Source organism: Poecilia formosa, unplaced genomic scaffold (genome assembly GCF_000485575.1).
Source record: "Poecilia formosa unplaced genomic scaffold, Poecilia_formosa-5.1.2 Scaffold73, whole genome shotgun sequence".
NCBI classification, from domain to species: Eukaryota; Metazoa; Chordata; class Actinopteri; order Cyprinodontiformes; family Poeciliidae; genus Poecilia; species Poecilia formosa.
In genome coordinates, this window is record NW_006800012.1 from 1,492,966 (window position 1) to 1,731,846 (window position 238,881).

General features: G+C 39.1%; 11 protein-coding genes and 2 long non-coding RNA genes across 24 annotated transcripts in view; 6 read left to right on the plus strand and 7 right to left on the minus strand.

Moving 5' to 3' along the window:
* nrxn2b (neurexin 2b) overlaps positions 1-34,958 on the plus strand; it is a 703,630-nt gene extending 668,672 nt beyond the window's left edge. For 8 of the 9 annotated variants that reach the window (XM_016673326.1, XM_016673331.1, XM_016673328.1 and 5 more), the window contains 3 exons: positions 8,482-8,804; positions 19,617-19,695; positions 32,053-34,958. In XM_016673326.1, the coding sequence (XP_016528812.1) occupies positions 8,482-8,804; positions 19,617-19,695; positions 32,053-32,936 (1,286 nt within the window). In that variant the 3' untranslated portion in view covers positions 32,937-34,958. The remainder of the gene's footprint in view (positions 1-8,481; positions 8,805-19,616; positions 19,696-32,052) is intronic. The other variant, XM_016673332.1, reaches the window with a different exon arrangement.
* Positions 34,959-58,745: 23,787 nt separating this feature from the next.
* Positions 58,746-65,412, minus strand: LOC107836679 (uncharacterized). The gene is made up of 2 exons (XR_001662621.1): positions 65,181-65,412; positions 58,746-59,002 (listed from the first exon to the last, which is right to left on the minus strand). It is a non-coding gene; the product is annotated as an uncharacterized LOC107836679 (long non-coding RNA).
* Positions 65,413-66,966: 1,554 nt separating this feature from the next.
* Positions 66,967-121,572, minus strand: LOC103140621 (mitogen-activated protein kinase kinase kinase 11). The gene is made up of 10 exons (XM_007555855.2): positions 119,611-121,572; positions 100,613-100,793; positions 96,203-96,351; positions 95,213-95,388; positions 92,192-92,438; positions 89,181-89,297; positions 85,501-85,669; positions 84,187-84,299; positions 82,938-83,561; positions 66,967-78,522 (listed from the first exon to the last, which is right to left on the minus strand). Exons 1-10 carry the CDS (start codon positions 120,365-120,367, stop codon positions 77,921-77,923), a joined length of 3,135 nt encoding a protein of 1,044 aa, XP_007555917.1. The 5' UTR covers positions 120,368-121,572; the 3' UTR covers positions 66,967-77,920.
* A 9,851-nt stretch (positions 121,573-131,423) lies between these two features.
* Positions 131,424-133,569, minus strand: LOC103140665 (mitogen-activated protein kinase kinase kinase 11-like). The gene has a single exon (XM_007555911.2). The coding sequence runs from the start codon at positions 132,222-132,224 to the stop codon at positions 131,424-131,426; it is 801 nt and encodes a 266-aa protein (XP_007555973.1). The 5' UTR covers positions 132,225-133,569.
* A 3,211-nt stretch (positions 133,570-136,780) lies between these two features.
* drap1 (DR1-associated protein 1 (negative cofactor 2 alpha)) lies at positions 136,781-142,284 on the minus strand. Its single transcript, XM_007555856.2, has 7 exons — positions 142,065-142,284; positions 141,523-141,595; positions 140,368-140,461; positions 140,152-140,277; positions 139,162-139,252; positions 138,973-139,061; positions 136,781-138,020 (listed from the first exon to the last, which is right to left on the minus strand). Exons 1-7 carry the CDS (start codon positions 142,104-142,106, stop codon positions 137,840-137,842), a joined length of 696 nt encoding a protein of 231 aa, XP_007555918.1. The 5' UTR covers positions 142,107-142,284; the 3' UTR covers positions 136,781-137,839.
* Positions 142,285-143,224: 940 nt separating this feature from the next.
* Positions 143,225-144,911, plus strand: cunh11orf68 (chromosome unknown C11orf68 homolog). 2 transcript variants are annotated; one of them, XM_007555858.2, is made up of 2 exons: positions 143,225-143,393; positions 143,778-144,911. In XM_007555858.2, the coding sequence occupies exon 2, from the start codon at positions 143,817-143,819 to the stop codon at positions 144,555-144,557; it is 741 nt and encodes a 246-aa protein (XP_007555920.1). In that variant the 5' UTR covers positions 143,225-143,393; positions 143,778-143,816; the 3' UTR covers positions 144,558-144,911. The 2 variants fall into 2 exon arrangements, with proteins under 2 accessions (XP_007555920.1, XP_007555919.1); XM_007555857.2 differs by lacking the exon at positions 143,225-143,393 and adding an exon at positions 143,400-143,584.
* An 800-nt stretch (positions 144,912-145,711) lies between these two features.
* On the minus strand, positions 145,712-161,818 carry rela (v-rel avian reticuloendotheliosis viral oncogene homolog A). Of its 2 annotated transcripts, none has more exons than XM_007555859.2 (11): positions 161,579-161,818; positions 159,937-159,972; positions 159,687-159,832; positions 156,926-157,071; positions 154,611-154,702; positions 154,189-154,323; positions 152,156-152,260; positions 150,665-150,880; positions 150,480-150,560; positions 150,309-150,389; positions 145,712-148,524 (listed from the first exon to the last, which is right to left on the minus strand). In XM_007555859.2, exons 1-11 carry the CDS (start codon positions 161,583-161,585, stop codon positions 147,683-147,685), a joined length of 1,887 nt encoding a protein of 628 aa, XP_007555921.1. In that variant the 5' UTR covers positions 161,586-161,818; the 3' UTR covers positions 145,712-147,682. The 2 variants fall into 2 exon arrangements, with proteins under 2 accessions (XP_007555921.1, XP_007555923.1); XM_007555861.2 differs by having other exon boundaries at positions 145,712-148,521; positions 161,579-161,815.
* LOC107836680 (uncharacterized) lies at positions 157,779-159,263 on the plus strand. The gene is made up of 2 exons (XR_001662622.1): positions 157,779-158,950; positions 159,171-159,263. It is a non-coding gene; the product is annotated as an uncharacterized LOC107836680 (long non-coding RNA).
* Positions 161,819-165,526: 3,708 nt separating the features above from the next.
* LOC103140626 (serine/threonine-protein phosphatase PP1-beta catalytic subunit) lies at positions 165,527-191,481 on the plus strand. The gene is made up of 8 exons (XM_007555862.2): positions 165,527-165,656; positions 185,213-185,344; positions 185,422-185,652; positions 187,756-187,860; positions 188,040-188,111; positions 189,738-189,889; positions 189,965-190,099; positions 190,932-191,481. The coding sequence occupies exons 1-8, from the start codon at positions 165,605-165,607 to the stop codon at positions 191,034-191,036; spliced, it is 984 nt and encodes a 327-aa protein (XP_007555924.1). The 5' UTR covers positions 165,527-165,604; the 3' UTR covers positions 191,037-191,481.
* LOC103140627 (equilibrative nucleoside transporter 1-like) lies at positions 191,368-197,552 on the minus strand. The gene is made up of 4 exons (XM_007555863.2): positions 197,423-197,552; positions 197,243-197,328; positions 196,119-196,318; positions 191,368-194,808 (listed from the first exon to the last, which is right to left on the minus strand). The coding sequence occupies exons 1-4, from the start codon at positions 197,517-197,519 to the stop codon at positions 194,697-194,699; spliced, it is 495 nt and encodes a 164-aa protein (XP_007555925.1). The 5' UTR covers positions 197,520-197,552; the 3' UTR covers positions 191,368-194,696.
* Positions 197,553-198,424: 872 nt separating this feature from the next.
* LOC103140666 (serine/threonine-protein phosphatase PP1-beta catalytic subunit-like) lies at positions 198,425-200,326 on the plus strand. The gene is made up of 4 exons (XM_016673302.1): positions 198,425-198,434; positions 198,535-198,716; positions 198,798-198,932; positions 199,768-200,326. Exons 1-4 carry the CDS (start codon positions 198,425-198,427, stop codon positions 199,870-199,872), a joined length of 432 nt encoding a protein of 143 aa, XP_016528788.1. The 3' UTR covers positions 199,873-200,326.
* A 1,526-nt stretch (positions 200,327-201,852) lies between these two features.
* LOC103140628 (equilibrative nucleoside transporter 2) lies at positions 201,853-216,190 on the minus strand. Of its 2 annotated transcripts, none has more exons than XM_007555864.2 (13): positions 215,971-216,189; positions 210,813-210,864; positions 210,591-210,672; positions 209,298-209,440; positions 209,072-209,214; positions 208,843-208,977; positions 207,800-207,897; positions 207,583-207,652; positions 206,304-206,476; positions 206,101-206,206; positions 205,921-206,006; positions 204,797-204,996; positions 201,853-203,498 (listed from the first exon to the last, which is right to left on the minus strand). In XM_007555864.2, exons 2-13 carry the CDS (start codon positions 210,842-210,844, stop codon positions 203,387-203,389), a joined length of 1,380 nt encoding a protein of 459 aa, XP_007555926.1. In that variant the 5' UTR covers positions 210,845-210,864; positions 215,971-216,189; the 3' UTR covers positions 201,853-203,386. The 2 variants fall into 2 exon arrangements, with proteins under 2 accessions (XP_007555926.1, XP_007555927.1); XM_007555865.2 differs by having other exon boundaries at positions 203,387-203,498; positions 210,813-210,861; positions 215,971-216,190.
* Positions 216,191-218,528: 2,338 nt separating this feature from the next.
* Positions 218,529-228,574, plus strand: LOC103140629 (uncharacterized). The gene is made up of 8 exons (XM_007555866.2): positions 218,529-218,775; positions 224,832-224,968; positions 225,643-226,008; positions 226,081-226,149; positions 226,277-226,345; positions 226,460-226,516; positions 227,707-227,823; positions 227,924-228,574. Exons 2-8 carry the CDS (start codon positions 224,914-224,916, stop codon positions 228,064-228,066), a joined length of 876 nt encoding a protein of 291 aa, XP_007555928.1. The 5' UTR covers positions 218,529-218,775; positions 224,832-224,913; the 3' UTR covers positions 228,067-228,574.
* The last annotated feature ends 10,307 nt before the right edge of the window (positions 228,575-238,881 follow it).

A 238,881-nucleotide genomic window follows, 5' to 3' on the forward strand; every position in this document is an offset into this window, starting at 1 on the left:
TGTTAAGGTTCCTTTTACCTGTGCTGCCTTTGAACCGTCCTGGGTTCTACAGGACCAGAACTCACCACAAATGTGTGGAGATGTCTGCGCCTTCACTCATTTCCAACTTGTACTTGTAAAAGTTCCTCTAGTAATAATCTGTAATAATTCCTCTGTAATAATAGTAAATGTTCACATGCTGTGAGTTTTAGTTCTGCTCCATGTTCAGGTCTGTAAAAGGGAAACATTTAAAACCACAGAAGATTCCTGTGGTCTGACATGCAAGTGCACCGCTGCTGCTGCTGCTGCTGCATTCTGCAAGGTAATCAGTAACTGTAACATTTAGATTAATGTACTGGAGTGAAATGTAATTTCCTTAGAGCCAAACTAGCAATATTATTACATTTAAAGCACCCAAACACAATTACCTTAGGCGGGTACTTAGAGCAGCGCTTGTTTAAATTTCCTCGAAAGCTGAAGATGTTTCTCTTTTGTCAATGTAAAAAAACCAAAACAAAAAAAGAAAAACAGAAAAGATAATTAACTCTTTGAGCCATAGACTGTGAAAGTTCTGCTTCAAAAATATCCTCAAAGTCATCTTGGAAGCTTTGATGGAAAATTGTGAAGTGTGAGTAATCTCACCAAGCCAGTGGGAGAGCTAAAGAGCTCCAGAATTTTATTATTTTTTTTAATTCATGCAGAACAGTAAATGAGGGTAAATAATGCTTTAATAAGAACCAGTCAAAAGTTCCTATGTTTCTGAGTTTGTTCTACATTATATGAACCAGACTGCTGAAGCAGAAACAAAGCACATGCTACCAGGACTTTTTCCAGCAGCAGCACGGCGCGTTCTGTTTGGGAAATGTGGCATGAAAACGCAGCGGAAGAGGTTAAACTGCACATAAATGTTTAATGTTTACTCCCCATGGAGGCTGATTATTGTTCCAGATCATACGTCTTGTGGTTTACTTAAACCCGTATGCCAGGACAAAACCTGACAATGACAAATATGTCGCTTTGTATGCATGCTGCATTTTAGAGTTTGTCATTTCCTGGAAAATGCTGATGACTCATTCAGTGCTTGGGGGCGTATGCTTAGTTTGCATATGACAAAATGCTTCATTGAGAATTCAAATTTGTGCAGCTTTAATACAGAATGTTAGTCAGTATCTGTTTAGGGCCAGTAGTGCAAACCGAGCAGGCCGTTCCCCTCCGGCTCTGTTTCTAAGAGACGTATAAATAAGGAAGGGGGGGAAAGCCTCCACTTTATGGTAATTTCATAAAGTATCTCCGTCTTGGACAGACATATATCTACAGTAAGCTACAGTATGTTCTAACAAAATGACAACATGGCTAGAAACTTTACCTTTATTCATTTTATAATGTTTGTTTTATTGCAAATGATAACTTGACCAATAAAAGTGTAGCATGCTAAACAGATTGTTGCTCCAAGGCACGAAGCTGCAGGCTGCTACCACAGGATGGCTGATACTTTTTAAAATCAATGTCATGAAAAAAAAGTCGGAATAACTTTAAAGTGTGGCTGAAAATCACTCTACACTCCAGATCCTGCAGTGAGGGTTGGGGGGGGATTTATTGTATCGCTTATCATTTATCATGATAAATTGCTCATCATGAAAATAATTTTGATTCATTGTTATCACTATAAACTCCAATTAATGACAATTAAAACTCCCAAAACTGTCCAAATAATCAAGTCTGTTGGTTCAATAATGTGTCAATAACCATCAATAAATTGAAAATATGATTAAATGCAGTTATTGTTCACAGTTAAGTGATAAAAAATCACACTTTTGGATTTGACTGGCGTCCTAAATAATCCTAAATAATGGTACGTTTCTCATGCGCAGTATTTGCGGGGTTATGATAGCTGTGTAATGCATTCATAGCCATATAGTTACCCTAAAAAAGAAGGAATTAATAGTTCTTATCTCAACTTTTATCATTATCACAATAATGCCACAAAATATTTTTGATAAAGCTTTAAGTCCATATCACCCATGTCAGCTTCCATATTTGGAAGCAACAAATATTTTGCCCCTTTCAGAGTTTAATTTTGTTTCTAAAAATTAATCAGACTCATGTACATGAATATATTTTTGAAACAGAGTTACTTCTTGTTCCTCTTAACGTTTCCATGCAGTTTGCTGACTAAGATGTTGCTTTCCTGCCTTACAAATCTAGCGCTCTGCTTTAGATGCTGAATCTCTGCTCAATTTTTTCCACACAAACAGACAGGGATCTGCACCAGCCAATACAGTCTCTCTTTCACTTCAGTAAATAAGAAACTGCATTGGGTGCCGTAGCAGATAACGACTCAGATTGTTATGGAAAACCTAGATTTGTTTTTGTTTTTTACCTCAACAAAATCGTGTCCGCCATCTTAATGTAACATTAGGCCACCAATTTAACCAGCTGGTATCTTGATGAGAAAATCAAAGAGACAGCTGTCTTTTACAAAAGTTTGTTTTGTTTGTTTCACGATTTATGAAAGTGAAGTTATAGTTGGTTTGTATTAGAAATGTGACAAATCGCAGAGAGTTTGTAGGAAACAAAAGAAACAACCAAAGTCAAACAGCCAGTCCAACAGGGACTCATCACATGCTCCGGTTTAGCAAACGTTTGTATTTAGTGTCAGGTTGTCATCTGGGCAACAACTTGCTGATACAAGCTTATATCTCACAAATAACATGAACTTCAGTTTGAGTTGTTTAAAAATGCTAAAATTGGCTAAAACTAGGGTCTTGACACCACTCTGACGATTTCTTTAAATAGCAATGCAGTCGACCCCACCTGCATTTGTATTTTTTACTATGGAATGTTGACTCAAAATTATTCACGTACATTTTTTCTCTTATGTATTTTTGCCTAAAATATTCACAAGAAAATGTAGCCTGAGAAGACGAAGTACCTACTAGCGATACTACTTGACACTACACTGACACTACTTGGCATTTTCAAGGCAGCTAATCCAGGAGCGCTGATTGGTTGTATCCCCAAAAGCAGATATAAGGAAGTCTGTAGATATCAGCTCCTGCGGTACGGTAAGACGGTGTCCACTGTGTGTACTAAAGGCACAGTACGTCAAAATCCGTGAGGAGGCTGATTCCTTATGGGACTGTGTATAAAAAAAAATACAGGTCCCATTTTTGTCAGCTATATTGAATGCAGAGTTTAAATAAAGAGCTGTTATCTGAGTTCAGCATCTGCAGTGGCTTGTAGCTAAATCCTCACCCTCCTTGTGTCTGCACTGCGGTTAATTAAGGCTCCATGTGTTGCTCTGAATGTCTGGAACAGTTAGAGGCTGGCCGGCGCCATAACCTCACCCCGTCCGTGAGCCGCTGCCCATTAGATGCCTATCACCTTAAGAGCCCCGAGGACAGAGGCGGCTGAATGGGTCCAATGGACTGCTCATCAGTGTGCGAGTCCTGATACACGCACGCACACACACACACACACACACACACGCACACACACACACACACACACACACACACACATATAGAGGAGGCATATGTAAATACAAATCTTAGCAAACACACACTGCTTGAAAAGACAAACCGTCGCTGGCATATTTCATAAGTCATTACGTCGGAGCGCGCCCGGCCTGTTCTCTGCGGCAGTGTCACATCCAGCTCCGTCATGTTAGGAGCGCCAATTGCTTGTCATGCAGACGGCCCGTCCCTCCATTCTGCCGCGGCACATTCATCCCTGCCACCAAAATTGGCTCTAAAGCCATACGCCACTTTTGATTTGACCTGGCACACCCTGAAACAATAACTTCATCAGGGCCGGTTAGGGTTTCATCCTGACCAGAAAACAAACAATGATTTCCCTGATTCTTGTCTAGAGGGCACCTTTTGTTCTTGTCATCAGTGTCTGACCTGGCGAGGACCAAAGGCGTTGGAGCGGTGGAGACCCGGTATTCACCTGGAGGTTAGGAACCACAACCGCCTGGAAATAACTCTGAATCCACAAACACTTGAGATTATCTCTAAAAAGAATTATTATAACTGCCTTTTTTAATAGTTGAAATTACAAATATATTTTAATCAGAATTGATACTAGGGACGCACCAATCCACATTTTTAATTTCCCTTTGTGATACCAATATCTGAGGTTTGATATCGATTCAGCAACAGTGCTAAATTGAATTAAAACATAGCTCTGAATTACAAAAGTATTTGAATGCACCGTTACAACACACTTAAATACACCAACAGCTTCACAAGCCTGGTCAAACATGTAAAAAAAAAAACAGCATAACTTTAATCTGTTCAGTCAGTTCAATTAGGAGTATAAAAAGTCAATGTAAAATAAATAATAAATAATCTGAAACTGACAAAAAAAATCTGTGAATACAGGAAGTTTCAGCAAATAATTTGGAGTTACATTACACAGAAAACAAATACAAATACTGAAGTGCGAACAGGCAGATGTCCACTTTGCAGCAATGTAGAAAAGTAAATAAATCCTCTGTGCTGGCAGCCTAATTGCTAGTTAGTTAGCATTTTCACAAACTCCTTATTTGTGCTCTTGTGGACACAGCCAATCAGCGGGGAAACAAATGGCGCATCTGGATTGACTGCTTTTCAAAGGTTAGGTTGATGGTGTGTCAAGTAGCATCGTGGCCATTTTTATTGGCTGTATCTGAATTTTCTTTCAAACTAAATACAAAAAAATGGATGGATTTTCCGTAAATAATTTTGAGTTTTCCATGAATTCTGAACCCAAATATTCTGGGGTCTGGTGCAAAAATAAATGAGTCACCAAACATTGTTCTCCTCCTTTTTCTATCAACTTTTTTTTGCTGTCATGAACAGTTCATCTGCTTGTACTTTGTGTATCTGCTCTGCCTTCTCAAACCCCAGTTGGTTGTGGCAGACAGACCAGACTGGGCCAGGTTCTGGTTCTGCTAGAGGTTTATTCCTGGTACAGGGAAGTTTTTCCTCTCCACTGTTGCAACATGCAAGCATGTATGAGGGATTCTTGTAAGGTTGACAAATTATTCTTCAGATAGAAACTTTTCAAACTAATTAGAATAATTAACTGAACTAGGATTAAGCGAAATGTGTGTGGGACTGTACTGAAATTATTTCAAAAGTAAAGTTTCCTCAGGTTTCCTCCTATTTGTTGTGAATTGGTGCTATGCAAAAAACGGAATTGAATTGAATTGAACCAAACATATGCCATGCGGTGCTCACTATGGTTCCTCATTATTGTGATATTCTTAGATTTGACATATATTTTTCACTTCAAAGGAGAACTTCATCTCTTTGTTTTGCAGCATCCAGGATTAAAGAGACTTAAGTTTTCGAGTTTTCCAACATGAAAACTCAGATTGTTTGAAAAAGCGAGACCCTCTGTGCTGATCTGTGGTCGTGTGTGTGTGTGTGTGTGCATGAACATGAGGTGTAATGTGTGTGTATTCCCCTCTTTAAAGTTAGCTACATACACCTGGGTTTTTTTTCTCCTGTGTTTTCCTCACTTTCCACACTTTGTCCATACATTTTGTTTTCTCCTGCCAGTCATTCCAACATCCCTCCCACAACAAACACCAGATAATCGAGTAAGATACCACCATTATGTCAGCGGTGCATATGCCAGACATTAAGTGTCTTCATTAAAGAGTTGGGGGACAAGAACCGGGGCCCCAGTGGCTCTGCAACAGACCTAATGATGTGATAATGGGATTGCATGCGTAATGGCCCCGTCTCAGTGGAAAAGACTTCTCTTTCCTAGAATGCCTGTAGAAAGCTCACACACACACACACACACACACACACACGTGCCGTAACACCCACGTGTAAACATACAGATGTGCGTTTTCTGTCTGATGGTTCCACCCACCTGGGTGCTGCATGAATGTCAGACCAAGAGCACTCATAGAGGAGAGTACGGTAAATCATAATTAGAGTGATGAAGTACCCTCTGAGCTCTTAATTGAAAACAAATGAGACAGTTCCTCTATGCTGATGACTAGAATACTGCCCTGATACACTTGGATTATTTCGCTGAGAACAGAAACATTGAAAGCTTACTCTACAGGTTCACCTGCCATCAGTCCACATATGAGCTTTAATGTTTCTACGGCTTGAACTTTTCTTTACATTGTCACGACAGAACCACAAACCTCAGTGGGGTTTTATGTGATGGAGCGACACAAAGTAGGGGATCCCTGTAAAGTAGAAGATTTTTTCTTAATAATAATAAAACAGTGTGGCATGATTTTGTATTCACAGCAGATTGGCCTATTCACAGCAGAAAGGTAAGTAGAGTCCACTTGTGTGCGATACGATCTCAGTGGAAATACAGTACAGTGCTTACCTGGGGGCCATCTGTGGCCTGGAAATGATTTTGATCGGCCACAAGTCGAGACAGTAAACAATTTAGCCAACAAAACAGGAAATGATGGATGACCTCCCACAGATTAAAAAGTAGATTAAAGTTATACTGTTTTTTACTCAAAATATTGGAAATTGTTTGTCTGAGGTGTGATTCTGAAGACTCTTGAATAATTTAAGTTACAGCAACATTATCCGTTGGGATCAATATTTTCAGTATCGGTGTTTTTGAATTCCAATTCAATAAGGCAGTAGTACAAACAAACTGTACGTTTTGGATCTTTAAGGATTCATTGATTTTACAAAATTGTTGCTAAATATTAAGCAGATAAAATAAAAAAAAAGAAGAGGTCACCGTGATGCATGACGATGACCTTAAACCTTAAACATGGACCGAAGCGGTTTAGACCCAGAACTGACAAAAAAAATCTTTGGAAAGGTTTTGAAAATTGGAAACTTTCTGTGCAATCTGACTGAATTTGACCTATTATGACAACAAGAATGGGACAGTGTTTTTGTCTTGGGGTGTTAAAAGCTTCTAGAGATGTTTGCCAACAGGTGGTTCTCCAAAGTATTTACCCAGAGGAGTTAAATACAAATTCATACCACACTTTGTTGGATTTCTTTTTATTAAAAAAAATACATTGAAATAAGCCATTTTTTTCCTTCCACTTCACAACAGTGCTCTACCTTGTGTTGGTCTATCACATAAAATTCAATTAGAATATTATCAGTATTTCTCAATTTCTGTCCTCAGACTCCACTGCCCTTCATCTTTTAGGTGTTTCCCTTCTGATTTGAATAAGTGGGTGATGAACAGGCTTCTGCAGCACTTGATGGCATGCAGAGGAGGTCATCCAATCCCATGAATCAGGTGTTATGGAACAGAGACACATCTACAACATGCAGGCCAGTGATTCCTTAAGACCGGAACTGAGAAACATTGGCATATGTTGACAAAGTTCCTCTTGGAGGGAAAAAAAAAAAACAAAAACAAAAAAAACAGATTAAGGCATATGAATACTTCTGCATAACAGCGTCAACTCCATTCAGGCTCCGCATTGCTCTGTAATTTCAGAGGCCCCTAGCCTGAGTCAATAATTCACTCTGAACTGCACACATTAGTGGCATATTCCTTTCATAAACAGACACACTCCCTCTTTCCTTACAACCATTGATTAATCCATAAAAAAGCTCTTTGGCTTCTCTCATCCTTCTCCTTTGAGTAATTACCTCATAACTCCTATTTCCATTCCACATCCTTACAAACATGTCCGTCTGAACCATATGACTCATAACGACATTGGAGACGGTCCGGGTGGCATCATGGGAAACCCCCCCACCAACCACGACCGCGTTGCATGCCCAAATGAAATCCTATTTGTAAACCCTCTGCTGCCATCATCTGGGGGGGAAAGCTCCACCTGTCACACTCCCCTCCCTGTTCGCCACACATCCCGGGAACACATTAGTATTGGGCCCTGGCTAAATGCTTGACCCCCATCCTCCCTTCATCCATCTATCCATCCAGATAAATGGTAATGACCGCGGAGAAGAACAGCCCCTGATGAATTAAACATTTCCTACCGATGAGGATCTCATTTTCCCTCTTTCGGATGGCAGTGAGGTGACATTTTTCCTGCTGGTAGAGGTACTTTATCATTGTGCAGCTCAGGTGCGTTGGAGGTCAATGACACAGAGCCAGTACTGTTCTAATATATTCTATCTGGGGGCAAATCAGATGCGTTTTGCTGTGAACCACCCGTCCCAGGGTCAATCCGCGATGACCCCCGCAATCTATTTGACTGCCAGATTCGGGGCTATCTTTTCTGGAATGTAATGGCACCAACTCTTGCAAGCCAGGGCCCAATCTCCCTAAAGTGTTACCCAGGAAATCCCCCTCCCTGTTTCTAGGTCTCCTCTGTTCCACAATGTCTGTGCGTTACTGTGTGTCATATTTGAGCTAAAACATGAGCTGAATTCTATCCTTTCTTTTATCTTTTTTCCCCCTCCTCGCTTTCTCATGGCTTCTCTCTTCTCCTCTCCGTCTTATCTCTACCGCCTCTCTCTCTCTCTCCCTCTCTCTCTCTCTCTCTCTCTCTGTCTGTCATGGCTCCGGCTTCTCTGGCATCATCAGGTCGCCAGCTGACCATCTTCAACAGCCAGGCGTTCATTAAAGTCGGTGGTGGAGAGAAGGGGCGCCACTTCCAGGGCCAGATGTCAGGCCTGTACTACAACGGCCTGCAGGTGTTCAAACTGGCGGCCGAGGGCGACCCCAGCGTCCAGACCCAGGGCAACCTGAGGCTGGTGGGCGATGTGCCCTCGGTGCTCACTACCGATACGACCTCCACCACCCCGCTGGCTGATATGTCCACCACCATCATGGAGACGACGACCACAATGGCTACAACCACCACCCGCAAAGGGCGCTCGCCCACCATGAGGGACAGCGTCACACAGGTGAGGAAGCATGAAGCTTGTACGCAATGACAGATACTTTGTGAAACATTTCATTCAATGTTTTCACATCTCTTATGCTCATGAAAATGGCTAAAAAAAAACCTGTTTGCAAAAATGTTTCAGCATCAGAAAAGGCCACTTATTTCCTCATGTACACCAGTCATTTTACCTCTGGTTTCTCACCATCGGTCATGCTAACATTAGCATTTCCATTGAGTATTTGATCATGCAATTTGACATTTTGAACATAAATTTGCTTAATGGAAACACTCCAATTTCAAAAAATGTCCAATTTTGATAAAAGGTTTTTGCTGTTAGGATGAGGTAGGTTTTTTCGAAACTGGTTTATTTTGGAAAACTCCAATGGAAAAACTTTTCGCATCACACAAGGCACGTGATCAACAACTGGATGTTGCCACTGGAGAAAACAACAAAGAAGAAGGCAACAGGAAGTAGTTGTAAGACGATGATGTATAATGTCTTTTAATGACATCGCGTCAACAAACTTATGTGATTTTAATGGGTTTTTGACAAAACCCGTTTATCAAAACAGACAATAGGAAGTATTTGGTAGAATTGTGTTGTCATGTTATGTGAACAAACTTATTCGTGTGTGATTTGAATTGCGTTTCTTATTTAATGGAAACACCACAAATGCAAAAACAAATTTTTTTTCAAAATTAGTGGGATATTTGCACACATTTGCAATGGAAACTTCTGCTTAATTTACTATTTAGTTAGAACAAGTTGGAGTTGTTCTGAGAAATTATTTAGATGTTAGTTGAACCTCTTTTTGCTCCCAGATTTGTAAAAAATAGTTTAAGGTAGTCTCTTCTTGTTTAACTCTAAATATGGCAAACGTTATGGTTTTGTTTTACATCCATATTTATAGAAAATAAAGAAGCCTAATCAAGTAGCAAGCAAAGGGACAGTACTTGTATTTATTTGCAATCAAACTGATTTATGAAAAAAACAACAATTCACTCAGTTTTGAGACCTTCACGTCCAGCAACGTCACACGGTTAGCAGAGCTGGTCATTTCCTGTGGGAATCTTCACATGGCTGAACAGTGACTCACCTGATTGGTTGGTTTGATTGGCTGCCGTTCAATTAGTTAGAGGTGAAACGACTGAGCCAAAATTAGCAGTCTGAACTCGAGAGGGAGACTCAGAGGGCAGCTGAGTTTTACAGACTCTCTGCCTTGTGTCTGCATCCTGATAACTCCAAAGAAGTGAATCAGAAACACACATTCTCAGGTACTTTATTCCACATCATTACAGATCTAGATTTACACGTGTGAAATATTTCTGGCTTGCATCTCGGCGACATTTGTTAGGCCTCAAAGGGCCTGGCAAAGAACAGCCACTGTGACTGCTTTTTATTACACCAGTCAACTCTGCTACTTATTTTCCTCGGAAGAGGTCTGGCATTCTGGGATGCGGGAAATTGCTACACATAACCGAACAACAAAGACTGGAGGGTTTGGGCGGGGGAGTGTGGAAGGGGGCACGGGTAGAGCATCAGCACAAGGATATCCTCGTTACCATGGTCAATGACGAACCAGGGTGCAATAAACACATTTACGGCCCGGCTCTACATGCTGGTGAGAGGCTGTCATTTACGGTCTGATGACTAGCCACGTTTGCTGAAGTTAGCATCACGGTAAGCAACAATTAGCAAACTGTAGGGAAGTGGCGTTTGTCTGCATGCGGGATGATGGAAGAACACTCCACTCTCATCAGAAGACTTAATGACAGGATCTATTTGTTCCAGGGGGAAATATGTTCCACTCGACATCCACAATCATTAACTGTAAGCCGTGTGCTGAGCAAAACCAGGAGCGATCCGGGTCGTCTCTGGAAGGACTGCCAGCTTCATGCCTGCGTTGTCAACGGTGTTGCTCTCTGTCAGCTGTTTCTGCCTCTGTGAAGGTTTTCTGCTCAAACGCTCTGGTGTTTTGAATGTTTTAAGGACTTGGAGAAATAACAAAGGGCCGCCTCGAACTCGCAGCGCGTTACCCTCATTCATTAAGGACCTTTGCGTCTACAGAGACTCATCTGAAGTTCCTGCAAGTTCCACACAGCCTTTACCTGTAAGCATCATCAGCAGATTCAGAGACAGCCGGAACTCAACTCAGACCTTTTGTAAATTTAGACCATTTGGAATAAATACAGCAATTATAATTTGAGGAAACTCTCATTGAAACAATGGACAGATCCATCTACAAAGCGAATTCATCTTTATACAGCAGAGAGTAACTTTCAGCAGAGTTTGGGATATTAATTTTGCATACGTCCTTGCATATATTTCTTTCTCTTTTAATACATTTGAAAGTTACCGAATGAATGAGGATAGTTTTACAAAACTTTAGTTCTGAGGATGTCCTGAAAAAAAATGCTAATCCAAACATTTTCTTCTGCACAGGGGGGAAACGTTTTGGAGTACAAAAAGAGTGCCAAAACTTACTCATTCATAAGTATGGTCAAACATGAATAGAATCATCCAAATACAACTAACATTTAAAGTACATCTGGTAGAAGAAGCTAGTAGTTCAGATAAATGACCTAGAACTTATTTAAGATACAAATCTTCAATAATTGGCTAACCCTAACCTCATAAACCCCTAAACCTAACACAAACAGAAATAGTCATGTTCCTGTGAAATATGTTTTGTACTTGTGTTGTTCCACACTGCAATGGACATTGCATTTAATTGCAGGAATACAGTTAGTGTGAGAAGATCTTGAGAGTGTTGTCTTTAACGTTAATACTGTCTTAGCTGAGTATGGTGTATTCCCACAGTGGCATTAAGCAGCAGGATGAAAATGAGCTCAGATTAATAGCAAAATAGCCGTTTACATTTTTGGGGTTCTACCAGTGAGGCTTTTTTTAAGTCTAATTTATTAATTAATTAAAGATGTCAAAGGTTTAAAGTACTCCGTTTTCTTGACTAAATGAAAAAGACAAAGTGACAAATTACATCTCTAATAACAGGAAATAATTGATAAATAAAATAAAATCCCAAGAACCACACAAGTCTTTTGTGAGCCATCCCTACAGGCTTGAGTTGGCATTAGAGCTGCTGAATCACAGTCACCTCTGCAGGACTACATGGATGCAATATTTGGTGGGATGCTATCCTCCCAGGGTCATCTGTCCTCAGTTATTGACACCATATGGTCAGTTGGACACATTGTGTCATGTTAAAGATAGAAAAAGAGTCAACAACAAATGTATGTTGATCACCGTTGATAGTGTTATTGCAAATTTCAATAACACAAATTTCAACATGACACTATCGTCTGAAAGGGATAACAAACAGTGATTTTGATTTTTATTGCGAGCACAGTGCATATCTTGGAGCAAAATTTGCCAGATTGCCAAAAATAAATTACAGCAAACATACACAACCATGCAAACTCAAACCTATTGGGTATTCAGTTAGCATAGTAGTCTTTTTCTTGGACTGTGGGAGAAACCCAGAGGGAATGCGCATACACAGAGATGACATGCAAACTCCATGTAGGAAAGACCTGAGGCCAGGGATACAAACCCAGGACCTTTCAGGAAATAAGCCACTGACCAGATTCTGTCACTTTTGGTTATTTAACAGAATGTTATAGGTGTAGGTGTTTTGAAGCTTGTCTTTTGCCAGCATGGTGTCTTGCTTTTAAGGAAATGACTAATATTGTGGAAGAGTTGAGGGCCATTTACTGATCTCAAGGTCTATAATGGTTTCAAAGAGCTAAACCAATTTTAAACCGTTCTTATGGTATAAAGATCATTTGACAAAATGCCAGAGAGAGTTACTCCTTCATTCCCCGTTTCAATGTCCTTCTTGTTATACACTAGAAACACAACCGTTTGGAAAGTTGTAGATGTAAAATAAAGAAAGCCATTTATAGCTGCTATTAAAGTATGGTTATTTTGAATGTAAAGTCTGCATGGTAAAAGTCAGGGGCAGGATGTCTGTTAGCAACAGAGCCAAGCCAATAGGCTAACAGTTTCCAAAAGGAGCAGGACAGCAAGAAGAGATGATATTCTGTGTTGTAATTACATAATTGGTTCCTAAAAGTCTATCCGTTCATCCATCCATTGACTAGACCCTCCAGTCCTTGCGGGGCGACCAGGGGGCTGGTGAACTACCTCCAGCATTAAACTAGAGGTACAGCCTGGACAGGTCTCTAATTAACATAGAACATTTCATGCTTGAATTTTCCACCAACTTAGTAAATCTCTTTAAAAAAAAAAACTTTTAGAATGACTACATTAGTGATTTTAGAAGACACCAAGTTAATCTTTATACGTTGCTAAATGAACATTTAGTTTTGTGTGTAATAGTCAATATTATCTTAGCAGCCAAGTGTAATGTAAGTTTTGTCTCCTGTAGGTGGGTTTTTATTCTCAAAGATATAATACTGTGAAGAAACTGATATAGTCCTGATAAACTTCTTGGCAGAGTGTTTTAATAATGAGCAACTATCTTTTTCTTAGATACTCTGCAGGATTTGTGCAAACAAAAATGACAATGTCAAATTTATGTATATAACACTTTAAGAACAGGTTTAAAACTTCACCAAAGTACTGCACAAAAATGATAATAAAATAAGTTGATGAAATGAAAAAGAAAAATAATACGAGAAAAAAAATGTATAATGTTAGAATAATAAGAGTAATGATAAGTAAACAAAGAAAGAACCATAAACTCCTTTGCATGAGCAATTTAAACACATTATTACTGACTAATTGTCATAAGTCGTTAGGTTTTATCAAAATAATTGTGATGGTGGAACATTGATACAACTCTGCACAAACTAATGTTCACTAACTTCAATGAAGCCACACAGAACAGAACAATCCTCTGACAAATCATTTGTCTGGTTTAGCTATTCAGAAGAGAATTTCTCCAAGTTGCTGCTGTAAGTCATTCTGCATGTTCATCTGCAGAGACCTGAACGAAGCAGTGCAAAAGTTCCTCTGTTACACTGCTTTTTTTTTCATTTACAGGGAATAAAATCAGACCTAAAACAACATTTAAATGTCATCAAAACTGAATAAAAGATGATGTCTGACAGTCTAACAAAATTGAAAGCATTTGACTGGCGTTGGCCAAATGTTGGTTTGTCAAATAAACGGAAAATTGAAAGGAAAAACAATATTTGTGCTGCCACAGATGTCGGTGTTGTGTTGCCCAATTTAAATGCAATGAAATTTAGACATGTGTTTGGTTTTGTTTGTTTTTTTTTGTTTTTTTTTTTCTGCATTCAATCTGTTCAGGAGGTGTTCCACCGTGAATTTTAACTCTGACTCGAAAACAGAAATATGTTATTATCCCATCCTGCTGGGTCCTTTGTTGTGGCATCAAAGCAGCTTTACGACTACAGCAAACATAAACTCTAGGCTGCGTGTCAGCAGTGGAGTTATCTTGCTTTTGTATTTTGTCCCACTTAATCAAGAAGTTTATTATATAGACTGTCTGAATTGGAGTTTACAGGCTAATTCTAGGTTTATGAATCATCAGAAATCAGTGTCTGACTTTGTCACGAGCTTGATGTGTATGAAGGGAATCTATGTTGTCACAGGTCTGTGGAAGACCAATACTGCCAAAAGTAAGAAATAAATGAATAGTGCAACAAATGAATTAATGTCATAAAAATAAAAAAAGAAAAGTTTTATTCAATATCATTGTCTTAGCTGTTATATTTTGTGTTTTTAAATATTTAAAAATAGATGTATTTTCCTATCCTAATATATCCTTTAATATTTTCTCCAATGGATTTCCTTAGGTAATTTATTTACATCTTTTTTTGTACTCTGACACTTTTTACATCTTAGCATGTGCCTGTGCAATATTAAAAATAATTACAAAGGATGGTTCAAAACCAGATTCCTAATCTCAAATTAGCTGCCTAATAGTCCTTGACTGTTTTATAGAAGATCTCTGCAGAGTTTGGAATAACACATCAGAGTGCCTGTGGATTTCTCATTTGTTTACAGGATTAATATAGCCACACCAAAGTTAGTTCTTTAAAAATTCGAAACAGCATCACATGAGAGAGTCACACTCTATTGAGATTGGGCTGACCAATGGTGCCATGACAAACAATGCCGTCTGCAGTGTTACCATTCGGATAAGAGTTTGAGGGGTGAAACTAGGATAACCTGTAGGAATACAACAAAACAACATTTTCCGATACTAGAAATGTAAAAACAGAGTTAGTGGGACAAAGACAAAGTGTTCGGTCATTGGAACAGTGTCACTGCCTCAACCTCTCAGCTGTTAGCTGAGATTAAGCCTTTAGGAAACAGGTGCTGAAATGAAAGGATATCTCAGTGAAGGACTGTCATCATAATTCTTAGCAATAGATTTCCAGCTTAAAAAAAATGTACTACAGTGATATGCTAAAATGGAAGTTATGCTAGCTAACAGGTTTAAAATAAGTTCTGTTTTAGCATAAGTTAGAAGGCTTCTAGATGTTTCCTTCCTTAAAACAAAGACAAATTTCACTTTTTCCTATGACTTCCCCACATCGCTCTAATGACAATAATATGTTGCTATTATCGTCATAAACTAAACTTCTGTTTAGTTATCCTAAAACAGGCGTTATGTGAACAGGTTTGCCACAACTCCACCGTTAGCATTGGTTCTGTTGTGGCTTTTGGTTTTAAGTTGTGGCTTTTGCATTTTGTTGACCCTTCTGGGCCACCGTACTGCACAATGTTACTTAATAAATAGTGGGGTTGTACTATGTACCAGTTCACACAACAAAAGTTATTCTGCCAAACCCTGAAGAGAAATGAATGGATTCTACTCGGTTCTTCTGATGGACATCTAGGAGGAAATTACTTTCCTTTTCATGAAATTCTCAAATGTTTGTCACATGTTTTACTCTGAGGCTAGCTGTGTTTGTATGTGAAGATTGTTCTGAGCCACTTTGGGTTACTCACAGTTTGGGCTTTTGTGCAGCTTGGAACAGCGTGAAATCCTCTCAGTCAGATCATCAGTCAAAACTGTGTTGGGAAACAATCTGGTTCAACTCCCTGGGAGCATTTTGGCATCAAACATCCAACCGTCAAGCCTCAGTTTCTGTCACCGACAGTGGCTGAAAGCTAAAGAAGAACCATCTGAGAAGGCTGGGCTTTTTTTCCTTCCCATTCTATAGTGAAGGTGTGCGAACACTAAACGGAGAAAAGAAATGTGAGAGCCAGCGTGAAGTAACGCGAAGTGCTGCTAAGAGAGTCTTTGAAGAGAAAGGAAATTGAATTTGCTGCCACTGCTCCTACAATTATTAATGCTTTGCATAATGTAGTATTATATTTAACATTGCATCAGTTTCATTAGTGTCTCTTGTCCTTTCTTATCCCAGCCAATCCCTTATGTTTTATGTAAAAAAAAAATAAAAAATGAAATGAAAAATACGTTGTATTGTAAATACCAGGGACAGCTGACTGAGGACATGCAGTTTTGATGAATATTGCCAGAATCCAGCAAGTCACTGCAAAGGGTGGAGGAAAGCAAAGCGAGTGGAGAGCCAAATTTCAATTTTTTCTTTTTTTTTCTTTTTTCCCAAAGCTCTGAGCTACACGGCTGCTGCAGCTTTGATCATAGTGGAATAATATGCTTTGATGCTTAGAATAAAAGATCTACCTTTTGATGTATCTGTGGGGGGGCCTGATATTTTTTCCCTCTGCTCACCCCCTGATCGTGTGGGTTTCCGTGGAACGGTTGGAGTCATCACTTGTTCCGTTCTGACCCAAATTCGGCACCGGGGTGTTTTAAAACTGAAGATCACAAGTCGACGCCCCGGCCGCCGTCTTGGTCTGAGAGCGCGCCCGTGCGTCTGTGATCTCTCTGCAAGCCGGCTGCGTGGCTGTGAAGCCGTAGAAATCCCACCTTCACCCCCATTCTGCATTCTCCTTGAAGACTGATTGAGAGAGCAAGAAAGAGAGAGAGGGGGAAAAAACTACATTCTGTCTGGGTCAAACCTGACATCGGAGCTACACCTTCAGGTCTCCTTCAGAATTTATCAGCACACTGGGTTAGTGGGCCCCCTGACGATCCTATCTGATGAATTACAGGCAGTGGTAGCATTGTGGGCCGCTCTTGATGTTCCAGGGGGGCATGTTGTGAATTTGGCTTTACAAGTGTGTCACAGATGCTGCACTAAATTACAGCCAAGGATAACTCGGAGACTAAGAACAACTCTTAGATTAGTATTTTAGCTGGCATTGCTGTTTTGTAGGGACACAAACGGAGCTGACGCTGTATACTGGTGTAGTTTGATCTCATCCAGGTTGTACAGTTAGCACTAGTGGTACCGGGGCTGACTTTATTGGTGCTCAAGATATTTTGATGGTGATTATTTTCACAGTAAATACAAACACTTAGGTTTTATTTACTAAAATTAAGTGAACTGCAATGCGGTGCTTCATTATGTGTCTGAAATTAAAACACAGATCTGGGAATAATATAAGACCCAACTGAACCTTGTTCTGGCCCCAAATTAAAAAGAAACTGTGTTTTTGGCTAATTGTTATTAGCAATTAGTTTTATAACACTTGCTCGCTACCTACTATTAGCACTAGAAGCTAATATTAGTGCTCCATTATATTTCTGAAGTCAGAACACAGATCTGGGAATAAAATTAGACCCAACTGAACCATGTTCTTGCTTGAGAATGACAAGAAACAGTGATTTTAGCTAATTCTATTAGCAATTAGCATATAACAATAGCAGTCTAACCACTATTAGCAATACAAGCTATCAACCAATAATAGGTTGTGCCAAAGGATCAAAATCCCTGAAAATTGTTCGTTTTCCTGTTATTTTGCTGTTTTTACTGGCTGCTTTTAGTATTTAATGAGGTGGTACTACCATGAACAGTACATTGTACATATTGTTCAGCATGTTAATATCTCTATTGATTTTTTTATTATTATTATTTGAATTGTCAAATGTATTGGAATCAATACATTAGAATATTATTGATGTTTTCTAAAGTAAAGTTTGGGTTTTCATTAGCTGTCAAAAAAAAACCCACATGATTTATATCACTTTGTGTGTAATGGACCCATGAGTTTTACTTTTTAAATGACATTACTAAAAGAAATCCACTTTTTAATTATGTTCTAATTTATTATGATAATATCAAGGCAGATGACTGCACTGATAAAATAATAATAAAAAAAACCCTGTATGTTAAACAGAGATATTACCTGGAATGCGAGACGGCATCATTAGGCCCGTTTGACAGAGGCAGGTGACGTGAACACGCACTCAAACTGACACAATGTGATTAATAAATGATGGCGCCCATACTGTGGATTAATAACAAGGAGAAAAGCCCTGCCGAGCACCGTGAAGCTCAAATCAATTACGCTGATAAAAGCTCTCCATTTTCTATCGGATGACCCCATCTTGAATAACAACCAGAGGCGGGAAAGACGGGCGGGGAGGAGGCTGGGGTGTCTAGACATGCAGCTGTGTGAGTCATGCGGTAGTCAGGACAAACACGGGACACTTCGGTGGAACCACCTTGTCAAGTTTAATCTGCTTTCATGTCAAGATCCCCGCTGCTCTTCCTTCTCTGTTTCCGACTCACAGCTACACATTTTATCTTCTTCCTCCTCACCATGACAATAAAAAAATTATATTGTTTTTCACCATTTGTGAAGATTTTCAGCCCACGTGTCATACTTTTTGTCATATGTTTGTTTTTTTTAATGCAATGTACAAAATTTATGTACAAACTGTTACCCACGTTCACTTACAGGCAGTAAAGTCCACTCATATAACTATGCTATTATATAACTATACTATTATGGGTTTCACCCATATATTTTATGAAAGTGTAACATATTTACTCAATGCTTAATGCTAAATGAGTTCTGCTAACTCATTAGCAGAGCATTGTATAACTTGACTGCTTGCTAGTGAGGTATGGGACATGTCAAGGGACCCATCTAAAAGTTGCAGGACTCCTGCCAACTTTTATCATCTAAATCTTCCCCAAATCCTAAAACATCAAAATGTTTTTGTTTGTTGCCAGTCTGGTGAATGGCTTCTATATGAATATCAATATTCATATATTTTTTAGCGTCTGCTGGATTTTATGGGTATTCCATGATTTACAGGAATATAACATATTTTCTTGAGCAACAAGCAATGCAGACCGATTTCTAACAATAGTGAAGGTCGATTTATCTCTCTGTTGCTCATATTTCCTTGATTATTGCAGAATTGTAATGAAGTAAAAGATCAACCGTGTATTGCATTTTCATTCTGATAAATTAGGGATTGGAAAAGTAATAAAATGATCTGAATTAGAACAGTAGAAGCATTTATTGGCAGAATGTCTTCCTGACAGACCGTTCAGTCCTGTTGGGTTCCTACTTTTAACGTTGCTGTGAAGAAACAACTTTAAAAAAGCGCTTTAAATGCAAACCATTTACAGTCTCTGACTTCCTTGCCCACACAGTGGAGTCGATGCCTACTATTAAGAAAAGCTACACCTCTTTGATTATCAGTGTTTGGTCAGAAAGAGCTCCTTTCTCTTTGTTTTGCTCCCCCAACTCTGCCTACATGAACACAAGTGCAGCTCACAAAGCTGCACCCACCAGAAGCACATTTCCAACACATCGGCTGAACAGCAATCCCCCATGTTCAAAGTAAAAGTTACAACAGAGTCCTGCACCTACAGAATGTACAAAGGGTTAGATGGAATTCTGTGTTAACTCTCTCTAAGATGATCGGCATGCTTCTTCCCTTAAATAAAATCTGCCCTGCCGTTCTGTCCCTCTCCGTTCCTCCAGAACGCCGACGACCTCTTGGTAGCTTCAGCAGAGTGTCCGAGCGACGACGAGGATTTGGAGGAGTGCGAGCCCGGAAATGGTGAGTCAGCTCAGAAAGTTCTGTCTTTATTGTGTTTTATCCAGAAACCTAGAAAGAAAAAAATAAAAGGAAATCGGTCTGTCTCAGATACTTTGGTTTTTGCAGTTCCCCTGTATGCACCTCTGATTGGACAAAGGAGGCTACTCCATGTTTTTTTTTTTCCTTTCTTCCAGCAGAATTTGTACTACTTCAATTTCCCAGCCAAGTAGTATTTTCTAACATTTTCTCAGCTGTTGCACAAATCTCCGGCGCTGACTTTAACAAGGACAAACTGTTTCAACATGGTAACACAGTTTGTTGTGTGCAGCGTGCAGCTGAGCCACTGTGTCTGAACAGCAGGTCAAGTAATGTTCTGACACCCCAACAGGAGGGGGAAGTAAAAGGCCATGTGTTTTACTCCCTGCCTCTGTGCTTTCCAGCTCCATTGTACATGAAAACTGCCAAGAACCATGTTCACACAAAGAATCAGCATGGCTCAAGCTACTCCCACTGCTACCATTAGGGCTTAAAAGCTGCGAGGGTCAGGAGATAAAACGCACATTTTTTATTTTATCTTATTTTTTTAAGAAATCTCACACTGATTCTGTTGCGACTGTGGGAAGATTAATTTGGGTTTAATCAAAGGAATGGTTTGGATGTTTTGAAGTACGGTTCTATAACGTTATTATCAGCTGTGTTTATGGTGCGCGATGAGATCTTGTCGATTAATTAAAATGAAAATTCTCGTCAAAGTGAAATCTCTCACACAACGTTGGTGTAAACTATTGAATCCCAGACAAAAAGAGCATCTGCTGCATTCATGTTTGACGCTCTTATTTTGACGTGAGGAAGGCAGTAGATGTTGAGCTGGCAGGTTGCGCTGACAGAATATGAGTAATAAAGACTTTTCATATATGTAACAAATGCATAGAAACCTCCTGTACTGATAAATTGTCTTACTGTCAGCATTTTAGGCACTCGGCTTAAAAAAGAAAGCGATTATAAAAACAGAATAAAGTAGCTGAGAAAAACGTGACTGGCTAGCTGCTAGCCGCTAACAACACAAAAGCTATCATCTGCTTCCATGCTCCTCTTTCATCCAAAACTAAAGGGCTAATATAGTTATGTAAGAAACTTAGACCAATCAAAACTGAACTACAGTAAAGAAAGATCATTTCAAGCAGTCAGAGTCCTGGGAATGGTGGGAGGCTAACAGCTACATACCTGTTAGCAACATAAACAGCTTTACTGACAAAATGACCAACTTAAAAGACGTTTATTGTGAAACTGTAGATACTTAAAAGACTACGATAGCAGATATTGTCACATTACTGAGAATTATTTCATGCTTGAGTTGTTTTTCATTTCTGCAGTCCACCTTGATATCGCCTTTTAACAAGAATTTTTATTTCATTTCTTAACAAAATCACAGTCATGTGATCTGTTTTCTACTGTCACTGGTAATCTCAGAATTTCACTTCAAACCGTTGATTTGAAGTGAAATAAAAACGGAACGTTTGAACTGAACAATACTTCTCTGACTACAAACCACAGCATGTAGAGTTGACTCCACTGGCTCAAGATGACTGAGATTTACAATCTAACCTCTGACTGGAAACAAAATGGCTCTCCCTTGAAAAGCATCCCTTAAATCTTCTCTTATGAAGTTACAAAGCCGTCCAATTTCACCATTTACATGAAAAGCACACCACTTCTTTTCATATGTAAACAAATCTATCTAGGAAAAAGCAATAGACCTCATTTCAGGGAACATTTTCTATTTGAAAAAGTTGGAAAATAGAAAAGATGGCAGAATTGCCGTGTTTGCTTCTTAACGCCGCTGCGCTTCTCCAGAATAAACTGGGAATAAGGATTATGGCTGTGTTGCGCCTGTAAATAGCAAGAGATTACAGAGCCTATCAGTATGCTTGTGTGAAGAGAAACTGATCTGAAGCTGTGTTCAGGAACTGGAGAGCAGCACTCTCCTGCGGTTTTCTCTGTAGGTGGTTGGGACCGAAATAGAGCCACGGTTCCACTCTTATCGAAAGCAGAAATGAGAGTATTTCAGTGGATTCTATGCCCAGCCTTAATCTCCTGTGGGGAAATGCAACTCTCTTTGCCCACCCACAAACACAAACACGCATACACACACACACGCACACACACACCAACGTGCACACCAACGCGCACGCAGAGATAGTGGCAGACATGTTCACCTCTCCAGACAGACACTTGCCTCTCTCACTCTGTGGGTGTAAAGTTTTCTCTCTGCAGCCGACTCTCCTGAGAAATAAACACGCTTGCTCGCGCGTATGCACACATGCTCCGTATCGCGCCTCCCAGATGCTGAAATGGCTCCAGAGTGGCAAGCCAGCCAGGTTGGATAAGCCTCTCTGAAAGCTGTGGACAAGGAGAGAAGAATCAACATTGTCCGCAGCGCAAGTTCCCCCCTCCGCCCCTCATCTCCACAAATACAGGCTTCCAGTCTGTCAGAGATAGGACCAATTCCCAGTGTTTTCAATTACATGTGAGAAGGAGCTGGAAATTATTGAGCTGCCTTTAGGAAGGACAGAAAAATGTTAAGCGCAGCTGTGGAGTTTCTGTTAAGCTGTGCCTGATATGAGGGCTGGGAATTCATAGGGATCAATACGACTACTTTCTGCTTCCGCAAAGCTCTACGCACTTTACAGATGGGTTTACCTGCAGCTGCAGCAGTAAAGTTCAGCACCTAGCAAACATATTCATTCCCCATCATTTTTGTTTGTTTTATTTACATTTAGTCATGTTATGTCCACAAACTTTACAGTATTTTATTGAGAGTAAATGTAGTAGACAAATTTGATATGTAGATACAAATACAGATACATTTGTTAGAAACCAAAATAACTTACAAAGTATGTCTCGTTTTCCTTCAACTTTATAATTATGTTCTACTTTGTGTTTGTTCATCACTTAAATATCCATATGGTATTTAAAATACTGTATCAATTAACTTCTACTGGGGACATTTCTGAGGATTGCCTTGAGCACGGTGCAGGCACAGCTAGTTTACGACCTCTTGATCACCAGAGTGACTGAGTCCTAGCAATTAGCCTTTTGGAGAACATTAATGTAGAAGTCAGACTTTCCAGTAAGCACTTTGTAGCTCGACAGCATTGTCTTGAGTTTGATCTGGGTAGCTAACCAACTTGTGCTCTTTTGGGCTAGTTAAAGACCAAACGCGTCATCGTACTGTGACCATCTGAGAGGTTTTACTGCACATGCAGGGACATTAGATGGGAGGGCATTGCCGTCATCAAGGTCAGAGATCACCACAGACTTCACCGGGTGCTGAGCAGTGTGTTAGGTTAGGTACAGCATGATTTTTCTCCTTGCGTCTGTTCGCCTAAGGGAACCCCTGTGGCGACATGTTTAGCTGCAGAAGTATAACCAAGATAGAATATTTTGAATGGATTGTGGGACCAGAGACCCACAATCCAAACCAGGAGACCCTTTGATGCCCATGCTAGAGAATGTCTTAAGGTCTAAAAGTTGTCTTTGCTCATGAGAATGAATGAATGCCACTGTCTTCTTGCTGCTGTCAAGTGAAGAGTAGATGGGAAATGTATCAAACAAACAGTGATGAGGCGACGATGAATGGAAGGGAGTTTTGTTGAGATGCTTATCACGTTGTGTCGCACTCAAAGGAGAACGGAGAAATGAGAGGGGAGAGAAACGCAGATACCACAGGGAGGGAGAGTGAACGGGAACAGGATGCAAAATTGGGAACGCAAGTAGAGTGGAATTCCCATGAACAAATCCTGCTTTCCCACTAGGCTAATTAAACTTTGACTGTAAGCGAGGCTTAATTACATCACCCAATTAGAGCGCTGGTTTGAATCTGCCCTTGGTGGTAATGAGCCTAAGTCAGAGGGAGCAAACAGACCCAGAAATGAGAAGGATTCTGTTACAGAGCTGGATTCAAGGCAGAAAATGACAAAGTGAATACGGACACAGAACAATTTTTTTCCCCCAAAACTAATAAAGTGTCATTTACTGCAGTACACATTTTGAAAAAGCCTATTCGTCCAACAACAAGTTCTGTTCATTACAGCTTCCATCCCATCTCCATATTTCACTTGATGAGTTTGCTCTACCTCCATATGACCTCACTTTGCCTTTCTCTCGCCAACCTCAAGCTACTTATCAGTCCTAGAACGTTGCAGACGCTATATCAGTTTTACTCTGACAAGATCAGAGCTTTGGGGGAGCTCCTCAATAATTCATCAGATGACATACCATAGAGACAACCCGCAAATGCTCTTTTTAGGTCAACGAGTGAGTGTACGAGATAGGGTGATAAATGAGGGCTGACCCCGGAGCTCCAGGCCCTCCAGTCCAGTGTGATCCCACTCAATGAGTTTGGGTGTCAGTTATTTGTCAGTGTGAAGCTTCTTTGAGCTCCCTTGGCAAGGAAACAGCCCCAGGTTTAATAAATGGGTTTCAAAGTTTGGATGTTTGGCGGTGTACACCAGCGATGATCTCTGAATAGCAGGTTTCAGAAATGGTTCTCCTCCTCCTTCACCTGATGTTTCAATCGCACAATTTAGCCAGGAGAAATAGAACTTAAATGATTAATGTGAAATCACCATGAACAATTATTAACCGAATACACAGCCCAAATTTCAGATCCTTAGACGTTTTCCCTTTTCATTATGTTTTAAGCAGATATTTGCACAGTAAAACAAACAGATACATTTGATATTCTGCAACTATAATTGCTGGGGGAAAAAAGATAATCCAATTACAAAACAATGATAACTGACTGGTAAACAATCTGTCAGTAATAATTCTATATCTTTTTCATTGTGAAATGTTGAATGATTCTTTTCTTCCATCCTAAAATCACCATAACAACCTTTTTTTTAATCTCAGTTCAGGTAGAATTTCCAAATGGTTCCAGGAATTTCTTGGTTTTCTAATAATTTGAAAGAGTTGGTTAACCTTCTGAAAGCATCTCAACGTTTTATTGACCATAATAACCTTCTTATTAAAAAGATGTTTTCTTTTGTAGGATTTCTCTTTTATCTCATTATTTGATTCAGCTGTAGAGCTTTCAGGTAATTACAGTCAGATGCAGCTTGGACAAACTAGGTTTCTTTGCCCAACTGGGCTTTTAACAAACATAATCTATAAATTTTCAGTGCGACTGAGGTTAAGACTCCTCCGGAAGTTTGATGTTAGCTAGCTTTAGCATTCTGAAATCAGTTCTGAGATGTTTTTGAGATCTAAACTGAAGTGTTCATCTTCCTTCACGGACAATCCAAACCCCTCCTGGAAATCACTTTTATGTTCAGGTCAGACAAAAATTGAGTTATTTACCAAAAATTACAAACTATACGCAAGGCATTCAAACCAAAGGACAGATTGCCTTAATTTTGGGAGATCAGTGATGGGTCAATACATGCATAAGAAACTGATCTGTATCTCCTGCCACAAAGTCCTGAAAATCAACCTCTGTCCTCTTTTTGCAGTGAGACAGAGCTGACTGACAGACCCGCAGTCAATAATAGTCACCTCACTGTTACCAACTTAGCAACTTTGTTGTCATATTTAGCAACTTTTCAGACCAAAAAAAAACAAAAAGAACAAACAGTCAAAATTGGAATCTGCAGGTCAAGCTTTTCAAAGATCAGTGATCAGTAGGAAAACTGCAATCAGTGCAGCCCTGGTACCAAAAGTCGAAAGTTGTGTTTCCAGAAATTATAGTGTATCGCACAATTTAGACCTCCAAATTCTTCAATGTCCCAATTATATGGTTAAAACTTAACATACCAACATGACACCGGTCCAAGTTGGATTTGGAATGGAAAAATCAAGCTAACAATTCTCATTTGTATTGAAAATCTATGATCAAAGCTGAGAACCAAACCAATTAACACCATGATTGCTGCTGAGAAAAATGCTTCGACATCCAATCAGAATTATACCAGAAGCACTTTAGGGCTAAAACATTTGGTTTCTCTGCAGCTGGCTCAAGGGTTCTTAGCCTAATATGTATATTTGAATTAGCATGTGTAGTTGTTACGCTGTGTGTATTTGATAAATTTACAATAAATTTTTCCACACGGTTCTTGTTTTCAACCCTGATTCTACCCTCCTGATAGAAAAAAGCAACAGTAAAAGCCCAATATGAATATATAATGCAGTGTATGTATGTAGAATACTGACCTCCCGTCAGTATATGAGCTCATAGCTCATATTCCAGCTATGAAATTATACATAGATGCAATGTTTTGTTGCAAAACAAAACATTTTCTGTCTAGTTTGATGAAAAATAACTTCCATTTTAAGATGAAGCCCAAGCTGTAATTACTGAAAACAAAACTCTTGACTGATCTGTATTCAGCCACGTATATGTGTGTATTGTCTATGTTTAAATAAAAACGTGCAGCAAGCGATCTCAGAACTCATTTAAGCTATAATTAAATCCAAATCCACATCTGTAGAGGGAGAATTGCTTTTGTTTTTTTCCTCCTTGCGTTGCTGCTTTCCCAGCAGGAAGTCTTCTCACTCACACTTCAGATTATCAGGGAATGTGTTTGCATTTTTCTCTGAGAACAGAGAACGCAGACTGTCCAGAGCTCCTAATTTTAGTCATTTCTCTTTTAATTAGTTTGGAATCTCTTTAATTTTTCAACGGTGAATTAGCGTTGCAGTTTCTCAATTTAAAAAAAAAAAAAAAACGAGTTTGATGGGAGGGGAAAATCAGCTAAAAGGAGACAGAATTTTTTTGTTATAAGACTGAAAAATAGAGCAGAGATAAAGACGGGATAGTAGAGAAATGGTAAATGATGATGTCTTCAAATCAGGCTGAGATCCTCTCTGCAGGTCTGACATGTTTCTCACTGTGAAATCAAATCCACCCAGGTTTATAGAGGAAATCCAGCAGCTCAAACGCTATAGGGGCTGACGGGTGAGTTTCATTCCCGCAAATATGTAACACCCTGCAAAACACTATATAAAGTCAGGGGCATTATTTTTTTTGTTGCTGTTGATGTTGCTGGGTTTTTTCTTTTCTTTTTTTTTTTTTCAAAATAAATCCCGTTTTTCTGAGAGCAACAGCAGCAAATGCACCATTTGCAGACAGCTTATGGAACCCTTACGTTGCACAGGCGGTTTGGTCGTAATTGCTCCTATTGTGGTATCATTCCGCAGCGAGCGACGTATTGGGCTCGGACGTGCTGCTGGATATTCCATCTGCGGTCTAATCAAAGCCGAGTTACAGATTACTCAGCCTCCAAACAGCTCTTTTTTTTTCCTTTTGATCTAAATATTTCAAACGCGTGTGAGCAGTGCGGCGTTATCGGCAGCACGAATGTTTTAAAGCAAGTGACATTAATGCATCAGAGTCCATCTAGGCTGGTCTCATTTTGTGTAAATAAAGATGGCAGGTGAGTCACGCTGCCATCTCTCATGCAAGCGGTGTGGCATGAGAGTAGAGATGAAAAAAAAAGTTTCATCATGTGGCCTAAACGTGAACCCACCGCCTCAGCAGCTTAAATCAGTGGAGTCGAGCTCAATAAATCAGACAGAATATCTGATACTCTCTCACTTTTGGGCGTAAATGACAGAAACAAGCAGTCACTGGAGACATGAGCTGTATTTTCAATGCTGTTTAAATCAGAAATGCCTTCAGGAAAACTCTGTTTACATCTCATATATACACATATAATAAAACTGTGTTCTCACTAGAGGTGTGTGATACTTCATATTTTGATATTAATCCAATTCCAAGTAAATTAAAGGTCAGAATCACTGATATCAATACTGATATAATACTTATTGAAGTATGACATATCAAATTTTGGACCTATAGGCATTTGTGTGTTTTTCTTTTAATACTTTTTTTATTATAATTTGTTTTAAACCTGAGAAAATCACCGGAGGCTGCGATACTGTATATTTTGGTATCGATCCGATACCAAGTAAATACAGGGCCGATACCGATATTAATACTGATACAGTAGTGGCCTAAAAATAATATACCATCAAACTTCTGACTTTTAGATGTTTGTTTTTATTCTTTGATTGATTTTTAAAGCCCAGGACAGAATTTAGATCAAGTTTATAAGTGTTTTGAAAATATTTTAATAACATTAACATGATAAACAGAGGCAATAGAAAAAATAACAAATCTAAGTGCAAAAAAAGCTATCTTTTGAGAGCAATTCTAAGCAAACTGTTTTTTTTACAAAAGAGTTGAGAAACTACAACACAAATATAAAATAACATATTTCAAGAGGGAATCTGAAACAGAAGTATCAGTCTTAGTAGCTAGTATTGATCTGATATTGATCTTGATATCAATATTATTGATATTTTTGATTGATCTGCTCAGATTTCACATTTGGAGTCACTACGAAACAGTTACCCTGGTTCTTGGCAGCTTTCATTGGGAGCACATGCACAACACATCAACCTCAGGTCAACTCTCCCCTTCCTGTGAGGGTTAGCAGGAGAATCAGAGGTGCATTCAGGGGACCCAAAAGGTGTACAGCCAGTAGACATTGTTGACTGGATTAAAATACTGTGTCATCAGGCTCAAGGCAAACAGCAGGAAATGAAAAGATGATAGACTTGATAACTGCCTGGCCCACTTTGTGTATGAGGGGTGAGATTCATTATTTTTCCAAGTATCCCAGGCCTGTCAGTCTACATAGGCTGACGCCATAAGGCCCCGAGGCTGCACCGCCGACTGAAAGCACAGCAGAGCGGTGGGACGAGTTTGACAGAACAATCTCTCACTTCCAACAATCATGTGCAGGATCAACAATTCATAAGTTGCTAAATAATGACTGCATGCTGTGTTCTTTTGGGTTTGCACATCAGCCAGGAATAAGCTGAGAAACAACATCCACACGTACAGCCAGAGGATTACAGTGCTGCTAAAGCCTCACAAGGTCGTCCACCTGCAATGTCAGCCACTCTCACAGTGGAAGTAGGACACGGAGAGAGTGGAAGTAACTGCTTATAATGGGGCTGGGCCCAAAGCAGCTGTAGCAAGTTGCACTTGCAGCACATCTGCCACAGATGGCAGCGTAAAGATAGCTGAGCTGGTTTCTCCTCACACATGGCTTTCTTTGTTAGTTAGACAAGGAAAAAAAAATTCTACCCGTTTAGGAAGTCCTCCAAAATCCTCTTGTTCCTTAAACGTGCCACCACACTCTGCTGTCCTCCGGTCGTCACGGCGCAAGCACATCCCTCAGACACAGAGACAGAGTGGAGGGAGATAACCGTAGCATTGCCTTGCAAACTAAACTTTAGAGCAATGGCAGCGAGAGAATAAGTCAGAAAGTTCTAGATTTACAAAGTCCTTTTTCCTTCGCAGCTCTCGTGTTTTTCTTCATGTCTGTTTTTTTTTCCGAAAAGGAAAGGTACAAGGTTTGGTAGTCATGGTAACTCAAATGCATTGGTTCTTTGAAATTATTTGCTGAAATGTGACTAAAAGGTTTATGGGGTTGGGGTGTCTGTATGTTGATGAGTTAACCTAAGGGCCATAGAGGAACTCCTACAATCCCAGAACCCCTTTTCCTTTTTACTCACGCCCGTTTCAACCCTGAACTGCCCTTTCCAAAGCCTCACCCACGGAGTTCCACTCACTCACCCCATCAATCAAACAAAGAGCCTGAGCCATGATTTTATGCTGTTGATGTTGGCATTATCTTTGGTCATGTTTTGCTCTTACCTTCCCTTTTTTTCTCTCCCCAAAGATGTGATGTAATTTATTCCCGTCTGCCATGTTTTATGACTGTTTCGTGCTCTTTGACCCTTACATATTTGCCACTCTGACCAAAAAAAAAAGAAAAAAAACTGTTTTCATTTTACTGCTTTGTGCTCTTATGCTTCCCAATATGTGTAAACAGTTATTGTGTCACTGAAGGATTGACCTGGTGTTTGTCCTTTTTCATTTTGCGCCCTCTAATCTTTCTCTGGTCCTTATTTCACTGTGGGCATATGACAGATTAATAGAAGGAGCTAAACAAACTTTGGCTCATTAAGAGCTTTTTCTGGTGGCGGTTTTAGAGGAATGGTTTTAGTGGGAGTAGGGCTTGAAGAGTTTGTTAAAAAAAAAAAGACACTTCTTTTGGAAAAGATTTTATGCCTTTTGAACTTTTTTCACATTTTTGCACATTACAATAACAAACTTCAAAGTATTTTATTGGAATTCTATATACGCCAACACAACGTTGGGATTCATTACAAAGGTGAAGGAAAAGAATGCATTGCTTAACACTTTGTGTAATTAAAAAAAACAAGGGGCAATTGTATTCAGACCCTTTACTGTTTTACCTCTGAATGAAATCAAGTGTACCCAATTACCTCGGTGTAAATACAACCGTCTGTGAAGCCATCAAAAGACTGTTGTGAGTTACTGGTAAACAAATAGAATCATAAAGACCAAGCTAAAGTAATAAATTATTTGTGTTTTTGATTAATCTGACAATAGAATATACACAAAAAAGTGATTTCATGTGGAAATAGATGGCAACACAGAGCCTTCTGCAGGTACATTGGTATGTGTGGAATATGCACCAATAGGCATCAGTGGAAGAAATGCAAATCTGACAGAATGGAAACTGAAAACATGAGTTCAAGGTTAGGTTGTAAAACAATATCCCAAGGTTTAATTATCTCATAAGAAGCTGGACAAAGTGAATGGGAAAATAAATTCAGCTAATTTAGGGTAATACTTTTAGAGGTAGCAAAAGACTTGACACTAAAGCCCCTTTTATGTTGTCAAGTCTCACTAGATTGAGACATTGACTGGCTAAAGCTGCCAGGTTGGGTGTTCTTCACTATGTGGGTGTGGTTAAGACTCTGATGATGTCATTTTGCACGTGTACCCTTAGGCAACCAGTTTCTCCAAAATCTCTCAATGTATTTGTTTGTTGTTGTCCAGTTGATGCTGTAAGTGTACTTTCATCACAATCTATAGAAAGGTTTGGACCTCAACGTTTTATAATGTTATTGTCGATTTGCACTTCGCCTTCTTGACAACTACTACAGTCTCACTGCACACGGTTGAGTTGTTGTTTGTTCGAGGATGAATCAATAGGCCAGACCTTGTTTACACTAGGTCTGGTTTTGTCAGGATAGATCTGAACAGAACCAAAAATCAGGGAAGAACCGCACAGTATATGCAAATAGAGTCTAATCTAGATGGAGGCTGAGTGGTGAAGAACCGATTAAAGTCATTCTAGTGGAGAAGGGGCTGAAGGCAGAGGGTCAGCTTCCAGGAAGACAATGACCCTTAACATAAAACCAGAGCCACTATGAAGTGGTTTACATCAAAGTATATTTGTATCCCCAACCAAAGTCCAAACCTAACTTTGAAACTTTTATTCACTCAGTAGGGCTGAATATAAATCCAGAAGAAACATTTTATTTTGAAAATAAAATCAAAAACATGTTTCACTTTTCTTGCACTTCAGAATTATACACAACTTTGTGTTAAATCCCAACAAAACTAAAGTTTGATGTCGCAATGTAAAAAAATGTGAAAAAGATCAAAGTCGATAAATATTTCAGCAAGGCACTAGATGTTTAACTCCCTGAAACATACTTAATTGTAGTGAGCTTTGAAAGTTAAGCCTTAAAAGTAAGACTTCTGCAGTGCCTTGTTTTGACAAATGAGCCATAGAAACCACCGTGCCAAGAGAGGGTGGGAGAAACAGGGAAAGCATTCTCATAAAGTAACATTTGGGACAAGAAAAGGTAGAGGTCAGTGAGTAATTCAAGAACGTATGCCTTTGCATTGTAATTCATTTTAACACTAGAAAGTAGTAAAAGAGGTAAAGGGGGATGGTTGTTTATTACTATCCGAGAACAATCTTACACAGCTTTCTTTTTGTAATTTTTTTTTTCATGCAAAAATCATGCGGCCAATTTGTTGATGTAAGTGACCTGAACCTCGTGGTTTGCTATCTTACTTAACCACTCACAGCAGAAACACCTGAGTGCTAGCGTAGGTAAGACTAGAAAGTTAGCAGTTTACAACAGGATTTGTAGTGCAATAAATGTTAAATTTGTCAGTGTTGTTTGTAGCTTACTGATATATTTTGTTAGTAACACATAGGTCTGTCCAGACTAGAGAGGCAGATCAGGATAGAGTACTTTCTTGTATTTTGTACAACACACTGCAGCTCAGATGTAGTCAGTACAGTCTTCTTAAATAGAAAAGAATAGACAGACATAACTAACTTCATGTTAAGATGTAGAGATTAATGTTGGCTTTCCTATTTTCATTTGAACTGTTCTGTTTGATTTGAACTGAAGGCGGGCTCTATAAGGTGGTCTCTAACACTCTGTTTCTTCGTTTTCTCTTTCTTGTCCTAGGAGGTGAATTAGTGTTGCCCATTATAACGGTGGACTCCCTAGACCCCCCCTCTATTGCCACCCGCTACCCAGTAATTCCCCCGCCCCCCACCACCTATCGCCCTTTCCTCACCCTGCTTGAAACCACCAAAGAGTCCGTCCCCATGCCCAATGGCCGCCCCCCCTGCCCCTTGGACCAGGAGGACTGCGAGGAGACCATAGAGGTTTCGGGTTCGGGGGAGATGACAGAGACGGATGACGAGGACTATTATAAAAACTCCCCACTGGTCACTGATAGAACTGTCCTCCCTCCTCCCCCGGCAGTCGAGGGCGGGGTCCAGAACCCCCAAGACCGCCACTTCTCTCGCAACCCAAACTCCCATCGCCCACCGCTTTCCTCCACCCCCACTGCCAACCCCGACCAGCTAGGCCCCCGCGTCAAACCGGCCGCTGGCGGCAGCAGCAGTAGCAACAATATCCCCGCCGGCAAAATGAACACCCGGGATCAAGTGCTGCTGCCGCCGGCCCACCCCTCGTCAGACCCGGGCCACCGCAGAATCCCAGGAATAACCTACCCCCCAAATTTCCCCCATGTTCCCACTCCAGATCCCACGTCTCCTGAGAGAGGCCTCCCCGGCGCTGTGGAGGTGCAGCAGTCCAGCAGCACCACGGGGATGGTGGTGGGCATTGTAGCGGCGGCGGCGCTCTGCATCCTTATCCTGCTCTACGCCATGTACAAGTACCGCAACCGAGACGAGGGCTCCTATCAGGTGGACCAGAGCCGCAACTACATCAGCAACTCGGCCACGCAGAGCAATGGCGCTCTGGTGAAGGAGAAACAGCCCGCCACTGCCAAGACAGTCACCAAGAACAAGAAGAACAAAGACAAGGAGTACTATGTGTGAGGAAGCGCCGCCGTCACACGCAAAGACAGACAGCAGGCGCACTTAGAGAAGGAAAGAGATGGGAGACGGAAAAAGACAAAGGGAGAGAAAGCAGCTTTGTGGTAACGGCAATCACACACCGGCTGATTTGGTTAAAATTCAGTATTGTAAATTCAAACTACGGCAAAAAAGGAGCAGCAAAAACAACACAGAGGCGTCATTGTCCTTGCCACGCCTTCTTGTATTCGTTAAAATGTTAACTCTGGTGTTGATTATGGCGAAATCTGACAAACCCACTTTTAAATCTTCATAGGCACAGTGCCAACAACCAGAGACAATGCTGATAAATCAGTGATTCCTTGGTTTAGCATTTTAAAGTCTTAAGTACTGTAAACATGCACCATCAAAAGTATTGGCCTATAATTCATTTTGAGTGGGTAAAACTTGAAAAGTCATTTGCAAACACCAAAACAGAACACACATTAGCATTGTGCTAGCATTCCTGGAACAAAATTTACCGCCATTTTACAGAAATATTTAAGTCGTAATACATCTGGGAGTTAAGAAACACCTGTAGTCTCTTGCGTCTGAACGGGTCTCTCTCTCTTTCGCTCATTGGCTAGCGCTCTCTGTTTCTCTCCTTGTCTACGGTGCCTAGCAGCCGATGCAATGCGAACTCTGCCATGTTTCAAGCATGTAGTATTCATTTACGAAAAAGAGATAAACAGTTTTCCTTTCTGTGGAGTTTCAAAAAAAAAAAAAAACGGGGAAAAAAAATCACGATGACTGACGATCATACCGTTAAACGTAGCAACTATGTGAGATACCATCGAGCTCCAACCTAACGGATGCTAACTTGTACGTTTAGCCGCCAAAAACTCGTGGCCAAACCCACTTGGCCCATCTTTGTTCCAGCAGATATATGTTGTGTGTTTCGGGACGCCACGGCGCCCCCGAGTGGGCCAACAAAGAAACTGTCATGTTCTTACAGTTACTAATCACAGAAAAAAACTCCAGCAAACCAGATGAACTCTGTTCTATATAACTATAAATATATGTATAGACGATGCAGAAACTTATGGACCTAAAGCGTGAGCAAGTCTATAAGTAAGTTTGCTGACAGAGCACAAGGAAGATGGACTTCAGGATTTTTTTGACAACACCCAACTCCCTAATCTTGACAACCCTATCCCTCTCATGAACAGTGTGGCTGATGAAACACCCTATGGCAAGATTCAGCTGCTATCTTTTATTTCCTCCCTCCTCATTTCGGAATAAATGACAGACGTTTTAGAGTAATTCCAATTACATTTTTGCGGGAGTTCCAATGTGGGGGAGATCTATTACAGCAGAATAAAGAGACCACTTTTTGTCCTTCTCTTGCCTGACTGGACTGATGGCAGCCAAAGGGCAAAACTAACTTTATGGGAGGAGTATCCACAAGAATGGCTAGTCCCCAGAAGATGTACAACTGAACTTTAGTATTCCAATTTTCAACTCTATAAAAAAAAGTAAACTGAACCATGAAAAGAAAATTCCTGAAACAAGTTTGTGAAATGTCTAAATATTTGACACTCATCCCATTACTGAGACAGACATGTGTTTTCCCTACTATCATTCCTGTTTGAGGAAAAAAAAAAGACCTGGGATACTGAAATTTCTATGTATTTTCTTTTGGTAACTGAGCAAATGTGATTTGGGTTATAACATAGCATTCCCGATTTCCATGGGAAAATAAGATCCTCTTTTATTCTGTTTTTGTCATCGTTCATCTTTTGTTTCCTTTCCTTTTTGTGTCCTGCATTTATTCCTTCTACAGCAGATTGTCCATCTGTCAATCTTTTTCTTTTTTCACTTGCCAGGTTCCTTCGATTTTTCCTTGTCATGTTCGTCTGGTTTTTCTCCTCCTCCTCCATTTCAAACAAACATACTCCTCCCAGTATCTACCTGTTCTTTCTAAATGTTATTGTAAAGTGTTCCAGTGAGATGACTCTAAATATGTGTACATTAACAGAGGGAATACACTTGGTTATATACTTCTTACTCTGTGTCATGTGTTCTTTATACTGTCTTCTAACCCTAATTTCTGCTAGGTTTAGCCTGGGGGTGTCCTAGTCTGAGCCTGGTATATGCTTGGGGTCCTGACTAAGTTTCATCACAGTCCCAAAGTGTAATTTGGGTTCAAATCTGACTCTTTTTTACTGTTCCCAGTGAGCTGAAGGAACTTATCTCTTCGTGTCATATGACCTGCTCTTGGATACCAACAGAGAGGTCTTGGTGTGGCATTGAGGAAAAAAATAGTCATAAGAAACTCCCAAGGTTCTAAAGTTATGAAGTCAGTTTCTGCCCAGAACAAGTCACTAGAGAGGCATTGAGCCAAATTGTCAATGAGTCATATAAAAAAAAAGAGAAAACATGCTAATGTTAGCATGGAGCTACAGCAAAGTATGCGCCATTAAAACAGCAGGAGCAAAACTTTATTTTATCCAAGGGTTATACATTTTACTTGAAAGAGTTTGTATTGCAGCAGAATATTTATGCTGACCAACAGAAACTGGTTGTAATAAAATACCAGCAGCTCTCGGGGAGAAAGGGGTTAGAGGGATGGGAGTTGTCTTATACGCAACATTGAATTTATTGATTTTACTGAGGTATCAGGTTGTATATCACCACTAGTGAATTCCTATACTTATAGAAGTGTGATCACTGTCAGGAAATCCCTAATTCAAACTGGTTTGCAGTTATTTACCATTGACTTGAAACGCTTAGCATTTGACAACAATCACGCTCTAAAGAAAAAGTTACATAGATTTAGGCATCAGTGGACAAATGAACAGGAAAACTTCAGTCATGGGTTGTTTATCGGTACCAAGGTTTGACAGTTATTTTCCTCCAGAAGGTTACTTTCCTCAGTTACCAGGTGGTGTGGACATGTAGCTACAGCTCATCTTGTTATGCTTGTTTTACTCAAGAAAAGGCAAAAAATGGCTAAAGATAACAATAGCACTGGAACTACTAAACTTACCAGCTGTTCATTCAAGTATTCACTTAAGTCTGTGCTAATAAATAACAAAAGTATGGTACTTAAGGGTGTAACAAGACCTCGTTGCACAAGATCTCACAATATTTAAACATCACGATATTTCTTGCTGAGATTACTGTGATCTTATAAGCATTAGCCAGTTGCAGACGTCATGGCTTCACTTGAGGAAGTTGTAACAGAGGATGCCCTAGCTGCTCTTAAATCATTAGTTTGGCAGCAGTTTGGCTTTCCAGGAAGAACAATAAACGGCAGCAGAGCGACAGAGAAGACACAAGCACTGAAAGTTATTCGGACGCCGAAAGAGACAGAAAGCATCGCTATAACAACCGAAGGCTGGATGTCTAGGGGTATGTATAATTGATAAAAAGAAAGACATCCGTTTTTTGAGTTTGTGGCCAAATCGATAAAAATGCAGAATAAAGGCCTTTTTGATTCATCAATTTGATCTTTGAAGTTTTCTTGAGATCTCATCCCGTCTCGTTCAATATCTCGTCTTGTGAGTTTTAGATATCGTTACACCCCTAATGGTTTTAATAACAAAACTGTAACCCATAAGGTTATACAAATTATTTGTTTTGTGTGTGTCAATATATTGTGCTACAGTAAAGCTGAGGTACTTTTTACCCAAAGTTATCACACGGCAAGAGAACGATGCCAGCCCACGCCTTAAAGAGACGATGCAGTAGCCCTGTAAGGCTTCGGGGGAACGATTCACTGACACGGCATGGATCCATTTGTTCCTTTAGAAGCCACCTCACTGTTGATCAATAAAGGTTTTCACCTTTATCTCGCAAGGAAATATTTCTATCCCAATGGAAGAGCTTTCTTCCTTGACGACAGCACAACCATGCAAAGGGTAAGAGGGGCCTCTGAATGCTGTGATGACTGACGGTAATTGTATATGTTCTTCAGATTGCAGCGTAGTTAACACCACTATTATCAGAACACTACATGAAGGTCCATCTCTCAAAAAATATTTAATTCCTGCAGTGGAGTGTGTAGAGCCTTGTAAAATCAATACTAATGTTATTCTGAAGCCACAAAGAGGCCGACCTGCTCACCTGCGAAGAGTCTCCTAGTGCTCTCACCAACTGCAGCGTTTTTTATTTTTATTGTATTTATATGTCATGTTTTATATATTTGGTATATTTGGGGGTTAGAGACCATAACCGCCTGCAGACAGCTAAAAAAAGTTGGGAAACCTTGGGCAGTTTGTTTTACTGCTGTAAAATGGCTGCTTGAAAAGACGAGTGTTTTGTTGACAACCATCCAGAAACCACTCACTGTATTCCAGGTGGTTGTGCAGGAGGCTCTACTAATGCTTTTTGAATATGTACAGTTGTATAATTGCGAATCTGTTTGCAGCTATTTTTACGCAAGAGTGTAAACATTGAGTTAGGGGTTGGAGGGGGGGCGTGGCCAGCTTATTTGTATTTAAAGTGACAGAGGCCCTAAAACAGACTAAAATCTGTTGAACTGAGCAGAATAAAATCTCATTATCTAAGAACAATTTTGTGCAAAAAAATGTAATTAACATGTTTTGGATAGGCCATAGGCCTATACTAACCTGTTTAAGGACACATAAGTCAACTTTAACGCTGACAAAAATTGTTTTAAGAACCTGAAACATCAAGGACCAAAGTTTTTATTATCATTCAGTTTTTGAATACAAAACAAACCATTTCCTGCTTTATATATTTCTACTATCACACTACGCATGATCCCTGAGGATACGGCGTCTTCAGACCCCTGATGGAAAACGTTTAACATTGTCTCAGGCAGTCAATCAGCCTGATAAAACGTGTGGAAGCTTCGGTGAAGCATCATGCTTCTGTTGCAAACCTTCCAAGCAGTTCTGCATGTCGAGCAGCATCTCCAGCAGCTCTCCAATCAAACACAGCAAAGGCTGCTTTAAAAGGACAGAGGTAAGTGCTCTACACTTATCACGGTGATTTACTCACGCTGCAAACGCTTCAAGGGTTTCTGCTCTCCAAATACCACTTTGTCATTCTAGGTCTTATTTGTGGAGCTATGAAATGCAAATAACATGCATTTGTATGTATTGTCTGTGCTCAGTTATAATTACTAAATGCAAAAAAAAAAAAGAAGAATTTGATGGCGGTAATGTCAATCATTTGAAAATTTGTCGTTCTTTGACGGATTCTGAGAGGATGAATGTCGTAGATCAGCTAAGGCAGGGAGGCTAAAGGAAAATGATGGAGTTTTCGAAGAGCGTCTAGAGATGCTGATCTGTTTGACAAGATCACTGGAAATGGGGAAAAGGCTTGCCATTTATCTTATTTTTATGATGAAAACTCTCATGTCAGTAATTTAGACTTATTTTGATAATGATGAATTCCAATTAGTGATGTTTTAGACAAGTATATCTCAACCCTGGTCCTCACCGCCCCCCTGTCCTGCATGTTTTCAGTATTTCCCTTCTGCCACACACCTGAGTTGTACCTCTGGGTGATTAACAGGCTTCTGCAGTACCTGATGGTGATGCAATAAACTGAATCAGCTGTTGTGGAATAGAGGCACATCTAAAACATGCAGAGCAGGGGGGCAGTGAGGACCAGGGTTGACAAACACTGTTTTAGAGCTTCAAAACTTGGCTGCATCATTGAAATTCTTGGTGTTTTTCCTTCACTTTTGGTTTCACAAGACCACAGGAAATGTCAATAAATTCATAAATATGATCATATGCAGGTTCTGTGTGTGTAGCTTAGTGACGTCAAGCTCACTTCTTCAGGTAACTGGCATCCCAAGTGATTTGGTTTTCTTAGAAGCAATTTTTATGACTGTGACTTTACCACTGCAAAAACAAAATCTTAAGTATATTCGGTCTAGTTTTCAGTGCAAATATCTTTGTAAACTTTAAATAAGACAAAACTATCTTACAAATTACTTTTTAGTAAGATATAGAGGCTTGTTTTAAGTAAATAATTCCTTAATATTGAAGAATTACTTGTTCTATTGGTAGATTATTTAACTTATAACAAGACATTTTTTATTGACTTAAAACAAGCATCTACATCTTGCTGGAAAGTTACTTTTAAGTTAGTTTTGTCTTATTTCAAGTTTACTAAGATATTTGCAGTAGAAACTAGACAATAAAGGTGTTGTCACAAGAAATACCACAAAATATTGTGATAAATTTTAAATGTGTCAATTTAAAATCTACACATTTACCTGGACATTTCCTATTTTAAAAACTGATTTATTTAGATTGGGGGAGAGAGAGAGTGAGAATATCAGCAGAAAACAGGAAGGCTGAGTGAAGCAATGCTTCATCCTTTGAACTTTACTTGTAGAAATATTGGTAACCTGTAGAAATGATACGTCTCCTGTGCTGGTTCCAGCCATTCCAATCACTTGTATTAGATGTTAACCCAGTTTAAAGCGGCACCTCTGTAATCATTTTTACAATTGTGAATTGATGTAAAATCTCTTCTCACAATAATAATAATAACAACTTATGAGTCATGACTCATGGCATAGCTAGCACCATGGCTGAGTTATGAATAAATCTCATGTAGCTGTTTACATCTGTGACTGCCATAATTTTTTATGACTTATTATAATTTTTTATTCACGTGATTTTAATTTCATTAATTATTTAATGGAAACACATTGTAAAATTGTGGGGGTTTTTTTTAAACGTTAGTTTCTGCGTTTCTATCACAAATGTGCACAAATCTTTGTCTATATTCTGCTGTCTATATTTGGGTCTTTTTATGACGGGTGAAAGGAAGCCGTTGTGCCAGTCTGTCTATTTGAAGCCGTGTTTTCAGGAGAATAAAGTCGAAACATGCATTCAACTTTATTCAACTTCATTCCAAGGCGCTTACTAGAAAAAGCATCTCATTCCAAGAACCACGTCACTGCTAAAACTAACACAGCAAGGAAAATGTGCTTCCATCATAAACTCTGTTTGTTTTGTTTGTTTGTTGGATTAACATAAAAAGAAAGACTTCAATCAGTGACAATCTGACATGTAAAATATCACCAAAGTGAAAACTTAGACTTTAAAATTCCCCTGTTGCCTTTTCACATCTAAGAGTCTGCATGAGTTCAGTCTATCAAAAGCTTTCCCAGCATTTCTGCTAGAGCAGAAGTTAAATTGCCTTATGGTAATTTAATTGTAGAAAGTCCATAAGTAACTTCCCAACAACTTAAAACAGAAAACTGTCATGTGAAGGAAACCAGCCATACATGGACAGAACATTCTGGTTAACATGCTGCTGATTTATTAAAATCTCTTATCTGATGCTAATCTGGTTGCTACGACAGCGTGCTAGGGCCACGGATAAGAAAATTTAAACAAATAAAATTAGTAGAAATAATACAGTGGTTGTAGTATTATGAGGATAAAGTCATAATGTTTAGGCCTGTTGCAATAAGCAATAAATTAATCAAACGTGTGATAAATTGAAACAAGCTCAATCATTTCCGCGTTCGTGATTTATTGTTTTTCTCTTTTTTCTCTTTCTACCAAAAACTGGAGGACAAAAATGTTAAGTCTGGTGCTTTTGGTCTCAACTAGGATAGTTTTGTTTGTAGAGATTTCATAATTTATTTTATTTCTTGTTTCTGCTTTTTTTATTATTCATTTATTTTAGATATTTGACACGTCCAGTGTTACATGTTCATTAGGATTTAAAGTTTACTGATCTTTGAGAATATGTTCTTGCATTATTGTGCCACTACTGTTATATTACTGGAAATGGTCTCAAAAACAATAATATTATCACTTATTGCAAAAACTTCTGGGACAATTTATCATCCAGCAAAATGTATTGTGGCAGGCCTAATAATACTATGACTTTATTCTGGTAATATCATTACTTTATTACTTTACTTTATTCTCAAAATATTGTGACTTAATTCTTATATTATTTCGACTTTATTCTTGTATAATTCTTATATTATTCTGGCCATCTCTTATTGGCATACAGATGCTGTTTAGATTCTGAAAGAAGTCAGAAGGTCTTGATGTTCACCTGGACAACAGACTGCCAAAAACAAGAAGGGCCAGAGATCTGAGTCCTTTACCATCATCAACATGCTGTAATATCTCCTTTAAATTGGGGTGGAGAGAGTCATTCTGTAGGAACAGCAGCATCAGAGGCTTAGGGGGGGAAAAAAGAGAACAAACTGATAACGAATGATGGCTGTGTGCTGGGAGGCGCTGTGCAGTCCCCAGAGATGAGAGCAGAAAGAGGAATGTTGGCAAGCTGTTCAGCATAACGAATGGCACCGCACACCATCTGCACCACGTATTGATGAACCCAGGGACTAACTTTAGTTTGGGGAGTTTTCAAGCTCTTGCTCTTTTTCTTTTTTTCTTTGCTTGGTTGTGTTTTTTTTGTTGTTTTTTTTCCTTAAAACTCAGTTTTAATTCTGTCAAGACCAAATCACAGAAACGGCTCCAAGAAAACGTAATCGACACATTTAGGGATGCAAGATACCTAAACTTCGTCACCCCGAAGCAGAGGCAGAAAAACAGCACACCACCCTTATGCTCCTTTTTTTTTTTTTTAAGAGGGCTTTCCTCCTCATTTCATCATCCGATCTTCAATCCTGCTGTGAGTTCCATTTCCCATTTACTCACCGGTCTGTAAAATATGAGCCGCATGCATGCATAGATCACACCACAATGAGGCCTGGCCAATATTCCCTTGCTGAAACTGATAAATGCTCCTCCTTCAAGCAGATTTTTTTTCTCTTTTTTGGTTTTGTTTTCCCCCTGTTCTCTCTCCTCCACATTCATCAAATCAGAAAGTGGAAGAAGGATTTGTGGCATAATTTTCCTGCAGGCAAGAAAGTTCAGCAGGAAACATTGAGGGAGGAACTTTGCTTTCAGAAGGAATCCGATATCTGGGGTTAGACAATCAGCGGTGATATCTTCTCAGCGGCCGCCTCGCCGTTTCGAACCGTCCACGCCTGCGGGTTTGGGTGAAAACCAGAGACGACGCATCATCTTCAGACCCAATTTGTTTATTTGCCTCTTTGCCCCCGAGCGGAAAGCTCAAATGAGCTGTGAGGCTCGCCTGTTTGTTTGTGAGTACATTGTTCTGGGTTTAATCGTGTGTGTGATCGTGGACCCCCAAACCCCCTAAACCCCCCAAATCCTCGAGGCAGCATTTCTGACAAACGGGGGGTGGGGGGAGGGTTCCCTTAGGAACTCGCATTGATGCAGCTTAGGTAACGGCGGGGAGAGTTTTGGGCTACACACGCTTACAGAAACACCTTTTAAAGTAAATCCTCAGACAGCTGAAGACTCATGCTTCAAAGTCTGCAAAGGTATTGATCCAGAACAGGGTTGGCTTCCAGACAGACACCAGAAACTCACCGTAATGTTTCTGACCACTGGAGATGCCATGAGCTCCTGTATTTACCTGCTATTGGTCCCTTTATACTGGAATTCCACAACATTTACAATCTACAGTGACATTTCTACCATCATTCTTAAAGAGGAGGTATTATGGAAAAATCAACTTTTTTGAGCTTTGTATCATGTTATAATGTCAACTACTCAAAAACATGCCTGGAGTGTTGCTTTAAGTCTTTCATGCATTTTTGATAAATCCTGGAATATCCTGTTGGAGGATTCCTCCAACAGGATTTCCTCTATTTCCCCCAAGCGCCAGTCCCCAGCTTGGAAATTAGTAAACACCTGGTGGAATTATTCATCAGCTGAGCTCCTTATAGGAGCTACTTCTCAGTAAAATGCTGATAAAATGTTGTTACAGGGTTAAAAGCATAGACATAATATAATATTATATTATGTCTATGGTTAAAAGAGGAGCCATGTTGTGATGACTTCCTTAAGACAGAGTTTCAGTTTCTCTTAAAGAGACAGAGGTCCGGTTTCAAGGCATTTAATCAGGAAGTAAAATTTCATATATTTTCATATATGTCATATTTGATATATACAGCACTTTTATAATAACTGAAGTTAAAATATCTACCTGATTGTGCTGTAAAATTGCACTACATGCCTGGAAAACACGCAATACTGGCCCTTTAATAATAAGTGGCTCAGTTGTTCTCATCACTATTGTTGTTGACTGTTGTTCTCTGTTGGAGTAATATCTCCTGATCGAGGCTTTTCTAACATCCCACACAACAAAATAACTAATAACAGTATGTATGATTCATGCCAATGTCGTATCAGGTCATTGGCAGATATGTTTACTCAATGTTTACTCAATGTTGCGATATCAATATCGCATCAGAAGTGAAAAAGTTGCTTCAAGACAACCCTAAAAAAATGTTTTATAGTTAAAAAACTAAAAATGTACATTTAATAGGTTTTAGACAGATGTCAAACTTTTACAATAAGTTAATAAAACTGTTTTCTTGAAGTAAATATTCCAAATTTATGGAAAATTAAAAAAAGACAAGTAGTTTCCAGGCTGTACGACAGCATATTAGGGTCATTCTGGATAGACACAAGAAAAGGAGGCAAACATTTCCACCAAAAAAACTCTGAACCTTTCAAAATAGAATTTTTCTAGAAAAAAAACTTGGAAGTTGCTGAGTTTGAAAAGTCAAAAGTTCAAATATTTTGCTAGAAACAACTTAGAATTTTCTAAGCTTCAAAAGACAAAACAATACATATATTATCTCTATTTATAGTACATCGTAGCCTGTAACAAAAATAAATACCATGACAAAATAATTCCTTGTATTAGTAGAGTTTTTATCCTTACATTTCAAAAACATTCCTCAGACCTTTATTATTTTTGTCTAAAGTTATTTGGGGACCTAAAAAGTTGCAGTCCCCTGATTTATCCACTTCGACCTGACCAGTAATAAATTTTGTTCCAACAGAAAATTCTGGCACATATACCTACCTGCTTGAAATGTAAACACTTCCAAAATGAATCACCTTAAAACAAGAAACGTCAGATGTTTTGCTGAGGTATGACAAGGCACAGAAAGCCACTGGGAAAAAGACGGTGTTTCACAGACTACATAACGACTGAGTAGGCCTTCGTTCTCCAGTGCAATAACGTTACAAAGCCGTAATCTACTTTTAAGTGTCCAGGCATACAAGCTGTCATGTGTTTAGGGACGCCACCAAGGTAAAACAGCTAGAAAACAACTTGTCTGAATAAAAAATTCACAGGTAGAGCGGGGAGATTAGGCCGGGAAACAGCTGCAGGCGGATTCTGAAAAGCTTGATGGGCAGACGGAGTGGCGTTCGGTCCTGACGGAGCGGAAGGAAGGACACGTGCTGAATGGATAATCAGCGCCATGGCACGACGGATTATCAAAGGTGGAAATCATTCCAAGATGGAACTTTTCAAGAGGAGGGTGAACAGGTAAGAATTTCCCAAACACATTCTTTCTGCAAAAGTTTAATCCATCATCCAAACTTAAAATCCTTCCATCGAAACTCAACATATCTTAAATGTTTATGTTCCAGCACATACATTGTTTTGTACATTGTTTCAGCCCAGACTCCGCTCCCTAAGTTAATACTCAGTAGAACCGCCTTTTCCTGTGATTACATTTTCAAATCTTACTGGGTTCGTTCCTGCTAGTTTTCCAAATCTACAGATTATTTTTGCCGATTCTTTGAAAAATGGCTCCAACAAAGTTTGTTGACGTCAGTTTTTGGGCTCTGCTGCAGATTCTTTTTAGGAGTGGAGGATAAGGCAAAAATATACCAGAATTTTAATTTTTCATACAGGAAATTAATTATTTTTTATCAGTTTACCAACAAAAAATGCATAACAGAATGTAAAGCAACAACAAAAACATTGAAATAAATAATTATACTGAGAAACTGAAGTGCTTTGTTTTTACTGGTTGTGGTTTTGCTGTGGCAGCTTCTTCTAGGTGGAACAAAACATAAGTAATACTTTAGCTAATCTTTAAAATGAACAGTGATGGTTCGAAGTGTATTGTAGTATTTGTTGTGCAAATGATTAGCATCTGCTGCCTCCTCTAAATGGGTTCAGGCTATAAGATTCTCCAGAGGACTGAGCATCTCTCCAAAGTTCCAGTTGGGGTCCATTTATTGGTGAGTAAACTATGCACTTTAAGGTTTAATATTCAAGATTTAAATCCAGATACTCAAATGCATTTATAGCATGGCACTATCGCACTGGCCCCACATGGGCTTTTACAAGGTTTTTATAAAAGCACAAAAGCCTTTGTAAAAGCACCAACCATCAGTTGGTTTCGGGAACTGACAGTCTGACGGAACAACCCCACTTCCCCATTGTCTGACCATGACATTTGCTATCGGTGGGTTACATTACCTATTTGGAAGCTTTTGTCATTTTGTAAAATGCTTGTTAGCCTGTAAATGTTCTTGTTTACCCTGTTTCATGGGAGGTTTATTAATCTAAGGGTGTATTAGGTTGTAAAAGATTCCCTGACTTGTGTCGATACCTGTTCAGTGTTGTTGAGGAACACCTGAAGGTTGTTCTAACATGTACTAAAAAAGCCAAAAACATCTGTTCTTACATTCAATATTTTTGCTCACCTACTATGTTTAAATATATTTATGATCTCAATGTTTTGCCAGACAAAAAAGTATTTTAATTAAAAATAAAAAGATGAACAACATCATTAAAATGAACTTACTTTGCAAGATGTATGTGATTGTTTTGTTTTTTTGTCAGAAAATTCAGCATATTTATGTTTGTCTTCAGCATAAACATTCCCATTTTAATCGTTTGTAGTGGTAGAGGGAATATTTTTCATCACTTTATCACAGCCTCACCAACACACTCTCCCTCCTTCCATCTTCTGTTTAATCTGTCAGGGACAAATTACAGCCTTTCAGCCTGAATGCACCCAGCATTCAGACAAGAGGAGATACTGGATGCTGTTTTCATTAGGCTTCAAAAATACCATTTGAGATTCAGTGAACAATACATGGTGTAGAAATGTACAGTTCTATCTATAATGGTTGGTAGAGGCGGGCGGATCGATCCGAAATATTAATACTATCGATACCAAGTCAGTATCAGTATTGATACTAGTGTGCTAAGATCGATAATGTAGTTTGAGATTCCCTTTGGAATTTTTTTTTATTTTATATTTGGAATGTACTTTCTGAAAACTACTGTATAAAAAGATTTTGTTTCGATTAGCTCTCAAATTCAATATTTTTTTACTTTATTATTGGAAAAGGTGCACACAAATTTGTTTTGCGTTTCTGTTGTTTCTGATTATCATGTTAATATATTATTAAAGTATGTTGTAGACATACATACAGAGAGATTGATACCAAAATATAACAAAAAACATTTCTTTCATGTATTTTGCTGTCCTATTAAGTATAAACAGATTCTGGAATACAGTAGTCAAATAAACCAGAGTAGCTGGTATGAAGTTAAGCAGACTAACCATTCTAACTATTCTTACTTAACATTAGAAACTAAAAGGTGTCATTGCAAAATACCTTCAGAAAATTTAAACAGTACAACTTAGATAAAAAAAATTGGGCTTCCTCCCACAGCCGTCTGTGGAGCTAAATTATGACCATAAAGTTTGCCTTTTTGAAACCGAAAGAAAAAATGTTACACTGAATAGAAAAGATTTGACTGAAACTGAAAAAGAAAGTTCAAAACTACTTTTCAGATTTTCTTAAGTTTCATATTTGTTTTTGGGTTTCAATTTCTTTTTTCTTTTTCAATTTAAAGTATTTTAATTTGCAAACTTTTTGGCTCCAATTTAGCTCCGTACACAGTTGCTAATTGAGGCTCAATTTGAGTTTTTTGTGACCTCAAATAAATTGTAAAGTAACATTTCTAACTTTTCCACAGGGTCAGGTTCCAGGAACATGTTGATTCCTGATGAATGAGTGAACACAGTGGAGTTTCTAACAGCTCCAGTGTTAATGTGATGCAGACAAACCGCAGTCACAAACAGGACATGCTCGAAGCAGGAAATGAATCCCAGGGTTTTCACCGTGTCGTGGCGCGCCCTGGCTTATTGTCATGGCTTTTAGAAACAGACCGATCACTAATGCCGTTGGTTCGCATCTACCTGCTGCTCCTTCCTGTTAAAAACAGCAAGAAAAAAGAAAATTAGATACAGCCAAAAAAAGTTGGTGACTTTGAGCTTCCATTGCCGTCTCCTCTTCCCTTTTTCAGCCAAGAATACATTACAAGTTCTGCAGCATAAATATTCAAGCGACTGATTCATAATCACAGTGTTGTGCAGCAAAGCTTTAGTTATGTCACAGGTTGGACACAAGAAGCTGATTGGTGTTGATTGTTATTGTATTAATGTATATCTTTAAATATGCACCTTGTTGCTTTATGATATAAATATTGCAGCTTAGTGTGCGGAGGAGGACTTGAGCTCAGTCTGGCCAGGATGTTACATAATCTGAATATTTTTCTGTCTTCATAAACTGGAAGGTTATTTTACATGGCATGCCAGAAATGAATTTAATTTGCTTTTTGCAGCTTATTAAGGACTTGATGTGTGTGAGCTGTAAATAAATATTTAGGTCTTTCAGGCAGATTAGAACCAAAACCTCCTAAAACAGGGGTGTCCAAACTTTTTGGGTAAATTGCAAAAGTATTCACACGTCAAAAAATAAACTAAAATGAATCAAATAAAGTCATCTGATACATTTTTGTTGTTGTTGTTGTTGTAGGAAAGGATTTTAGTCATTGGAGATCCAAACCGTGAAAAGTATTTTTGCAGGTTTGTTGCATTGAAATAAAAGCATCTAATTATCAAATTCTTTACGGTCGATTGAATAAATTCATTTTCAGTTACAGAAACAGGATTTGGGTGACTTTCTTTAAAAATGCTTGCTGTATTTAGCCAAATTTAATAAATAAAGTAAAAAGTGATCTGAGTACAGCAAAGTCGGCTTTTCAGTAAAAATCTCCTGATAAACGTAGCTTTACGTTTTATGAAAGCCTGACGAATACCTTGTGCTGTATTTAGCATTTTTTCAATGTAAGAAAAGTATGAGATTAATAATTTTACTCTGACTAAAGATAAAACATTTCACAAACAAATGTGTACCCTTCATGAACTGCAGTTGGCAGCCACAAAAATATCAATCCACGGGCCACAAACGGCCCCCGCGCCTCACTTTGGACACCCCAGCTGTAGACAGTCAACACATGGAGCCTTTTCAGGATGAAGGCCTCTCCTCACCTGCCTTCAGCACGCATCTTTAGAGAGATAAACACTGATCTCAGATCTGCTGATTCTCTGAATTCAGCCTCATATTCATTTTCCATCCATTTCCATCCCTTATTTCAATACGTCTGCTCTATCTCCCTCTCTCTCTATATCTCTCTCTCTCTCCCCTTCTCTTCCTCTCTCTCGCTCTGCTCAAGAAGCGTCATGGTGTTTAGACTAATTGACAGCACCTCTTGGGCATGACACAAATAGAGCCACAATTTACAAGTCAAATCTGTATAAGGAGCGGAGTGTGAATGGAAGGGGGCCAGGAAGAGCTGAGAACGCAGAAGGGCAAAAAGCTGGAGCGTAAAACCGACCATAAAATGGTGAGTGGAGGCTCTAAAAGCATTTCTACCAGAGCTGGGGACGCATATGAGGAACCCTGTGGCTCCTACTGTATTTAATTAACTGTCCTTATCCATGCAAATGAAACCTTGGCAAATGTTTTTAAAGATTTATAAGCATACAAAACGGTAAATACAAGTCCCTACAGAGATGGATGGTGAAGTTGTATAATCCATTTTGTTGTAATCCGGTGGTTTTCCACCCTGGACCTCAGGAACCACCTTCATGTTTCAGGTGTTTCCCTGCCTTAAAGGAGCAGGTGATTACCAGGCGTATGCAGCCACTAACGGCTCAATGAGCAGGAAATGAGTTGATTTGATTCATGCTACAACACATCAGGGTCATTGTGGATAGAAGAAAAGGAGTAAATTTCAGGGGAGGAAATCTTAATATTTCGATGGCATTTGGAAAGTTGTAGAAAAATTAGGAGAAAAAATAGGGGAAAAATGTAGCCAGCACAATTTTAAATCATAAATTGAAGTTTTTATAAATGCAATATATTTTTCATTATAAAAATACAAGTTAAAATAACTTATTGAAGATGGAAACAGAAAATAGAAATAGACTTTATTGTTCTACATAGGAGAAATTCAGGAAAACATTGTTTGCCATGCTGATTGATATTTTACCTCCGCCAGTGGGAATGGAAGGCCCTGGTCCAAAGAGGGTTGATTTGATCATCCTGTTAAAACCTGACACACCTGATGTCATTTGACGTCATCTGACCAAGTCTGGACTTCGCTAAACAACAAAATCACTGCCAAAGACAAATGTAATTCAATAATGAATACTAAACAGCTCTCTGGAATACTCCAAGGGATTTATTCATTTAAAAGTCTAATGTTCTGGGTGCTCTCAAAAAAAAACCAAAGACCTTCAACATTTCAGATTTGACTTATCAGCTGAAATCAGGACGCTGTGGAAATTTCTCTCTTTTCAATAAACTCACTGCAGGCGTCGCATTATGAATTTTGTTCAAGCAAATCAAAACAACTTTAGGATGTCCAGTCGCATTTGTGCAGCGTCATGCACATAAACTAATGAAGTTGCACAAGCCATTAGCTCTTTCACTGTTTAAATCTCTAGTCAGCCAATGCTGCGTTTTAAAAATGGCCACAATTCCTCTGGCATTACACAGTTCAGTTTTCTGCAATATCGCCACAAAAATTTGACTCAGATGAATTTCAGCCGTGTTGATGACTGAATAACAATACTGTCCAAGTGAATTCAAGTATCTGTGGTATTAGAAACATCAGTGGACCTATTAAATCATTATTAATGTCTGAGAATTGTTATTGATGTGCACTACTCATGGTCCATTATTCCCAGATTCATCTTTTTGTTTTCTTTTTTTCTGTGGAATGTAACTCCAAATTATTTTTAGAAAATCCAATTATTTGCAGACTTTTTTTGTCATAAACATAATTGAAAAATATTAGAAAGAAAATGCAGCTTCAGAAGCTGAAATATCTCGGCGTAATGCTACTTGACACACTACTGTCTGGTATTTGAAAAAATACCAGCATTTCGGACAATTTTTCAGTGGAGTGTTCAGTCTTTGCTGATGTAAAATGAGTTAAATGAATATATTTTCACACTGTCCTGACAAATAATGACTTGTTTTCCAGACAAAATTTAAAAAAACATCACCTAATTTTCAGAAAGTGGCTGACCAGTTTATTTTAAAGGTCGTAAAATATCCAGCCATGTTGATGTTTTCTAGACTACGTCTGTGTTCCAATCACATAAAAAGGCATGTTTGAATTTTTCTCTTTTTCTGAGCACCAGTTGCCTTCTCATACAATGGCAAGTATCACCTCCGTAATAATGAAAGTGGCGGCAAAACAGTGCTTGCTGTTTTAAAGTCATATTTGCCTGCCCATAAAAAATAAAAAAAATTAAAAAAAATCATAAATGTTAAGGGGAAGTGTTGTATTTTTTTGTATTTTCTTTACCTGTTCAATCATTGCTAGATGTTTCCTTGGATTTTATTTTTTAGAAAGTTGTTGATTATGTCAGAAGAGTTTCAGTTTGGAGTAACCCACACACACATATTTTATCATTAATTATGCTACTTAATCTGCTTACCGTGTTCACACTGCACTTTCCACCCTTGTGCTACCTTGAAGGCAGTACCCCTTCTTCAACTATCAAAGCTGATGGAGAACTAAATGTCTGATGTTCGATTCACAAGCTGTTCTAATTAATCCCTTGCTGTAGCTTTTAAAAGAGCCTTTAAAGACGGGTGGGGGGAGAAGAACTGGAAAGTTCAGGTAAAGGAATTAAACGAAAACGAAAGTGTTGCAACGTAGCCCTGCCAACTGTGGTAAATATATACATGCATAAATGCAAAGTACAGTCATGCTGTCGACAAGATGCCAAGGAAAACGCACACACTTGTTTGTGATAACTTCAAACCAAAAACATTTTAAAATATCTTCTTAAAGAAAGTAAAAAAATAAATAAATAGACACACACACACACACACATTATGCTTTTTCTAGCTGTCTTTAGCAAACTGAAATAAAATTTAGGACGTTACTGAGTGTTGAGGGTGGTACTGTTATCGTATCTGCTGGCTTACAGCATGGATACAAACCACAGGATGAGGTCAACTTTAGTAAGAGATTCATTTCAGTTAATGGCTTTAGATTTAGAATATTTACCACAAGTCAAGAGCTTAACTTGGCAAATATTTGAGGATTCTCTTTCGTCACAAACTGTCAGTTCCTCATGAACACTTAGCTTGATTACATGAGCTGACTAAAGTTAGAGACACTATGTCGGAGTAAAAACCATTTATAAAACATAACAACATTCTTACCAATCATGGCGCACGCTACGGCGTACCTTAGCTAAACTCTAGCTTGTTTTCATTCATTTGTGATGTTCACTTTGCGAACCTTACAGACGGTGAAGCTCATGTCAAGCTCATTCTTCCTGGGAATTCAGTTAGAAAAACATGAGTCCAGATGTTTGCCTTCAACACAGATGGGGATGGTTGAATATCTCTTTCATTTTTGAAGTTTTCTGACGTCACCGTTTTTTGTACCAGTGACGTCAAAACAGTCATTTCCACTGTGGGTGCAGCTGGAATAACGACAGGCAGCACACCAACAGGGAATGAGTAAGGATGTCAAAAATTTTATTTTTACTGAATCTAAACAAAAAAAGGCCATTTCTTAAGACACAACTTCACACAAGCAGCACTGCAAACACACTACTCTCTCTTTCAGCAGCTAATCTGATGGCTGAGAATCAAAACGGTGAGCTGGTGCTTGAAGTTTAAGACTCTTGTAGCATGATAAATTTGCCAGAGAAGAGCCTTTGTGACCTTCTGTGGTTGAACAGACAAAGTAAACCACAAAAAAATTGTTTTCAAGTTGTTTTTGTTTTTTTGCTTTTGAGGAAGACAATCTTAAAAGCAGAGATATAGATGGGTCCTTCTACAGGCTGTGGCTAGAAAGCAGATTAGCTTTCCAAACTTATAGCAAAGCATCTTAAAACCAGACACTGATGTTTCTGAAGAACTTTAAGGCAGTAAAGCTTCTGTATCTACAAACGGCAAAGTATTAAACAAGCCAGACAAGATAAACGAACATTATCTGATTAAATATTAGCAACAGCATTCTGGCATTCTCAGGACAGGTGGGGTATGTAGCCCTCCAACGGGTTCTTGGTCTTCCTCCGAGTCTCCTTCCTGTGGAACCCCCAAAGGGGGTCACCTGGGGGGCATTATAATCAAATGACCTTTTTCGTGGGGTCATTTGATTATAAGGTGAGGGCATTATAATCAAATGACCCCTTTCGGCGAGGAGAAACAGTGGCTCTACTTCAAACTCCCCCTTATTGACTTTACCTTACCTTATGTCTAAGGTTTTCCAGTGGAGGAAAGTAACATCGAACACTTTAATTCAAGATCTTGTTCTTTCACCTATGTCTTATGACCATAGGTGAGGGTCAGAGTGTGAAACACAAATAGTCTTTCTCATATTTCTGTTAAATATGCTTTGCACTTGTACTTCAGATGCATAGGAGAGAGGCGTTTGAGGTTATGTAGATGTCTTTCAGTTGCTCTTGGAAAGTTTGTCTCTGGAGTTTCTGTCTAAAATGGCTGTGTATAAAATGAACTGAGTGAATTTGTGTATAATATATAGCAGCTTAGAGAGTGTGTGTGTGTTTGTGATGGCATGGATTAATGAAAGAGTTGTTGTCAGTATAGCAAAAATATCTGACTGTAGGGTTAGAGAGGAGAAGGAAGATGATGAATGAACAGGTAGCTGCCTCCAGACCTCTGCTGCTGGAATAAAGCCATACAAACACAACACATTTAGCCATCAATCTGGCTGTCAACAGATCACACTTTCCAATGTGCTCACACACAGAGGGTACACACCCACAGAAAGGCTGGAAGAGAGAAAGCGAAGAGAATGAGGGACAAAAGATGGAGAGATGTAAAAGGGAGGACAAACGTGTTGAGAGATTGCCAAAATCAGCAGGCCTATGAGACGGTTTGCCTTTTGATGATTGTGTGTACTCTCCACCATCCATCCACAACTATTTTTGCCCAGTTACCATGACAACCATCATTCTGGTGCTGGTGTGTGTGTGTGTGTGTTCAGGAAATGTAAAGCCAGCTGCTTTGCTTGGAGAAACTGCATTGTCCACACCTTTCTTGAGCACTCTCCACCCAGCTGTGATGTCCACAGCAAAGTGAACAAACACAAACTTCCTCCAGCCTCCATTGGCGCGAGATAATCATTCATAGTTTGGGATTATTCATGGCCCCAGTTATGTGGAACAAATTAAGGACACATAGAATGACGAGGTGCTCATTAGGGCCTATTCCAGATAGGGTTCCATTATGGAGCGCTCTAATTAAACTGCTGGCGTACCAAAGCTGCATCCAGCTGACCTCACTGCCTCTGAAGACAGTTCATCTCCATCACGCAACCAGGATCCACTCATCACAACCCTGCACTCTATATGTGCTAATTAAGAGTATGTCTATAGGATTGGAGAGCAGCTTGGTTTTGCACATTTATGCACAAGATGACAGACAAGTGTTACTCTAAAGAATAAAAACTGGTACGTTTCAGAATTACATTATTTGATGTTCAATACTCACTTCTTACCAGTTTCCAGGTACTGATTTTTAATCCTGGTCTTGTAGAGGATAGTGTACAGTTTTATGCTTACCGACTTAATGAAGGGGTCCCGTCCAGATGTTTGTTGTGGTTCTGGAATGGGCTTATGACTGGGTATGTTGTTGGGGCTGTTCCAGGAGCACAGGCCATCTGATTCTCCAATAAACAAAAGAGAAGCCGGGTTCGCAACAAATCTTGTTTCCTTTACTGGTTGGACTCCACTGCCACGCTCCCTAATCACAAATCCTACTGGTTGAGCTCATGAACAGGACATTGACGTGTAGTGTAGAGGTGTCTGGTACAGAAACAGACACCCTCAACAAGCTTTGTTTTGTTGCAGATAATAGGACTAGAGCAGTTTTACCTGAGAGTTGGATACTCTGAGTCTCCACCTCAAGTAGAGGATCTCAAGTATCTTTTTGGTATGGTTCAGAAATTATTGTTAACGTTAAGCAGGAAATAGTTAGACTAACTGATTAGGACCTCACCTGCACTAAAGGGTTACGTCCCAGTGAAGGAAGCTCCTGGATGCACCCAGAACTCACAAGAGGAACTAAGTATCACTTTCCACAGAGTGGAGACTCAGGTTACCCTGCTGGACCTTTTACCTTTGTTACCCAATCTTGGATAAGCAGATCTTCAACAAAAGCTTCAAGGAATATTGCAGTATTTTGACTAATTCAAAGTCCTAAAATTGTATGACTTATGATGCAGGAAATTCTCAACAACCTTTCAACAATTTATCTGAAAGATTTCCATCCTGGAGTGCCATTGATGTGTTTCTTCTCTCTGTAGGTGGCAACATGCGCCAGTGTGTTAGTTATATACAAAAAGGTTTAATAGCTATGGCAGCACCTGCTGTCTCTATGTTTTGGCTCCACTGTGTTACATAAAAGCAGTATAAAGCCTATCTGAGTATTTATGAATAGAATGAGCGCATGTTGTGATCCAGTTAAAAACGGTCCTGTTGTTCCATTTTGTCGCAGTTAGACACGTAAATATAGAGACAACAATATGCTTATCAGGCTGCATCAGGTGGAGAATAAGTTGGTTCATATTGCTGAAACTTGACTGATTCAGAGAGAACTGTTGGAGTTAAATATGGAGTATTACAGAAACCTTGTGTGGCTACAGCATATTATTTTCACGTTCACAGAAAAAAATACATCTGCAGCTAAGATCAGCATCAGTCACGTCGAATCTCACAGCCGTTCATGTAGTTGCATCATGAATATCAAAGATTTATTACACATTTTACTACACATTAGTCCAAAACTAAACCGAACAAGATATATGTCTCTCGTACCCGTTACGTGTGACAGACATCATGTGTGACGATTTGTCACAGTTGTATTATCTGTAATTACTATAAATATATCTTTTGATTGGTTTTCTATACAATTTGGCTGTTAGTGTAATCTGGCAATATTCAGTTGCTCCAATGAGACAGGGGGTCTTCCTGTTCACCAGACTGATTCCTTAACCCCATATGGACAAGTGACGCTAATTAGCCTCATGCTTATTTTGATAGTTGCCCGTTTGGGAAACGGGCAACTATCAAAGATGACGACAGTGAAAACATGCATAAAGCTGGACGACAGTTGAAGGTTGAAATAAGATTCCCATCTTTATTGGCTGTTGTCAAAATACAGCTGGCAACATTTGACACTGGTGTGAATGTAGATACAAGTTTAACAGACAAGCAGCCAACCGACTAAAATCTCTTTAATACAAAGTAGTATAATTAGCTTGTTTGTCTGTCAAACTGCTGTTCCAGTTTGTGTGCTTTAACACATTATTAACACCAGAGATGAACCAGAACCTCAGGAAAATCCACTTATGAGATTTTAGGTACTTGTTTCCATCACCATCTCACACAACTCTGTATACCAACGTTGAGAGAATCTGATAGATTTTTCCACCACTGATGTGATTCTTGGAAAAAAAAAGAGCTTGACATATAGTGGACTATTTTTAAAGGCTTGACCTTCAAGTTCTGTTTCTAGATGTACACACTATAGGTTGAGAAGATAGCAGGAAATGGTGTGAAGACAGCCAGAAAACCTGGACATTATTCTCCTTTCTCATTATTCAAGCCAATCTGGTGTCATTGAAAACATAAAGAAGCATTTCACCGCTACAGAGGTTCATGGTGGAGCAGTACAGGAAGTCTATTGTCTGTAGTTCTGAGACTTTAAATTACTTCTGTTAGTTTATAAGTCACTGAGCGGCTTAGTGCCAAAACACATTAACGACCTGTTGGTGTTGTTTGAACTTTCCATGCTCTAGTCTTTGTGTCCCTAGAACTAGAACCAAACCAGTAATCTGGAACAAACTTAAAAAACCCTGCAAAACTGCCAAAACACTGGTTTCTTAAAATTAAGACTAAAAATCAATTTGCTAGAGTTACCTAAACAAATTGTAATAACTGGAACGCCAATAAACATATCTTATATGTATTTGCTTGATGATGGCATTTAACAAAATGTTATGTTTATTGCTTGTTTTAAAATACTGCATTATATTTTACGTCGTAAAGCACTTTTTCTGAAGTATACTGTACTAATAAACTCGACTGGTGCTGACAAAAATGCGCATTCGAAAGATCGGCAAAACATTAAATCTATAACCGACGTACACAAGGAGAAGCATTGAATCAATTTATGATGTGTATAATAACAGAGATGAATGATAAATAATAATCAGTCATGTCTAAGAGTAATTGTACTGAATGATTTGTTCATTTGCATACAAAGTGTGGAAGATGGTTTGAATTTATTTGTAAATGTAAAAAGTCCAAAGCATGAGTCATCTGAACATATAACGATATAAATATGATGAGGGAGGAGAATTAATTAGTGTTGTTGAGGAAAAAGGTAAACACAGAGGTGGGTCAGCTCATGACACACATATAGATATATAGAATATATACAGCCACCAGCTCTACCAATTTATTATCTCCTAAGGGGGATGAATGGACTTCCTGGATTTCATTTGGATAAGAAATGAGGCACGGCAAAGAAAACCTATCCGTCATCATTCCGCCGTGCTCAGGACAGCCTATGAATGGCTTTTAAGAACACCATTTATTACGGCTTACTCTCCACTGTATACCCCTGGTTCCTCTTAAAATGTTCAATTGCACCTCCACTGGTCATGAATCAAGATATGGACTCACAAATCCCAGAGGACTGAGCCTGAGGGAGAAGAATTAACCGCACCGCCGGTCCTCTGCAGAACAGAAGCCTACCACCGCTGCTAATGATATTGTTTTATTCTGCATTTAATAGAAAAATACTTTTAAAAAATATATATTCTCAATTTTGCTCATTTAAAAACTGCTACATTCTGCCTCTATAAACTTTTCTATAAACTGAACTAGCTTGATAGCTAGCTGGCTAATCCTGGGAATCCTGGGAACTGTGAGGAATCACAGCCCCGACATATCACATCAAAGAATATATAATTTGTATACTGATACATTAATATATTATGGTCTATACATTAATATATTATGGTCTTTCCAAGATGGAAGTGGATTTCCACCAGATTAGAATAACCGTCTTGGTAATCATGTGAAAACCATTTTATGAGCCTATAAACCACAATGTTTTTCTGGTCATTTTATAATCTTCTTCCGTTAATATTGTAATTTTATTCTGCTAATATTACGACTTTATTCTCATAATTTCAAAAGAAAAAGAATCTCATAGTCTGGCCCTAAAACTCTCTCGTAGGGAGTCATTGTGCACTGAATCTTTTCGAATACAAATCACAATAGTGTCCATACATATATATTTTTTTCTTTTTAATTTATGTTGAACTTTTCAGCTTATACCCACTTTTTTGTTGCTAATGTTTCATTTTCTTCCTTATTGATATTTTTATTGACCGCTATATTCTTCGATTGATCACATTAAATGATATTTTAAGATTCAACAAAGGTCATTTTACAGCAGATATGAATTATCCTGCGAGATTATTCCACTCGATTCTCATCACTGGTTAGAAAGCTAGAGGACAGTAATGTTGTTCCACAATGCCTTTCCCTCCAACCCAACTTCAAAAATGAGGAAAACAGTTTGAACACTATGATGTTTTTGAAGCTGTTATCAAAAAACTAAACTCTATTTTAGATTATTTCAATTAAACCTAAGCCTTCCACAGCCTGCTAAAAGAAACCTGCAGCATCCAGTGGGATTTCTGCCTTCAGTGTTGGGGGTTTGTCAGGCTGAATAAGCAGCAATAGTTGCTGTCTCTGCCCATTTTTGTCACAACAATGAAGCATGTAATTGTTCTGTACACATGCTTCAAGGCCAACAGCAATATTTACCCTGCAAACACTTCTCACTCGGAAGTCTTTCATGCATGCAGGCGCACATTTATTTATTTGGTGCTCCCTTGTTGAGGGGCCACAAAGCAGCACAAAGTTGCTGTGCATTACTGCCATGACCCTGAAAGCAGGTTACAATGGCACCCGTAATACATATATATATATATATATATATTTTTTTTTTTTTTTTTCCCATACCAGAAATTTTACTGGCAAGATCCGGCCAGTGAAAATATATTATATAATTTTTGATATCATCGCCTGCAACAATGGGCTAAGTAACAAAAAAAATTTTGAAAATGGCAAAAAATTACTTTTTTTATTTAAATAAATTTATTTTTATATCTTGATTGGATGCCTTTGTATAAATTGAACAATAATTTCTGAGGCGATCATTATTTTTCCAGTGAGCGTTGTCCCCCATTAATCCCCCACTTGGGGACACCACTGGCAGGTAGAGCCAAAAAGTATGGCTAGACAGTGGAAATATTTTTCTTAAGTCTGCCAATGCTACACTAAACCGGCAGTTAATTTTGAATAAATTTTAACTGGCATTTTAACTGGTTATATTCAAAATCAGACTTTCTAGCATCTTCGGAACATCTGAGATAACTTCACACCAAGCACGTGTGTATTTTTTTTCTTCTTTCTTCAAAATATCGGAGTGAATTAAAGAGATTAAAGAGCACGTTTCTATGCTCCCTTTTCTTTACGCCATGATAGACAGGCTGCTATGATGAGGAGTAAAGAGCACAGATTGTGTAATGATTCAGTCCTGCCCACATTTTCCTTTTGTCTGTAATTTTCATGATCTCAATCTGTCATTCAGCGCTCCTCCGTTCCACGTGCAGCTCTGTGCTGCTGTGGGAGGACCCGCGCGCTCTGAAAACATCATTATTCAGCCGTGCCACGCAGAGTTGCCTCCGACTAGAGATGCTCCACATGGGCAGAGAAAAGGGAAACACATGCTCAACCCCTGACCTGACGCGGCGTTCACTCCAAAACTCCCCGCTGAATCCACGCAGACGAAAAGAGCAGACTGCAGTGAAGACGAAACAGAATAAATTAGTACACAAAAGTATGCAGCGCACTCACACACTGCCCCCTGGTGGATGGAGCTAAAGAAGCAGAAGTGACTGGATCTGCATGCTGAATGCAGATGTCTTTTTTCTTCTTCTTCTTTTTCGATTAAAAGGAGGTTTTTCTCCCTTATTGGTTCACTTTCAAATTACATTGACATTAAAATTAACAACCACACTCATCTGTTTAACTAACTTAGGTCTTCTTCCCTAAGTTGAGCTCTTTGGCTTCAGCTTTAGCTTTTTCCTTGCTTTGGGAAAGGGGGACATCTTTGTTCCGGTGTCGATTTGCCCTCAGTAAGTCGTATCAGCCATTTTTTTCCCCACTCTGGTTCATTCTCCTCAAAAGCTCTTGGTGTAATTTGGCTGGGGGAGCGCATATTTCACCAAAATTGCCTCTTAACAGATATAAAGTCAGACGAGCTGCAATCTTTTTTATTTTTTGTTACCCTAAGAACAGTTGCGCAAAAACTGTAAATTTTATCAGATAGTGGATGGATTACTTCAAGTATCATAGCATCTCAAAAGTATTCACATTTTTGACATTTCTTTACACTTTGTCACTGAGCTGTGCATAAAGGTGGTGTGAATAGCAATTGTAATTTGATCTCAGTGAAACCTCAGTAAAAATCCAGTCGTTCTGTAGGGAATTGTTAGGGAACATTAGTGAACAAATGGCATCATAAAGACCAAGGAACAGGACATGTCAGTGAGAATGTTTTGAAGAAGTTAAAAACGCATATAAAACCCTTCAGCTTGTCGTGTCGACAGACACGTGGTTAATGCAAAAAGCACAAAACCTTCCTGAGTATTTTAGCTTTGCTTCTGGCGCAAATATTTTAATACACTTGAAATAAGACAAAACTAACTTCCAGGTAACTTTTTAGCAAAATATAGGAGCTTATGGCAATAATTCCTAAATATTAATGAAAGACTACTACTTCCACCAGGTGCGTTTCCATTACAAATGTGTGCAAAACTTTGCCAATATTCCACTAATGTCGAAAAACCCAGTTTCACAATCACGGTGTGTCCGTTAAATAAAAAACTGTTCACGCAATAAATAGGTCACAAAAAAAACAAAAAAAAACAAGCAGTGCCAGCAATATACCGCTTCCAGTTGTCGTCTTCTTCGTGATTTTCACCAGTAGTATCATCCGGTTGTTGGTCATGTGACTCGTGTGATGTGAAAAAAGTGTTTACGTGCAGTTTTACAATATAAACTAATTTCAATATGGCCATATTGAAATTATATTTATATATATATCATAGCACCATAACCTTTTACAGAAAAAACAAGAGTTGTTTTTTGTTTTGTTTTTTTCGAAATTGGTGTGTTCACATTGAACAAATTCATTTTTGAAATGTCAAATTGGACAATTATATGGTCATTGGTGGATTATTTCAATTATAACATGGGAAAAATGTGTTGTTATAAGTCTTCCTTCTTTAATTGCGTTACTGTTGGGGTGAGGAGGCTACACAAAATTATTCCTATGGATGCAAATAGTCCCGAGGCCTCGCTCTTACTTAGGACCACCCCTGGATCAAAGCCAGGACGGCTCACTCCTTCTTTTGCTGCTTTTAAAGTACAACAGAAATAAAACTGACATTGATAGAAAACTCCTCATCAGTGAGAATAATTGAAACAAAAGGCTTCAGTTTCCCATGAAGTCAAATGATACTGAAGTAATGGAAAAAAGTGGTACATCTGAACACACCGAATGACTTGTTTTTTTTGTTTTGTTTTGTATTTTCTCCCCATCAATGACTTTTATTCCTTCCCTGATGATGTAGGCCGTATTCCTAGATGGCAATGCCAGGATTCATTGGCCTCAAATAGAGAGAAATTGCTTCAGAGAGCATGATTCTCATTTTAACACCTGGATTGGTCTCCGCAGAGTCAGGACCTGAACTCCACGGAGAATCTCTGGGTACAGACATTACACAGCAGTCTGGCTTTCTCACAAGGACAAGGATTTTAGAAGATTATTGTAGGAACTGCAAAAAGGCAGTCATTTATTATTCAAAATGGAGGAAACGTCTGTGCATGAAGGGCTTAATACACAAAGTTGGTGTCCAGAACAAGCTTAGTATCTCCCCCAAAAAATCAGGATCCAAAGAGTTTTCCTCTATTCAATAGAATAACCAAAATAATTTGTGTCTCTACTTCAGTTTTTTTGAACTGCTCAGCTGATGACGTTTTAATTCTGCTGTCTGTGCCAACACCACTGCATTTATTTATTATTCCCACAGGAAGTCAACAGCAAGCTGTTAAAATAAAATAAAATAAAAATAAAAAATAGAGCCTTTTGGTATATATTTGTTAAACACAAGTTTGTCAAATCTATTCAAAGTTCCCTTTCCTTAAGCTTTGCAGAAATGGCTCAGTAAAAACGAATCGGTTGGATGTAAATAAGGGCTCATTGTGGTTCATTTGGCAACAGGTGGGGCTGTGAAATATTTAAGGCAGATTTTTAAATCTTACACATTAGAGAAAAAAATCTAAGAAAATCATTTGGCCCAGAGCTGGCAGATTTGTAGACACAAATGTAGTGGAGGTTAAAGCACAATTTTAAAGATAACTCAAAAAATGTGTAAGGAAACACTACATTTTAAAAGACATATTTTGTAAAAGACATTTATCTCTGATGCTGACCAAATGTGTGATGAGTAAAGTTATCAAAAACATTTCTAAAAATATGTTATTGCTAAGTTTTCTGGCATTTAGCAAAAATCATTTTGTTGATTCTAGCAAAGCTAAACCGAGAGACGTCTGATCTGATTGAACTTCAGACAGTTAAAAAATTGTGTTTGCATCGGGAAATGGGAAGATTATTTATTTTATGAATTACTGAATGGAAAAACGGTATAATTACACAAATTAAGTGTCATCATACTCCTTTTCAGACTCATAGTCACCGAACAAGTGATGTATTTGAGTATGTGTATTTGGTAGCAAGGGTATTTACACTTAGAAATATGAAAGTCTTTGTTATTATGTTTTGTTTGTGAAATGTCTGTCTGAAATAAAATCATCATCATCATCATCATCTGTTTACCTGAACTGCCATATGAAAGCTTTTCAGGTGATTTTATTTTTAGCATTGTAGCACCGTCTGCCTCCAAAACCTTTCACACTTTACATTTATAGGTCCTGTTCAATGGGAGCATCTTTCAGTATGTCAGAAATAAAAAGAGAGATTTGCAAATTACACCATATATCATTGTTTTAAAGCACTTCCTTTTCAATAAATGCTTAAAATTGACTCTACGTTCCTCTGAAATTGGAAGTTGCTTTGGGTAAAACTGGTCTAGTCAATGCATCCAATGCAGCGGACGGCGTATGAATCTGCGCTGATAGCATGCAGCGCTGCAATGATAGCTTGATTGATTTCTACGTCGCTGCAGGCTGTCCACACCCAGAGGCTACAAACATTCATGCTCTCTCTCTCTCTTTCTTGTGCTCGGATTATTATAGACAAATGCTTCCCCCCCCCCTTCAACGTCTTCCTGTTTTATGTTCCTTCTTTCTTTGGCTCCTGATAAATTTAATCAATTTCGGGGCCCCATTCGGAACACTCTCTGACTGAGGAGCATAAACAACTAAATTACTGGAGCCGCTGATTTTTATTTATTTTTTTTCTTACACTCAGCTCAAGCTTCAAGTTTTACTTTTGTTTAGCCTTCGGCCTATAATCAATTTCAAGTAGAAAATTAATAGGGACGGAAACAATTCTCTGGCAGAGGGAGAGATAAAATTGCCCAAAACTTTTATCATCTCAGCAGCTTTGTGAAGTCCTGCCCCATTTCTCCTCCAGTTTAGGAATAGAAATGAAAAGATTCACATAATTTTCCAGCCCTTAAAGAAATGTATTGAATGTATTTTTGCATTCTGCTCTGTCGTTGAGGGGCGTTAATGTTCCGTCTGATCATCAGCGTCCTCTTTTGGGGAATTCACGCCGATTAGCGGGAGTCCCATTAGATTGCTGAATTGCTATGAAAAATAAACCATCTGAGGCTGGGCTGAGTGAAAATGTCTGCAGGGAATCTTTGATTTTTAACCAAGTGGTGGACTAAAAAGTACAAAATAAAACGTATATACCCCAACTCTTATCATTTTCTTGTCAGTCATTTTAAGTTAAACTACTAAATCTGTCCTTTAGTAAAATATAGCAATCAGTAATGCAATTATCAACTGCAATAATTGCATTACCATGCAGCTATTTTGTTAGGTTTTACCTGATGTATAAAATTAATATCTTCAATCAAGTGATAATCAAGTGATATCAAGTGATAATACTGAAGCACTTAGTGTTTTTTTTTTTTAAACACTAAGTGCACATAGTGGAATTTTATAGCATACTACTTCAGTTAGAGAAATGCTACATATATCTTTTAAGTCATATATGTCAAATATGACTTAAAAGAGATTTGGCTTTGTAATTTTATGCCTTGAAATTGGGCCTCTGTCTCTTTAAAAACCCCTGCTCTTTCTGAAACTCTGCCTTCAGGAAGTCATCACATTAACCCTTCAACAACGTTTTTAGCAGCGTTGCACTAAGAAGTAGCTCCTATCATGAGCTCAGCAACACTAGGTGTTCCACCAGGTGTTTGCTAATTGCTGTTGGCTAGTCTGAAGGAGCTGAACATCCATAAAGCAACTCTCTGGGTATGTTTTTGATTAGGGAATGACATGATGTAAAGCTCAAAAAAATCAATTTTAAATAATACTGTGTTAATTTCCAATTTTCCTTTAATGGTTTTTTAGAGTTGAATATTTCCAGATTAAGCCCAACATTATGGTACACAGCAACATCTGTGGGCATTAGAACTTCTACCCAAGACCGTTGAAGTTCATTTCATTTGTTGGTTTATTTTGGTTTATTGTTGTTTACAGCCTGAGCCAATTTGTGCTGTCTAGCTCCTAGTAGACAGCACAAATAGGTGATCCAATAGGTAGTTGGATCACCTATTTGTTTTTCAGTGTGTATTTTCTTATTCTAAAAAAAAAAACCTGAAGCCACACTTGATCACCCTGTTTCAATTTTCTAGTAAAATCCGCCAGATTTCTAGTTAAAATATACACTCATTTCAGAGTTCCTGAGAGACTGCCCCCTAGTGTGCTGGGAGAGAAATAGACTTCAGGGATCAGTGGATCCTTCACCATGCTAAGCAGTGATTTCCCACATTATTCATCTGTTTACACTAAAACACCTCTTCATTTATTATGTTAAACTCTAGACGTTCTCCAGGTGATCATAATTATGGTTATTCTGAGGTGTCAAGATGCCACATTTTCCCACAATTCTTTAGCATTGAGAAACTCTTGGTGTATTATGTATTATTACTATCATTATTATATTTCTTACAGTCCTGTTAACTGTGTATTTTCTGACAAGTTTTGGTTTGTTTTCTTGGCCATTCCCTGACATGGCGAAGTTTATGCAAATTGCATGTTTCCTCGACTTTCCCATTTTGATGTGTGACTAAGATTATGATAATATTATTGATTAAATCACCTTGGAAAAGTAAAATTCAGATTTCAGAAATTCAATTCATAGGAAATGTTGAAGGGAGCCTAAAAAATAGTGTGGCACGTGAGATTTTAGAGCTGGAAATAACATTTGGGAACATTTATAGAAAGGTTGAGCTCTTCTGCCCGTGTGAAACCCAACAGATAGCTACAGTTTGGGCTTATCTGTTTAAGATGCATGCCTTCCTGCTTCAATCTGCATATCTCTGCCACCTGTCCACATGCTGCCTGCTTTTTCAGCCTCCCCAGAAGGCTTCAGCGATGGGAACGCTCTCATTGCTCCATCACGGCTAGCTTTTGCAACCTCTAAGTGTTTACATTTGTATCTTCAGCCCGAATGATAATACATTTCTTGTGTGGATTTTTTTTGTGTGTGCTTAATCTCTTAATAGGTAGTATTATATTTAGTGTCCCAGTTCATGTTTGTTTCATGTGCCAACCTTCAAGTTTGAGTGTGACTATTTCAAACTGATTTAATACAGCCCCCAAGTATTGTGAGACTATTTGTTGTGTGACATAATTAATCAGAATTGGGGGGAAAAACAGAGTAAAAATTCAAATCATAAATGAAATAACTGGAAAAGAAATGTTCAAGTGTTCACTGCTGTGCTCCTCATCCTCGGTGTCCATGGAAACAGGAACCTTTGAGATGTGCTGGAGGGTCAGGCGCTGGCAAGAGTTCCTGCTTCACGTCTTCTTCAATGCCTGTTATCTAGCTGGGAGACGGTGCTGATGAAGGAGGGACCGGGCCGCCATGTCTGAGTGAGTCCCACCAGCGAGCGCACCCCGGCGCGCGCTAAGCTAATCAAACAGGTTAGCTTCGGAGATGTTGACCTGTCCAACCAGGACCTCATTCATACACAACACTTCATTTGCATTTATATGACAACAAAATAAAACATAGTTTTATATTTAAAACAAATCCTCCCAGCTTGAAAAGTAGGCAATATTAACGTCAAAAAAGTCTATATTGAGAGTCCCCTTTTTAAATGCAGCACAGTTTTATTCATAAACAGACCAGCCATCTGCTCTGACAAGGTAACAACACAGTGAGAATTAAAAAATAAATAAAAAAAACAGTATGGTGGTCCCAACTGTCATGTTTTGGAGGACACACACTTGTTAAAATCTGTCATCACCTAAAGCAGCGAGTCTCACCACTGACTCACACCGATATCCACGTGATAATGCTGCACATGCAGGATCACTGAACCATGATGGCTCTCAATTCATAATGTTTCAGCTGAAAGGCTAAGCTTACCTAAATATTTAGCTTCAAACTAAATAATTAGCAAGATACTCAGTTTTAAGCTAACTCTTTAGCTTTATTATATTTAGCTCCAAACTAAATATTTATCTTCAAACTGAATATTTAGCTTCAGTTTGAAGATAAATATTTAGCTTGCCAACTAAATAGTTTGAAACTGACATTTATAAATTAATAAATAACATGGTAAAAAAAAAAGTGAATCATGTTTTTTTTCCTCATATGACAAACCTTAATTATTGATGTTAAATTTTGACTGTACAAATCCAGAGACAAGGTGCTTCTAAATAGAAAATGTTGCTGTTTGTGTGAATTGGGATACATTTCCTACAAAATGAACTGGCTCTTTTATCTACAACAGAAGCAACAAAAATAAAGAAAAAATAAAGAAAATATTTCAACCTGAAATCACATGTGTGTTACTGGCAAAAACCTTTGCAAGAGATTGATTTTGCATCCCGTGACCTGGAGCGAAAAGCCTCTTCTTCTGGGCGAATTATGATTTTGAGTCCCCAGGAGAAAAATGCAGAACATCTCATCCCAGTACTAAGAAATCTCAATTTGAGAATGGAAATCTTGGTCAATATTTGTCACCTGGTGAACCACATAGAAGAAAAGAAAAACAAACACATGCATGGATTTAGTCTTTTTTTCTTCTTCCATCTCCTTTCTATGCAGTCCGTAAACTTCTTGTTACAATTTCAGATGTCTGTCAGAATCAGGCTTCTTCACCCTTTTTTTTTTTAACATCAAACACAGACACAAACCTCATGCATTTATATTTAATAAAAAAAAGAAAATCCACTTTCTTGGCATGATGTGAAAAGTGCTATTTCCAAAACAAAATAATTGCTGCGACAGATAATTGTTATAAGGATGTCATCAAACCAACAACACATTCGTTCCAGTCTGCGATTGTTGGTGCGACGCCGGACAGCGGGAGGTGTCGCACTCTATAATTGGTGTCTAACATGGCAGTGAAGTGCTGAAAAATTGTTGCGGACCAGACTGACAATAGTTCAATCAAACTGCAGCAATTTCACACTGTTTTTATGTTCGAAGAACGGACGAATCATAAAAGCCTCCCAGCCGTATACGCAACAATAAAAGTCGCAGGCAAGTCAGGAGTGTTACGTTTTATTTGGTCGTTTCTTTTTTTTTTTCAGCTTTTTGTTCCTCTCCACAGGTTAAAACCCATTATAATAGTCATAAGAAATAAAAACACTTTCACATACTGCATACAGAAATAATACTCTCGACGCACAGTAAAAACAGTTGATTCAGGCCCAGCCCAGTGCGAGATTTCACAAAAAAAATAAAATAAAAATTGAGGAGGATTTTTGAAAAAGCACGAAGGCCTGCAAAGTCTTTAACTCGCTTGAGTAGAGACGGTCAAACAGTTACAACATGCACGTACAGGCTGAAGCATGTCTGTGGTCAAAAAAAAAGAAAAAAGTAAAAAGGAGCGGAGAAAAAAAAGCAGTTAAGCAGTTCAACATAAAATTGGAAGTTTGGGTGCCCCAAAGAAACATTAGGCTGAAATTTCTGCATATTTTTACCGAAATAGCTCAACTTTTAATCCTCAAAAGGCAAAGAAACTCTGACAGCACCCTGTAGAGAAAATATTTTACATTAAAAATGAAGAAATAGAAGCACCCAAAAGCATGCCTCGTCAAGACTCCAGTGAAAACCTAAAACAAGTATTTATCATCTTAAAGTAGACTGCGTCAACGGCCACCTTGAAAGAGTCTCTATCCAGTGTTTAAGAAGGTGGCCAGTCATAAATATCCTTTTTGACCGTCGTATGGAAAAACTGTGAGCAGGGAAGTTAAAAAAAATAAAAATAAACCTTTAGAGGTTGAAAGCGAAAACATTTGACTAGTAAGTCACAGGGATTTGTTCCAACCAAAACCTTGCAAATTGCATCTGTGGATCATTGGGAGTTCAGCTCTAATGAACACCTGAAAGAGACCACCCACTGCTAAATACTCTCAGGCTTCTGTTAATTACTTTTAAATGCCTTACATGATCATAATTGGGATAATTTGCCAGTAGATAAAACAAGTTAGCCCTCAGAGGTAAAGCGGTTACAAACTTCCTGGCTTCCCCTCGCAGCGTTGTGATGCAACAGCGTTTGCTGGTCAAACTCGAAATATAATTATTGAAAATGTCAAAGTGATTTGAACACTGAAGATAACCTGAGTGCAAGCAAAACTGCTTTGTGAAAGGAGGATAAGAAGGAAAAAAAGAAGCTATCAAGTCCAACATTTCAAATATTTCTTAAACCGGGAAAGTAGTTGTTCCCTCTTTGGCAGCGACTACCATCAACAGGATGTCGGCGCACAATTAAAATGTCCTAAATACTTTTTTTTTTTTTATTCAAGTTTGTCCTTAAATGTGTTAATTACGTGTTAATAATTTGTTGTGGCAAATGTAGTCTTGTGTGTGTATATTTATTTTATTTATTTATTTTATTTTTCTCGTGGGACTTTTCTGTCAGGCTAGAATTCAAGTTGCAAGAGACATCTTCAGTTGAGCCAGATGGATGGAGTAATTGATATCCATCCATCAATTACTCGTGATGGATGGATAGCTATCCATCCATCACGAGTAAAGTGCAAATTTATAGGCAATTTATCGTTGTTTATACAGTTCTATAGCACTACAGGTCTTAAATTTCATTCATAATGGTATTAAAAAGGTGACTGGTGATAACTGTCAGTTTTTTTTACTTTGCTGTAGATAAATTCTGTCTTTGCAGAATGCTTGCAATTCAGCCGCACCAGCAGGATTTACAGGAGACGATAATTATTTCATACAGTCTTTGCAGCTAAGTGAGCTGAGGTTTTGAATTACACATTACGATTAGCATTTTAAACCAAACCAACCGAAAAGGGGGGAAATACTTTTTTACAGTCCTTTTAAAGATCGAAAGAGATTGCTTGTGAACTGTGATCTGTATTGGTTTATCAAATGAACAAGAGAAAGGCAGAGAAGATCATCTATCTGTAGGAGCAAACTGTAATAAATCATTTAGCGCCTCCATATCTAAGGGCTGATCAGAGTTCATTCAGCCAAATTGATTTGCAGCAGGGCTGTACCATTCTCCAAAAAAAACAGAAATTTACAAACTGAATAGCTTCTGCTAGAGAAGAAGATGACAAAGGTAATTGAGTGTCAGTAACTAGATGGAGCAATAATCACGAGCAAGCGGCTGCCGCATGCTGTTGAGTTCAATGAGAGAAGCGTGTTTGAGCCTTGGACTTGATAACCTCACTGAAATCTGTGTTTATTTTCCAGACGTGCTGCCAGTTGTCCGCAGGAGCCGGCGCTGTGCTCTTGGAAACCAATCGGCCTTTCTTTCGTGGCTCCTATTCATTTCGTTTTCATTGTTATTGGAAGAGAAGAGGACAGCAGATTGTGACCTTGGGTGCCTGTGCCGAAAGAATTAGAAATAATATTCAGTTTTTTTCGGAGGGCGAGCATTAAGCTCCTGCACCTGCTGGCGATCTCTCACGGACGTGGGCTTTTGTCCGCATCCCCCACCGGGGTTCCGCCGTCGCTGAACGGTCAGCGAAAGGTCAGATTTAATCATTTGGTGCCGGCCTAATGGGGCCAAACAAAGGTCCGGGCAGGTGTTTCACTTTCATAAACGCTAAATAATGTTTCTGGCTTAGACAGGAAGCTGAGAAGTCATTGTGGCAAGCCAGAAAACCACGCGTTTGCAACATCCACCTAATTGACTGCAAGCAAACAAAAGAAACTGCCAGTGATAAATGGAGAGCCACCATATCATGGTACTGTAGGAGTTAAATAATAACCAGCTTGCCAAAGTAAAAACTGAATTGAAGCAGTTTGAATCTAGTCTTACTGAACTGCTTCTAATTTTCCCTGGAGAAATGCAACTGTTGGGGAAAAAAATAAGAAAATTTTAAGCCAAGCTGCAGAAACCTGCCATGTTTAAGGGCACACTGTTCTTTCTCAGCTCTTTAGAAATTCAAATGATCTATTTCATTTTCCCTACCTCACTGACAAAGGTTCTTCTGGGGTTTTTTTCTTGTTCCAGAGCTTGGTTAGTTTACCCTGAAGGCTTTAAAGTAATATATTTCCTACCTCCATCACCATCCCACCATGTTGTTGCAGTTGCATATAGCACATTGATTTATGTTATTTACCCTGTCTATTTTTTTTGTTTGTTTTTTTTGACAGAGAAGTGAATTGGATTGTGTCTGCATGGTTTTCAGAAACTAGAAGATGGGAACACACAAACCAGCTACCAACACAAACAGATTTATATTTCAGATTCAGCTAGGAAAAACAAAAACAAGAAAAAGAAATATTACACAGTGGGAACGTATAAATAAATCTAAGATTTTAATTTATTTTAGTCCTAATGTAGCAGCTCACTGAAATTGCTAAGTTAATCAAGCTAGCCAACAAAACAATTGTTTAGTTAGCTTTTTACATTTCTTATATTGACCCAGTTCAGCTACTTATGTTTTTGTTATAGCTTAACTTTATGACTGTATCAAAAATAATTAAGCCTAGTTTATTATTTTTAGTTTTTCTTATGTATGCAAATCTAGAAATCAGCACAAACCTCAATTTAAATTGTGACATATAGCAACCAACAAAAATATCACTAGAATTGGATTCACAGTGGGAAGTTATGCATAAACCAAACAAAATTTGCTAATAATATTTTAATAATAAAAAAGAAAATGGCTACTGCTAAGTCAATCAAGCTAGTTATCAAAAAATTGTTCAGCTAGCTTTCAAGTTTCTTCTATTGATTTAGTTGTTTTTAATAAAGCTTTACTTTGTGGTTTAACTATTGTAAGTTCAAGCTACTTTAGTTCTTCTGTTCAAATCTAAATGCTCCTACTACCAAAAAATATGACCAGTATGATATGTGCATATGTTGAGTATTATTGTACCCAAAAGAAAAAATCTGTAATTTTATATTAAGGGAAATACTTCAACAACATGTGACAAACAAATTAAACATAATTTTCTCTCAAGGGCGTCAAAACACAAATGTTATTTTCTATTTGGGGCAAAAACCATAGAAGCTTTCAGTCTCAGTTTAAACCAAAATGTCCCTTTTAGAAGCCTTCAGCTGAAATCCACTAATCTGCTCAGTCTTGACGCACTTCAGCAAAAAGTGTCCAATTAGTGTTAATGCTGGGAGAAGAGCTAGCCAGCTAATGCTACACTCTCCCATGAACAGCTATAATCAATACATTGTACACTGGCATCAACACCCAAACAAGATATGTTCCTGAAATGCAATTCAATGTTTCCAAATGGAATTAAAATGCTAATTCTAATAACTGCACCAGCTAACTCAACGTCTAAATCAAAGTAAACAGGGAAAAATAAGCATGAATGTAAAGATGACTTTTCGCAGATCCAATAAACTAACTTTGGATAAAACTGAGCAAGCTTTCATTTTGTAACAGTCGAGCAGTCTCAAAGGGGTCAGGGCTTTCTCTGCTGATTTTCGTCAGGTGACACACTGGCCATCTTTGCATTTAGTTATTACTGTAAATGGTCCGGGCATGTCTTTAAATGAAGTTTGTCAAATGGGGCCGGAGGGACTTGACTACCTGTCAGCTGCACTCAGGACAGTGACTTGTGGTGACGGACTGCCTGCTGCCGAGACGCGCAGAGACTCATCAGGACTTTTTTGTGGAAGCGTAGGTTGTCAGCTCAGGGGCGACGAATGGCAGCTACGCTTCTTAAATCTGACAGCCAAAACCAAGAATCAGACATCCCTGTCAAAGACATCCTGAATAAAATGTGTCAAGCCTTTTCCTCACAGCTAGCAAATTAGAAAACCAAGTTCAGGGAAAGCGAGTGCGGGGAGTATTTTTGTATGTGTGCAAAAACAAGCGCTTATTCATTCTGGGTCAATCCACAACAGCAGTGATTACCAGAAGGAAAAACATTCCCCCCTCTGACTGCAGGTAGGAAAGTAATCATCTGTGAGAAGCACAAGAGACTCCTTTTATTTCGAGTCATATTTTAGGGTCCTCAATTATTAAATAGAAAACGACGAGAAATGTTTTCCAAAACCAAATCTCTGAAGGAAAATTCAAATCTAGCCTAGGCGGGTTACTGAATGACAGCTGGAAGAGGATACTTCACACAGAAAACGTGACTGAAGCAATTTCCCCAAAAATTTCAATCATCTCAGATTCCTCGACGCACTTTTTTGATCAACAGCAGCCGCCCAAAGGTAACGACTATCATAAGATAGCGCCTGCTTTAACGTGTTGACATACTGAGGCGAGGCATTAAGTGTTCGCTTGCAATCATAGTTGCAAGTCATTATATTTTGTTTGCTTGGATCATTTTAACTAGTTAATTTTAACAAACATGTCTGTTTTGGGAGCTGGTTGGTTTTTTCTGTTGCTGTTTTAGATCTTTGTTCTGGTCAATTCATGACTGACCTTTCTGGGATTTCAATTCATACCCTCTTTAACTTAAATCTGAAACTGCTGCTGCGCAACTTATTCAACGAATAACTCACTCACTTTCTGGTTGAAGAGTGACCGAGTCAATGGCACCCAACCTCTGCCTACACCCCCTGAATGCTTTTTGGTTCTGGAAATTTTGGTTTTTGCTTTTTGGCTCAATGAAATTATTAACATACTATTAGTCGTTTTTTTGATTGATATTGAACACGTGTCTACTGCGATATCATTGATTTATTGTCCATCCGCATCTGCTCATAGTCTAATGCAAGGAAATTTGGAGACTTGTCTAGTTAATGATGTCTCTACCAACCTCCTTCAGAAACATATTCATTATTGGCCCTCTTCCACTATTACCTACTCATTATGACTTGACTTGTGTCCACTCAGTTTGAGTCATTCTCCACTATAATTGGGGACCAGCTTTGTGTGGGTGCAGTAAAAGGCCATCACTGAAAAGTGAAAAGTACCCCAACCTGATCTGTATATGATGCAAGCGCAAAATGTCTGCACCTCGTCCTTAGACCACAGTGTTGATTTCAGAATTGCCAGAATTGCCTAACCCTAACCCAAATATGCTCACTGAGTTTTTATGAATCGTAGGTCTGATTTTCCTAAGGGTGTTGCCCTCATGACGCAACTAGAGACCGACACCATTTTGACGTTGTGTTTTCAGCCTACTTTGCTTGGTAGCAAAGTAGGCCATGTAGCTGCTGCCAGTGGAAAACACTTGGAACTGAGTCGAGTCTTGCTGAGTTGGTACTAGTGGAAAAGGGTCAGTAGATGTAGATCAGGTGTGGCTAGTGAAGGACAACGAAAGAACATCCAAGAGGAACACATTATTGGCAAGTGGAGTGTTAATGCATGGCACTGAAAATGTTCTAACCTCCAAAATATTGGGACTGCGATGCTATGATGATCATGAATTCATGATATGTTAAATTCATGAACAGGTTGATATAATCAACCTGTTCATGGGGTGTAGTTGCTACAACATGGTACCATGCATCTCTCTCCTTAAAAGGTTAATGAAATGTTGTACATCATCTCTGTGAAATAAAATAAATAAGTAAAAAAAAAGCTGTTTTGCAGCTGTAGATGAAATAGAAAATTGTGGGTACAAAATAACTAGGAACCATTTGTCATGAGAGTTTCTTTCAGCAGCCATTGTGGCATACCGTTTTGTGGTTTCAGACTTCTCATTCTAAGGATAATTGTCTTTTCCTAACTGGCAGCCATTTAGCAAATCTTGTGGCCATTTAAGACAGCTTTAAAACTTTTAGAGCTAGGAAGCAGTGGGACTGCACATTGCTTGAAATCCCAGTAAATGATTTGGACCAGAACAGAATGTGTCAAAAAGAAAACAATTGCTCCACGGTTAATAGACCCTGCCCTAGAACAAATGCCACTTTATTTTTTTTCCCTCTCCCACCCTCCGGCACTTCATGGGTGTTACAGAACTGAATGCTCCCCTGATGCCAGGACTATTCATGACAAAATACCCCAAAAACTGAGACGGTAAGGAGACGTCAAAGGAGAAATGAAGAACGGCCAGGTAAACAAGATGTGAGGAGGGAAAGGCTGCAGAAGCAGAAACAGCCTCAGCAACGAAGGCGATGAAGAAACGGTGCAGTCAGCAGCTGCAGCCGCTGGCACAGAGCAACAAAAAGGAACGGAAAGGGAGGAGACCCCAGCTCACACGGGCTCCGAAACTTCACACGTTCAAAAAAGGGAAAACAGGACACAACATGGATCTGGATGGGAGCCGACACAGGAAGCAGACCGACTTCTGGCCCAAAGCACGGCATCACCAGGGCTAATTAATTACCCAAATATCTGATCACTTTGTTAGCGCCATGCTACCCCCGCCCTTATCAGGAGGCTCAGAGGTATCTCAGGGGTACAGAGGAGAAAGTTATGCATAAATCTAACTCAGTTTGGTAATGACTTTACATTATTTAAACAAAATAAACGGTTTTAAAGCAAGAATTACCTCTGGCAGTTAGTTGAAATTGCTACTACTAAGTCTCTCATGCTAGCTAATGAAATAATTCTTTAGTTAGTTCTTCAAGTCCAGTCCTTATTTTTTTTAATAAAGCTTTAATTTACAACTTACTTTTACCATTTCAGCCTAGTTTTTTCCCCGTTGTGTTCAAATCCCATCTAAATGAGCTGGTACAGTAACTACTAGCTCATCGGTTGTGTATTATGAATGTAAAAAATAAATATATTTATACTATTTTATATGAAGAAAAATACTTTATTTTATTTTAGCTTTTCCATGAATGTATTCTGGTGACACGGCCAGTCAGAGTTTTTGTCATATTTCAAACTATTTTTAGCTAATAGAAGACTGTCTGCTATAAATCAGTGGGTCTCTTTCAGGTGCTCACTTGCAAAACAATCATGTAATAAAGAGGCCATTTTGAAATAAGCAAATCATAGAGGCTGGTATGAATCATTACTCTGATATTCAACACACTCCTGAGGATAAGACGTCTTCGCTGCAGCAGGAAGTTCAGCTTCAGGTGCAAATTAACATTTCCCACAGCGGTTTCACAGAAATCCTATGAAAAGTGTCTGAGCATGTGTGACGTGCAATAAGATGATCCAGGTGTCAACAGGAAGCTACGTTGGTGATTTGGAACAGGTGCAAAGCAACAAAAAATTAATCTGGAATGCAAATGAGATGTAAGACTTTGATGAGAACGATTCGAAACAACAAAAAACAGACCTAAAGCATGAAGCCAACCAAAAACAGCCAGACAGGCTCGGATCAAATGTAGCAAAAATCAACCAATTTGATTGTGTAACTTGGCCTAAACGTCTCAGCTAGTTGCCTGGCAACTCCATAGTGGCACATGCAGAGGAGTGAGCTGCAGATAGCAGGATATTGAAATGTCTGAGCAGGCCAAACTAGGAAACACATTAGGATGATTTACATTTAGGACTATATGGACAAATTTGAATGAATCTGAAATGTTTGTGAGGTAATTATCAGTTCAGAATAAGCAAGAATCTTCCTAAAGCTTACATTTCTTAAATTGAGGTTCTATGAAGTTATTATTTAGAGTTTAAGATGCCATTTTGCAACTTTGTAGGAAAGTAAAAAGAAATCATTAAGCTATGTTAGCTTAATGATTACAGAGGTTAGCCTTCTGTAAGCAGCAACAGGCCACAAAAAATAATTCAGACTTTAATCTCAAAATCAGAATACTGAAAGAAAGTCATTTCAGAATTTCAGACAATTCTAATCAACATCAGAATTGAGTTTATTTCTTATCTGAATTTAAAAAAAGGTCTGAAATCAAATTAATCTCACAACTATGACTTTTGCAGAAATGACTCAAATCAAAACTTTGATTTTTCTTCTTAATTTTTATTTTTTTTCCCCCCAAATCAAAAATTGGAAAAAGTCAAAATTCAGACAATCTCAAAATTCTGACAAATTTTTCTATAAAATGCCAGAATAAGTCATGTAGCTGCTTTACAATAACGGGGGAAAAAAACCCTGTGAAAAGTGAATTAAAATCTAAAAACCTCGGTAGGAACTGAGCTGTCTTAGCTGGAATACCTTCCTAAGCGCTGCATCCAGAACGCCTTTAAACTGAGAACTCCACCAGCATGAAGTTCTCTAAACCAGATTCAGATTCTATGAAAACTCCAGACGTTCTTTAAAAAAAGCTTTCGAGCATTTAGTAAGTTTTATGGAGAATATCATTTAACTCTCATGATAATAAAATGTATTTGTGTTTCCACCAAGGCTCTGTGCGCTGCTCTGCATGTGAATCCCTGCTGCCTCCGCCCGGCGCAGCGCGGAGCCCAAAACCGCTTATTTGTAAGCACCTTTTGTCCGAGCGCTGGGCGGCATTCTTTGGCAGGAGAAAGGAGGGGTGGGGGGCGGCGGAGGGCTCCCCGTCCCGCTTCCTGTGCCGCCGTGTCGCCTGCCAGCCCAGTGGATCCGTCCAATCCCTGGCATTTCCCGAGGAATGTGACTGGAATGCTTTCTACTTCTCAAGGTGGGGGGGTAAGAGGGGGGTAACGCCCGGGTCGCGGTTTTCGTCTTGGATTTCATGAGTGGCCTAGAATATCTACAGAGTGGATTCTCCCATAAAGCAACAAAACTGTTAAAAAAAAAGAAAAAGAAAAGAAGCTTTCTTTCAACAATGAGACACACTCACAAGCATTTGATTTTTTTTCCTTCTTTTTTTTTTTTCTTTTCTTACATGATCTGGAAAATTTAGGTCAAATCTTGTCTAACGCACCAGCTAAACGGTTCAGGGGAACCTTTAAGAGATAAAGATATATATATTAAAAACACTTCACAAAATAAGGCACTCCAATTTTCTTTCATTGTCCTGACTGCTTTCAGTCTGCAGGATGAAGCTGTAAAAAATAAAAAAAAAATAAAAGAAATGGCCTGATCCACCTCTGCATTGTCACAATGCTTCAAAGCAGCGGGGGGAGATGAAAGCAGCTGATAGGAGCAGGATGACAGAAGATCAAGATGAGGCTGCTGATCTGGATTCTGCTCCTTCAAAGGGACAGCAGTAACACAGACGAGACGCAGGGAAAAAATGAAAAAGAAAAATGAAATTGGCACCAGCCGTTGGTTCACAGGCAGATATCCCACAATCCATTGTATCACCTTTTCCCCTGGCTTTCTGCTCTCCAAAGCACCAGGCTGGGGTAGAAAGAAGAACTACAATGCCTGCAGCTCCCTACCCTCAGTGGGATTTTAATTTGAAAGGTTCCAAGTTTTCGTCCCAACGACAAACACAAAACTAAAAAAAAAAGAAAAGAAAACAACAGTAGTGAAAATGGTCCTGGACTGAATTGGATTGGCACCTGATTGAAGTTGCTCCGCAACCGCCACCTTCTTCAAATTAAACAAAATTGGTGCAGCAAAAATCTTCATTTGTGCCGCTGTCATTTTAAAAGATATTACTAAATGTTTCCAGAGGCCAACAAAGTCGACCAGCTATTCCACATTTACAAAATCAAACAACATATGGTTTCAATCAACAGGGCTACATTTGTGCAGTATTCATTTTTGTTTGTGCCACTGTGATTTTTAAGATTTCTAGGTCACCAGACTCCCCCAGACGTCTTCTACCAAATCACGACGTTTCCAGATACTTTTTGAGGTCATCAAAAAATATTTAAAAAATTCTGTGTCAAATTTGGTGCTCCTAAAATTTTAGCTGTACTAACCAGCACAAACACATAGCACAATTCGTTTATATTAGTGCAGTTTAATTTTGTTAGTGCGGAGGCGGTAGGGGCAGGTTGATCTTCTGAAACTTAAAAAAAAAAAAAAAATCTTAAATATTATAGCTGCACAAACAAGCACAAATGGTTTGAGGCACCATATGTTGTTTGATTTTGTAAATGTGGAGTGGCTGATTGACCTTTGATGACCTCCAGAAACATTTATTAACATTAATTAAAATTTGAGCAGCACAAACGTAGCACAAATGTTTGACACCAATTACACTCAATTTGAAGAAGTTGGGGGCGGGGTCAACCTCACTCAGGTATAGCTGGGATGAAGTCTGCATTCCATATAATCCATGACTGGGAATGAGATTTGGATTCAGAAGCGATCGTCTCTGAGTTGCGTTGGCGACTTGAAGGGCTTGAGCCCCAGCGTCCTGCGGGGGTGGGCTCTCTCTTTGGTCATGTCCAGAGGCTTGCCACAGGCCGCCCAGCCCAGGTCCATGAAGGCCGGGTCCGCCGGGTTGATGGGTGCGATGCGGAACGAGGGCAGCGTGGGCGAGCCGTTGGTGGAGCACGGGGCGGATCGGGAGATCGGGAACGGAGCGGAGAATGGGTCGAAGGGCGGCGTGCCATCGGAGCTGCTAGAAGGGTCCGCCTTGAGGGCGAAGGGGTCGCAGTCCGGAGAGGGGAAAGGGTCACAGCTGGTGAAGGGGTTGGTGGGCGAGGGCTGGTAGCCCAGGGCGTGGCCGTCTGAGCGGATGGGGCTGCGGCCGCCTGCTGAGATGGCACCACCCGCCGAGATGAAGCTCCAAGGGTCGATGCGGGGCCGGATGGGAGACGGGCGTGGCCGGGGGATGACACTGACCTCTAGGCGGCGGGTTTTGGGGCTCCATAGCGCTGGGTTGGGGTGGAGGGCGTAGGGTACGGAGGTCTTGTCCTCAAAGTCCAGTGTGTCTTGGCATAGGGGGAGATCTAAAACTGGAACAAAACAACAAACCAGTGTTACGCTTCAATAGATTCCTAAATAAAAAGAAACTTTCCACTCTCGTTAAGTGTGGAACATCAACATTTTACTGGGATTTGATGTTATAAAAAACAAGTAGCACACCATTGTAAAGTGGGATGAAGATGATACATGATATCAAAAATGCTTTGATAAAATAAATCTGGTGGGGAAAACTAGCTATAAAAAGTTAATTGCGCTAACCCTAAAGCACTAATCAATCTGCTAGCACAAAAGAATTATTCAAACTGAAGCTAATGCTAAAGTGCTAACTTCAGTTCAAATTACATTTGCCCTTGAATGACAACAACCTTCAACAACAATATAACATGTACATTTTATTTTAAAAAATGTACATGTACATTTTATTTTAAAAAATTTACATGTTCTATAATGGCCTCAGATATTGTATTAATATATTGTTCTTTATTTTGTTCTTGTATATTTGTTGTTTGAAATCGTTATTAGCGAGAAAACATAAAAAACGTGAGATAAACAACTAACTATTTGAAGAATTCTTAACAGTTGATAACTAAAACATGAAAACAGATGTAAACTTTATTCATCTCAAAGTTTATGCATTAGTGCTTAAGAATTTTTCTAGGTGTGCTAAGCGCAAACAAAATTAGCTGTATGCTAATCCGCTATTAGCACATTAGTAGAGGTTGTTATTCTTAATTTTATTCTTTTATTTTAAATCTGGAATGGAATTATGTCATATTGCTGTAAACAAGTGAATTCAGTTCCAAGTCCTGTTCGGTCAATTCGTCAGGTTCGTCAGTGAACAAATATCCTGAAGACCAAGGAGCACAGCAAAAATGTCTCTTTAACCGGATCTAATGGTGGAAGTGCTCCACTCAAGTCTCTCTCATCTGATTTAATCTGTTCAAAAACCCGTCAGAACACAAACCTGTGCAGTGAAATTGATCAAAAACAAGAAGATGAAAGCACAACGTTACTGCAACACGAAAAAAGAAAAAAAAAGAAATGGAGCAATTACAAGTGAGGAATGTTGATGTAATTAGTCTCAATTAAGTGAAACATAGTGCTGTTTAACTAGTTGACAGAGCTGCAAGAGCAGCAGACAAAGCGTAAATTGGCGCTGACAAGAACATTAAACTCAGAATAAATCACCCTGAGTGAACATTTGCTGTTTCTAAATGTGACGCGTCTGCCAAATGGCATTATTTACATCAACAGTTACCCTCAAAGGCTGTCGAGCTTTTCAGCTGACAAGAGCGAGCAATCAGGAGTCACACAAGAGCAGCAGAATATTAAAAAAAAAAGAAGAAGAAGAAAGTGAGAAAAATCCTCTGAATAAACATCTCTTTTTCAAGCGCAGGCTGCCAGGCGAACAATGTGGCAGTCTGTCGCCTGCGTCATTCCAGGGTTGTTTAGCTAAAACACACTTGGTTAATGATGTGGTTTTTTTTTTCTTGTCTTAAAATTCATGATTTTTGCAGGTTTCCCCAAAATCAAATTTAAGACTTTTTAAGGCTATTATAAAGGGAATTTAAGCCCTACGACTGGAATGTACAAACTTCATCCAGCCGACAGCCGATAAACTTGTACTCCACAATCATGAACTACCACAGCAGTGGCATGCTAGCCTCAACCGTCTCCTGTTTCACACAATAAAGAAGTCTGGGTGCGACTAAACAGCAAAGTCCCCCAAGAAAAAATTACATAGAGCATACAAGATTAAATAGTTCTTCCGGTCAAGACAAAATTTAAAAACTGTCCCCATATATTAAAGGCAAACTTAATTTTTACAATAAATTGAATACTTTTTAAGGCCTAACATTTAGATACATTAATTGAAGACTTTTTGAGCATGCGAGGGCACCGTGTAAGGTGTGTATGCGTTTTTGAGACGTAGTTCAAGCGACCAAAAAATTTGGACAACATTCAGACCTGTTTTCAACACCGGGGTGTTACCACAGGGGGGCGCCAAAATTGGGTCGTTTACATTACTGCAGCATAAATTGAAACAGGTGTAAAGAAAATCGATGCAACTGTGTGAAAAATTACATCATTGACATTTCCTTTGAGCTTTCATTGTGTTTTTCATGTGTTTTCATCACAAAAGATAACCTTGCAAATCTGCATGAATTTGCATTCATCTCCCTTTACAAAATAAAATCCGATTAAGTGGAATAAGTATAAATCCAGATGTTCTCAGAAGGCCTCACAGATTTGCTAGAAAACATTAGAGAGCAAACAAAATCACTAAGGCCAAAGAACTAGGGGTGCACTGATTGCCGTTTTCTAGACAACCTTCACTCTTAAAAATCCTCATTCCAAATTTTGGCCGATACCAAATTTTATTTATTTATTTTTTGGGGGTCAAAAAACAATCACTAAATACTGCAACAAAATCGTTAAGGGTGGAACTTCACAATATTTCTAGTCAGAGAATCTGAATACAAATGCATGCCGCACTTTTCATATTTTTAGTTGTTCCCTCCTACTCCACAATCATGAACTACTTTGCGTCGGTCTAAAACTCAGAGAGAAAACAGCACAAAGAATGTAGCACAAAACATAATGTGAACAATGAAATGTGTTCACAAATGTGTTACTGAAAGGCATAGTGGTTTCACACAAATTCACCCAGCTTTCCAGCAGACAGACTGCAGATTAGCAGTCTGGAATCTGCTACATTTCCATCCAATGTGCTGCACTCATCCTGCACTATTCAATGAAAGAACACTCCAATCTCAGAAGAGTGAAAAAACAGCATTTAAAAAAAAAAAAAAAAAAAAACCTGGTTGATAGCTCTGCTTAGCCAGTATTAGCAGTGAAGTACAGCAAGGGCCAGCTGTTACCTGAGATATGCAAATGGCTGCAGAGAAGCTTTGATGCTAATGAAAAAGCTCCTGCAGCAACGAAGTATCCCCTGTGCTGCTAAATGGAAACAAAAATTCTCACTAAAAACAAAAGACAATGATAATTCCGGGAGAATCGTGTGTGTGCGTGTGTGTGTGTGTGTGCGGGGGTGGCACGTTGTTATGCTGCGGTGGTACAGGACTCAAGGTTAAAGCCGGATTGGGATTTGCGTGCGCGGCCGGGTGGAACGAGCTCGGTTAGGGGTTGCAGATGAATCACGGAGCTAAATTAAAAACCCGAATCCAAAACCCAATCTGGGCGAAGAGCAGGTACTTAAAGGAAGTACTCTGCTGATTTAAAATGGCACTTCCAATAAGAAGAGAGCTGGAGAAGACAAATTAAAAAAAAAAAGGAAAAAAAACACTAGTGAGAATTAAAACAGCAGAGGTAGACTCTAATTATTATTAGATCAGGCTAAGGAGGCTTTCTGGATCTTCAGCAATGGCTCTTAATAACTCTGCCTTAAAATGATAAAGAATCAACTAATGTTTCAAATATAAAATTAATAACAAATGCTGCTTTAAACTGTTTTTTATCTAATAAATTGATTTTCCACACCAGAAGTATGGGTGATGGTGTTTTGGATCCACATTTTTTGTTATTAAATTGGAAATCATTGTTTGTTTCTCATTTCTACAAAAGTTTGTTTTTTCTTTATTTTAAAACTTAAAAACAGAAATAAAAATAACAAATTTCCTTAAGTTGATATTTATATTTTATATTCATTTAAATGAGGTACATTTTTTAAAGTAATTATTTTTAAGTGGCTGGGCCAGACTTTAAGAAGAGCTTACAGGGGTAGAAGCCCAGCGAGTCAAGTTTTTGGGGGCTCCAGAGATTTATTTTTTAAATGCATTTTTATAAATGCATGTTTTATAAAAATCATAGTCTATATAAAACTAACCAATCCGTGTTAAATGAGGTGTTTTAATAATGTAAATGTTGAATCAAAACAATATGAGTAATTAAAAATTTGATTCTAAATCTGAAGTACATCTTTTCAGGATTAATATGTAGACATCTGTGTGTAAAGTTGATTACTTGTACCCACTGATGAGCTCCACCCAATGTGTTTTCATTTATATGAGTAAAATACATTTTTGGTCAATAGAGCACCAAAATTAGCCCCTATCCTTTTTAATCTGGCCATGAGCGCAGGGCATTCTGGGTAAATAAAACCAAAACAAACACCTGCTTGTTTTTTAGGGTTAGCAGGAGAAATGACTTGCTGTCTTGTACCATCAACAAAATCTACTAAAATCTGACGCTGTCATATTTGTTTACATATTGTGAAGTAGAAAGTGTCTTCTTCAGTGGTTCTTGATGCAGCACTCCCACAAGCGAGGAGGGAAACTGCACCAGGTGAAAATGCTACAAATGTCGCAACTTTGATCCCCAGTTGAACCGAGTCTACCGGACTATCGGGTGTAATATTATTTATGTGGATAAAGGCAAATGTGGCTGTCAGGGCTATAACGGCATGGGGAGTGAACCCACTGACCCAGCTGGGAGGCGTGCAGGCCGTAGCTGGACCTCCTCCTGCGGTCGGGTCGGTGCTCCCAGGCCTCGCTGCTCAGCTCTCCGTTGCTGGAACCAGAACTAGCGGTCCAGTCTGCCGGGACAGCGCCGTCCTGCTGCAGTGGGGTCCCCGGGCTCGGCGGGCCGCTGTGGTGCGTCTGCGGCGTCCGAGGGCCGGACCTTTCGCGAGGGTTGGGCGGTGGTGGCGTCAGGGGCAACGGCTTCAGCTCCTGGTACTGCAGGGCTAAATCCAGCAGCGGCTTGGGGAGCGGCTCAGAGGTGGAGAAGGTGATGAGATCGTCCACCACCGGGGGGTCGGTTATGAGCGGCCTGGGGGGGGAGATCTCCAGCTCGAAGGAGGAGCGTTCCTCCAAGGCGGGGGGGTTAGTTCGAGGGGGAACTCTGGGGGGGACGTCCAAGCCCCGACCCAACGCCACGGAGGACAAGAGGGAGCCGCAGCCTAGCAATGCCCGGTGCGTGTTCTTGACGGCGCCGCCAAGGAACCCCCTCTCAGGCATGGGGGAGCCGGCCGGGGAGTAGCCCCCCTCCTCGCTGCCAGAGTCTCCCTGGGAAGGGGGGAGGCGGAGGCTGTCCTTCGACGAGGAGCCTATAGAGAGAGAGAGAAAGTTTAGAGAAAAAAAAAGGGATGTGAGACAGAGAATAATGACTCCACGCATTTATTATTCATTCAGCTTCTGTTTCTAATTCACACTCCCAGACTTGGGTGAGTCTTAAAGGAGCAGTATTATGCGTTTCAAGGCACATAGTGCCAACTTATAGCACAGTCAAGTAACTATGTTAACTTCAGTGGTTAGAAACTCAAATACGAGTTAAAATTTGAGTTTGTAACTTAAAGTCTTGAAATTAGGCCTCCGTCACTTTAATTCTTCCTGGTCTTTCAGAAACTCCGCCATCAGAAAGTCATCACAACATACCTCCTCTACTATGCCTTTAACATTTTTACCAGCATTGCACTGAGCAGTAGCTCCTACAATGAGCTCAGCTCCACCAGGTGTCTGCTAATTGGTGGCTAGTCTGAAGGAGCCGAGTTGGGGAGGAGCTATGTTCACTCAGGCGATTTGCACAGCTGAATGGTTGCCATAGAGATTAAATGATTTCTCAAACATGCACAAAAGGATCAAAGCAACTCTCTCTGTTTTCAATGATGGAATAACATAACATGATGTAAAGCTAAAAAAAGTCGATTTTACATAGTACTGTCCAGACGTTACCGTTCTGAGTGGAAGCCGAGGTCGGCGTGGGGGGGCGGTACTCCTCGAAGTCGTCCATGGCATCTCCGTTCTCGTTGCTGTCCGACTCCAGCAGCTTGGCCCTCATCGATAAACTGGAAGCAGTCAGACGAGCAGAACATCTTAGAACATCTAATATCAGCATCAGTCGCTGGACTGAAAAAAAAACTTGGAGGCAGATTCTGTTCAGTCTAATTCTATGTGTTGTTCTCTAAGTGACATCATGCTTTATTATTCATTATATTTAGAATTCCTAATAGCACTTTATAAACCATTGGAAGAAGTTTTGTTGCAGTTTATTTTTACATGTTTGACCAAGTCAACCTATTGTTTTTGTCAATTTCAGTTTCTTTATTATTATTTTACATTATTCTCTTAACTGCACCGACTGAATAAATTAAGGTTGTGTTTTCATGTTTGACCAAGCTTGTGAAGCTGTTGGTGTATTTAGGTGTGCTGTGCTGGTGCAGAGGTATCAGATACACTTGTAATTCAGCACATTTATGTCTGTGTTTGAAAAAAGAAAAAATATTTCAAGTCAATTCAGCATTGCTCTTCTGCATCGGTATTGTACCGGGAGTGAAAAAAGTGGATTCTGCATCCCCGGTTTTGATGTTATTTATTTATTTCCTTCATTTACAGTTTAAAATCAACATGTCACTTTGTGATATAAACAAAAGTTTTGAATGAAAGTTTGTGGTCAGAAATAAGGATGGATAAGAAAGGATTTCCAATAGCAGTCAGTGATGGAACAAATTAGAAGAGGCCTCTGACTGAAGACCGTTATTTCATCAGGCTTATGACTAACGGTCACACAGGCAGCTCAGTGTCCAGGCAGCATCCATTATGTTTGATGGAAGAGAAGGTCTGAACTTCCTTCTTCTCCGTCTGCAGTCACAAAGTTTCACTTTCAACTCCTCTGTGATTTGTGGTTGTAGTTTAGGGTTGTTGTTTTTGTTTTTGTTTGTTTTGTTTTTTTTAGCTTTTTGATATCCTAGTTGTAAAAACAATACCTTTTGTTACTCGGAGTAACAAAATAAAAATACACTAAAATTCCTTCCAGCTGCATAGAATCCAAAACCAGAGGGAATAAAAGTCTGAAAAAACAACAAACCAGAACTAACATAACAAAGCTATTTCTATATGCAGCCACGAGCAGCACAGCTCTAAAACGGTTTTATGTTTGTTAAAGTATGTAATATGTGATTTGTTGTTGTTGTTGTTTAAATACATATTGTTAAAAAAAAAACGAGCAGAACCAAAGTAGGAAATTAGTGGTTTAAAGTCCCGGCGTACCTGCTTTCCTGGGGACTCAGCCGCAGAACCTTGGGGCTTTTGGGACTCTTCGGGCTCTGGGGCCTCCAGTGTGGGTTCAGCCTCAGGTCTCCGTTGGACTGCTTGTGAGACGGGGTCTCTAATGACCGGACCGGGGCCAGACAAAACGTCCTGCTGTCGCTGGGACTGACTGGAGAGACCGAGACCGAGACCGAGAGAGGACATGAGATGAAATTAATCTGCACTGGCTACAGTTTTTCTACACTTTTCTCTCATGTTTTTTGTTTTTGTATTTCCAAGGCCGATGGTGACACTCAACCTTCAAACTGATCAGAACCACACAAGGTTTACAGTGAAGAGGGAACTGGTGGGACTTCAGCTCTAAGAATAACTGAGATTGCATCTGCCAAGCTCAAGTGACACATCTCAGCTCTCCTCACACCAACAGGTCTGCGCTGCCAGCAGTGTGAACAGCATACAGTAACACAGTAACACAGAGGATGTCTAAACCAGCCGTCTGTAACAGCTGTCACTGTGCTAAAAGCTTTAAAGGGACAGAGTCATGTGTTTTCCAGGCACAAAGTCCCATTTTATAGCACAATAAAGTAACTATGTTACCGTCAGTTGTTACAAAAAATATAAAAAAAAAATTAAATAAAATATGACTTCAATATTTATAGGCTTGAAACTGCACCTCTGTCTCTTTAAGAAATCCCTGCTCGTTCTGAAGCTCTGCCTTCAGAAAGTCATCACAACATGGCTCCTCTATTTACCCTTTAGCAACGTTTTTACCACTGAGAAGTAGCTCCTACAATGAGCTTAGGATGTGTTCAACCAGGTGTTTGCTAATTGCTGCTAGCTAGTCTGAAGGAGCTGCGTGGGGGAGGCGCAAACTCAAACTCTGAAACTGCAGCCCAGTGGAGGAGCTTCATCCTCGAAGGCGGAGTTAAGTCCAACCAGGCATTTTGTACAACCAAATGGTTGCCATGGCGATTAAAGGATTTCTCAAACATGAATGAAAGAATCAATTCAACACTACCAGGATACTGCCCCATAAAGCCTTTTCCAAGAGCTTTTACCCCTGCTGGTCTTTCTGACTTTAGACCTAAAGGGAGTGATGCTGAGCTGGCTTCCTACAGTTTAAAAACACATTTCTGGTATTTTCTCTTCAGAAATTTGGCTCAATTATTGTTCCCTTGTAGTTAAAGAGTACTGATTTATACAAGTGCAGATCAAAGAGTTTCTCCTTAAAATATGTAGTGTTTAGGGCTGGGCAATAAAAAAAAATAAATAAATAAAAAAAATCTCCCCATTTTTTATATATTAAATTTGATTTTCTAATTTTTTTTCTGCACTTCTTTTCCTTAAAAGAAAAAGAAAAATGAAATTCAGGTCAACTAATCTTTTCTTTGTGTTGGTCTTTCACATTAAATTCCAACTGAATATGTTTACCTTTGTGGTTGCAATGTGACAAAATTTGGAAGAGATGTATGAATACTTTTGAAATCCACTGCATTTCCTTTTCTTACTTTAGTAGACACTAATTTTAGCTGCAGTTTCTGCATTTTCTTGTGTCAGGTTTTCGAAACGACACTTGTAAGTTTGTTTTCCTCGTTATGTTCACAAAATGTGAAATAACACAATAACAAAAGCAACAACAACAAAAAAAATGTCACGGTAGCCTTAACATAATCCATTTAAACAACTAACTGAAACAGATCATTTTCTATGCACTTCTTTAAACGTTAAAACTTGTTATATGTGGAGTTTTAAAGCTCTATACAAACCTAATGAAGCTAAAGTAATCTCTATCTAATAAGTATAAAGGGGGGTAAAAAAAGCATCTCCGAAAACACAAGTTAATATCATTTTACACTATGATGATATAATGAGCGAACCAGTTATACATCCAGGATAAATGGAGTGAGCAGCTGCCACTGTTTGATCCAAATTCGGCTGTAATGCGTAACATGATTAGCGCCGCACAGTTAGGAATCAAGCCAGCCTCTGGGAAATCTGCGACAGTCTTCCAATTCCAGGATGGGGTTCAAGTATGGGAACGCTTCCGGAGGGCCGACCTCCGAAACACGATGTGTCTTAAACAGAGGAGGAGAAGGAACACCGAGCAAATTTTGTTTTCTAAATTTACAGCATGTACCCAGGCAGAGGTAGTCCGCGTTTTTACAACCCGGGAGAATGACATGCACTTCAAATATTGGAGGGAAAACTGTCATAACGGCAACCGTAGAGTACCTTGTTATTGTGACTCCAAAATTTCATTTCATTTCGGTAGCAGAAATGAAAAGGCTCAGTAGATAAACTGTGTTACATTAGAGGCAATCTGGTTGCCTTCCTAACATGCGCCGATGCATAATTTAGGAAATTGACTTGGACGTTTTTATGTGGCTCTCATCATTATCATATTCCATATTTTTATGTGCATTAGAGGTTTAATTTCAGTTTTTTTTTTCTTTTGTTTTTTTGAGATTCTATTAATAAAAGGTCAGGAACTCTAACCTGATTTAGGAATATTCATTTTTGACATAGTAACTTTGATCAAACTTTACATCTTTTGGTTTTAAAGCATTTTTTCATTTAAATAAAGAAAAATCCTATTGTTGATTTTGTTAAAATAAGCAAATTTGCTTAATATCACTTGTGTGGCTCTAAACACATTTTGTTCAGCTGGACCAAATGGCCCTCGGGGTTATAACGATTGCTGTCACACTTGAAATAAAAAGTTAAATAACTTATAAAGAACAAAGATCTTAATCTATTCCTGCCCCAAACACGCAGAAAATAAATTGTAGCAGAAACACTTGCTAGCTTCCAACACGTATCGCTGAGCTAGGGAGCTAAATTGCAAATAGAGCTGAGACGTAAAAAATTGGGGCTTATTTGAATTCCTTATTATCTCATTTGTCAGATAATAAAACAATGGAACTGATCTGAGCAGAGAAATAAAAGTTCTCCACTAAAAGATGAAAAAAGAAACTGCTCTAAACATATTTTAATGGCCGCCCCACTCATGGTTTAGTAACTGCCGTTACAGAGAGTCATTTAGAATAAAAAAAAACAAAAAAACATACCATTTATTAATACTTAAATGATAAATCTGTAAAATGTAAAAAGCACTTTTGCAGGTTAATATTTCTTATTCCAATTTTTGCTTTTATATCAATTCCTTCAACTATTTTGTTATTAAAATTGTCTCTTTTGGAATTGTTAGAAAACACAAAAACATAAACAACATTAAAACATCCTGGAAAAAAATGGAGCACGGGTGTCTCCATTTTTCTGCACAGGAAGTATAGCTGAATGGCTCCCCCTCCTGCTGGACTGTGGCAACTGCAGACAGAAGAAACAAGACGAAGTCTACAGTTGGGGAAAATAAAAAAAGAAATGCTCAACGGCTCAGAGGAAGTCGGATAATAATTGGACTGGAGCAGACCGTAGAAAAGGGAAAAGGGTGTGTGTGAGAGAGAGAACAAGGAGGAGAGAGGGCGAGAGGGAAAGAGGGCAGGGAACCAGGGGTGGGGCGGGGGTCAGGGGGGGCCCACAGGGACATGAGGGGAATACAAAAGAAGTGTGTTTAAGACAACATGAAAGCAGATGGTTCACAAACGGAGATATTGCAACGCGGGATGTGTGTAAAGACGTGATCAGAAGCAATCTGGACGAGGGAAAATAACTATACTCACGTTGGATTGCACGAAACCGTGGGCCGAAAGACGGCGAGGAGCCCGAACCCAAATCCGGAGAGTTCCGCCTCTTTTCCAGGCCTGGGGATGCTTGCACTGTAATTTTATGGATGAAATCTGCACACACACACACACACACAAATAAAAAAAAATCACAAAACAGCTTTTTAAGACAAATTCATGCTGCTGTTTGAAAGGTTGCAACATATTTTTTATCTGCCTGTTTCCTTAAGAATGTCAACAATTTCAGCTGATTTCCAACAGATTTCAGCTGCATTATTTTACACTACTCATTGAATATTTGGCTTTTCTGCTTTTAAAAACTCATACTTAATTAAAAATGTTACAATACTGCATGACAACTCAAAAAAAGAATGAAAAAAAAAAAAAAAAAAAAAAAAAAAAAAAAAAAAACCTCATCCAAGAGCCGGAGTCAATTAACTAGTGAGGCACAACAGTTTGTTAACAGCAAGAAGCAGCAATTCAAGACGCTGTGGGTTTTTGGATAGAAATCATAACTGAAAGACTTGTTGCTATTCTTAAATAATGTAAAAATAATAATTTACTGCCAACAAATACCAAGCTATGTTGTACTTAGTTTACTAAGTAGTTGGTGGAGTAAATGGTAAAAGGAGCTTTAGCTTTGACCACTCAAAGCGCTTTACACTAGAGTCACATTCACCCATTCGCACTCACAAACGCTCACACATTTATACACCGATATGCAGCTCGGTAGGCAATTTGGGGTTAAGTGCCTTACCCAAGGGCACATCAACATCAGGTAGGAGGAACCTACAACCTTCCGATCGCAAGACGACTACTCTACCCACACAGCCACAGTCGCCCCAATTTATTTTTAAAGTTTTTAAAGCCAATTTAAAAGCTGCTTGGTAAAAAAAAATATAAGTACTCTGAAGGTAAAAAGTTTGGATTCAAATATGTTCACATCCAGTTTCAGGGCTCCTGTCCTGAGACCTTCAGATTGAGGAAGTTCATTCATTAAGAGGGTTTATTTGCTCTGACTCATGTTCGTCATTATATTCATTGAAACAATTATTCACAAAGCAGACCAGAAATCCAACAATTACTGGAGTGAATTCAAGCGTCGCGACTAACAGTTATTTTCCTGTGGATACCTTCAACATGTAGTAATAAGAGGGATCGAGACAAATATGAAAAACAAGCTGCACAAAGCAGCAAAAAATGAAATAATGTTACTCTGTAAAAGAGAAATGAAATTAGTTACAAAACAAAAGGTCAAGAGAAGATGGTAGAAACAGTGTTGGCATAATGTGGAAAATTGACCATATGATTATGATTTGGTCATACTGGGTTAAAGAATATATTATTTAAATTGGGGAAACAGGCTACAGGGAAACATGACTTCTGTTTTTGAGATGAGACAGTGGAGCATATTTTATAGTTCTACACCACATATAATGTTGAGAGAATGGGACTGGGACGTAATTTAAGACAGTAAATACCAGCTGGACGTGCCGGAACCTTTGGACTAAGTCTGTAGTTCAAAAATGTTGCTATTTTTTGTTACAGTACCTAACAATTAAATGCATTTAAAACATTTTTGAGAATACATAAAACTACATACAGTTTCACATGTTGTGTTTGAAACGAATTACTTTAAGTCAAAAGTGCAAGAGGAACACAAGCAGAACAAACGCACAACAACAACAAGTGCCACGGACAGGAAATGAAAAAGCGAAAATAATAAAAGGGTTCGGCGCGATACGGCTCGCAGGAAAACAAAAACACCGACTTTAGGGGAAGGGAAGGTATCTAAAAAGAAAGAGCCAAAGGCATTGACTGGAAGCGGCAAAGTGAGAGAGGCCAGTATGTCTATGGACAGGAAGTGTTGAGGCGTGGTTGGCTCATGCTCCCCTCTCATCAACCCCTACACCCCCACCCACCACCACCACCGCCGCCACTGCCGCATCACCGCCCTGCTGCTGCCGCTGCTGCTGGGAAAAGGGCTGACCACGACACACAAACACACTGACAGGCACACACAGACGGTGCATTTACGCATGCATGCTCGGCCCAAAATACACTCAGACTCGCATTGAAGCACTGGATGGGAACTGCTGTTGGCTGCGTGACTCTGCCACAGCAGAGGACACATCAGCCGAGGCGGTCAGGTGTGAATACGGGAGAAAACTAGGGGTGCGCCGATAAATTGGCCCCAGATTTCCTTCATTTTGGGAGACCAGTGATCGGCCGATACTTAAAAATGGAGTCGATCTTACCCACCAATCTTATCTGCCTGAGCAAAGGTATAAACATCAACCACTGTCTTCTTTTGCCCTGGCGTGACAGAGGTTTGACTGACGGACCTAATTGTCTGAGGTTAACAATAGTCACCCCACTGTTGCCAACTCAGCAACTTTCTTGGTACAATTTGTAACATTTCAGACAAAAAAATGACTATTGGCCAAAATTGAAATTGGTAGGTCAGGGTTCCTTAAAGATCAGTAGTCGGCCTGAAAACAGCAATCGGTGAACCCAGTGTGATATAAGCCTGGCGGGCCTCCAGGCTATACTTGGCTAAACATTGTTTGATCATTTTAAATAGAGTTTTTTTATAGAACAAGTAACAGTGACAGTAAGGACGGATTAAGCCAGGTTTATAGTTGAAGCACTGATCTGGACACGAAGGGGTGCGCACCAATCACACCATCCCTGCACCTGCTCATGCGCTTCTGAACTTTTGTAACTTTTTAACATTTATTAACACAAAAACACGTTGGGCTGCTGGTGAACAGCTCTAATGCCCTTAGCACTGGGCTTAGCAAGGTTTCTAGAGAAAACCGCTGCTCAAAGCGATCAACACATTGTTGGGACAGTCATGGTTTCTAATCATGACCGCTCACCAGATCAACGCTTAGACATGTCAGACAAGCAAATAAAAACCTTATTTGCAGTGTGATTCAAAGTTTGAAGCTTGTCTGAATAAAACCGAGCTCTAAAAGCCAAAAAGCACACGGAGACGGAAATACCTTGTGGCATGCTGATCTTCTCGCCGTTCTTGCTCTTGAGCTTGTGCTTCTTGAAGGTGCCCTTGCGCTTCTTGACGTTGGGCTTCTCCTGGTTCTGGTTCAGGTGGAGGATGAGGAGGCTGAGCTCGCGTTCGAACACGTCCTGCTCCCACTGGGCCAGCTGCTGCTCGCGCTGCCGCAGGAACTCTTCGTGGGACTTCTGCTCCAGAGCCGCTCGCTTCAGCTCCTCTTCGCGGCACCGCAGCTCCTGATGGAGGAGGAAACGCATTGCCGCATCGTTAGGGGCATTCTGCAGGCTATACAGCTTCAGGAGGGCAATGGGCACGCACTGGATTTTATTTAGGGGCATCAGTGTAATGCCACACTTCCAAAGTTGTCTGAAAGTAACATCATTTTGCTTCACATTTATACACCGATTTAGGCCCCTGTCTAACTGCCCTGTTGGTGTAGTTTTTCCCGTATTTATATGTTGAATGTCACCTTGAATTATTTGTGGAAAATTCACCTTTTGTGGATTTTGTCTGTAGGGCATATCTAAAAACATTTTTAAAAAAGCTGAAATAACTAGCCGTAAAGCTACTTGATGCGCTATTAGCCAATGTTTGCTAAGCAGCCAAATGCTAAGTTCAGTATCTTTACTTTACTTTAACAGTTCAATGTTATTTTTATTGGTGCCTCAATATGTTTTATTTGTATAATATTCATTTTAGAAATGTTTTATTTATTTTTTTTACGTTCAGTACTTTTTCTTTGTACTCCGGCAGCCAAGCAACAATATTTCATTGCCAAATTCACAATTTAATAGACATAGTTTCACTAAAGAGCACACAATAACATATATTTACTTCTAGGAGCTTACACTACACATGGTGTACCTCTATGGATATACATTTACTTTACAAGTACCACTGACCTAGCTTGAATAAGATTTAACTTCATAATGTTGCCCAGCTTTTCATCATTGCTCTTCCCCAGACCAGAGAAAACAACAAGTAAAGCTTTTAAACTCTTTCTACCTCTCCTTCTGGACTACTGTTGTTAGGAACGGTCTGAAAAACAACCTGAGCTCCCAATAAACAACGGCTTTACAGCCTCCAATATATCCAGAGGTAACGTGTGTTCTTCATAAAGCCCAGCAACAACTTTACCGGCTTAAATCGGAGCTAGCTTTTGCTCGATGGTGCTCACATTAAAATGCCAGCTCAGAGGAGCAGAAATATGCGCAGTTCCGCCAGTAAACGTTCAAGGCGAGGCCCGTTAAACACCAGTCCGAGAGCTCGCGCAGAGGCCATCATTTTTAGGTTTCATTTGATGTTTTCAGCTCAAAATACAACAAATAACCGACGCTTCAATCATGAGAAGAGCTGCCTGTCTCGAAGGAGTCGTGTGACTTACCAAAACATCTGTATAAAAAGAAACGGTGGAGCTGAAAAGGGAATGTAGTAAAAGAAGAAAAAAATAAAAGGTTTGATATGTGAACCGTAATATGGCTGACACTTCTGTCCTGACAGAGAAAGTCCAGTAGGACTTTCAGGTTTCAACACATGGAAATAAAATATTTCCACAACTGAAGAGAATATTGTCAATAGAAAGGCAGCAAATTTATTACCAAAATGACATAAGCTGCAAGACACATTTGTAGATTTTAGTCAGGTTTTGTTCCATTACTTGATATTTACACTAAAATATTTCCTGTAGCAGACTTTTTAAACCAAGGGTCTCATTTTTTCAGTCTTCCTCAGAGAGTCTGATTGATATGATTGATTTCAGCACATATAAATATACTCTCATCAACAAACTGCATTTTTGTACTACATATTTAGGCTTAGCTGGGTTCTCAGTAGGGCTGCTAGTAATGACAGTGATGTGACCTGCAATAAGTAGGAAACTCAAAAATGTTAATGTCTTTCTACTTTAGGTACACGAGTAACTCCTCCAAAGTGCTTGCTGTACTAATAAGATTAATTAATTAATAATTAATAAGAGTGCCCCTTTGGCTTTTATACTGCAATTCTTATTTTGAACAGTAGATGGCATTTCAGGCAAAATCTGCTCAAATTCAATAACAGGCAGTAGAGGAAGAGTCTCTACAGGAAATGCATTGCTAATGCTGACTACAAAGTTTGGCCTACAAAATGTTAGGCCAAACTTTTCGTTAAAAAGTAACAAAATGTTACTTTTTAACTATTTTTACTAGGGTTTTTTCTGGGGGTTTTTATGCATAATTTTGTGGTAAATATTCAGCCATAAAATCAACATATTTTTAGACTATTCTTTGTCGTTCTTATTTGCTGAACACATGTGCTTTTGTCACGACATCCTGAAATGGAAAGTACACACCAGGTAACATAAAAATTCATAAGGCCGGATATGGCAACTATCCACCATATTGTTTTAGTCATTTATATGTAGGAATCCAGAAAAAATTCTAGATTGTGAATCAATGTGCCTAATCCAGAAGGGCAGATCTAATCAGTCCAATTCTATACTTCATATCCTGAGTGATGTCATGCCTTATTATTTATCCTACATCCATTTAGAGTTCCTAATTGCACTTTCTGTACCATTTAAAAAGGTTTGTTACAGTTTATTTTTACATGTCTGACTAAGGTAGAACACCTATTGTTTTTATCAGTTTCAGTTTCTTTATTATTTATTTTTACATTAGCTGTTCTGATCCTAACTGCACTGACTGAACAAATTAAAATTGTGTTGTTTTTACAAGTTTGACCAAGCTTGTGAAGTTGTTGGTGGGTTTAAGTTCTTTACTGGTGCGGTAACTCAGTACATTTATGTCTGTGTTTAAAATAACAAAAATAAACTTTTTTTAGTCATTTCAGCACTGCTTTTTGTATCGCATCAGAATCGAACGATACTAAACCTCAGATATCAGTATCGGTATTGAAAGGAGAAAAAATGGATTGGTGGCTTCAAAAGGCCAACCGTTCTTCCCCTCATTATGATGTGCCATCAGCTAATGTGTCAGCTAGGCGCTAGCTGAAGTCTCCGCCAACCTCTTACCTTCTCTTTGGCCCGCAGTTCGTCAAACATGTCCTGGATCTCCAGCTTCCAGTCATCCTGTAGCGAGTGAAACGACTCTTGTGGCATCTCCTCCTTCACCTGCTGCTCCAGGGCGGTCAGCTGCGTAAGGATGGAGCCGAAGTCGGGCCGTCGGTGAGGGTCCTGGTCCCAGCATTCTGTCACACACAGACAGGCAAGCGTGTCCGTAACAAACTGTATCGCACATTAATGCCCAGAAGACAAACAGAAACGCCGATAACCCTGAGAACACCAGATCTGTGTTTGACCTCGGCTCGTTGCAGCTGCCTCCTGAAGACGGTAGAGAGAACCTGACAGATTCAGTAGTTCCCAGAACGGTTTCACTTCTTTTCCTCCAGAAATGAGGAAGTCGCTCGCTCATAACGCTTCGACTCAGCAGCCGTCAGATCGGATTTTTACGACTTAAATTAGGCCCGGTGACTCATTGAGACGGCTGGTTCTGCACCGGAGAATGTTTAATGGAGATCCTGCCGTGCCTGTGACTTTTATTTACATGCGATCCAGGCGTTTATGCCAGCCGATTCCACGGATAAGCTGATCTCTTATTGAGAGGGTTCCGCCTAATTAACTTGCTTCGGGGGAGTTTGGCATCATTTGCTGTAAAACTTTGGGCACGGTAATAATAAAACAAATCCATTAATTAAACAATCATCTGGGGGCAAACAGTGACTTAGGGTTGTTGTTTTTTTTTCTTCAATAAAGAAAGATGAAAAATAAAGCATAAAAAAGTATATTATACCAAAATATTCAAGTTTTTTTCTGTTAAACAAGAGAAGAAAAAATTGCACAAGACATATCCAGAACACACTTCCTCTTATTTAAAAAGAAACACATTGATGAATCTGTTTTCTCTCTTTTAAGTGCAGCTTTGTGGAAATGACAAAAAAAATTATTATGCGATTGCTGCAATGATGAATCAATCTCAAACAACCAAACGGGAAAAAAGCCCACCTGACATGAGCTGAGCGAAGGGTTCGGGGCAGGTGGAAGGGATGGGCAGGGTCAGCTTGTTGACGGCGACTCCATAGGCGACGGCAAGACCATCAATCCCTTTGTAGGGGGCCTCCCCTGTTAGCAGCTCCCACAGCAGGACACCGTAGCTGGAAATGGGGAAAAAAGAAAACTACGGTTTGCTCAGAACAAAGATGGACCATAAAAAGAAAAAAAAAGCAGAACGGGTGCACTGATTGCAGGTTTCTGGCTGATTGACAATTACGAGGTTCAGATTTTGGCTGATACGGTTTTGGGGTTATTTTTGTCTGAAATGTTGCTAAATATAGTAGGTAAGATCAGTGGATAAGATCAGTTTTACATGCAATCGGCCGATTACTGATCTCCCAAAATTAAGAAAATCTGGGCTGATTTATCAGTGCACCACAAAAGAAAAGAGCAAAACTCATAAGAATTGTAGAAAATATCTCCTTCAAAAATTCTTAGTTATAAAACAGATATTTGTAGAGTCGTAGAGAGATTAATTCTCTCTCTTTCATCTTTGTTGTTCTGATGGAGGCCTCAGATACTGACACTTTCTGATGTAAGCAAAACCTATTAAAATCAAAAAATATTCTGCATATTTTATTGTGAAGCATTTATATAATTGTGAAGTGGAAGAAAATGTTCTTTGGAAATAAAAACAAAAACTAAAAAAGAAAAAGTGGGATTGTTTTCACTTCTAATACCACTAAATAAATGATAAGATAAATAATAAAATAAATGTGAAATTATATACAACTTCTTTTTTTATCTCAGATTTTCAATAAAATAATTTACATTTTTCACATTTTCTTTTTCCAAAATTCCCCCTCCCTTTTCTTATTCTTTTTTTTTTTTTAACCAGAACTTTAACATTACCTAGTTTCTGTAAATAAACATTAATAAAGACGTTTCATGAACATCCGATAAATTATAATCCCACTGTAGCACATAAAGGCCACAGGGAAAAGCAAAACGAGTCCTTGGAAAATCCCGCTCGACAACAATTCCAGCGCAACAGGAAGAGCCTGTGACCCGATAAATACTACGGCTGAAACAGGAAGTGAGGTTGTAGTCCATGGTGTTCATGGAGTGGGAGGAGACTGGCGGATGTAATACGACTCCTGGTTCAATGACTACAGTGCTTCTATCTTGAAAGAGAAACTGCTGAAAGATAAGATGAAAAAAAAGAAAAAAACGATAGGCTGACCGTTCTCCACACAAACAAAGCTCTAAATGAGGAAGCAGCTGACTCACGCTCAGACCTGACCCACTCAGAGCCAAAACAAACTGTAGGATTGGTTCTTATTAAAGAGAAAAATAACAGAAAAATACAACAAATAGACAAGTGACATAGAAACTAATTAAGTGTTTAAAAAAAGGCTGCAGCTTACTTAATTTGTAAAGATGTTTACATGAATAATGACTAATGGCATTACTGAGAAAGCATTTAAAAGCATTAAAACCTCTCTACTATTTTAGGCATCATCTGTGTCATATTTATAGGTCTATTCCCTTTTTAACAGTACATCTTAAATGGTTATTTAGGTTACTTAGACTGTTAGCTTCTGCGGTGTGCCGAAACAGTTTCCGGCATATTTGATGTTTGACCAATTAAAATAGGCAGTTAGAAGCACCTTTAGAAAACTTTTAGGTGTTAAGGTATTACAGTCATTGGCAAATTCTAAGGGTCCACTGTGTAACAAATGGCAATAGTCATCGCAACATCAGTGTGTGCAAATCTCAAAGGCTTGCATGAGCGCAGAACATTTCAATCGTCTGTATATTTGTTGACAATGTATTCAACCAGCTGGACACACACCAGCTTAATCACGTATGATTTTAATTGCGTTTCTTATTTAATGGAAACACTGCAATTGCGAAATTGTGGGGGGTTTTCTTTTTCCCCCCAACATTAGCAGAAAATACACAAAGTTTTGTGCACATTTGTAATGGAAACGCGGCCATTGTGAGAGAATCTGATCACTGATCACGTGTAAACAAACGTGTTACGGTTTCACTGAAAACCAGCTCAGTGTAAACAAGGCTTTATGTTTTAAGTGGCAGAGATACAACAGTTCACATAGAGAAAGAAAAAACTAATTTTCATCAGCATCCCAATTAAACATTTTCCTGATATCACGATGCCCTGAAGAGGTTGAACCAAACCTGCAGTCAAATGGAGCAATCAGTCACTAAAAACAGAATATGAGTTACACCTAACTATTCGATGACAGTGTGACACAGCATGTATTTTAGTCCCAAGCAGCACACAATCTGATAACAGCATAGGCACTGGGCTCGCTCTTGTGCAACCATGATAAAACCCTGTCATGACAAACTGATGCAATGGAGCATCATGCTGGATGAACCACATGCTTACAAAGCGCCAACAAGTCACGCATGATGAACACAAACAGACAAACAGGGGGAGTTTCTTTTTTTGTTTTTGAGCGCGCACAAAGGCTTCAGCACTGTGTCTTCAGAAGACGAAGCGTGGCGTAGAGGACTTGGATCACCCACACCGTCAATTAGCCCTCGGCCGGCCCTGACTGAGCGCGCTCTGTGGGCCCCGCTGTGAGGAGAGCACAGGGCCGCCGCCTTTTTGTTTTTAATTTAGTCCCTTAATTACAACTTCCACATGCTGTGTGACTGCGCAGAAAGAAAGAAAGAAGAAGAAGAAAGAAAAAAAAAAAAAAACGGCCTCGTCGGCTCGCACCCAGAGGCGACCGTCGGGTTCCGCTCCAAAAATCTGGAGACGAGCAGCCGAGGACAGATGAGAAAGAATAAGAGAACAAAGATCGGCCTTCGTTTTTTTGTTTTTTTTTTCCCCAAAGAAAGGCTGTTTCTTACTTTGCTCTGCAAATGCAGACGTGTCGCCCCGTTCTCTCGCTGTTCGTGTTAAGACAGCAAGAAAGAAACAGTGGATAAACTAAAAGAAAATGGGGTAAAACTGTAAACTTATACTAATTAGGGGTTTTCTTTGATAGCTCCAGCACATCGAGATTCTGCTTAGACGTTCATTTGAATGTGTCCCAAGAAAGCACAGAGAGGATAGGGTGACAATTAAAGCAAAGCATATGAAAGTAGAAGTTTAATCTCGGCAAACAAATCTTGAGAATGACTCATCGATTTACAAAACTACAAATCTTTCTTCATACTGCCAAGATGAAGACTTTGTGTTTACGTCCATCCAGATTCCAGTTCTAAAACACCACTTTAAGAAATCTCAGTCATTACGATAAACCCTAAAACCATAATCAGGGGATTCCGGTTATAGTGTGTAGATGTGGCTCCACACACACACACATACGCACACACCAACACTAAGCTATTCCCAGATAAAGGGCCGCGGTCAGGTCTGGTGTGAGGCCTCCTTCTCTGTCTATAGCAGAGACAATGGGACAGTGTGCAGTACACATGTCTCACAACAAAGCACAGAGCAGGCCTTTGAAGGGAACGCCGTCACATGGTCACGGTGGCCTTGTTGCAATCCATCACCCTGCCTCTCCTTCTCTTCATCAACAAGTCTCCAATTACAACTTCTATCTTTTTTTTTTCTCCTCCTACCAAACCAACTCCACTAGTTCAAGCTCTACAGATGATTGAAAACCATCTGTTGGACACAAACGAAAACTTGCAAGCCCCTTCGACACTTCTGCAAAAGTTGCTGGGACATGCTAGCATACGCCTCGCAAAAAGTATACAAAGTATCCATTGGAAATTAAACATTTTTAAAATTTTTGTCAAACTACAAACACAAAACGTGAAAACCCACCAGGCTAATGCTAGGTTAATAACTGCGCCTCTGCACGTTGTAGCAGCGCCAGCGCCTCTGAACTTTTGTTAATTTTTGGGAGAATACTGCACCAAAGTACACATGAACTATAAAAGCCACAATACTTTTAAAAGCACAGTTATATAACTCAGTCTGCACTGTAAGAACACAAAATCTTACCAGGTACTTTTGGTTTAGTTTTTAGTGCAAATATCTTAGAACACATTAAATAAGACAAAACTAACTAATAACTTTTTAGCAAGATATTGGAGCTTATTTTAACTCAGTACTTCCTTAACGTTCATGAATACGAACTAGTACCACTGGCAGTTTACTTCACTTTTGGGAATAAAAAAAAAAGTAAAGTTCCAGTAGAACTTGTACATCATCAATATTACAAAAAACATTTTGATAAAGCAAACTGCTATTATCTTTCTGAAAAGTTGTTAGTTATGTCTTATGTCAAGTGTACCAAGATATTTGGACAATAAAATGGTGTCCTTAAGCCTGAAAGTCTCCTAAAACATTCTTCCTGTCATTAAGCCAAACATAAAATTTCTCCCCAAGAGGAGTGGATGTGATGTTTCAACCATAAGTGTGACCATGCTCACCTCCAAACATCGCTGCCCTTGGAGAAGGTGGAGGACTTGATGACCTCCGGGGCCATCCAGGCGTAGGTTCCGGCCGTGCTCATCTTTGTGGTCTTGTGCCACTCCCTCGCCAGGCCAAAGTCAGTGATCTTCAACGTCAGCCCCTCCATGCATTCGTTCTCTATGGGCTGAGCCAGCAGGACTGCAAAACACCAGGACGGGTAGGGAGGAAAAGGAAGGAAGAAAAAAAAATGGTTTGTGTTAGACAGAGGCATCGTGATCTTACATTTTGATAAAACAACTTCAGAGTGATTTTGTCCCGCAACAGCAGATAAAAATCAAATCTGGCTGAGATTATCCTTCAGAACAAGGATTCTCGGTTTCTTTCTCACTTCCTCTTCCTCTTCTTTTCAGCCCACTATGATCCAGTCACACACATTTAAGCAATTCCTGCGTCACACTTCACTTTCCTGTTGTAAATATATTCGTCTTCGCCCGCCAAAACTCGTCAGCGCTCCTGTACATGGAGCGAGGTGCTTCCATTGTAAGCATTGAAAATACAATGCTTACAATGCTATGCTAGTCACAAAAAGAGGAAAAACATATTCAAAATTAACTTGCAGAATTCAGAAGATTTCTGGATTATAAATATTTTTATTTACATATGGACACTGGGCAGTACGGGCAGTGAATTTAATTCCATTGTTTTGTGTTGTGTATTGCAATGAGCATAAAAAGGATGTCATTACAAAATTACCCATTTATTTTTGGTTGTAAATCTATGATTTCATGCTGTCAAAACCTTGCAACCTTAAGTTTCTGAAAATAAAACTTAACGATAGCAAAGCAATTTTATTTAAAAATAACCACAGCTGCACATAACAGCAAACTATTAAGATATGACATAAAAGATTAAACAACAAATCAAGCAAACAAGGTCACGCAAAGTCTCATCACCTTTTGAATGCCAAAGAATTTAAAAAAATTGGTTTTAGGAAGAATTTTAAAAGCAGAATAAAAAAAACTCTCTTCATTAAAATTATTATATCACAGTTGAGGCCTTGTCCACCGTCAGCTAATCAACCAACTTTGATTAACAGGGTTTTTTTTTTTTTAAGTTTAAGAAAATTCAAATTATGCACTACGTTCTGATGAATAAATGGGAATAATCTTGTAATGCATTCATTTTAAAAACCTCTATCATCAACAACACTTATTTTCCTTTAAAAAAAAAAAAATAAAAAAAAATCATAAAACCAGTCAAAGTAATAATAGCAGGTCAGAAAAAGAAATTTTTAATTTCTATTGATCATTGTATTATTTTTGGGGTTTATTCTGTTCCTGTGTTTGGTCCATGATGTTTCCAGTCCCTACAATATGCTTCAAAGAGACAATGTAAAGATGATATTCTCAGAGGTTAGCCTTTTTCTTTTTAAGCAATCACAATAAAAAGATGGCTCTTGTTAAAAACTAAATGTGTCTAACATTGACAGCTGTTTTAACCCAGAAAGTGCTCCGACTACTTGGGCTCAGAAGGTTTTGCTGCCTGGACAGATCTGGCTGTTTGGGCTTAGAAAGCTTCAATACTACGGACAAGCTTTAAAACTCTCAGCTCGTTGAATAAAGACTCACAAAAAAGACCCTCAAACACAGGGTTTTCTCTTAAGCAACAGTTATTTTGAAACTCTGGGAGAGATAAGGACGGTGTTGAAGAATTCATCCCAAAGGACAAAATGATAGATTTAGAAGGAGAGCACAAACACGAATGTCAACATTACAATCAGGATCCTTGACCCGGGTCTGCTTTGCACTAGAAACTGATGACTGAGTCATAGTTAATAAATTAAAACTTTAGGTGCAAAGCTACAAGCTAAGGTCTAAACTTAGTAAGATTAAGCGTGTTTTCCTAAAGCAACCCACACTGTGTGTGTGGGGGGCGGGGCTTGGGGGTTAGTGGCAGGTCAGGATCACTGATCTGCTTGTTTCCTTATGCAGCCTGTTGCCAAGTGGCCCTTTACAACAACTACTTTAATGAATCAGAACATACTGCATCCGATTTCCGGTAAGCTTCGTAGCACTGAACTGGCGTGTTAACATACGTCATGGACAAAAAGTGGGTAAAATTTAAATCTCCAACAGAGTCCATGCCTCCAGTAAGCAATCATTTCTCAATAACAGAGCTCAGACCCTCTGTACGAAGCAAAACATAGAACAAGGGGCTCCTTTTCACCAGACTAACACAACAGCATTAAAAACTGTAAATCTGCAACCATCATGATCCATGTTTAGTCAACTGTCAGCTTGTCCAACACCAAAGCAAGCAAAGGGACGCAGAGCTGATCCTTGATGTTCTGCCTCCTACAGCACGCCTGTCTCACGCCTCTTATGCGTGTCCTGCACCACAATAAAACTTCTCTGCCACTACAGACCTCCTCATGCAATATCACAACTCCTCCATTGGCACCCGGTCATACTCTTTCTATACATCAACAAGATCTAAAATCTTGTCTGACAACATCCAAGATCAACAAGATCCAGCTCCCTCTGGCCTTCTCTGTACTTCTACATCAACAGCCCTAAAGCAAAAGTTGCATCTGTAGTACTCTTTCAGAGGCAATGTTTGCCTTACGGATTGCTTTTCAATGTCAGTAAAAAATATCCTACAGGAGACTTGTCCTTAAAGATGTGCCGATGATCAGTGTTGTGCAGTCCTGACAGGGCAAGTCTCAGTAGAGAGAGTCTAACGCTGAGGACGGCGGTTGCTGCTCAACAGTGACGCTGGATCACATGTCTCAGAGCAAGCAAGCGAGTGGCAGTGGTGTCTTTCTTCCTCTTTGCTGACAGACCGGTCATCGTTCAGGGCACGACTTGCTGTCAAACTCACAGAGGAGAAGCAGCAAAGAAAAGTATCACTCATTATAGGGAAGTAGGACTCCAGCTATTTGGAGTCACTTTCCGACTTTCTGCACTTGGCGCCTTTCCCCGCTCCTCCTTCCCTCCCTCCCGTCCCCCACCATTTAGACCTCAATGGAAAAAAAAAAGAAATCGATTTTGTCCAGACTCTCTTCACACATTAATATGAGTTTCATCTTTTCTCGTTGCATCTCTCGGACTCCCTTTGTGTCCCTTTGTCAGACATCCTGTGCTGCGCCTTGTAGCCCAGAGGCAGAGACTTTGACGTCACAAAGGAATGCATCACAAGAAGTTGTGTTGTCTGCTGTGTTTGTGGGAGCTTTGAGAGGCGATGAAGAGACTTGGGTCTTTCACAATCTAATTTCAAGGCCAATTTATGCACCCTGCCCAGCTGAAGGTGCAAAGGCGGAAGATTAATGAAGGCTTTCAGTCAGAATAAATCAAGATTTTCCGGTGGAGGGGATGGGGAAAAAAAGAAAAGAGGTCTTGATCGTTTAATTCCCATTTGCATCCCCCTTTACATCGGAGTCATGGGTTCTATTGCCCGCTGTTTGGGTTGGGGGAGTACTAAACAGAGTCACCCCACCACCCAGCTTCCACCACAACCCTCGCTTGCCAGGCTGTGTCGTGGATTTTGGCCAATTGGAGTGGCAACACTATACATTAAAAACTGAAAAACATCTTTTTTAAGCCTCGCCCAGTGTTTTCTGAACTTTGAGCATAAAACAAGTTATGTTATTTTTGTAAACACGTGTTAGGAGAGGTCACATGAGTCCAGAGAGACTGACAGGAAGAGATCAGGATGTCAAAGACTGATCACCCAACTGTTGTTTCCTTACAACATCCGGAGGGGGTAAATTTTATTAAAAAAAGAACACTCCTCAGTACACTGGAAAGATGGCTTGATGCGGTTCTGACTGTGAAAAAAGTATGTTTTGGTTGGGTTTTTTATGATAAATTAGGACTTAAAATGTTTGTCCGAATAAAAGAAAATCATTGAAGTGAAATCTCTGAGCCCATCTTTCCTTGAAATAAAGAGATTGAGAGACAAAAGGATAATTCAGTTTATTTTCTTTCTTATTAGAAAGTCATAAATGACAAAGAAGCACTTTCCACTTTACGATTTTTAGCCGAGTTACCAAAATTTGGAAACCAGAACCATCTTTTTAAATGTTAACAAGCTGGTGTTTTGTGCATGGATGCTTTTCAGCTGAACTGCAGATTCAACTCTTTACAGTACCACCAATCAAAGCAATTGATCTCAATGACTGAGTCTAAGGAGATCAACTCGTTTACTGCTGTGAACGTTTCTAGGAAGTTGTTTACAGTGGCCCAGTGTGTGAGAAAAAGATGCAGCTGAAGAGTTGAGCATGAGTGCACACTGACAAAAAGAAGAAAAAGTGAAGACCAAACCCCAGAGGTGCACTCTGGTGAGACAGCTGAAGCATCAAAAACGACAGTCGTCCAGTGACTCTAGCAGTACATCCAAGTCTAATCATAAAGTCTCATTAGAGGTGAGAAAGAATCCTCTTATGCTCATCTGTCATTCTGTTCAGTAATATAAAAGCTTGTAAAAAAAAAAAAAAAAAAGACTACCATTGATGCATCTTAAAAGCGATCCTAAAACACGTGGTCTACCTGGTCTCCAAACTGACACGCATGCTTCTGCAACATCCGCGTGCAGCCAAGAGGAGAAGCAAAACACACGCAAAAGCATTTCAGCAATCTCAGCACACATACACGCCGCATTCTTCCCCCACTTCCTGAGCTGAGAGAGAGAGAGAGAGAGAGGGAGAGAGAGAGCACGCAAAAGTGCATCCACAGTTCAGCCCTTGTTCGCCCCCATCCAGCCCTCCCCACTCCCACCGTGGATGGCGACTGCTGCATTAGTCAGCTGCTTACTGGACGGCATGTGGCAACGCACTGTGTCCAAATCAGCCGTTGACCCAAATAAAAACGAAATGCCGCTGACATCGTCAAATCAGCACGGGGAAGTTTTAAAGTGCAAAACAATTCCAAAGGTCCACAGCGAAAGAAACTCCTACCTTTAAGGTGATATTTTCTTTGCAGACAGGATTTCCGAAATTTCAAATGACATGTCCAATATGGGATCATTATACGCTGTTTAAGAGATTCCACCTGCATCCTCTGTTATCTCCCACATTCCTTCCATTTTGGGAAGGTGTGCGTGTTGCTCAGAGTGGTAAACAGAGACAGAAACCTGCCATTTCACAAGTAGGAGGGGTGAGCAACAGCAAGTATCATCAGCAGATCAGTCTTGCCCAGACAGAACATCGTCCTGATTGAGAGGGGAAACCAACAATGTCACCACAGAGAAACACCGTGACACCATCTCCATGGCAACGGGGCCTCTGTTTGGTTACTGTTTGCTGCACGGAAACAAGGGAGCATCAGTTGCAGAAAGGCCTCCTACAAAAACACGGCCCCGCACAAGCTTGGTGTTGCTGACTCAAGCTAATTACCGCTAATTCCTAGAAACACTCCGAGTCAGAGATCCGGCGAGTGTCTTTGGTTAAATGAGCCAGCTGATAAGGCACAGAAAACCACATATTCATGATTAAATCTGACTTTAACAAGAGCAGAAAGAAACTTTTAGATCTAAATGTTGAGCTTTTTCTAACGTGATGCACAACCCCTGATCTTTGAGGTAACAATCAGACACCTCTTATTTGAGCAAACACCAATCTTTGAGATACCAGTCCAGCTAAATTTTCCATATGTTACTATTTTTAAGCAACATGTTTGTTTAGCTGCGCTTTGCTGAAAGGGGAGGACTTACCACTTCTTAATTTCTCTTTAGCAAAGCAACAAAGGTATTATTCCCTTTCAAGTCAAGCGACATACCTAGTTTCTTGTTTTCTCTTCAGAAACTCTTGTGTAATTTTGGCAGGGTGCTCAAGAGCGGAAACCTGCTGGAATATTTCTCTTGCGCCAGGCTTGCTAGAGTGAGAGGATGAGTTTGCTTTGCTTTATCTATCTGCATTCACTGTTAGATCACAAACTCCCCAATACCTTTTGAACTCATTCAGTCACATATTGTAACAACCCAGTTCCCCTTGTGTGCATCCAAGTCAACTGAGGTCTCGAGTGTTTTTCTTTTTTGGCTTGTATTGTGCAACATCCCTTGAACCATTCAGTCTCTTACAAAAGCACTAATTGCCATTTATAAACCTTGTTCAAACCAAAGTATGAGGCAGCTGCCAAGTTGTTGTACTTGATTATTGTAGGTTAGCCACAGGAGGCCCAAACAGAGCCACATCGCCTCGCTACATAACTCCTTGTTAATGCCGCAACTGTTTTCCCTTTGTTTTTCTATCTTGATATTGATCTTACTTTCACCATTTATATGTTGTTTGGCAGAGGGGGCGTGTCAGAGGTCCATTGTGACAATTGGAATATTTTTGTGTGCCTCCTGACTGCAGTTGGTGTAAATGTAGCAGAGCTGATCCAAAAGGAAACTTATTTTTCAAAATGCTATAATCCTAAAAGGGAAATATTAGATGTTTTTATCTTTTGTTAGCCATGTTTTTGTTTTTTTTTAGTTTCATGTTAATATCGTAGAAAGTCAACCCAAAAACATACAGAGACTTTTTACTCAACAGATTTGTAGGGCACACCTGAACATTAAGCTTGGCTAAATACAGCAATGGTTTTAGAAGAAAGTCTTTGTTGCTGGAAATAGACTGAAAACATTTTCCAGGTAGAAAAATATAAAATCCTAATTCAAAAGTTAGGAACTTGTGCGCCTTTCTTTAATTAAAACAATTAAATATTGTTTCAATTAATCTTAATCTGAATATATATTCAGATATCTTTATCTGAATATATGCCTCACCTTTTTAAGATCTACTGCTTTGTTTTATTAAAACGTTTTACAATTAATTTAATACTGAGCATGTAAAAAGAAAATAATTCAAAGTACTGTTTTTTTTTTGTGTGTGTGTGTGTGTGTGTGTGTGTGTGTGTGTGTGTGTGTGTGTCTAATTTGAAAAATAAACATGTCCCTGGTGTACTTTCAATCTTCCAGTTTTGTCCCACAGTACAAAAAGTTGTTTGGTAGCTTTTTCCATTAAACCTTTATTTATACAGGTAAATCTCATCTACGTGTTTTACATATACATACTACACACAAAATTACAACATGCTAAAACATGTTAAATCCATCTAATTATATTGACAAGATAGAACTGGAATAAAAGCCTTTAATTCAATTAAGCTGCACAGCTTCAGGTACTGTTGTAATTAGTTTCAATAGCCTTTATGTTTGTCAGCATTAAGTACCAATTTCAGATAAAACAAAAGTGACTTAATGTCAAAAGCAGCCCGAAGATAATTAAAAACAAGGGCAAAGCAGTTTGCTTGACAGCAAACAACTGTGTCATCAGCATAGGGATGTACCAGATGCATTAGGCAATTTTATTTTTAATTAAAATTGCAGAGTGCAGGACCCAACTCAGAGCCTTGAGGCACACCCTAATTGACGTCAAGATAACAAGAGTAACAATTGTGGAATTTAACAGCTGCTTCCCACCAGAGAGGAAGTTTGAAAACCAGCTAATAGCCTAGTCTGAACAGCCAGTTTCAAAAAGACTGGCTATGATACAGTGCCAAAAGCTTTTTGAACACGTTTTAGTACATACAGGTAGTGGTAAGGTAGTTCAGTATTCAATAAACAGCAAAAAAAGTGCTTTCATTATCAGAATCGTTGAAATCTGGAAACAACGTTTTCAATAAATCTTATTGCGCAAATGGATGCAAGTTGAAATAAGCTGCTTCTGAAGGTACCAATGTTTGTTGGATGTTATATACGGTTAATAGAAAGCAATAAATCTCATTAAGCATTATTTATAAATCAAGGGCATTTTGCTTTTATATTTAAATTTTGTTTCATCATGAACACAAAATAACTGAACATTAACAGGTCACACCAACACTCTTCCATTTAAAGTTCTTGTATGATGCTCAAGGCAGTTTGTCCTATTTGTTTTAAATTACAGAAAAAGCTTATTTACTGCAGAGCTGTGCAACACAGGCTGCTCTCCCTGTTGCAAATTAATAGATTAAAGGAGTGTTTTTAACTATTTTTTAAAGAAAATTATTAAAATAATAACATACCGTTTCAGATACATTTTCAATTTATGCAAAAAAGAGGCACCAATCAAGAATTTTGTTATTTATATTTCTTAAAGACAAACCAACTAAAATCTGGAACAGCATGTCAAATCTTTACAAAACCTCACTAAAAACCCAAGTTTGTTCCAACGAAATCTGTATGGCGAAGCATCGCTTTGATATTTTTATCTGAATATATACCTCGCCTATTTAAAATGAACTACGGTCCAGGTAGCAACACTATGTGGTTTATAGCAAAATCTGAGTCCATCAAAAGCATCTAAACTGTAGCACACAGAGCAAAATAGAGGATCACCACCTTGCTCAAGGACGTGTGGCAGAGCGCAGCCGGAGCTCAACATGTGAAATTATAGTCACCTTTAAGGCCCAAATGTCAGCGCTGTGCCTCTTCACTCTGCACCTCGTTTAATGATCTTCACTCTGTGGACGGAGCTACATCTGGAGCCGGGTCTCCATCTCTCAGCGCATTCTTCTCTACATACTGCATCATTCCTCACCTCCTCGTCTCATTTCCAAGGAGGCTATTCCTCCAATGGCAACTTTATTAGGTACGTCTTCTGGTTGTTAAACACACACACACATGCAAATCTGACATCCACACAGGTCAAACCAATTGAAGAACCTGTTCACCTCCTCGCCCATGGTGGCGCTGCACCAAGAGCTACTGAAGGAAACGACACAAAAACCTCCGAAGGAGAAATGGATGCAACTTCCTTCTAAACGAAATGTAAACAAAAATGGTGTCACATTAGGTTTTAGCGATTGTAGGATTTTTCCTTTGCCTTTGGTGAAACACCACAAACATTTCTCCTGTTAACGCTAGATTCACGAGTTTATTTTGGTTCCATTGACCCGCAGCTGTGGGTTTTTAGACGGACAAGAGTTTGAGTGAACGGAACTTTCTAGATAAACTGACTAGAGTTTGATTAAACCGGACTAAAACAGGGCTGGTGTGAATGCACCCTAAATGTCACCACGATAGTCATCGCTGCGCGTGATCTCTTCTACCTTCTTCCCTCTGCACTCGTAGGCGAGAGCAGAATCCAGGCAGGGTGGAGTGGATGGGGCGGGGGGCTTTCCCCAGGAAGAACGGGCGCTTTGTCCCGTGAGGGACGAGGCCATGGGCTGACAGAAAGTCTGGCAACCCCTGACCAGGCAAGGGAGTGAGCGAGTGAGAGAGGGAAGGAAGGCAGAGCTGCGGGACATAATCATAGCTGAGAAGATGTCAGCTCACAGCGAAACTAGTACTTGCTCTGCTGGAGTTTCGTCTTCGCTCCACTAAGTTGCACTTCGAGTGCCGGGTGGTGTTAAGCTGCCTCAGGGAGTTTAAATAGAGGGAACAGGGACAAACTGAGTGGTTTAAAATAAGCAGAAGATTTTAGAGTCAATCTGATGTTACCCTTGTGGGGAAAAAAGTGGGAGTTAAATTTAAATAATTTTCATATTCGGCCTGAAATCCTTGAGCAAAAAAAAAATAAAAAAATTTGGATCTGTTGCAGAGTATCCGTCTTGTGTTTTCAAAGGGAAAGGAAAGGGGGGGGAGAGAAAAAATCTTGTTTCCTGTAAGACCCTCTTTGTTCAGCTGCTTGTTTGGTCTCCTCTATCTAGTTTGCCAATTTAAGTGTGGTCTAAATCCATCACTCAATGTTGCCCCGTGTTTAACGTGGGCAGTTCTGACAAGCGAGCTTTGTTTTCTCTGGCTAATGAATCCGGCCCGATCTCTCGGCTTCAAACCATTTCTGGACGCATCGATCGGATCGGAGCCAGTTCTAGTGGACAGGCAGGACGAGCAGGAGGGTTTATAACAAGGAAGCAGAGCGGGTTGAGGTCGCAGATCTCGGATGTTGTTGGAAATCGGGAGCGGGCAAAAAAAACAACAAACGAACAAAAAAAAACGATGAGATTCAGGAAGGAAAGGTGGGGGAAAAGAAGTACAGAGGGAAACTGTCTTGTTCTCACCAATGCGACCACCAGAATTCAACGTTTAATCAATACGCAACATAGTTTCCTGTTCAGAAGCAAGTCACAGTGGTACACACCATTCAAAACAACACCTATTAGCAAAGTGAGAAAACAGATGCACCGATTTCCTCAATATTGAGAGATCAGCTGTCGGCCAATACTAACGTGTGAAACTGATCTCTTATTCCAGTGTAAGCGTCTGAAAATCAGCTTCTGTATCCTTTTGCTCTGCCGTGAAAGTACTGGTGTGCAGGCTGGCAGACCTGTACACCAGGTCATGTCTGAACATGCACCTTTAGTGATAGTCATCTCACTGTTGCCAACTTAGCAACTTTGTACCTATATATTTAGTGACTTAAGAGACAAGAAAACAAAAAAAAAGTTGGTCAAAATCGGAACTGGCAGGTCAGGACAGTTGAGATTTCATAGTCGAGCGTACCGACTGTCCACATTTTTTGTGTTAAATTCCTTCTTTCTGCACAATCCGAGTAGATATTAGCAAGTTTAGCAAGCTAGTTAGCTTCCTAGCATCATTTCTTCTCCACCGGGGCAGCCACTCTACACTGTTGGCGTAAAATTGTTGACCTTTGGCGTGAACGTGTCTGACAGTTTGATTTGGTGTTGATCTCCGTGGAGTGACGTATGCCCAAGTATGTGGGGGACATTCTGGACCGGTAAACATTGTCACGCAAAATCTGAAACGGTCAGTCAGATTCTAAAAAAAAAAGATGCAATCAGTGCGCCCAAGCTAAATATTTGACCATTGAGGTGGCAGTAACCAGCAAAAAAACAACAAAAAAATTAAAAATAAAAATTAGCAAACCACTGCAAGAAAAAAAAAAAGATTTCTTCTAAACACAAACATTAAATCCCATTTCCTGCTGTGTTTTGCACTGGAATACATTTAAAACAAGGAAACAGGAAGCAGTTTTTGAGCAACCAGCATTTAACTCTGAGAATGAACTGCAATTTATTTTAAAACAGGTTTGATGGTCAAATCAAATCAAGTCTTATCTCAGTAAAAGAAAGCATATGTGATGACTAAAACTTCAACTGTTTTTTAATACAGAAGTCACATAAATATAAAAACAACTGAAGCTTAGAAGACTTCTTTTGCAATATTAGGATTTTTTTAAGCTATATTTTGTTTAGTAAATACTGTGGAATCAATACTTAGCACTATGGAGACACAGATTACATAAAAACAGAACCAACTTCTATCCTGCTTTTTCTGAGCGTCATCATAACCATCATCCAAACTCCAGACCAAACCAAACCTAACGCACACAAAGCAGGGTTCTGTGTCTGGGTAGCCACTTCAACTCTGTCAGCAAGGGGGTTATAAATGATTCGCTCTACCAGGTGAAAGTCTGTGTGTAAGCAGTCATTTATTAACAAGCCCCCTGAGCTTCTGTGTTGAAATTTAACCTTCATTAGGGTCGCTTCCTTACAAAACTTCACAAAGGGGGCGGGGAGGTCTACCACTGGCTTGACCTAGAAGCAAGGCAGTGATCAGAGCCAGAACCTAAGTTCTGATGTATGAAGCAGAGCTCCATGATTGAAATTTCCCCTCTGAGACGTACTTGTGCGGCTTGAGGAAGTACATCTTTTGAGCATTCCTGTTTGCACTTCTACCAAGTCAACACGCAGAGACTTCTCACCTATCTCAAAAGAATGGGTAAAAAAAAAAAAAACTATAACGCATGTTATAAAAACAGCTTTCAAACATTTAAAACCTTCTAAATGTTCCTGCATTATGAGATAAATATTCATCACAAGCACATTTCAGGGACCTGAGAAGTCAGAACTACTGTTAATTCGCGAGAATGCACTAATGTGAAAATCTGGGCCAATGTAGGCAGCCAATATTTACAGATATTACTCAATTGCTTTGACAATGGTAATTAATATTTTCTTAATTTTGTTCCTCAATTTTGTTTATGCACATCATAATCCTTTTTATCTGTGATTTTGGTGGCATGTGGTTTTTATTTCCTTTTTACTTATTGTTATTGGTTGTTGTGTTTTATTTCAGATATTTAAAATACTTTCTAGTTTCATTGTGGAGTGTTCTGCACAAAATGAAAGGTTTTTGGGAGCGTAAACTTGCTTTTCTATGCCATTATCAATAAATTACCTGGAAATGGTCTTTGAACGACAATATTATCGTTTATCTCAGTGATTTCAGGGTCAATTTATCGTCCAATAAAATTTGTTATTGTGAAAGGCCAAATTATTAGCCTAGCTACGACCAAGTCCACATCCATCTTCATGATATTGTTTCTCATAGGAACAACAGAACAGTGTCTGATTAATTCTGACCTCACAGTTAAAAAAGTAGTGAGATTAATTTCCAAATGAATAGTTTTAACAATTTTAAGTAAAAAATACAAGTGTTTCAGGTTAAGTGAGGAAGAAGATGGAGGAATAGAACATTTTTGACATTTAAGTGATATTCAGCTTTAACACTGGGTTCTGGTGATGTGATAGTGACAATTACAGTGCCTTGAAAGAAAAAGTATCTATTTCAATTTAGGTTTTTTGTAGCATTCAACTATTTAAAAAAATATTTTAAGTCCATTAAAATAAAGGAAAACAAATGTGAGTACCTTTTGGGATTGATCATTCTGAACGGAGCTGAATTGAAAATTCCAAACCAACAAACTATTAGCAGAAAAAGGTCAAACCCATTCATTTAAAATGAAGGTAAGGTTTATTAAGGGGAGTGGGGGGAGAGAGAGAAAGAGTTATTCCAATAGTCCCAGCCCCGTGTGAAAATATAGTTTCCTGTCTTGGTAAAACAGGACTGAGCATGTTTTTGTTTAATTTCTTTAGAAACTACAAACCTAAAAATGATAAGAAAAACATTCTTCACATAGAACCTGTCTAACAACATGGCGTAGGCCAAGAGATCTTAAACAGCAACACATCATGTCTTAATCTATAGAAATACAAGAACATCTTTAAAAAAAAGCCATCTGTCAGTGTAGGAAGGGTTATAAAATTATTTGAAAGCCTCACTTGCTCAGTTGGGTTAGCAATAAAGACTGGATGAAATTGGCCTCCATTGGAGGGTTCCAAGGCAAGACACGCTGCCTACCAAAATAACACAAAGACCTGTCCAATATTTCCTGAATATTAGACATGTCAAGAATGTCTAACAAACTATGAGAAGAAAAAGGTCAAACCCATTCATTTAAAATGAAGGTTAGGTTTATTAAGGGGAGGAGGGGGGTGAAGAGTTATTCCAACAGTTGAATGCTACAAAAAACCTAAATTTCCCATCAAGAATAGTTTCTTGATGGGAAACTATTCTTTGGACTATTAGGAAAGTGTGCAGCATTTCAGAAAAACAAAGAATTATATTAACCGTGAAACATGGTGGTGGTAGGGTTATGGTGTGGGGGTACTTTGCTCTTTGAAAAGGAGTCATAACTCAGAGACATTGATTCTGCTTTTTATCAGAAAATGTTAAAAGGGAATGTCTGACTGCAAATCTAAGGTTATTGGTCAGAAGAAGCTAATCTCTACAGTCATCCATATCGGCGCTACTGAAGGTGCAGTCAATAAGTGATAAGAAAATTAAATGGCTCTCCTGGACTGACTGCTTTGTAAATGCCAGCCAGTACCATGTAAAGAATCACTGCGTCCAGGTATTCAAGCTTCCCAAGTTGAATTTTAATTTAGGACATTTTAGATACATTCTGGAAAAATCCGTGAACAGATTCATTTTCCGCAAATAATTTGGAGTTGCGTTCCACAGAGACATTTACGAATTAGTAAATCCTGAACCGTGAATAAGCCTGGGTTTACTGCAGTGTTAAGACGTGTTCCGCTGTATTAAAACATTTTATGGTACGTTTGGTGTTTGAAGTATTCAAATAAGCAGCTATGCATTTTTAGAAGGGATCTCAAGTATTCATGGACTTTAGCTAGTAGCAGACGGCTGTGGCCCGTGGAGACTGGAGGTTTTATAATGCTAACCTTGCTAACTGCTCTAACTGGTAATATGAAAATGCTTGAGTCAGATTAAAAGTTTTTATTTCTTTTCAAAGACTCTGTTTTAGTGATTAATGTCCACTCATGGAAGAAAAGCTGAGACAAATATTCTCAGTGCAGATAAAATCTGTAACAGTAAGTCAAATCCTTGAAGAAAAAAATAACCGAGATCATAAATTCGACAGAAAATTATGATGGCAATGTCTCTAGTGTGGGTTGGCACAGATTATGTTACACATGGTTTATTTCTTTAGTGCTTAATTTATTGCCAATGTGATTTGCCTGCGCATAATTTGAGAATAAATTTCACAACCTTATTTAACTCTAAGCAACCTTGTGTACTTTTGATCATCAAAGGAACCCATCGCTACATCAGCTCAACATTTAACTTGCTAAATTTAAACAGTCATAAGAAAAAAAAATGTATCAAGAACATAACACAAGCAGGGACAGCAATTCCCTACATGCAGGAAACATCACACACTATTGATGTTTTGTTTTTTAAGTGCGTGACATCGTGGGACATTGGAGCCCCTGAATGAAAACATGCTGGTAAAGAGATGCATCAGATGCTTGTCCACTAGCGGCAAAAAAAAAAAAAAAGCCATGTTGATCCAAGATCTATCTGCGGCTTCTTCCTGAGAAAGAAGTCTCTAAGCACCGGCCCAGAGAGTGCTTAGCTTGGCGCATTTCCCCCCTCCGGCATTTCTAACTAAAGCTCTCTGCAAAGTTTTATGTGCTGTGGTGTTGCATATAGCTGGTTTTGGGTCTATGAAGGCTTTCTGCAGGAAAATAAAAAAAAACAAAAAACACACAGGGTGAAAAGAGCACAGCTGAACCTGACGGATTGTGAAATACAAGGACGAAAAACATGTCGCTGACTGATAATCCATTTCTGATTAGAGACTCAGTGGCCCATAGTTCTAACATACATAAAGACTGTTTAGGTCAAAGCAAATTTGACCTAAAAGCCAGAGCTGGTTCCTTTATCATAAACAGATGCAAAAAGGAGTTTTTAAAATAGGCATGAAGTGCCATTTTATAGCACAATCAAGTATCTAGGCTACCTTCAGGTGTTAAAAAAAATGCTGTAAATATAAAACATGACTTAAAATAATTTAAATTCATAGAATAACGCCTTGAAATTGGGCCTCTGTCTGTTTAAGAAGCTCTTGTTCTTTCTGAAACTCCGCCTTCATTAAGTCGTCACAACATGGCTCCTCCATGAACCATTTAACAACATTTTTACCAGCATTGCACTGAGAAGTAGCTTGTGTAATACGCTCAGCTGATGTGCAGTTCCACCAGGTGTTTGTCAATTGCTGCTGGCTAGTCTGAAGAAGAGCCAACACTGCTAACTTGAATTTCAACAAATATTCTCAAGTATTTCTTTTTATTATTTAGCTTCACTTTATTTTTTACTTTTATTGGTTTACTGGAAGTTTCCTCATGTTTAAAGGAAGTTGTTCCTCCACACTGTCGCCATGTATTTATTCAAGATGACTCGAAACAAGCTACTGGTTTCGTTGGACGCCTTTTAGCTAATCATCACTGCACGCTGTGTAACCTAGTGAATGTGACTGTGCTGTATTACATCAAGGTCTTAGCTTTGATACATTTATTTAACAGGGAAAAAAAAGTGGGGGATGCATCAGTTGCAGATTTCTGGCAGATTGCTGATCTTTAAAAAGCCTGACACGTCGATTCCGATTTTGGCCGATACCAATTTTTTTTAGTCTGAAAATGTACAACATAGTTGCTAAGTTGGATACATGCCTACATTGGTTTCACATGCAAGTATTGGCTAATCACCCAAAATTAAGGAAACTATGGTTGATTTATTGACTTTGCAGTTGCATTATTTACTGAATTTACAAGTGCACTCAATTTTTTTTTATACTTTCAATCAGTCAGTCAATCAAGGGTAAGTTGTCTGATTATAGCAGTTCTTACTATTTTATTGGTGATTTATGTATTGGAATAAACTTTTGTTGTGGTCTTCAATAGCAATGCACTAACTCGATATTGAAAAACATTTCTAGATCGGGTATCAGTGACAATGTATCTGATCCACTGGGCAGATCTGTTCGGTCTAACTAAGCGACATCATGCTTCATTATTTATTTTACATTACACTTAGAATTCCTAATTGCACTTTCTGAACTATTTGAAAGGTTTGTTGCAGTTTATTTTTACATTTTTGACCAAGGTTGTCAACCTATTGTTTTTTCGTCAGTTTCAGTTTCTTTGTTACTTATTTGACATTGGCTATTATACTCCTAATTGAATTGAGAGAACAAATTAAATTTGTGTTGTGTTAATATGTCTGACCTAGCTTGTGAAGATATTGGTGAATTTAAGCGTCCAGTGCTGGTGCTGAGTCATCAAATACATTTGTAATTCAGTACAGTGCGATTTAAGTCAATTCAGCATTGTTCTTCTGTTTTGGTTAAGATATCAGCCGTTACTAAATCTCAGATATCTGTATCGGTAGTGAAAAAAGTGGATCGGTGCATCCATAGTTTTCAGTTGCTTGTTGGGCAGAATGCTTTTTGCTGTTCTGCTGTTTTTCACACAAGTATAACTGATATTATAAGGTTTATTACCTGCTTGGGTAGAGTCTAAAATTTACCAATTATAGTTTTAAAGTAGCTCTTTAGCTTTATAGACATGCTTATTTTTAAAAATGAAAATGCTTTTGTTTTTTTGTTGTTGTTTTTTTTATTTTAAAAAAGCAAATCTGATTTACTTCTAAGAAAGATGTTCTTTTTTAGTCCACCTGATTGGCAGTGCGCATCAAAGGGACTTTAAAGGGATTTCAGTTCATGCAAAGTCTCAAAGTCCCACAGAAATAACAGCTGAAAAAAAACTGAAACTGTAACGTGCCAAAAGTACAACTCCTCTGCACACATTCAGACACAATCCTGTAGTCTCTTCTCTTTGTCCATGTTTGCTGGAATTCAAATTATGGCCCTCTGGCTTTGACCCAAGCGCCCCCACAATGCACCCTCTCCAGCACGCTCCCGTTTAATCAGCATCTTCTGCTGGTCATTAGCTTCAACAGCAACTCTTGGCTGTTGTTTATGAGCCCTGCGAGGATAATGACTTTGCACCTCCATCCATCACTGTGACAGATGAGCCCAATTATCCCCAAGTTCTCTTTTTTATGCTGCGCTCGTCATTTTCTTAACCTGTGGTTTTCGATTGACCAGATCACAACAACAACTAAAAGCAAAACGTTGCAATACAGCTCACTTGGGGATACAGATATAAAAGAAAGGAGACAAAACAAGCGTGAGATTTATGAAATAAAATGGCACCTCGAGAAAGAAGAACTTGCATCAATATTCTGAGGAACTGACACCTCATTCAGAGGCTGATCTTTTTTTTGCTGAACTACCAACTAAATCGCTCAAGTAGCTCTGCTTGATTTCCTTTTAAGATCCCCCTTCGATGCTCCTGCACCTGTTTGTCAAGCCAATCTGCAAACCTATTAAACAAAAACAAAAAAAGACATTGTCTTGGTGAGATCCCTCCACCCCCACCAATCTTTCTTCTATCCTTCCTCCAACACAACAGGATGTTGCTCAGTGACACAACGAGGCTACGTCTGTATGGAGACATGTAGAGGCAGGCCGGGGACAAAAGCTTGAGAGAAGAATTAAAAAACAAGAGGCAGCAGGAGGCAGGAGAGCGATATGATCTCGCAGCGCACACAGAGAGGGATTGTGTTGGAGCTGGCCTGCCCCATATACAAACACCATATTACCATAACTCCCTGCTTCTTCTTCTCCTGCAATGCAGGAGAAGAGTTTTCATCTGAGAGAGAAACCCTGACAGGGGGGAGGCAAAGATAAGCGAGGGCGAAGACGTCTGTGATGACAATCATGTCAACGATCTGACGACTGAGGCTGATGCATACGGAGGAGGGATGTCTTGGGATGTGCTGCATAATGCCCTCCTCCCCTCAAAGTGTGCAATAAACATGACTCGAATCAAGCGGGTTAACCTCACCAGTCACAGCCGTATTTCTCAGGAAATGACAGAACTGCACAACGGTAAATGTAAGGAATGAAAACACCATAGAGACGACTGCTGAAAACTATAGCTGGAAGATAGAAACTGAAGGTAAAAGTACTGGAAAAACAGAGATGTGTTCTGCGTGATAGAGCCGACACGCCGCCTCCTTAAGGTCTCAAAGTCCGAGGGATGAGTCCCAAAGGTGCTGATGCGGAAACATTTCCTGACCTTTGCTCGGCAGCAAAGTATTCTTGTCCCGTCGACGGCTCCTTCAAAGACCTTGTGGTCTCTATCACTGAGGCCTGCTTTTGTCAGCATGCAAGTCATGTGATTGGGCTACCACAAAAAAGTATTAGCAACCCGCAATGAAAAATTGTGAGGGCCTTGAACCAGGTCCTGCAGGTTTATGATATTTCCCTGGTTCAACGTAATATAACATCACATGAATGATACTTATTTCAATCAGATGAGGAACGGGACAATGTTCTCTTGAGTAATTGAGTCATTCATTTAGTCCTGCTGGAGCAGTGACAGAACTCCCCTCATTGTCACCCATTTTTCTGACACTCCCTTCACTCCATGTGTGAATTTCTTTCTAGTGTCAAAGGTTAGGGTCAGCATGACAGGAAAAAATTTACAAACCAGAGAACGACTGACAATGACACCGACAACTTGCTTTCAGCCACCCACAGAAACAAGTGGGAGAAGGACAGACCTGCATTACACTATTTTATTTTTTTTTTTCTGTTTTAAAACCAGAGTTTTAAAACTTTATAACTGGTAACAGTCATTTGCTATTGCCATGACACCTTTATAAACACCTAAAAGCCTTTTAGAAACCACTAAGGTCCCTATGATTATATCCCTAACCTTACATCCAGCAGTTAGACACAGATGGCCAGGTGTTATAGTTTAAAGACTATAACACTATAAGTTGAAAGACTTATAGTTGAAAGACTTTAAGGACTTACTGTTGTTGGACTTGAGATCCCGGTGGATGACCGGCACGATGGCTTCATTGTGCAGGTACACCATCCCTCTTGCTATCTGCACGGCCCAGTTGACCAGGACGTGAGGAGGGATGCGGCGGCCGGCCAGCGCCCGGCTCAGTGGCCCACCCGAGGCATACTCCATAATGAGGCACAGGTTGGGCTCCTGCAAGCACACCCCCTTCAGGGCGATGATGTTCTGGTGGGTGAGCATGGCAAACAAATGGGCTTCCTGCTTCACGTTCTGCGCTGTCACACTGATGTCCTCGTCCGGGTCTTGCCGGGCCGCCTTCACGGCCACCAGCTCGCCCCTCCATGTACCTCGATACACTTTCCCAAAGCCCCCAACCCCAATCACCTCCTCCAAGCTCAGCTCACGGAAATCCACCTCCTCAGGATCGACGGTGCCAACCACAGCACGGTTCAGCTCCTCCACTACGCTGGTACCTGGTAGCTTGGCATATCCACTAGGCTTGAAGGAGCCGTAGTTGGATGGGAAGATGCCCACCTTGTTGTTGACCTTACCTGCCCACCAACCCTCATCCCCAGATATCTCAGAGTCCTGAGAGAGAACCTCCACCAGGTCACCTTTACGCAAGGTGAGCTCGTCTTTACAAGAGGCCTCATAGTCAAACAAGACCGTCCATACAGGGTTGGTGAAGTTCCCTTTTTGGGACTGATCCAAGTTCTTCCAGTTCGACAGCGAGCTACGACTGAATATGTTCTTCAGCGGCTCCATGAAACCTCCACTATATTGCCTGACTGGATCCGACTGCGCACTCCAGGGGTCTGAAAATAAAGTACAAAGGAGTACTTTATTGCACCTTGCTCCCTTTCCTGTCTTTGTTGTTGTCTCATCAGGGACCAATGAGGTGTGTTCAAAAGTCAGACCAACAGGTGGGCTTCAGGATTCAGGGACAAATGAAAGTGAAATGTCTTCCATTTGTTCTTGGATTAAACTCAAATCTTTCCATTTCAGCAGTCCTCAGATGGTTTGCTTTTCGTAGCATTTATCAAATCTCTAAAAGTCAGCAGTGATTAACTCTCTGAAAGATTGATGTGGTGTGTGGTTTCCCTGCACATGGCTTGAGTAGATTATCATCTCATCATCCTGTGTTTAAAAGACTCTGGAATCAACTCATTATGACTGAATTTGTCCTCCTTTCCCCTCCTCATTCAGAACAACCACCTGTTGGGCAGCAAGTACGAAGAGTCAAAGTTCAAAATTAATGTTCAGGAATGAAACCGCTTACAGATAAGAGTCCAAATCAACATTTCCCACACACTTGGTAGTCCATACTCGGTTTTTATGTATTTTTAGCCATTAAGAGCAGTGGCCACCATAAGCAGGAAGCGCTGAGAGGAGGAGAAGAATAGCAGGAAAAGGAGCATTCAGTCCAGCCAACCAGTGCTTTACGACAAGTTTCAAGCGCTGACCACTGTTCATTACTTAAGCCCGAGGACCCAAAAAGTGCGTCTGAACGCAACACTGCGGTGACCACACAGGAAATCCCGCATTCCCGTGCGCCACAACATCCATGCTGGCTGTGTTATGAAGGAGCTCATACATAAACTGCGAGGCGCCGACTCTGGGAACAGGAAGAGCTCTCCAAATCTGCTTGGCTTTTCAGTCCTGAGGAGGGAAAAAACCGAAAGAAAGAAAAACAAACTATTCCAGATAACTTTAGTTCTTGTTGGGAGACCAGCGCCGGGCCCGGGTCACTTCGGTGCTCCGCTTCATAAAGACGGTGTCAAAACTGCGGAACTGTTCCGTTAGAAGTTCTTACTCCGTTCCTCTTCCTCGGTCAGCCTTCAGCGGCCAGCACCTCGGACCACTCCAACGTCGCAGCTTACAGCCGCTGTGCCGGAGGGTGGGGTTTCAAAACTTTTCCTCTCCCAACAGGAAACAAAGTCAGCTGACACGCTCCCGCCAATGGGGACGAAGTAAATGCAAAACTTCCGATTTCAAAATAAATCGGCGAAATGTAGACGGCACACTGCCATACCTAAACGCGTCCGCCATTTTGTGAGTGGCAAGTTCTCTTTAAAAACCAATTTTCCTTTGAAAAAAACTGAAGTACGTTCAGTTAACTTTGATAAATGTTCTGAACTAAAGCTTATTAAAATCTACTAATAACACTGATATTACTAATAATTAAAAATAAAGAGTTCAACCAATTTGAAACGTAATGTGTACTTACCGAAACTAAATATGCCTTAATTTACCTTTGGAAACATACAAACCGCTTAATTAAATTTCTCAATTTATTTAAACTGTATTATTATACAATTACATAGTTAATAATAAATATTTTATCCAGGTGAAATGAAGTGAAAAAAAATATTTATCATTAATTTGATATTGTTTTTTGTTTGTTTGTTTGCTTTTAACCAATTGGTTGGAGCAATTTCTATTGAAATATTTCATACTGAAATCCTTGTTTATTCACATCTCACACAATTAGTGACAGAGACAGCTAAAAACACAATCTGACAGAGACTGGGTACTTTTGTGTAGAAGGGAATGTTTGCTTTTAAAGAGAAGGAACAAAAAAATTTCAATTTAAAGGGCAAAAAAAAAACACTTATGATCCTTTAAAAATTGCTTTTATTTTGAAAAGTACACCATTAGTTCGTGTTTGTCCAGTTTTTACACCACGTATTGAATAATAAGCCTATCTCTGAGAAAAAGGCTTAAAGCAATTTAGAAATCAGAAAGACTTACTCATTTGAATCTTTAATGTTTGGTTAAAGAACGCAACTTTCTGAAAGACATATATTGCATTTGAAGTATGCCCCAATTTTTCTGGTTATTTCTGAAATATGTTGAAACTCTTTCATGCATTTTATTTTCCTACACAAGTAATAAAAGCATTATTCTCATTCCGCTTTTTTTATTTATTTATTTATTTATTTATTTATTTATTTATTTATTGTGATTTCTTGGGATAGCTCAAAGAAAATTAACACCTTTAAATTCAGCCACTGTCTCTTTAAAAACTTCTGCATTTTCTGAAACCCTGCCTACAGGAAGTCATCACTATATCATTCTTCTTTGATGTTTCACTAGCATTGCACTGTGAGAAGTAGCTCACTTAATGAACTCAGCTGATGCACAATTCCACTAGGTGTTTGCTAATTGCTGCTGGCTAGTCTGAAGGAGTTGCGGCGGAGGGAGGCAGACGGAGGCTCAGAGGAGGAGCTTCATTCTTGGAGGCAGGGTTAGGTCCAACCAGGCTTTTTGCACAGCTGAATGGTTGCCATGGAGATTAAAGGATTTCTCAAATCCATACTCAGATTTGAGAAAAAAGAAAGAAAAAAAATTCTCACTCCAGGTATGTTCTTCATGAGAGAATAACATGACGTAAAACTCAAAAGTTGATTTCACATAATACTGTCCCTATAAAACATGACAAATTGAGACAAAGCTATATAAATCCAGAAGGGAAACATTTTATAGCACTATTTATATCCAAAAACTTTAATCAAGCACATACATATAAAAAACTGCAAACAAATTTAAATATGGAACATGTCTTGTCGACTAGGTGTCAATTCTTCCATTTAAGGCCATATCAAGTTTTCATGCAAGTTTGCTCATATCATTTTAGCAAACAATCAAACTAAACAACAAAAAGACGCAACGCTTAAAACAATAAAATACACGTTAAACGAGACAGTCGTATTGTCAAGAGCTGAAACACAAGGTGCATTTGATTCAAGCCAAAATATTACGGAATTTCTTTTTCGTTTTTTCCTCCCTCACATTTCCTCTTGTTTTTAAAAAGTGCAGACAGCATAGAAGACAGTAGCTTGATGGGAGCGGATGGGAATCAGAGGGGCCACCTTTGACCCCTGTTGGCTGCTGTGTGGAAACAGTGCGCTTCCTTCTGCTGGCTCGCCTTCCCTTCCCTCCCCCGTACTGCTCTTTGTCTGAACACCAATCCTAAAGTCAACCACCCAAACTCCGATCCCACCCTCCTCCGTACCACACACAAAGAGACACACACACACACACACACACACAGAGACACAGACACGCACTCACAAAAGAGGCTCCGCCTTCCTCCCAGTCCGCTGAGTCAACTCTTGTGCAGGAAGGATGCAGTTGTTTTTGCGGCACCAGATCCAAGTCGCCTCTTTGGTTGGGTGGTAAAAAGCTCGGGGTTAACCAAACAAATATGGCAGTGGGAAGAGGAAATGGGCTAAAGACGCTCCGAGGGGCAAAGCGGGAGCCCCCCGCCCCCGACGCTCCAAAGGTGACGACCAGCATAGCAGCTCTCCTCCCAACCTGTGCTGTCTTGCACTTAATCTGATTCAAATACCCAAGGAGGAGAGGCTGCCGATAAATGCAAGGCATTGTCTTCCAGAGGGCTGCGTGAGTCACGGAAAGTGAAGCCGCGTCCATGGGAACCTTTACGCATTGCAAAATTCAGGGAGGAGGCAACATCAAAAACAAAAAAAGGGAGGCACAAAAACAGAGCCAAGGGATTACAAATCATGTGATTTGCGGTTGTGAAACGGGGAAATGAAGGAGGAAGCAGTTTGACGACTCTGCCAAAAGATGCCACAGGGTTTCAATTTTCCACTTCCAGCCGGTGAACCAAACAGCCATTTCTAAAGATGGACGCCCCAGCTGACAGTCCTAACTAAATATCTGCCTGCATTTTTTTTTTTTTTTGCACGTTGTTATATTAATATAAAAACAAATTTTAAACAACCATGCCATGAGGTCCAAAAATGTTAACTATTTGGCACGTTTTGCTCCATCACACTGGAAAATGGAAATACACGGATCAACACAAATGATTGGTGGAAGAAGTTTCACTTGGAACATAACTTGATTCTACACTGCAAAAACTAAATAAGTTTAACAAAGTAGTTTTGGTCTAGTTTGTAGTACAAACATCAGGGTGAACTTGAAATAAGACAAAAATAACTTACAAGTAACTNCTTGCTTTTCTATGCCATTATCAATATATTACCTGAAAATGGTCTTTGAACGACAATATTATCGTTTATCTCAGTGATTTCGGGGTCAATTTATCGTCCAATAAAATTTGTTATTGTGAAAGGCCAAATTATTAGCCTAGCTACGACCAAGTCCACATCCACCTTCATGATATTGTTTCTCATAGGAACAACAGAACAGTGTCTGATTAATTCTGACCTCACAGTTAAAAAAGTAGTGAGACTAATTTCCAAATGAATAGTTTTAACAATTTTAAGTAAAAAATACAAGTGTTTCAGGTTAAGTGAGGAAGAAGATGGAGGAATAGAACATTTTTGACATTTAAGTGATATTCAGCTTTAACACTGGGTTCTGGTGATGTGATAGTGACAATTACAGTGCCTTGAAAGAAAAAGTATCTACTTCAATTTAGGTTTTTTGTAGCATTCAACTATTTAAAAAAATATTTTAAGTCCATTAAAATAAAGGAAAACAAATGTGAGTACCTTTTGGGATTGATCATTCTGAACGGAGCTGAATTGAAAATTCCAAACCAACAAACTATTAGCAGAAAAAGGTCAAACCCATTCATTTAAAATGAAGGTAAGGTTTATTAAGGGGAGTGGGGGGAGAGAGAGAAAGAGTTATTCCAATAGTCCCAGCCCCGTGTGAAAATATAGTTTCCTGTCTTGGTAAAACAGGACTGAGCATGTTTTTGTTTAATTTCTTTAGAAACTACAAACCTAAAAATGATAAGAAAAACATTCTTCACATAGAACCTGTCTAACAACATGGAGTAGGCCAAGAGATCTTAAACAGCAACACATCATGTCTTAATCTATAGAAATACAAGAACATCTTTAAAAAAAAGCCATCTGTCAGTGTAGGAAGGGTTATAAAATTATTTGAAAGCCTCACTTGCTCAGTTGGGTTAGCAATAAAGACTGGATGAAATTGGCCTCCATTGGAGGGTTCCAAGGCAAGACACGCTGCCTACCAAAATAACACAAAGACCTGTCTAATATTTCCTGAATATTAGACATGTCAAGAATGTCTAACAAACTATGAGAAGAAAAAGGTCAAACCCATTCATTTAAAATGAAGGTTAGGTTTATTAAGGGGAGGAGGGGGGTGAAGAGTTATTCCAACAGTTGAATGCTACAAAAAACCTAAATTTCCCATCAAGAATAGTTTCTTGATGGGAAACTATTCTTTGGACTATTAGGAAAGTGTGCAGCATTTCAGAAAAACAAAGAATTATATTAACCGTGAAACATGGTGGTGGTAGGGTTATGGTGTGGGGGTACTTTGCTCTTTGAAAAGGAGTCATAACTCAGAGACATTGATTCTGCTTTTTATCAGAAAATGTTAAAAGGGAATGTCTGACTGCAAATCTAAGGTTATTGGTCAGAAGAAGCTAATCTCTACAGTCATCCATATCGGCGCTACTGAAGGTGCAGTCAATAAGTGATAAGAAAATTAAATGGCTCTCCTGGACTGACTGCTTTGTAAATGCCAGCCAGTACCATGTAAAGAATCACTGCGTCCAGGTATTCAAGCTTCCCAAGTTGAATTTTAATTTAGGACATTTTAGATACATTCTGGAAAAATCCGTGAACAGATTCATTTTCCGCAAATAATTTGGAGTTGCGTTCCACAGAGACATTTACGAATTAGTAAATCCTGAACCGTGAATAAGCCTGGGTTTACTGCAGTGTTAAGACGTGTTCCGCTGTATTAAAACATTTTATGGTACGTTTGGTGTTTGAAGTATTCAAATAAGCAGCTATGCATTTTTAGAAGGGATCTCAAGTATTCATGGACTTTAGCTAGTAGCAGACGGCTGTGGCCCGTGGAGACTGGAGGTTTTATAATGCTAACCTTGCTAACTGCTCTAACTGGTAATATGAAAATGCTTGAGTCAGATTAAAAGTTTTTATTTCTTTTCAAAGACTCTGTTTTAGTGATTAATGTCCACTCATGGAAGAAAAGCTGAGACAAATACTCTCAGTGCAGATAAAATCTGTAACAGTAAGTCAAATCCTTGAAGAAAAAAAATAACCGAGATCATAAATTGGACAGAAAATTATGATGGCAATGTCTCTAGTGTGGGTTGGCACAGATTATGTTACACATGGTTTATTTCTTTAGTGCTTAATTTATTGCCAATGTGATTTGCCTGCGCATAATTTGAGAATAAATTTCACAACCTTATTTAACTCTAAGCAACCTTGTGTACTTTTGATCATCAAAGGAACCCATCGCTACATCAGCTCAACATTTAACTTGCTAAATTTAAACAGTCATAAGAAAAAAAAATGTATCAAGAACATAACACAAGCAGGGACAGCAATTCCCTACATGCAGGAAACATCACACACTATTGATGTTTTGTTTTTTAAGTGCGTGACATCGTGGGACATTGGAGCCCCTGAATGAAAACATGCTGGTAAAGAGATGCATCAGATGCTTGTCCACTAGCGGCAAAAAAAAAAAAAAAGCCATGTTGATCCAAGATCTATCTGCGGCTTCTTCCTGAGAAAGAAGTCTCTAAGCACCGGCCCAGAGAGTGCTTAGCTTGGCGCATTTCCCCCCTCCGGCATTTCTAACTAAAGCTCTCTGCAAAGTTTTATGTGCTGTGGTGTTGCATATAGCTGGTTTTGGGTCTATGAAGGCTTTCTGCAGGAAAATAAAAAAAAACAAAAAACACACAGGGTGAAAAGAGCACAGCTGAACCTGACGGATTGTGAAATACAAGGACGAAAAACATGTCGCTGACTGATAATCCATTTCTGATTAGAGACTCAGTGGCCCATAGTTCTAACATACATAAAGACTGTTTAGGTCAAAGCAAATTTGACCTAAAAGCCAGAGCTGGTTCCTTTATCATAAACAGATGCAAAAAGGAGTTTTTAAAATAGGCATGAAGTGCCATTTTATAGCACAATCAAGTATCTAGGCTACCTTCAGGTGTTAAAAAAAATGCTGTAAATATAAAACATGACTTAAAATAATTTAAATTCATAGAATAACGCCTTGAAATTGGGCCTCTGTCTGTTTAAGAAGCTCTTGTTCTTTCTGAAACTCCGCCTTCATTAAGTCGTCACAACATGGCTCCTCCATGAACCATTTAACAACATTTTTACCAGCATTGCACTGAGAAGTAGCTTGTGTAATACGCTCAGCTGATGTGCAGTTCCACCAGGTGTTTGTCAATTGCTGCTGGCTAGTCTGAAGAAGAGCCAACACTGCTAACTTGAATTTCAACAAATATTCTCAAGTATTTCTTTTTATTATTTAGCTTCACTTTATTTTTTACTTTTATTGGTTTACTGGAAGTTTCCTCATGTTTAAAGGAAGTTGTTCCTCCACACTGTCGCCATGTATTTATTCAAGATGACTCGAAACAAGCTACTGGTTTCGTTGGACGCCTTTTAGCTAATCATCACTGCACGCTGTGTAACCTAGTGAATGTGACTGTGCTGTATTACATCAAGGTCTTAGCTTTGATACATTTATTTAACAGGGAAAAAAAAGTGGGGGATGCATCAGTTGCAGATTTCTGGCAGATTGCTGATCTTTAAAAAGCCTGACACGTCGATTCCGATTTTGGCCGATACCAATTTTTTTTAGTCTGAAAATGTACAACATAGTTGCTAAGTTGGATACATGCCTACATTGGTTTCACATGCAAGTATTGGCTAATCACCCAAAATTAAGGAAACTATGGTTGATTTATTGACTTTGCAGTTGCATTATTTACTGAATTTACAAGTGCACTCAATTTTTTTTTATACTTTCAATCAGTCAGTCAATCAAGGGTAAGTTGTCTGATTATAGCAGTTCTTACTATTTTATTGGTGATTTATGTATTGGAATAAACTTTTGTTGTGGTCTTCAATAGCAATGCACTAACTCGATATTGAAAAACATTTCTAGATCGGGTATCAGTGACAATGTATCTGATCCACTGGGCAGATCTGTTCGGTCTAACTAAGCGACATCATGCTTCATTATTTATTTTACATTACACTTAGAATTCCTAATTGCACTTTCTGAACTATTTGAAAGGTTTGTTGCAGTTTATTTTTACATTTTTGACCAAGGTTGTCAACCTATTGTTTTTTCGTCAGTTTCAGTTTCTTTGTTACTTATTTGACATTGGCTATTATACTCCTAATTGAATTGAGAGAACAAATTAAATTTGTGTTGTGTTAATATGTCTGACCTAGCTTGTGAAGATATTGGTGAATTTAAGCGTCCAGTGCTGGTGCTGAGTCATCAAATACATTTGTAATTCAGTACAGTGCGATTTAAGTCAATTCAGCATTGTTCTTCTGTTTTGGTTAAGATATCAGCCGTTACTAAATCTCAGATATCTGTATCGGTAGTGAAAAAAGTGGATCGGTGCATCCATAGTTTTCAGTTGCTTGTTGGGCAGAATGCTTTTTGCTGTTCTGCTGTTTTTCACACAAGTATAACTGATATTATAAGGTTTATTACCTGCTTGGGTAGAGTCTAAAATTTACCAATTATAGTTTTAAAGTAGCTCTTTAGCTTTATAGACATGCTTATTTTTAAAAATGAAAATGCTTTTGTTTTTTTGTTGTTGTTTTTTTTATTTTAAAAAAGCAAATCTGATTTACTTCTAAGAAAGATGTTCTTTTTTAGTCCACCTGATTGGCAGTGCGCATCAAAGGGACTTTAAAGGGATTTCAGTTCATGCAAAGTCTCAAAGTCCCACAGAAATAACAGCTGAAAAAAAACTGAAACTGTAACGTGCCAAAAGTACAACTCCTCTGCACACATTCAGACACAATCCTGTAGTCTCTTCTCTTTGTCCATGTTTGCTGGAATTCAAATTATGGCCCTCTGGCTTTGACCCAAGCGCCCCCACAATGCACCCTCTCCAGCACGCTCCCGTTTAATCAGCATCTTCTGCTGGTCATTAGCTTCAACAGCAACTCTTGGCTGTTGTTTATGAGCCCTGCGAGGATAATGACTTTGCACCTCCATCCATCACTGTGACAGATGAGCCCAATTATCCCCAAGTTCTCTTTTTTATGCTGCGCTCGTCATTTTCTTAACCTGTGGTTTTCGATTGACCAGATCACAACAACAACTAAAAGCAAAACGTTGCAATACAGCTCACTTGGGGATACAGATATAAAAGAAAGGAGACAAAACAAGCGTGAGATTTATGAAATAAAATGGCACCTCGAGAAAGAAGAACTTGCATCAATATTCTGAGGAACTGACACCTCATTCAGAGGCTGATCTTTTTTTTGCTGAACTACCAACTAAATCGCTCAAGTAGCTCTGCTTGATTTCCTTTTAAGATCCCCCTTCGATGCTCCTGCACCTGTTTGTCAAGCCAATCTGCAAACCTATTAAACAAAAACAAAAAAAGACATTGTCTTGGTGAGATCCCTCCACCCCCACCAATCTTTCTTCTATCCTTCCTCCAACACAACAGGATGTTGCTCAGTGACACAACGAGGCTACGTCTGTATGGAGACATGTAGAGGCAGGCCGGGGACAAAAGCTTGAGAGAAGAATTAAAAAACAAGAGGCAGCAGGAGGCAGGAGAGCGATATGATCTCGCAGCGCACACAGAGAGGGATTGTGTTGGAGCTGGCCTGCCCCATATACAAACACCATATTACCATAACTCCCTGCTTCTTCTTCTCCTGCAATGCAGGAGAAGAGTTTTCATCTGAGAGAGAAACCCTGACAGGGGGGAGGCAAAGATAAGCGAGGGCGAAGACGTCTGTGATGACAATCATGTCAACGATCTGACGACTGAGGCTGATGCATACGGAGGAGGGATGTCTTGGGATGTGCTGCATAATGCCCTCCTCCCCTCAAAGTGTGCAATAAACATGACTCGAATCAAGCGGGTTAACCTCACCAGTCACAGCCGTATTTCTCAGGAAATGACAGAACTGCACAACGGTAAATGTAAGGAATGAAAACACCATAGAGACGACTGCTGAAAACTATAGCTGGAAGATAGAAACTGAAGGTAAAAGTACTGGAAAAACAGAGATGTGTTCTGCGTGATAGAGCCGACACGCCGCCTCCTTAAGGTCTCAAAGTCCGAGGGATGAGTCCCAAAGGTGCTGATGCGGAAACATTTCCTGACCTTTGCTCGGCAGCAAAGTATTCTTGTCCCGTCGACGGCTCCTTCAAAGACCTTGTGGTCTCTATCACTGAGGCCTGCTTTTGTCAGCATGCAAGTCATGTGATTGGGCTACCACAAAAAAGTATTAGCAACCCGCAATGAAAAATTGTGAGGGCCTTGAACCAGGTCCTGCAGGTTTATGATATTTCCCTGGTTCAACGTAATATAACATCACATGAATGATACTTATTTCAATCAGATGAGGAACGGGACAATGTTCTCTTGAGTAATTGAGTCATTCATTTAGTCCTGCTGGAGCAGTGACAGAACTCCCCTCATTGTCACCCATTTTTCTGACACTCCCTTCACTCCATGTGTGAATTTCTTTCTAGTGTCAAAGGTTAGGGTCAGCATGACAGGAAAAAATTTACAAACCAGAGAACGACTGACAATGACACCGACAACTTGCTTTCAGCCACCCACAGAAACAAGTGGGAGAAGGACAGACCTGCATTACACTATTTTATTTTTTTTTTTCTGTTTTAAAACCAGAGTTTTAAAACTTTATAACTGGTAACAGTCATTTGCTATTGCCATGACACCTTTATAAACACCTAAAAGCCTTTTAGAAACCACTAAGGTCCCTATGATTATATCCCTAACCTTACATCCAGCAGTTAGACACAGATGGCCAGGTGTTATAGTTTAAAGACTATAACACTATAAGTTGAAAGACTTATAGTTGAAAGACTTTAAGGACTTACTGTTGTTGGACTTGAGATCCCGGTGGATGACCGGCACGATGGCTTCATTGTGCAGGTACACCATCCCTCTTGCTATCTGCACGGCCCAGTTGACCAGGACGTGAGGAGGGATGCGGCGGCCGGCCAGCGCCCGGCTCAGTGGCCCACCCGAGGCATACTCCATAATGAGGCACAGGTTGGGCTCCTGCAAGCACACCCCCTTCAGGGCGATGATGTTCTGGTGGGTGAGCATGGCAAACAAATGGGCTTCCTGCTTCACGTTCTGCGCTGTCACACTGATGTCCTCGTCCGGGTCTTGCCGGGCCGCCTTCACGGCCACCAGCTCGCCCCTCCATGTACCTCGATACACTTTCCCAAAGCCCCCAACCCCAATCACCTCCTCCAAGCTCAGCTCACGGAAATCCACCTCCTCAGGATCGACGGTGCCAACCACAGCACGGTTCAGCTCCTCCACTACGCTGGTACCTGGTAGCTTGGCATATCCACTAGGCTTGAAGGAGCCGTAGTTGGATGGGAAGATGCCCACCTTGTTGTTGACCTTACCTGCCCACCAACCCTCATCCCCAGATATCTCAGAGTCCTGAGAGAGAACCTCCACCAGGTCACCTTTACGCAAGGTGAGCTCGTCTTTACAAGAGGCCTCATAGTCAAACAAGACCGTCCATACAGGGTTGGTGAAGTTCCCTTTTTGGGACTGATCCAAGTTCTTCCAGTTCGACAGCGAGCTACGACTGAATATGTTCTTCAGCGGCTCCATGAAACCTCCACTATATTGCCTGACTGGATCCGACTGCGCACTCCAGGGGTCTGAAAATAAAGTACAAAGGAGTACTTTATTGCACCTTGCTCCCTTTCCTGTCTTTGTTGTTGTCTCATCAGGGACCAATGAGGTGTGTTCAAAAGTCAGACCAACAGGTGGGCTTCAGGATTCAGGGACAAATGAAAGTGAAATGTCTTCCATTTGTTCTTGGATTAAACTCAAATCTTTCCATTTCAGCAGTCCTCAGATGGTTTGCTTTTCGTAGCATTTATCAAATCTCTAAAAGTCAGCAGTGATTAACTCTCTGAAAGATTGATGTGGTGTGTGGTTTCCCTGCACATGGCTTGAGTAGATTATCATCTCATCATCCTGTGTTTAAAAGACTCTGGAATCAACTCATTATGACTGAATTTGTCCTCCTTTCCCCTCCTCATTCAGAACAACCACCTGTTGGGCAGCAAGTACGAAGAGTCAAAGTTCAAAATTAATGTTCAGGAATGAAACCGCTTACAGATAAGAGTCCAAATCAACATTTCCCACACACTTGGTAGTCCATACTCGGTTTTTATGTATTTTTAGCCATTAAGAGCAGTGGCCACCATAAGCAGGAAGCGCTGAGAGGAGGAGAAGAATAGCAGGAAAAGGAGCATTCAGTCCAGCCAACCAGTGCTTTACGACAAGTTTCAAGCGCTGACCACTGTTCATTACTTAAGCCCGAGGACCCAAAAAGTGCGTCTGAACGCAACACTGCGGTGACCACACAGGAAATCCCGCATTCCCGTGCGCCACAACATCCATGCTGGCTGTGTTATGAAGGAGCTCATACATAAACTGCGAGGCGCCGACTCTGGGAACAGGAAGAGCTCTCCAAATCTGCTTGGCTTTTCAGTCCTGAGGAGGGAAAAAACCGAAAGAAAGAAAAACAAACTATTCCAGATAACTTTAGTTCTTGTTGGGAGACCAGCGCCGGGCCCGGGTCACTTCGGTGCTCCGCTTCATAAAGACGGTGTCAAAACTGCGGAACTGTTCCGTTAGAAGTTCTTACTCCGTTCCTCTTCCTCGGTCAGCCTTCAGCGGCCAGCACCTCGGACCACTCCAACGTCGCAGCTTACAGCCGCTGTGCCGGAGGGTGGGGTTTCAAAACTTTTCCTCTCCCAACAGGAAACAAAGTCAGCTGACACGCTCCCGCCAATGGGGACGAAGTAAATGCAAAACTTCCGATTTCAAAATAAATCGGCGAAATGTAGACGGCACACTGCCATACCTAAACGCGTCCGCCATTTTGTGAGTGGCAAGTTCTCTTTGAAAACCAAGATTCCTTTGAAAAAAACTGAAGTACGTTCAGTTAACTTTGATAAATGTTCTGAACTAAAGCTTATTAAAATCTACTAATAACACTGATATTACTAATAATTAAAAATAAAGAGTTCAACCAATTTGAAACGTAATGTGTACTTACCGAAACTAAATATGCCTTAATTTACCTTTGGAAACATACAAACCGCTTAATTAAATTTCTCAATTTATTTAAACTGTATTATTATACAATTACATAGTTAATAATAAATATTTTATCCAGGTGAAATGAAGTGAAAAAAAATATTTATCATTAATTTGATATTGTTTTTTGTTTGTTTGTTTGCTTTTAACCAATTGGTTGGAGCAATTTCTATTGAAATATTTCATACTGAAATCCTTGTTTATTCACATCTCACACAATTAGTGACAGAGACAGCTAAAAACACAATCTGACAGAGACTGGGTACTTTTGTGTAGAAGGGAATGTTTGCTTTTAAAGAGAAGGAACAAAAAAATTTCAATTTAAAGGGCAAAAAAAAAACACTTATGATCCTTTAAAAATTGCTTTTATTTTGAAAAGTACACCATTAGTTCGTGTTTGTCCAGTTTTTACACCACGTATTGAATAATAAGCCTATCTCTGAGAAAAAGGCTTAAAGCAATTTAGAAATCAGAAAGACTTACTCATTTGAATCTTTAATGTTTGGTTAAAGAACGCAACTTTCTGAAAGACATATATTGCATTTGAAGTATGCCCCAATTTTTCTGGTTATTTCTGAAATATGTTGAAACTCTTTCATGCATTTTATTTTCCTACACAAGTAATAAAAGCATTATTCTCATTCCGCTTTTTTTATTTATTTATTTATTTATTTATTTATTTATTTATTTATTGTGATTTCTTGGGATAGCTCAAAGAAAATTAACACCTTTAAATTCAGCCACTGTCTCTTTAAAAACTTCTGCATTTTCTGAAACCCTGCCTACAGGAAGTCATCACTATATCATTCTTCTTTGATGTTTCACTAGCATTGCACTGTGAGAAGTAGCTCACTTAATGAACTCAGCTGATGCACAATTCCACTAGGTGTTTGCTAATTGCTGCTGGCTAGTCTGAAGGAGTTGCGGCGGAGGGAGGCAGACGGAGGCTCAGAGGAGGAGCTTCATCCTTGGAGGCAGGGTTAGGTCCAACCAGGCTTTTTGCACAGCTGAATGGTTGCCATGGAGATTAAAGGATTTCTCAAATCCATACTCAGATTTGAGAAAAAAGAAAGAAAAAAAATTCTCACTCCAGGTATGTTCTTCATGAGAGAATAACATGACGTAAAACTCAAAAGTTGATTTCACATAATACTGTCCCTATAAAACATGACAAATTGAGACAAAGCTATATAAATCCAGAAGGGAAACATTTTATAGCACTATTTATATCCAAAAACTTTAATCAAGCACATACATATAAAAAACTGCAAACAAATTTAAATATGGAACATGTCTTGTCGACTAGGTGTCAATTCTTCCATTTAAGGCCATATCAAGTTTTCATGCAAGTTTGCTCATATCATTTTAGCAAACAATCAAACTAAACAACAAAAAGACGCAACGCTTAAAACAATAAAATACACGTTAAACGAGACAGTCGTATTGTCAAGAGCTGAAACACAAGGTGCATTTGATTCAAGCCAAAACATTACGGAATTTCTTTTTCGTTTTTTCCTCCCTCACATTTCCTCTTGTTTTTAAAAAGTGCAGACAGCATAGAAGACAGTAGCTTGATGGGAGCGGATGGGAATCAGAGGGGCCACCTTTGACCCCTGTTGGCTGCTGTGTGGAAACAGTGCGCTTCCTTCTGCTGGCTCGCCTTCCCTTCCCTCCCCCGTACTGCTCTTTGTCTGAACACCAATCCTAAAGTCAACCACCCAAACTCCGATCCCACCCTCCTCCGTACCACACACAAAGAGACACACACACACACACACACACACAGAGACACAGACACGCACTCACAAAAGAGGCTCCGCCTTCCTCCCAGTCCGCTGAGTCAACTCTTGTGCAGGAAGGATGCAGTTGTTTTTGCGGCACCAGATCCAAGTAGCCTCTTTGGTTGGGTGGTAAAAAGCTCGGGGTTAACCAAACAAATATGGCAGTGGGAAGAGGAAATGGGCTAAAGACGCTCCGAGGGGCAAAGCGGGAGCCCCCCGCCCCCGACGCTCCAAAGGTGACGACCAACATAGCAGCTCTCCTCCCAACCTGTGCTGTCTTGCACTTAATCTGATTCAAATACCCAAGGAGGAGAGGCTGCCGATAAATGCAAGGCATTGTCTTCCAGAGGGCTGCGTGAGTCACGGAAAGTGAAGCCGCGTCCATGGGAACCTTTACGCATTGCAAAATTCAGGGAGGAGGCAACATCAAAAACAAAAAAAGGGAGGCACAAAAACAGAGCCAAGGGATTACAAATCATGTGATTTGCGGTTGTGAAACGGGGAAATGAAGGAGGAAGCAGTTTGACGACTCTGCCAAAAGATGCCACAGGGTTTCAATTTTCCACTTCCAGCCGGGGAACCAAACAGCCATTTCTAAAGATGGACGCCCCAGCTGACAGTCCTAACTAAATATCTGCCTGCATTTTTTTTTTTTTTTGCACGTTGTTATATTAATATAAAAACAAATTTTAAACAACCATGCCATGAGGTCCAAAAATGTTAACTATTTGGCACGTTTTGCTCCATCACACTGGAAAATGGAAATACACGGATCAACACAAATGATTGGTGGAAGAAGTTTCTCTTGGAACATAACTTGATTCTACACTGCAAAAACTAAATAAGTTTAACAAAGTAGTTTTGGTCTAGTTTGTAGTACAAACATCCGGGTGAACTTGAAATAAGACAAAAATAACTTACAAGTAACTTTTGAGTGAGATATAGGTGCTTGTTTAGAGTCAATAATTGCTTGATGCTTATAAAAAAAACTATTTGTTTCATTGGCAGATTATTTCACTGCTAACATGGGAAAATTATCTGAACTTTTAAACTATACGACCACATAGAAATTTAAGGAGAACCAGGTTCAGGTTGTTGGTGTCCTGATTCTCTAGCGTACGACTCAGGAGGAACATTTATGAAAACTTTTTTTTATGCGGTTGAATACAAAAAATAAAATAAAATAAAAACTTCAACATTTAAACAGAACGTAACGTGAACTTGTGTTTCTTTTTCTTTTCATGACAACAAAGAAACCACAAGAGATGTCTATTTTTTTAATTGAAATGTGAACTTTATTTCACCCATACAAAATAAAAAGAACATTAAAAGTTTACAATACAGAGTAAACTGTCTCGCAACCATTTTTTAACAAGCTCGGCGCGTAAATGGGAGTTCCGCCTCTGCGTTTGTTTAAAATAAAGAATCTAAAAGAAGGAAAAACGAATGTTAAAGACAGAGGAGCGAACATTGGAGGGTGTGGCCAGAAGAAAAACGACTTTAAAAGAAAAAAAAAAAAACATATGGTCCAATATTCATTGTATATTTTACAGGCAAACAAATTTATGGGTAAGTGAAATAATAAAAACACACTTAGATCAAAATCTTTACCCCCTGCTGATGTGGTTGAAATCAATTTTGAGTTTAAAGTAAAGACTAAATTTGAAACAAAAGCAAACAGCAGGTTGCAAACACATGGTAGGAAAAAATAAATAAATAAAAAAATTCACCTGCTTTTCTGTCGACTGAGATCAGGAACAACTAGAAAGATGCAAGTGGCATCTTAGCAATCGGCTGAAAGATGAAAGATGACGCTTCAGAACTCACCTGGGCTCGCCATCAGCCTGAGCTTTAAAAAGTTCATTTTTCTTTGGGTCGGAGGAACTGCATTTGTTTTTATTATGCAGAGAAATTTTGAGGAAAAAAAAAAAAACACAAAAAGAAACAAAAAACTGTGAGGCGAAATAAACCACACCTATCCTGTCTGCTGTGGTTCACCGTGCTATACTAGTCAAGACAAAAAAAAACTAAACAAAAAAAACTAAACAGCAAAGAGCTAGCTTAAAAAACAATCCCCCCCATCTCTACATTAAAATAAAAGCTTTTTAAAAAAATTAAAACACCTAATATACAACAAGGTTTTCTCTCTTACAGCTTTCTTCTGTCAGCGGGCTGTGATGAAGATGAAGAGTCCTCTTCTTCATTGCTGCAGCAGCCACCAGGGGGCCAACTTCATCTGGAAATAATGCTGGGTTTGTGTGTGTGTTTGCATGTGTGTGTGTGTGTGAGAGAGATAAAGAGAGGATGTTGGTGGGGAGGGGAGGGAGGTAGCTAAGAGTCATAGTCTTCGTCGTCGTCCTCCTCGTTTTTGTGCGGCGCGGGAGCTGGGGGGGGCAGAGCGACGCTCACCATGGAGGGATGAGGGGCAAACGCCATGGTGCCCTGGGCTGGAGCCGGATTGGCTGCTGTCACCATGTTGCCCGTGTTCCCGAACTGGGAGGGGGGGTTTGAGCTGGGAAGGGGAGGGTGCACAAGCAGAAAATGTATGATATAGGCCACTAAGGGCTGTTCCAAACTCTTTATATTAGCAGTATAAAAGACAAAGGAGGAACATAAAAATGCATGCTGCACTTTTCAGGTTTTTTTGGTAAAAATGCTGAAAATATACAGCTCTACATTCCTTAACATAACATGCTAAGAAACGTATAAAACCTTATGGTTATAATAATAATATTAAAAGGGGTGGGCATTTGTCGTATCGCTTATCATTTATCGTGATAAATTTCTTATTGCGATACCAATTTTGATTTCTCATCATCACGATGAATTCCACGTAACAAGGTTCAAAAACCCCCAGAACTGTTTGGATTGATTTCTGCGTAACACCTACCCCTAAATAATAATATAGAGCACACATCAAGACTCTTTACAGCAAAATTATATCAAGCAAAATTATATCTTCTTGTACAATTCAAATATGGAAAAGTTCAAGAGGTATGAAAACATTTGCATAGGATGTGGATAGTTCAAATATGTGAGCATCATTATAGAAAATAAGATCCTCATGTCTAAACTCAACAGAAATGTTTTTTTCTTCTGATTCCAGTGGAAAAACAGCACCCTCTACTGGTTTGGGATTATAACGTCACTTTAAAAACTTCTGAAATGAGCCAAACATGCACGTCCAAATTCGTAATTCTAATGGAGGGCTTTTAGTAGCCATAGAGACCTGACATTATTTCTGTTTCAAGCTTAATAAATCATCTCTAAAAGTAGAAAAAAATGTTAAATTAAAAGCACTTTGATTTAAAGTGCTTTTAATTTAAGCACCACTTCACCTGAAAGCGGTTCTATCATTCAGCTTCCAGTTTGTTCCCTGTCTGGTCACTCGTCTCTACCTTTTCAGCCGCTCTGGGCTGTCGGAGAGACCAGCTTTCAGACGCATGGCGTCTTCGTCTCCTCACCTGTGGAACATGGATGCAGCCTGCTGGTTTGTGCTTGACTGGGAGCCGTCGTCCTCGTCCCCGTACGTTTCGCTGTCTTCAGAATCTTCCTGTTTTCACCGACACAAAAACACAAAAGTATGTGGGGGTTTTTCCCCTCCCAACACTAACATGAAGGCTCAAAGCATCACTGTGTAAATTATCTCCCACCTCTTGCTCTGACTCTGTTCCAGAAAGCTTCTTGTCTTTGCCTTTGGAGCCGGCTCCCCCGTTCTTGCGACCTGATCCTGGTTTTCGTCCCCTAAAAAATTACAAAAATTAAAAAATAATAAAAAAAATAATTAATAAATAAATAGATTTTGTAAGGAGAAGTGGAGGTAGGTGCTGCTTCCAGGAACTTTTTCCAAACAGTTCAGGTTTCAGTTTGTGACCTCAGTAAAGAACTACTTTGGAACTCTAAAACAACAAACACTTTCTTATTAAAGAGAAGTGACTTCACAACATAAAGTCAGAAAATGTTTACATTTGCAGTTAAAAAAAAAAAACATAACCAAGGCCATATTTAAAGTGTATTTAATCTTATTTCGAACTCTGTCGGTGTTGCTTTGTGAAAAAATGTCAACCAATCAAGTTTAACAACAACTGTAAGTAATATTTAACATATTATGCTGATATTTAATTAAATCCAATCCAAAAATACTTTTTTAATACAAATTAAAAAGTTGTTGTAACTCATATCAACCAAGTATCTACATAGAGCCATTATGAATGACCATGCTGTGGGCAGAAAGGGTCTCCAGTAGCAGTCCGTGTTGCAACGAATCAGAAGAGGCGCCTAACCGAAGACGGTTTCTGTATGACAGTCATGACATGCTAACAAATGGGGTCATAGTTCAGAGAAAAAACTGTTCCCAATTGTAAATTAAAAGAAAGAAAGAAAAAAAAACTTGTTGCTATGGTTACACATTACAACTGTCCAAAAGCAAAACCAGAGGGAATAATTGTCCTTAATCAAAAAAAATAACAGACAAAAAGAAGAAATCAGAACTAAAGTAACAGATAACATGCTAAAACCATGAGGGGGCGCAATTTTTTATTTATTTTTATTCACGAATGAATGGTTTTTGACTCTATTGTACTTCCCTAACTCTGAGCAGTCTGTTCTGTTGACCCTGACAGAGCGTTGGCTCCCTGAACTACCTGCGTGGGACTTTTTCTCCTCCGGCCTCGGTGTGGTTCTCCTCGCCCTCGCCCTGCATGTCCGGCACCGTCGCCACCAGGTCTTTGAGGAAGTCAAACTGCTGCTCCAGCTCGATGCACTGCTTCCTGCCAAAAACAGATGCAACGGGCTTTAAAAAAGAAAAAGCACTAGCCTTTAAAACCTATAGTAAACCTGTTCCGAACGGAGTAACTCACAGGTGCGACGTTGTCATGGTTTTGGCGTTCCTTGACTGGGTGACCTGGCAGGCCTTCGTCAGCAGCGACTCCAGGAAAAGCTCCAGAGCTCTCGCTGAGGCTTTGCTTCAGGAAAATAAACCGTTGCAGGTCCCAATCCGTGGTTTTTGTAGTAGGTTTTTGAATTCATTCATGCAAAAAGAATAATTCACCAGATATTACTCTGATCACGTTAAAGCACATGATGTTTGCACTATTTTATATTTGAGTTAAAAATAATAAAACAAAGCAACCCATCATGCCGTTCGGAAAACTATTTTAAAAGCCGAATGTATTTTGAAGGCATAACCTTAACATAACAAGTAAAGTGAAAATAAAATGAATAAAAAGTAATTTGTTCAATTTCTTTAACCTGGACTAAATTTGAAAAATATACCATTTTTTGTACCCAATTCAAAAAGCAACACAAACAAAAAAGGGTGACTTTTTTATTTCTTGATTGTAAATTAAAAAAATACAGAACAGAATTTTTTTTTTTTTGCTTTTGGTTGTTTTGCCAAATATGAATGTATCTGTATGCCTGGATTATCATACAGGATCTTGAAGACAGTAAACATCATGCAGACTCCAAAATAATACATTTTGTGTATGTATATAATTTGGAAAAAGTAGAAATTGTAACGCCTGGAACGTTAGCTGGAGATAGGCACCAGCACCCCTCCCGACCCCACTGAGGGACAAGGGTGTTCAGAAAATGGATGGATCAGAAAATGGAGAAATTGTAACATGAGTAAACAAACTACACTCCAATGTGCAAATATGTATAATCAAATGTGGGCAATATGTACACTTGTGGGTATACAATATATATACCCACATATATATTGTATATATATATATATACATCACAAAAGATGTGTTGTCTTTTGTCTTTTTTCTTATGTTTAACTATTATTATATGTTGTTTTGTTTTCTTCTTACTTTTTCTGACATTTTACTTGTTCGAAATAAATAAATATGTCATCATTCAACAACACGTAATATCAGCAGAGAAACAGTTTTCTGTCAGCGTGAAAGTTGTTTACTGCCAATTAGCGTTCCTTAAAGTAGACTTAAAACGTTTGGAGGCATAATATCAAATGTCTCGCATACAAACACCTTAAGCCAGAAGGATACAGATTATAACGGGAACTGCTGCAGCCACTTTGCCTATTTCTTCATCTGTCTGCATGATCTTCTTAATCCTCGCCTGGAAGGACAGATCTGATGTTATTTCCATGCAAACACTCAGAGTGTTCAAATGAGAAAACTGTGCGGATAAATTACTACGGATTTTAAGCAGAATGTGCAGGATGTACCATGACACCTCATGCACTCACAGAAGACGTACAAATAATGACATTTCTAAAAATTCAGCCTGGGTTAGCTGTACATGCTAAAAACAACGACTCCTGGAAGCTAACTTTGGATAAAAACATGAAACATAAGTTAGTTTAGTTAGTTTAATTCAGAGAAACCTACGACTTATCCTTAAAGAAGTTTGACTACTTTAGCAAATACTTTCCGCTAGCTCTTTGGCTTTTTCTTTTTTTGGCTTTCTGGGCAATAAAAGACACCCGAAGCCCCTCAAGTTTAGCTACAACAAATAGCATCTCATTTTCACTGTTAGCTAAAGTTAGCTAGTGCTGACGCCGGTAGATATAAAGCTTTCAACTCACCGGAGGGAATCTGGCGTTGTATTTCTTCTTTTTGCTGGGCATAATTAAATAAACTTTATTGTTAAAGTAAAATAAAATACAAAAACGCTCGGGATTATAAGCCTACACCATATACAATCCTCCTCCAGTCCCGGCTAACTTGTTAGCACGTTGTTGTCAGTCGTGTCAGTTTGGTTCCGCAGGGTCTCAGCGCCGTCATCCTCAAACAGAGTTTGTTCCGCATTTTTCTCTGAAAAAATAAATTACATTCTACATTACAATGTGGTAGCTATAAATAATAGAAATGTAATGAACCCGTTATACAGTTTGTTTTCGAAGTTGTTGTTTTTGTGCAGAAACTCCTAATAAATAAAACATGTTTATCGGTAAAAATAAAGCACTTTTTAAATTATTATTATTATTCTGTAATGAAGCAAAGAAAATGACCAAATATTTTAAAGGAATATTTAACGATAATTCTTTAAAAAAAGAAGAAAGAAAGAAAAGGGACATTTATTTTGATTACAACAGAGCAGCGTCATCAAGCTGAAGTTGGTATCTGAATCGCATCCGCTTAAAGGGCTAATTTGAATAATTCTAGACTATTTCTGACCAGCTTTGACAGTCAAAACTGGTTTGTTACAACTTTAATGAATAAAGATTCACAAAAATACAACATAATTTGTGAAACTAAAAGGAGAAGTGCTTCAATGCTTTTTGTTTTCAGTATTACATAGACTACATCATAGACAGATTCTAATGAAATCTTAAAAACTACAATATTTAGATCTGTCACACCGGTTTTGCATTTCTCTCAATTTTTCGCACTATTTCACAGCGTACTGCTGTCACCTCTACGTTTTGTTTGCAGTAATTTCTGTCAATTTGCATGCAACACTGTTTAACTTCATGCCTACTGAGTCTTGTACATGGCTTGCACTAAACAGAACTTCTTATGACTTTCTTCTTTTTGGATAAAGGCCAGAAAATATAGGAAATTATTATTTTTATTACAGTTCACAATGACTTGCTGCTTTTTATTTGAAACCTATTTCCACCATAAAAGAACAAATAAAAGTTCTACAGGAAGTTTTAATTATGAGTTTTTAGATAATTACATTTTGAGGTTACTAAGAGAGAAAACGTGAAGGCTCTGTAGAACATTTCAGACCAAGTTTGATTAAGCCAACCCTTTTAAATATTATATAAGATGCAATCAAAACTCCAGGCCTATTAAAACACAGAAATGTCCCTTTATTAAAGTTTCAAATCAGAAGCTAACTTTAACAACATCTCTGCTCCCTGGAGCAGAAAAAGAGCCACACTGGCTAACTACGTGAGCTACAACAGGTAGACTGACTACATTTATGCTCCACGTCTCATGACTTGTTAATTCCACTGACTGCGTGTGTATTTTATAACGCCTGTTGCGTTTAAAAGTTACTTGTTAGTACGTGCTGCTCCTTAAAAATTGCTCAAAAAGTAGTTTTTATGCTCGAAAGTGGCTAGCTTAGCGGGCTAGTCTCAGCAGGAAGGCAGAGGTAATGTTTATTTCTTCTCTGAGCCTTAACTGACAGGGTGTGGAGGGGTATATTGGCCAGAAAACGTTGGTTTGGACGTTGTTGCTATTTAGCAATTGTTGGGAGTGTGGAATTCTAATTAGCAGTACGGACGAGTAAAACAAACCGACTTAAACTGTAGCACTCAGCAACTGCGTCTGCTCTCCCCACTCAGGTTTCGTTCATCAGTCTCGAGCGCACACTTGACGGCATCATGGAGGAGGAAGCCCCCGCGGACGGTGAGGCGGAGACCCCCCTTTCCGCAGACACCTACGCCGCCGAGGCCATGGCTGCGGACATGGACCCCTGGATCGTTTTCGACTCCAGAAATACCCCCCGGTCCGAGTTTGACGGCTGGCTGGAGAGCAACAGACCCTCCCAGGTGTACCGGTTTGGGGACGAGGACAACGGGGTCAGTCGCGTGGGGTGGATAGCCGTGCTGGGTCCCAACCACTGTCCGTCTACAGGTGACGTGACTGGTCTCCAGGAGAGCTGGGACAAACTACTGGCCAGTTCCCGGCCTGTCACCTTCCAGACTGTAAAAGAACTGGCCCTCAACCACGGCGTGCTCTCCGGAAAGTGGCTCATGCACTTGGCCTCTGGCTTCAAGCTGGACCACGCGTGGGAGTGCGTGGCCAGAGCAGCCTTAGAGGGTAAAATCTCCCTGGTCAAAGTGAGTCCTTACAACCCCAAGGCGGAAGGCAAGCAGGTGATCTGCGCCTATAACCAGAACTTCACAGACGAAGGCGAAGTGGTACGGCTGGACTCCTTTATCCGGGCCACGGGCGTCAAATGCCCCCTCTCCTACAAGCCAGACGTCTACACCTACCTGGGGATCTATCGGAACAACTGCTGGAAGCTCTGCCCCACCATCTATGAGAGCAAGTTTGACCTGGAGTGTGTGCCAAGGCGCTCGCACATCATCAACAAAGTCACAAATCTGGAAGTAACATAAGGAAGATTAGTTGGGTGCCTTTTTTCCCGGACTGATTTTAAGACGAGGCCTTTGGGTGAACCTGCGCAGTAATCAAAACTGATCAAGTTTGGATCTCAAGTTCTTCCATTTCTTTTGACGGCACATTTTCTAAGTTCTACCTGAATGGAACCTTTGAATAGGTTCCATTCAGGAATAAAGCACTTAAGGGACTGGCTGGATTGTTTGAGTTATATGCATGACTTCAGGAGGTGAATTGAGTTATGAATTTATTGATTAGAAGAAATTCTCTTTTTTTAGCTTTAAATCGTGTTAAGTACTGCATATTACACTATTTCCAAATAAAACACACATCTTAAGAACTTTTTTTCTTTACACGGTTGTGGTTTTTATTGGCAAAGAGTGTTTTGAATTGGGACAGTCATTAATTACAACAAATTGCCTCTTTATCTGATATATCCAATACCATACGTAAAAAAAAAAAAAAGGTAGAATAACTTGAAAAAAGCATGTTACTACTTATAGTTTTTACATAAGTCTTAAGCTGGTTTTTGCTGCAGGTTCTATCGGGTCTTAAAAACAACCTGAACCATGACTTCACCAGAATAAATCCTCCGTTTAGTAAGCATACTCTTAAATCGCTTATATGGTATTTACATATAGACCTTCATTTGGTTTCTTACCACATTCAAATGGTAACTTAAAGACCTTCAGTGAGCATAAAAATTAGGGATACACTATTTTTGTACATATCGGTTCTGCAAGTAAAACTGGGCTGATACAATTAAAGTTTTGGCAGGGGATTGTCTAAGTGGTATTTGTTTAGTCATGTGACAATAGCTGCATTTCCATAACAAGTGTGCGCAAAACTTTGTAGATATTCCGCTAATGTAAAAAATAAAACATTTGCAATTGTGGTTTTTTATTAAATATGAAATGAAATAAAAATCACGTAAAAAAGTGTTTACTCAAGGTCATTTAAAAAAAAACAAAAAACATGCCACACTATCACTCTACTACTTCCTGTCCTCTGGTCCGGTTTCCAGTATTAACGTCCATTGTTAATCACATGACTAGTGATGCAAAAAAGTGGTTCCATTACAGTTCTGCAAAATACATTAATTTTGATACTTCATCCTCGTGCAAAACTTTTTTTTGTGTTTTTATTAAGCAAATTTTATTTCGTAATTCCAATTTGTGCAATTAATACGGTCAATGGAAACACAGCTATTTATGATGTCAGCAGTGTGGTTGTTGAAAGGGTAGGGAAACATTTATATAGTATCAATTACCAGCTATAGCAGTGATATAAATATCGGCATCGACCGCATTTTCATATCGGTGCATCCCTAATTAAAAATTGAAGTTAACTGAAAGTGGCATTGGACAAAAGCAACAATGGATTTGCATAGGCTTCCCTCTAGATTAGATTACATTCTAAGAAGTACCAGCCTGTTTATTTTATAGCACAAAAAGCAAGATCAAACACTTCTGTGAAGTAGGACTGGGCGATAAAATCAAATTTTATCAATAACATTTTTGGTTTTGAAGATTTAATTTTTAGAAAATCTTTTTTTTTTCCCCCCACCAATGCATTCCTTTTCTATAGTTCATAATGATGACAGCATGCCCACAGCTCATCTTGCTCAACAAGCATTTTTTACAGCTTGTATTTATTTGGACTTTGAATTCCGGTCAACTCTGATGGGAATATTAGAAACCTGGCCACTGTCTTACTAAGCATTTCCGCTCCATTTTCCCCCTTCCATTCACTTGGATTCCACCAGAAGAATTTCAACTGGGCTAATCGGCAAACAGGAGAAGTTGTGGATGACGGTGTTGTTTTTCTGAGCCATTTTAGAATTACAAATAGTTTGCCTGTAGTTTTAGCAGTGGCAAAGGAGTGGCAAACAGAGTTCATCCCTCAAGGAAGCAATTGTTTCTCGATAGCTGAGGGTCTGGTACTTATGCACAAAGTAAAGCGTAGGAGAAGGGGATGACGTTTTTTTCAAGTTAGAATATTAGGCCAGAATTTTTAAAAAATGTTTCAATTCCGAAAATAAGATAAAAAAGTATTACAAGAATACAGTTGTATCAATGTGAGAAAAAAGTCAAAATAATGTGAGTATCACCAGAGTACAGTTGTAATATAAAAAGAATGCAGTAATCATTTTATGAGAACTCCTCCATTAAAAATAAAAACATTCAATGAAGAATATTGAGCATCTTTTAAAGTTATACTTTGGCATTGCTGTTTTTTTTTTAATCCATTGGCTTTAAATTTTCAGCAGCAGGACTTTGAAATTGTTCACTTTGAAGAAAACTGCACACACTGAAAGGCTCACATTACATTTCTAACCCTTTTTTCCAATCATCAAAAATACTTTTTTTTTGTAATTTTGGTTCTGGTTTAATTATGTCATTGTTCTGCTAATACTTGGTCTATTTTCTTGTAATTAAACAAGAAATTTAATTGCAAATTAAATTTTAAGCCATATCGCCCAGCCCTACTGTGAAGAAAATTATTTTAGCTACCAAAAATTATTCCATTGACAGTACAAAAAACCCCAAAAACAAACAAACAAGCTACACATGTTCTATTCAGAACAACCTTACTGACGTATTCGTCAAAACGTCTTTACCAGGCATGGGCCAGCTACAGTGGTAACCTTAAACACTTAAAATGTTTGGGGGGTTTTTCACTGTAAAAATGTTTCCAACAAACCAAAGTTCCAATAGGTGCTGCCCCCACCTGTTGCTGCACACTTCTGGTCAAGAAGAAATGTTGCAAAGTAAGGAGATTGGTGACAATTTTAAATAAACAATTGAGTTAATACCATGGTATCATGGTATTTTCAATTCAAATTTAAACCACTGTGATGACCTTTTGTTGACCCACGCCCAGTCTTTGCTAGTGGTAAATCATTATCCATGGTTGTTTTCAACGAGCTGAATGAAATCAAGATGCGTTCAGTCCTGTGGTTTCTCAGTTGGTAATAGTATTTCTATAAGTTTGTCCACAGAGAGAACTTTTGCTACCTTAAGCCTCTTCGACCCGTTTTCAGTCCAGGATCCTTTATTGTGTCTGCATTAATAAGCGAGTCTTTAGGGAAGGGATTTACAAATCGTCTGTGTTGGAAAAACAATTAAGTTGGGTGTCCTGACACAAAGCCAGCTTGGCTCCCGCTGTTAAAAATGGAGATGAGGCGGTCTTCATCGGCGGACATCAGCACGTCGAAGTCATCCAGCACGGCAGGCTGCTGGCTGTTGTTGTTGCTGGATGCCAGGACGATCATGTCCTCGTTCCGGAGCAGGTTGGCGATGCTGTTGGGGTAATTCATGTAGGTGCTTCCTGGGTTGTTGATGTGATCTGAGAGGTTCTGGGATGCGGCGCCGTTCTGGGAAGCAGCAGCCGAGCTGGAGAGGACTCCCTGTTGGGAAGATGTCAGCATGGATGCAGCAGATCCTCCCTCGCTCATTAGGCGCGGGTTCAGAAGGTCCTCGAATTCATCCATGTTGAGGCTGTCCAGGGTGCCTGGCACCGGATGGTCGGTGAAGTTGGAGAAGTCCGGGATCTCGTCGTCCACTAGCGGGGGGTCTACCCGGAACTGGGAGTCCTGCAGAGGGAAGGTGCTGCCAGTCTGTGGGGCGGCAGCGCTTCCCTGAGGAGCCGCAGACTCCTCGGCCATGGGGGAGGAAATGTTGGGGAAGAACTCGTGAAGGTCCGGCAGGTTGATAGTGGAGTACTCGTTGTTGACAGCGGTGGAGGTGGTGGAGGAGGAAGGGGCCGACACAGAGCTCATCGTGAAGGTCTGCACCGGGTTGGTGGGGCCCAGCTTCAAGCTCTCCATGATCTTCCAGGTTTGGTTGGTAGTCGCCGTAGAGATGGACGAAGATGCCTCAACCTTAGGCTGGACTGAGAACAGCTGTCCTGGTTGATTGTATGAGAAGGGTTTCAACCCACTGGCAGAAGGGGCAGCCTCTGCTGCTGGGAGAAAAAACATCATCAGTTTCCTGTCTGAAAACCAATTCAATGCAAGTAGTAGTAATACTTCACAAATTAATGTCAGGTACTGGAAAATGCAGTGCTTGGCAAGGTATTCAAAGAGAAGTTTCTATAAACATCAACTTTGAGGCCTCGTTATATCCACTAATACAAACATGTCAGTGAACAGTTTTAGAAAATAATTTAAACAGTGGCTGCTGAATACTCAAAGCTGAATTTATGTTTTAAATTCATATCTTTGAATGAAATGTTTTAATATTTTTTATAATATTGCTTTTTAAAATTAGTCATCTGTACCACTATTAACCATTCCTTGTAATTTGCTGTTAATTATGTGTTCGTCCATGTGTGTGTTTTTCTTTATTTTTCCACTATCAAACGATGAGAAATAACCTTTTTGCTAAGGGCAACCTTCACTGTGCATTGTCCCTTATGAAGTAAATTCAAATTTATGAGTGGTGGGACTCAATTCATATTTTTTACTGAGTTAACTGCAGGGTCTATAATTAATTCATTGCAATTAAATGCATTTTAATCAAAAACCATATTGAGAAAAGAAAGTTTTAATTCAAAAACACTTTTTGCTGGTAAATTACAGGGCCAGTATGTCTATTTATTAACGGGCTAACAAACATACAATAAAGACATTTGTTGTTTCTAATCTGTTATCTAGGTGGTCCTGACCATTCATGGAACTTCTTTAGAAATGTGGACTGTGGACTCTGACATTACCACTGGGAACATCTGTGCTGCTCTAGCATGTTTTAGGCTCGAATAGCTTCGCTGACAGGCTAACTCATTTTAACCCAACAGCAGTCGTTCCCAGCATGTCATCTGACCGTTTTTGAAGAAAACAAATTTATTCCCAGTGGGCTAAGAGAAGAGGCTTTGTCGTCTGTCGCTGTTTGTGGATGTCAGTTGTTCGTCACATTTACTGGTGTACCAGAGACAATATAAAGGTTCCTGCTCTAGATTTTTTTTTTATCTATGCAAAACAAAGAAAATTCCGTTAACATTTTAATGCATTAAAATCTATGTAGTTAATTAATCAGATTTAATGTGTTACAGTCCTGGTACTAATATTTAAAAATGTATTTATGTCTGGTCCATTTTACCATATAAATGTATTTTGACCCAAGCCATTCCAGAATGACATGTTTATGGAGAAGCTCGGTCATACTAGTCCTAAATTTTGTACACTTTTGGTCATCATTTTTATGTTAAAGGTGTGGCATGTTGGGTGTGCTGTGGTGGTGCAGGGGTTAAGCACAACCCACATATGGAGACCTCAGTCCTGCTGTCATAAGTTCGATTCCCAGCCTTGGTGACCTTTCCCACATGTCCTCCCCTTCTCTCGTTACCCACTTTCCTGTCAGCTAACTAGCCAATAAAACCTTAAAAAACAAAAGGTGTGGCACGTGTGGATCAGCATTCCCTCTCAATTCGTGGAGTTACATTTTAACTTTTGGAAGATTGTTATGATGTGCAACTGTGGCAACAAGGTAATATTTTTTCCAAGTGAAAGCAGCTGATTAGTGTCTCAAAAACTCAAACGACACATGAACTATGACCCCAAATCCCAGAGGAATTAACCATATTGCCATAGACACAGATTTAAAGAGGAGCGGCAAAAGCAAAGGAGGTGCTCACCAACAACTGATGGCGTCATCCAGGATATGTTATTATGTTAACAATATTGTTTTACGTCTTCCCTGATCAAATTAATAAAACCGACTCCGAACAATAAGTGGATGAGACTAACTCACCTGCTTGGCTCATTGAAGACAGTTTAGCTGCAACTGGTCTCCGTGCGAGGCTTATGTGCCGTCTGTCTTGTGGAACGGACACTAGAATTTTACAAAAAGTGCTTGTTAGTGGAGTTTCAACGTAAGCATAATGATAATTACAAAAAGAGGGCCATCCAGGCCCTAACATACCAGTTGATAACATAGATCCCAGTTTCAAGCTCTGGAACATGTCTCCTGTACGCTTTCTCTTCTCAGTCAGCCTGTATTCATCTGTAAAGGGATCATCGAAATGGCAAATTGTTAGGTTTCATACACTTTACATTATTTTATCAATTATTTTCAAGAGCCTTTAAGTAAAAACTGAAGTCTATTACCTGGGTCAGCAGGTAGGAACTGAAAGTCCATCGGCTCGCTGACTTCACGGTCAGAGGGCCGTCTGAGCTGCATCTTCACCTTAATGGGCTCGCTGAGGTTAGTGTCGCGATAGGGAGGTGTGCGGAAGACAATGGCCACCTGCCGGTGGACGTCAGCCTGAGAGAACGTGCCCTTCCCCTCCCAGGAGTCCTGGAAGAACCGCACCTCAATGTCCTCTGCAGAAGGAAAGGCAAACCGGCAAGATTTAGATATGCATAGCTGGTAAATGCTTGCATATCTACCAGCTTTGCTGCAGTCTTTGCTGCAGTAGTTGCAGTGAAAAGTGTTTTTAAACAGTACTAACTCATAAATGCACAAGACTTTTCAGATTTTGAAAACCATTTGTTCTTTTCTCTAACTTCACAACTAGGTACTATGTGTTGGTCTATACCATAAAATCCCATTAAAATGCACCAACGTTTGAACTTGTATGGTAATAAAATGTAGAAAAGTTCAAACGGGTATAAAAATGTCAGGTAGCGTACATCTATACCTGTACATAATTAAACCGATTAAACCGAACATATTTTGTTCATTCAGACACAGTGTTACTGCTTTGTTGTACTCTAACCCTACAGCAACAGAGAAACAAAACCCTGCAGTTGCAAAATGACGTCATCTGAAACCAGAAGGTTTTGAAACGGAAGTTTAATGCTGCAGAAAAGTTATTTTGGGCCATAGACAGCCACGCTCAAGAAGTCATTTCATGACTGACAGGACTACAACTGAACATCTGCAACAAACTGCAGTGGCAGCTCATTTTGGGCACTTGAGATAAGTCCGATACCAAGTCACACGACCGTACGCCTTCCGCTGTAGAAACGTTATCGGTCGTTTTATTTCCTAGATCAGGCGTGTGGCCCACAAGCTCAGGACTTGTGGGCCACATCCGGCTTGGCCAATGTACTATTTTATCTGATCCGTACGTGTAATGTGACAGGCCTGCAAGCTTTTTACGACTTTTACTACTCTTTCATAAATCCTAAAGAAGGTTCTCCACTTTTTTATATGTTCTCCATTTTGCATGGAAAGGCTAAACCGTGGCTTTCTGTACTTTCTGGCCTACTTCACTTTTACATAAAGGCTTCATTTATGTGAATTGTGGCTTCTATAGGACAAAAGAAAAAAGTAAAAATGCGATAATTCACAATTCATGGTTTGGGTAGATTTTACACAAACTAAATCATCATTTGAAAACATCTCTTTGCATTTTACGCAATCTAAAAACGAATATTTTTGATTGATACGAAACATCTGTGTGTTTATCTTCAAACGCGGCAACAGACCCCGACTTCCTGTGGGTGTGAACAGTTTTCTGCCTCACCGAATTATATGGCTCAATAGCCACATCTCTGCTTACTCACGTCTGAGTTCTATTTACAGACTACGCAGTATGAAAGTGTAAATTAAAAGCTGTAGTAATGTATTCAAATGTCAGACAGCACAAGCACCTTTTTGCACTTTATCGCAGAGGAGGAAGATTTCATCCCCTCCTCTGCAGCTGCCGGAGTTACGGTTCACTCTGCAGATTTTCAACTCGGCTGTGTTTGGGGCTCCTGAAAGACAAAAAAAAAGAAAAACTATTATCAGCAAAACAAAGATTCAGTAAAGGATTGCAACAGAAAATAACTTGCACGAAAATAGGATGTGGCTGATCTGGAGATCAATTCTTGTCAGTATCTTCAGGCTGATGAGAAAAGTCGGTAAGCAAAGAGGAACAAAGAGTGTCTGAGGCTGCAGGAAGGCACCACGATAAGTCGAATTTGTAATAAATGCCCATTTCCTCGTGAAATTACCATCACCATCAGAAGACATTAGCAATAAGCTGCTCACAATGCTGTACCTTGTCGCTTATACTGAAGCTGAGAGGAAACACTTCACCCTAAGAGAGAATTTCAAAGGTTTGCCCTAAATTCATTTGACAGACAAACCCTACTCTAACTCAGATTAAATTACATCGGAATAAAATCTAATTTATTCACTGAAACAAAAGTAAATAAAGGCATTGAAGAGTGTCATCAATAGTCTTAAATCGATTCATTAATTTAACATCATTTATGCTGACTGAAGCTGATTGCAAGTTACTTTTAAGAACCGTTTTCTGTACTTAAAATATATTTTTTGCCTTCTTAATTATTTAGATTGGGGGTGAAGTCGACATCAGAACACAGTTAATGTAAAGCAGGCCCTGTAAAACAAGGTTTTTCTATTACCAAGTTGCAGAGGTGAGTTTTTTCCGCATCAGTTTCTTTCATTATAAAGCTAATGAATCACTGACAAAAGTTGTGTGTCTGGTGAATTTTTGGTCAAAACAAAGCTTGTTCTTTATTCAGTGAAGTTACTCTCAGTGGGTAGCATAAACAGAAATTTTACTCAAGTAAGAATGGCAATACTTCATAATAAAGTTACTGAAGTAAAAAGTACAGCACAGTGAAACTACTCCTAAAAATATAATTTAACCCAAAAAGCTACTCGAGTAAATGTAACTGGTTGACACTTTAACCAAGTGTTAGCACTTACACTAGTAATTAGCATTGTTAGCATGGCTGGTGATTTCTGGGTATATTTATTTTCTTGATGCCACCGTTTTCCACAAGGATGCCAACATTTCCAAATCCGGAATGTTTCAAAACAGAGCAACTTCCACGTGCTTTGTTCAGCCTTCCTGTTATTCGCTCAAAGTCTTGCTCTCTCTCACCAGCAGCAGTTCTACGGCTTAAATGTATAAATTTTGAGTTCCCTTCCAATTGATCAAACTGGTCCATTCCAGTGAATAGGTTCTAAATTTTTGGTTGTTGGCCAACCAAAACCCTTTAACCCGTCAACCAGTCAAAGGCTGTCTCCAATACTTCTGAAGTGATTTGAATTGCGGTGTGGTAGCTACTAGCATTGCTAATCAGTCCCTCCATTTTCATGGAAATTCATGCAAAATCAACAGATTTCCAAGTTGTTTTTGTTGTTTTTTTTCTGCGCTAATGCGTAATTCTGAGTTTATTGCAATTTGGTTCAAATGACCACTAACTCCCACCTGCAGGTGGCAGTATTTCATACCGCAACTACACCGCTGCCTCAGCCAACTTGAAGTCCAGTTATAGAAGGTGATCAATATGTTGGCAAAAATTACTGTGCTTTCTCATCTTTTTTTCTTCGAAAAGTAAAATTTGGAAGGTTTAATGAATAAAAAAATATCCTTGCCAATATTTCTGAACTAGCATCACAAATTATCCCTTTATCCATTGAAGTTAGGCCTGTGAGACTTAGTGAAATGATAGATGTTGAGAGTTTAGAATTAATTTACCATTATTTTAACTTTGCATACCATAGGTTTAGGCCTAAGCATTTCCCCACTTTTGCACAAAAGCAACTTTTCCATCTAAGTAAATAAGCTCTTAATAAATTTTAATTTTCCCGTTTTCTCTTTTTGTTTTGCTTTAATCAGCAAATAGTGGCACACCAGCAGTTGAGTGCCGTGTTTCCAACTCACTGTTGTCAAAGATAGGCTGTGAGACGACAGGCGGCAGAGGAAACATGTCCCCCGTGGGAAGGGTGATGGAGGCCTGGAAGCAAAGTCGCACAGAATTCAGGTCAAACTCTTCCTCCCACACCTTGGGCTCAGGAACTGCAATCAAAACAGAGAAAGGAAAAGGGTGGGGAGTGTAATCACACAGCGCGGCAGTCTGACTAAGCACTGCATCCTGTCAAGAGAAGGTGGAACACTTGGGAGAAAAAAAAAAAAACAACTGAAAAATTGGCGTCTTAACAGGGTTTGTCCCAGTAAAACGTCCTGCTAAAGGTGTTATAATTCTGATTTGCATTTCAAATTTCATCGGTATCATTGTCATCAGTCTATTTGGGTGCCAAGAAGAGAATGCAGCAACTTAAAAGTAGAAAACCATTGACACTTACTGCTGAAGGGGTTGTTGCTGGTCTGCAGTCTGCAAGTGATGGCCTCGTTGACATCCTTCTTCTTCACACACTGAATGCCCAGGTTCTGAAAACTAAAGGGCAAATACACCAAGTTTTATTTATGGGAGGCCAGAGCTCCATGTTTTGACTGATTGGGAATTGATCTGGATAATTACAGATATTGGTAACATACGTTTTGGTTGTTTTTTAAAAATGTTTTTTCTTTTGGCTTTATTTATGTACAGTTTTACATTTTTTTTGCAAGAATCTCCCCTTAATATTTCCTTTGGCGAGCAGAACAATACTTTAAGACTTTTTAGAAGGTTTGTCAGAATTATGACATTCTGTTCATTTAATTACAGTAAACATGGCTGCAAAAATCAAAAACCTAATCTACGCAACACAACTTTTCATAATGGCATTTATTTATTTTAAGGGAATTATTTTTTTTTTGCTTAAATTATAATACTTTGTATGCTGATTTGGTTTGGATTTTTTTTCAATCAATTTTTAAGCTTTTTTTTTTTAAAATGTACTCTATATTTGCACTGCTTGGACAGCAGAGAAATCTTTATTATTTGCATTGTCTTAAATCGAACACTATATTAGGAGAAAAACAAACATTTCTGTAAAAAGCACAGAAATCCAACTGGAGTCATCATCTTTAAGGCAGGAAATTGCAATATTTCAGTTACATTGTGGCATGTTGATCTCTATGACTTAAATGTGTCGGGATTAAAAAAACAAAAACTATAAAGTCCAACTTCCTAGCCAAATATAATTTTAGTAAGCAGAATTTTATTGCATTTTTTTAATCACAATTAATTCACTATTGTTATAGAGAAAAAAAAAGGAATGACAATAACAAAATATGACTTCTCTTTTAGGTAACTGTCAGATTGGGACTCTGTGTCAGAGCCATTATTACCCCACAAACACAAATACTGCTTTTGGAAAAACATTTTCATTTGTTCTATGCTTCTTTAGGACAAAGGTCACATAAAGAAGTGTGAATTGTACCACTAACCTCTACATAGACACTGTATTTTTAGATTTATTGAACTATCAGTGGAGAAGATAGTAAAACTAACAATCTGGACAAAAGGACAGTTGAGGCGACTTTAAATATCATGAATTGGAATTTATTGTGGGAACAATAAATGAAAGTTCTTATGATAGAAAATGTATCACGATAAATAATAAATGATACACTTACCAGTGTACCCCTAATTTCCATTAATGACCGAGAGTATACATCATTTCTGATATTACGCTGTTTTCTGTTTTTCAAACATAATACTCCTTGTTCACTGCCTTATCTTTTGGGAGAAAACTGTGTCAATTCCAATCAGAAACAAACATTTTAGTTGAATGAAAATTACATTTTCAAACTGCAACAAGCAGGAATTATGTCTTAGAACTGTTTGGTTCTACTTCTGTATTTTATAATTTAAACATGAATAATATTTCTTAAATTTCACATTTTTAATCTTCTGGAAGGATTCCCCCCCCCCAGTATATAGTTAGATATAAAATAAAATAATTGTTTTCAGTCATTTTGGTAGGGACACAATAAGCTTAAAAAAAAACAAAAGACTTCCTTCATCTTCAGGTTCCTATAATCATTTTAATTAGGCAAACTTATAAAGCCCTTGTATAAAGCTTTTTTTAATTAGATGACTAATACACCCAGTGGATTAACTCAAACCACCTGCAGTACATGCTGTTTGTTAGGATTTCATCACTCCTGTTTTAGACCACACTGACATATTTCAGTCTCACCAGGAAGACCGGTTTGGTTATGTAACACAAGGCGTTGGCGTCAAACAGTCAAACTTTAATTGACTCGCCTTTTTAAGTTTTTGATCGTAAAGAACACCTGAGAGCACGCCGCTTCCTTTTTCGACGAGACCCTTTCCAGTAAAAGACCATTTTAGTCGGGATATCAGACCCTGAAGAGGAAGTCCAACAGTTCCTAATGGGTCCAGTTAATGTTTTACTCAAGTCCACACAGAAGGTGGAGCTGGTAGCTTTACCGATGAAATTTCTGAGGTAGATAAAGGGAAGATTTGGATGAAGTGCATCTCTAACATGCAAGAAACAGAATGTAGGTCATTTTAGTTAAAGACTGAGAGCTGCAGTCACTTATCAAAACAATCTCTATCTTGTTTTTCCTGTCCTTTACTTGTCGTTAAGCTCTTTGAATTTATTTTGAAAACTATCACTTATCTGCACAGCTGCTTAAGTTGCACTGTGAGGACCAGAAACATGCAGGATTCATTCTGTAAACCGAATTTAAGGATCGACAAGCCCACCTGTGGATTCGTCTCTCCTGCAGATCGGCCTCATAGTAGCCATGTTTGCAGTCTTTCCCAACCAGTTCGTGGGGGTGGGGCTTGTGCGGGGGGTTCTTTGTCACCAGAGAGATGCGGACCCGGAGCGGGCCGCTGTAGTTGTGAATCTGTCGGACAAAACGAGATGAATTTGCTGGTTAAAAGAGAAAAAACAGAGCAGGTTTGATGGCGCAGTCATGCGATAGTAAATAAAGAACAGCCAGTCACTGTCCTTTATGTAGAAACATTAAAAAAAGTCAACTTTGATTTTGTTTTACAGAATGGGTTTCACCAACTCAGATTTAAGACCTTTTTAAAGACCTATATCACGACAGAAATATACAAAAAAAATTGGTTACTTTATATAGAAATGCCAAGCTTTTTTGCACAGAATGTAGGTAGCGTTGTATGGGTTGGCAACATAAGTACGCAGGTGGCAAAGACGAACATTGTCCAGCCAGCTGGCGATAACTTACACTTAAATAGACACAAAAAAGCTAGCAAGCTAGCTAGCTAAGGTATATTAGCAGATAGTTAGTGGTAGCCTCAACTGTCTCGAGTCTTAGAACATAATGAAGACGTCTGTTAGAGTCAAACTTTTGCCTGACAGAAAAGTCCCACAGAAAAACATACATGCCATGCCACAAAATTTAAGACCTGTGTTTAATGTATTTAAGGCCAACTTTCACAATTTCCTATGGATTCAAGACATTTTAAAGCTTTAAGTTTAGATACATGAATTTAAGATTTTTAAGAATGCATAGACACTCCATTTTATGTGATTTTAGCCAATACCTTTTTTTTTTTACAATAGATGATTGTTTTTCTGATGAGTGGAAATGAACAAAAATCCTTTCCCAACATCTTCATAAAAACTTGCACAGACAAGCATACCAAATATGTCACTGTAGTATCACTGCATGTAATATTAATATTGCAGAAGTACTTCAAACTTAAGTTATTTTTATAAGAGAAAGAGGGGAGGCAGAAAAATATGGATTTAGTGCATATCCTATTGCATTGCAATATTTTCTAATGGTGTGTAGCATTAATATTCTGAACCACGAAGAAAAAAAATACTTTCTAAATTGGAACTCCCCATGTGAACTAATTCAATGTTTATACATATATGTCGAAATAACATTTGTGTATTGAGGTCAAGTCAAGCGTCCAAACGTCAACCTTTCAGTCCAAATATGGAAACGTTCAGTTTCAAAACAGCGATGGTTTCCATGCTTGACAGCGTTTACTTCCTATTACATACCTGCCTTTTAATGGCCCCTGGTTTCACTGTCCACATGCATCTTTAGGGGTATTCCCAGATTAGGCAACACATGAAAACATTAATCACATTTCCTGGCTTCTATTAGAAGCGTTTCCTAGGAACACTACTGGAAGCTTGCCAGTAATGTTCCAGTAGTGTTATTCTCAACAGGAAAACAGCTAATCATTAAAGCATCCGAGGTATGGTTACCTAGGTGACTGCCACAGCGTTCCCTCCTGGTTCATATGTTATTCATCTTTCAACCTAAATATGTACTTTTCTTGATTATTTTAATTATTGTTATTATTATTAAATAAAAAAATAAATAAAAATATTATAAACTGGCAGTGAACTCTCACATCAAATGTCTGCTTGAAGCTACAGCACGAAACAAACAAAAAAACCAGAAGATTTTACATATGCATTAAAACTTTCCCTATGTCCTAACATGAGATAGATAATCAGTGAAAAAAAAAAAAAATCAATCTCCTCTGCCTCCTCCTGTGTTCTGCAGAATTACTCCGCTCGGTCACAAACAACCAATCAGAACCATGCTCTCAGGAAGGTTTAATTTAGCAACTCAGGATTGTTTATTTTGATACAACCTGCATTTAACTTTGAATGAATGTGTCCTCTTTTTCTTTACATTATTTAATATTGACAGTGTTGTGAGATTCATTTGACTCATGCATAATTTAGGCTGTTTAGAGCCTCACTCTTAAATATTGTTTTACTGATTGCAGGTTTTTCCATTCATCCTTTTGATCGAATAGCTGCTGTATTGAGCCTGCAAGTATTTGGCATGTTTTATGTCTAAATTAGGTGAATTTATTGCCATATCTTTTTTTTTATTATTATTTTGCCAGATCACAAAGCAGCATTTATACCTAATGCAAAAAATTAACAGCCAATCCAGGTGACCGGCACTGATTGGTGATCGGCAATAATCGGCCCTCGTGGGAGATCGGGATCGGCAGCAAAAAACCTGATCAGAGCATCCCTAAGACAGACCAATAGATCAGGCTTTTATTAAAGATCGTTGACTGGCCGAAAAAACCGCGATCAGTGCGCCTCTATGGCCAAAGCTACAAAGAAATGGTTTAGATCAGAACATATTCATTTGCTAGAATGGGCCAGTCAAAGTCCAGACATAAATTCAACTTGATCTGCAGAGACTTGAAAATTTGTGCTGACTAAAATTCTCTTTCGAATCTAATTGAGCTATAGCTATTCTACAAAGAATAAGTGAAATCGGTTAAAAGTATTGACTCAGAGAACTGAATACAATTGCAATGTGACAATTTGCAGATTTTATTTGTGCAAACCATTGAAAACTATCCTCATAAAATCCCATTCAAATTGAGCATCTAACATGAGAACAGCAACTGTGGAGCGACAGATTGGAGTCTGACTGGTAAAAATGTGAATTTTGTGCTTCATTAAATTGGATCAAAGCAGGAAAACATTGGTTTGACCAACCTTGATGGCCGGGTAGGTCTTAGTGGTGTCGTTGCTTTTCTCTCCAGGAATACTGCCGGCTGAGCGACCCTCACATTTATAGCGGAACCTCATCCCCCTCTGCTTCGGCTGCTCGATAATCTCTATGTAAGGGCTCGCTGGTTGGACTGGTGGGGGTGGAGGGGTTACATCAAGATAATCAACAATCAGTCTACAAACAAGGCAAAAACGGTTGCAAGTTTAAAAAAAATAAATAAAAACAGTTTCATACCTGGGTTAATAGAGGTCATGCCCCATCCGTACACACCTGGGGGTGACAGAGAGACAGGGTTAGGTAAACTCCCAAGAGGAGTAACTGTTAATCATCTACATTAAGTGACGCACGACACAACCCGCTGCACAAATGACTAAAACACATTAAAAAACAAGCAGGATTCAGCGCATATTTGAGGTTTTAGTACGGGTTTGTCATTTGCTGTGCCGTCCGAGTGGAAATCTACCAGACGGCACAGCGACCAGGAGAGGTCAGGAGGCCGCCGAGATACACGGGCTTCCCAGCTAAATATAATTACTGCTCGTAAACCGCACGCCAAAGATCCAGAGGCGCTGGAGTGAGGAAAAGTGCAAACAAGGGGGTGAAGTGCCGGCGTCTCGCATTACCAGATTTGTTGCTAGAGAGAAAAAAAAAAGCTGGCTCAACTCTGGTTTCTGAGAGGAAGGTGCGACGAGATCAGGTGGCCAAAAAGCTCCACCCTGAATTCATTTCAGAACCATGAGTGGGATGCTTTCCAAGCTGGAACATGCCTGCTTTCTATGGCTTACACTAAATCACTGTAAGGTGGAGAAAATGTATGTGTATTTTTTAATATAACGCTTATAGCTTTATTGCCCTCCTTAAAAATAGACCAACTCAATGCATCCTATTGGAGCTGTACTATTTTTTTTAATGAATGTAAAATTAAAATTCAGGTCAATAAAATTATGGGACTACAACTGTTATTTTTTATCAAAGTGGCATAATTTATGTTAGTTTCAGCTTCGTATGAAAGTGAAAGTAAATGCCTATGAGTGTGTGACCATGTTGTCACACACTCATAAGTCATTCAGTGCACTAATATCATAACTGCTGAATGTTTTGGGGGCAACTGGATGTCACTTTCACTTTAAGTGACCCAACATAGACGTCACTATAAAATTATTATTATTGTAGCGGTCTCGAATGTCTTATTAAAATTCAAGCCGAATATTGTCAGTTTCAATTTACGATTGAAATGGGGAGACAATAATAAATAAAACTGTTTAATGGCCGCTCCATTGCTGCTGCATACATTTTTATATATATTTTTGCCTTTCCTAAAAAAAAGAAAAAAGAAAAGAAAACAAAGAAAATGAAAAGAGAAATCAGCTGGGCGGCAAGATGAAGTTATACAAAATAAAGAGATTTTTTTTAAAAATTTTAATAAACAAGCGTAGTATATAAAATGCAGCCCGAATGTAAGGTGAAGAGTGAAATATATCAGATAAGTGTATTTGAGTATGATTCATAACTTGCATTTCTTCAGAAGGATGGAGAAACATTAAACTGTAGGATTTCTGAATGGAGTATGGCAGTCAATCCTTGAGGACCGACCCAGAAGGCCTCCTGGCAGAGCGACAGGTTCGAGGCCAGGTGAAGTAGCCACTAACAGGCTAAATAGTTAAAACATGATCGTTTGAAATTTATATTCTTTAGGAAATTAATTACAAATTCTAAACTTTAGGTTAGACTTTCACTTTAGCTTATTATTCGAGAGCAACCTCCTCCTGTTAGCGCAAACCCAGCGACAGCGGGGCTTTCCCTCTTCGCAAAACAACTACCCGTACAGTTTCACCTCCTGCCAAGTAGCAGAGCAAATAAAAGCAGCTCAACTTACCGTCCATGGCTGTGTCCGTTTCCGCCTCACACTCCTCTTATCACACCGCTTTTGCTCACACCACCTGTCCTCTGTCGTTTATGTTGTATTTTTTAGCAAAAAAAGACGATGCAACAACGACAATGTGAAGTCGAAAAACTTCTTGACAGTGCAGTACTGGCCTCCTTCGCCCCACCTACATAGTAAAGCGCCGGGGCAAGCGCTCACTCGCTTTCCGGTAAAAGTAGCCCAGAAATACAGCGCGTACTTCAGAGAACAAAGAGCGCCAGCTTCTTGTTTGATTTTTGCGCAATGTCCCACAGTCAAAGTCAGTAATTGGGACTGAAATAGTTCCAGATGTTTTGAGTAATTCATCTGACGCATTTCTCAAATAGACAAAATGTGCCCATTTCAGAGCTGGTCAAACTTTTTATATGAGGCCCTGGGCAGAATTGTACTTAAACTCACCAGACACCACTGACCTTCCTTTTTGCATTGTCTAAGCTTGACCTTCTTTTTTAAATATATAAGACCTGTGTTTAAACTTATAATTACATTGTTCACTTGAATTAATGAACAACATTAAAGGTAAATAGATTACTTTATAATTTTATTTTTAATTTGTTTCACAAAACATTCCTAAACTCACATGGTGGCACAGGATGAAAATCAGGCAGCATATCCTTTGATTAAATTTATTTTTTTCTCCATGTCTGTAATAAAATTAAGGAATATGGGGTGGCGGTAGTATTTTTTATGCTGTTCACAATAGTTTCTCCTGCGACGTGTAGGCATTTGACTATTCTGATTGAAACAAACACATATTTTGGTTTTGATGAGATGTAAATCTCGTCTTAACGAGATATGAAGCAGGTCGTAATAGGATAAAAAATTAGTTTTATAACTTAAAACTAATTTTTAAGATATAATATTTATTTCCCAGTTTTGTAATCTTTCTGTGAAATAAAACAAAAAAGTTTAAAGAGAGGAAAACTGATAAACTACTTCCTTAATCTGAATCTGAACCAGAAATTATGAAATTAGGGATAGACTCTTCTTTGTATTTTACAATTCAAATGGTGGGTTTGTCTTGGAGCCCATGGTCTATCAAAGCAGAATTTAGTGACTATTCACTAACAAACTAACTCAAAATTTTTTTTTATTTTGCTCTATAGGGCAAACTGCCTCTAGTTTCAAGACAAGAGTCTTGAAATGCAAAGAAGTACAAATAAATACCAAATCTGAATTAGAGAATTATTATATTTCACTTACACTTAATACATGTTTAGATTATTTTTTTTCTATCTGCAAATTTGAATCAAAGTGAGTCACGAATATTGCTGTACTTTATGTTCCCAATGTCTAGTAAAACCACAAAGACAGGAAGATGGTAGTGAGGTGTGAGGTATCAGCAAACAAGACATAGGCTAACTAAACACCTCACTTCTCATACATAGACCTTCAAACCTCAGATTTGAAGTTATGTTAATCAAAAAAGAGTTATGTTCTAACTTTGCTTCAGAGTTCCTAATTTGAAATTCTGTTAAATTTAAAACTTTGATTTAAGATTTCAACTGATAAATGTTGCAGTCATAAGTAAAGGCATGTAGCTTATTCATTTTTGCCTCTTGTGGTCTGGTGTCACATTTCATGCACTCTGTAATTGCAAATACATCAAAAATACAAATAAATATGTTTTGTGTGCTTGCTTGTGAGCTCAATCTTCCTAACTACCTGGCTCCCCCATACCAGAATAATAGGGGAGCCATAGTCAGAATTGAAAAGCCGAACAAGTAGGCAGAACAAATAAGTAAAGCAAAGAAAATGATTCTTCACAAATACCTGAAGATAACAGTGTCCAGGAAAATGTTACCTAGGACTATTATTTTGAAAATAGAATTCGTGGGTTTCCGGCACCGATTCCTGTGTAACTTGACAGCTGCTGCTCTTTGATTTTCCTTCTTAGTGCAACTCACCACCGCCCACTCAAACAGTGCGGAAATACCCAAATGACGCACTTTAAAGGAACAGAAAAATAAGTTGTGAGTGGGCGAGGCAATAACAAGAGTGGGAGAAAGAAACCTGTATCCTTTTCCATCTCCGCTAGAAGCGTGCACTCATGGTTTTTATCCTCACTAAAAGTAGAACATCAACCGAGATTTGTCCGCCTTTAACGAGTCAAAGCTCTTTGAGCAACATGGCTTTTTATTTCACTGACAAAAACGTCTCCCGAAACTTTCAAAACTGTGCTCCAACCACGAGTATGTAGTATTAGTAGCAATGTTTTTAGCTACTGATGCAAATTTTCTTTCTTTTTTAAAAAACAATGAATAGGGGGAATTCTGCCATCTCTATGGCCCCAAAAACATATGTGGATCACTCTGACCAGCAGAGGGTGCTGTAAGCCAAGAAAACAATTTTTCAAAAAGTCCATCATCCCAACTTGTGACTAGCGTAACAAAACATCTGAAGTTCTATTTCGACAAGTTGATGTGCAACATTAAGATTACAAAACTCCAAAACAAAACAAGAAAAGAAAAAAAGTGCCTAAATTCACAAAATCCGTTGACATCAGTTAAAAAAATCTAACGTAGCATCCATCCATCCATCCATCCATCCATCCATCCATCTTCTTTACACCCTTGTCCCTTAGTGGGGTCGGGAGGATTTCTAACGTAACATCTGGCTCAAATTAAAGTTTTGCAAACCACGTTAAAATGTTGCAAAAATATAATTTTATCAGTAGAAAAACATTGTCAGACACGTTAGTGCACACTTTTACGACTCACAGAGTTCTTTATTGTAATGGACAACCAAAACTATCGCTCCATTCAAGCTACTTCAAAATGCAGCTCCAAGAATGCTGACTACCGCAAGACAGCTTACATCTATTGATTTTAAGGTTGTTTAAATTAATTGATGATCAGTGTTTGGTCTAGCTATCAGATTTATTTTGGTCAGTTATTTTTATCACCCCAGATTCCTCTGGTTCTGCAGGAAGAGTCTTCTGTTGGTACCTCTGTGAGAGCCTAAACTCATGGTATGACCTTCACCTGAGAAAAAGACTTCCTGAAGACCTGAGGAGAGCTGAGAGCCTCATCTATTCAATTTGACTATTATGATATATTTATGATTTTCTTTTTAAATTCCAGTTATTATAGATTTTAGCAAGCAAACTGTTTAATTACACTTTTGTCTTCTTTAAAAGTTTTTATGACAAATATTTAGATCTTTTATTCTGTTTACTACTTGTGCTTTCAGATTTGTAGAACTGTACTGTGTTTATAATTGTGTTTATAATAAACTGTACATTTGAATTTCCTCAGCTCCTCATCATTGAAAGTAGCTTGATGTGTTTATCTTTTCTTTTCCCTTTTTGTGTGTTTATTTTTATTTGTTTTGTTTTTACAAATTTTGATCATTGTGTTTTCTTATGTCGGACCATCTGGTTTTTACTCAACTTCTGTGTAGTTCTTTTGTACTGTTTTGTTATTAAGTATGTTGTTAATTGTAAAAAAAAAAATGCATGCTCAGTCCATTTTCTTGTATTGAATCTGAAGTTTTGACAATCGTTTGCTTTCGTAATGCTTAACGTATTTAAAGTTCAAGCTTAAATGTTGTAATAAACGCCAGAAAACTTTGAAACATATTAGGCAAAAGAACTGGGGAAAAAAGACAAAACAGTCCGAATATATCAGTAAAGAAAACCTCAATAGGTGTGTAGGACACTAGTTCAATCTTGGACAGAAAGGCGAGTCTTGTTCTTAAACTACATTTCCCATAAACCATTGACTACGTATGGTAGATTTGGGTTGCATTCCGAAGAGCTTGTCATATTTTATCAGAAGAAATAAAACTCTTTTGAGGCAAACGCATAAATTGTCTGTTCTTTCGCTGGAATATAAAAATTTCCGAGGGTCATTTAATGCAACAGCAGGACATTAATGGGAGGAGTTGGCGGGCAGTTGCTGTGCGTTGAGGCGGTGCCCTGCCCTCGCTGCTTGTACGCCAGACTGCGGCGGGCATAGAGAGCTTTGCGTTACAGAAATGGCGGAGGGGGAGTTGGACGTTGACTCGTTGATTTCCAGGCTTCTAGAGGGTGAGTTCTCCATACTGTCTATTCGTTGTGGCTTGTTGACTATTTTTCCTAAACTCTGTAGCACTCTGGGTTTATTTTGACCCGGGAACATTAACGAACTCGCTTGACTCATTGGCTAGCTTACGTTCGGGAGTACAACACTGGTCTTTCTGTCCGAGAACACAGGCACACCTCTTAGCCAGCTACTATTACACGTCTCACGGCTCCTTTAGACTAAATTAGTATAAAATTGTTTGTTTCTTAGAACACCGTGGTGCTTTCAGCCTGGAAATGTTGACTCTCCCTTGTTTTAGCCGTTGCTTTGGAGTGCTTGTGCTCTGGTTCAGTATGGAGAGTAACGTCAGACTCTCCATACCAGCAATTAATTTCTACTAGTTTTCATGTCGCAGTATTAAGGTTATTACTTCGGCTTGTTGTCACTAAATAACCATTAATCTAATGTCATCCAGTGTGTATTACAACCCATACTCATCTATATGTATTAATTAGCCCAGTAAGAAGTACTCGATTGTATGCAACAGCTTCATTTGCCAACAACAAACTTGGATATTCATGCAAAGTAAATGGCAATCTTGAACTTTACTAATTGTGGCTCGAAAAGTTGGACGTAATGGAAAGATACCAGATAAGGTGTAGCATTGATTAGTTTTTAACCCATAATTATTCCTAAAAAGAAAAGTTTTTCTATTGAGGTTTGGTGGGGCGGCTGAAAACGTCACAGTGTTGTGTTAATGTGTGAACATTGCTAAATGACACTGTGTACATGAGAATTGATCATCTTCCACTTTTAGATAAACCTACAGGAACCATGGCCTCAAGTAGGGGTGAGAGTTATGGAGCTAAGGTTTAGTTACGATTACTTTTTGTTTTTCTGTGGTTTTGTTTTGTGTTTTTTAGGTAACTTTATATCTACGACAGCACTAATAGCCCCTACAAACAGAAATGCAGCTATTGAAAATGGACAAAAACATACCCATTTTTAAAAAGGCATCTTCAGGACACCCGTCTTGAACTACTGAACTCGTAAAGAGGTGTTATTTATTTATAAGTATGTATTTTATTTTATCACTAAACTGGACACAGTAATTGCACTTAGTCATTTTTTTTTCACTTTGTTGATGTTCTCATGATACAAACGGTAGACAAAATGAAAATGGTAGAAATAAAAATCCCCGCAATAAAGGCAGTTTTTAGGGTTTTCAGACATTGTTCATTTAAATTTATCTTCAAAATTCTTAACATGATTTTTTTCTTTCTTTCTAGGATAAATACAATTAATGCTCAGCAGTAGCCTCTAAACATTTACAGACTTGGAAGAGGGAAAAAAACCAAAAAACTAAAAGTGGACCCATCAGGGATTACGTGGTCTATTATTTATCATTTTTTGTGTTAGCTGATTATGATTATTGTAAATCCTCAAAAGCAGATTACATAGCTTGTCTTTCTATTCAGTACAGTAAGATCATTCAGGTTGTGGAGCAGAAGTATTTTTAAAAATATAACATCAGATTCAACATTAGATCCCTTTTTTCCTCTTTTTGCATTTTCAAAATAAAGTGCAACAAATAAAATGCATATTTTTTTCTTCTACAAGAACCATTCAGAAAGTATAGCAGTTTTTCAAAAAATAAAGTCTTGCCTTACTACCCAACATTTTGGATTGTGAATTAATTTCTCGTAATCATTTCCAGCCTTAGGAAGCGTTTTTTGCTATAGCCATTTAATTATCTGTATTAGGACCAGAGGAGTTACTATGGTTACAAAGCTCTGAAATTAAATAGGATTTCACCATCGTTTTAAACAACAATAGTTACAGTGGTGACATTTTGACCATGGTTAGCGTAGTTAGCTTTACTAGAGCACCTTTATGGAGATCTCCAAATAGCCACCAATGTTCTCAATACAACGCCACAAATCGGGCTTCCCGATTGGTTAATTTGTTCCTTTGAATGTAATACATTCTGCCCTGTTATCTATTGGAGTTAAGCATCTCCTTAGAAGGCTTCCTCTGTCATTTCAAACATCTTCCTGATGATAAAAATAGTTACTAATCAGCCATTTTTTAAAAATTATTATTATTATTTATTCTTGACCATGATACTAGACTAATTATGAGTTTTGGATCAGCTGTTCTTTTGTGAGTAAATTTCAACCAGCAGTACTGGTGATGTTATCATTTGTTCTGGGTATTTTCTTTCCCTGAGAGGGTGTGTGTGTGTGTGTGTGTGTGTGGGGTGGAGTAGATCTGTGTCTAAAGATGCACATGAGTCACATGATGCGTCTCCACCTCTATGTTCCTGTCTTACTCAGATTTTAAAGGGGCAGTATTTTGTGTTTTCCAGGCACATAGTGCCATTTCATAGCAGTCAAGTAAATGTCAACTTCAGTTGCTGCAAAAATGCTGTAGATATAAAATGCGACTTAAAAGAAATTTGACTTTGTAATTTAGTGCCTTGAAATTGGGCCTCTGTCTCTTTAAGAAACTCCCACTATTTCTGAAAGGCCACCTTCAGGAAGTCATCACAACTTGGCTCCTTTATTAACCCTTTAACAACAATTTGACCAGCATTGCACTGAGAAGTAGCTCATATAATGAGCTCAAAAGTTCCACCAGGTGTTTACTAATTGCTATTGGCTAGTCCAGAGGAACTAAGTGAGGGAGTCATGGAGGAGGGCTGCTCTGTGAAGCAGAAGGTCTGAGAGTGCAGCTCAGAGGAGGAGCTTTGTCCTCGAAGGCGGGGCTAGGTCCATCCAGGCGTTTTGCACCTCTGAGTGGTTGCCATAGAGATTAAAGGATTTCTCAAACATGCATGAAAGAATCAAGGGACACTCCAGGTACGTTTTTGTTGAAGAGATGACATGATGTGAAACTCAAAAAAGACTTATTTTTACTTGATGCTGCCGCTTTAAATATCGGCACTGGCCATCGTTCTTGCTTCTGTTGCCAATGTTGTTGGTTTGGCATGGTAATTGTAGATGTACTTTCGAAGAAAAGGCCACTGTTGTTCCTGCAGCTTTTGTTATGTGTTACATGGCAGTGGAGGTTGACTTCCCCAGATAAATACAGGATCCTGACCCAGGTGAGCTGATCGGCCAGGAACACGGACGGCCTCTCTGTATGCAGTAAACACTCGAGCTTGTGATGAGCCAGTGGCGATGATTGATTTTTGTCTTCAAAATAATGTGGCTGGATGGATGCAAGCACATTGTTAGCATGTGCAAATCATCAGGATGTGGATTTGCATGAAATTTTACCAACAACTGTTGATAAAGAGTAATTACAGGTTGTTTGCTCGGTATGTGAGAAGTGCATGACGACACTGCCTCCAGGTTAGATTTCATGCTTGTCTGCTTTGTGATGCAACATACGGGAAAAGTGAAGGAAAACAATTCCAGATCAGGACTCTGGGTTCATTCACATCACCCCCGTTTCGCCTGCTTTGCTCCAACTCCAGTTTGTTTGTGGAGTTGTGAATGCGCAATCGAACTCTGATGTGGACCAAAAAAGCGAACTGCGGTCAGCTTACAAACCTAGGTGTGGGTGTGCTTGAAGTGAACTCTCATACGCTTCGAATGCATACGTGAACGCCAAACGGACCGGGAACCGTTCCAGAAGCAGGATGCGAACCGTAGTGCATGACATTCTGGGTAAATGCAACCAAAAGAAACGAGCAACTCTAGTGGTAGCAGGAGAAATGACTCTTACCTACAGCATTCCGTGAAGAAGGAAGCTGCACTCGGTGTCTTTGGAGATTTTTGTCGTTTCCTTCAGTGGTTCTTGGTGTTGCTCCCCCTCAGGTGAGGAGGTGAACAGGTTTTTCAAAACATTTGATTTGTCTGACACAGTGCAGTGTGACAGCAAACCACATGAGCGGAAAATGTAACCAATGTTGCAATTTTGATCCCCAGTAGAACATAGTTTGGACTGAACTATCAGGTATGAAAATGTTTTTTGACTCTTCATAATCCATGCTCATGGTCATTTTCTGGTTTTGGACCATCAACTCGTTACTGTAGTAAGAGTTGGGAAGAAAAACAGTCTGACAAGTATGAACAGATTGAGCAAAATGACATGTACTCGATGAGCAAGGAGGTAGGAGGAACTTTCCAGACACACCTGAGAAGACACGTGAATCTAGAACCCAGTGTGACTGCAGATATAAATTTGACAGCTCCCACAGAAGGAGCTAGATCATTAAAACACGCATATGAAATCATAGTTATGTCACTGCAGGTGTGTATTTTTATTCTGTAGACAGAGGAAAGGCCACTGTGTACTTGCTATTGTTAAGGGTGTGACAGGTTGACGGGTTCAATTTGATTTGAGCAACCTAATGGAATTAAACTTGTTTCTCTGTCGGATTGAATCATCAGAAGAAGCGCAAGTCCTGCAAGCGGAGCCTCCAAGGTGCTCTGAAGCTTGAACACAGAGTCTGAACCAAAGTCCTCCAAACATACAGTTAGTTCAGTATCTGGTTCCTGTTAGCTGGCTCTGAGCTGTACATCACTGAGGAAGAATGGAACAAAACTCGAGGCAAATTTGGTGAAAGTCCAGTACTGATCAGTACTATTTTTAAATTGCACTATATACAGTGGACCCCAGCATTAAACAGTGTCACAATAAAGTATTCTGTGATTTAACTCCATTCTAAAGTTGTCATCTAGGAGGAAAGAATGTCCTGTCCCTTTCTGTTCTTGCTCTGAAACCAGCGTTACTCTTTTTCAAAGACAATTGAAAAAGACTCTGAAATAATTTTTAATGGACTTCTAATCTAAGCCTATTGTCTTAACTGAAATTTAGTTCTTGTAGGAAAAAAAATGTTAAAAGGTGTCAGTTCAGTAGAGGTGTTACAATGCCAACACAACTGAGATTGGCTGGTTATTTAACAGATTTTTTGACGCATCAAGTTGCAAACGTGGAGAATCCTGATGCGTTTCACAAAAATCAACCGATATGTCTCATTTTTAGGAACATTGAGTTGAGTTCTGAAGGACAGGCTGAGCAAGAAACACATCCTAGCCTTTTCTGTGCTACAGGAAAAAATACATTTAACAACTGAGACTGAAGACAGGTACATTGCTAAGAAGGATTGACTTTTATTTATTAGCTAGGACTCGTAGAATTATAATTCTTTTGCTTTTTTATAGTTAAAACAATTTCTGCTCCAGAAAAATTTATGAATGGAGCAGATGTTACCATGGTGACTTGTTCACGAGAAAACACGACAGCCTTTGTGACGTCCAGCTAGCTGTTGTATCTTCTTCTTTGCTAGAAAATGTGTTGGCCATTTTGATTGATCCACATTACGTACGTATCCTTTATCAAATGAACTCATTTAAGATTTTTTTAATACCAATTCAGCAATCATTTATATACCATTTGGTTACGTTGGTGTCTATGTATATGTTGTTATGTTAAGGAAACTAAAATATTGTCGTCAGGCAAAAACCTTGCCTCTTGTGTTCATCCTAAAGCCATGGAAAATATTATATAGAGCCAAATGCTTAAATTGCCACTTCTCCGTAAGCCAGATTTTATTTAGAGATCTGACCTTTCACCAACACAAAGACTTGTCTTAAGCTTTCTACCACTACAATTTCTCTCAGCTTACCTGGCCGGGTTACATCAAAACTTTCTCAAGTGAAACTCTGTAGCTTTCTTTTTTCTTTTTTTTTTCTTTCAGGGATATACCTGCAGATCAGAATGACTGACTGCACGCTTCTTCTCTGCTTGAATAACAGGGCCTTTCCAACAGTGAAAGGGCTTTCCTTCATTGCTGTATCAGATTGATTTCCCTCTCTTTCAGAATGCACTACTACAGATTGGGAGGCTACTCCTACTGACTCAACTTCCAGAGGAGTTTATGTCCTTCTAAATGTCAACAGCTGTCTCTGGTTGAAATGAACACACTCCTTCAGAGACTGCAATTCACAAGGGCAGGGTGCTGTACTCATACATACAATAATATGGCTGCCCTTGGTTTCTTTTTTCAATTCTTTTCTAAAAATAGGAAAAAAAGTGACAAAATATTGCATTTTAGGTACAGTGAACCCTCGTCTTTCGCGGGGGTTGTGTTCCGAAAATAACGCGCGATAAATGAAATCCACGAAGTAGTTACCTTTAGTTTTTACAATTATTATACAGCATAATTAAATACTCTACATTGAAACCAAAGAACAAAACCTGTTTTCAGGTCAGCGGATGTGCGTGTTCATCAATCGGGCCTTAATGTGATCCGGAGGCGTGGATAAAGCGTCTCCTCCAACCTGCCCCGCGAGATTCACAGCTGTATCCATCGCTCTACGGCAGAGCGATGGATCTCATCAAGTGAGCCTCCGGTCGGGTTTTGCGTTGGCCACAGTTTTTTCCAGCAGGCATTCAAAGTTTTCAGCTTTCATTTCCTGAATGGCCAATCTGTATTACTTGTATTTAAATACCGTAACATTATTGGCACACGGGCAGAGAAGGAGCTCGGAGACTGTTTAGCCAATTAGGACGCAGGACACAATGCACTGTGACAAAAACTACACAAAAAAATCTGCGAAGCAGCGAGACCGCGAAAGGTAAACCACGTTATAGCGAGGGTTCACTGTATTCGGGGATTTATTTAGCCCCATTTTTAGTAAACTGAGTGATCGTGCTCAGAGTCTCTCTCTGAATGTTTATTATTCAAAATAGATGTAATTTGAACAATAAATAGTAGTGAGCTAAAAGTATTAATTCTTTCTTTTGTGACTTATCCATTGTACACACACAGCCAGGTATTTTTAAAAATGAAAATCTATGCAACATCGTTTAACCCTAAAAGAAAAAATAAAGAAATGGTACAAATGGGATTGGTTTTAGAAATGTTTTCATCCACACAAACCCAAACAAATCCACTCCTGAGTGTTGTTTTAAACTCGCCAAACCCATAGGGGGGAGTGTAGCATAAAGCTAAACCTATGTCAGCCAATCAGATTGCTTCAGTTCACCTATATATCTGTGTGGACAGATATATAGGTGGAACTACTTTTAAGTGGTGTATTAGAATATAAAGTTATTAAAACACAATACCATGTCGATTTGGAATCATGTCAAGCAAGTTTTCTCAAATCTCCTCTTTGGTGTGTGGCTTTTTTTGTATTAAACAGTTTTTGTGTAGATTAAAGTCCAAATCGCATAAAAATGTATTTGTTTTCCCAGGTATCTGTGGCTGAAGCCATTTCTAAAGTTCACTGGCAAATATTTCCAATAAAAACTGCTGCCTCTCTGTTGATTGTCCTGCTCCAAACAGTTTCTAAACATAACCTGGTAGATCTGCAGATAATAAGCTTGCTGTTGGATGACGTAAGGCAACTTTAATAGCACGAATGTCTAAGCAATGTGGAAATGCAGCTTATCAGTCTCTAGGCTGATTTAGAAAAAATTCACGAGGCAGAACCTTTTGAATCATTGCTTTCATTAAACTCTGCTGTGACTAATAATGTTTTGGATCCCCAAGAATACCTGACGACCACAAAGGTTCACATCAAAAATATAGTAGTTGAACAACTTCTAAACTAAATCAGGAGAAGCAACGTGGAACTTTTTTTTTGGGAAAAAAATTAAAGCTGTGTTTGTTTTTGTAAATGTTGCAAACAAGAAGCTCCATTAGGCAAGTGAATGAAAGAATTTACTGCTTGCAAGTTTTGTTTCTTTGTGATTCATATTTTGGGAATGAGCTCATCTCCAAAGCATTTTTACAAAGAAGACTTCCGTTTTCAAAGCGTGAAACGTGTGAGATCCTTTGGCTCTTGAATGTTTTTTTTAGCAATTAAATAGAAATTATTTTAAATATCTGTCCAAATCACTTAATATTCTGCTGAATTCAGCACTTTTTATATTGTTAAAGTTGCATAGCAAGTTGTTGATTGGTTGTTGATTTGCTGAAAAATCCGAACTTTAAATTGACTTTTTTGAGCTTTACATCATGCAATATTGTTATTCCCTACACAAAAAACGTATCAGGCTGCTTGACTCTGTCATGCTTGTTTGAGAAATCATTTGATCTCCATGGCAACCATTCAGCTGTGCAAAACTGAGTGGCTCTAGCTTTGCCTCCAAGGCGTAGCTCCACCTCTGAGCTGCAGTTTCCAAACTTCTGCCTCACAGAGCGGCCCTTCCCTACTCAGTTCCTTCAGACTAGCCAGCAGCAATTAGCAAACTGGAACTGTGCATCAGCTGAGTTCATTATAGGAGCAACACTGGTAAAAAAAAAAAAAAATAGTTAAAGGGTTAATAAAGGAATGATGTCACGATTTCCTGAAGGCGGAGTTTCAGAGCAGGAATTTTAGAGAGACGGAATCCCAACATAAAGATGTTAAAAGAAATTTGACTTTATAGTTTAAATCATATTTGCTATATCTAGCATTTTTATAATTGAAGCTAACATAGTTACTTAATTGTAGTATAAAATGGAATTATATGCCTGGGAAACGCATAATAGTGCCTCTTTAAAGGTGGGATTTGGGAAACTTTCATAGTGTCTCTATTTGTTATGATCATTAACTAGGTGGTGTTTTTGTTTTATTTTTTTCCTCCTCTTTCCATTCTTAAGGATTTTGGTCCAGTGTAGAACTATCCAGTTGACGTTTAGTCAGTCCAGAGTTGTTGGTAACACCACGGCGGTTTGATCGTCTTTTCAAATAGGCCACAGCTGGTTTCTTTTTTTTTTTTGCCTGTTTAAGTTCAGAGTTGTATACTAATCGTGACCTTCACTAGGTAAAACGTTGACTGAAAACAGGAATTTGAAAGTCTGCAATTTAGACTTGATAAATATGCAGTAACTCTGTGTGTGTGAAGATTCACCCAGATATTCAAGTCCTTGATTGCTAAAATATTTACTAGCTGCGGTTTTCCCCAGTTTTCTCTTTATTTATTATGACCTGATAAAATCATCCTGATCATTTAATATGATGCTCAGATTATTAATCGTGGAATCTTAACCCCTTTTACTCACAACAAACATGCTCTTCATCGGCCGTTCCAACGAGGTGTGACAGCAGGCGTTGTCTAGATGACCAGCTAAACCTGATAGACTGACATGGTTTCCAATCGGCTGAGGCCACTCTGTGACTTCAGGGCTTCTGGTTTCATCAGTCACCCTGAAAGCAAACTGACCTGGGACCAGTTCCAGCACCTCCACCAAAACACTGTGACCACTGTAAGGGTCTAATATCAGCGGTGTGGCTTATCCTTATTGCTGTGAGGAAAAAGGCCAGCGCATGACACAGTGGGGAATCAAAGAGCCATCTGCTGTTTTTCCAGTTGATGTTTTCCAGAGAATATCACTCGTGTTAGTTCCAGCACACTGAAGCTGCAGGGTGTCTGAGCAAGGTCACCGGTATCCTTCAGTCTACCAGACCAGCCTCATGTTTTTTTCACTGCGTTTGTGTTCTCCTCCTCCTCCTCGTCCTCTTCCTCCTTGCTGCTCATGAGCTTTTACTAGTGCTGGGATCCAGCAAAGCAGCTCTTGCACATGCTAACATCTCCAGCATAGCTATGCTTAAGCCCACATTGCTCCAGGCTTTAGCAACAACAGCCCTTCTGTGTGCTTCACCAGAACAGGTGGTTCTATGTGGCACGATTACCAACATGGTCACATGGCATCAGCAAAAGGGTGGAGGGGAAGTTTTCATTTCAGTTGTTGGCAAATAGTTGCAAAATTTGCTATTTATGAAGATTTAATGTTGAGATTCCCCCCCACCACTGCTTGGGCTTCTGTAGTTTGCTGTGTCCATCGTTTCCATAGATGGAAGGAAGTGACCTGTCAATCCATCAACGACAGTAGAACATTTTTTTACTTGCCCACCTTGACATCATTGAACTTTTGGACTGCAAAATCTTTGAGAGAAATAAAAATGTCGGATTTATGAAACTGATTTGCCAGAAGTCCATGACCTTGTTTAGTGATTCCACAGCAAATACTGTAGCTTAATTGTTAAAGGGGAAAAAAAGTAGTAGTTAATGACTTTATTGAGAAATACGACCGACACAGAAGCTAAAGATCTATACACACCACACCAAAAGAAATAAAATTCAACTTTTCTGCAAAATTAAACTTTTCCAAAGTACACAACAAAATGTATTGAAGGGTAAAAAAAAAATCATGCCAAACTTTTCTGTCAGGCAAAGTTTGAGTCTCACTCAAACCTCCTCATTATTGTCTGTGACTTGAAGCTACCGCTAACTACCTTTCTAGCTAGCTACCTTTTTTGGATTGAAGATGAAAAATATTTGTAAATACATTCCACCCAGAATTCCTCAAGTTGCATATGTGTAGCTTCACCTGCTTCAAATTCTATTAAAAAATGTTAAGCGCCTGTAGCTAACTGATTAATTAGTAAAAGGGGGGAAAAAAAACAGATAATTGCTGCTCTGATCAGTTAGTGTTTAGCTGCAGATGCATCCCTTTCTGCAGATGATAAAACATTCATCAGCTATGCTATTACCGTGTAGGCAATAAAAAGCTTATTTTATAAAAAAAAAATTCAGTTGTTGCATTTTGATATGCATTTCTAGTATTGAATAAAATATAAAATCATAGATTTTAAAATAAATTTAAACTCTAATCAATCATTAGAATAATCAACTACTAAAATAATCTTTAGCTGCAGCCTTGTATCGATTACACGCCTCAAAACCGTAACCTCCCATCATTTCCAGAATGTAAACATGTCACCTGGAAGCATCTACCTGTATGCATATTCTTCGATCCATAAACAGACTTAATATTTCTTTCTCAGTTGGAGTTAAACTGATGCTTTTTGTACATTTTAGTTCATTTAAATGAACAAAACGATAAGCCTTTGCATTGAACACTTTTAATCTTTTACAAATGTATCTCTGCAGTTGCTGTCTCCCCGGTTGTGTTTTTTTTTTCTCTCTCTCTGAGTGTGAGAGCTGCTCAGCTCCAGGCTGCTGGCGTGGCATTCTGTTGTGGAAACAACAATGGTGGAGCCTGTGCGGCGGGGCGCGCTCGCCCCCTGGCACCAAACGTGGCAGCCAGCGCTTCGCCCAGTAAAAGCCCTCTCTCACATCCACTCCTTTCTCTGCACTTTCATTTTTTCATTTTGCTGCTGCGATTCGACCCCACCACCACTACCCCTCTCAATTTTCCACTCTTCTCCCACTCCTGTCTATCCCCCTCTTCTCTCTTTCTCTCCTCTCAATTTCAGTCTTTCTTTGGCGCCACAAAGCCAAGCATTCACAGCTGGCACTTAAAGGCGAACAAAAACATCCCAATGAAAATGCAAAAAGCCTGCTCAGAAATGCCACTGCAGTCGGGACTCTGAGTTTCTCGTTCAGTGATGTGGGGAGGGGGGGGTCACTGTTTTCCATCTGCCCCTGCGTGGGAGAGGGTTAGATGGAGGAGGGAGGTTTGGAGGGGAGACGGAGGGGTGGCTGGCTTGAGTTCCAGCTAGAAAGAACGGAGGTGGGCAGCTTAAAAAAGGTCTGACGGGGCGTTTTCATGCAGCAGGGACAGAAACGTGCGCAGTCATGCCTGCTCAAAATTCACAGGGGCACTACTGATCCGCCAACAGGAAATGCACTTGATCAGGAAGAAGGAAGAACCCCAAACTTCCTGTTTCTGATAAAATTTGCTTTTCATGTCGGTTAAAAAAAAAAATCAAAACAAAACTGTGAGGCATATTTTTATTTTTAACATCAAAACAGATGAATAAACACATCTAGGTCTGTCACAATAAATTGTCCCAGTAATTATCACGATAAACGATATTGTTTTGAGACCATTTTCTAGTAATTTATTGGAAATGCCATGTCAAATGTCAATAAAGTTTAGTTTAGTAAAGAACATTTAACACTGTGGCTGGAGGACGTTTTTTTAAATATCCAGAATAAAACTCAATAAATAAAACGGAATTGAAACAATAAATATGAGATCTTTCTAAATAAAGTTTTACTTATGAAAAATCTGAATCGCCTTAATGGATATTCTCCATTAATATATCATACAACTAATTGACTAATTGCTTTCTGTGACGGGTTTAATATCTCCAGAGGTATTTGGTTCCAATATCAGAGTCTGCAGTGTGTTTGTGCCCAAGTTAAAGGGAAGCACCTCCACATTTTGCTGTTGGTGCAATAAAACTATTCAGAGGAGGAAGCTGGAGAATTTTTCACCACGTGTTTAACAAGCTTAACCAGCAAGGAAGGCTGTTTTTTTTATGTGTGTGAGTTTTTTTTTGTTTTGTTCTTTTTTTAAAGCAAGTCGGTCCATTGTGAGAAACTTTGATATGGACAAACTGACTGAAATGATTTATAACAGTATGATGATCTGCTGTTTGAAATCAGTGACCCTGTTCACACTGCCTTTTATGGAGTCTGTTCAGTGTCGCTTTATCCAGTTCTGGTTTGATTCGTCAAAATATTAGATCATAGGCAGGAGAGCCCCATGTCGTAAATTAAAAAAACAAAAACAAAACGGCTAAGATGTACTTAACATTTTCTGAGTTGTATTGCGTAACTTTTAACTTGGAGTGTATATAGACCATACACCAGCTTGGTCTTGCAAACAAGACATGCTCCTCCTCTGTTTGGTTCTGGACAACAAAGAAACTAAACAGACGCTAGATTAAAAACTGGTGATGATTCATAGCAAAACTATTCTCTTCAGAACTTCTTTTTAGCTTGACCACATTAAGAAAACCTCCAAAAGATAAAAAAAAAGAAAAACAAAGAATAGTTGTTTGGCCTGTCATGACAACAAATTCTGCTGGATGATAAATTGACTCAGAAGTTAATGCAATAAACACTAGTATTGTTTTTGAGACCTTTTTCAAGTAATATATAAAAGTTGTGGCATAATAATGCCAATAAAGTTTCATTTGTTTTGAACATTTAAATATCCAAAATGAATAAAAACATCCAAAGCAACATATAAAATTAAGTCTCTAAAAGAATTGCTCTTCAAAGACAAAGGGGCTAGTTGAGACCAAAACACCAAACTGAAAGCTTTTGTCATCCAGTCTTTGGTAGAAAGAGGAAAACAAGCATGCAAATGGAAATTATCCAGCTTGTTTTAATTGATCTATTGCAACAGGCTTAGTTGACGAGCCTTTTTTTAAAATTAAAAAGGCTCTGTCTTCCCTGACAAAAATGATTGTGCTCCATTACGGAGTTTTTAGTCTTGAAATCCATGCTGGAAATGGAATCGGATTGTTTAAAGAACAGCTGACAGGACATATGATGATGAAGCTCAGCTTGTTCACTTACACCAACTCAGATTAAATCTCTCAGTCGTCAAAGAATTGTCAGAACTTTTATCTTTCTATTTTAAACAGGAAGTTATTTCCTCCAGAACCTTCCAGGACATCAAACACAGACCACCAACCAAACACAGACCACCAACCCAACACTGTAGTTGATCTTTGGCTAACTTTATTATTTTGCTACAGTGTGGCCAGCCCTCTGCTTGCTGCTCTGGCTCTCTCTCCATCCCATGCAGCACTCCTTCTTTGTCCTGACTGACTACTTCCTCCTTCCACTCCGTGACCATATATGGTCACATGTTCATTTCTCAGAGTCCGTGATTGACTTATTTATCAGTCGGCTCTTGGAGCTCTTTATAAACACGATGAAACCAGTCTGCTAGCTTGTTTTAAGCTAGCTGACATTACACTGACTGAAGGCCTTCTCAGTCTATTTGCAGAAGTGGTCAGACTGGTCCTGTGCTTTCTCTCTGTGGGTTGTATTGTTTTGGCTGTTGCAACAGCGCTTTGGTGTGGTTTGTGCTGGGCTTCACCCTCCAATCCCTCCACATATTTGGCGAATTAACCTGCTTGTTGCTAGGCAGCTGGCCTTAAATTCGGGGGAACATTGGGTTTGTTTGTACCTAGAAGGATCAGGAACGGCTAAAGCAGTCTAATCAAAGCCACAGTGTGTTTTAGTAATACTCCTCTTGTGTATCTTTTTTTTTTTTGTTTGTTTAAATAAAAATGAGGTAATATTATTATGTTTTAGAGGGAATTGCTGTTTATGTTGTGTTTTGCTAAGTCTCTGCTGCAGTAAATCCTCGTCCAGGTGGAGCTGCTCAGGTCTGAGAGCTCTGTGAAGCTGTCTGGAATGCAGATTTCACCGAGGAAGGGGGGGTTGTGTGTGAGCGTGTGTGTGCGTGCGTGTGTGAGGCGCTGCTTTTTCCTGACGTCATAGTAGCTCACTGAAGGTGCAGCAGGGTGATGACCCAGGAATGCAGCCACTTAAAGAGACAGATGTGATATTTTTGCAAACGAAAATGCACAAGGATCCCACATTTATTATTATTATTATTATTATATTATGAAGTTTATTTGATAGGGACAGACACACATTGACATAGACAAACTGAATAAAACAGCAGTCCCATGTTTGCATCATGGTGCAATAGCAACAGCTAATTCGCAGCACTTGTCCCTAGATGGGCTTTTAAAAAAATAACTCTAAAAATTGAAGTGATAATAATCATTTAAATTAGCACAACATAATGTATACAAACAGAAAAATGTAAAACATCAAAAATGGGTACAGGTCTGTTTCTGACATAACCAGAGTTTTGTTTGATTTTTGAATGTTCTAAAACTGGTTACAGACTTTAAATGAACAGGAAGTGAGTTCCAAACTGCAGATCCTCTCACAGACAGAACACTTTGAGCAAAAGTGGTTCTTCGAAAGGGAACCTTACAACTTCCATCCAAAGCTGCTCTGGTAGATCTGCTGTTGCTCTGCAGTCTCTGTATACAATTGCTTAATGGTGTAGGTGCAAATCCATTTAAACACTTAAAAATCAATTTTAATACATTATAATTTAGAAAATTTGTAAAATCCAAAATGCCAAATTTAACCAAAATGTGATAGTGATGGAATCTTATTGGCTTATTAATTTTTTTTCTGAAGGAACTGCAGTTTAACAGGAATCTTTAGATTAATGTCTAAGTTTTGGAAAATTTGACATTGTAATATTGAATTTTGCAGTGAGAACGATTCCTGTTGTTGCTTTTCTGTGTACAAGTGTTTTCCGATATCAATATTGTCTCAGGACATCGGCCAGATATTGGCTGAAAAATGAGTATCGGATTCTAATGTTCTACCCGGACGTCGGCATTGATAAATGTCAAGCATTGTAGTTGAAAGGTAAAGAGGGGGAAAAAAAATAAATCACACCCGTCGTTATTTTCACACTGAACTGGAACTTTGTTGGGGAAAAGCTTTTTTAAATTGAGGAGTAATTCTCTACACTTTGACATGTTTTACTGCTTTTTGTTTGGTTTTTTTGTGTGTCTGAATAGTCACTAAAGAGGAAAAAGTTACCAACTTGCTAATAATAGTCACCCAACTGTTAACACCACAAGATAAATTGTCCCAGAAATTATGGCGATAAACACCAAATATTGCCGTTTTTGAGTCCATTTTCAGGTAATATTGATATTGGCACAGTAATTCATGATCGCCCTCTCAGTCAGAGACTAGAAAACTTTAGTTTTGTACAGAACACTCTACTCTACAAGAGGAAGACATAAATATTTAAAATAAAACGCAACCGAGAATAATAAATAAAATGGATTATGAAGTCTTGAACACCAGCAGCAGGCAGATGAAAAACTAAATGGAAATTATCAAGCTCATTTTAATTTGTTAAGCGATTAATTGATTGCTTATTGCAACAGGATTGGCTGACTTTCAGAGTTTTGCGAAGGTAGAAAAAAAACTTTGTTTGTCCAGTAAGTATCGGCTGGAAGTTGAGGAAATGGGTCTGATTATCGGTGCAGCCTGTTCTGCTCTGACGCAGCAGGCTTTAGTATGCAGGATGCGACCCGCTGGAGGTTCTACCTTGTCTGCAGATCCTTTACTCCCAGACAACAACCTTGCTACGTTTCCATGGCGATCAGATGAAGGTGCCGCCCCTCCTCCTCCTCACCTCTTCGTGAGCCGCAGTGCCACGGCGACGGACGCAGGGATGCTGGGACACTTCCCTCCCCGCAAGCTTAGAGTGGTATGGTCCAAAGTCAAGGTCACCGTGTGTGTGTGAGAGAGGTAGGAGAAACCGAGGTGTTGATGTGAGCTCAGATTCAGATTCACCCACCGCCTGAAAGCTGATCCTTTCAGGCCTCCTACTTTTCCATCTCAGTCCGTCCCAGATATCAGCTGAGACGGCACCGACGTGTGGACACGTCACCTCACAGCTGGAAGGGGACGGCTGTGAAGTCACACAGCAGGCAACACACATACACGCACACACACACACATTCCCTCTGGTTGTGTATTGTGTGAACGGTCCTGTTTTTCTGAACGCCAGATTCTCCGGTGCAGCGTTCTCCTGGCTAACCTGAGCCGTCCCTCCTTTTGGACCCTCCAGATATAGTCCTGGTGTCCCCTTTCAGTCAAAACGTGGACACAGGTTGTGTTAGCATGAGGCTGAGGGTGAGGTGGGCGTGATCACCGTCTCCAGGCAGAAAAGGGACGACTTTCCTCCTCGTTAAAGCAGGCAGTGGCGATGGCGTCCCTCCTGGCCCGTTGGACGGTCCTCCCGTTCTGTGGTGTGTTCTGAGTCAGCTCTGCTCCACTGCTGTGGTTCAACAGCAGCGAGGAGAAGTGGATCTGTCACTCGTACACAGAAAAGCAACAACCAACCAGAAAGGAACAACAGGAATNTAATAGTCACCCAACTGTTAACAGCACAAGATAAATTGTCCTAGAAATTATGGCGATAAACACCAAATATTGCCGTTTTTGGGTCCATTTTCAGGTAATATTGATATTGGCACAGTAATTCATGATCGCCCTCTCAGTCAGAGACTAGAAAACTTTAGTTTTGTACAGAACACTCTACTCTACAAGAGGAAGACATAAATATTTAAAATAAAACACAACCGAGAATAATAAATAAAATGGATTATGAAGTCTTGAACACCAGCAGCAGGCAGATGAAAAACTAAATGGAAATTATCAAGCTCATTTTAATTTGTTAAGCGATTAATTGATTGCTTATTGCGACAGGATTGGCTGACTTTCAGAGTTTTGCGAAGGTAGAAAAAAAAACTTGGTTTGTCCAGTAAGTGTCGGCTGGAAGTTGAGGAAATGGGTCTGATTATCGGTGCAGCCTGTTCTGCTCTGACGCAGCAGGCTTTAGTATGCAGGCTGCGACCCGCTGGAGGTTCTACCTTGTCTGCAGATCCTTTACTCCCAGACAACAACCTTGCTATGTTTCCATGGCGATCAGATGAAGGTGCCGCCCCTCCTCCTCCTCACCTCTTCGTGAGCCGCAGTGCCACGGCGACGGACGCAGGGATGCTGGGACACTTCCCTCCCCGCAAGCTTAGAGTGGTATGGTCCAAAGTCAAGGTCACCGTGTGTGTGTGAGAGAGGTAGGAGAAACCGAGGTGTTGATGTGAGCTCAGATTCAGATTCACCCACCGCCTGAAAGCTGATCCTTTCAGGCCTCCTACTTTTCCATCTCAGTCCGTCCCAGATATCAGCTGAGACGGCACCGATGTGTGGACACGTCACCTCACAGCTGGAAGGGGACGGCTGTGAAGTCACACAGCAGGCAACACACACACACACACACACAAACACACACACACACACATATACACATACATTCCCCCTGGTTGTGTATTGTGTGAACGGTCCTGTTTTTCTGAACGCCAGATTCTCCGGTGCAGCGTTCTGCTGGCTAACCTGAGCCGTCCCTCCTTTTGGACCCTCCAGATATAGTCCTGGTGTCCCCTTTCAGTCAAAACGTGGACACAGGTTGTGTTAGCATGAGGCTGAGGGTGAGGTGGGCGTGATCACCGTCTCCAGGCAGAAAAGGGACGACTTTCCTCCTCGTTAAAGCAGGCGGTGGCGATGGCATCCCTCCTGGCCCTTTGGACGGTCCTCCCGTTCTGTGGTGTGTTCTGAGTCAGCTCTGCTCCACTGCTGTGGTTCAACAGCAGCGAGGAGAAGTGGATCTGTCACTCGTACACAGAAAAGCAACAACCAACCAGAAAGGAACAACAGGAATCGCAAGGCGCTGGACTTGTTCTTTGTGTAAACGCAGAAGGAAGAAATGGGGGAACACTAAAGGGAAGAGTTCTGACATTAACAGGGTCGTCTAAAAATAATTTCATAGATTAAACAAATATCACAAAATAGATCGGACATGTATGATAAATTAAAATGTGCTCAATAATTTCCATGTTCATCATTTATCATTTTTTCTTGCCTTCCTACCAAAAACTGGATGAAAAGTTTTTAGCCCAGTGCTTTGGTCTCAACCAGCTCCTCCTTTTATTTATTTTTTTAATGACAATTTTGTTTTCAGAGGCTTCATAGTTCAATTTGTGTTGTTTCTATTTGTCTTTTTATTTTGTATATTTAAATGTCTTCCAGTTCCAGTGTTGAATGTTCATTAGAGTTTAAAGTTTATTGATCTTTGATAATCATTATTCTCAAAAATCAATAAACATTATAATTTATAATGTTTATAATTATTATTATGCCATTACCATTCTATTACTGGAAATGATCATTATATCGTTTATTGCAATAACTTCTGGGACGATTTATCGTCCAGGAAAAATGTGTTGCCATGACAGTCGGCCTACAGACATAAAATAAATATGGCTGATCCTAACTAGTTGAGCATTGTAGTCAGATCTGCACCGATCTGATTTTCTGAGGTGTTCTAACTTTGTCTGGTTTCACACTTTACTTGATAATAAAGTGTTTGAAACCAAAAAATATAGTTCATTTAGGCTGTTCATTATAACACATTTTATTGGATGATATATTGTCCCAGAAATGACTGCAGTAAACAACAATATTGTCATTTTGACACAATTTTCTGCTGATATGATAAAAATCTTCTTACTGATGCAGGTATACCCACTCAAAGATGGTAAAAATTTTACACTTTAGCAGGAAACGTTTCCAATATCCAAAATAAACAAACAACAACAAAGTCTCAGTAACTGAAACTGCATAAAAAATCATTCAGCTTAGAGACAGGGAAACCAGGCAAAAGCATCAGGTAGTGCAAATTACTTTGTATTGGCTGTCAAATTTTTGCCTTACAGTCTAAGATCAGATTAGCTCTACAAAAAGTTGGATACTCCTCATGTGGCATAATTGACTATAAACTATATTTGACTGTAGGACAGAACAAAATCCTAAAAAAATTAAATGATGAAGCATAGGCTACATCTAGACATTATTGTGTTAGAACCTTGATTTGTTTCTATGCAACAACACAAAAATGGGACTGAAATTGGACATGACTGATGTGACTAAACTAAGCCGTTTTTCCTCTTCAACTCAAACAACAAAAAAACATTGCCCAGCAGGAAGTGTGTCCAAACATCCCTCCCCAACACCAGCAGCAGCACCCACACAGTCTATTTCTGTCTTCCTGTTGCCTAAACGTTGTCCCCCATATTTAGCTTCAAGTTCACTGACAGTGAAACCGGCAGAGGCCATGTGACAACACGGATCATCAACACTTTTAGAAATGCATCTGTTTTAACCTGTTCTCCACTTCTCCTTGTCCTCCCACCAGTACGAGGATGCCGCCCAGGCAAGATCGTCCAGATGACGGAGGCAGAGGTGCGCGGCCTCTGCATCAAATCCCGGGAAATTTTCCTTAGCCAGCCAATCCTACTGGAGCTGGAGGCTCCGCTCAAAATCTGCGGTAAGCTCCGCCCCCTCCGTAACAAAACGGCACGTTTTCCTGTAAGGATCCCACAGCATGCTTTCCGTTTCCTCCAGGTGACATCCATGGACAGTACACAGACCTGCTGAGGCTCTTTGAGTATGGCGGCTTCCCACCAGAGGCTAACTACCTGTTCCTGGGTGACTACGTGGACAGAGGGAAGCAGTCGCTGGAGACCATCTGCCTGCTGCTGGCGTACAAGATCAAATACCCCGAGAACTTCTTCCTGCTCCGGGGCAACCACGAGTGTGCCTCCATCAACCGCATCTACGGCTTCTACGACGAGTGTAAGCTCCGCCTACTCAATCTACTTCCTGTTTTACTGTAGGGTTTGGAACAGAGAAGCATCCCCAGTTCAGGGGTTGCAGTTTATTTCAGTTCTGTTCAAAAGAAGGAACATTGAAAATACTATTTGAAATTTCAACAAGTTTAAAAAAAAAAAAAAAAACAGTCACAAACTCTTTTCACTAAGGCATCCAAATTTTAGCTATTTATGCAGAAACCAATAGCAACCACTTTTTTCATAAAAACTGATATTTTTATTTTTCCTGCTAACCAGTAAGCTAAAAATGCTACATTTTAATGATGGTAACCAAGATTTTGTTGAAAAGTAAATTATTGTAAATCTGCCTTAAAATAAAGACTAACAAATAGCCTAATTTATCTATTTGTTAGCTAACAAATTAAGCTATTTGTTTACTAGCAAACAAACTATTTAAGAAATTAAGCTAAGGAATAGCTTGTCTTAATAGCCAAGCTATTTGTTAAGAAATGACTAACAATTTAAGCTAACGAATAGCTTAATTTTTTAGGTAACAAATGGCTAATTTTTTTCTTAGACAGTTGTTAGCTGTCTGTTTTCCGTGTCTAGGGAAGACGGTGAAAAGTGGCAGGTGGTGTCAAACATTTGCTGGATTTCTCAACATGACTTTTTGACAATATTAAAGAGGAGCTTCTCTTTTTTGACTCATTTCAATTTATTATGCAATTAATTGATTTACTGCTTATGGACCTTACCACAGGGTCCGCGTTTCATTGGCTAATGCCCATTTGACGTCACTGCGCAGCTACCACGTGCTTGACTGTCTCACAAACAAAAGCTAAAGTAGTAAACACATGCTAATGTAGATTGTGGACTAGCAGAACACAATCTACACAATCAAAGTTTTTGTGACAGAACTCAAATAAGAATGGTTCTCCACGGTGAGTGGGGAATCTGTACAGGCGATGTCAGGTATCCTGATCGTATTTGTGAAAATAAAATTGACAGATTTCCCAAATCTTATTCGGAATGCCTTGCTTGGATCAAAGCTTGTGCACGACCGCATTTGCAGCTCAACCGTCGTAAGATCAATAAAAACAAAGGAGTGTGTGCTGGTGAAAGTATTATTACTTTGCTTTCTTTGTGTTTAGTGAATGGAGATATTTTGAGTGGCCCTGCGACAGACTGGCGACCTGTCCAGGGTGACCCCGCCTCTCGCCCGGTCTCACCGGAACGTTAGCTAGAGATAGGCACCAGCACCTCCCGATCCCTTTTGAATTTTGAAGCTTGAAATATTGTAAGGCCTTAAGGAGGCCTATAATGTGTGAACAATGACCCCCAAGTCTGAAAAAAGTCAATAAAAACATCCATTATGAAAACCTTTTAGCTAAGTACAGCATAATGGCAGTACCGATACAACTTCTACACCCTGAAGCCTGTCTGTTACACAGTCTTACGTTAGCTGAACAGATCAATATGCAATGTGTACCGTATCTGACATACATTACAGATTTTATTTTACCTGAAAAGGCTTTTTACGAAACTGTAATCATGTTAGCCACGCTAGCACTGAGTACCGCGTAAACAGGCCTAGGCACACTCAAACATTTGCCAACAACAGAAATCACTGATTCCAAAAGTAACCCTCAAAACCATGAATGCCGAATTACCCAGCCTTGCAAGAACAATAGGCATCTGTGATCTTGTCCACAGTATATTTATGCTGAGGGTGTGAGGATCTGCTGTTTTCCTCATCGACCGGTAGCATTTAGCTGTGACGCGCACAATGTTGGAGGCATCCCGTGGCTCAAACAGCTTGATTTCGTCCAAAAAAGATGACATGAACTTGTTTGTTCCCCTGTCTATTGTCGTGGCTGATATTTTTTTGAAAATCCGGCAGAAATGCTACACTAATCGACTCAGAAGTACTTTGTAGAGTCAGTTGAAACGAAAGACGCCATGTTTACACATAGAAACTAAGCTCCGCGAGGCTTTGTTTGTGAGACATGCAGCCACGTGGGATTTTAGGGGGCGTTTCTGGGCGGGGCTTGGTAAGGCCCATTGTGACAAGCTTATGTGTTCATGAGTTGACAGTGGGCTCTTTCTACCACTCTTGTTGATCCTGCAGGTAAACGCAGGTTCAACATCAAACTGTGGAAGACTTTTACTGACTGTTTCAACTGCCTGCCCATCGCCGCCATAGTGGATGAGAAGATCTTCTGTTGTCATGGAGGTATTGAGACCTGGGAGTGTTGCAGGTTCAGGTTTATGATAAAAACAAAAGTCCTGTAACCCTTCTCTCTCTCTCTCTCTCTCTCCCCATCAGGACTTTCTCCTGACCTTCAGTCTATGGAGCAGATCAGACGGATCATGAGACCCACAGACCTCTCTCTCTCTCTCTCTCCCCATCAGGACTTTCTCCTGACCTTCAGTCTATGGAGCAGATCAGACGGATCATGAGACCCACAGACGTGCCTGACACAGGTAGCTTAACACACGACTAGCTGGGCTTCAAACCAAGCAAAAGGAGAACTTGGAAATAAATCAGAGGGGTAAAAGTGATCACACTGCCTCACATCCAAATCTGGTACATCTGGACATTTCTTCAGTGTCTTTAGAAGTGAACTGTTCCCTTTCAGAGAAGAGCATCAAACAAAAAGATTGCACGACAAAATAAGACATGTCTTCAAATGAGCTCACCAAAGGTTGAAAAACTTCACACCAGCCTGAGGCTAGTTTTTTTTTTTTTTTTAATAAAGGCAAATGGTCCTTTTTTATTTTTCTACAAGAAAAATCCTGAAGGATGATGTGTCCATCAGTTTGTGACCGTCTCCTCTAGTATCATTATCCAGAACACTTCTGTAAGGTTACAGAGTGGCCTAGTCAAAGTTTGAATCCAATTGAGATTCATGGTTAACCACTCATCAAAGACAAATTGCAAGTTTTGCCAAAGCTGTGGAGTCGAGGAATTTCTCTGACAACCTGATGTAGTCTGAAGGAAATGATTAAAAAAAAGAAGCAACAAATCATCTAATGCAATTCAAGAATAAATGAGAAATGAAACCTGGATCAGAGTGGAAAGGAGCACAAAGTTCAGTCTGACAGAAGCCAGGCTGCCATGTTGCCCCACTGGCCCTCTGACCACCAGCAGCCGAGGCGGGTCAAGTGTTTTTCCCAAGAACACGACAGCAGAGGTGGATGGAGTTGGAACTGAACGGGCGACCCACTGACTCCTACCAACTCCTACCACCTTCATGACAAAAAAAAACACCCCAAAACAATAAAACATTTAAAATGGACAAATGCCGTTTAGCTCTGTGGGGGATAAGTAAATCCTGGCGGCCTGCCAGGCTGATAATACACTGGAGAAACCCTGGAAGCCATTTTGAAGGTTTTGTGACTCCAGTAAACCACAGTCCCAACTAAAAAAGTTGGAAGAGTGAACCTTCCCAGAAATGACTGGCCGGTTTTAGGTTTAGGGTTTGTCCCTTGGTTTACATAGTGCCTGGTTGGTTTGAATAGCTGGTTTCCCTTCTATAAAATCTTTATTTGAATTCAACTCAGGCCGACTCCTTATCTACTGGTAACTGGACCAGAGGAAGAGGAACCTCTCTGTACAACACATTTAAGTGTGAAAGCAAAACTGTATTAACTTAGTAAGGAGGTGAAAGGTTTTTCTCAGCCTCTCCTACGGTGGCCTGTTTTGTCCATTTTCCCTTTGGTCCTGATGAACCAACATGAACTCAGGTTCTTGTGAACTCTTCCTGTTTCTCTGCTGAATGATTTGTGGTCTAATGTAAGAACAGGAGCTTCCCCAGCCTTATTCCCCCTTATCTACTTGTAGCTGGAACAGAGGAAGAGGAGCCTCTCTGTGTTCACCCCCTCATTAAACCTCTTCCTGTCCTTATAAGGCAGCTGGAGTTGAGACCCTTGCAGCCTCCGTCTCACATCCTCTTATGGAGTTTCATCATGACTCTGTGTCCGCATGTGAACGCTTCACAAACGTCACTCTTAAAAAAAAAAAAAAAAAAGTCTACCAGGTTTTCCCTGCAACCAGGTGACTAGATAGTGACAGACTCTGACGTTTGTTTCACTTATTTCCCCCTGCAGGTCTTCTGTGCGACCTGCTGTGGTCGGACCCTGATAAGGACGTACAGGGCTGGGGGGAGAACGATCGCGGCGTCTCCTTTACATTCGGTGCCGACGTGGTCAGCAAGTTCCTCAACCGTCATGATTTGGACCTCATCTGTAGAGCTCACCAGGTACCACAGCTCCTTCCTACCAGCCATCCCCCCCTTGTAAAAGCCTTGGCTGATTCTTGTGTCTGACGCCCCCAGGTGGTAGAAGATGGGTATGAGTTCTTCGCCAAGCGGCAGCTGGTGACCCTGTTCTCAGCTCCCAACTACTGCGGGGAGTTTGACAACGCCGGTGGCATGATGAGCGTGGACGAAACCCTGATGTGCTCCTTCCAGGTCAGTTACCATAGTAACTGATCCAGGATCTTTTAGAACCCAGATTATCACGTGAATTGATTTTGACAGGAAGTTGTTGCTTAGCCCAGAGGTTCCCAAGCCTTTCCTCTCCATGCCCCCCCTTTTGTCACTATACTATAATTATTATATTGTAGCATAAATTCAGCCTCATATGTTCTGGTTTTAGTTGACAAGGAATATTTAGGGTTTTTGCAGCGGAATCCTCCTCAGCTTTACTGTTCCTTCTGTTGCCATTCATAAAGATGAGCATGACAAAACACATTTCAGTAAGTTATTTTAACTTGTATTTTGCAATAATGATAGAAATTTCAACTAAATTTCTTCAATTAAATTTGTTTTTTACTTTTTCCATCACCTTCCCTCCAACTTTCTGAGCGCCCTCTGGTGGTCCCCTGAGTTTACTGCAGACCCCACTTTGACAAACACTGGCTTGGGGTTCCTTCACTAGCTTAAAATATGGAATTTGATTGGATCATTTCCCAAATCCACATAAGAATGGGAACATGAAAATTCAGAATATTTAGAAAAAAAAATCTTTCTTTTTTTATTCATTTAACAATTATACACAACTTAGTGTTGATTCATGTAGTAAAATCCTAACAGAAAGCATATCATTCAGTGTGTTGTTGGCCTCAGTGCTGTTAATGCAAAGGTCTGTCCTGTACCATATTAGACGTCGTGAAATTCAGATATGTTGCCGTGGAGATGTTTGACACCAACATAATTACTCAAGAGTTCAGCTCATGTTTCCAGGTAGACCTGTTGGTCCAGTAATAATCGATTTTTTTTTTCTTCTTCCTCCTCCTCCCAGATCCTGAAGCCGTCTGAGAAGAAGGCCAAGTACCAGTATGGAGGGATGAACTCCGGCCGACCCGTCACGCCGCCTCGCACAGCCCAACCCCCAAAGAAACGATGAAGATGGACAGACGGACAGAAAGATGACAAGATGATACGATTGTCTCCTTCTGGCTTTTCACATTAAAGAAGTAAAAGCAACACTTGGCAGAGAAGGAACCAGAACCCCTTATTTTAAAAAAACACACCCCACTCTCCAGAAACAACTTTTTTTTTTTTTCCATTTAATCTCTTGAACTGCTGTTGTACTCTTCTTCTTCTTGGTCTAAGCTCCTCTTTCTCATCCTCCCTCTGCATCTATGTAACATTTTTAAAAGGTGTTTCAATAAGACAACCAGTCATTCTGTAGCATATCTTTATATATATTTTTGTCCTCATTTTTTTGTTTTTTGTCTTAACAGAATGACAGCAGTTTTTAGTTTACCACATGTTCTTTCTCCCCTGCCTGTACAGACACCACAGGTATTAATGACGACTGCTGGGTTTTCAATAAATAATACAGGGAATAAATCCCATTCTGTGTGTCTTCCTTTTATCTCTACAGCTCATTTAAAGAATAAAGTCATCTGTAATTTAAAACTGAAACCTCCTGACATGTGAGTGGAACAGCCTGAAGACAAATATATTTATCTGAAACCAGTGATCAGTGAATGCTACATTTTAAGCCCTACAAACCACCCAAAACAAAAGGCTTTACACCCAGGCCTGTCACGATAAATCTTCCTGAACGATTAATTCTCAGATTATTGCAATTAAACGATAATATTGTTTGAAGACCTTTTTAAACTGATGTACTGGTAATTACAATAATGCAAGCACATCCTGACAAAAAGAAATGCACTTTACTTTCAAAAGAACAATTAACAGGTAAACAAAACATCCAAAAACAAACAAAAAAAATGCACTGGAATAAAAACTAAAGATAAAACCAAAGTGGAAATAAAAACTACATTCAACCAAAAGAGAACAGATTACAAAGACTGTATACTATATTTCCCTTCAGTAATCATTGGATTTAGATAAAGATGGGCAAATTCAACTACCTGGTCCAATAGTTCACTCCTCCCTTATGCTAATGAAACGAGGAAGAGGGGTCAGTGGAGAGAACCGGAGGTGAGCCTTTTTTTGTTCAGTCAGAGAAAAAGGAAGAAACGATAAAGCCGATAAATTAGAATGAGGTCGATCATTTTCATTTATTGTGATTAATTGATTTATTGTAACTGGCCAATTTATACCAAAGTTTTAATTCACATTCAGATTGGTAACCTAGGCAACATGGGATTACAGATCTCAATAAGCCTCACAGTCATCTCACAATCACTTCAAAACATTTTTCCTTTCACTCAATCTTCCATTAATACCCTCAAGCGTCAAGTCTGCCGTTTTTCCTGTCACCTATGTAGACCGGAACATTTCTGTATTAAATATTAGTCTCATGATATTCTAACATGAAGCGACTTTTGGGTTTTCATTAGTTCTGTGGATCAATATAATCTACATTCAGATTGGTGTGTAATTAATGTAAATTAGGTTTTTCGTTTTCTAATCTGAGGACTTCATTCTTCATTCAAACCTTGTCAAAAGTACTCAAAGGCATTAATAAAATATCTTTTATAAAATACATTTTTGTGCTATTGCAGAGATGCAATATTTAGTTATTTTTCTCTGCATTAGTCTAGGTAAATTTTCAATAAAATACTATTTAAAGTCATATCTTGTGTTGGAAAGGGATGTGTGAATCCTAAATCAAAAACTTAGTGTTTTGTATAGAAGGCCATTTCTGCCATAAAAGAAAAAAATAAATGTCCAACAAGAAGTTCTAATTTCACATTTTAAAGTCAGAACTATAAGATGCTGTAGAGAAACAGTGTGACCATCTCATAATTATGATTTTTGATGTCAAAATTATGACTTTCCTTTCATGGCAGGAATGGACTTCCATAGAGGTGCAAATTTGAAAAATCTAGAGAACATTTAGTATTTTCTCAGCAATAAGAGCAGGATTTGGGTCACACTCTTTGTAAACAATGCATTTAGCCAATTTTAATAAAACTACTAAAGATTTTGGTGCACCAAAGTCTGTTTTTTGATGAAAATCAACACGACTTAAGTAGAGCAAATATTTTCCTTTAAGATTTTAATTTTTATTACTTCACTCTAATCCTTTATAAACCAGCAGACATCACAGAATTGTTGGGATTCATTTATTGGCAGGAACAATAAAAAGATTCCCTTTGCTGAAACTGGTTTCTACTGTGAACGGCACAATGGATCACTACATGGTCATTTGGTTGGAACTGAAAACATCAGGGTGCCTTCTGTTGCTATGGATACAGATGGTATACGAAAACATTTTGCTTGTACAGTCTCATGTCATCTCCAAAGTGGGAACCGGAACATACCCCAGGTCGTGCGTTAAGGCAACAGAATCCTAAACTCCTCCAGAACATTCAAGTCTCTAAGAACCTCCATCGGTTCTGATGGAACTGGATGTCATGCATTAGTCTTCATCTAACTGCAGTGAAGTTCTGCCGTCTCCTCACTGTGTTGTTGGTCCATTTTACAGTAAATGGAAGTTCAGCATAAATCACAAAAATCAGACACTTTCAAGGCTTTTTGTTTGCTTTTCTTCTGATCCCATTGTAAAGAAAATGTGTTGAAGCAACAGCTGCCACATTGTTGACATAAACAGGAACATAAACACACTGAAAATTATTTTTAGTGGTAAACAAACAAAACACTCCAGCGGTGTCAAAATGAGAAATAAAACATCATGAGTCGGCACACACTGTAAAGCACACAGAGTTCATCTGCCACTGAAACAACTGGTAGCAGGTGTTTCTATAACGGACTGGGAAAATAAAACCAATTCTTTTTACTCCGACTGAAAACCGTCTCGTTCCAAAGGTTAAAAAAGTATTTTATTTTCAATACTTTAAGAAAAAACTAAAATAGATTCCATAATTCTTTTTTTCTTTTTTTTTTCAGATGATGTGGAATCTCTAGATAAAACCCAAATGTTAGTTAAGCAGTTAAAAAGTTCAGATTTCAGACTTAAATGTTAAATAAATAAATAAATAAAATTGGGGAATTTGAATAAGGAAAAACTGTTATTCATTTTTTTAAAGTTTGAAACTAAATGCGTAGGAACCGTCTGCTGCTTGGTCTTTACTCAGGAAATAAGCAAAGCTTCTGATCACATGGAGCCATGGGAACCAGCAGACTGGGAAAGAATGTTGGAACACAAAAAAATGGCACCTCACCAGTAAAATTTGATGAGGAAATAAACTCAAAGATAAACAATGCTGGTACTGATTAGTCAATATGGCAACATGCCTCACAATAAACATTTTAGCCACCAGATGGCAGGATTTACCATCAAATTATCTTGTACTGCTTAGAAATCTTTTTTTTTTTTGTCCCGTTCAGCTTTACTTCCTGTTACAAAACAACAATGTACAAATAAAAAAATAGAAAAATATTTGTCTCAAAACAAACTACAAGTGATGAAAACCCATAAAACTGACGTGGTTTCAGAATGATCTACGGATTGTTCTCAATCGAACGTCTTGAAATGTTTCTCTGTTCCACTTTAACGACATGCTGAGCAGAACCAGCTGAACTTAATATGAAAACTATTGGATTTGTTTTTAAACAGGAAACTGACAGCCACTCCTTTCAGGAGTGTGGCGATACTGTTACCGTGCTGTTTCTATGGGAACTACACCAGACTCCTGAGGAGGAAGGACAGGGCGGCCCCGACGGACAGACCCAGGGCCAGGAAGAAGGTCATCAGGGCTCCTGCAGTCTCTGCATCTTTAGGCTCCACCAGTCTGGAGAAACACCACAGAACCAGTTGATTTTAGTCGCTAGTCACTAAAGACTATGTTGTTCAGTGTTAACATAACTAAAATACACACAAGTTTTCAGTTATGTTGCACAGAAAAAGATTTTTCATTCAGTAGCATCAGAACAATAGTTGTGTTTGGGAACTACAGAGAAGATTTTAGGGTTTATGTTTTCCTGCCTTCTTGAAAATTATCAACTATCTTTGTTTTTGCTTCTTTGTCCCTTTATTGTTTGAGCTAATTAAATAAATCTTAATATCAGACAGAATTAACCTTATAAAGAGGAGTCCTCAAATGATAACTGCCTTGTTGAATCATGAATCAGCTGCAACATTCCCAAGTTGCATCCAGACCTGATTAGTCAGACCATCATGCACACACAGAACCTGTCTGACTGTTTAAAGTTCAAATGTTTTTTGTTTTTTTTTAGATGAGGCAATAAGTAAATTCCAGAACAGGTGAGAAACAGAGTTGATCTGAATGAGACAAAAAATGATATGGCCTAGTCAAAGTGTGGATTTACTTTGGTCTGAGATGCTGAGTTATGACCTTTGAAGAGGTCAACCAAGCTCAGAAATGTGAGCTGAAATGGCGACTTAAATGATGAGATGACTAAAATATCCAACAGCAAGAACCAGATTTGGGTCACTCTCTCTTCAGAAAGGCTCTCTGTATTTAACCAGGTTTAAAATAATTATAAGCAGATTTTTTTTTAAAGTCTGTTTGAGTGGATGTCAGTCGATAAATGCGGTTCTATATTTTACGAAATTCAAGAGAAAGCAAGAAGCGTAGCTGTGAAAAGACAAACACTTTGTGTTGTACTTAATATTTTGCATTGTAGAAAAATGAAGACTTATTGTAGAAAAACAATTAAATTGAATTGTAATTTGTTAGTAATAATTTTCTTTAAAAAAAAGTGGACCACACAGAATCAGTGAAGAAACCACAAATGGCCCACGCACCACACTTTGGACACCCCTGCTTTCATATGTAGTCAGCTCATTTTTGTTTGATAGTAAAATTAGCTTGAAGATCTTAAATATTAAAGAGTGGCAAACAAAAAGAAAAGCAGAAAACTGAAGAAATCTGGAAGGGAACAAATCCTTTCCATCTGTACTGTACATCACCATGGCGACCCAGGAACGTCAATCACAATTACAGCAACAATGGCTGCAGATCATTTCCCTCCAGATTTATCTCCAGTTTAGCTGACAGCTGAGCAGCTGGTGGAGTTGTGAACCAAGTGGGACAGAGTTCAGGGGTCAGAGGTCAGCAGCTTGCTGCGGTGTACTCACTGCGGTGCGTAGGACATGGAGAGGCACACAAAGTAACCGCTGGACAGGGAGAAGAGCGCCATGATGAGGGTGAAGATGGCGTCGTGAGAGAAGGCCACGGGCAGGTAGTAGCGCTTCTGGACGTTACAGAGCATCAGCAGGGGGATGAAGATCACCCTGGAGACCACCAGGGCCGGGAACACACGCGACTCTTTACCAGGCTGCAGGGGAGAGAGGAAATGTTTATTTCACATTATAATCCTCCCACAGGGAGATTCCTCTGGCATTTTGAAACCAAGTCTATCTCATGCATGACGGAGGGCCAATAAAGGCGTTGCTAATCTCCTAAATTCTGATGCAATTTGTTCAGCCATGTTCTCTTTTTTTTGGTTCTAGTGGTCTTTATCTGAAAGTGTTAATACAGGAAAGTAGGTAAAGAGAGAGAGAGAAGACATGCGGCAAGGGTCACCAGGCCGGGAATCGAACCAGCGACAGACACGTCGAGGACTGAGGCCTCCTTATGTGTTCTGTGCTTAACCTCTGCGCCACCACAGCACATCCAGACTGATAAACCATCACAGATTAAACTACACACAGCTGGGCCGGCTGCATTAAATATTGCCACTTTTCTCATTTATAAGAAATAAAAATGATGCATTATTTTCCTTCGTGTAAGTCTCAGAACGTTTGCTTCACTACATAAACATGCTAGATCATCTGACTCTTATTTTTTACGTTTGTCTTTACAGCATCATGTTTGAATTTATAAAGAAAGAAAATGGGAGGAAAAAATACTGGCTAAAACTGGTTGAACATATTGATCATATCAAAAAAAGCAGAAAACTTTTATCATTTCAAACAAAAATGACTATTTAGACCCTCTAAAAAGAAAAATAAACGGTCAGTAAGCTAAAAAAAGAAACAGATGTCTAATAAAATATTGTGAGCTGTCAGTATTCAAACCCCATGCAAATGATATTTACAGACAGTCTTCTCTTTTAGCACACTGTAAAAACAAATATACATATTACAGAAAGAAGAAGGTAGTAAAATAAACAAATACAGTGAGACCAGCTGAAGCAGGTTGGCTAAGATCAGAGTCATTCTTGTTTTCTAGGGAAGCCACGCTGCAGTCAGGTTCTCACCCAGCGTATCCATGTGGTCACGGTCCGGCCAATCCAGTCGTTAATGTTGAAAACCAGGAAGCAACACACCTCGATGAAGATGTGTCCTGAGAGGAGCGACAATTTAAGTGAGTAAAACGACGATATACTGGCTCCATGTTGAACACAGATCTTCTCCGAATCGACGCTGCTCACTCTTACCCCATTTTCCATGTGGGAATGCTGTTTTGACGTCAACAGTGACGGCGGGGAATACCGACAGAGTGACGGTGAACACAAACGTCACGCAGAATGCCATCACCCAAATCTGAGATGTATATAAAAAAATGGTTTGTATGTTTAAAGAAACAGCAGAGAGAAAACAGGAGTTTTTTTTNACCAGCAGCCGAGGCGGGTCAAGTGTTTTTCCCAAGAACACGACAGCAGAGGTGGATGGAGTTGGAACTGAACGGGCGACCCACTGACTCCTACCAACTCCTACCACCTTCATGACAAAAAAAAACACCCCAAAACAATAAAACATTTAAAATGGACAAATGCCGTTTAGCTCTGTGGGGGATAAGTAAATCCTGGCGGCCTGCCAGGCTGATAATACACTGGAGAAACCCTGGAAGCCATTTTGAAGGTTTTGTGACTCCAGTAAACCACAGTCCCAACTAAAAAAGTTGGAAGAGTGAACCTTCCCAGAAATGACTGGCCGGTTTTAGGTTTAGGGTTTGTCCCTTGGTTTACATAGTGCCTGGTTGGTTTGAATAGCTGGTTTCCCTTCTATAAAATCTTTATTTGAATTCAACTCAGGCCGACTCCTTATCTACTGGTAACTGGACCAGAGGAAGAGGAACCTCTCTGTACAACACATTTAAGTGTGAAAGCAAAACTGTATTAACTTAGTAAGGAGGTGAAAGGTTTTTCTCAGCCTCTCCTACGGTGGCCTGTTTTGTCCATTTTCCCTTTGGTCCTGATGAACCAACATGAACTCAGGTTCTTGTGAACTCTTCCTGTTTCTCTGCTGAATGATTTGTGGTCTAATGTAAGAACAGGAGCTTCGCCAGCCTTATTCCCCCTTATCTACTTGTAGCTGGACCAGAGGAAGAGGAGCCTCTCTGTGTTCACCCCCTCATTAAACCTCTTCCTGTCCTTATAAGGCAGCTGGAGTTGAGACCCTTGCAGCCTCCGTCTCACATCCTCTTATGGAGTTTCATCATGACTCTGTGTCCGCATGTGAACGCTTCACAAACGTCACTCTTAAAAAAAAAAAAAAAAAAGTCTACCAGGTTTTCCCTGCAACCAGGTGACTAGATAGTGACAGACAGATGTTTTGTTTCACTTCTTTCCCCCTGCAGGTCTTCTGTGCGACCTGCTGTGGTCGGACCCTGATAAGGACGTACAGGGCTGGGGGGAGAACGACCGTGGCGTCTCCTTTACATTCGGTGCCGACGTGGTCAGCAAGTTCCTCAACCGTCATGATTTGGACCTCATCTGTAGAGCTCACCAGGTACCACAGCTCCTTCCTACCAGCCATCCCCCCTCCCCCTTTGTAAAAGCCTTGGCTGATTCTTGTGTCTGACGCCCCCAGGTGGTAGAAGATGGGTATGAGTTCTTCGCCAAGCGGCAGCTGGTGACCCTGTTCTCAGCTCCCAACTACTGCGGGGAGTTTGACAACGCCGGTGGCATGATGAGCGTGGACGAAACCCTGATGTGCTCCTTCCAGGTCAGTTGCCATAGTAACTGATCCAGGATCTTTTAGAACCCAGATTATCACGTGAATTGATTTTGACAGGAAGTTGTTGCTTAGCCCAGAGGTTCCCAAGCCTTTCCTCTCCATGCCCCCCCTTTTGTCACTATACTATAATTATTATATTGTAGCATAAATTCAGCCTCATATGTTCTGGTTTTAGTTGACAAAGAATATTTAGGGTTTTTGCAGCGGAATCCTCCTCAGCTTTACTGTTCCTTCTGTTGCCATTCATAAAGATGAGCATGACAAAACACATTTCAGTAAGTTATTTTAACTTGTATTTTGCAATAATGATAGAAATTTCAACTAAATTTCTTCAATTAAATTTGTTTTTTACTTTTTCCATCACCTTCCCTCCAACTTTCTGAGCGCCCTCTGGTGGTCCCCTGAGTTTACTGCAGACCCCACTTTGACAAACACTGGCTTGGGGTTCCTTCACTAGCTTAAAATATGGAATTTGATTGGATCATTTCCCAAATCCACATAAGAATGGGAACATGAAAATTCAGAATATTTAGAAAACAAAATCTTCCTTTTCTATTCATTTAACAATTATACACAACTTGGTGTTGATTCATGTAGTGAAATCATAACAGAAAGCATATCATTCAGTGTGTTGTGTTGGCCACAGTGCTGTTAATGCAAATATCTGTCTTGTACCATATTAGATGTCGTGAAATTCAGATATGTTGCCGTGGAGATGTTTGACACTAACATTTATTTAAAACTCAAGAGTTCAGCTCATGTTTCCAGGTAGAGCTGTTGGTCCAGTAATTGATTTTTTTCTTCTTCTTCCTCCTCCTCCCAGATCCTGAAGCCGTCTGAGAAGAAGGCCAAGTACCAGTATGGAGGGATGAACTCCGGCCGACCCGTCACGCCGCCTCGCACAGCCCAACCCCCAAAGAAACGATGAAGATGGACAGACGGACAGAAAGATGACAAGATGATACGATTGTCTCCTTCTGGCTTTTCACATTAAAGAAGTAAAAGCAACACTTGGCAGAGAAGGAACCAGAACCCCTTATTTTAAAAAAACACACCCCACTCTCCAGAAACAACTTTTTTTTTTTTTTCCATTTAATCTCTTGAACTGCTGTTGTACTCTTCTTCTTCTTGGTCTAAGCTCCTCTTTCTCATCCTCCCTCTGCATCTATGTAACATTTTAAAAAGGTGTTTCAATAAGACACAACCAGTCATTCTGTAGCATATCTTTATATATATTTTTGTCCTTATTTTTTTGTTTTTTCTCTTAACAGAATGACAGCAGTTTTTAGTTTACCACATGTCCTTTCTCCCCTGCCTGTACAGACACCACAGGTATTAATGACTGCTGGGTTTTCAATAAATAATACAGGGAATAAATCCCATTCTGTGTGTCTTCCTTTCATCTCTACAGCTCAGTTAAAGAATAAAGTCATCTGTAATCAAAAACTGAAACCCACACACAAGGAAGTGGAACAGCCAAAAGACAAATAGATTTATCTGAAACCAGTGATCAGTGAATGCTACATTTTAAGCCCTACAAACCACCCAAAACAAAAGGCTTTACACCCAGGCCTGTCACGATAAATCTTCCTGAACGATTAATTCTCAGATTATTGCAATTAAACGATAATATTGTTTGAAGACCTTTTTAAACTGATGTACTGGTAATTACAATAATGCAAGCACATCCTGACAAAAAGAAATGCACTTTACTTTCAAAAGAACAATTAACAGGTAAACAAAACATCCAAAAACAAACAAAAAAAATGCACTGGAATAAAAACTAAAGATAAAACCAAAGTGGAAATAAAAACTACATTCAACCAAAAGAGAACAGATTACAAAGACTGTATACTATATTTCCCTTCAGTAATCATTGGATTTAGATAAAGATGGGCAAATTCAACTACCTGGTCCAATAGTTCACTCCTCCCTTATGCTAATGAAACGAGGAAGAGGGGTCAGTGGAGAGAACCGGAGGTGAGCCTTTTTTTGTTCAGTCAGAGAAAAAGGAAGAAACGATAAAGCCGATAAATTAGAATGAGGTCGATCATTTTCATTTATTGTGATTAATTGATTTATTGTAACTGGCCAATTTATACCAAAGTTTTAATTCACATTCAGATTGGTAACCTAGGCAACATGGGATTACAGATCTCAATAAGCCTCACAGTCATCTCACAATCACTTCAAAACATTTTTCCTTTCACTCAATCTTCCATTAATACCCTCAAGCGTCAAGTCTGCCGTTTTTCCTGTCACCTATGTAGACCGGAACATTTCTGTATTAAATATTAGTCTCATGATATTCTAACATGAAGCGACTTTTGGGTTTTCATTAGTTCTGTGGATCAATATAATCTACATTCAGATTGGTGTGTAATTAATGTAAATTAGGTTTTTCGTTTTCTAATCTGAGGACTTCATTCTTCATTCAAACCTTGTCAAAAGTACTCAAAGGCATTAATAAAATATCTTTTATAAAATACATTTTTGTGCTATTGCAGAGATGCAATATTTAGTTATTTTTCTCTGCATTAGTCTAGGTAAATTTTCAATAAAATACTATTTAAAGTCATATCTTGTGTTGGAAAGGGATGTGTGAATCCTAAATCAAAAACTTAGTGTTTTGTATAGAAGGCCATTTCTGCCATAAAAGAAAAAAATAAATGTCCAACAAGAAGTTCTAATTTCACATTTTAAAGTCAGAACTATAAGATGCTGTAGAGAAACAGTGTGACCATCTCATAATTATGATTTTTGATGTCAAAATTATGACTTTCCTTTCATGGCAGGAATGGACTTCCATAGAGGTGTAAATTTGAAAAATCGAGAGAACATTTAGTATTTTCTCAGCAATAAGAGCAGGATTTGGGTCACACTCCTTTATAAACCAGCAGACATCACAGAATTGTTGGGATTCATTTATTGGCAGGAACAATAAAAAGATTCCCTTTGCTGAAACTGGTTTCTACTGTGAACGGCACAATGGATCACTACATGGTCATTTGGTTGGAACTGAAAACATCAGGGTGCCTTCTGTTGCTATGGATACAGATGGTATACGAAAACATTTTGCTTGTACAGTCTCATGTCATCTCCAAAGTGGGAACCGGAACATACCCCAGGTCGTGCGTTAAGGCAACAGAATCCTAAACTCCTCCAGAACATTCAAGTCTCTAAGAACCTCCATCGGTTCTGATGGAACTGGATGTCATGCATTAGTCTTCATCTAACTGCAGTGAAGTTCTGCCGTCTCCTCACTGTGTTGTTGGTCCATTTTACAGTAAATGGAAGTTCAGCATAAATCACAAAAATCAGACACTTTCAAGGCTTTTTGTTTGCTTTTCTTCTGATCCCATTGTAAAGAAAATGTGTTGAAGCAACAGCTGCCACATTGTTGACATAAACAGGAACATAAACACACTGAAAATTATTTTTAGTGGTAAACAAACAAAACACTCCAGCGGTGTCAAAATGAGAAATAAAACATCATGAGTCGGCACACACTGTAAAGCACACAGAGTTCATCTGCCACTGAAACAACTGGTAGCAGGTGTTTCTATAACGGACTGGGAAAATAAAACCAATTCTTTTTACTCCGACTGAAAACCGTCTCGTTCCAAAGGTTAAAAAAGTATTTTATTTTCAATACTTTAAGAAAAAACTAAAATAGATTCCATAATTCTTTTTTTCTTTTTTTTTTCAGATGATGTGGAATCTCTAGATAAAACCCAAATGTTAGTTAAGCAGTTAAAAAGTTCAGATTTCAGACTTAAATGTTAAATAAATAAATAAATAAAATTGGGGAATTTGAATAAGGAAAAACTGTTATTCATTTTTTTAAAGTTTGAAACTAAATGCGTAGGAACCGTCTGCTGCTTGGTCTTTACTCAGGAAATAAGCAAAGCTTCTGATCACATGGAGCCATGGGAACCAGCAGACTGGGAAAGAATGTTGGAACACAAAAAAATGGCACCTCACCAGTAAAATTTGATGAGGAAATAAACTCAAAGATAAACAATGCTGGTACTGATTAGTCAATATGGCAACATGCCTCACAATAAACATTTTAGCCACCAGATGGCAGGATTTACCATCAAATTATCTTGTACTGCTTAGAAATCTTTTTTTTTTTTGTCCCGTTCAGCTTTACTTCCTGTTACAAAACAACAATGTACAAATAAAAAAATAGAAAAATATTTGTCTCAAAACAAACTACAAGTGATGAAAACCCATAAAACTGACGTGGTTTCAGAATGATCTACGGATTGTTCTCAATCGAACGTCTTGAAATGTTTCTCTGTTCCACTTTAACGACATGCTGAGCAGAACCAGCTGAACTTAATATGAAAACTATTGGATTTGTTTTTAAACAGGAAACTGACAGCCACTCCTTTCAGGAGTGTGGCGATACTGTTACCGTGCTGTTTCTATGGGAACTACACCAGACTCCTGAGGAGGAAGGACAGGGCGGCCCCGACGGACAGACCCAGGGCCAGGAAGAAGGTCATCAGGGCTCCTGCAGTCTCTGCATCTTTAGGCTCCACCAGTCTGGAGAAACACCACAGAACCAGTTGATTTTAGTCGCTAGTCACTAAAGACTATGTTGTTCAGTGTTAACATAACTAAAATACACACAAGTTTTCAGTTATGTTGCACAGAAAAAGATTTTTCATTCAGTAGCATCAGAACAATAGTTGTGTTTGGGAACTACAGAGAAGATTTTAGGGTTTATGTTTTCCTGCCTTCTTGAAAATTATCAACTATCTTTGTTTTTGCTTCTTTGTCCCTTTATTGTTTGAGCTAATTAAATAAATCTTAATATCAGACAGAATTAACCTTATAAAGAGGAGTCCTCAAATGATAACTGCCTTGTTGAATCATGAATCAGCTGCAACATTCCCAAGTTGCATCCAGACCTGATTAGTCAGACCATCATGCACACACAGAACCTGTCTGACTGTTTAAAGTTCAAATGTTTTTTGTTTTTTTTTAGATGAGGCAATAAGTAAATTCCAGAACAGGTGAGAAACAGAGTTGATCTGAATGAGACAAAAAATGATATGGCCTAGTCAAAGTGTGGATTTACTTTGGTCTGAGATGCTGAGTTATGACCTTTGAAGAGGTCAACCAAGCTCAGAAATGTGAGCTGAAATGGCGACTTAAATGATGAGATGACTAAAATATCCAACAGCAAGAACCAGATTTGGGTCACTCTCTCTTCAGAAAGGCTCTCTGTATTTAACCAGGTTTAAAATAATTATAAGCAGATTTTTTTTTAAAGTCTGTTTGAGTGGATGTCAGTCGATAAATGCGGTTCTATATTTTACGAAATTCAAGAGAAAGCAAGAAGCGTAGCTGTGAAAAGACAAACACTTTGTGTTGTACTTAATATTTTGCATTGTAGAAAAATGAAGACTTATTGTAGAAAAACAATTAAATTGAATTGTAATTTGTTAGTAATAATTTTCTTTAAAAAAAAGTGGACCACACAGAATCAGTGAAGAAACCACAAATGGCCCACGCACCACACTTTGGACACCCCTGCTTTCATATGTAGTCAGCTCATTTTTGTTTGATAGTAAAATTAGCTTGAAGATCTTAAATATTAAAGAGTGGCAAACAAAAAGAAAAGCAGAAAACTGAAGAAATCTGGAAGGGAACAAATCCTTTCCATCTGTACTGTACATCACCATGGCGACCCAGGAACGTCAATCACAATGGCTGCAGATCATTTCCCTCCAGATTTATCTCCAGTTTAGCTGACAGCTGAGCAGCTGGTGGAGTTGTGAACCAAGTGGGACAGAGTTCAGGGGTCAGAGGTCAGCAGCTTGCTGCGGTGTACTCACTGCGGTGCGTAGGACATGGAGAGGCACACAAAGTAACCGCTGGACAGGGAGAAGAGCGCCATGATGAGGGTGAAGATGGCGTCGTGAGAGAAGGCGACGGGCAGGTAGTAGCGCTTCTGGACGTTACAGAGCATCAGCAGGGGGATGAAGATCACCCTGGAGACCACCAGGGCCGGGAACACACGCGACTCTTTACCAGGCTGCAGGGGAGAGAGCAAATGTTTATTTCACATATAATCCTCCCACAGGGAGATTCCTCTGGCATTTTGAAACCAAGTCTATCTCATGCATGACGGAGGGCCAATAAAGGCGTTGCTAATCTCCTAAATTCTGATGCAATTTGTTCAGCCATGTTCTCTTTTTTTTGGTTCTAGTGGTCTTTATCTGAAAGTGTTAATACAGGAAAGTATGTAAAGAGAGAGAGAGGAGACATGCGGCAAAGGTCACCAGGCCGGGAATCGAACCAGCGACAGACACGTCGAGGACTGAGGCCTCCTTATGTGTTCTGTGCTTAACCTTTGCGCCACCACAGCACATCCAGACTGATAAACCATCACAGATTAAACTACACACAGCTGGGCCGGCTGCATTAAATATTGCCACTTTTCTCATTTATAAGAAATAAAAATGATGCATTATTTTCCTTCGTGTAAGTCTCAGAACGTTTGCTTCACTACATAAACATGCTAGAACATCTGATTCTTATTTTTTACGTTTGTCTTTACAGCATCATGTTTGAATTTATAAAGAAAGAAAATGGGAGGAAAAAATACTGGCTAAAACTGGTTGAACATATTGATCATATCAAAAAAAGCAGAAAACTTTTATCATTTCAAACAAAAATGACTATTTAGACCCTCTAAAAAGAAAAATAAACTGTCAGTAAGCTAAAAAAAAGAAACAGATGTCTAATAAAATATTGTGAGCTGTCAGTATTCAAACCCCATGCAAATGATATTTACAGACAGTCTTCTCTTTTAGCACACTGTAAAAACAAATATACATATTACAGAAAGAAGAAGGTAGTAAAATAAACAAATACAGTGAGACCAGCTGAAGCAGGTTGGCTAAGATCAGAGTCATTCTTGTTTTCTAGGGAAGCCACGCTGCAGTCAGGTTCTCACCCAGCGTATCCACGTGGTCACGGTCCGGCCAATCCAGTCGTTAATGTTGAAAACCAGGAAGCAACACACCTCGATGAAGATGTGTCCTGAGAGGAGCGACAATTTAAGTGAGTAAAACGACGATATACTGGCTCCATGTTGAACACAGATCTTCTCCGAATCGACGCTGCTCACTCTTACCCCATTTTCCATGTGGGAATGCTGTTTTGACGTCGACAGTGACGGCGGGGAATACCGACAGAGTGACGGTGAACACAAACGTCACGCAGAATGCCATCACCCAAATCTGAGATATATAAATAAAAATGGTTTGTATGTTTAAAGAAACAGCAGAGAGAAAACAGGAGTTTTTTTTTGTTTTTGCCCAGAATTTCATCCCGTACCTTTTTAAACACCTCCAACACCGAGGCTTTTTCTGCAGAGCTGTCGGCCTGCCTGCTCCTGTCTGGACTGGTTTCCAGCTTGGCCTCGTCCTGACCGCTGCTGTCGAGGGCTATGCTGGCCACCGCACCGTTAGCGTGGCCGTTTAGCTTCCCGTTCTCCAGAGGGGTTCCGTCTGCAGTTCAGAGCATTCTGGTCAAGATTTTCGTTCAGCTGTAACTAACAGTGCATTCACACCAGTCCTGTCTGTCTGCTCCAGTCCAACTCCAGTCCGTTTGTCTAAAAAGTCCACTTTGTGAAAGTATAACTGAACTCTGACAAACACTTAAAAAATACAAATCTAGGTCTCAGTTTGGTTGAAGTGAACTCTGGTGTGGTCCGAGTGCATGTGTGAACGCCAAGCGGACTGGAGACCGCTCCGAAAGCAGGAAGAGGACTACAGTGCAGGGCATTCTGGGTAAGTACAACCAAAACAAACATGCTAATTTAGCGCTAGCAGAAGAAATGACTTGTGGATTTTTACCAAACACAAAAGAGAAAACCTACAACTGCTCAAATCTGACACCACTTCATTTTATGAAGAAGGAAGTTGCTCCAAATGTCTTCAGAGGTTTTCATGTCATTTCTTCCAGTGGTTCTTGGTGCAGCGCCACCACAGGCAAGGAGGTGAACAAGTTTTTCATATGTTTTTGTTGCAATGAAAGAAAACCACAACAGCAGAAAATGCAACAAAAGTTGCAATCTTGCCCCCCCCCCTACCATCAGGTGTGAAAACATCATAATTCTCCAAAACACTGACTCAGCCAGCTGAATAAAAAACACACACACGCCTACACACACCTACATTATTTTAGAGGTTTAAATTTGAAATAATGTGAAGTTTTCCTTTCACTTCACCTTGTGTTGGTAAATATATTTTAGTGACATAAAATGTCACTAAAATATATTTAAGTTTCTGGTTGTAAGGAAATAAAATGTGAAAAAGTTCTGTTTTCATACAGACCGGTTGGGTTTATCAAATCCTTTATATCTTGTGTCTAATTCGTGTCAGTGGAGGCACCTCAGGGCTAGAAGCTGAATGGAAAATGTGAGTGACTGAGTGTGTGAGTGAGTGAGTGTGTGTGACCTCTAACAGAGTCATCTTTGTCTGGCTTTTAACTGGATAAACGGAGAGTCAACAAACCTAATTAAATCATGTTCCAGTGAATTGATTTGATTCAGTCACACTGTGAAGCAACACATTTATCGTCCCAACTCTGCTTGGCCTAAACAAAGTCTCACCAGTCAGCAGCTTGTCCGTTGTGCCTTCTTCATACTTGCTGCTTCTGTTCAGGTAAAACTGAGCAAACTCCTGCAGAGAAACAACAACAATGGAATCTCAAGCAAGTCCAGACAGCACTATAAAAACAGCGCAGAACTGAATTAGTCAGGCAGATGAAGCAGCTTTTACTGTCATAACTTAAAGGTTACAGTCTGAATGGGGCGGTGCTGTACTGACCAGGCGTGGCAGCAGCAGGTAGCTCAACAGGGTGACCAGAGTCCCCACACACGGCGTGATGAAGTAACCCAAAGCTGCAGACTCAGGGTCTGCATCGCCTGCGTCACAACGGGGAACAGAACCAGACTCAGCATGAAATACGTTCTTTGAAATAAAATGATTTTAATCAGGGTTTGCAGGCTTTTCCCCAAACATTTTCAAGTTAAGTTTTCAAACTTTGGAGATGAAAACTATACAAATGAACTAAAAGAAGAAGAAAAAAAAGACAGTTTCAGTTCACTATTATGCAATATCATTTATTAGATATTAATATATTGTGAGTATTCTATGTTCTACAGCAGAGGTAAGGTAAACTAAAATATATTTAAAAAATGTATATCTCTCTCACAGACACCTGACTGGTTTGAGAAATAGACTATTTCACAAAAAGAAATTTTACCAAGTATCTGTGGCCTGGTTCCTAGAAGAACTAGAAACAAGACAAAACTAACTTACAATAATTAATAATTAATTAATATTGATTTTTAAAAATATAATCAAGTCATTTTTCTTATCATTTAAAGTGTCTAGTTCCACCGGCAGATTATTTCACTTATAACTAGTTCTTTTCCATCAATATTAAAGAATTATTGACTCAAAACAAGCTCCCATATTTAGCTAAAAAGTTACTCATAAGTCAGTTTTGTCTTATTTGAAGTGTATTAAAATATTTGCACTAGAAACTAGACTGGAAATACTTGGTAAGATTTTGTGTTTTTGCAGAGTGAAACAAGATTTGTTTAGTCTGATTTAACTTCAGTGTGTAAAAAATGTGCCTTTTTATTTATGCATGAAAATAATCAGGTTACAACTGTAAACGTTTTTCAAATTCAGTTTTTTAATCAAACGTTTGATTGACTTTATTACAAAACTGTGCAGTGTAAACATCAAGCACATTCCTTGAAAACACCTAAATGAAAGCGCCCATTTGCAGCAGTTCTACTGCGTTGCTAGGCAACCGCGTGGTGTTCTGAGTTATGTGCTTGCGTGTGGGGGCGGCTCACTGGCTTTGGCGAGCAGCATGGCGATGGCGGCGAAGGTCCCGGCGAGGCCCTGGCCGCTCATGAAGACGGTGCTGTACTTCTGCGGCAGCAGGCCGACCAGGCCGAACAGGCTGCCCTGCAGCACGGCGCCGAACGCTGCGGAGCGGCAACACCATCACAACACGAACAAAAAAAAAACCAAAAAAAAAAAAACAGATGCTTCTAGACACCTCCAGACAAAGAAACTCACAGTTAATGAACCAGATGGTCGCCATGGTGACGGAGAAGAAGAGATCCTCCTCATGCATTTCCACTTTCACCAGGACTGCGGTGAGGATGAAGAGCAGCAGGATGAAGACGAGGCTGCCTGCGATGCGAATGGCCTCGGATATCCTGGAACAGAAAACGTTTTGGCGATCGGGTCGCACCAGGATGGACAGGTCACCCCTGGGGCGGCGCCGCCTGTTAGCACTGACCTCTGGTACATGAAGGAGTTGAGCAGGGTGAAGACCAGCAGGGGCAGCTGGGACAGAAAGGTCATCCAGTTGTTGAAGTGATACTCCTTCCTGACCACCGTCTCGTTCCCCGTCTCCGTGTTGTTCAGGCGGCTTTGGAAGTACTGCCAACAGAGAGCAGGAGTCAAATCTGACCATTTATTTAAACTCGACATGTGGAAACAGAGCTGGACTTTGATCTAAATCATTCTGTTGTACCTCTAGCTTGATACTGAAAGTTGTTCTGCTACTGGAAGGTGAAACTCTGATCCAAAACCAATTTTTTTTAGCAGGTTTTCCTCCAGTATTCTATTCAAAAATACTTTATTTAAAAATACTTGAGTTTTGAATGGAAATCAAATCCAACTCAAATCGTCCAAGTATATTCAAAGAGTCATTGTGGATGAAAGGATCTCCACAAGCAGTCAGTGTTGCAGTGAATGTAATAGAGCCTCTGACCGAAGAATGCTGCTGTATACTGTGGTGCAACTGCACATTATTCAGGTGGATGTGAAAACATAAATCGGCGCCGCCGACACCCATTTGATCTTTAGGTCTGGAGAGATGCCATTTGTTCTCTAATCAATTAATAATTAACTTACCTATGTGAACTTTTAACTAATGAGGTAAAACTGAAAACAAAAGGTTGAAACTGGATATTATTTTGGGTTAGCAAAAGACGCTCATTACTCCTTTCAGTTTGCATTGGTAAAACAGGAAGAAAAGCATGCCTCCTTTTCCCTTTCCCTTGGTCATGCACGTCGTCAACAGACTGTTTTGTTCTGACTCTTTTCCATCAAGAGACATTTTGTTCGAGATATGCTAAAAAAAAGAAAAAAGTTTGAAATGTAACCAGAAATGCCTCTTGTGTCGTAGGAGTCATTTTCCAAAGCCATGTCTTTAGAACAGTCAGACGACTCGTTTGATAGCAGAGTTATGGCAACATTGTCACCATCAGTTTAAAATGTAGCCAGCCTCTCATTCTTTCCAGTCATTAACTGAAGCTGTTTGACTTTTAGAGCCTCTGCTGCTTATTGTTTTCTAAACTCGACTCCGGACAGCCAGTTTTCTGATGTAGACCTTACAGGATGATGCTGATCATTTTTGGTCTGATTGAGGACAGAGTCGTTTACAGCTTGCTTTACAACACATTTCCTGTTCTAGAGATCCCTCTCCTTCCATTTTCTCAAAGTAAAACGCTGTTGGACCCACATCCTGTTATTTACATTCTGTCAAATACATCATCTCTATGGAAACTGTTTCACTTCTTCTTACCAGTGAGGCAGTCATGAAGAAATTCCATGGCAACAGCGTTCCCAGGCCTAGAATGAAGAAAAAGATTCCCACCAAGCAGAACCTAGGGATTATGGGAGGAAACGGGGACAGTGGGAGAAAGAAGAGAGAAAGATAGATGGATGTACAAACCAGAAGTTTCAGCAACAGACTCCATGTTGGTTTTATGAATAAGATGAAGCGACAGTTTGGTGTTTCACTCACCGGTCCTGTGGAGTGTCGGTTCGGCCTGTCATAGTGATGTTTGGAGTTTCTGCTGAAATTAAATAAAACAAACATCACAATCTGTGAAATTCTGAATATTATAACAAAGTATTTATGGATTTCAAGGTTGAAATCTATTACCACTGAATGTTTGTTAAAAAAAAGGTACATATTTAGTCACTTAGTCATAAAGTCATCAAGATGTTTTCTGTTCAGCTACAGGCTGCTATACAACTTTTTTTCTTAGGTTCACCCAAATTTTTTAACACATTATTTCTGGTACTTAACTCACATCATGTTATAGATGTTTTTTACATTTATTGGTCTTGCTTCATTCATGCTTCATTCATGTGATTTTAATGCATTTATTACTGAAGATTTCATAAATACAATGCAACATCAGGACTGACCAACAGACCCGCCTACCGCGTCTCGTCTGAACATGAGTGGTTCATGATGGTCACCCCACTGTTGCTGACTTAGTGACTTTTTCAACAAAAACAAACAAACAAAAAAACTGGCATCGGCGAAGATCACAATCAGCACCAGCCAAAAAACTGCAATCCGTGCATTTCTAAACAATATGGTTTACCCATTTCCCAAATTGTCAGAATAAATGATTTTGTGTCCTACACTGTACATTTTTCTACTTTATTTACATCTATGTCTGTTTTTCTACATTCCTGATCATCATATTTTATTCCAATCATCAAATCAAGTATCATTACTTTCTTCTTGTTGATTGTTTCAAAGCTATGTGAAACACTTTGTTACGTCTGATTGTAACAAAGTAACATATAAATGAAATCGACAGAGCAGAATCCCACTAACATCAGGAGTGAACATGTCCTCCAGTTGAAACAGGAAACGAACCGAAGGTTCAATAACTTCCTGATTTTTGACCGATTTTCACAGAATCATCTGTTCTTTTCTCATTTGTCAGCATTTAGTTTTCCTGTTTTTAACCAACGAAAGTGCAGAAGTCACAGTCATGGAAAAGTAAACACACGTCTCCACCATTCAAACACCACAATGCAGTACGCATGTATGCACTTCAAATGACCTTGGGACTATTCACAAAGAACCTGAATGTTTAATCACAGTGACTCACATTAGCTTCTCTTTTCCAGGAAGTAGTCAGTACCAGGAAATAGGTTTTTTCAGAACTCATAACTTTAGTTCACAGCATGTAAGATAAAGTCAAGTAGAACTAATTAAAATGAGCTCGTAAATTATGAACCAGGGAAAAACAAAGGTGATAAAAACTCCTGGTGTTCTAATAAAACATAAAGGCAAAGCTCAGAAAGTCGCCGCCTCCGGCTTTAATACTCCCCAAAGCTTTGTCCTTCTGGAGCCAATGACAGAGAAATCCCACAGGGGATTAATGATACACTGTTCTAGCAGGGGGACGGACAGGCAGCTGTTTGTGTCTTTCAAGGACAAACCGCCTCAAAGGAGACAGTCTGAAGGCCTCCAAACCCTTTAATAGCTGCTTGGAACGCTTCCGGTCCCTTCTAAAAACCAACTCTTCTGACCTACATTATCTACATGTTTTAGTACAAACAGTCAGAACAAAGCAGAACTAATTATGTATTTTAAGCAGAATCTGACAAACTATGAAATCCATTTGATACCCCCCTCCCAAAACTTCAATTTTTCTGTTTTCATTTTTCTGAATTCCATTTTAGCTATTTATGAACCGAAACAGTATGTAATAATGATGTGAATGACTAAAAATGAAGAAGTGAATAGCAAGAAGTCAACATTTATTGTTATTCTGTTTCACAACCAAACAAACTGCTGTAGTTCATCAGAACACGGTGACTAGCTGCAGCTAGCTAGCTTCTTCTTGTTTTCATGTAATCATCGTATCCTCGCTCCTCCGGTCAACCGTGTGCCGACAAAACGTACAGAAAAAGTTTCTGTACGTTTCAGAAAACTCTCTGGCCCTGAATCTTGCTCTGAGCTTTGAGTGATGCATTTATTTTCTTGGGAAGATGTTGGTGTTTCAGAGTATTTTTTTTGCCATTGGTGACTAATTCATTCTGTGTGTAGAAAGGAGTGGAGAGCCCACCGTAACCAGGTAACAGTGGGTACGGGAGCCAAAGTGGCCAAAACACTACAGAAACTAAATAATATTTATCAAAACAAACACTTAATATCAATAGAAAATACGTCCAAAATTGTGCGGTGAGAGGAGAAAGTGAGTAAAACAGCTAGAGAGGAAGTTAAGGATAAAGCAGAAAAAGTAACATTTGGCAGCATTTCAGATTTTTAAAACAAAAAACTAATCTATAATTATCAATATTGACAATTATGGATAATCATAGCCATATCACCCAGAGCTACAGAATATCCTGCCCGTCTCATCAATATCACCCAGTAATGCAAAAATCCACATTTTATTGTGGATTCCATTTCGTTTATACCGACTGACCTGTCGGCATCAGACATCATAGGATCCTACAACCTGCTGGATTTCAAGCTGACAATCTCAAGATCAGCTGAACAAACTCTCACTATCCATATTTGAATGAATTCTTTTCTCCCCTCATACAAATGTTTTTCCTCTCAATTTAAAAAACAAAAACCCCTGAGATTTCAGGCTGAATATTCAATGAGTGTGAGAACCTCTCTGGTTATTTACTTGTCTCTTTTTCTGCTCTTAGCAACAGTGACAACATTACCTGAGTTTGTCCTGCTTTTTGACCTCAAACCACTAACTTTCACCCAGTTAGCTTCTGTTGTTACATGAAGCAAATAAAAAGATTAAGATGATCCCTTAATAAATCTGGACGAGATCCTCCCATATTTACCTTAAGATGCCACACAGAACAAGTGGGATCTTGTTTCATGCCAGCACAGCTCTTCTCTTCACACAAGCACGGATAAACAGCTTACAGTTTATTTCAAAGGATCACATTTGGGCTTTGAAATCATCCCACATTCATAATATTTTATATAACATATTTTACATGTAACATCTAAAATCTAGGACTGCAAGTTAAAATGAGAAACTTCCTTATTATAATGAGATATTCTCTCATTAAAACATTTATTTTCTTGCATAGACAAGAAAGGTCACAACAGTAACGTCAAAACAAAGTATCTGGTGAGAAAACCGAGTCAGAGGTCGCACTCCACTTTTTTGTTGTCCGTCATTTTGACTGACGGCGTCAGAAGTACTCCGTCACATTCTATTTTTATCTGTCAATTTTTATATTATGTCAACATGGGCTATTCTGTCGCATTTAATATTCAACAAGTTGAACAGACAATCCAGACCCTATCACACATTAATCAAGCAGATGAAGATAACCAACTTTTTCTCCGCAGTGATAAAAAAAACAGACTGAACAATTATCTGAACCGACTCCATATAAATAATAAGCGTTTCACCTGCTGGGGTCTGAGCACGCAGCCTCACAACTTCGTCCTGGTTCGCATCTACAGGAGAAACCTGCACTAAAGTTTAGATCGGACCCGACCCGACCCGGACCGAGTCGTTAGACATTATGTCTGAGCCCAACCCAACTTTAATCAGAGGAGGAAGCCTGAAGTAAACCTGTCCCAATGTATTCATTTAATTAAGATTTTATTGCTGGGTTTTCAGAGCACCATTTTAATAATGCTGCTCTATTGTTCAAATGGTGCTCTGAAAACATCACTTGTTTAACGTCTTCCAGTTCCAGTTGGTCATTTGTTGTTAAAAAAAAAAAAGTAATAATAAGACAGTCAAAGACAGAAAATATTCCAATCCCTGTAATAAGTTGTCACAATTTGTCAGAGGGACATATTTTTACAAGAAACTATCATTTTAAAGAGACATTGCACCTGTATTTATTTCCTTGCTCATCAGTCAAACCCTTCCATAATAATAACTTAGCAACTAAATCTATCTGGATACAGCTCTGTTATAAAAAAAAACAACATACTTATTAGATTACATTTATCCATTTGTATCAACACATTTAAATGAGTTTTGCAGCATTAAGGAAACTGGTGCATTTCTATCTTAAATATTAAATGTTCCCATGGATACCATGATATCTTGAAACTGTCATGATTTCCCAACATCATCACACTCATCAGGTTCCATGTCATGTCAGCTACGACACAGACATGTTGCTTACAGTTTTACAACAGACAATAGTTTCAAGCTTTAACAGTTTTCACGGTTTTGAACCCGTGATGAGATAAAAATCTCAGAGCGCATTAATTTGTCTGCATTAAGTTTCATAAAAGTTGTTTCATCAGAAACATCCAGATGTGAACCAAAAGTTCAGATGTTTCACCGATCATTAAGATGCTTTGTTGCTATTAATACAATGATGCTAAACTGTAGAATAAACTTTATTTTAAAGTGAAAGAGTAATACTGAAGTTCCCATCTAATGATGGATCAATGAGATAGTTACAGTATGACTGCAAAAAGATTATCTGTAACTAGGAGTGCTAAAGAAACTTAATATCATGCGTCATGACAAACCAGTCCAACATCTTTATCCAACAAAAAACGTGTCATTGAGGAGACACATGCTCATGTTAACAGTTTAAAATAGGCTAACGGGGCCCATAAGTTTTTGTGGGTTCAAAGATTTAGGATATGTTTGTAATGGATGCATGCTTTCATTTGGAAATTCTGATTTTATAGTTCATTTTGGGGACCAACATGGAGTTATCTCACAAGAGATGTTTTAAACTTGTTGATGTGTAGGCCTGCCTATTAACGTACTGTAATTTGTGTGAGTAAAATGCTTTATTCTTTTTTCTCTCTCTCTCTAATGGGGAACCAAAACTGGCTCTAGCCCGCCCAGAGGCCCTTTTTTCTAAATACGCCCTTATGCGCACCTGTTCGGCTAATTTAAGAAAGTAACATTATCAACTTCATCCACAAAATAATAAATTGGATGTTAATGTTAATTCATCATAAATATATTAATATCCGTCAGTTCAAACACATAATAATGAGATTCATAACAGAGGGAACCTAAGCCGTGAGATGTTTCATCACCCAGACCACAGGAAACTAAATAACTAACTAATTTGACAATTTATTTAATATTTCTAATTAAAACTTAGGAGTTTAGCAGTAGCTCGGGCTCATGTTTGCACGCCACTCTTAGCTAACATGATGCCGAAGTGTCAGAGAGACTCACCTTGGGGAAATGTTCCCGTTACTATGTCTCTATAATGTTCCCGCCGTTCATCGCGAGCTGTTTACTATCTACACGGTCTGATGCGACTGAGTAGAAAATAAAACTATAAACTCTGTTTCTGTCTAAACACGTGGCGGACAAACTGCGGCAGAATAAAACGCAGACTCCATTAACAGCGCCGTCGTGTCAGCTAACTCCTCCCCACTTAATGGGGAAAAAAAATCACTTCCGTCTGGCGGTCGATTCACACAAAGCCTCGAGCACAGGACATTCAGTTCTACCTCCACTGTAAACCAGCTAGGTCGGTCGAACCTATTCTGTTCGTCACAGGAGAAAACCATAAAGCTCCGAATATTCCACGTCAGACATGTGAGGGAGGCACCGCTCTTCAGAATTAATTTATTAAATGTCAGAATCTAATGGTCAAACTGTGAGTTTATTCTTTTGAAAATCTACAGAGTTCCTGTTCCGGTTGTAGTTTAGGGGTTCGTCAGTACCGCACATGAATGTACGATTATCAGGTGAAATAAGAGTTTTTTGTTTTCATCAACTTTGTCGTTAAAAAGATGTCAGTCTAATGTTTCATCATATCAACAATTGAGGAAAAACAACAAATCCCTAATAATCTCTATAGCATTTTCTTCTATCTGAATTTGGTCTTATTATAAATTATTTTTCCTTGCAAGGTCTCCTCAGAATTTTTCTTTGTTGCTCATTGTCAAATTAATATAGATTTCTTAAAATTACTCAAATAACAGCATGTCGGTGGAAAGATTTTCTGCTATGTGAATTTATCTCTATCATATTTCTGTGCGGGGATTGCTCATGGAACATAGCGATGGCGCAGAGGGTTACACTAAAATATGCTCCATGGGAAAAGAGAAACTCAAGGATAAACTGTTTCCATCATAAAACAGAAATCCTGGTTTTCTGCGCCCCCTGCTGGTGGAGCTAGCAGCTACAACAAATGAGAGTAAATCTCCAGACAGTACAGATGCTAATTTACCTACGCATCTCCATGCTTCACGAAAGTTTAAAGCCCAACTGCCTTGTTACAAAGTCATTTTGCTGAACCGTCTTCCCCTTAACTTGTGGTAAATGCGTCATCATTCAAATTCAAAATATTTTACCACAGATAACAAGTAGGGGTGCACCGATTGCAGAAACAACATTGAAACAATATCAGGCAGAGACATTGAACCTACGTTGAAGCCTGGCATTGAAACGGAATTGAAAGTGGTCGGTGACTTGCATGTTGAATCAACGTTAGGGTTTCAACCATATCTGACACTATATCAACATTGACTCAACCATCATCTGTATGTCAATTTGCATGCAGATTTGTGTTGATTTTACATTGAATCAATATTGATTCAACAATCATTTGAATGTGGATCTTCATACACATTTGTGTTGACTTTATATTGAATCAATGTTGATTCAACCATCATCTGAATGTGGATCTACATGCAGATTTCTGGGGGCAAGTAGGGGGAGATGAGGAGGAGGTGAGAAGGAACAACAAACAACATACTTGGATTCAAAATTGATTAGACACCGGTCCTCAAGGAAAGCTGACCTGCATGTTTTCAGTTCAGCAAAACCCTGTCAATCAGCCATCAGTTAAAATCATATGTGCTTGTTTGATGGTTTATCCACCATCTGTCATCAACCTTTGTGATCATAATTCAACATTGAATTAACATCTTTTGCAAACAAGCCAACAGCAAAGTGGGTGTGTGGTTGGGACATCCCACTCATGTAAATAGTGGGGGTGGACCGCTTCACTCCTTGTAGTAAGTTATAGATGTTTTTGTGTCAATATCACACACAAACAGTCAGTAAGAATTTTTATGGACAAGTAAGAAAATGTACAGAAAGGAATCACCACCGACTATCCTCTACAGTGCTTAATTTAAAATGTGATAACCCCCGATCACTGATAAAATGCTTTCACCCGATGAGGAGGAGAGGGGGATGGGTGCGGCAAATCAGCTGACATTGATTCAACATTGATCAGACATTGATCAGACATCGGCACTTCATTCATTAGAGTTCAACCACAAAACAACATTGATTCAATGACACATTTTCAACAATTGGTTACTTGGCTAGAATTGGATGGTGGTTTGATGGTTCGACCTCAACCAAAAATCAACCATTCTGACTATAATTCAACATTGAATTACCATCGTGTGCTATCTGGGGATCTTTTAAAAAGCTTAACTGAACAATTCTGATTTTGGCCGATAATAGTTTTTTGTCTAAAATGTTGCTCAATATATTAAGAAAGTTTCTGAACTGGCAACAATGGAGTGACTATTGTTAAGTGTAAATGTCCAGGCATGACCCGGTCGGCCGGTTTGCCAGTCAAGCCTCTCTCACAAGAGAAAAGAAAAGAAAAGCACAGTGGTTGATTTTTAGAGCGTTGCTGAGGATGATAACATTGGTGAATAAAAGCTCGGCTTCATACGTGAAGACATTTTATTTTCACAGATAACATTTTATTCCTTTTATCTGTACATATGTAACCGGGTGGTTTTATTGGAAGACATAGTTTACATCCAGTGGTTGTAAATTCCCACCGTGGTTTGGGCCTTTGAACACATCTAGGCCCCGTTCCCCACCGTCACTTCCGTTCACAGCCTTGTCGGGCTCATTAAGCGTATATAGGCACCGGGTGTGCACGCCAATCTGTGTGTGTTTGTTTGGTCCGTTAGTTGAGTTGGCTCTCAGGTCAGATGAGTGCTGGCGCCGTGCTCATCGGGTTGCTGTGAGTGTTCGGATCGTGGACATTTAATACTGGTAGGATAAATGGATTTTTATGTCACTACTCTACCTGTCTATTATTGTCAGCAGATGCGTCATTGTTTTCTTTGGGTATTGCAGATTGCTGCTGTTGCCTATTGTGCTCCCACAAACCGTACAGAACCACAAATATTGCAGAACCAGAACAGCATAGCTCCTTATTTTTATTAGCTTGCTGGGCACAGCCTTAGGACTGGGTTGGGGCAATGTGGGGTTTGTTTTCTTTTGTCTAACATTATTTTGTTATGTTGTGTTTCTACTAACTTGGTTTGCATTTGTTTTTGGTTCCAATTGCTTCTAGTCTTGTCCTGGGTTTTTGAGCCTTATTGCGTTTTAAATTAGAATAATAAAGTCTATTTTTAATATTGTAAAAGAATGTATAAATAAAATATATTTTGTATACTATTTCTGTTTCCTCATTCTCAGCCAGACCTACCTGGGTATAATTAATTGGGAAACTCTAGACCACTTGATATTTCAGTAGTCTACCAGTTGGCTTTAGGGCCACGTCCTCAGTCACAATCCGGGTTCTTTCCCCTGTGTTACACATATACATTCATGTTCTCAAAGCCATTGCTAAAATAAATGTTATAAGAAAGGAAAGATCAAGCTTGTGAACTGCTTAAATTTGCATGTTGCAGGTTACTTTGAAGAAAGGACAGTCTTTGTATCGATCTTTGGGTGTTTGGGTTTTGATTTCTGAGTTCTTTAATATCGTTAGAAAGGTAGCTTGCCTGTTTATTGTAAGGCAAGGCAAGGCAAGGCAATTTTATTTATATAGCACCTTTCAGTCAAAGACAATTCAAAGTGCTTTTACAGAGAAACAATACCAATCAGACATTGTAGGGACTTTATCATTAAGATTAATTACACACAGATGAATATTTGAAAACCTTTATTTATGACAATTTTCTGCTTGCAGCTAGTAAAGACATGACATTTACAATTAGAATATTACATCAGACTAAAAAAAAAACCCAAAACTTTGTTTAAAACAGAAATGTGGCCTTAATGAAAAGTATATTTAAAACTTGTTTAAAAGTTATTTACAAAAGCTTCTTCTGACTCATCGGGATGTTTGTTCTAATTTATTATATCTGTACGTAGGAGTAGCTGTAAGCAGGAGGAAATGTCTGTCTATAGTGATCACAGTGACAGAGAAAGGGCAGGATGCTGGAAAAATTGAAGACAAACAGCTTTGTCAGTTTTCTGTTCAATTAATGAAGTGAGCACAGTCAGGAATTTTATCAACATGTCTATGAAAATCTATAATTACACCCAAAATAATCCCTCTGGTGGAATCTGTTACATGGGTACATGGATTGTAAATAAACACAAATACCAGACTGTGTAACTTTGGCTTCTATTATCTTTGTAATTAGTGAAAACTACTAATCTAACCTGACTTAATTTTACTTTGGCTTGATACCAGGGCTATGCTGTTTATCCTGAATGAACACCAAGCCAAGTTACATCTAGAAACCACTCCATGTCCTTAAACAGAGTTCATTTGTTACTTGCATCCTTTCATCTGCTTATTCTTCACCTTTCTGAAGTTGGAACACTAAAAATATTGGATGAGTAATTCACAAAAATATAATACTGTAACAATACACTTGTTACAGTATGTTTTGTGAATGCATCTCCTCTAGATGAAGTGATCGTCTTCAGCTCATTGTCTCTTCATTTTCTTCTTCTCTCTCTTCTCCTCCGTCGTCTCCTCGCTCTTCCTCTCTGCTCTGGGCTGAAGTGGATTTATTTCCAGGAGCAGCTGAAACAAAACATCAGTCAGCTCTGCTGTTGTTAATGCACTAAATGCTACTAATCTAACAACTTCTCTGTACCTGGTGGTGGATTCTCCTGAGCTTTATGAACTAAACACTGAAAACAGACGAAGGCTGCGATGAGGAAGAGGATGGGCAGACACCTCAGGACGAAGATGATGTCGTTAGGTTTGTTATGGTCTAACGATGCTTTACAGAGACAGAGGAACATAAATGTACAAGTTAGTGAAAGTCAAACTTTCTATTTTGATTTTACAAACAGTTTGAATATTTAGAAGAACATATATACCAACTCCAGACTGCATGAAGTGAAATCTTCTGGTGCTGCCATGTTGTCTGAACTTTGAACCGAACTTTGAACAGAGGCTAATTTACTCCATAAAATTATTTATGTAAAATCCAGACAGGCAGCTGTGGAACATCAAATAAGATTCACACTTGTAATTATTCTCTGAATTCTGAACTTCAAATTCCACCCAACAGTCAAATGAAACATGTTTCAGTCACTTACTTTCTGTTGTGCTTTTAGTGGTGTTCTCTTTGGCTCTAACAGTGATGGTCGTTCCATTTCCTTCAACTTCCTTTAAAACTGGTATCTCCACAATAACCTTGCAGATGTATTTCCCTGAATCATTTCTTGTCATTGTTTCCATCATCAGATCTGAACACTTATTTTTCGGCTCATTCTGAGAGCCTCTAGACTGATCTATGACAATCTTATTCTCTATTAATGTTTGGTTTTTCAGCCATATAATGCAAACTCTTTCAGCTGTCCCTTTAAAGCAGCAGGAAATGTTTCCTGTCTCTCCTTCTTGGACAGAAACATCAGGACTCTGAATAACAACAAGTGCATCTGAAGAAACACCTGGACAGAGACACAGTTGAGGATCAGTTGTCTGAAGCTGAAAATGTCCTGATTTTCCACTTTGATATGGAAATGAGCTTCATGGATATATTTAAATGATAAGTCTGATTTAAACCAAGAGCAGAAAAAAGCTGAAGGAAAATGTCACTTTTGCTCATTACAATTGCATTTCCTGATGAGACAGTGATGAATTAAATGTTTTTACTTGTCATTTTATAAAATATTCATATTTACATAATGCCTGACATTAATTTTTGACATCAAACATTAAGATTAGTTTTCAACATACTCAGGTCTGAGTTGTTCCTCTGCATTGAAACATGAAGTCATCGGCTCATTAATGCTGCATTTAATATAGTTTGATTGTTCTATTAATCTTTTATTATCTGACTAATCACAGATCAAGCTGTGTACTCCGACTGTCTCTTATTAACAATTCCCAGCCATAGTTTGCTCACCATGGATAAGAGTTTAACTTAGAAATAAATGCTTTACTTTCATCAGTTTGCAATTATACTTTAGTCTTTGAACCTGACGTCCATGTTGAGCACGAGGTTTTGTGTTTCTGAGTAAAAGCTTTTTCATACAAACTAATCAACGATATGGCTGTCATTAGCTGTTTACCAACCATTCATTCTTTTATTTAGCTCTCAATTCTGAGAAACAGAAATTATTTACAATAAATTAATAAATGGTAAATAAATGAATATATAAAAAAGTTACTCACTCCAAGATGAACCTGCACAGAGGAGCAGCAGATTGGTCAGTAGAAGTCCCATCATTTAACCAATAAACACTTAACACTAAATAACGATAACTGGCTCTCCTCTCTATTAGTATGATCTCTAAGACAGATGAACCGTCTTTACCTTTTTTAGATATGAGCTCCTCTGTTTTTGAGAATTAATGTGACAAACCATAGACCAGGTTCCTTCCTCTCTGAAGCGTCACTTCATTTCACAAACAGAGATCGACAAAGTCCATCCATCTGTATTGGTTCTAAAAAGTAAATACATGAGTTTTGCAGGTCATTTTTATTAAAATGCATGTTTTTTTTAAATCTTTTTAAGAGTTTCACTGGGGTTCAATGTCCAATGAAAAAGACCAACAAGCTTCATTAAAAGGAATCAGCAGAACCTTAAAAGAACTACAAAGAAATGAGGCACATAGAAGCAGCACGCGCTATCTGGATGAGGAAAGAGAACAGGAGCTGAGGTCCAGTCTGATGATTTTTATAGAAATCCTGTCTTTACATAATGTGAAAGGACTTTTAATTCGATCTCAATTTGCTCTGTAGAGTTCAGTGATCCAGGATAAATGAAAATGAAGATAGAATCAACCACATCTTCACTCACAGATCTCTGTTTTATTTATTTTTTTCATTCTTAGACCTGCAAAATACTTCCTCTCTTAGAGGCTCAGTTGTTTACAGGGCGTCTGTTTCTACTAGGGCTGTTAATGAAACATGAGCTCATGCTCTGTTAGTGTGAAAGCAGGGCAGATCAGGAAAAAGCTCAACCACAAACTTTATAAACGTATAAGTGGCGCTACTCTGTACCAACCTTTGATATGTGTGGCACCCAAATAGACAGAAGCAAATAACCAGAGAGATTTGCTTCTGTCAGACTTTTACATACACTGAACCAACTGTTCCTTTAAGCTATCTGAGAAAGTCCAAGTGATGGTGCCGTCTGTGACTTCTGGCTTCACAAGCTGTGAATGCATGTTTGTTTTTTTTTTTTTAAGGTTTTGTTGGCTCTGGTGGCCTTTATTTAATAGTAGTTAGACAGGAAAGACGGTAATGAGAGAGAAATGGAAGACATGCAGCAAACGTCCCCAGGCTGCTAATCAAACCTGCAACCACCAACACAAGAACTGTGGCCTCAGTATGTGGGTCATGCTTTGCCCCTGCGCCACCACAGCCCCCCAACTGTGAATGCATGTTAACGCAACACTTCAACCACACTGTTTCCTTTTGCAGCATCCAGATGCCTTAAGGTGCCACTTTTATTGTTTGGACACTTACATATTTGTATAAACAGCATGAACACATCTGACCTTAATATGGTCAGGAATAAACAGGTTTCTGAAGATGTATTTTCTTCAGTGATTAGAACTGAGCCCTTTGTCTTTAAGAGTTTTATTAACATTTATTATAACAATTAGAACTATACCACAAGCCAATCCTCCACAGAGGCATGGCTGAAATCTGTTAAAGCGATTTATTATCCACAACAAAATAAGTCCTGTACCTACATGGGCTGAAAAGTTGCTCAGAGAGGACTGTGTTGATTTCTCCAAAAGCAGCACAGCAAATTAGATTATGATTTGAAAATGACCTCTGGGACAAAGATCTTAACTTTTGGAGTCATGTTTTCATCTTCCTGTGAGAGGATTGTGGAAATAAACCCAACATGTTGTCGAATTCACAATATTCTTGAGTGCAAATGCCACCAATTCAATTATTTTGTTGTTTAATCAGGCATTTAGGAAATATATGCTAGAACAATCCATATTTTTCCACATATAACATGACTGTAATTATTTAAGGTGTTGTAATCGTGTTTCTCCAAATGACTTCTGTTCTATGTGTGTTTCTCGTTTCAGTTCTTGAGTTTTCATGTCAGTCCTGCAGTTATCTGCAGCAGATCGATGTTATGAGTCTGTAGGTTTGTGGTTGAGCGTCTTCCTGTTCAGCTGTCCATAACAGAGAGTGAAGCCATTTCCGATAAACAGACCTGATGATGGTTCAGACCTCGATGCGAGCTGGAGCCTCTGAACGACAAGCTGCTGTCGTGTTACTGATACGATGAGGAGGAAAAGTCATTGATTGAGAGGCAACAAAGAAAATCTCAAAAGCAGATTCTGGTTCTGCTGGGAAGCCAGTTTAAGACCTACAAAAAGAAGAATAGCAGTTCTATGAAAACACAATTTTTCACTTTTGAACAGATCAACAAAGAAACAAAAGTGTCCGTAGGGTAAAGATTAAAAGATTAGCAGGACTAATAGTTAAGCTAAAAACAATACTTTAAATGGTATATTAGAACAGGATCAGCAGAAAAGAAACACTTTTATATCAAACATGACTGAATTATGTATAAGAGTCATAGGACTTCAAATTATGTTATGGATCATGTGCTATTTATATTATAGCATAATGAAGCACTTGGATTATGTTGCATCTAAGCTGATTCACATTATTTTAAGAGCTATGACATTCATGGCTTTTAAATACATTTATGAAATATGAACTTTTCCCTCAGATATTCTGTTTAGATTTCTACTTGCTCAAGAGTGGCAGCAATAAAAAAAACTAGAGAAATGGGCTGTGAGGAGAGGCGTGAGTCTAACACATATGGAGGAAATAACACAGCCTGTGGTTTCATGCGTCTCTCTTTGTGAAGACTTTCAGATGATGAACAGAACAGAACGCATCATCGCTCTGTTCAGACTGCAGACAGTCGGGTGTCGGCGTTCAGAGAAAGGATGAACCTCCTGATGCGTTTCCTGCTCATGTGTGTCGGTTTAGATCCGACCTGGGGTAAGTAAGAACAGAAAAACTTTGATTTTGCTTCAAATATCACAAATTCTTGACATATAACTATGTCATGTAAAGTTAATTACAATCTGTTGATGGAGGACATATTTGAATAAAAATGTTTTAATGAATCCTGCAAAGCGTAAAGACAGAATGTAGTTCAAATCGATATAACTATTTCACCAATTGTTCTAATTGGTGGTTCTGCATAATAAAATTACAAAGATAAACGAAGAAAGTTGTGTTTTTATTGTGCACATCGACAGTCATATTCAATAAATTAGAATATTCTTGAAAGTTCCTTTATTTTAGTAAATAAAATTCAGTTTATTTCACTCTGTAAAACATATGTAAATAAATTACACAGATTGATGACTTCAAGTCTTTATTTCTGTTAATTATGATGATGTTCCACTTACAGCTAATGAAAACACAAAATTAGGATTATAATATTACATCAGACCACAAGGAAGCCCCATTTTTAACACAGAAATAATAAAATATTTAGTACCTGCTTGAAGATTGTTATTTTCAAAAGGTACTTATAATCTGATGAATGAGCCTCAACAGAATGCATACTAACCTTTCCAGAAAAACTAATAAAGAATAAATACTACAGAAAACAGAACTGCTTCCACTTCTCACATTTTGCGAATATTTTTTGCGATGTTCCACAGGTGTTTTGTCCCACGCTCTTGTTGTGAGACAGAGTGCGGACGTTTCCATCCTGGAGGGAAAGACGGTGAACATCACCTGCTGCTGGACTGGCACTTCTGAAAGAGTCGGCGTGAAATGGCTGAAAAACCAAACTTTAATTAAGAATAAGACTGTCATGAATCAGTCTGAAGGCTATTGGAACAAGCATAAAAACAAATGTGAGAATCTGACATTGGAAAATATTAAAAGAACCGACTCAGGAAGATACATCTGCAAGGTTAGTGTGGAAATACCAGTTTTAAGTGAAGCTGAAGGAAATGGTACAACCATCAGCGTTACACCCAGAGAGAACCCAGCTGACAGCGCAGACCACCAGACTAGAAACGGTAAAACTCTTTTGACCAAGATTCACCAAGATATTTACGCCCCGTAAAATAATATATTTGTTTAATTTGAAGAGAAGAAGACGATAGATGAAGTAACTGAAGACAAAGGAGATGACAACAGTAAAACCCACATTGTAGACAGTAGGTGACAAAACACCAGAGACCTGATGCTCATAGAAATACAGCAATGGACAGTTTAATGTAATGTTTTCTAACATATGGGAGAATGTTTGTTCTAGAAACTCTATCTGTCTTTATCTTTATTTAGAAGGTAAAGAGAAGGCAGTCAGACACAAAGAGAAAACAACTGACAGACCAATTAATCGCATTGCTAAAGGTAAGTGACATATCTGATATGTTTTAGCAACTAACAATAGTGTAATTTGTTGTAGAGACACCATGTGGAGCTACCAACAATCCATACTCGAAGTTTTAGCTGATTATTTTACAGATACGAAGAAAACCAGGGAGAAATTGGGAGAAAGAAAAAACCAACAACCAGCTGAAGGTAAATCAGATGTTTTGTTGAACATGTTGAACTACCAAGACTTTGCACAACCCGCATAACAGCGAACCACAACAAAGATGTTTCATTTCCTCAGATCACTGGAGAGCTCCAAATATTTGTAAGAAATATATAATGACTTACCGAGACATGTTTCCATCCACGTTGTCATGCGAATTGTGAGCAAACTTTTACAATTTTGCAAAAAAGAAATAGTAAGAATAATAATTGTGTTTTCATACCGTTTTGGAGCAAGTCAACCAGGCTACGCAGAGCGTAATTTTGTCCGATGTTGAACGTTAAGTATGACTAATAAATACGATGCAGAGGTCTCAAACTAACATGAACCGCACATTTCAGAAAAATGGAGACAGCACTCTTTTTCGGAAAAGCTGAAGACCACCTCAATGGAAATTGAGAAACTTATGTCGAATGTTGCCTTTTCGATTGCGATACTTCAAAATGCGCGTAAATAAATGAGTTATGTATGTTTTATGATTATGTAAATAGTAAATTTAACAACTAGCCTACTACTCACGATAAAATGTTAAATAAGATTCACCGTTCCCCATCAGACACGGTTCCCACTCAGCGTCTCCTCGCCACTCAGCAGGTGGCAAAATACGCGTGTTCTGTGCTCTCATCTACGGACACCGTGAAAACTCAAACAGCGTGTTTCAGTGAAGCTGGCCCACTTTATTCACTTTTTGCAACTGCGTTCTGATCAAACACACACAGAGACACATAAATATATGCACATACTTTTTATTGAATTGTTATCTATCTCTACAAATAACTAGTATTGTAAGGTATTGTTGCAGTTTTCTCTGACATACAGAGGAAGGGTTCCTCTCCTACTTGGGGATTGACTGTCATGTTCCTTATTTTTATGAACGGCAGCGCGCAGTTAAAGCACTCAGCGTTCCCCAATGTTAGACACAATAGGACAGACATGAATGAGAGACCTCTCATTGGGAATCGACTGTCTAACAAGAGACACTGAGTCCAGGTTAGTGCAAGAGCATAAAAGACGATAGAACATTAAAGTAGCCTTTCCTTCGGACGTCTTAATTTTCCACTTGTCTTGTAAAAGTTTTCAGCCCATCATCACAGTGGTACTTGTTCATGCCAATCACTTAGCAAAAAATGGAAGCTGAACTGACAACAATAACTTGTGTGCATATTGTATTTAGATGGTTCCCAGGAGGTAATGTTCACCTTCATCCTGAGGTCACTGCCCATCGTCGCCCTCATCACTTCCTTCTTTTGGCTCTACTACATAGGAACTAAAGCCCAGAAAGAAAAAGCAGGTACTGGATTATTACATCCTCTCAAAGTATCCTGAGAAGATGGATATTTAGCTGTGGAGTTGACTGATGTTATGTTTTTTTGTTTTTTTTTAATTTTCAGCTGCTTCTGGAAATAAAGCGTCTTCGCAACAACGCACAGAGGAAAACCAAGAAGCAATTGTGACAAGAGAAGCAAAAGGGAAACGAACAAAGACTGGGATGTCTGCTGATCATCATGTTCATCCAGTACAGGACGTGGACTGAACTGCCTATGGGTCCATTTATTTATACATTCAGTCAGCCGACTTGTAGGTCACAGGAATGTTGGAGCCTGTATCTCTAATAGTCATTGGGTGAGAGGCAGGGTTTCTCCCTGAACTGAACTGGCTACCAGCCCAACAAAGGTCAACTACAGACACAAACCAGACAAAAACATTCAAACACCAAGTGTAAGATAAAATATCCAGTCAACCAAACATGTATGGTTGTGGAGGAAGGAAAGAAGCAAGAAAGTAAAACATGTCTTTCAAGTGCTTCAACAAACAAAATGACAAATACACAAAACAAAGTAACTACAAGTTTACAAGAAATGTGTGTATGTGTGGGTGAAGGGCCAGGGCAAAGTGCAATGTTCCTTTTGAACCTCAAATAGCATTTTGTATGGAACCCAGAAATACAGAAAATCATTAAAACAGCTCCACCCTTTAGCTGGTTTGGCTAAGACATGTTTTAATGAAGGTATTGCAATATTAAATATAAAATGTGCTCTGTATTGCATTCCGTACCAGTTTTGCACACAAATTTCATGTTCTTGTCATGTAAAACATTTACTTTTTTTTTTTTTTATAAATTGTTTTCATTGCAAAATGTGGAAAAGTGTAAAGGGTTTGAGTCATGAATGTAACAATGAATCACAGAGATCTTTCTTAGCCAAGATTTTTCAAGTTGTTCTAGTTTGTGATCTTATCTGTGGAACATATTATGCAAATTTACTACCCAGTATCAGTGCAAGACCAAAAGACTGAACTATATAGTGTTCAGTCACAAGTTTGGGTGAAAAACCAGAAGAGAGTAAACATTTGGACATTTATTTTTATTTGAAGTAGAGATCTTAAAGGATTAACCGTTGCTGACACTTTACAAGAGATTGGTCAAGTTTTCCTGGATGCTTGTTCACTGTCGTATCTATAGAATCTGAAGCCTTCACATAACAGAGGCATTTACTCATATTTTTAATGTGCTAAAATTTTAGAAACCACATCATTTTTTTCCACTTCAAGATCACACACTCCGTTGTGTTTCTAGTGGCAAAATGTGGAAAAGTATAAAGGGTGAGTCATGTATGTAACTGAAAGCTAACATAGTGACAAACCTTGATATAACTTCTTTAAAAAATATTATTGTGTAACCTGTGGGTTTGAGATTAATTTAAAAATGAAGAGCTTTCCTCTAGACTCTCCTTACCTGTTCTACAGAAATGAAGGTCACCTCCAGGAAAGTGTGACAGTGTTTCTGCGTCATCGTCTCTGTGTGGTTAACCTCACGAAGGTTTACCACCGGCTTCACACAGAGCTATAAAAACTTTAAAGTGCTCCTTTTATGTTTATATTTATTAAACCCAACAAAGATTTTCTGACATAGAATCACAACATTACTATTCATCTGATATTGTATTGGCATCAGATTAAGAAAAATCTTTTTATTAATAGCTGGAAATAAAAACGCAGAGGGCTGCACTCAGAATACTGGTGTTTTGCGCCCCCTGCTGGTGAAACAGATGCTTCACCAGTCTGGATGTGATTATTGCTAGCTGAATTCTTCTTGCTAGCTATTTGTCATTGGTTACTTGGATCAGATGTTTTCTCTTTTCTGCAGTCATGAGAATGTTAAAGTAAGTTGTTTTTCAGACATCAGGAACATAGAGTTAGCTCCCACTTTTGCTTTCATTTTCAATTAATTAATTTCAGTTAAAAAATACTCTTATTATTCAAAAAGGGAAATTAAATGTTGCTGAACTCAAACTATTCAAGTTTCTACAAAGGGTTGTTACTGAAGGTTGTGGTTAGGAAGGAACCTCCTGTAGGGGTCAGTATTACAGCTTTTAAATCCCTGGTTGATGCCGCTATAGCCTCATGGATGATAACAGAAGAGGTCTCGCTCTCCATAGTAAATTTATAGAAGATATACAGCATCTTTCCACAACTTCTGAATGGACAAACCTCCCTCTGTCTCTTTTTGTCGACCGGTAAACACTGACACATTTATGTCTCTACTTCTTCATTTTCCTGTTTCTCCTGAAAGCTACAATCAACTGATTTGTGTTAACTCAAAGATTATTGTCCCCACATTGTGCAACAAAGCCCTCCAATTGCTGTTTTTAATGTTGTTTTGATGCTCCTGATAACTACACTATCAATTGAGAGTTTGTGCTGTTGATAGGACTCTGCTTTGTACTGGAAGTATGAACTGTACAAAGTGAAAATGAATGGTGAGAGTACAGTTCCCTGTGGAGTTCCTGCACTGATGACCAACTTATTTTGACCCACAACACCACATTCTTACACACTATGCTTTTATCTGTCTGATATTCATTGCTCCAGTTAATCTAAATCAAAAATGCTAAATTTGAGCCTTTCACAATATCACTAAGTCAAAAGTTTTCATCCAATTATTTTTCCGCATAAAAATGTACTGTTAATCAAACACATTTATTATATTTTTAACTTATTTATCGCCAGGGAACAATGAGTACATTTAATTCTTCCCTGCATTCAGCTTGTAGATGAGATTCTATTCCTTTGGGGTTCATCGTTTTACAGTTTGTTGGTCTTTTTTGTTTGATGTAACCATTTCCTGCTAAGTTGGAAAAAAAAAACGCCACGGTGGTTTGTTTACGTGTAGAAATCACGGAAAATACAAGCCGAAGCCGCAACAAGCATTGGTAACAGCTGTTTGCGCTTAACCACAGCCAGGGGTGACGGTAGCAGTAGGACCCGCTGCAGTCATGACGAGCGGTTAGAGAGCTACGGTTAAAGGAAACTGCTGGGAAACCTTAGCAGAAAGTTACAACCTTCAACCACCAGATGGCAGCAGAGGGTCATGTAAAACTAACGTTTTGCTACGCTTCTGATATGAAGCTCAACATCGTCACCTTCCTAAAATATTAATGTTTTTGTTATTATTTAACCAAAATCACTTTTGGCAAAGAAAACAAACAAAAACAAAAAACAAAAAAACAAAAAACAAAAAAACAGGCCATTATTTTAGGAATGTGGCCAAATGTGTGTGTGTGGTTTTGTGCGTGTGTGTGTGTGTGTGTGTGTGTTTTTAAACTAACTCAAAAATGTCTGTAGTTCATATTGAGTTTAACAGAAAGGTTCAGATCTAACTAAGTGGCGACTCTGTTGAGAAATTGTGAGGTGTCAGCATCTTCAGAGGCAGATTTTCACTGGTCCGTTAAAACATTTGAAACGTTTAAACAGTTGTAACGTTTCCATTTGATTTTAAAAAGTAAAAGTACGATTTGGAAAAGTAAAATTGTTTTCCAAACACAGGATTGTCATTTTTAATCCGAAGGTTCCAGAATATCGACAAAAAGTTATGAAAAACGCATTGTATAAAAGGAAAACAAAACAAAAAAAACAAAAAAACATTTGAGTTGCATGTTTTTGAGTGAAAAAAAGTACTTCATCAAACCTTGACTTCAAACTTAATACTAAAAAGAAAATATCAAGATTAGAGAAGGTGGGTTTGCTTGTAATTGAGCAAGTTATGAAAATCAACAGAGGATCAAATGCTAATTTCCCCTTTACTGCACTTGTATTGGGTTTGGTTTTATAATTGATTCTGAACGACATAGTGACAGATGTCAACAGCACACAACAAATTCTGCAGAGTTAAATCAACACTATGCCGAATCTATTTGGTCCCTTTCAGAACTGGCATAAATTTAACTCTTACAGAGTTATTTCAACAATAGTTTGAGTAGTTATAACTTTTTCAAGGGTTAAAATTACTCAATTTCTTGTTGAAATAACTCTGAAAAGATTTAAATTAACACCAATTCTGACAAGGACCAAATAGACTGGGCATAGAGTTGATTTAGCTCTGCAGATTTGCTGTGCAGATGATTCTGTTGTTCACCTCTTAATGATACTGACTGGAATCCTGAAGATGAAAAAGATCTCCAGTTTGAGAGTTATCTTCTATTTACATATTACATAATTCACCACGTCAGGACCAGTAAAGTAAACTACCGTTAGCATGAGGAGATTGAAACATGACGGTATTCCAAAATGCAAAAGACTTTGTTCTTCTCGCATCGAATTCTCACTCAGTGAGAAAGGCTCACGGGGAAGTGGTAGGTGGCATGGCACGGTGTTAACATTTATCCTGACCTCTGAGTCACTGAAGCAACGGTTCATCTCTTATGAGAGATTTCCACAACTAATATCTGCTGAGAGAGGCAGCGGTAAAGGTCACATCTGCACCTCTCTGTTCAGCAAAGTCAGTTACTCCCTTCGACTAATGCAAAACAGTTCATAATTCTCATTTATGCTCTCAAATAATTAAAGATGTTAAAGGAAAAAAAAAAAAAAAAACACATGCATCGCTGTTTTCCTTCAAATGCACCAGTGGTCATTAAGGCCAAACGGTTCCTCTTAAGTTTTATCAGACATCAGGACGTTTCTGTAGAAATAAAGGTCTTTACTCCTGTGCGCAATCTGCAATCTGGCTTTTTTACATTTGTTTTGAAGTGATGTCTTCCTCCTTGCTCTGTCGTCATGTTTCTTGTTTTCTTTTTTCAGTGTGTTATGTATTTTCACGCAAAACACTTTGAACTGTCTGACCTGAAAGGTACAAAGCAAACAAACTTGACTTGACTTGACTTGACGTGGGAAACCTGAGATGAGAAGCTTTGTTGTTGAAGTCATTTCCTCCCTTAAGAAGCTCAACAACACACACCGACCAAACTTGAAGATGGAGTCATTTAAGGGGGCGACTGTGTGACATCGTAGTTGTTCCACAGGGAAACAGGAAGTCATGGAGTCATACCAATTAAGCACTTTGATCAATATAACAAAATAAAGCATACATTGATTCTTCAGAGGATTTAGAGGTGCTAATTATGTGAAAGTTGCACTTTTCTTTCAAGTGATATTTCTGCTACTGCAAGAAAAGATTACAACATTTTTTACATTTTTTAAATCCTTGAGTGTCAGCAAACGTTAACTGGGCTATGGTATTACCCTACCATAGAATTATCAACAAATTAAGACATTATTTGTGATATCGTGTCACTTTTAGAATGTCTGAGTGGCTCAGATCAGTCAAACATAAATGCTCATTCAGAACCAGACAACCAAATGTTTAAATCAAACTTTGCTAGAAAGCGCAGGACTGTGGCAGTCGCACCGTTTTCAGAGGTGACACGTTGGTGTGAAAAAAAAAAAAAGTGTAAACAGCACCGAGTCAGAGAGATGATAACTGAACAACTGTCACAGATTTCACATTTTCACATCACCACATAATTACATTAACTTTAGAGGTTAAGTATTAGTAAGGCAATATAAACAAGAAATAAAATTACATAATCTACATGTAAATAATTATAAATTGTAAAATACCTCAACTGTACAAACTGGCAGAAAAACCTCACTAGTTCATAGAGCTAATCTAACATTTTTCTTTCACTTTGCACAATATTGTAAGTATCAAATAGCAACATAGTTCTCAGAAATAAATGTGAAGTGAAGCATAAACATTCATTTATATATGAAGACAAAACACAACTGTCCTAGTTAAAACTAGGGTGAGAATAAGTAACGAACTGTAACGTGATGATGTGTAGGAACAAGATCATTAGGAGGTGATTAGTTACCATGTTTGTTTGTGAATTTGCAGGCCGTCATTTATCGTACTGCAGAGCATCTTGATGTGAAGGCTGATGCACGGCAGTGGCAGCTGTGAGGTTTGTGGTTCGTCTTCCTGTTTGTCTCTTTATCGACGCGCTGACGGTCCACAGCGGAGCATGTGGCCATTTTCTTTAAGCAGATCATAATGAGAAGTAGAACAAGAGGGCCAGGTGGCCTGAACAGACCCTGTGAACAACTGGGTCACTAACATAATCTGCTTTTCACATCTGAGAACGGAAAACAAATGTTCTCCTTCCATGAAATCAGACCAGAACGTCGCTCTTTTGATTCCGATGATGGTGACTGGTGTGGCAGTTGTCTTTATTTTTTATTAAAAATTACAATTCTCAGTTAAAAAGCCAAAAATTGGCTTTTTAAACCGGCTTAATGATGAAACAGTAAACAGTGGATTGACCGTGGTGGTCTCTTATTGTTAAAGGGGCAGTGTTATGTGTTCTCCAGATTCATAGTGCTATTTTGTAGCAAAATCAAGTGACTATGTTGACGTTAGTTGTGATAAAATGCTGTAAATATCAAATATGACTAGAGAGAAATTTGACTTCACAAGTTTGAAATTAAGCCTCTGTCTCTTTAAGAAGCTCCTGTTCTTTCCGTAAGTCCGCCTTCAGGAAGTCATTGCAACATGGCTCCTTTATTAACCCTTTAACGTTTTTACCAACGTTGCTCTCAGAAGAAGCTCATGTAGCGAGTTTGCTAATTGCTGGTGGCTAGTCTGAAGGATCTGATTTGGGAAGTTGCAACTTTGTGAGGTGGAAACCGGAAACTTACATAATACTGCCCCTTTAAGAATGCAACTTGCATGGAGAAGTGGAAGCATTAAAACCCATATATAAACATATAAAAATGTGAATGGGCTTTGACTTCATGTGTTTTTTGGTGTGCAGCGTCTCATTCTCTCTGTCTGAGGTTATAGCTGTGTTGAATATAATGAGTCATTTGAATACGAGTAGTTATTTCCCAGAACACCTGGCAGGTACATAGAACGGTTCACTCTCTCCTCCTGGGACATTTCCGTTCCGTCTATCTCTCTCTTCTTTCTGTCCTCTTCTCGCTGGTCTTCCTGTCTGTGTTGCAGCGACACGTTATTATTCTCTGCAGCAGCTGGAATTGAAAACACAGCCGGTCAGCTCCAACACAGCTAATGACCGGTGATGAACATGCTTGTACGGCACCGTGGAGGAGCTGGTCGGGTACCTGTGACGCTCCTCTGAGCTTCCCTGGCTGAGTGGTGAACACAGAAGACGGCCAAGACGANAAACAGTGGATTGACCGTGGTGGTCTCTTATTGTTAAAGGGGCAGTGTTATGTGTTCTCCAGATTCATAGTGCTATTTTGTAGCAAAATCAAGTGGCTATGTTGACGTTGGTTGTTATAAAATGCTGTAAATATCAAATATGACTAGAGAGAAATTTGACTTCACAAGTTTGAGGAGCTGGTCGGGTACCTGTGACGCTCCTCTGAGCTTCCCTGGCTGAGTGGTGGACAAAGAAGACGGCCAAGACGATGGAGAGGGACAGGATGAGCAGGGCCTTCAGGAGAAACAGGAACATCTGATGTTGGTGTTGGGAAACACATGGATTCTCTAGAAAGATCAGACACACACGGAATTATCAGCAGAGATGGATGGTAACTATGGTAACTTTTACCACATTTTTGTAACTTTTACTTGAGTAACATTACTTTTTAAGCGACACTATTCTGACCATGGTACCATTTCTACTACTCTACCCACTCTGAGTTATACAACCAGAAAAACACCAGACACAAACCTACATAGCCTCAAGCTGAGGCCAAACAGACAGTTTATATGTTAAAATGAAATTTCTTGATTGTACTAGTAGATAGAAAATAATATAAGCCTGCTGTGCCATTTGGAGGTCAAATGAACACACAACATGTCACATATTCTTTTTTTTTTCATCTTAATCTCTAAATCTCTAAAATGCAAAAATTAGCACATAATTTGATTTGTTTTTGTTTACAGTGACATAATTTTCTAAATATTGAACCAAACATTATGATCAGTTACTCACTCCTTGAGTGGCATTTTGGATCAATTTCCTTTTACTCTCAGGTAATTTTGACTACTTCTTACTCCTGGTTGAGCAAAAACATGTTGAACTAGTGCTATTAAACTTGAGTACAGTTTTTGAGTACTCTATCCACCTTTGATTACCAGTAATATTTTTTATGACATTTTTTGGAATCAACTAAAATATAACCTTTCAAACGTGAATTTTACTGCCAGACATTCAGTTAGTCTATAAAGTATCTTAATGTTATAAAAAGAAACTTAATCACCTGCTGCTTTGCCTGTCATGGTGACAATACATTCAGTTTACTGTGATATCTGGAGAAATATGAAGCCATGTTCCTTATTAATGAAACAGTGGTTGTGTGATAACATGAAAGAAATTAATCACCCATTGAGGATGATGGATAATATAAAAAGTAAATGAGCTTACTGTAAATATGATTTTTGGAAACATATTTTTAAACAAAGCACAAACCTTCATCTCTCCCAACAAGAACAGAAATGCAAAATCAAATGGTAGTAAAAGTTATTCTATTCATAGAATAGATTACTGATGTAAAAATACACAATTTAATTCAATATTACTTGTTAAAAGGGTTTTTATCACAAACTATTAAGTTCTCTTTGTTGCTCCAACAGAGTTTATTCACCAGTTTCTACCTCCTGCTGTAACAGTGATGGTTGTTCCTTTTCCTTCAAATTCATTTAAAACTGGTACCTCCACAGTAACCTTGCAGATGTATTTTCCTGAATGACTTGTCGTCATGTTTTCTGTTGTCAGATCTGAACACTTATTTTTCTGCTCATTCCGAGAGCATGTAGATTTATCTATGACAGTCTTATTTTCTATTAATGTTTGGTTTTTCAGCCATCTAATGCCAACTCTTTCAGCCGTCCCCTTCCAGCAGCAGGCGATCTTTCCCGTCTCTCCTTCTTGGAAACAAACATCCGGACTCTGAGTGACAACAAGAGCATCTGAAGAAACACCTGGAAAGAGACATAGTGAACTGAATTAGTAACTTCATATGAAATGAAAAATGAAAAATGCAGTAATGCAAATGCAAATGCAAAACAAAACATGGGTGTATTTGATGTTTACACGTCGTCAGCATGAATGTCATTTTAATTTTGACAATTCATAATTTATTTGAACAATGGGAACAATGGTACAAGAAATAACTAGTTACCTGAGTTTGAATTGGTTGTGGAGTTTTTTTCAAATTATTACTGGATCAAATTTATACAAACGTAAACATGCATAGAAAAGCACTGATATTTGAGTAAATATCGCTTAGGTTGTGCTTGGGCTACTTTTTATAATTATTAACAAGTTTCTGATGTAATCTACAGTTGAGCTCTTTTAATTTGGTTGGTTTCCAGTGAGTTCTGTACAAACAGAGGAAAGAATACTTTAAGGTTTTTACTTACTCCCAGATGAACGGACACAGAGGAGCAGTAGGATGTTCAGAAGAAGCTTCATTGCTGTTATCGCTTCAGAAACTTTTACATCCAGATCAGATCAAGCTATTCAGCTTTAGTCACAGAGTTTCTGTGAAACACAAACTGTGTCTCCTGCAGATCAGTAGAAGGCAGTCAGATCCTCCTTCCTTACACAGATTCACGTCGACAACCAGACGTCTTTCCCTCAGTGGGTGATGATGAAACACAGGTTTTGTTCAGCTGCTTGCCGCCACATTTGTATTAAGTCACATTTTAAACTGTGCTTATACATGTTAAAGAACAAGTCAGATTTAGGGTTTTACTTTCTGAACTTTTAATCACTTTTCTTTACAGAGCATTGGTCAGTTCACCATGTTCAAGAAAGACATCCAGAGCATCTGTCAGATATTTTACATCTGACATCCAAAACGTCAAAAAATGTTCATGTTACCACATCATCCAGTGAGCACAGTGTTGCAGAAACCTTAGGCAGCCTGTATAGATCTGGTTCTCAGGGTAACCTGAGTGAAAATTAATCTAATACTGATTACGACTCCAATCTCCCTTTGGAGAGCTGGAAGTAAGGACCCTTTATCACTAAAAGTCGGCATCTTTTCCTCAAAAATATCTGGTGAGAAAACTAACTCTAGCTGCTCTGAGAACCTGCTGGGTGTTGTGGTGTGTGGTTATTTCGTGTTGTAACTCCTGAGAAGAACCACACTGCTCTGGGTTGCAGTTTCAGCATCTCTGGAGGAAAATGGACCCTGTGAAATAACTAGAGGAGCCCATGTCAATCAAAAACCAACAGGAATTACACACTTTTCCAGAAATATCACAATGTTCTTTCAGTGTGTAATGTGTTAGGCTGGGAGCAGAGTGTCAGAAATGGAACAAAAGTGGAGAAGATCCTCTCAACCCAACATTTATACCAATGTTCTGGTTGGAGATTGGCTTAGATCAGAGGTGGCACATTCGATTCAGTTGAGTGACTTGAGTCAGTGTTTTATGCAGACAGACCCTGATTCCTGGTTCAGAATGAAGATCTGAGTCATTAAGAACAGCATGTTCTTATTTTTTTTCTTTAATTATGTAAAGCACCTTGAAATGCCTTGCTGCTGAAATGTGCTATACAAATAAAATTTGATTGATTTGATTGATTGATTAATGTAGGTGATCTAGGACTCGACCAGTCCTAGTGTGAACATGTCCCAGAATGCAACTGTTCTTCCAATAGATTTGCCTCTAAGTCTGACTTGAGTTTACAGTAAATGAACAGTTTGAACTTAGAAGCATGGTAAAGTGTTTTAAACATTTTACCAAGATAATCTTCCCAAAACTCAACGCAGAACCAAAAACCAGTCCAGCATTTAAACTGAATCAAAACTGGATCTATCTTCAAACACAACAAAATCCAAAAACCCTCCACATAAAGTAAGGGCCTATTGGAATCTAGGAATTTTGAAATTTTGGGCACTTTGTACTTTGTTAGTTGTCATTGAATTATATTGCTTGTTCTCACTGAATATGTACTTCATAGAAAGTTATTGTGCTTTATTTTACACTTGTCGGTGAACTGTATGTCTGAAATAAAGTATCATCATCATCATCATCCTCATCATCATCAATATTTTAGGAAATAAAGTACCTAGTATTGTAGGAGCAATACTT

Excerpts from the sequence above, each read along its gene's own strand:
- LOC103140621 (XM_007555855.2), bottom strand. The coding sequence starts at position 120,367 with ATGGAGCCGCTGAAGAACATATTCAGTCGTAGCTCGCTGTCGAACTGG. Across the intron at positions 89,298-92,191 it reads GAAGATCAGCATGCCACAAG|ATTTCATCCATAAAATTACA; the intron begins GTATTTCCGTCT and ends GTGTGTGTGCAG. Across the intron at positions 78,523-82,937 it reads CCTGCACGCCTCCCAGCTGG|TTTTAGATCTCCCCCTATGC; the intron begins GTCAGTGGGTTC and ends GTTTTGTTCCAG.
- LOC103140665 (XM_007555911.2), bottom strand. The coding sequence starts at position 132,224 with ATGGAGCCGCTGAAGAACATATTCAGTCGTAGCTCGCTGTCGAACTGG.
- drap1 (XM_007555856.2), bottom strand. The coding sequence starts at position 142,106 with ATGCCCAGCAAAAAGAAGAAATACAACGCCAGATTCCCTCCG. Across the intron at positions 140,278-140,367 it reads ACCATGACAACGTCGCACCT|GAAGCAGTGCATCGAGCTGG; the intron begins GTGAGTTACTCC and ends TGTTTTTGGCAG. Across the intron at positions 139,253-140,151 it reads GGAGAAAAAGTCCCACGCAG|GGGACGAAAACCAGGATCAG; the intron begins GTAGTTCAGGGA and ends GTAATTTTTTAG.
- cunh11orf68 (XM_007555858.2), top strand. The coding sequence starts at position 143,817 with ATGGAGGAGGAAGCCCCCGCGGACGGTGAGGCGGAGACCCCCCTTTCC.
- rela (XM_007555859.2), bottom strand. Across the intron at positions 157,072-159,686 it reads AGACCTACCCGGCCATCAAG|ATTCACAACTACAGCGGCCC; the intron begins GTTGGTCAAACC and ends TTTGTCCGACAG. Across the intron at positions 154,324-154,610 it reads CAGCAACAACCCCTTCAGCA|TTCCTGAGCCCAAGGTGTGG; the intron begins GTAAGTGTCAAT and ends TTTTGATTGCAG.
- LOC103140626 (XM_007555862.2), top strand. The coding sequence starts at position 165,605 with ATGGCGGAGGGGGAGTTGGACGTTGACTCGTTGATTTCCAGGCTTCTA. Across the intron at positions 185,345-185,421 it reads GGCTCCGCTCAAAATCTGCG|GTGACATCCATGGACAGTAC; the intron begins GTAAGCTCCGCC and ends CGTTTCCTCCAG. Across the intron at positions 188,112-189,737 it reads CACAGACGTGCCTGACACAG|GTCTTCTGTGCGACCTGCTG; the intron begins GTAGCTTAACAC and ends TTCCCCCTGCAG.
- LOC103140627 (XM_007555863.2), bottom strand. The coding sequence starts at position 197,519 with ATGGCATTCTGCGTGACGTTTGTGTTCACCGTCACTCTGTCGGTATTC. Across the intron at positions 197,329-197,422 it reads ATTCCCACATGGAAAATGGG|GACACATCTTCATCGAGGTG; the intron begins GTAAGAGTGAGC and ends CGCTCCTCTCAG. Across the intron at positions 196,319-197,242 it reads TGACCACATGGATACGCTGG|CCTGGTAAAGAGTCGCGTGT; the intron begins GTGAGAACCTGA and ends TCTCCCCTGCAG.
- LOC103140666 (XM_016673302.1), top strand. Across the intron at positions 198,717-198,797 it reads TCATCTGTAGAGCTCACCAG|GTGGTAGAAGATGGGTATGA; the intron begins GTACCACAGCTC and ends TGACGCCCCCAG. Across the intron at positions 198,933-199,767 it reads CCCTGATGTGCTCCTTCCAG|ATCCTGAAGCCGTCTGAGAA; the intron begins GTCAGTTGCCAT and ends TCCTCCTCCCAG.
- LOC103140628 (XM_007555864.2), bottom strand. The coding sequence starts at position 210,844 with ATGACAGGCCGAACCGACACTCCACAGGACCG. Across the intron at positions 209,441-210,590 it reads TCTTCATGACTGCCTCACTG|TACTTCCAAAGCCGCCTGAA; the intron begins GTAAGAAGAAGT and ends CTCTGTTGGCAG. Across the intron at positions 207,898-208,842 it reads CATGCTGCTCGCCAAAGCCA|GCGATGCAGACCCTGAGTCT; the intron begins GTGAGCCGCCCC and ends GTTGTGACGCAG.
- LOC103140629 (XM_007555866.2), top strand. The coding sequence starts at position 224,914 with ATGAACCTCCTGATGCGTTTCCTGCTCATGTGTGTCGGTTTAGATCCG. Across the intron at positions 226,009-226,080 it reads AGACCACCAGACTAGAAACG|AGAAGAAGACGATAGATGAA; the intron begins GTAAAACTCTTT and ends TTTAATTTGAAG. Across the intron at positions 227,824-227,923 it reads AGCCCAGAAAGAAAAAGCAG|CTGCTTCTGGAAATAAAGCG; the intron begins GTACTGGATTAT and ends TTTAATTTTCAG.